Below are 231,499 nucleotides of genomic sequence, written 5' to 3'. Positions count from 1 at the left end.
GTGCTGGGAATAAACCCATGCCAGGAAAGTATCCTGCCTACTGGGTCCCATTTCCAGCCAAGGTCTGGAACAGTCTTCAAATCTTTAACCAACTGGAGAACTAAATGTCAGGCAATACTAAATTCCAGGTTAAGTAGGGATAACACTCTGGGCAAGACCCTTGACCACTTTCCAAAAATAAGTCGACACCTCTTCCTGTGGGCCTGACAATACTTGCCCATGCCTCTATCAGCCCTTAACACACTGGGGCTGAACACAGAACACTGTGTCTTCCTTCAGACCACAAGCTCCTTAAACAAGGCCATTGTCTCCTTCCGCTACATGTGCCTAGAACCTAGCAGTGACTGGTTGATAACAAGTTCAAGTATATTCGCTTAAAGATACTTTATCGAGGGGCAGCAAGATGGCTAAAAGAAAATAATTGACTCCTACAAGTTGTGCTTTGACTGCCACATGTTCCCTGACACAAGTACACACGCACACACACACACACACACACACACACACACACGCACGCACACATGCACACTCACACACACATACATACACATACACACACAGACACATATACACACACACGCGCGCGCGCACGCGCGCACAAACACATGCACATTCACACACACACACATGCACACACATACATACACAGACACACACATACACAGACACACACATACACAGACACACACACATACATACACACAGAGACACATATACACACACGCGAGCACACACACATGTACATTCACACACACATGCACATACATACATACACAGACACACACATACACAGACACACACATACACAGACACACACACATACATACACACATACACACACACACATGCATGCACACGTGTACTCACACACACACATACATACACAGACACACACACATACACACTCACACATACATATACACACATACACACACATACACACACATACATACACACACATACATGCATACACACATACATATACACACATACACACACATACATACACATACACACACATACATACACACACATACACACATACATACACACACATACACACACACAATAAATAATAAATAAGTAAGTAAATAAATAAATGTAATACAGTGTTTTTTAAATTTTTTTAGCTGGACAAAGTAGGTATGGTGAGCCGGGCGGTGGTGGCACACACCTTTAATCCCAGCACTTGGGAGGCAGAGGCAGGCGGATCTCTGTGAGTTCCAGGCCAGCCTGGTCTCCAAAGCAAGTTCCAGGAAAGGCGCAAAGCTACAGAGAAACCCTGTCTCGGGTAAAAAAAAAAAAAAAAAAAATAGGTATGGTGGCATATGCCTTTGATTCCAGGACTTGGAAGGTATAGAGGTAGGTGGATCTCTATCCATTTGAGGTCAGCCTGGTTTTCATATTATGTTCCAGGCCAACCATGGCTACACAGAACTTTTCTCAAAACAAACAGAAAGCGCGCGCGCGCGCGCGCGCGCACACACACACACACACACACACCCCATAATTTATTGGGAGCTGAGGATGCAGTTCATTTGGTAGAGTGATTGCTTAGCATTCGTGAAGTCCTAGGTTTGATCCCATTGCCCTATGTACCACACATGGCGGCACAGGACTTCAGTGGTCCTAGAACTCAAAAGATAGAGGCAGGAGAATCAGAAGTTCAAAGTCTTCCCTAGCTACACAGAAAGTTAGAGGCTAGCCTGAATTATGTAAGACCCACTCAAAAATACATAAATATTGCTGGAGAGATGGCTCAGTGGCTAAAAGTTTGCACTGCTCTTGCAGAAGACCCCAGGTGCAGTTCCCAACACCCACACTGGTCAACTCACAACTGTCAGTAAGTTCAACTCCAAGGGATCTAACACCTCTGGCCTCTATGATGCCATGGACAAACTCACACATAAAGAATACACACACACATAAACACAAACACACTCATACACACCCAAACACAAACTCATACACACATATACATACACATACATACACTCACACACATACACAAAATTGGAAATAAAAAATAAGATATTTAAAAATAAACTGCCCTAGTTGGGCAGTGGTGGGACACACCTTTAATCCAGCACTCAGGCGGCAGAGGCAGGCAGATCTCTGTGAGTTCGAGCCCAGCCTGGTTGGTCTACAGAATGAGTTCCTGGACAGCCAGAGCTACACAGAGAAAAACTCTGTCTCAAAAAAACAAAAATAAAATGAGTAAGTATATAAATAGGCCAGGGCAGATGGCACAATGGGTAAAAAATACTTTCCAGCAAACCTGACAATGTCTGTTTGGACCCTGGACTCAAGACAATCTGACACAGCAGCCACGGGGGTCTGTAACCCCAGCGTGGCACAAATGAGAGGCAGAGACAAGAGAATCTCCAAAAACCTCCCGCCAGCCGGCCTGGCATATGCAATAGCAAAGAGACCCTGTCTCAATCAAGCTGGAAAGGGAGGATCTCTGACCTACACACACACACACACACACACACACACACACACACGCACACACACACACACACACGCACACACACACACACTATAGCACAAGTGCACTTGCAACTCCCACATGAATAAAGAGCAACAAGTACACATAACCTCACACATCACATACATACTTAGGTGCCACAAGACTACATAAAGATACTTTATTCGGTGAGAAGGACGATACATGCTTCAAATCTCAGCACTGAATTCTGAAGTAGACAGATCTTGAGGCCAAGGTGGACTTCAGAGTAAGTTCCAGGTCAGCCTAGGCAGCTTGACGAGAGAATCTTTTTGGTTTTTCAAGACAGGGTGTCTCTGTGTAGCTCTGTGCCTTTCCTGGAACTCGCTTTGGAGACCAGGCTGGCCTCGAACTCAGAGATCCGCCTGGCTCTGCCTCCTGTACAGGCTTGCGCCGCCACCGCCACCACCACCACCTGGCGAGAATCTAATCTTATCTAGATTTCTTACTCAACTGTGAAAGCAGCAGGTCTTCTTACATTAAGCCAAATGAAAATGGTCATATGGTAGATGAGCACCTGCCAGAGATCCCCAACATTCGGGGGCTAGGCAGAATAATTGTTGAGAGTCTGAGGCCAGGCTGGGCTATTTAGCAAGCACCAGTCTAGCTGAGGCTACATAGCAAAATCTTGTCTCCAAAAAAAAAACAGGGTTGGGGGAGATGGCTCCAAGGTTTAAATGCTTACTGTTTTTTTGAGGACTATTTTTGGTCATCAACATGACTGTATCTAAAATTAACTAAAAGCCCAAAATGGCTGGACACACCTGTGAGAGGTTTTTGCTCAGTTAGATCATTTGACTTGAGAAGAGTCACTTCAGATCTGGATCTTTGAAATGTGAAGACATGCCTCCAATCTGGGCCACGCCTTTAGCTGGTGGCCTACTTAAAGGACATGGAAGAAGAAAGCTCCCCCTCAGCTCATTTCCTCTTGCCCTCTCCTTGCCGGCAACTCCACTCCTTTTCATGTGGCCAAACATGAAAAGATTACTTCTAAACCAAATTGTCATCCAACACATTTTATTAATTAGTTAAATATGACACTGGATCAAAAATTTTCAGATTGTGAAAGTTCTAATCCTATTAATCCCACAATTTAATGAGGCCATCCCAACCACACATGATGACCTTGGACGTCTCACAGGGTTGCCACACCACACCTAAGCACACTTCATCGTAAGCTTTAAACCAACTGTAGAGTCTGGTGGTCTTCCAGTCCCAAATGTTTAAGTTTCTGTTTCTGTCTCCTGAAATCACATAGCTCATGTCTGGTGAGAAGTCTATCTGACAAGCGTAGCCTGCTACCATATGGCCCTTAAAATTTTTCTTTCTATTTCATCTGAATCTGTTCCGTGCTCCCAAAATGAAGATTTGGTTATCCATTGACTGGCATGCTAGCCATTTTCCATTCTGAGACCAAGTCACCGCAGGCATTGAGTGCATACTGGGCTCTGCTATGCACTTGAAATCCACAGGGATATCCCATTCCCAAACTCTTAGACTGTTATCATCAGATGTACTGACAAATCTTCCATTCTCGTCAACAAAAGCAATGGTGTTCACAGTTCCCAAATGCTGATCATAATCCTGAACAATCTCTCCACTGGGGATGTCCCACTGCACGATCTTTTTGTCAGACATCCCCACCACAAAGAGATTTTGCTTGTCTTCATTAGGATTGAACTTGACACAACAGGGTGCTTTTCCGTTTGTAAATCCTGTCCCGTCTCTGTGTCCCAGAGTTTCAGGTACCCGTCATAGGCCGCACTGAGAAACTGTGTCCCTGCAGCGTTCAAGCAGATGTCCCTCACAGCTTTACTGTGACCAGTAAATGTTCTCAGACAGTGCCGGTCTCCATAAACTTCCCATAGCTTACTTTTACAGTCCATGGAAGAAGACCGCATCAAATGCCCAGAAAGAGGAAACAGCCTGACTGCACTGACACCCTGTGTGTGTCCAGACCACACATGAATTTGTTTTTTGGGGAAGCTAACATATTCTGGGTGACGCAGATGATCGAAGATTAACACCAACATCCCGAGGTATGTGCAGGTAGGACCTGCCGCGATAGTCATACACTTCTTTCCCCAGGTCTCTCCTCTTCCTGTTGGCATTTCTCAGCCTCTTTGCTGTGACTCCATCCGACTCCTTTCGTTCTTCTCCTGAAGGTTTGGCTACATCTTTTTCATCCACATATTTTGCCCAGAGTCCCAAGAAACCATCAGTGTTAGATGCAGCCTCTTCTTTGAACCTTTTCCCCTTTTCCATTTTCTTCTGACCAGTTTCAAATACAGTTAAGCCTCGATTCTTTTCCAACTTCTTCCACAGAACCAATATATTTAGCAGACACTAGTATATTTCTAGGAGCAGCTATTTGCTGTGTTCTCCAGGGATTTTCTGGTCCAAACTCAGCAGCAAACATGGTCTCATATTGTTTAACAGCAGAATCAAGGTGAACTCCAGTCTCCAAATCTTCCTTAACTGCCACCTCCGGAGCCAAGTCCACTGCCACTGTCGGAGAGGGCTTGGCTGAAGGCAATTTGGCCAAGTGCATGAGAGAGTTGGTGGCTGGAAGCAGACACTGACTGCCCTCATTGTCCGAGTCAGATTTGGACCGTGCACCCGACGAACCATAGGAAGTGGCTAGAGCTGTAACCGCAGCAGACATGACTGCAACAGATCCTCTCTGTCTTACAATAAAAACCTGGAGCAAGATATCGAGGCAAAGGCTGAAAGATCAGAGAAGCAGAGCAGCCAGCCACCAGATAGTTCTTACCAAAATGGGGCTGAGCTCCTGTCTCCTCCCACCTTATATTCCTCTCTCCACTCAGCCATATCACCTCCCGTCTCCACCTCCCAAGTGCTGGGATCAAAGGCATGAGATCCCAAGTGCTAGGATCAAAGGCGTGAGCTCCACCACCTGGCTCTGTTTCTCTTTTAGACAGATTCAGTCTCGTGTAGCCCAGGGTGGCCTTGAACTCCTGAGCTTCCTGCTTCCACCTCCCTAGTGCTGGGATTAACGGTGTGACTCACCACCACTGCCTCGCTCTGTTTGTCTTTTAGACTGATTCAATCTTGTGTAGCCCAGGATGGCTTTGAACTCCTGATTTCCCTGCTTCCTCCTCCTCCTCCAATGCCTAGCCCCTATAGTTAACTAGTGGCTAGCTCTACCCTCTGATCTCCAGGCATGGTTTATTTGTTAGAGCACAATCAAAGCATCACCACAGGCTCAGGTTCACTCGATGTTAGGAACTGGCATCATTGGTGGGGAACTTCACTCAGTGGGGCTCTCCCAAGCAGTCAAGAGTCTTTAAGTGATAAACTTCAGTGACTACAGACCAAATAGATCTTCTAGTCCTTTTTGTTTGTTTGTTTTTATTTTTTGAGATAGGGTTTCTCTGTGTAGTTTTGGTGCTTTTCCTGGATCTCACTCTGTAGACCAGGCTGGCCTCGAACTTACAGAGATCCTCTTGCCTCTGCCTCCTGAGTGCTGGGATTAAAGGCATGAGCCACTGCCGCCCGGCAGATATTCTACTCTTAAAGACTGAGGGTCCTCTCTGAACAGAGATTCATGTATTAGGCTGGGCCTTTGCCCTGCCTCCTCCCCACAAGAAGATGGCAAATCTAAGCTCACTTTTTTTTTTCCAAGACAAGATTTCTCTGTGTAGCTTTAGAGCCTGTCCTGGAACTTGTTCTGTAGGACAGGCTGGCCTTGAACTCACAGAGATCTTCCTGCCTCTGCCTCCTGAGTGCTGGGATTAAAGGTTCGTGCCACCATCGCCTAAACTCACACTTACAATTCAGTCCTGGGTAGGGAGAACTGATATCTTTGGTTTGTCAGTATAGCTACCGCCCCAGCCCCTGAGCCTCCTACCTCACAGAGCTCAGCTAATAATCTTCAAGCCAACAGCGATGAGCCACTGAACCTTCACTGTTCTGAATCTGACGTCTAAAAGTCAAACTCCCAACTTAACCAGGGCCCCATCTTCCCAGAGCCACCTTTCTGCTTTGTAACACATTTGTAGAGAGTTGTGCCCAGTTCTGGCCCTGTTCTTGGCTTGCACGGGGCATGCACACTGGGTTGGAAGTCTCAGGGTGTGGGGGAAACTGTGCTGCCTTTTTTCTCTCATGTTCCTGGCTTACCTACCTTAGAGCTGAGGGCACAGGTCTACAGTATCCAGAGCGGTCAGCTACAGTTGAGACTTGGAGACTGAGGATGCTCATGTAGACTGGTCAAGCCCTTTCTGTAGTGGGGCCATGAGCACTAACAGTGTTATAAACCACATATCCTGCCTCAGGGGGCAGCTGCCTTTAAGCTCCCCAAAATCAACACCTGCTCACTTTTCTGATTAGGTCTGACCAAGCACAGGTGAAAGTCATCACTTCAAATTATCTCCTGGGGGCTGGAGAGGTGGCTCAGCGGTTAAGAGCACTGGCTGCTCTTCCAGAGGTCCTGAGTTCAATTCCCAGCAACCACAGGGTGGCTCACAACCATCTGTAATGAGATCTGACACGCAGGCAGGACACTGTATACATAATAAATAAATAAATATTTTTTAAAAAATTATCTCCTGCTCCCATGACAATGAATGCTCCAACTTCCATCAACCACCTGGTCAAAGTGGCTAAAAGAACCCAGCTTTGATGTTGCTTTAGTTCCTTAGGATAGCCTATGACTATGGAGATCCCTACACTGGGTGTGTGCTGTGTCCCCTTTGGGTCAGAGTGTGTGGGGGAGAGTATTTGTCCTAGACTATGTCTATCACTGGGGAAAAAAAAAAACAGTGTATTAAGATCCCCAAACAGAACAAAATGTTGAATATTTGAGTCAACATGTTAAGGTGAGTTTCACCATTCCATGTTGTATCCAAAAACCACTTCTATGCTATAGAAACTGAAGTTCTCAAAGATCTTCAAGAGAAACTCTTGGTTGTTGCTGCCCTATGCTTAGACTCTGCCAGTTTTTCAGTATCCTGATTTGCTTAAGAACTCTAGAGAGCAGTATTGAAGACAAGGGGAACCAACCCTGACTCAGGTGAGCCCCACTTTCCCTGTATGTAGGGTAAAAACCTGATAGTTCATGGCAGACCAGCCACTGTGCTTCCCTGCTCCAGTGGCAGACATTATTAATCCATCCCGCACTTAATCCATAGAAAGCTTTTTGCTTGGATATATGTCATCCTCTGTAGCTCTCCTGGCAGCTTCAAGAAGTTTAATACTTATGGTCTCTTGATCTGGTCCTTACTTGGAAGTGGCTCTGCTTGGGTCACCCAAATGGCTTTTACGTGGTCGGTCAGTCTCCCTGTCTGGAGAGAGCTGTGGTGGGGAACTGAAGGTCTGTTGTCACACTTGTCTCTAGTCAAATTCAGTGTGGGTGGGGCTGAGAGCTCAAGACAAGGGCAAAGTTGCCCAGGGCCCAGGATCCAAGTTTTGGTGATTCTAGGCTGTACAACTGATAGAAACCCTAGTGTCTTCTAGTCTCTGCCACTAAGCCTTGAGAGCACCTAGCCCTGACCTTCCAGGTAGGTAATCAAGCTGGGTTCTGCCGACCCTCGTGTTTAACCTCTGAAGACTTGAACTCCTCCCTGGGAATGCCTACTCACCTTCCACACTGGCCCATGACAAACCCCAAAGTGTCACTTCAACAGTGCTCAACCTGGGGAAGTAACAAGGTTATTGGGGGCTGGCTTAAACACGTGGGGTAAGGGATCAACTATGGACACGTGACCGCAAACAGCCACACTTGCAAAGCCTTAACATGGATGGCTTCCTCGTGCCATACAGACAGAAGCTTCCTTCAATTCCCCTCTCCCCAGCTTCAGTACCTCCAGGGAGCTCAGTACCTCCAGGGAGCTTCCCATGCAATTGGAGCAGAATTGCATACCAAGGCTGGCCAGAGCAGCTAGAACCTCAGATGAGGCACCAAAGACCACCTCCACCCCTTCCTATGAGTGAATGTCAACGGTCCACAGGCCTGATCCTGACCGTGTCCTTGCAAGCAGGCACCTTAGATTCTTGATGTAAGTTGAAAGTTGCAGGGGGTTTTTGCTTAGGACCTCCTGCTATGAACTTTCTACTGACAGGAAGAGCCTTTCTCAGGCTTTGTTACGTGTGGCATGTGCCCGTGACCAGTGTTCTGGGTGAAGAGTTGAGTGTGGCTTGTGACTTAACATTCTGAGGTTAAGTGTGTCAAAGTTCTTCCAGAGACCTCCGGCTTGTAATTTTTGATGTCGGCCCTTTGGAGATGCAATCTCTGCTGACAGTAATTGATACCCCAGAGCCTGTTCTGGTCTGTTCCAGGTCTCTAGCCCTGAGGATCTTGGTACCCTGGGTGATGGCATTCAGGAACCAGTTCTTCCAACACTGCTCTCCTTGGACGGAGGGTCTAATTCTATAGACCTGTTACAGCTTTTAAGCTGGGCATGGTGGTGCTTGCCTTTAATCTTGGCACCCAGAAGGTAGAGACAGATTGGATCTGAGTTCAAGACCAAGCCTGGTGTATACAGACTCAAAAATCAGGTCGCTGAAACATCAGACAATTCATTTAAGTCTGCATTTCACATCTAAATTTGAGATGCCAGACGCAAAGAGAAAAACTCCTCACTAGTCGGAGCTGGCCTCAATCAAGTGCCTGGCACTGACTCCTTAAGTGCTATCAGTCTTGAAGCTGTGAAGATTATCTTAGATAATCAAATAATTCAAAATGTTTCCCCAACCCAATGAAGCCTGGAAATGTTAAGAGTTACATCATATGCCACACAGCATCGACACCTGAAGACTTGAGTTCTTGAGGTGGAAGGAGCCATGACACTTAATCTACCTAGCACGTTCTAGACAGGTACAAAAGACGTCAGTGAAGGTGACAACTTTTGAAGAGCAGAAGGCATGGAAAACACAAGGGAAAGTATTGGACTTGGTGATGACTGACCTGGATCTGACAAGGGTGCCACCTGCATCCCCACTCGGGTCCAAAAGCAATCCGCTGTCAAACCCAGAAAACTGTTCTGCCCTTGAGATGTGAGCTGCTCTAAACAAGGTGGGGAGATTTTGGTTAATGCTTGTTAAAGTTCAAGAAGTGAACATCTAAACTTGGGAGGTGGGGTACCTAGGACAGCTGTCCCACCCTTTGGGGATCTGTCCCACTCTTTGGGGAGAGGAGAGGGAAGAACATGCAGCCTTTTTGGTACTCCAAACAACTTCGCAGCTGTAGTTGGGTTAAAGGTCTGTCCTGCTGGGCTTTAATTAGATGAAACATACAAGGAACTTTCTAGACACAGATACAGACTCCAGAGCAAGAGTACTGGTCTAGCCTCGCAGTCATGGTTTGGTTGTACCTCTGCGTACCTCCATCAGGAGGAATGGCTTCTGCCTGCTTATTAGTGGGAATGAGTTGAGGTGTTCTATGGAATCTGTGTCCTGGACTATAACTTGGAGGCTAACAACCAGGACATGAAAGTACATGGATAGAAAGCCTGGTGAGGAATGTTCACTTACTTGTGTGTATATAGAAAAGATTAAAAAACCATGAACTCCTGCAAGCTAATGAGGACAGATGATTGGCACCATGGATGGGACCTGCCGGCCTATCATGGGACTCTAGGATAACCCGAGCCCTTCTGAAGCACATGCCATCCCCTCTTAATTTCCTCCTCCAGTTGAGAGCAGCTGGGGAGGAAATAGAAGCAGCCCTGTACACCTCCAAGGCCACAAAGGGACTGAGCAAATGTGAAAAATCATGGTGCTATTTGTCCTGATCAATGGGCCTGAACAGGTGGCTCCTGAGCTTGCCTTGTTGGCCACCTTTGACCTGCATTCTCCATCAGACATGTACAATGCATATATGTCTAGGGGAAGGTAAAGGACTGTTGTATACAAAATATTATTTTAAGGTGTGTTACTTTTGTTTATGTTGATTTTTTTAACTCTGTGAAGCTGTGTTACTTTGCCTGTCTAAAACACCTGATGGTCTAATAAAGAGCTGAATGGTCAATAGTGAAGCAGTTGAGAGAAATAGGTGGGGCTCGCAGGCAGAGAGGATAAAAAGAGGAGAAATCTGAGAAGAGGGGATTCAATCTCATGTAGCCCAAAGTGGCCCTGAACTCTGGATATTCCTGCTTCCTCCTCCCAAGTACTGGGATTAAAGATGTGTGCCACCACTGCCTGAGCTGTATGGTTAACTAGTGGCTAGCTCCACCATCTGATCTCCAGGCAAGCTTTTTTAGAGCATAAACAAAATATCACAACTATTGGATTCTTGGACCATTGTTGGATTAGCTGGACCACAGCCTGTAAGCCATTCTAATAAATCTCCTTTCTTTATATATAGATTCATTTTATAAGTTCTGTTAATTTAGAGAACCCTGACTAATACACTGCCCTTTCAGAAGACCTGTGTTTAGTTCCCAGCATCCACATGGTCAACTCTCAATTGCCTGTAACTCCAGTCCCAGGGGGCACAACACTCTCTACTGGCTTCCTGGGGCTTCTGCACATATGTGGTATCTATCTACCTAGCTAGCTAGCTAGCTATCTGTATCGACCTATTATCTATCTTCTTATACATATTTATCTATATCTATCTATATAAGTACATAGGTAGATAGATGGATAGATATACACTCAGACACACACATAAAAATAAACAAATGAATCTAAAAACCAGGGTCCAGCACAATGGTTCAGGAGATGAAAGAAGTACTTGCTGCCAAGTCTGATGATCAGAGTTTAATCCTCAGAACCCACAAAGTGGAAAAAGAGAGTCAACTCCCACAAGTTGTCCTTTGACCTCCACAAATGCTCTGCTTTACACTGGGAACCCCCTTTGTGTCCTCTGCAGGAGCAGCGAGTGCTGGGCCATCTCTTCAGCACTCTTCGCTTTGTTCTTTGAGACAGGATCTGACTATGTAGACCAGGCTGGCCTTGAACTCCCAGAGATCTGCAGATAGGCCTGCCTCTACCTCCAGAGTGCGGAGATCAAGGGTGTGTACCACCACTGCCTGGCTTCCTTTTATTTTTTGAGACCAGGTCTCACTAAGTAGCCCAGGTTGGCCTTGAACTCACTCTGTAGGTAGGCTGGTCTTGAACTTCTTAGCTTCCTGCCTTATCCTCCCAAGTAACCTCCCAACACCAGGATCAGATTGCCATCGGTGTTAATGGCTTGTTGTTACACTGCCACAGTTTTCTCTTTATCTATATAAACACACATTCCCCACCTACCCTGAACATATATAACATATAATAAACAAACATTTCCACCTACACTAAAAATGTATAACATATTAAGATTTTTTCTATTTTGTTTATTTATTATTATCACTACTATTATTTTATTTTATTTTTTTGGAGCTGAGGATCCGAACCCAAGGCCTTGCGCTTGCTAGGCAAGCGCTCTACCACTGAGCTAAATCCCCAAACCCTTTACTTTATTTATTTTCAAGACAGGGTTTCTCTGTTCAGTCCTTGCTGTCCTGGAACTCACTTTGTAGACCAGGCTTGCCTGGAACTCAGAGATCCACCTGTCTCTGGCTCCCGAGTGCTGCGATTAAAGGCGTGCACCACCATTGTCTGGCTATTACTATTATCATTATTTGAGACATAAACATGATAAATAGACAATTTTTTAAAGTAAAAACAGGTTCTGCATGTAGTGGTTTACATGTTTAATCCCAGAATTTGGTAGACAGAGGCAGGAGAGTATTTGGGAGTTTGAGGCCAGCTTGGTCCTCAAAAATTAGAAAGAGGAATTTAATAATTTTTAACGTTATAGTTGTGCGTTCTGCAATACCACAACCAAACACAAGAGGGAGCTCAGTTATGCTTTTACTTCAGTATCGGATCATTGCACATGTCTAGGACTCCACATGATAAGTGAAAGACTGACGTCAAACTTTTCCCTCCTCCCTCTCCTCCCTCCCTTCCCCCCTCCCTTTCTTCCTATGTTCGGGAAAACGGCACCTTGAGACATTAGACTACTGTTCTAGCATGAGTCACTTACAGAGCCTGTTGTCTGGTTCTTCAGTGAGCAACTCCGTACTTCATTGGTGACATTTTTCTGCAGCAACAGCTGCTGAGATCACACACAGGCGCTGAGGGGCTGAGAGGAGGTCTTAAAGGGCAGGAGGAAGCATGAGGCCCTGAGTTCGGATCCTCAGCAGTCATATACCACAGGAGGATCCGTGAAGCTTGCTGGCCTCCCAACCAACCCCCTCCAAAAAACAACAAGCTTCAGGTTCAGAAAGAGATCCTGTCTCAAGCAGACAGGGCACAGAGTGCTAGAGGACAGGGTGCTCTTGTGGTTTTCACACATGCATGGGTTCCCTGCACGCTCGCATACACCTTCATACATGTGCATACATCACACACACACACACACACACACACACACACACACACACGCTAGCTAACTAGCTAAATAACAGAATTTTTAAAAAGGTGCTAACACTCCCATTCTTTTTTTTTTTTAAGCTGAGGATCGAACCCAGGGCCTTGCGCTTGCTAGGCAAGTGCTCTACCACTGAGCTAAATCCCCAACACTCCCATTCTTAAAAAAAGGAGAGCAAGAGAGACAAATGTCAAAGCTTCTCCTTGAGGCTGTACCTGGACAGCAAATGATTCTCGACTGCCATAAAGTACAATCACTGATAATAAGATTGAGGGGGGCATGGACTGCACGCCGTAGATCCCAGTACTTGACAGGCAGAGGCAGGCAGATCTCTGTGCATTAGAGCCCAGCCTGGTCTACATAGAGAGACACTGTCCTGAAAAAACAAAAGGTGGGAGGGCAGGGGGAGAGGAGCTGGAGTGATGGCTCAGAGGTTAAGAGCACGGACTGCTCTTCCAGAGGTCCTGAGTTCAATTCCCAGCACCCACATGGTGGCTCATAACCATCTACAATGAAATCTGGTGCCCTCTTCTGGTGTGCAAGCATACCTGCAGGCAGAACACTGTATACATAATAAATAAATCTTAAGAAAAACTAACAGCCGAGCAATGATGGCACACTCCCAGCACCCGGGAGACAGAGGCAGGGTGGATCTCTGTGAGTTCGAGGCCAGCCTAGGCTACAGAGTAAGATCCAGGAAAGGCACAAAGCTACACAGAGAAACCCTGTCTCGAAAAACCAAACCAAACCAAACCAAAAAAACTCCTCTGAGTTCCATCCCTAGGACCCACAAGGTGGAACTACAGAATTGAATCCTGTAAGTTGTCCTGTGACCTACACCCACCCACCCACACACACCCACACACACACACACACACACACACACACACACACACACATACATAGAAAGCCAAGTTACCACTAGCAACAGGTAACAAATAGAAGACAATAGGAATTTGAATCAGGAGTATCGAAATAATGTGTACATGCTGTTCTAAGCACTGTGAAGCAGAAAAGAGCTGTGATCTGTACCGCCGGTGTGATGACCTGAGTTGAATTCCTAGGACTCGTGGTTGGAAGCAGAGCACTGACTCCTCCAAGAAGCAGAGCACAGACTCCTCCAAGGTGTTCTCTGACCTCCACCTTGCATGCTGTGGTGTGCACCCACACCCACATACATAAACATGCACCTAAAATGAATAAAAATATAATCGAAAAAACAAGGAACTGTCACATATACTCGGTTGTTTATTTTTCAAAGAATACTTAGTTTAACTTTTAATATGAACAAACACTCTTTTATTAATTTTTAATTTTTTTTAACTACCAATTTGTGTGTGAGCGTTCATGGAGGTCAGAGGACAACTCTGTAAAGCCCGTTCTCGACTTCCACCACAAGGGTCAAGTTCTGATCATAACTTTGGAAGAAAGCGCCTTTGCTCGCTGAGCCCTCTCATCCGCCCTGACCGCTTAAGGAAAATCGTTCCCCAGTCAGGGTTTGTTGCAGTGCCCACGGTGTAAGAAAAACTACATTTCCCATGATGTCCCACACAGGAAGGAAGTGATCTTGGACACCTCCCGTCATTGCTTATAGACCGGAAGCCGGGGCTTTAGTTCTCTTTCCCATCTTGCAAGGTAGGAATGGCGGGCGTCTGTGCGAGAGCCGCTTTCGGGACCCCAATCTTCGTCCATCCGAAGGCGGGGGACGTCCGAGGGCCACCGCCCGGGGCCCGCTATGGTCGAGGTCACTCGCCACGTCTCTCGGGAGCATCATTTCTGTCGGCGTGGGTTGGAAGAGGGCGCAGAGCGAGCGTAGCGCCTGAGACGGCCGCCGGGCCTTACCGGCCGCCGTAGCCTGGGGAATCTTAGAGGGTCTGTGCGGCGAGGTGCGTCCCCTTAGCCGGGGTCGGGGTTCCAGAACTCCGCAGAGGTCGCCTCGGCCACGTTGGGTTTTGCGACTGAAGTGAGAAACTGCTTCCGCGGCTCCCCCCGGAAGTCGCTCGGAGAGTGCCCCTTTTGGCTTCTCGGCCGAGTTGGGGACCGCGGAGAGAGTGGTCTTCAAAAGTTCCGAGCAAGTGCATGGGTTTGGATTTATGGCAGGCCCGTTGCCCTGGGCCTGTCATAGTGTCCCGTGCTAGAGCAACTCCGTGGCCCCGAACCATTGCCTGGCCTCTGCCTGTAGGCTAGTGGCACTGAAGAGGGTCGCACAGTAAAATGGGACAACGGGCTTGAAGCAGGGGCTTCCTTGCTGGGTGGATTCCCCCAAAGGCTGTCTTAGGTTTTCTGATTCACAGAATGGGAGAATAAAATAATGAACCACTAAGTTTTCGGCAGAAAACTAAGGGTCCTAGGCGTTGACACGTGTGGCGTCTGGGAGGCAGACCTGTTGCAAGCAGCAGGTTAGTTTGGGTACTGGCTTGTTACGGGTGATTGGTGAAATGCCTTTATTATTTTTCGACATCACTAGATGGCGGGTGAAAAGGGCGAAAAGCCTAGCACAAAAGAGAAGAAACCTGCGGCCAAGAAGGCTGGCGGTGATGCCAGAGCCGCCAAAAAGGGTGACCCTAAGGTTAAAAAGACCAAGAAGGGGAAGCCCCACTGCAGCCGGAACCCAGCCCTGGTTAGAGGAATTGGCAGGTACTCCCGATCTGCTATGTATTCCAGAAAGGCCTTGTACAAAAGAAAGTACTCCGCTGCAAAAACCAAGGTAAGAAAGGAAGGAAATGCTCCACCACCACCTCCCCGTAAAGGGTGGTTGTCTGCCGCACTCCTTCTTGACGCGTTTGTCTTTGCAGGTTGAAAAGAAGAAAAAGGAGAAGGTCCTTGCTACAGTCACAAAACCGGTTGGTGGTGACAAGAACGGCGGTACCCGGGTGGTGAAGCTACGAAAAATGGTAGGAGCTGGAGGAGGTGGGGGTTGGATTTAAATTTGAAGGATGTGGAGGTGTGGGTTTCTTGGGTGGGTGGGTGTTCGTGTGTTTGTTCCAGATTGCTAGAAGAGGTGATTCTGGGCTCTTAAGTTTGCGTGGTAACTTTTGGTAGGTTGTGTTACTTTTCTCAGGGTTAGGTGAAAGAGAGGCTATGTCCATTGGGTGTACTTAGGTGTGAGTTGTCGGGCTGGTGTGTGTGGCTCAGTGGGGGTCCAGCACACCAGAGCACTGCAAGCCGGGATTGTGTGAGTTAATTCAACAAGCTGGTACCACTGTCTATTTTTGTGCTGTATGTTTTCCTTTGTGGATAAATAAATGGGTGTCAGTTGTGTTTCTGCTGCTGAGAGTCTGCTGAGGTAGAAGAGGTTTGACATATTTTATCTTCGTGGGAAAACAAACCATGTTTCCCCCATTGTTCTTGTGCTTGAGAAAGGGCTGACATGAAATTTCCTGTTGTCCTGCCTCCTCCATACCTCGTTGAAACATTCTGAAGAAGTGCTTTAGTAGGATTCAGGGCAGTGTTGGCCTGCGCACCTGCACTTATGTCCACACAGAAGGACATATAAACATAAGTGAATCTTAAGCCAGGCTTTAATCCCAGCACTCGGGAGGGGCAGGGGCAAATGGATCTCTTGAGTTCTAGGCCAGCCTGGTCTACAGAGAAACACTCAGTTTGGCTTAGAGGGGCTATCCAAGGTATAGAGATTCCTTTTCATGTTCCTGGTGCTTTTTTGGGGTTTAGGAGGCTGTGTCTCTGAACTCAGCCCTCTTGGTCTGAGTAGATTTCTTGTACTCTCTCCAGCCCAGGTATTATCCTACCGAAGATGTGCCTCGGAAGCTGCTGAGCCATGGCAAAAAGCCCTTCAGTCAGCACGTAAGAAAGCTTCGGGCCAGCATCACTCCTGGGACCGTCCTGATCATCCTCACCGGGCGCCACAGGGGCAAGGTGAGCAGTGTCCACAGGGGGCTGGATAATAGGCTTGTTTTCTGTGGTGGTAGGGGGGATTTGTGATTTATGTTCTGAGGTTAGTCCTTGCTTGCCTAGTACTAGTACATGCTGCTTTTTTACCTACTGTGAATGTTGTGTAACCTTTATATGTGCTGTGTGAATTGTACATGTAATTTACTTCCTTACTTGGACTGTGTGAATAGAAGTTGCCTTTTGGTGGGTTATTCCCCCTCCCCCCAAAAAAAAATCTTTGAGAAGACCTCATGATCCTGTTGCTTCTACTTTCTGAGTGCTGGATTGATTATATGTGTGTGATCTCACAACTGCCTTTAGACCAGTGGTTCTCAACCTGTGGTCTTGACCCCTTTGAAGTCACCTTAAATCATCTGCACATCAGATATTTACATTATAGTTCATAACAGTAGCAAAGTTACAGTTACGAAGTAGCAACAGTTGTACAGTTAGAGGTCACCACAACATGAGGAACTGTATTAAAGGGTCCCAGCATTGGGAAGGTTGAGAGCCACTGCCCTAGACCTTTCTTTACTGACTTTGTGTTTTGGTTAATTCAGAAGTTGGGGTTCATTTGCTAAATGTCACTTTCTGTTTGACTTCCAGAGAGTGGTTTTCCTGAAGCAGCTGGGCAGTGGCTTGCTACTTGTGACAGGTAAGACAGAAAATCCTTAGTAATTTTTGTTTTCGAAGGGTATCATGGAGCCCAGGATAGCCTTGTCCTAATCCTTCTGCTTCCTAAGTGTTGAGATCACAGGTGCCAGTCACTGTTGCCGGCTTGACTGTTGACTAGGCTTGCCGTATAGCTCCAGCTGACTTCAGACTTAACTGTACCCCTCCTGCCTCAGCCTTCCTGCTGTGAAATTGAGACCCACCCTTAAATTTTTGTGGTAGGAGGTACATACAGCCCATATGGAGGTCGGGACAATTCAGGCCTTCCTGTCTTGCTGTCTCACCGGCCACTGCTACAGCAGTCAGGTTTAATTTAAAGCTGTGGCCTAGTGGGTAAATAAATGCTTACTTGAGAGACCGACGTTGATCCCTGGGACTTACACAGTACAAGGAGAAGAGGGGACTTGTGCAGGTTGAACCCTCCCCTCTACCTCGTGTACTGTGTGTAGTATGGCATGTGCAGATGTACTCTACACAGTGTGCCAGGTAGAGAAAGCAACAGGATCGGGACACTTTGATTCTGAGTGCTCCCTCTGTGCTGCACGTTTTGATAGCAGTGTGACGACTCTTTGGCCCCATGATATGCTTGGAGCTGTACAGACTGGCATGGGGGTTTCTAGAAAGGTGAAGAGTGAATGTTGGCTGGGTGAGGTGGAGCACGCCTTTGATCCCAGTGCTCAGGAGACAGACAGGCAGATCTCAAGGACATCGGTCAGGAGAGAGAATGATTCCAGACAGGCATATACTCTATAATTTCAGCCAGCCCGTTTAAAAGATGGCCCTCTTCTCACCTGGGTCCCTTGAAAAGGCAGGGTGAGAGAAAAGCTCTGCATAGACAGGTTTTGGAGCAGATGGCATATTCCAAATTAGACAGTTGTGGACCCTCTGTGGATGCTGGGAATCCAATTAAGGGTCTTCTGTGAGAGTGCATTATTTAACCACTGAGCCATCTTTTTAGGTCTCTGCCCCCATGCCCCAGTTAACCTTTTTGTCTGCTTGTTTGAAACAGGGTCTCACTATGTAGACCAGTCTGGCCTTAAACTCACCGAGATCCACCTTCCTCTCCCTCACTATGCACAGACCAGATCTTAATTCTTATTTTTCAAACTCGGATCCTTCTAATTTAAATTTTTCCCTTAGGACCTCTTGCCCTCAACAGAGTTCCTCTGCGAAGAACACACCAGAAATTTGTCATCGCCACCTCTACAAAAGTTGATATCAGCAAGGTTAAAATTCCCCAAACACCTGACTGACGCTTACTTCAAGAAGAAGCAGCTGCGCAAGCCCAGGCACCAGGAGGGGGAGATCTTCGACACCGAGAAGGAGGTGAGGGTGGAGCAGTCACCTTGAGTGGGTTGTTGTAGATGGCAAGGGTGACCTCAGTTATCCTTGGTCTGCTGCTCTTAGAGTGGATGGGGGAGGGGGGTTAAGTTGCTTTTATCAGTTTATCAGTCCCTGAGAAGTAGGACTGTTTGTAGGGAGTGTTGCTTCTAAATGTTTCCTTTTCTCTGTGTAGAAATACGAGATTACAGAGCAGCGAAAGGCTGATCAGAAAGCTGTGGACTCGCAGATTTTGCCAAAGATCAAAGCTGTTCCTCAGCTCCAGGGCTACCTGCGATCTCAGTTCTCTCTAACGAACGGGATGTATCCTCACAAACTGGTTTTCTAAATTGCTAACAACCTAATTAAACAACTTCATGTGTTTCTTTGTGTCTTTTGTGTGTTCGTATATTGAGTGAGTACTTTAGAGGTATTCCGTATCTTCCTCTGACCCTTTCAGTAAGAGGCTCTGAAACCCATATGCTAGGCTAGCCATCTAGTGAGCTTCTGGATCATGCTGTTTATACCCTTGCCCCAGCTGGTGGTGGATTTTGGGCACACACAGCCATGGCTGGCTTTTACTGTGGGTATAGTTTTACCTCTTACAGAGTGGGGTTGCAAGGGAGTGGTATATGTTGTGGGCCTGGCCTCGCAGTTTTGGACCAGCATTCTTGGCTTTGGATTCATTAGTAGTATCTTGCTTTGTTGCAATTTTTTTAAAATTATTTTGAGGCGGGGTTTCTCTAACTCAGTAGAGATCTGCCAGCCTCTGCTTCCCAGTGCTGGGATTATATACGCATGTACCACCACACCCAGCTCTCCTGTTGAATTTTCTTCCACCCTTAACAGATTAAAAAATGGTGGAGTCAGCCAGGCAGTGGTGGCCCAAACCTTTAATCCCAAGGAGGCATAGGCAGGTGGGTCTGAGTTCTAGGACGACAGCCAGGGCTACACAGAAGTCCTATCTCAAAAAACACACACCAAAAAAGGCGGAATCATCCTGACTGAACAGATCAAAGCTAAAATTATGTGGAAATGAGTCCTTTCAGTTGTAAACCATTTCTGCTTAGCTGTTAGCTCATCTTCCAATCCTGAAATTGTGTGTTTGAGTCTCAGTGTACAGAATACATTCATCATCCCATCCCAGTTCTTGGCAGAAGATACGCATGCTTTGTATGCTATTACATAGTGGCTGTAATCCAGCTCATGAAAAGCCTCATGAGCCAGACATGGTACAGTATATGCATTTTGTGTGCCATGTGTATTCCTGGTCTCTTCCGGTCAGAGTTTTGGTTTTGATTTTCAAGACAGGGTTTTCTGTGTAGCCCTGGCTGTCCTCAGACTCACTGAGGTCCACCTACATCTATCTGCCTCCCAAGTGCTGGGATTAAAGGCTTGTACCACCACCTCCTTTTCTAAATGTTTGCGTGAATGTGTGCACCACGTGCATGCCTGGTCCCCAGGGATTCCCCCAGAAAAGGAACTAGAGATGGCTGTGAACCAGTATGGATGTGCTGCAAGAGTAACAAGTGCTCATTTCAGGAGTATTTCTCCAGCCCCCGTCAGAACTATGACAAGAGGTGTTGTGAGAAGTCCTGTATTGTGAGATCTTACTTTGTTAATGAATTGTAACTGGTAGGAGCCCTAGATTGATACACCTGTTTTTTGTGCCCACTGAGTACCAGAGTGCTTGTCTACATTATAATTAGTTGTTCCATTAGGGAATTTTGCTTTGTCATTTTGGTTTTGGGGACAGTTTCTATGTTGCTGTGGCTGTCATGGAACTCACTATAGACCAGGTTGGTCTCAAACTCAGGTCTGTCTGTCTGCCTCAAAAACAATAAATAGGGTTTAAGTCATGTACTACCACTGCTTGGTAACTTCATTTTTATCAAAATTGGGAGATAGTTTTTGAATGCACATGGGCACAGAATAGTTTTTGAATGCACATGGGCACAGACTATGCTTGTAGAGGTCAGGACAACTGGACACAAGTCAGCAAGTGCTTTTACCCAGAGTCATATTACTGGCCCTATATTGGCTTTTTTTTTTTTTTTTAATTTGTATGAGTGGTTTGCCTGAATGTATGTCTATGTCTGTGTGCCATAGATACCCCTGGAACTTGAGTTACTGCTAGGAACAAACCTACAACCTTTGGAAGAGCAGCCCATGCTCTTAACCATTGGCCCTTTTTCATACTGGTTGTTTTTGTTTTTCGAGACAAGGTTTCTCTGTGTAGCTTTGCGTCTTTCCTGGAACTCAATTTGGAGACCAGGCTGGCCTTGAACTCAAAGAGATCCACCTGGCTGCCTCCCGAGTGCTGGGATTACAGGTGTGCGCCACCACCGCCCGGCACCGTTGGCTCTTAAAGTTCCTTTTGGTCTGTCTTCCTGCTTGCAAGCTTGGGAGACACTGTTCACACAAGTGGATTCCCACTTCCCCACTTCCCACGTCCCCCATCATGAGTTAGGCCTGGTCTGTATTGACCAAAGTATTATAATGATAATTCTCACTTCCCAGGGGCAAGAAAACTTAGGTAAATGTAAAACCAATTCTGCCTAACATATTCATCCTTTAAAAGAAGATTATTCATTTGTCTTGATTGCACAGGTGTGCTTACCTGTGTAAGCATAAAGCAGCTTTCTGTTTTTACTGAGATTCACTCCGACTATCAGGTGCATGTACAGGTACATCACTAAAGCACAAGGGTTCTCAAACACTAATAGGAAAAAGGGATTACGAATGGGATGTGTAAGCTGCTGCTTCAGCATCGGGAAGGCGCCCTGGAGAAGAGTGCTTGCTCTGTAAACATGAATCCAAACCCCCAGGACCTGTGTAAGGAGCCGCACATGGCTGCAGCTACCCGTAGCCTCAGCGTTAGGGGGCAGAGACAAGGGATCCCAAGAGGTCATTGGTCAGCCAGCCTAGGTAAAATAGTGGGCTTCCAGTTCAGTGATGTTCTGCTCTACCTCATGTGAACCAATAGCTGTGTGCATCAGTGCATTCAGAATGTTCACACTTCAACCACATACCCATGTGTACACATGTAAATATACACACATTCATCGACATATACATGTGTATACTCAGACACACAACACATGGATATACAAAGGCTCACACAGGCACATATGTACACAGACACAAATGTAATAAAGGAAACGAATGACAGATTATGGCAACCCTGATCCCTTTGTATAGGCTCTGTTTCCAGGTTAGATATTCACAACTTTTGGTGGCTACAAATTCACAGAAAACTGTTCAACCCAAGATAGTCATATATTTGAAAGAAAAAAAAAAAAAAGGCGTGAGGGGCTGGAGAGATGGCTCAGTGGTTAAGAGCACCGACTGCTCTTCCAGAGGACCTGGGTTCAACTCCCAGCACCCACCCACATGGCAGCTCACAACTGTAAATCAAGTTCTAGGGGATCCAACACCCTCATGTAGAATACATACAGGTGTATAGGCAAAACATGGGTGCACATTAAATAATCTTAAAGAGAAGCGGGGCTGAAGAGATGACTCAGCGATTAAGAACACTAGCACTTCCAGAGGTCCTGAGTTCAATTCCGACATGGTGGCTCACAACCATCTGTAATGAGATCTGGTGCCCTCTTCTGGCCGCAGGCATACATGCAGGCAGAACACTGTACATAATAAACCTTTAAAAAAAAAAAGGGCTTGGATGAATTGGTTTTTTGGAAGTTGTTTTTGTTGTTTGTTTTTTGTTTTTGTGGAGCTGAGGATCGAACCCAGGGCCTTGCGCTTGCTAGGCAAGCACTCTACCACTGAGCTAAATTCCCAAACCCTGAATTGTTTTTTTTAAGTAAACTCTGTAATTGAACATTTATATTTTTTGGTAATCTGTGAGGTGAGAAGTCCTTTCCTTACTTTGTCCCAGGTACAATCTCATTGCCGAGCTGTCACTGAGAGGTTAGATGGAGTAAGCAGGGCCATAACTTAGGACTCCTACCTAGGTCAGAGGGATAGGTCAAACAGTCCAGAACTGTTAGATCTCATAGGAGCTGGGTCCTAACTGCAGGGGATGTGTAGCAGGACATGTGGGAGCCTGCTGGAACACACAGGCTGGGAAAGCTTAGAACTTTCCCACTGAAGGTGCTGGTCAGAGTACTACTCACTACATGCCCCATAGCTGAGCCCATGACTGTCATCCATAAGGTCCAGTTGGCCCAAAGGAGCTGGAGCTGGGGCTGATATCAAGGACGGTGGGTGTGCGGGGCAGCTGACTGGTCAGCAGCTGCTCTTTGACTTCCCCAGGCATAGCAGCCAGTGTGGGACCTAGAGGGGCAGGCTAAGAAGAGATGAAAACCCAGGTGGTGCTGGGAGGTAGAGGCAGGTGGATCTCTTGAGTTTGAGGCCAGCGTGATCTACTATGGAGCAAGTTCCAGAGCACCAGGACAGCCAGGGCTACACAGAGAAACCCTGTCCCAAAAAACAGAGAGAGAGAGAGATGACCAGATCCTCAGTCACGTGACTAGTTTTAATAGATGGGGAATTGGGGAACTGAGAATTGTCTTAGTTACTTTTCTGTGGCTGTGAAGAGATACCATGACCAAGTCAACTTACAGAAGAGAGTTTATTGGGGTTTATGGTGTCAACTGAGTCCATGACCATCATGGCAATGAGCATGGTGGCAGGCAGGCAGGCATGGTGCTGAAGCCATAGCTGAGAGCTCACATCTGATCCACAACCAACCACAAGGCAGAGAGAGAGAGAGAGAGAGAGAGAGAGAGAGAGAGAGAGAGAGAGAGAGAGAGAGAGAGAGAGGAGAGAGAGAGAGAACACTAACTGGGTCTGGTGTGGGCTTTGAAAATCTCAAAGCCAGCCCCTAGTGATACACCTCCTCCAACAAGGCCACACCTCAGAATCCTTCCCAAGCAATCCCACCAAAGAGGAGCCGAGTATTCAAATATATGCACCTAGGGGGCCATTCTCATTCAAACTACCCCAAGAATCTAATCTAGCAGAGACTCAGCCAGAGCTTGGGTAGGACACAGATGACTTTAAATAGCCTGTGATCCACAGGGAATTGTGGGAAGTGATACTATAGCTGAGCCGGAACATGACTATGGGGATTTTGTGAGGGCCCTAGGGAGGAGGCAGGCAGGTACAATACAAATTTAAAGGTAGACAAACAATGCTGTATTTTGTTTTGTTTTGTTTTGTTTTTTTCCCGAGACAGGGTTTCTCTGTGTAGCTTTGTGCCTTTTCCTGGAACTCACTTGGTACCCCAGGCTGGCCTCAAACTCACAGAGATCCGCCTGCTTCTGCCTCCCCAGCGCTGGGATTAAAGGCATGTGCCACCACCGCCGGTATAATTTATTTTTATTTCATGTGCATTCATGTTTTGCCTGCATATGTGGTCTGTGTGAAGGTATTGGATCCCCTGAAACTGGAGTCACAGGCAGCAATGAGCTGCCATGTGGGTGCTGGGAATGGAACCCATGTCCTCTGAGACCCTGAGCTCTTAACCGCTGAGCCATCTCTCCAGCCACAGAGAGTAGCATTCTTGACCATAGCCCAGATGTGGACTGAACACGAAAAGGACTGGAATTGGCTCAGGACACCCCAAGATCAAGTTCTCAGCACAAGGGGGTCTATATGCTCCAGAGGGACAGAAGGCAGGGAATAAGAGTCAAAGACAGGAGATAGAGGATGAAGGAGAAGGGGAAGGGGAACAAGGGTGAGGAGAAAGGGTATTTGTGCCAGGGGAGGTGGGGGCAAAGGACTGCTACTGCATAAAGAGGAGACAGATGTGGCACATAGACAAACAGCAGTTTATAAAGGCAAAGGGGGAAATCTAGTGTTAGGATGAGGTGTTTCATTTTAATTGGGTATGTTAATTAGACGAGCCAGAGGAGGCTTTGATGACTGGACTTGAGCGCTTTGATAGCTGGATCTTGGTGGTCAGCCTCAGGAGGAGGGAGTGGCCAGATAAGGGAATGGACCTTGGTGGCTAGCTTTAGGAATGTTATCTTACAGTTGCTAGCAAGGCAGAGGGAATGGGGGAGAAGGGCAAGGCCGGCTAGACCCATGTTTGCCATGCGTGGTCTGGCTAGAGTCCTTTCAGAACATGTGTATATCAGTGGATGAAGGGACTGTGGTCAATCTATACAATGGAGTGCTTATTCACTCTTGAAGGGGAAACTGAGTGAGCTTCCAGTACACAGTTGAATCAGGAGAATATGATGTCAAGTGTAGTAATTAAAGCACAGGCTGACTGCATGATCCCACTCAGATGTGGAACCCAATGAGGGTGAAGCCATAGAAGAGAAGCTGATTATGGTCATCTGAGTCTGGCTACAGGCCAGAGGGAAGGGATAGAGAATCATTACTATGCAGGCACAGATTTTCAGATAGAAGAAATAGAAAATCTGGTCATTCTGATGTCTGTGCAGTACCATCATGCCCAACTAAACTTTCTTTCTTCGTTCATTTAAAAATTTAATTTTGTCTTTTTTTATTAATTAAATTATTTCATTTATTTTTACATTGGGACTGGAACTTCCCCTCCCTCCACCTCTCTCTCTCTCTCTCTCTCTCTCTCTCTCTCTCTCTCTCTCTGTCTGTGTGTGTGTGTGTGTGTGTGTGTGTGTGTGTGTGTGTTCAAGACAGGGTTTCTCTGTGTACTTTTGGTGCTGTCCTGGATCTCGCTCTGTCGACCAGGTTGGCCTCAAACTCACAGAGATCCACCTGCCTCTGCCTCCTGAGTGCTGGGCCCTCCTACCCGGCCCCCTCAACCTTTAATTTTTCTTTTGACTTAGGTTCTCACCATGTAGCCTTGACTGGTTTGGAATTTGATGTGTAGACCAGGCTAGCCTTGAACACACAGAGATCTACCTGCGTCTGCCTCCAGAGGGGTAAGATTAAAGGAGTGCACCACCACAATCGGCTCTTTTTTTTTGTCAGAGCTGAGGACCGAACCCAGGGCCTAGCGCTTGCTAGGCAAGCAGTCTACCACTGAGCTAAATCCCTAGCCCCCCCCCCCCCCCCCCCCCCCCCCCCCCGCTCAGTTTTTGACACAGTATCTTATGTAATCCAGGCTGGCTTTAGACTCAGTATATAGCCTGACCTCTAGATCCTGCATTTTACATTACTTGTGGCTAGTGTAAAGGGTGATGTTTCTCTGATTTCTTTCTCAGCCCTTTTATTATTTGTATATAGGAGGGCTACTGATACTCTTGCCTCTTTCTCTGGAGGGATAAGATTGCAGGCCATGGGCCACTGTGGTTTCATGGAATGCTGAGAATGAAGCCAGGTCTTTGCACATGCTATACAAACATGCTACCAATTGAGCTACATTCTCAGCCCTAGGTTTTGTTTGTTTGTTTGTTTTTGTTTTTTTAATTTTTTGAGACAGGGTTTTTCTGTATAGCCTTGGCTGTCCTGGAACTCACTCGGTAGACCAGGCTGGCCTCAAACTCACAGAGATCCATCCGCCTCTGCTCCCGAGTGCTGGGAGTAAAGGCGTGAGCCACCACCGCCCAACATCAGTCCTAGTTTTAACTTACTATTATTTTCTTGTGCCAGTGAGAGAATCCTGGACTTGCACATTCCAGGAAGCTCTCTCATCACTCAGCTAGATACTCAGCACCTTATTAATATTCACTCAGTAGAATCCCCAATGTTCTGATAGTCAGGTGCATGTACACCTCCCTACACACACAGACAGATCTCTGATGTAAATTTTTTGTTTGTCTTTTTTTTTTTTTTTTTTTTTTTGCCTTTTGAGACAGAGTTGCTCTATGCAGTCCTGGCTGTCCTGGAACTCACTCTATAAACCAGGCTGGCCTCAAACTCAGAGATCTGCTTGCCTCTGCCTCCCAAGTGCTGTGATTAAAGACATGCAACACCACTGCCCGGCTCTCTGATGTAATCTTTTAATAACTATTTAAACAACAACAACAACCAGGGGCTGGAGAGATGGCTCAGCACTTTAGAACACTTGCTGCTCTTGCAGAGAGTTCAGGTTTAATTCCTAGCACCCACATGGTGGTTTATAACCCTCTGTAACCCCAGTCCCAGGAGATCCAACACCCTCTTCTGAACTCTGAGGGCATAGACATACACATGATGTACATACATACATGCAGGCAAAACATGTACACACATAAAGTAAAATAAATAAATCTTTTTAAAAATAAAAAAAGGGGGGGGGAGGGAGTTGGGGATTTAGCTCAGTGGTAGAGCGCTTGCCTAGCAAGCTCAAGGCCCTAGGTTCGATCCTCAACTCAAAAAAAAAAAGAACAAGGAATATGAAATTATGTTCTAGGAAGCAGCCTAGAAGTACCCTAAAATCATGAAGAGAAAGGAAGAAACAGAACATCATGTAATCTTTGAGCCCTTCAAGATAAGACTATAGATAAGCAGCAAGTTTCTGGAGACATTACTGGGCGGTTTAAGAGCACTGACTGCTCTTTCAGAGGACCAGGGTTCAATTCCCAGAACCCACATGGCAGCTCACAGTGGTCTGTAACTCCAATCTAAGGGATCTGATGCCCTCTCTGGCTTCCATGGGTACTGTATGCATGATGGTGCACAGACATGGACAAACACTCATACACATAAAATAAAAAAAGTAAAAAAGAAACACTAAGGGGGCTGAGGCAAGGAGAAGCAGAAGTTCAAGGCCAGCCTCTGTCTACATAGTGAATTTAAAGCCAATCTTTGCTTCAGGAGACCCTGTCTCAAAAAACATGGGAGGAAAAGTGAGAGCGGAAATTGCGGATGGAAAGTAAAATAAATAAATAGATTTATAAAAAAAAAAAAATGAACTGGGCGGTGGTGACGCACACCTTTAATCCCAGCACTCGGGAGGCAGAGGCTGGTGGATCTCTGTGAGTTTGAGGCCAGCTTGGTCTACAGAGGGAGTTCCAGGACAGTCTCCAAAGCCACACAGAGAAACTCTGTCTTGAAAAAAAAAAGAAAGAAAGAAAAGAAAAGAAAAGAGCCAGCCACCACTGGCCTTAATCTAAGGTGTTTGCAACTGGAATGAATACTTGTACAAATTTCCAAGCTGGAATATGTAATTCAAGGCAACAATGCCGCAGAGGCCCACCAGAGGGCACCAGAGCACACAGCATCCTTTAGATGCCCACAGTGATGGCATCTCAAAGGAAGACAGTGGCATTCAAAGCCGCTTGCTTCATCTTGGGGTTTTCACCAAGGTGGAGGCTGTCCCTTAGTTCTGCTAATTCAGTGGGGCTCCGAGAAGATTTTCTAGAATTTCTTTCATAGGATTTCCTTGCCTTTCTGCTTGCACACCTACCCAAGAGCAGAACATAATAAGACCCCAAAATGAACCTGGCCTGCTGGATCCCTTCACAAGGAGATTGCTAGCAGAGGCGTGTGTTTCCTCTTTGAGGCTGCGATTAGTGAGATGGAAATAATTTCTGCTGCATGTTCGTGCGTGTTTGACGGATGTGTTTGTGTGCTTTTCCTGGCTTTGTCAGTTCCCTTACAAATTTGCCTGGCAGCTCCTTCCAGAACTATCTTTAAGCCGTCCGTCAGCTTCTTAGAGACTGCTTATCTCCGTGCCACACTTGCATATCTGAGCACCCAATAAGGATTATGGACTCCATTCCGACAATCAGCTGGAACAGAACTGTCAACAGAAGCAGGAGACATTACAAAATCCTGGAGGGGCCCAGCTTGAGCCAAGGCCAGCAAACATTGCATCAGCAGCTGAGGCACTAAACATCCCTCCATAAGCTCACTCCTCTTGGGGAGGTAATTCTCCCACATGGGTGGGTGACTCCTAGGTGGTCTTCTTGCTTGTATCATCTTCCTCTGAGCTCTTGATCAGGGGCTAACCAGCCAACATGCCCCCTGTTCCTTTCCCTACATTGAGGTTGATTCCAGCTGGATACGTGGTGTACAACTGTAATCCCAGCACTCTGGAGGTGGGGTAGAAGGATTAAGAAGTCTAAGGGTCTTCTTGACCACAGAGCAAGTTCAAGGGCAGCTTGGGCTGTTAGCTCCTGTTAAAAAAGAGAGAGAAAGAGCTGGAGAGACGGCTCAGTAGTTCAGAGCACTTCTTGTTCTCACAGAGGACCAAGGTTCGGGTCCCAGTACCCACATGGTGGCTCACAACTACCCATAAACTGCAGTTCTAGCGAATCCAATGCCCTCTTCTGACTCTGTGGTCACTAGGCACATGGTGCACACACATCCATACATACAAGCAAAGACTCGTACACATAAAAATAAAATCAATAAATCTAATAAAAAAAATTTAAAAAGAGAAAGAAGGGACAATTTCACGAAGTCAGAAATCATGCATTGGGGCTGGGGATGGAGCTCAGTTGGTAGAGGGCTTGCCTGGTGTTCTTCCAACCTCGATGTCACCAGGCTTACACGTGAGGCTTACACGTGGAACACAGATATGCATAGAGACAAAACACTAATACAAGGTTGGGGATTTAGCTCAGTGGTACAGCGCTTGCCTAGCAAGCACAAGGCCCTAGGTTCCGATCCTCAGCTTAAAAACAAAAAACAAACAAAAACAACAACAAAAAAAACACACAACAACAACAACAAAAAAACACTAATATACATAAAATTGATTTTTTTTTTTTTTCAAGACAGGGTTCTCTGTGTAACAGCCCTGCCTGTCCTGGAACTCCCTCCTCCCTCTGTGTAGACCAGGCTGGCCTTGAACTCACAGAGATCCGCCTGCCTCTGCCTCCTGGGTGCTGGGACTAAAGGTGTCCATCACCCTAGAGAAATGTTTAACGTAAAAAAGTCACACATCTTTCTTGTTCTCTGCCTCTCTTCCTCCTCCCTCACTCCCTTCCTCCTCTTTCTTGCCTTCTCGTCACCACTGAATAGGGATTCTTTTCCTGTAGTCTGGAGCTTAAGTTCTTTTGAACAGGCAGGGATTTTTTTACTTGCTCCAAACTACAGGAAAAGGATCCATTCTAAACATTCCCACTAAATGGCCTTGTTTCTAGAGGGGGAATCTATAAATATTAATTCTTGAGCCTTCTCATCAAGGTATATTGCTGAGTGATTAATTATTGCTGTTAAAATATTAAGTAATATTCATTATTCCGTCTAAAGGACTTTAAGGCCTGGGTAGGGATTTATTGGGGTGTGGGCCAATAGTTTCTGGGCCTCTTGACTCCTGATCTTAAAATATAAACATGAGGGTTGGGGATTTAGCTCAGTGGTAGAGCGCATGCCTAGCAAGTGCCAGGCCCTGGGTTTGATCCTCAGCTCAAAATAAATAAATAAATAAGTAAACAAACAAACATGAAGAGAAAAACATCTCTGAGCCACCTAAGCTGGGAAAAAAGCATTTAAACCTGAGCATTTAACCTGTTTAGAAGGTGGGAGTGACCCAAGGAATGCTCAATCATCCCACAAAGATACATGCTCAACTATGTTCACAGCTGCTCTATTCATAATAGCCAGAACCTAGAAACAACCTAGATGCCCGTCAACTGAAGAATGGATTAAGAAAATGTGGCACATATACACAATGGAGCACTACTAAGCAGAGAAAAACAATGACAGCATGAAATTTGCAGGCAAATGGATGGAACTAGAAAATATCATCCTGAGTGAGGTAACCTAGAAGCACAAACATGGTATATACTCACTCATAAGTGGATACTAGATATAAAGCAAAGAACAATCAGACTGCAGCCCACAGAACCAGGGAGGCTATACAGCAGGGGGGGACCCTAGGATGACTGTGGTTTATAAGTTTTGGTTTAACTCAATCACTGGGCAAGCCTCAGTGAAACATTTCACTATTAGGATAAGAATTTGTACTGTATCAGGCTGATAATAGAAATAAAATAAAAATGGGAAAAAAAAAAGAAGGTGTGAGTGAAAATAATGGAGGGTTGTGGAGGAATCAGGCAGGCCTGGGTTCGAATCCAAGCTCTGGTGTGAACTGGCTTTGTGACATTGAGGGGAGAATGAGGCTGGAACTTGCTCTGCCAGCTGAAAGTGAGACGCTCTCTCAGCTGTGTCAAAATGCCTGAGGAGATCTGCTTCAAGATTAGAGAGGTTTCAGTCTGTGGCCAACTGGCTCTATTGCTTTTAGCCCTGTGGTGGGGCAGGACTCCGTGGTGATGGGGGATGGTGGCAGAGGAAGGTGGAATGAAGGACTTAGAAGATAAGGCTTTCTGCTGCTGCACCTCCCCACTAGGACCCACTCATAGCCAATTAAGTTCTAAGGCATCGATGGGTTAACCCCTTGATGAGGTCAGAGCTCTCCTGACCCAGACACCTCCTCATACTCCACCTCCAAACACAGCTGTATCAAGCCCCAAGCTTTCAACACCTTCGCCTTAGGGGGATGCTTCGGATCCAAACTGTAACACAATAGATTACCTGTCCAGGAGACTCTGGGGATCTGATGAAATAGTCATTGTGTGGGCATTGTGGAGGCTGGACGCTGATGTCAACAATCTTCCTCTATTGTTCTTCACTGTGTTCTTTCTTTCTTTCTTCCTTCCTTCCTTCCTTCCTTCCTTCCTTTCGTTCTTTCTTTCTTTCTTTCTTTCTCTCTTTCTTTCTTTTTTTCTTTGAAACAAGGTCTCATGGTGTAGCTGGCCTGGAACCTACTGTGTAGACCAGGCTGGCCTCAAACTCAGAGATCCTATTGCCTCTGCCTCCCAAGTGCTAGAATTAAAGTTGTGTGCCACCATGCTGGGCATATTATTATTTTCTTTATTATATACATGTGCGTGTGGGGTGAGTATGTGTACATGAGTGCAGGTGCCCATGGAGTTCCAGGTAGTGGTGAGCTGTCTAACATGGGTGCTGGGAACTGAATTCAGGTCCTCTGTAAGAGCAGGAAGTGCTCTTAACCACTGAGCCCTCTCTCCAGCCCTACCTCTTTTTCTTCTTTCTTTCTTTCTTTTTTTCCCTGGAGCTGAGGACCGAACCCAGGGCCTTGTGCTTGCTAGGTAAGCACTCTACCACTGAGCTAAATCCCAAACCCCCAGCCCTATCTCTTTGAGACATGATTTCTCCATGAATCTGGAACTCATAATTTTGGCTAGACTGGCTGGCCAGTGAGCCCCAGGGGTCCTCCTGTTTCCACCTGAGGGGAACACACCTTTCTGTGCTAAGGGGGCATACACAGCCATGCCCAGCTTTTACATGGATGCTGGGGATCCAAATCCAGGTAAAGCAAACACTTTACCCACTGAGCCATCTCCTTGCATTATTTTTTGAGGCAGATCTCACTATGTAGCCCAGGCTGGCCTCAAATAATGGCAATCCTCCTGTTTTGGCCTCCTAGATTCTGAGGCATAGTATGCTTGGATCCATATTATCATTATTGTGGCTGTTGCTGATTTGAGACAGGGTCTTACTTAGCCCAGGTTGACCTTGAACTTGTTATGTTGCTGAGGATGACCTTGAACTCTGGATCCTGGTGACCGAGTCTTCAGAGTGCTAAGGTTTCAGGCATAACTTAAGATTCCTTTGGAGGGGGATGGTGTGCAACCTGGAGCCTTTTGCATGCTAAGCATGCAACATGTCATTGAGATGCATGCCTGTTGCATCCCACCACATCTGTCTCTTAGTGTTTTCATGGCATTGACCTCTTCTGAACTGCCCACTGTGCTGTGCTGTGTTCTTGCTTTTTGTCTGTTTCCCCCATCAGCCTGTGGGTTCCATAAGAGAAGACTTTCTTGTCCCTGTAAAACTCCATCCACACCAAGAACAAGGTCATAGGGAAGGAATAATAAAACACTTGTTGAATGAATAAGAGGGGAATAGCCACATCCTTTTGGATTTTTTTTTTTTAACTCTTGCAACTATGTAGCTTTAGCTGGCCTTGAACTCACAGAGATCCTCTTGCTTCTGCCTCCTGAGAACTGGGATTAAAGACATGAGCCACCAAGCCTAGCAAGTACAAGTTTTAAAAGGTGCATGCCAGTGTTGATAACAAAATTTGTAATTTTCACTAATGGAGCACTATTTAAAGACCAGGCACTAGAAGAAAAGCATTGCTTTCATCTACATTTTATTTTATTTTGTTAAATTTTATTTATTTATTATGCATACAGTGTTCTGCCTGCATCTCTGTAGGCTGGAAGAGGGCACCAGATTTCATTGCAGATGGTTGTAAACCATCATATGGCTGCTGGGAAATGAACTCAGAACCTCTGGAAGAACAGTCAGTGCTCTTAACCTCTGAGCCATCTCCCCAGCCCCTACATTTTATTTTTATTTTTGTGTGTGAATGCTTGCCTGCATGAATGTCTCTGTACCACATATATGCAGTGATCTTGGAGGCCAGAAAAGAATGTTGGATCCTTTGGGACTGATGTTATCATTGGATATGAGTTGCCTTCTAAGTGCTGGGAATTGAACCCTGGTCCTCTGGAACAGCAGTCAGTGCTCTTAAACCAGTCAACCATCTCTCTCATCTGACGGCAGTCATCGTTGATAGGTGCTTTATTTTCATCAGATGTCAATTGCTTATTTGAATTCTCCTTTTCAGTAAATACTGACCACTTACAGTGAATTTTACTAAGTTCTCATGACTAAGTGTGTAATGCCTACTATATACCAGCCTTTAGTATTATTATTTAATTACCTAATTACTTATTTTTTGGATACAAGGCCTGTATAGCCCAGGCTAACCTGAAACATGCTGTGTGGACCGGCTAGCTTTCAACTTGCAGTGGTCCTCATGCTTCTGTCTCCCAAGCGCTGGGAGAACTGGTGTGCACCAGTGATTGTTTACTTATTGTGCTGTTGACGGAACCCAGGACCTCACCCATGCTAGGCTAGTCCTCTAAGACTGAACTACACCCAGTGTTTCATGAGAGACTGAACTCATTTAAATGATAAACGTGTTGACCCTCCGCGATCCTCCCAGAATAAGGCTCTGGCCTGAGCAACGGGTGCGCACACCTGAGCAAGGAGGAGCGAAGGGGACCCGGGTCGTCTTCTCTCGGGTCCGCAGCCCGCCGCAGATGGCACGGGTGGTAGGGGCACTCAAGAGGTCATGCCTCTGAGCCTCTGCAGGTGGGTTTAGAGCGCCGCCGGGAGGTGGGCGGGGCCAGACGGGCGGGAGGGCGGGGCTTGTATTGTCCGCCCCGCGGGGCATGCCGGGAACCCCGCCCCCAAGATGGCGTCTCACTGACAGTTGGCTGCGGAGCGGCAGAGGCGGATCCTGCTCGTCAGGGCGGCGGCGGGGCCGGGGTCTCCCGGGCCGGGTTTGGCGTGTGGAAGGGATGGCGGCGCGGAACGCCTAGGGCGGTGCCGCGCGGGCGAGGCGGGCGCGGCTGGCGGCCATGGGCTGCTGAGGCGGCGGCGTCTCCGCAGCGCCTTCCCTTAGCCATGGGTTCGTCGGCTGCCGCGGCAGCGGCGGCGGCGGCGGCGGCGGCGGACTCGGCGCAGTGGCTCTCGGTGAAGGAGGAGACCATCTTTCTGCACGACGGGCTTATCCGGGTCACCGACCTGGCCGAGCTGCCCAGCGAGATCCTCGGCGCCCCGGAGGCGGCCGACACCGACCTGGAGGTGAGCGAGGCGCCCTCAGGCCGCGGCAGGTGTGTGCGACTCTCGGGAGCATCTTCGGGCCGCGGCCTGGAGCCCCGGGCAGCCGCCGCCCCGCCGCTCCCCTCCCCCACGCGCCGGGAGTCCCTTGGCGGGCGCGCCCAGGTGGCTGCGCTCCGGAGACCTCTTCTTTTGTATTTTGAACGGTTGCACACGCTCTGCTTCTTTTCAGCCCCCAGCCCTGTGTTGATTTTGTGGGCGCGTGAGTGCACGCGTGTGTGTTGCGGGTTGGGGGGTGGTGGTGGAGACCGAGTGACAGCTGCCAGGCTTCCTCCACCCTAAGCAATCCTGCAACCTGTCTGTGCGGTGCCTCGGATTGACACCCGGGCTTTTGTCAGGGAAGCCCGCGGTGTGGACAGAGAGAAAGGGATGCTACAACCGAGGCCCGGGGAGGGTCAAGGGCGGGTGTGAGGGTGCGTGAGCGTGAGCGTGTGCGTGTGTGTGAGTGTGTGAACACGCGCGCGCGCGTGCGTTTCGGGGTCGCTGAGAAGCCCCGGTCTCAGGAGCGGTGGCAGGTGCATCAGCTAGGCTCAACACTGGTGGTGTTCCCCCCACCCCCATCCACCCCAGGAAATCGAATGTGCATATGGTGGATGGGAACTTTCCACCGACTATGCTCACTTTTGTGTTTGCCTAGAGGTAGGAATGTTGGCTGTCGTGTTTTCATCCAGGCCAGGTGGATGTTGACCCTGCTTCCCCTCCACTTTTGTGGGGTGACATTTTTGGTGTGTAGGATGCATAGAGTGCCGTGAAATTCGTATTGTCGCATAGAGGGTTCCCTGGGGTACGCCGCAGACGGGAGGACCTGTGTGCAGAAAAGTCTTTTGTGTTTTGCGGTTTTTCATGCACTTTGGCATTCAGTACCACCGACATTTATAGAAATGGATTAGAATCCCATTACTGTGTGTTTTTGGAAACGGCAGAGATCCGATCCTGTTCAGCGAGACTCTGGGACGTGCTTGAGATGCGAATGTAGTCCGCTGTGTTCGTGTGTCTGGCTTTGAGGTTGCTTCAGAATTTCCGTTTGTGACTCTTAATTGACATATTTTACAGTCTAGCCACGATAACATGGAAGATATATAAGTTGATAGAGAATTCCTAGCATGGAATCATAATACAATTATGTTTTATTTGGACCTGTTCTATAAAAAGCAAGGTGTGTCTGAGTTAACCACCTGAAAACTCCAGGGCTCTGATGGTATGATGGTGGACTCTTTATTTAATAGGTGCTGCTGTGTAAAGGTGGAAAGTGGATGGATGGATGGTGGTCTTTGTTCCTTGGAGACTAACCTAAATTCCCCAGAGCCCAGACTGTTTGATATATATGCAATTGAATTTTCAGATTAGAAGGAGTAGAACTATTTTAACAACTGAGTTATTCAGTTAATGTTCTCAAAATGTTTACTGTATGTATCCTGAGTGGATTTGTCAGCTATTTCCAGCAGATTCATTTTAAAGGAAAGACTATGACCTAGTACTAGATTAATTCCTCTCCAAAAGGAGCATGTGAATGAGTGTTGCACATTGGGATTAGCAGTAATGGGAACTGTTTTGTTTTCATTCCTTTCCAGACTACAGTATCTGCAGAAGCAAGTAGTCTGCTGTCCACACCCCTATTTAATAATATTCCTTAATTGTATCCCTGAGTCTGTGCTGTCCTGTTAGATTCTAAAAGGACTCTAGGGGCTAAATCTTGTTACTCATTTGCAACAGTTATGTTGTATCTATTGTGTGGTTGTAGCAAGTAAAGAGCAGAGCAGGTGTGCAGTTTGCTCAAGATCTTTATTTTTATTTATTTATTTATTTATTCATTCATTTATTTATTTTTGAGACAGGGTGTCACTCTGTAATCCTGGCTGTCCTGGAACTCTATATAGACTAGGCTGTCCTGGAACTCACAGAGATCTGCTTGTCTCTGCCTCCCAAGTGCTGAGATTAAAGGTGTGCCCACCACACTCAGCCTTAATTTTTTTTAATACTTAGAATTAATTTACAGGGATGCTGAGAATTAATTTACAGGAATTCTGGGGATCTAAACTCCAATCCATTAACCATTGTGCAGTCATTCCAGCTCTAAACTCAGATTTTCATGCTGCAGAGTTAGTGCTCCACCCACAGAGCTGCCTTCCTAACTCCACTTTGTTTCCTGTCCAGCAACTGTTTCTTTTCATGTTTCAGGGAGGGTAGGAGTTTATCAGTGTTTTAAAAGGTATCTTTTGGGGTGCTATCAAGCCTGTGAAGTAGTATCTCCCAGATCTCTCCAGTAGATTCTGAAGGAATAGCAGTGTTCTTCATAGGGTTTTGTTTTTTTGTTTTTCTAGACCATGTAACAGCCCTGGCTGTCCTGGAACTCCCTCTGTAGACCAGGCTGGCCTCAAACTCACATAGATCTGTCTGCCTCTGTCTCCTCAGTGCTGGGATTATTCACAGGGTTTTATAATTATAGAATTCTTCCACTAATGATTTTGAATTATGAATAAGACTGGAACTCAGTTGAATAATTTATGAGGGACAACTCTAATATATAAGACTATAGAGTCACAGAATTTTAGAGTGCAGAAGGGACCTTGAAGATGATGTTTCCCTCATTTTAGAAATTGATCAGGAAGGATTCTGCTGTGGTGGGTGTAACATGTCTAGCTATGGCAGTAAGATGACTTGGGCCTTCTACCTCTGGGTTCCAGTGTTCTTTTTACTCTTGGTGCTTTGTGAGGTTATGTGTCAGGTTAAAAAAAAAAAATCTCAGTAGATAAAATGGACCTGAGCAGAGAATATGGAGTAAATTTTTTTCCTTGTATATTATAAATACACTTTTGAAGGGAAAAAAAAACCAAGCCCACCCAATAATAGTGTTTTCATAATGCAAGTAGTATCTTGTAGATTTAGCAGTAAGTGGGGTCTACTGTTTTGGTTGTTGAGGGCATGGCAGTGGATAAAATGAAAGCTTCCTTCTCTAAAAAGCTTATATTTCAGCAGAAGATGTAGACTACAGCAATAAGTATCTTGCATCACAGCGCCACAGTGCCCTTGGACTGGACTCAGGAACTGTTGGATACCTAAACCCACCAATGCTGAAGCTCTTGTATAAATGATATAGCTTAGCACATTGACTTTGTACAGTTATGTATAAGTCATTGCTTTATGTAGTACAAGGAAGGCAGTCATTACATTGCCTAGGAGATAATGATTAGAAGTACTTTTGTATGTATATATGTTCTGTGCCTGGACACTGCACACAAACAAGGCAGGGATGACATGTTCTAACAGTGATCACTATGGAGAGGAACTTTGAAGTGGTGGGAGGTTACAGAGGGGATGCTTACACATCACTCCATGTGATTGTGTGGATGATTATCTGTTGCTTTTTGGAAATTCCTCCTCCTCCTCTTCTTTTAAGACTGCGTATCAGTATGTAGACCAGGCTGGCTTTGAACTCACAGAGATCTTTCTGCCTCTGCCTGCCCAGTGTAGGTTGTTTTGTTTTTGCTTTGTTTGTTTGTTTGTTTGTTTTTTGAGACAGGGTTTCTCTGTGTAGTTTTGCACCTTTCCTGGAACTCACTTTATAAACCAGGCTGGCCTCGAACTCACAGAGATCTGCCTGACTGTGTCCCAAGTGCTGGGATTAAAGGCATGTGCCACCGCCGCCTGGCCCCAGTGTTTTAAAGGTGTGCGTCACCAGCCCAGCATTTTCCTGAGTATTTTCAATCCACAGTTGGCTGAATGTGAAGATATGGAGCCCACTGGTGTGGAGAACAACTTATGCGCATGTATGTGCCTCTGTGTGTGCTAGTGTACACGTATGTGATGACAAGTGAAAGTGCTGTGGAGAAGATAAGCTAGGTAAAGAGATGGGAGTGCATTTCATATCCAGTGGGCTGGAGAGGAAAGTGCAGGCAGATGAAAGTGCAAGCAGGCTCTTGAGCAGAGTCTGAGGCAGTGGGAGTGGGACATATGGCTGTTGAGTAAAGAGCATCCTATCCAGAGGGGACATCGGGAGCCAAGCATCTCAGAGGAAACTATCCTTAGCTTGTTGGGAGTTCTGAGCCCTTATTCAGAAAGCAGAGGGGAGAGAAGAGAGATGGGAGTCAGGAATGCTGATGAAGTGGGGCCTTGGAAGTGAGGGCTTTGAGTCTCACAGTGAATTAAGAATGCAGAGTGGGGCTTATTTTATATATATTTAAGCTGAGGATCGAACCCAGGGCCTTGCACTTGCTAGGCAAGCGCTCTACCATGGAGCTAAATCCCCAACCCTTTATATTGTTTTAAAAATTAGTAAGCAAGATAATTAATGTCATTGTGACATTTCATACATACGTATTTTGCTTATCTCTCCCCTCCCCTTTTTCTTGTCCTTTGAAAATAGCTGTCTTCTATCTTTGTGATACACATGGTAATCCGGCATTTGGGAAGCTGAAGCAAGGATAGAGAAATTGAGGCCAGCCTTTGTTATATAGGGGATGAGTGTGCATGTGTATTGTCATAGTGATGAGCTTTGTAAAGATCACTTTCAAGTACTCAATGCTCTTTCACCATATTCACTCTTCTCGAACCCTCCCCTCCCTCCCTTCCCTTTCCCTGATAGAAAATGATTATTTAAACATTGAAATAAATATAAACTTAAAGACAAAAGTCTGCAGCTCAGAAGTGATAGTTCATGGGGCTCAGTGGGAGAGCATTTCCACGGCAAGCACATTTCCACTGAACCCCAGGTTCAGTGCCTCCCACCACATATACACAACTCAAATACATTGAAACTTAAATTTCATTTCATAGAACATTAGTGGGTTTTTTTGTTTTTTGTTGTTTTTTTTTTGCCAGAGCTGAGGACTGAACCCAGGGCCTCTTGCTTGCTAGGCAAGCGCTCTACCACTGAGCTAAATCCCCAACTCTGAACATTAGTGTTTTAAATGAAGGTAATCAATAATTTATTGGTTGAAGTTCCAAAAGTTTGCTATTTACTATTTCATATTTATTTTATAAACTCCACCTGGGGACAAGTCTCTCTCTCTTTCTGTCTCTGTCTCTCTGACTCACACGCTTGCACACACACACACTGATAGAGAAGCTATTTTCTCAATGTGTCCAAAATATTTTTTACCCTATAGTTTATTTGTTAAATTTTCTGCATTTATTTATCTGTGTGTCTCTATGTATGTATGTATGTATGTATGTATGTATGTATCTATCTATCTATCTATCTACTACATTTTTTTTTTTGTTTTTGTTTTTTGTGTTTTCGAGTCAGGGCTTCTCTGTGTGGTTTTGGTACCTGTCCTGGATCTCGCTCTGTAGACCAGGCTGGCTGGTCTCAAACTCAGAGATCCGCCTGTCTCTGCCTCTTGAGTACTGGAATTAAAGGCATGAGCCGCCGCCGCCACCACCACCAGGCCCTATCTATTATGTTTATGTGGACTTGAAAGCTAGGGTGTTTGTGTGGAGGTCAGAGGACACTGTGGGAATCAGCTGCCTTCTGACTGGTTGGTTATAGGGATTGAACTCAAGTTGACAGGCTTGGCAGCAAACACTCTGACCCACAGGACTATTTCACTGGTCTAGGTAGAGACTTATTTTAAATTCATACATTTTCAAAATGAGTGGTTCTCATTTTTCTTTTCTTTATTTTTGTGTGTCACTGGAGATCAAATCCATTTTCTGTAACTGCTCATGGAATGCAAGCACTCTGTTCCTAAGCTCCATCTTGAGTCCTGCTTCTCATGGTTGTTGGTTGTGAGGACTTCCTCTCCTCCCTCATCCAGTAACACACTCTCCTCACCAGACTGATTTAAAAAAAAAAAAAAAAAGATTTTATTTAATTAAAAATATTTTAAAGATTTCTTTCTTTCTTTATGTGTCTGAGGTTTGCCTGTGTGTGCAGTGCCTAGGGAACTCGGAAGAGGGCATCATATTTCCTAGAACTGGAGTTGCAGATGATTACAAGTCATCAATCACATGGGTGCTGGGAACTGAACCTAGGCCCTCTGAAAGAACAAGAACCCTTAGCCACTGAGCCATCTCTCCAGCCCCCATACAAAGATTTAAACATGAAAGTTTATGTAAATTTTGTAACTGCCTCAAGCTGGAAACATTCCAAATGTCCAACAGGTGAAGAGATAAACAAGTATGGAATATCTATACAGTGGAATAAAAGCAATAGAAAGTCATGTTCTGGGGTTGGGGATTTAGCTCAGTGGTAGAGCGCTTTCCTAGCAAGCACGAGGCCCTGGGTTTGGTCCTCAGCTCCAGGAAAAAAAAAAAAAAAGTCATGTTCTGTTGCTAGTGCATGGGTTTATGCTGGGTGCTAGAGACCAGACACAGCATCCACTGTAAGATTTCATTTGTATGAGATTCTAGAAAATACAAACTAGTCTGTGATGACTGCCTGGAGAGAAAGAGGAGGGCTGGGGAGGACTTGGGGGGATGATAGAGGAACATGAGGAGACTTCTGAGGTGTTGGGTGTTTTGGTTGTGGTATCATTTCATGTTCATATGTATATGTGTCAAAACAACTCAGATCCTACAGTTTAAATATGTGCAGTTTATTGTATGCCAATTATACTTCAGTAAGCAAACACAATCTCCACATGCCCAGAGTGTGTTCTGGGTACTGTTTGGGAAGTGAAAAGCAGCAGAGTTTTGTGTGTTGTTTGTTTTGCTGTTTAAGAGAAGAACATTTGGGTTTGGAGCTGCTCAGCTGAAGCAGCCAAGACTTTGTGTGCTGTGACATGCACACGGAACCTTCCGGACAAGGTTCAGGCTTTATTTAGTCTGTTCTGGGATGCTATTAGCCCTGTGGAAGAGTTCAGAGCCGAGCTTCTGGAATTCAGATTTTAGCATGGGGAGATAATGCATAAACTGTCCTCGTTCACCAGTAGTTTCTTCTTGGCACACTGCCATTAAGCACTGATGCAGGTTACTCGTGTTCTGTGAACTTGGATGAAAGGCTCAGCAAGCCAGAGCATGAAGTAAGGATGAAGATGTGAGGATTGTCAGGGGCAGTATGGCCAAGGGTTGAAAGTCACATCTTGTTGTTTTGAGATGGGGTCTTATATAGATAGCCCCAGCTGGCCTTGAACTTGATAGGTAGCTGAGGATGACCTTGGTCTTCCTGCCTCTCCAGAGTTCTGGCAATGGGGTTACAGGTGTGCACCACCACAGTCAGCTTGGTATAACATCTTTGTCAGCACTGTCAACACTTCTGCCACCACTATGGCAATAGCACATTGTACCAGGCTTTTGTGAAATTCTTCATGGCTATTGTCGAATTTAATCTCCATCCACAAAAGCCATCTGAGGTTGGTTATTATCTACCCCCATCCCCAGTGCAGAAACTGTGGTGTAAATAAAATTAAGTAACCTGACAGAGATCTGAGATCATAGGGGCAATGCAGAGGCTGGGATCTGTTTGGCTCCAGCCTGGGTTCATGTTCTTAACATAGTGACAGCTATTGTTTTAGAAATGTCTGGTCTGAGTGTAGCTCATTGGCAGAGTGCTTGCCTCATGCACACAAAGCCCTGGGTTTTATTCCTAGCGCTGCATAAACCAGCATCGTGACACTCTTCTTTAATCCTAGCTTTCAGGAAGTAGGGACAAGAGGATCAGACATTTAAGGTCATTCTTGGCTGCACATCAAGCTTAAAGCTAGCCTGGGCTACTGAGACTATCTCCAAAAATAAACACATTACAAAAATCTATTGCTCAGATGTGGTGGTACATGACCACAACCCCTGCACTCGGGAGACTGAGGCAAGAGAATTGCTCTAAGTCAGAGGCCTGCCGGGGCCACATAGTGAGACAAGCTGGGCATGGCAATGCATCCTTATAACCCTGCACTTGGGAAGCGAGGCAGGATTGCCACGAGTTCTAGTCAGCCTGGACTATAGAGCCTAGACCCTGTCTCAGTGCTCCCTGCCCCACCACAACAAAAATGTATCTTATTACTTTTTGGTAAGATGCTATGTTGCTGTTTCTGGAAAGTTCTTTTATGCATATCTGTCAGCTGGCCACTGAAAGTCAAACCATCTTACCTACATATTTCTTTTTCTAGCAGCGGAGATAGGTGTTTTTAGTTTTTTAGCAGCAGAGATAGGTTTTTTTAGTGATCCCCCTGCAATTTTCTTGCCTCACAACTTAGTTACAGTGTGGTGAGGTGCATGAGATAATAACTGGTCTTCACTTCAGTCTTTCTCCTATTGTATGTTCAAAGGCTTTCTAAATAAATCAGCTCTAATTATTTGTGTTCTTGGCTTCCATATTGACTGTCCCTGTTGGGTATGGCTCCTGGGTGGATGTCGTGTACCTGTTCTTTCCTAGGCTGTAGGTGCCTGTGTGTCAGTTATGTGCAAGGACTATCAGTTTCCCAAAGCATCTTTTCTCTTTCCTCCCCTACTCCCATCTTCCTTTACAGCAGTGGTTATGGGGTGAACACAAGGAGTGTAGCCTGCTTCACAAGATGTTTAGTCAGTGGTTCCTAAGGAACATAAATAACAGCACGTGACCAACTATGGTTATTTCTAAAGGAGAGGAGGAGGCTGCAGGAATTAAATAATTGCTACTTTTTGTTTGTTTGTTTTGTTTGTTTGTTTGATCAGGTTGGTCTGGAACTCACAGAGATCCTCCTGCCTCTCCAGTACTGGGATTAAGGGAATGTGCCACCATGCCTGGCATATAACTGACATTTCTGATCCCTAGATGATCAAATTCTCTCCATCCCACATTCTTAGCATAACCTCATGTGCAAAGTCTCCTTTGCCATATCTATACCTTCTAGAGATTGGGACAGGGACATTTCAGAAGGTGCCTTTTTCAAGCTTAGCACAGTGGGTATTTTGGTTGTTTCTTACTATTAAAACCAGTCCTTTGGGTCTCTTTCTGTATGTCTGTATTGCATGAAGGAGTGTTTCTCTAGGGTAGATTTAAGACATTGAGGTGGCCATTGTAAATTTTAATGGATACTGCCAAATCAATTTCCCAAGTGGCTGTACCTGTAGTCAGAAGTTTTCCTGTGTCCTGTCCATTCTCAAAGTGCTCAGACCCAAGTAAACACACAGAGGCTTATATTAATTATGAATTGGATGGCCTATGGCTCTAGCTACTTGCTAGCTAGCTCTTATATCTTAAATTAACCCATTTCTATTAATCTATGCTTTGCCATGTATTCCATGGCTTTTCCAGTCTGCTAGCATGTTGTTCATTGGGTGGCAGGCTAGTGTCTCTCCCCACCTTCCTCCTGTCTCCCTGCTTGCATTTCCCATCTGCCTCTAAGCTGCCTTGCCATAGGCCAAAAGAACTTTATTTACTAGCCAATGGGAGCAACACATATTCACAGCATACAGAGAGACATCCCACATGACAGGTGGATGGATCTCTGTGAGTTTGAGGTCAGCCTGGTCTACAGAGTGAGTTCCAGGACAGCCAGGGCTATACAGTGTAACTATGTCTTAAAAAGCCAAAGTAGGCCAGGTGGTGGTAGCACATGCCTGTAATCCCGGCACTTGGGAGGCAGAGGCAGGTGGATCTCTGTGAGTTCGAGGCCAGCCTGGTCTACAGAGTAAGATCCAGGACAGGCTCCAAAGCTACAGAGAAACCCTGTCTCGAAAAACAAAAACAAACAAACAAACAAACAAACAAACAAACAAAGCCAAAATAAAGAAGATAAATAAATAAATAAAATTTTGTTGTTACTGTGTGTGTTATATGGGGTATATGTGAGCAGATACAGGTATAACATAGTACATGTGTGGAGGTCAGAGGAGTTGGATTATTTCCCCCTTCATTGTGTTCCAGGGATAAAACTCACGTTGTCAGGCTTTTGTGGCAGGTGCTTTTACCCACCCACTGTTTGCCCTTAATTGCCCCTTCCCCCCTTTTTTATTTTGGAGACAGGGTGGGTTTTTCTGTGTATCCCTGGCTGCCCTGCAACTCGCTCTGTATATCAGACTGGCCTGGAACTCACAAAGGTCTATCTGACTCTACCTTTCAAGTATTGAGATTAAATGATTTTTTTTTAATCTTATCATTGATGTTTTGCCTGTATGCATGTCTGTGTGAGGGTGTTGGAAGCGCTATAACTAGAGTCATAGACAGGTGTGCACTGCCATGTGGGTACCGGGAATTGAACCCAGGTCCTTTAGAAGAGCAGCCAGTGAGTGTTCTTAACCATTGAGCCATCTCTCCAGCCCTGAGATTAAATGATTTTTCTAATTAATTAATTAATTAATTAATTTATTTATTTATTTATTTTTGAGCTGAGGAGCAAACCCAGGGCCTTGCGCTTGCTAGGCAAGTACTCTACCACTGAGCTAAATCCCCAACCTGATTTTTTTTTTTTTAAATCTTAGTATTTATCTGTTTGAATTGCAAGTTTGTTGTGATATGTTGTTACAAAATATCACTATTAACAGTGTTAGGTCTCAAACACTGGACAAATGAAAGTCTGAGATGTCTATTTAACATATCAAAGCGGACCTGGCCTCCAGGTTCTCCCTGCATCCCTCAGTTCCTACCTGTTACAGGACCCTCCAGCCTGGCACACCCCAGCCCCACCCTAAACTTCTCCAGCCCAGAGACTGGGCTGCTCTTCCCCCGGCTGCCCTTTCCTATATAATCCAGCTGTTTTGGTTACCTGCTCTCTTTTGATCTACCTTTACCTTTCTGGTCTCTTGGTCTCCTCCTCCTCCTCTCTCCCCGCCCCCTCTCCTCACATGGCCTGGCTCAGTCTAGCCATGTCCCCTCTGGACTTTCCAAGGTATCCCTGCCTCCGACTCTGTTCTCCCTTTTATCTACAATAAACTTTCTCCTCCACCATACCTAGGAGCAGCCATATCCTTTCCTTTATTATTATTATTTTTTATTTATCTGGCTCTGAAACCCAGGACCAGTCATGTCCTTCTTTTTCATTTCTTTTTCTCATCAGACAGGTCATAACATAAAGGCATATTTATAATGCCATATGATTTCTCTCTCAGTGTTATTGACTATTTGTGTGGAACTTTGAAGTTCATGTTCCATGATGGGATACTTTGCAGTGCATCTGAATCCCCAGTGTTTTACCCCAACATTTGCATTACTAGGTCAAAGCATTGTGTGTGGCAATTTTAGGTTAGCAGTAAGGAATTGCATAATTTGCAAACTATTTCATGCAAATTTTAGGTTTAGGAACTCTAACAACTGCAGATGCTTCATTTTAGTAGTGGTTTTATGCTAACCAAATATTGACATTTGGTTTATGTTTATAATGGTGTCTTGTGTTCTGTATGTGCTTTGTGTGTATTTGTGGTTTGCATTATTGATTACAGATGCACAAAGTCTAATGCCATACATGTAGTTATTTACTGGATGGCACAGAAACCAGGACCTCTTGTGTCCTGTGACTGTTGATGCATTTGCTTTGTTTTGCTCCTGCCCTTTGTCCCTCTCCTCCCCCTCTCCCTTCCTTCATTCCCACTTGTCTCTTTCTGAGACAAGGCCTTGCTTATATAGACCAGGCCAACCTTCAACTCATGATCATCTTCCTTTTTTTTTTTGTTTTTGTTTTTGTTTTTTGAGGCAGGGTTTCTCTGTGTAGCTTTGTGCCTTTCTTGGAACTCACTCTGTAGTCCAGGCTAGCCTTGAACTCACAGAGGTCTGCCTGACTCAGCTTCCTGAGTGCTGGGATTAAAGGCGTGCACCACCACTGCCTGTGATCGTCTTCCTTTAGCCTCCTGATTTTATGAGTGTGTGTCGCCAGACCCTGCAATATGTGCTTTAGTTTGTTAGTTTTGTTTGTTTGTTTTTTAAGTTTTTTGTTTTGTTTTATTTTGTTTTGTTGAGACAGGGTTTCTCTGTAGCTTTGGAGCCTTTCCTGGAACTCGCTTTGTAGCCCAGGCTGGCCTCGAACTCATAGAGATCCGCCTGCCTCTGCCTCCTGAGTAACAGTACCTATGATTTCTACTGGTTACAAAGTCACAGCTCCCACTTCATCCGTTTCACTCATAACTGAAGAAAATGCTGAGTTTCAGCTCAGAGTATGTGAAATTCTCACCCAACTTCACAGAACCCTGAATTCTATTCAAATTAAAAATTCCTGAGGAGCCTTGGCGTGATTCCATCCTGCATGTCTGTTCTGAGGAGCAGTAGGCAGTTTCCTCCGACTTGACAAGGATGATGAGGATGATGATGATGATGATTTTGATGATGAGGAAGCTGAAGAAAAAGTTCCAGTGAAGAAATCTGTACGAGATGCCCCAGCCAAAAATGCACAAAAAAAGCCACCACCGCCCGGTTTGTGTGTGCTTTTCTTTTCTTTTCTTTTTTTTTTTTTTTGAGCTGAGGATCGAACCCAGGGCCTTGCGCTTGCTAGGCAAGCACTCTACCACTGAGCTAAATCCCCAACCCATGTGTGCTTTTCTTAACATTGAGTTGAACTAATTACCAAGGTTAAAGAAGACTGCATCAGGGTCTGCATTCAAACATGGGCACATTTAATAGGAAGATTTTATTATCCCCACCTCGCTTCTCTGCATTACCAAGGCATTGCAGGGCGGAAAGGTAAAAATGTATTTTTGAGATCCTTAGAGGAAACTTCTCCCCAGGTGACCTATATAAACAAAAGTTTCTTTTTCCTCAGGGATTTTTTTTTTTCCGTTCATTCAAAAATTTATTGAGCAGCTAAGGATACAAAGGTATTAAAACATGGTCAGAGATGACCACGCGCACGTGTAGAAAGCAGTAAAGTTCTCTGCATCACAAGAATGAAAGAAAAATACTTTAGGAAAACAAGAGCTTGCCTCCAGCGTGCAATGCAGGAATGGATGGCCAATCAGGAAGGGCATTGAGATGAAACTAGAAGACTTCAGTCTGGATTGTTGATGGTACTCAGTATGCACCATGTTTGGTTTCCTTTTCCTCTCCCATCTTTGGGCTTAATTTATCAGCAGTGTCCAGACTGTGCAATGCGCTTTTTCTATACTTGCTTGCATTTTTGCCGTAATATCTTCCACAGAACTAGGGCTTTGGGTGTTTTAGTTTGTTCCTGTTCTTTTGAAGGACTCTTGACCCTTTGATCTTGGTGTTGATGGTTTCCTATTTTGGTTTGATTTTTGTGCATTTTTGGCTGGGGCATCTCGTACAGATTTCTTCACTGAAACTTTTTCTTCAGCTCCCTCATCATCAAAATCATCATCATCATCGTCATCCTCATCATCCTCGTCAAGTTTTACTTTTTTCTGGGGAACCTTGTTACCACCTCCAGGAGCAGATCGTTTTCCAGATATACTTAAGAGTTTCACATCCTCCTCATCTTCATCTTCTGACTCTGCATCTTCCTCCACAGCTACTAGGTGCTGTCCACGAATGTGCACAGGCCCTGAACCACACTTCAACCTTAAGACCACAGGTGGTGTAATTTCAAAGCCCCCAAGAGAAGCTGTTGGTTGTACAGACATTTTCAAAGTTGCCAGTGTTACTTTGATTGGACTGCCTTCATAGTACGTTGCTTCTGCCTCTAGGATGTGTAACTCGTCTTTTGCCCCACCCCTAACTAGTGATAACTGGTGCTCATTCTCATCATTATCCACCTTAAAGTGATCATCCTTGTCAGTGTTTAGTTCACAACTGAAAAGGTAGTTCTAGTCCTGAGAGGGCTCCTGTCCACGTCCATTGAGTCTTCCATGAGGTGGAGGCGCACACTTCGGTGTGAGAAGTCAGATGGAGGAAACTGCCTACTGCTCCTCAGAACAGACACACAGGACGGAATCACACCAGGGCTCCTCAGGGATTTTTAATGTGAATAGAATTCAGGGTTCTGTGAAGTTGGGTGAGAATTTCACATACTCTGAGCTGAAACTCAGCATTTTCTTCAGTTATGAGTGAAACGGATGAAGTGGGAGCTGTGACTTTGTAACCAGTAGAAATCATAGGTACTGTCACATCCATGGAGTCTGTGTATGAGCTGGCTTGTAATGCTGTTTATGTTTGCTGTTGCTTAAGAAGGTTGTGGTTCTGCCTAGAGCTTGTTCAGTGTGCTGATATGTACAGGGCCTATGTGATAACACCAGCATGGGAAGCTTGTTTCTTTGGCTAGTTCTGGTAATTATATTTCACTATGACAGGGTTCCCGTGTTTTGTTTTGCTTTTTTTACCCCAAATGCTGAAGATTATACCCAGAGCCTTGTGCATGCCAGGCAAGCTCTCTAAATTGAAAGGTAACCCTAGTCCTTAGTCCATGTAGTTAATTTTTGACTCATTTAAAATTGTTACCTGGGAAAGGCCCATAGGCATCCCAACTGGAAATGAGTAAACAGACTCTTTCTCCATGTCTCCCTCATTTTAGTCCAAGTTTATGAAGAACATATGATGTGCAATTGTTTGATGTACAAATGACTACACATCTGGAAACCTCTGTATAGTTTCTGTGGTAGTAAATGTTACCTTTCTGTAAACTTTCTATGACCTGTTGATATTGAGCAGGACTGGATTTCTTGGGTGATCTGTCTGACTTCCTTCCATTTGCAAAACATTGTACCATTAGCAAGGAAGCTGTTTTTGTCTCTTTCTTTTGTCCCTTTGAATCAGGGTGTGAGATGTGGCCCAGATTGATCTGGAACTCGCCATTTCCCTGTCTCAGTTTGCAGGTGCTTTAGGTATGTCTCATCTAACCCCTGCTAACAAAGCTATTTTTTTGTTTGTTTTTTGTTTTTCAAGACAGGGTTTCTCTGTTTAGTTTTGGCTGTCCTGGAACTCGCTCTGTAGAACAGGCTGGCCTTGAACTCATAAAGATCCTCCTGGCTCTGCTTCCCCAGTGCTGAGATTAAAGGCGTGCACCACCATCGCCTGGCTTTACTTTATGTTTAAGGTTGCTTTGCTTGCATGTATGTTTGTGCACCACCTGTGTGCCTGGTGTCCTTGGAGGCCAGAGGAGCTCTAGATCTAGAGCTGGAGAGATGGTTGTGAGCAGCAATGTGGGTTCTGGGATTCTAATCCTGATTCTCTGTAAAAGTAGCCAGAGCTCTTGACTGCTGACACATCTGTCTGGCCCTAACTGTCCTGGAACTCCCTCTGTAGACCAGGCTGGCCATGAACTCACAGAGATCCACCTGCCTCCACTTCCCGAGTGCTGGGATTAAAGGCGTGCACCACTACAGACCAGCTCCAGGAAGCAATTTTTTAAAAGAAGATAAAACAGCTAATAATAATAATAATAATAGCATCTCTCCCACCCTTGCCCCTGCCCCTTTGGTTTACTGAGACAGGGTCTCTTTCAGCCCAGACTGGCCTCTAACTTACTGTGTAGCTTGAGCTCCTGAACTGTTAGCCTCCACTTCCCAAGTGCTTGGGTTACAGTCCTGAGCCATAATATAATACCCTTTGTTGGAGTCTTGGACTTCTAAGGAAGAGCCTTTCCAACAGTGTCCTTGTGGTTGCCACCTGGGAGAAGTGGTTTAAGATGAGACACTCCACTGTCATCTGTGTAGAATACAGTCATACAGCTGTGCTTTCTTCATCCTTCAAAGCATGCTTTTATATTTGTGTTGTCGAGGTTCTTTACCAGAACACCTTCCAGAATTCTGCAGCCCTGTTGTCACTGCTGTCCACAGGCAGCTGTTAGTGCTTGAAATGTGGTTGGTCAGTGCTCTATCCCCCCCCCCCCCAGAACTATGTTCTCTGTTGTCAACCAAAGTCCAACCAGATTACCACCTTAATGACTAGGGATACAGTACGGTTTAGTTTGTTTGATACAAGGTGTCATTGTGTAGCCCTAGCTGTCCTGAAATTCCCTAGGTAGGTCAGACTAGCCTTAAACTTGTGGTGTTCCTTCTGCCTTGGAGTCCACTAGTGCTGGTATTAGAGGAGTGCGCCACTATGCCCAGCCTCTCTAAGTCTTTCTATTTGGTACCACACCTCCCCCTTCCTGCTTCTGGAGCTAAGTGATAAATATGTATCTGCGTAGTACTGGCATCTTCATGCACAGTACAGCAGATGTTCTGGTTTTGTCCCCATTCCCCCCCCATCCCCAGTACAAAGTTTGTGTAGTCTTGTCTGTCCTGGAATGCCCTTTGTAGCCCAGGCTACAGAGATCCTCCTGCCTCGTCCTTTTAAGTGCTAGGATCAAAGGTGTTTGCCACCACTGGCGGATACAAATGTTCTGTTGTATGCTTTGAGCATCATTTGGATTAGGTGCTTTTTTTTTTTTCCCCTTGGTAGTTTCCAGGGCCTTGCTCATTCAAGGTAGATGTATCATTAAGCTGCTCTTCATCCCTGCCTGTCATTTTTGGAGTGCACACCATGAGCGGCACAGACTGTCATTCCTAGGGATTTAAAGGATGATGATGTACTTAGTGACAACCTGGAACTTCACACTGAAGGAATATTTGGGGGTTGTGGATGGACATGGAAGGAACTAGGTATAAATAACAACAACATATCTAGATGACTTTTAGTCCAGCACTGCCACTTACCAGAACTACTCCTTGGAGCCGGGCCTGTAGCTCCTTTGGTAAAATGCTTGCCTAGCATGTTTGAGGTCCTGGGTTCCATCCCCAGCATCATATAAAATTGGATATGTTGAATATGTTATACCTGTAATTTGAGCACTCAGGAGGTGGAAGCAGGAGGATAAGACATTACAAATCATCCTTGGTGCCAGGTGGTGGTGGCACATGCCCTTAATCCTAGCACTCAAGAGGCAGAGGCAGAGGGATCTCAAGAGGCAGCCTCATCCACGGAGGGAGTTCCAGGACAGCCAGGGCTACACAGAGAAACCCTGTCTTAAAACAAAACAAACAACAACAAAATCATCGTTGGCTACAAAGTAAGTTTGAGGCCAGCCTGGGCTACATGAGACATTATCTCAAAACAAAAGCAACTAAAATCTTCTACTTCTTGTTTATGAAATATTTTCCTGTGAGGGTAAATGATAGTTATAAATGAATGAAATAAACGAAGCAACTTACCCAGAATAGCAACTAGCACATGACATTTAATAATAACACCATATGTGGCAAGCTTTGATATTGAAACACCCGTTATAATTCAAATACTGGATTCTTCAGTTGACATGGTACATTCTAAAATCATGCAGTAGCATGGATTAATAGCTATCTCTCAATTTCTTTAAAACTTTGAAAAATTAGGTTATTGTTTTTATTGATAGTTAAATATGTATGTACTGCCTTGGTTTTACTTCAACAGGAATAAATATTGTTGGTTATTTTTACTATAAACACATGGGGCAAAGTGTAATTTATTCCTGCAGGCTGAACTTCAAGAATTTTTATAAAGGGATCTCTTATATATTCTAATATTTTCCTTTCTCTCCGTTGGCTTTTTTTTTTTTTTTCTGTGTTGACATATCAGGTCATTCAAGATATTTAATTATTGAGAATTGCCCCTCAGGGAAACATCATGCTGGGATGATGATGCTTCCAACACGGATTCTTTGGTGACAGAAATTCTTTGATGATAGAAAATGTTTAAGTGTTAAAAGTTCTTCCATGTGTTCATACATTCATTAGGCCATCTGCAGATGCAGATCAGGTATGCAGTGTGGTCTCTTAGTCGTGTCCATTGGTATTTAAAGCAGAAGGTCTCATTATGTAACCCAGGCTGGCTCAGAACTTTGCTATGTAGCAGAAGCTGTCCTTGCATTCTTCCTCCTCCTGTAACCCCTCCTAAGTACCGAGATCACAGGCATGTGCCTCCATGACTAGTTTATGTGGTACTGGGGGTCAAAACCTGGGCTTCCTGTGTACTAGTCAAGTGCTCTACCAACTGAACTACATCTCTTGGCCCAACTCTGTTTTCAAACACAAATCACTTAAAAAAAAAAAAAAATCACCCCCCCCCCCCCCCCCCCCCCCGTGGTGTCAGTGGGAAAGATGTTATCTAGAGGGCTCAGGGGGTAAAGGTACTTGTCTAAGTCTGGTGACATGAGGTTGATCCCTGGAACTGTGTAAAGGCGGACTTCACAGACATGTCTTGACTGCCACTAGTGTACAGTGGCACATGTATGCCCCCACAAACATATACACATACACATCACACACAGCAACAATAAACAAAATATGAATTTGCCCTTATGTTGAAGAGAAAGATACACACAGAAATATAATACATGGTAGGCTAGAGGACTCCAATTCTGTTAACATCTCCCATGTGGAGTGGCTAACAACTGCCTGTAATTCCAGCTCCAGGAGATTAGTCTCTCCTCTGGTCTCCAAGTGCACCCACACTCATGTGTACAGACCCATACACAAACACATATATAAACATATTATCCTGGCTGTTTTGTTTGGCTTTTTTTTTTTTTTTTCCAGCTTGATATAAGAGTTATCTGGGATCACAAATATAATAAATAAAAAAAAAAAAAAGGAGAAAAAAAAAAGAGTTATCTGGGAAAAGGAACTTCAATTAAGAAAATGCCTCCATCAGATTGCCTGTAGGAGGTCTATAGAGATTTTTTTGATTAATGATTGATGTGAGAGGGCCCAGCTCACTGCAGGAAATGCCACGACTAGGCAGGTGGTCCTGGGTAGTATAAGAAACAAGCTGGGACTGATGAGATGGCTCAGTGGGTAAAGTGCTTGCCACACGAACATGAGGACCTGAGTTCAATTCTGGGCACCACATAAAAAGCCAGGTATGTTATGCTTGTGGAATTGTGGTGTAGGGGATTCGAGGATTGGCAGATGCAGATGTCTAGGCTCAACAGCCAGACAGCCCAGTCTTAAAGAAAAACAAATGGTGGATGGTGTTTGACTTCTAGCCTCTACACACATGCATCTACAAGTGCACCTGAATAACACCTGAATAACACACACACACACACACACACACACACTGGGGTGGGGTGGGGAAGAAGCAAGCTGAGTGTCTGGAGAGAGAGCTCATGTGCTAAGAGCACTGATTACGCTTCCAGAAGACCTGGATTTGATTCCCAGCACCCACATGGTGGCTACCAACCATTTGTAACTTTTGTTCTAGGGAATTCAACACCTTCTGACTTCCACAAGCACCAGGGATTCATATGGTGCACAGACATATGTACAGGTAAAACATCCATACCATAAAAATGAACAAGAAAGGAGGGGGGAGGGAGGGAGGGGAGAGAGAGAGAGAACACAAGCTTAAGCCGAGCAAGCCACAAGGAGCAAGAGCCAGTAAGCAGCATTCTCCATTGTTTCTGCTTTAATTCCTGCCACCAGGTTCCTGCCTTGCTTGAGTTCCTGCTTTGGCTTGTAAGCTAAATAAATATTCTCCTCCTCAAGTTGCTTTTTGTTTTTTGTTTTTTTGTTTTGATTTGTTTTTTTCCAGATGGTTTCTTTGGGTAGCTCTGGCTGTCCTGTAACTCACTCTGTAGATCAGGCTGGCCTAGAACTCACAGGGATCCTCATGCTTCTGCCTCCCAAATGTTGGGATTAAAGGCATGTACCACCACTGCTGGATGAAATAAATCTTTTTAAAAAATATTTTTTGAGTGTTTTATGTGTGTTGGTGTTTTACCTGAATATATATCTGTGTACCATATGCATCCCTGATACTGTGGAGGCCAGAAGAGGTTTACAGATCCCCTGAAACTGGAGTTACAGATGGTTGTGAGATGTCATGTGTGTGCTAGGTCCTTTGGGAGAGCAACTAGTGCTCTTAATCTCTAAGCCATCTCTCCACACCACCATCCCCCCCACCCTTTTTTTTTTCAGACAGAGCCTATGGAGTACTGGCTGGCCTGGAACTCATTATATAGACTTGAATTCACAGAGATCCACCTGCCTCTGCCTCCTAAGTGCAGGGATCAAAGGTGTGCACTACCATGCCCAGCATAGTACTTCTTTAAAAAAAAAAAAAAAGGAGCCTGGTGGCGTACGTCTTTAATCTCAGCATTCGGAAGGCAGAGCCAAGTGAATCTCTGAGTTCCAGGCCTAACCAGCCTGGTCTACAGAATGAGATCCAGGACAGGCACCAAAACTACACGGAGAAACCCTGTCTCAAAACAAACAAACAAAAGGGAACTATAATACATATACATATTATGTTTTGGTTCCTATTAATCATAGCATTTAGTATGCCATTGTACTCTTCTTAGCAAGATTCACAGCACCTGGCTTTATCTATGAGTATTATGTATATGATGGCAGGACTTAGCTGTTACCTTCTGAGTAAGAGGGAACAAGGTTCCCTGGGGCCTTTGTCAGGTGCTTGTCAGCAGCTTTGGAAAGCTGATAGCTGCAGTCCAATGATAGCCGTAGTACAGTTGAGGCTTGTTTCTTTTCGGATCAGTGTCCTGCCAGTTGAGATGCCCCTTTTAGTTTTAGCAGTTCTTTGATAGTCTTTGGGATTATAGTGGTCTTGTCTTTCCTTGTATTTTAGTCAAATCAAATTGTAGTTGAGTTTATCTGTGACAATAAAAATAGACTGAGTGGCTGTTAACAGATTGTGATGCTGACCAGTGGAGGGATAGACTTCATTCTCCTCAGGGTCACACAGGAGATGTCAGTGACTACGCCAGATGACCTCCTAACCAACTTCTTGAGAAGCAGTTAAGGTTACAATGCCTTTTGCTGTGTTTCATCTTGGTAAATTAAACAAACAACAAAAAATACTTATTTGGTGGGGCAGTAGGAGCGCACGCCTTTAATCTTATCTCTTGGGAGGCAGAGGCAAGAGGATCTCTGTAAGTTCGAGGCCAGCCTGGTCTACAGAACTAGTTCCAGGACAGACTCCAAAGCTACACAGAGAAACCCTGTCTCAAAAAACAAACAAAAAATCCAGTATGTATCTGTTCTGCAGTCATTGAAATCAAAGGAGGGAACACATCATGGAAAAATGTGAAAGACAGATTAACAACTACTATTTCTTTTTTCTTTTAAGGATTTGTTTATTTTTCTTTATGTGTATGAGTTTTTGCCTTTATGTATGTATGTGTATCAGGTGTCAGATCCCTTGGGATTGGAGTTATAGATAGTTGTGAGCATATACATTGATGCTGGGAATTAAACCTGGGTCCTCTGGTAAAGCAGCCAGTGCTCATATGCTAGTCTTCAGTAATGTCATGAGAGATATTGTAAAAATAAAACCATCAGTAAGTGGGTTACTAATGTATTGTACAACTCAGAGATGGGTATAGATTTGTGGAAATGTCCATCAGCTTAGAAAGGTACCTGTCTAGACAGAGTCATCTGCCTCTGGGTGCTCCTGAGATTATAAGGCTGTATGTGCATCCCTGCACTTGTAGAATTTTGCCTCCTAAGTGCACATAAGCACTGTTTACTCATGCCGTTGCTAAGTAGATGTACTGACATCCTTAGCAAATGTAAGCTTATGTTCATCAACATAGAATTCCCAGGAATGTTATGCTATGTCATGAGTTGTTCACAAACACACTAAGTTAACTAACACCTTTCATTTTTATCCCCTTGCCCTTTCTACCAATTAACTGATTGAGACAGGCTCTTATGTAGCCCAGGCTGGCCTCAAGCTCACTATTTATTTAGCTGACGATAACCTTGAACTTGTGATCTTCCTTTACTTCCCAGGTACTGGAGTACAGGTGCACACCACAATTACCCCATTTTGTGGTGCTGGGGATCAAGTCCAGGGCTCCATGCATGCTAAGGCAAGCACTCTACCAGCTGACCCACCGCAAGGCACCCTTTTCTGTTTACTTGAGTAAACAGAACTATGAAATCCTCTGTATCTATCCAGCCACTAGCAATGGTATATAGACAGAGCTAGAGTTTTCTAAAATGGTTTTTGGCGTATCTGCTTCAGTAGTCTTCTTTCCTAAAGTACTCATTCGGTTTTTCACTATTAAAAGATTATTTAAATTGCTTAGCTAGAAAGCTCTCCATATTGTGAGTCATGTTTTGGAGACAGCAGGAGGAAGCTGGCTGTGCCCTTTTCCTTATCTGTGTCCTGGCAGGCAGCAGGCGAGAACCTTACTCAGCCCTGTGTTTTTGGAGAGCCTGATAGTGTCCAGCCACACTTCTGACTGGATAACTGGCCCTGGAGCCCTCTCCCCTTCCTGCACCAAGAGCTTTCTTCTTGCTTATGCTTGGAAACAGGAGATTTGAATTCTGTCTGAAACTGATACGGCAGATTGGGAAGGGCAGCAAGGGCTGGCCATCTGATGCCTCTACACAGACACACAGGTGCCTGCTTAAGGTTTGCTATCAGATTCATTCCCTAACCCGAAAGACTAACTTTTTCTTTTACTCTGCCTTGAAAGTGGCTTACACAAATGAAAAGATGCTAGTGTTACCCCAGTGAAGTATAGGGGCTCCGTCCCTTTAAAGAACTCCTGTTCTAAAGTGAGGCATGGTGGTGAGGTGTATAACTATAATCTAAGCACTCTAGCCTGGCCTATATGAGACTTCATGTCAAATAAAAAGCAAATTCTTATGTTAATATAGTTTACATATCAGTATCAAAGAAAACAAGCCAAATGAATCACTCTTCCTATAGACTAGGAAACAAGGTATCCAGTGACCCAGCCTAGTGCACATTTTGAATGGAGGTGACTTCTTTGCCATTTTCATTCTCCCAGATTTCTACCATGAAAGCATTCTTCCTTAGGCCCTAAATGTCTACTGACCCCTACTTCCTATTTGGTTTAATTTACCGAACTAGTCATGTTACCCAGTTAACCAGAAGAACTAACTAGTATCTTACTAAGAGACCTGGGACAAAGAACAGTCTGCTATAGGGCCACAGGTTAGATCATGGACAGAGCAGCCTGGGTGTACACAGTGAGGGTTGAGAGGGTGTCTTAAAGAATGGATTCATAGAGCAGGGTGGTGATGGCGTACACCTTTAATCCCAGCCCTCAGGGAGGCAGAGGCAGGCGGATTCTCTGTGAGTTCCAGGCCAGCCTGGTCTACAAAGTGAGTTCCAGGACAGCCAGAGCTGTAACAAAAGAAATACTGTCTTCAAAAACCAAGGGAAAAAAAAAAGGATTCATCATCTAAGAATGAATGCTAACATGTAATCCTTATAAGGACATAATAGATTAAGGTGGTCCTGTTTCACTTCGTGGGCTCCTGGGCAGCATTAGCATGTATCTTTGAGAAAGAAAACCAAAATAGATGCTTTGGACTTCCTAAAAGCAAATCCTTGAGTCTGTGACTGTGTAGGCACAAGAGAGCACAACAGCTGTGCTGTACAATTCAGCGAAGCCAAAGTTGGAGGAACTATAGGAAATAGCATTTTCTCTTATTGTTTGTTTGTTTATTGTGTGTGTGTATAGGTGTATGCATGCTATGTCATATGTGTGGAGGTCAGAGGAAAACTTTCAGCACCTAGTTCTCTCCTGCCTAGTAGGTCCAGGGGATAAGACTCAGATCATCAGGCCTGGCTGAGCCATCATCTCATTGACCCTGAACATTTTTTGGTAACCTGCTATTTTCTGTAGAAATTCTTATTGTCTTCATTGTTTGGGTATACTATAAGGATATCATGTTTATTTCAGGTCATGTAGTTGTCACCCCCTCCTAAGGCCTCTCACTCTGTAGACCAGGCTGGCCTTGAATTCAGAGATCCGCCTGCCTCTTCTAAACACGGGGAAAGGCATGTGCCACCACTACCCGGCTTAGGCTTTGAATTTTAAGAAGACATTTTATGCAAAAATAAAAAGTACTATATTCTTACTACCAGTAACCTTTCCAAAATTATAATAAGTTTCAGAAATATAAAATTATTCAAGATATTTCCAACTTTCCTTATTGCATCTTTGGAATTAAGTAGAAAGCAACACATTCAGAGCTCTCCTTTGCCATCCATCAGCTCTTGCCAGAAATAAAATCTTCCCACACCTGCTCACCTGTTTTTGCTTTACAACATCCAGGAGCTGTTTCTAGGAAAAGGTTGAAATGAAGAACAATGTATTTCCTGCTGACCACCATATTTGTACTGTCATAGTGACACTCTGGGCCAATTTCTTTTGCCATCTGTTCTCAGCATGTAAAAGTTGGGACTCATACATCAACAAGCAAAGCAAAGCTGTGTGTTTTCCTCTGATTTCATTACCAAAAGCAAGGCTTCTGTTTGCCAGTTAGACTACCAGAGAGTGACTTGATATCATAAGCAGAACTTTAACATTATCTTGAAGTGTTTCTGTGTTTCTCCGTGTATAGTTTTTAAAGGAATAGAAATTTTATTTTGTTTTATAACATACCTTATTTAGCAGATGTCATAGTCTTGTGATTTTCCTATGATAACATCCTCTTGTAGAATATTAGTTAAAGATGTGTCATATTTGTTTATGCTATGGAGTATTTGTTTGATGCAAAGATGTGTTGTATTCTTTTATGTTGCATTTATTTAACTCTGTGAAGCTGTGTTACTGTGCCTGTCTAAAACACCTGATGGTCTAATAAAGCGCTGAACAGCTAATAGCAAGGTAGGAGAAAGGATAGGTGGGGCTGGCAGGCAGAGAGAGTAAATAGAAGAAGAGATCTGGAAACAAGAGATCTAGGAGCAAGAGAAGCAAGAGGACTCCAGAGGCCAGCTACCCTGCTACACAGCCAGCCTTGAAGTAAGAAGTAAAGAAGGGCATATAGGGTAAAGATAAAAGCCCAGAGGCAAAAGGAAGATGGGATAATTTAAGAAAAGCTGACTAGAAACAAGCCAAGCTAAGGCCAGGCATTTGTAAGAACAAATAAGCCTACTTGTGATTTATTTGGGAGCTGGGTGGTGGGCACCCCCAAGAGTAAAGAACAAAGAGTAAAGAGTAAAAACAACCAACAACATCCTTTCCATTCCTATTTAGAGGTAATCTGTGCTTATTACGTGCATGAAAATGGATATTAAAAGTTAGCCATAATCTCTCTACTGTTGGCAGTTTTGACCCTGCTTCTTTTTTCTCCCTCTTATATATACACACAGTGTATATATACATATACACATTTATATAAACATAATTGTTTAAATTTTTGATTGAAACAGGATTTTGCTTTACATAGTGTTTCACTGAGTAAGTTTTTGGCCTGCAGTTCTGTTTGACACATCAGGTGCCTCACAGAGGCCAGACGAAGGGCATATTAAAGTCCGGTTGGTGAGATGTGTTTCTCTTCACCAGAAAATTGGTCAGTGCTTACCAGGCAAAGGTGATTTACACCTTTAATTCCAGCACTCGGGAGACAGAGGCAGGTGGATCTCTATGAGTTTGAGGCCAGTCTGGTTGACAGAGCTCCAGAGTTCCAGGACAGCCAGGGCTACACAAGAAACCCTATCTCAAAAACAAAACAACAAACCAAACCAACTAAACAAAAACAGCCAGTGCTTTATTCTGCCTCTACACTTAATGCTGGGGTCACAGCTCTTGAGTTAAACAAGTTTGTACCAGTCATTTTTTTTCTGTGCTGTAGTGATTTGACTAAATATAAAATTTATTATTTTTAAAGATTTATTTACTTGGGTTTTTTGGGTTTTTTTTTGAGCTGAGGATTGAACCCAGGGCCTTGTGCTTGCTAGGCAAGTGCTCTACCACTGAGCTAAATCCCCAACCCTGGTTTTGGTTTTTAATACAGAGTTTCTTTTTGTAGCAGCCCTAGCTGTCCTGGAACTCACTCTGTAGACCAGGATGGCCTCAAACTCACAGAGATCTGCCTGCCTCTGCCTCCCAAGTGCTGAGATTAAAGGTGTGTGCCACCGCGGCCTGGCAATAGATTTATTTACTTTTATGAGTATGAGTGTTTTGCGTACATGTGTGTCTGTGCAGTGTGTGTATGCCTAGTATTTGTGAAGGCTATGAGAAGGTGTCAGATCCCCTGGAACAGGAGTCACAGATAGTTGTAAGCTGCCATATGGGTGCTTGGAATTGAACCCAGATCGTCTGGAAGAGCAGCCAGTGCTCTTAACCACTGAGCCATCTCTCTAGACTCCTAAATATCAAATTTAAAAAGATTTTCTTCTACCTGCAGTTAGAATGCTTGGTCTTTAAAATGTTCAACTTTTGCAGGGCGGTGGTGGCATTTGCCTTTAATCCCAGCTCTCAGGAGGCAGAGTCAGTTGGATCTCTGTGAGTTTGAGGCCAGCCTGGGCTACAGAGTGAGTTCCAGGAAAGGCACTAAAGCTATACAGAGAAACCCTGTCTTGAAAAAACAAACAAACAAACAAAACAAACAAACAAAAAGTTCAATCTCTGTACAAATTCACCACATCTCAGCATTTCTTTCATGGCCTATCATCTCTGTGGCCTGTTTAACTAACAAGAGAGCTCTTTCTTGGGGTGGGGCTTGTAGATGTAACCGGCTTGTTAAATAAGAAACACAGAACCGATTGCAGAGTTAAAAACCACGAGGTCAGAGCAAGAGCGGAAAACCTTACCCTTCACTGCTTCTGCGGTTCTTCTTCTCTGCAAGAGACCTACTTCTCTGCGTCCTGTCTATTTAAAAACTTTCTGTTCTCCTCTCTTGTTGGTTGTAAACCCAGCCACATGACCTCCTCGTCACTGCCTGTTTGTACAGACCTCCAGGTCTTCTATGGTTGGTATTGAGATTAAAGGCGTGTGTCTGCCATGCTGGCTGTGTCCTTGAACACACAGAGATCCGCCTAGCTCTGCCTCCCAAGTACTGGGATTAAAGGCGTGCCCCACTACTACTCAGCTTCTGCTCTGGCTTGCTCTGACTTCCTGCCTGGCCACTGGCCAATCAGAACTTTATTTAGACAGAGCGATATCCACAGCAGGGGCTCAAACACAGCATCATACTTATTGTCCTATCACTCATCACTCATATAAATGGAATGTGTTTATAGGTTCATCTGGCAAGCAGTTGGCATGAGAGCAAACACAGCTTGGGACAGCATACTGTCCTTATGTTATAAGTCAGCAGTTCTCACCACCTGCCATGGTCTCTGCTCTGAGCATCACTGCTTTAGGGGCCAGAGTGATGCTTTCCTTCTCACTCCATTGGAGGTAAGGAAGCTTATGTAAAGAGTCCAGTGTGTGCTCCATGAACATTGTTGGTCAGCAGGAGGAAAGCAAGCTAGTTCCTCCACTTTACTTACCTTAGTCCCTATTCCAGACTCTTGGCTTTATTTTTTTTAAATGATTATTTATGTATTTATGTATGTGTTTATTTATTTATTTTTGAGGCATGGTTTCTCTACATAGCTTCAGTGATCCTAGTTCTCACTATGTAGACCAGGCTGGTATCAAACTCATAAAGATCCATCTGCTTCTCTGTCTTCCGAGTGCTGGGGGATTAAAGGCATGCACCACCATACCCAGCTCTCTTGGTTTTCTTTATTCTTTTGTTTTTTTTTTCCCTTGAGTTCTGCAGGGTCTTGCTATATAGTTCAGGTTGTCCTGAATCTCTTGATCCTGTCTCAGCCTCCTGAGTTTTGGAATCACAGGCATATTCTACCATGGCAAGCTCAGAAATAAATATTTTCTACAATAAATTTATGTATTTGTAGAAAAAGAAACAATAAGAATAGTTACAATTCAGTATTAGTGCCCTTGTAGGTATGTAAATATGTATGTGTGTGTGTGTGTGTATACACACACATATGTATAAAGTTTGAGTGGCAGTAGAGGTTGGGCAGGTGTCTCAAGTTGTATCTGGTGACAATTACTATGGTGTGACAGAGGCCTCTAGTGGAAACCATCAGGGATGTAGCCTTCCAACAAGTTCCCTGGATGCTGCTTATGAAGCTCCTGTAGGAAATATGTGGGTTGTTTCAGAATGTGAGCTCTGGGCTCAGAGACTGGGCATTAGTTTGATTCAAACCAGCATCCCTGTCTGTAAAGTAGGAGAGCAGTCCTCATTACCCACCTCATTCTATAGTTCTCCAGAAGAAGACCTGGAGTGTGGTGACTTCTTACTGTAGCTTTGGGCTTCTAGTCACTGGTGAGTATTATTCTCTCCCCCATTACTAGCCTTGCTGTTAACTCCCTCTTTAAAATATACTTTGTGGGGGCTCAAGAGATAACTCAGCAGTTAAGAGCACTGGCTGCTCTTCCAGAGGACCTGGGTTCAATTCCTACCACTCACATGGTGGCTCACACCTGTCTGTAACTCCACTTCCAGAAGATCTGACACTCTCACACAGACACACATGCAGGCAAAACACCAATGCATATAACATAAAAAATCATTAACAAATACTTTGTACAATATGTACATGTGTTACTGTGCATGTTCATGTATGTGCCTAAGCATGTGCTGTGGCTCCTGTGTAGAGATGATCTCAGGTGTTGGTCCTCGCCTTCCACCTTGTTTGAGACAGGATCTCTCTTTTGCCACTGTGTATACCAGGCTAATCTACCCACAGGCTTCTGAGGATGCTCCTGTCTCTGTTTCCCATCTCACTGTGTAAGTGCTGAGTTTACAGGAGTTCACCTCCACATCCAGCCTCACTTGCATTCTAGAATCTGAACTCAGTTCTCTATGTTTACATTGCAAGCACTTGCACACCCAACTGTCTCCCAACTCTTTTCTTTTCTTCTTCTTGTTCTTCTTATTTTTGTTTTTGTGTTTGAGACAGGGTCTTGCTATGTAATTCTGGCTGTCCTGATACTCTATACAGCCCGTGTTGACCTCGAACTTGTGGCAGCCTTCTGCTTCCTCTGCCATATAGTGCTGGAATTACAAGTCTGTACCACCTTGTCCAATTTTCCTAGGGACTCTTGAGCCTTGCTTTGAAGCCCATTTAGGAAAGAGTGCTGTTTGCATTCTTTTCTTTATAGCATCTTACAAAAGTTTTACATGGTGCCTCAAGATGGTCTGTAGGTAAAGACCTACATTTGCTGCCAAGCCTGATGAGCTGGGTTCTGTCCTCAGGATCTGTGCGGTGGAGGTAAAGAATCCACTCCTGCAAGTTGTCCTCTGACTTCCACATAAGCATCGTGGCATGAACCCTTCCCACTATGTACAATAAATACATAAGCATAGTTTGGGTTTCTTTTTTTCTTGTTTGTTTTTGTTTTTTGAGATAGGGTTTCTCTGTAGAGCCCTGGCTGTCCTGGAACTTACTTATATAGACCAGGCTAGCCTTGAAATTACTGAAATCCACCTGCCTCTGCCTCCTGAGTGCTGGGATTAAAGGCATGCACCACTACTGCTCGGGTTGGTTTCTTTTTTTATTAAAACATGTTTATTATTGTTGTTGTTGTTTTGAGACAGAGTTTCTCTGTGTGTAGCCCTGGCTGTCCTGGAACTCACTTTGTAGACCAGGATGGCCTCAAACTCACAGAGATCCACCTGCCTCTGCCTCCTGAGTGCTGGGATTAAAGGCATGTGCCACTACCACCGGGCAACATGTTTATTTATGTGTATGAGTTTTTTTCTGTATGCATGTCTGTGCATCACATTTATGCCTGATGCCCACACAGGTCAGAAGAGGGTACCAGATCTGGAACCAGAACTGGAACTGAAGTTAGATATGTCTGTGAGTCACCGTGGGTGCTAGGAACAGAATCTGGTCCTCTGCAAGAACAAGGGCTTTTTACCACTGAGCCAACTCTGCAGCTCTCCCTTTTTTATTAAAAACTTTTTATTTTTTTAAAAAAAAAAAAAAAAAAGGATCTTATACTATGAAGCCTTGGCTGGCCTGGAACTATATAGACCAGGCTGGCCTTGAAGTCACAGAGATCTGCTTCCTTAGTGCTTGGATTAAAAGTGTGCCCCATTGTGCCTGGCTGAATATTTGGTGTATTCATCCTGTATCCTTTTTTTTTTTTTTTTTTAATCCAAAATGTGTTTATTGGGATGGTTCCCACTCATCTTGAATCAGGTATTTTCAGTACTGCTTCCTCCTGAAGGAGCATCCTTCTGTCAGTGTGCTTTTCCGCCTGTGGGCTGACAGAGGACAGTGGAGCAGCCAACACACCAGACTACCGTTTGTGCATGGCTAAAGACCGTGGTGATCTTATTGCATCCTGGGCATTTCACATCCATAAGGTAGGATTAGGGGCTCTGCACCAGGCACTTTTTCTTGTGTTTCCTCTTTTCCTCTTCTGGAGAGGGATGAAGGAGATCCTTTTCGAGAGGCATGTTCTCGTAGGGAGGTCGTCACCGCCGGAAAGCTGTATCATTTCTTAATAGTTTGCAAAATAGTTTGTAACTCAGAAGTGAAGTTAAAAGCAGCATCAAAAAGATATATTTTGGCCGGGAGGCGATGGCACACACTTTTAATCGCAGCACTCAGGAGGCAGAGGCAGGCAGATCTCTGTGAGTTCAAGGCCAGCCTGGTCTACAGCGTGAGTTCCAGCGCTACACAGAGAAACCCTGTCTCAACTCCCCCCCCCCCCCCAAAAAAAGACATATTTTGGTTGGAGTGGTGACTCAGAGGATAAGATACACACACACACACACACACACACACACCACTCACAGCACACATAAAGATGGGGGCTGCATGGTTCAGGAACTAAGCGTACTTGCTTCCTGCTCTTGCAGAGGACCTGTATTTGGTTACCTACCCACATGGCTAACAGCCTATATGACTCCAGTTCAGGGAATCCAGTGCCCTTTTCTTGCTTCTGCAGGCACTCCCGTACATATATGGTTCAGCTGTTAAGAGCACTTGCTGTTCTTGCAGAGGACTTGGGTTTGATTCCTATCACCTATATGACAGCTAATAGCTAGCTGTACCTCTGGTTCCATGGGGGTCTGATGCCCTCTTCTGGCCTCCAGAGGCATAAGGCACACACATGGTACACATACATACATGCAGACAAAACACTCATACACATTAAAAAAATAGAAATACATAAATTTTTGGGTCTGGAGACTGGGCTCAGTGGTTAAGAGCACTTGCTGCTCTTATAGAAGATCAGTTTTGTCTCTCTGCACCCACATAATGGCTCACAACTGTCTATAACTATAGTTCCAGGAGGCTTGCTATCCTCCTCTGGTCTGTGTGGACACTGCATGCATGTGGTGCACAGAAAAATGTGCAGACAAAACACATATAAAATAAAAATAACCTTTTTTTTTTTAAAAAAAGAAGAGACATTTTGTGTATTTTACTCTTATTAATTTATGAAACTTTAAAAAAACTTAAATTAGCTGGGCAGTGGCGGTGCACGCCTTTAATCCCAGCACTTGGGAGGCAGAGCCAGGTGGATCTCTGTGAGTTCAATGCCAGCCTGGTCTACAGATCGAGATCCAGAACAGGCACCAAAGCTACACAGAGAATCCCTGTCTCAAAAAACCAAAAAAACCCAAAACAACAACAACAACAAAACCCCACCTTAAATTATTCTATTGTGTATGTACACACATGTCAGAGGATAACTTTTGAGAGTTTGGTTCTCTTTCCATGCTGCATTTTGAGGATCTGACTTAAGTTGTCAGCCTTCATGGCAAGTGCTTATCCACTAAGTCATCTTGCTGGCCTGTATTGATAAGACTTTTTAGAAACATGAAATTATGCTTTCCATATAAGACCATAGGAATTGGGTTTTTTCCTCTGATCACAGATGGGGCCAGGACCAGTAGCTGAGGAGATAGTTAACAGTGAAGCTACAGACCATGAGCCAGTGTGACGGAGAATGTCTGCCTCTGGGCTGGTAGAACCGTTATTTTGTGTGAGCAATGTTTGGTGTGTTGATTTCACTAGAAGTTTCTGGATTTTCCCTCGTTTTGCAAAGAAGGGAGTTGAAGAAGACCTAAGGAATATGTATTGTGTTCTCTTGGTGGCTTCTCCTTGAGCTTTTTGTTCATGGTTCCCCTCCCCCAACAGCATTAAGTCTCAGCTCAGGTACGTTTAATTTTAGCCAGTCAGTTTTCTGAACATTTGTTCTTTGCAGACTGAAGCGACAGATGGATTTGAATTCTAAAGTGAAGTCTTTCAATTGTGAAGAAATAACCAGAAATGCTAGACAGGTTTCCAGGCAGTTGTAGTTAGGCACAGCTGTGAGTAGAGATTGAGATGGCACAAACTCATGGCATGAGACAGGCAGCATTTCCCCACGTTTCTTAGAGGTCCTTGGTTGGGTGCTATGGTCACCTGGGGTCTTTATTGAGTCATATTTTTGCCTGACACAGCCTAGCAGTTAGAAGACACGGTGTAGATCCCTGAACGTCTCTGATCTCATAGTCATCCATGGATGCACTCATTCTGGGTCCCTTGTTCAAGTTAGAGCCTAAGGAGGAAGCTGGGGCAAGAGCTGGAGTCTCAGAGAAGTGCAGGGCTGGTGTGCATTTGGAACGGTGTCTAGTTTTGTTCATTGCTCTTCTGTTATTTGCTCTGGTCAAGGGGGTAGATGTGTGTACTGCTGGGTATCACTGTTAGTCCTTTGCTCATTCAGTATCTATCAAATATTGGCACCTAATGTGTCAGGTTCTCTGGTATTTATACAATGACAAAATGTGAGATGATTTTGAATAATCTTTTCAGTAATACTAGCAAGTGCTGTTGAGTGACTGCCTTGCACCAGGTGCTGTGCATTAGTACTGAAAAACCATTCCCAAAAAGCGTCCTCCTTCCCCCAGTCTCTGTCTCTCTGTGTAGTTCTGGCTGTCCAGGAACTCACTCTGTAGACCAAGCTGGCTTTGGAACTCATCTATCCACCTGCCTCTTCCTTCCAAGTGCTGGGATTAAAGATGTGTGCCACCAAGTAGTTTTTAGTACCTGATACATAAAGGTAAATGAATCTGGACTATCATCCTCAAGGACCTTATAATCTGCCCAAATTCTCCTGGTGCCTAACAGTTATCTCTATATCTTGTATGCAAATGCGGTTAGTATGTCTCCTGTGTGAATGTCTGAGGCGTGAAGTTTCACTGAGGTGTTCTGTATCATATTTCATGTAAGATGGCAGCAGCTGGCCTTCTTGCATGCACTCTTTCAGGTGGTCAATACAGACCAGAGTTCCCTATCTTAGCACCGTTGCTATTTTGGTCAGATCATTCTTGATTGCAGGGCTGGCCTGTACATTGTGGGATATTTACTCAGTTGGTGGTCTCTGTCTGTTAGGTGCTGGTAGCACCTCTGTCCTTGTAATCACCAAAAATGGCTGTCTCTAGGCCTGGCCAGCTGTCTCCTTAGCTCCAGTCTCCCTTACCCCTCCTTTCTTCTGTAGGTTCTACTCTTCCCTCTAGAAAGCAGGTGGCCCCTTCTAGAGGTAGAGAGAGCATAGCAACACCCCAAGCCTGCTCTTTATACCTTATGCTGGGCATATTCTCATTATATGGGGTTCAGTTATGTCTCGAATAATTCTCAGCAATGAACTCAGTGACCGCATTCTACTTTCCAGGCTGGGCTAATAGCTAGCTAGTACAGACTACAATGTTTTTATTGTTATCATATACCACAAAGTGTGTATATGGCAGACACACACACACACACACACACACACACACACACACGTCATGTATGCATGGTATCATCTGTATATGTGTGTTTGGATTTCCTTTTGAAGAAAAAGTTGCTTATTTTTCTGTGGTGCTTATTCTACATTTAAAGAAGTAGAGCCCAGCATAGTGGAGCTCACCTTTAATCCCAGCATTTGGGAGTTAGAGGCAGGCAGATCTCTGATTTGAGGACAGCACAGTCTACAGAGTGAGTTCCAGGCCAACCAGAGCTACAAACTGAGACCTTGTCTTTTTTTTTTAAACAGGGTTTCTCTGTGTAGCTTTGGAGCCTGTCCTGGAACTCGCTCTATAGACGAGGCTGGCCTCAAACTCACAGAGATCCACCTGCCTCTGCCTCCCAAGTACTGGGATTAAAGGTGTGCGCCACCACTGCCCAGCTTGAGATCCTGTCGTAAAATAACAAAGATGTAGGTCCTCACCAGTACCTTCTACAGTCCAGCCTTCCCTCTTCCTCAGAAACACTGCCTTGAATTTTACGTTTCTTTTTTCTTTATTGTTTCATCATGTTATGCACAAACCCCTACATAACAGAGAGCTGAGTTTTGTGTGTTTCTGAGGTTTCCTTGTATTAATAGTCTGCCATTTGACTTTTGGGGCTGTTTTTGGCTTCCTGTGTTATGATCCTTCTATGTTGTGTATTTATGTTATTTTTCCATGCTGCATGTCTCTGTTTGCATGACTTAGGATAGTATAACCAATATTATCAACAGTGGGGCTGTGACTGCCCTTGTGCATGTGATCTGACTCCATGTATAAGCATCACTTTGGGAAATTACTTAGGAGTGGACTGTTGGCTTGAAGGCTAGCTGCATATTGCATGCTGAACAGTGACCTCTTAAGATAAAAGATCCAACCCTGAGGCACAGGCCTGTAATCCCAGCTACTTGAAAGGGAGAGGCATGAGGGCTGCAAGTTCAAGGGTGATAGGGTGGGTTCAAGTCCAGCTTAGGCAACTTGGTGAAATCCCCCAGCCCCTGCCTTTCCTATTATTATTATTATTATTATTATTATTATTATTATTATTATTATTGAAAATCATCTAAGGTATCCAAAGTTGGTTTTGAACTTGCTATATAACCAAGGCTGGCCTTAAACTCATGATTCTCCTGCCTCCATCTCTCAAGTACAAGAATTATATGTGTGACACATCATACCTGGCTCTGAGACCTTGTCTCAAAATAAAAATGAATAAAATGGGTTTGGGGATGCAGCTTGATGGTAGATTGCTTACCTAGCATGTGTGAGGCTTTAGGTTCTGCCCTGAATTCCTGAGTACTAGAGGGAAGGTCCTGGTCCTTGGACCTGTGACTGTTTCTTCATAAGGAAAAGGAGTCATTGCAGCTTCGGGAGGCTCTAGATACGATCAGGTGCTTACAAGAGGAGGCAGAGGGAGATTACCTGCCAAGAGAAAGGAGTGCAGAGATTTTAGCCCCAGGATAGTGAACTGGGACTCTAACCTCCAGAATTATACAAGAATATCTGTTGTCTTAAACTGTATTTGTGGTGATTTGTTATAGCAGCTATAAGGAATCAGTAAAGTGCATTTTCTTTACTTGAAACATTTTTGTAACAGGGTTTCAATAAGTAACCCTGGCTGGCCTGGAACTTGCTATGTAGAACATACTGGCCTTGACTCTCAGAGATCTACTTCTGACTCCTAAATGCTACAGCTTTTTTGTTTGTTTGTTTTTGCTTTTATTTTTTGAGATGGGGTTTTGTCAGTTATTCTTATTGTTTTGGCAAAAATATTTTCTTCAAATGGGCTAGTATTTCTTTCTTTTCTTGGTGCTAAGGATGGAACATAGGGCCTTGCTCTATCCCAGTGCTCTGTCATTGAGCCATCCTCCCACCCCTATAGTCTTTTCCAAAGAAGTATGGAAATAACCTATACTTCTGTGAAAAGAGGTTCAGCATCATTAGTGGCCAGAGAAATGTAGATCAAACCAAGGGAGATGCCCCTGCACATCGATGGCATGGCTCTGCTCTAAAAGGAGGAGATAAAGGGAGTTAGCAGCTGTATGAGGAAGTGCAGTGTGAAATGGTGTAGCCATCTTAGATGACAGTTTAGTAGGTCCCCCAGATGGTGACATGATCAGTTCTAGTCTTAGGGTAAAAACATGGTGAATGAAAGCATGTCTGCACAACCTGCATGTGGATGTTCATGGCAGCATTCTTCATTAGTGCTAACATGGCCGTCTCCTGATGAAAGAGTACATAGACATAGGTCAGTACAGGATAAAGGAGTGAGAGCTGATGCATGGCAACAGCATGAACCTTGAAAACAGATGCTAAGGAAGACAGGCAGACCAGCCGCCAAACACCATGCATAGTTTGATTCCATTTAGATGAAATGGCAGGAACAAATAGCTCTCTAGAGATAGAGATTAAAGTAGGTTTTTCCAGGGCTGGATCATTTGGAAAATGGGAAGTAATTATATTAGATACGTTGTTTCTTGAGGTTGATGAAATGTTCTAAAATGTGAATATACTAAAAGCCATGGTGGAGGGGGGGGGTAGGGAAAGGGGTAGATTTTATGATATGTGAGTTAAATTACAGTAAGTCTTTAATAAAGGTTGTGTTAAAAAAAAAAAAAAAAAGACTACGTAGAATTACCTAGGGAGGCTGCTTTTTTTTTTTTCTCCCCCCAAATAGAGTTTCTCTGTGTAGCTTTACTTACTCTGGAACTTACTCTGTAGACCAGGCTGGCCTCGAACTCACAGAGATCTGCCTGCCTCTGCCTCCTGAGTGCTGGGATTAAAGGTGTGTACCACCACTACCTGGTTTAGGGAGCCTTCTTAAATACAGATTCCAGGGTCCCTGGGTAGACCTTCCAAACTGATTTGAGAAACAGATCTTTCTGTACAAGGGACTTTTGTAAAACAGATCCACACAAGGATAATTGTGTGAATTATTAGCCAAGTTTTTTATTGTGCTGTGCACCTTACTAACTTACTGTTGCTGATTCAGGGGCAGTAGAGACTGTCTTCCTCTTCACGATAGCCTTTCTGTTTCATGAAGGCGGCCCTCTCATCTCATTTCTTTTGCAGGCCATGCACTCCAACTTCTCTAATCATTTCTCCTGTGACATTTTTTGATAGTAGTTGGGTCATCCACTTCCATGCACTCTCTAGTTTCTTACGGGCATCTTAAAATGTGGTGCTTGAAACTAAACAAGATGGTCCAGCTGCAGATTAACCACTGCAAAGTATAAATGGGGTTGTTACCAGCCTTGGTTCTACACTGAAATTCTGATGCATTTGAAGATCATATTAGCTTTTTTTTGGGGGGGTGTTTTGAAGTAGGGTCTCTCTAGTAAGCCTTGAACTCACTCTGTAGCCAAACCTGACTTTGACCTCTTGATCCTGCTGCCTCCACCTCCCCAGTGCTGTGATTATAGATGTGAGCCACGATGTCTTGTGTGGCTGGGGTCCCTTAATGTGACTAAGTCCTCTGTCAGCAGCAGTTACTCATAGGAAGCTCTGGGAAAATCAGGTTCCAGAGGAAGCTGTACCCAAAGCCAAAGCCGAAAGATTAAGTAGCAAGTCAGGTTCATTCCAGTTTTGGCACCAATTAAAGGCTGAGTTAATGACGTGAGGTGGAATTTAATATCACAGGTACCAGGTATGTGAAGACCTTTTGAAAAGTAGGAGCCATTGAAAGTGAGTTTGAATGAACATGTTTCTAAGACTGAATGAACATGTTTCTAAGATGGGGTAAAGTTATGTAGCTTGAGAGTTGAATTCAGTTGATAAGTGATCTACTCTTGATTTAGGTTTCACTACTAGAGATGGAATTCCACCCTTCCATTCACTATTCATTCACTTGGTTCACAGGTCTTTTTGGTCTGCTTTGAACTCCTGAATATAGACCAGTTTGGCATGATTACCATCTGCATGACGTGAACAATGGTAGAGAAATCTGCAAACTAGATTAAGAATTCAGGTTCTCACTTAAAAACTGTATGAGGCTGTAAATCTAGCAGCTGATCTTTGAAACAGCCATGTGGATGGGTTCACTCGGTGACTCAGTTGACTTGGTTAATGGGACACAGTGTATAAAAAGATGGGGCTTGTCTCCCTAGTGCTGCACTGAGTCCCAGTTGTGATCGTCGTTTCTTTCCAGAGACTCTAGAATGTAATGTCCATTGCTGGTTCACAGCATGCAGCATCTGTAGTGGTTTTTCCCATTTTACTTCCTACCCTTTGCTACCCATGCAGCGGACAGGAGGTGGAACAGTTCCTATGGTGTTAGAGACGATTCTGTCAGGTGTCTCCTAAGTTTGCCATATGTCAATTTCTGTCACCATTTTGTTTGACTTCCAGTTATTTAAAGATACCATTAAGAAAAAAATCAGCTCTAATCATGGCTTAAGAAAAAATTGTCATCACTCCTTAAAAAAAGACTCTCTGTGTGTGTGTGTGTGTACACATACATGCATGCAGTTGCCCATGGAGGTTAGAGTGTCAGATTCCCTGGGATTAGAGTTTCAGGCAATTCTGAGTCACCTGATGTGGATGCTAGATACCAAGCCTGGGTCTTTACCAAGAGCAGTAAGCACAATTTACTGTTGAGCCATCTCTCCAGCCCAGTTTGTTTGTTTGTTTTTGAGAAAAGGTTTTATGTAGTCTAGGTTGGCCTTAATCTCACTATGTAACCAAGAATCACCTTGAATTCCTGATCTTCCTTTTGTATTCCAGTACTGGGATCACAGGTGTGTGTTACCATACCTGGAAATGTATGTAATTTTCCTTATTTTAACCATTGAGTTTTAGTCAAAACCAGATTTAACCTGCAAAGAATATTTTCCTCCCTTCTATTAGACCTTCCAGAATGACTGTTAGTTTAAAAATCCATACACATAAAAAAAAAATTGCATTTAGGTTGTGAGTTACTTTGGAAATCACTTCCTTAACTGGGGTCACTTAAGCATTTACCACTAAGGTACTTAGTGGCTATTATGATTAAGGATGGCAGGGAACTTCCCTTTTCTTTAAATAGCTTTCCTCTGTTTTAAAGAGAAAAATATTAATTTTCTAATGGCATTTTGATCAGGAGCAGTTACTGAGAGCAGTGATTTATATAAGGACCTAGACAAGTCATTCAGTATTCGTAAGTATAAGAATAGAGTGTCCCCAAAGCTGATTTACTAAAACCCAAAGGTAGGACGTCTGCAGGAAATGGCTTTGGGCCACGACCATGACCTTCAAACTCAAGGATCTGAAGTTGACAGTTGCTGCAGTGGAGATACTGAAATCTAATGGGCAACTCTGGATGCTGCCGAGTCACTAGACACAACTGTCATTAAAGTGCATAGATCATGTAATACTTGATTAATTATAACTCAGATTTGTGATTTCTTCCACCCGGTATGATGGCTATATAATCCACTTAGGGTATCTGAAGTAACTAGTAAAAAATTCAATACAGGCATTTTCTGAACTCAAGAATCAAAAAGCAACTCAGTACCATTAAATAGCAAATTATTCTTATTAGAAATCTCCAACATTGTTTCTGAAATACACTGATAAGCATGAAAGAGTCTGTAGTTAACTCCAAACTATAAATATAATATATAAACAATAACATTTAATAACAATATAAGCTGAAACTATAATTTTAACATAAGCAATAAATATAATAAAACTATACAATATGTTGTATATTTATCTAAAATTCTATTACAAGAACTCTAGTTACATTGTTAGCTCTGACTTGAAAGATAACTATTCTAGAGCCAGGCGGTGGTGGTGCACACCTTTAATTCTAGCACTCGGGAGGCAGAGGCAGGTGGATCACTATGAGTTCAAGGCCAGCCTGGTCTACAGAGAGCTCCAGGACAACTAGGATGACACAGAGAAACCCTGTCTCAGAAGAAAGGAGGAAAGGAAGAAGCTCAAACTATAAGTATGAGTTAAATACCCTGAGTTGTTATAAGTGTTAAGTCTCTAACTCCCATTACCAAGTGGATTGTCAAAAACAAATGTGATCTTTATTCTTCAAGCCTAGAACGCCCACTATTGACTGCCTGGCTGTTAACTTTTGTTTGGTCTTGAGGTGCACTCTGTTCTTATTGTTGCCTACCATTTACTTGTCTGTGTTGTGATAAAGACTCATCCAGTTCTTATGTGTCCAATATTTACCATTATTTTCTTGCCAAAATGTGTGGTTCTCAGAGGTGTCCTCTAGATCTTCAACAAAGAAAGAGCCAGCGCTCTCAAGACAAGAAAGCAAAGGAGTTCAGGATGCAGAGCTCACACAAGCATGCTAGAGTGGCTGGGCCTGGCCCTGGGGAAAATCAGATGGGAAAGGCTTGGAGAAAAGCAATGTTTCTACATCTTAGATCTCTGTACCATGCCTTTATGATCTGAGTACCCCCTCATGCTCTCTTCCTTGAACATCCTGCCCCAGCCTCCTCTGAGTGCTGGGATTATTGGCCAACACTGCTGACCAAATATATATATATATATATATATATACACACACACACATACACACACACACACACACACATACATATATGTATACATACATACATATATACATACATATATATATTTGGTGCTGAGAATTGTACCAAAACAGGTTAAGCATGTACTCTGAGCCATTGTCCTGGGTGCTCTATTCTGGATTTTAGAAGGACCATTACCAGAAAAGCCTGGAACGGGGATTTCCATTGGTGAAGAACTAACTTTACAGGTCATATTTTCTCTTTGGTTGGAATGGAAATAATTTTTGCTGTGGACTATTTTTACTTTTTATAATTATTTTTTATTTTTCTTTATGTGTGTCTGTGGGGTGTGTGTGTGTGTGTGTGTGTGTCTGTGGTGTGTGTGTGTGTGTGTGTGTGTGTTTGGGGACAGAGGTTGACATCAAGTGTCTTCCTTGATTGCTCTTAGCCTTTTATATTGAGGCAAGGCCTCTTAGTTGAACTCAGAACTTAATGATTTAGCTAGTTTAGCTAGCCAGCTTGTTCCAATGGTTCCTCTATAGATGTATCCCAAGCACTCTAAGAGTACGGGTGGGCTGCCATGACTGCCTAGCATTTACTTGTATGGTGGGGGTCCAAACTGATATTCTCATTCTCTCTCTCTCTCTCTCTCTCCTCTCTCCTCTCTCCTCTCTCCTCTCTCCTCTCTCCTCTCTCCTCTCTCCTCTCTCCTCTCTCTCACACACACACTCACACACTCACACACTCACACACAGATAGATAGACAAGCACTTTATCCACTGACCTGTTTCCTTAGCCCCTTGTTTTGTTGTTTTCAGAAGGCATTGCTCTGTAGCCCCGGCTGTGGATCTTATGTAATTCTTGAGAGCTGGAATTAAAGGTGTGATCCATCATGCCCGGCACTCTGGACCCTTTGTAGAGTCTTCTGGGCACATTGGCTTCCATAATGACTGGTGAAGGCAGTACATACCCACTTCTCTATTGTATTTTTCTATAGATTTTAACATTTGAGACCAAGAACCCAACGGAGTTAGCAGAACGTTTGCGCGCTGTTTGTGGCAATCAGAGCAATGCATATGCCCGCCTGCTGGAATACCGCCTGAATGCCTTGCGTGGACTGTGGAATGCCCAGCGCCAGCTGGCCCTGGAGGAGCAGCATGAAAGGGAAGGCTCGGGTGATGAAGAAACGTTGGCCCTGCTCAAGCGCCAGGGCTTGCTGCAGCAACCCGAGCAAGCGCCCTTCACATCCCGGGTGGGCCTCCTGTTGGTCTTCCCCCTTATTCAGTCCCAGAGTAGAACAGACCCCTCCCTCTGTAACATAACCGCTGAGGTGCTATTGAACTGCCTGCGTGACTGTCAGCCTCTGAGCTTGACCAAGGAGCCTGCTGACTGTCTCAATGGGATAGAAACCTTGCTGTGCTCTTGGCTAGAGGAGACCTCGGACACAGGCCGACACATCCCACACAAGCAGAAGGAGAACGCTGCCGCTGCCCTGGTGGCTTTGGCATGTGCTAGGTAAGGAAACTGACACCACGTGCCACTTGGCACCCCTCTGCCTCCTCACTTGCACTGGGTGTGTTTCATGGGTATCTCAGCATGTGCTTCTGTGTTCTGTGTTGAATGTCATAGCTTTGGGCATACTTGGTGAGTCCAGCTTTTGGTGTTCTGCTCTGCTGTCATTAGGACAGCTAGGAGCAGCAGCCTGGGCTGTAGCTGATTACTCCCAAGGGGCTCGTCTTCCACATCAGCAGAGGGTGCTGCGTCTGTGTTTCTCCCATAAGGAGAGGCAAAATGTTGTAGAGATGTTAATTTTTTAAAAACGTCCGTCAGTAAAGGAGTCTCTTAGCAAATTACAGGATCTCACCTGGTCACAAGGTAAGTCATAGATTGTATTTCTGGACTCCCATTTATATATTTTTAATATTTTACACTTATTTATTGTGTATGTGAGGTATGTGTGTATGACATAGTGTGAGTGTGGAGGTCAGAGGACAGCTTGCAGGACTCAGTTCTCTTCTTCCACCATGTAGGTTCTGGGATGGAATTTAGGTCATCAGGATGGCAGTGAGTACCCCTGCCTGCTGAGCCATCTCAGCCGCCCTGGGCCTTACTTTAACCGAAGGATATCTTGGTGTGTGTAAAGATGTAGTAGCATGTTATCTTCTGTGCTGATGTGCTCAACATGCTGTCACTAGGAGACAGACTTGGAGTTGTCCCTCCCCATCCCACAGGGTCCTGCTGCAGTGCCCAGGCTGGTCTGCAGCTTGTAACTCTACAATAGCACATCTGACCTCACATGTGAGGAGGTAGTTCACTGCTTTGTTCCTCTCTGAGTGCACTGGCGGGGACCCGTTTCAACCATGTCCTTCCTGTCCAGTGTCACTCACTTGTCTTTCTTCCTCAGGTTTTTTTTGGGGGGAGGGGCAGGGTGTGATCATCCTTTTTTAACCAGGCATATGTGGGGAAACTCTCCCTGAAGGAAGATTGTTCTTTGCAGCTTCAAAATTGACCTTCAGTTGACTGCCTCTCCAGTTATTTTTAAGGCAGGGTAGCATCATCCTACACTGTCAGCTCCTTTGCCTGGAGCAGACTACTGTCATAGGTCCGTCCCAGTTCCTGAAGACTGCAGCTGATTTTGCACTCTGGCACGAGCTTCATTCTGGAGACATTGGCTGATACAGAAAGAAGATTCTTTGTAAGGGCTTCAGATTAGATTGACTGATTTTTTTTTTTCTGCATATGCAAAAAGCAATTTTGAGACTTAAATAGATTTATTGTCAATATAAAAGTTCCATTTTGAGAAAATTCCCACTTAGTGCTATCTTTAGGCAGGATGCTGGGAATAATCAACCTTTTAGTTTTGAGCATTTCGTTATTAAACATTGGATCATTAAACTCACTTTTTAATTATGAACCAAAATTCATTTCAACTGCAAATACTTATTAAAATTGTGTGTGTTAGAGATTCCAAATTCTATTTGGCACAAAAATGAAAATTCTTCCTCCAACACTTCCTCCTCCCCCTGCTTTCCCTCTTTTTCTTTAATTAGGTTTACTTACAAGAGCAAGGGTAAGGGGTTATTTATAGGAGCATGGGTACTTTACCAATGGCTAAATCTCTCTCCCACAGCAACCGTTAACTGCCTCAGAAAGGGCGAGGCCTCCTGAGCCCCTCCCCACTCCATCACACAATGTGGATGGCTCCGTCTTGTGTAGGTCTCCTACAGGTAGTGAACAGCTGCTGTGACTTTATGACCACAGTCATGTCACCCAGAAGACATCATTTCACAGCACTCCATTCTTTCCCAGCTCTGTCTTTGTACCTCTCTGCCAAGAATTCCCTGAGCCTTGGAGGGATAATGGTCATGCCCCATTTAGGGTTGAACATCCAGCAGTCACTTGTGCTCAGTACTGTGCCCGTGATGAGTACTGAACTGATATCCATTGCAGAGTGGCAGTGGTCTGCCAAAGTTGGTAGCAGCATTAAGCTATGAGCATAAACAGAAATAGTTAGGAGACAAGTTGACGGGCACAACTTGTTCATAACAAGACCACTGTAGTAACTTTCCCACTAGCCACAGGCTTTTGGCCGGGTTTACGTACCAGGTGTGAACTCCCTGAATGGCTGTTTACTCTCCCCCTCCAGGAGTCGTGCCATTATTGCCTGGCTGGTCAGTAGGGTGTTGTTCAGAGCTGAGTGAGACTGTGCTGGCCTTTCTCTCCCAGCAGCCCGCCTGGTGCCTTCCAGCACCATGAAAGCCAGCCGGCAGTGGGGAGTTTGCAGTTCCTCCTGCCCAGGGTGGGGTGGGGAGAGGGCTTTTTTTGGGGGGGTGTCTAATGTTATTACTTTATTAAATAACTAACATTTTCTTTTTATTTTGTCTTCAGCCTTTTGAGATAGGGCCCCTATGTAATCCAACCCCTATGTAAGCCAAGGCAGGTCTTGATTCTCCCGTCTCAGCTGTGTTCACAGGCCTTAGCTATCACACCTGGCTTATAAGTAATACTTGTCTAACCTCTCTCTGGAATGTAGGAGTCTTGCTAACTCTTAGACCATAGAGATTCGGGTCTCTAATTTCATGGAGCTGATAGTTGAGTGGTCCAGGGGTGATTCATTTTACAAATCTTCATGCTCACGGATTTTATGCCAGGATCTGGTTAAGAAACAGGGGTGAGTAGGCAGAGTCCCTAAACTCTCAGAAGTTCTATGAGAGTGAGGAGGGCAGCCACATACATGTAACAGATAATTTCAGAGAGTGACACCAGCAGAGACAAAGAAGGCAGGGTTGGTGTGTGTGTGTGTGTGTGTGTGTGTGTGTGTGTGTGTGTGTGTGTGTGTTTGTTTGTTTGAAGATTTATTTATTTAATGTACTTTGGGGTTTTGCCTTGCATGTATGTCCGTATGAGGGTGTCAGATTTTCTGGAATTGGAGTTACAGACAGTTGTGAACTGCCACATGGTTGTTGGGAATTGAACCCGGGTCCTTTGGAAGAGCAGCCAGTGCTCCTAACCACTTGAGCCATCTCTCCAGCCCCAGGATTGGTGTTTTTAAAAAATGTTTTTAGATTTATTTATTTTATGTCTGTGTACCACATGTGTGCCTGGTGCCTGCAGAGGCCAGAAGGCAGCATTGGATTCCCAGTGGCTGTAAGTCACCATGTGGGTGCTGAACTCAGGTCCTCTGCAAGAGCAGCAAGTGCTCTTAACTGCTGAGACACCTCTCCAGGCCCCAAACAGGATGTTTTGGTAGAGGATAGCTAAGTGGAGGTGGGGCAGGATTGGCTGGCTACCTGGCATTTGAACTGAAGACTGGGGGATGAGAAAGAGCTAGTACAAGAGCCAGCAGCAGAGAGCTCCAGAGCAGAGGGGCAGCAGGCAGCAAAGAGGGGTCATTGGACTGTCGTGGAAGACTGGAAGGGACAGGGGGTGAGATTGGTCTAACCTAGATCATATAGGTGCTGGGAGCCATGGAAGGGCCTTACATATTCCTCTTAAAATGTGACTAAGACCAGCAGGCTGGAATGCTGTTGAGTTCTCCAGTGCTCTACATTCTCCAAATGTTGTGCTGTGTCCCTTTGTGTGATTTAGTGCTTTCCTAGGGAGTTGTGCTTGTTGAGCAGATGCAGGGGGAAGAATCCACAGGACTTAGGTGACAGGACAGATTGTGCAGTTGTGAATGGCAGTGCCCAGTTTCAGTGTCCATGTCTGCAGGCTACAGGAGGTGCCTTTATACTGTGCTTCCTCTCTGTTTCCCACCTTATCCTGTTCTTTGAATGTGAGAGATAGCGCAAGGAGCGAATCAAAAGGAAGCCCAAACCTTCTAGGTCTTGTGATAGGCACTCCACTTCTGCTGAGCTTAGGCAAAAGAGACCTGCCAATTAAAGCCTGCCTAAAAGAAGAGAGCAGCAAGCAAGTCAGCTCATCAGGTCCAGGTGGCCATTAGTTTGGGCAGGGTCTGGTGAGTTACACCTGGCCTGCTGCCAGGTAGGTCGTGTACATCTTCAGAGTACCTTCTTTTCGATCCTGCTGATGTCCCAGACTTCCCAGAGCCTCCTGCTTTGGGAACCATGAGGAAGTCAGTGCAAGTGAGATGCTGTGTAAAGTGGATGAATGTAACAAAGACTTCAAGATCAAGTTTGGAAACACTGTTAGGCTTGAGGCTCACCCTATGACGTCTTTCCTGAGGATCAGGTGGTAAGGTGATGGAAACTGTCAATACACGACCCCCCAAGTGCCTGGTTCTTGAGCCTTGTGCTTTTGATTTTGTGTCAGTGGGAATGTGAGAAGATCTCCCTGGTCAGAATTGTGTTGGCCCTAACTCACCTTCTACCAGAGCCATGGGTAAGATGGCTGAAGTTTGTACATTTTCTGACCTGTAGAAGCAGATAGACCTATCTTGGAGCCTTCCGCTGTGGTTAATAAAATGAACAGTGGCTGCCTAACTTGCTTGGTTTTCATTGTGGGTGGCTTCTCCATCCCTTCCTTTTCTCTCTAGGGGATCATTGAAGACTTTTGTCCACACAGTCCATCTGCTGCAGAGACAGACTGAGCTGGGCTCCCTGCCTGTCGCTGATGTTTTATATAGGTGAGCCGTCCTTTTCGATCTTTGTCCTTCTAAACAAGATTTGTGCATGGATGCTCTTAGTGACAAATAGATTACTAAATCTTGCTAATTCATAGATTACTAAATCTTACTAATTTATAGTTTTGAATGAATAGAGAATCATAGCTAACTGCTTAAGGATGTGAAAGTGTTCCTAGAGTATATATTTTTTAAATTTAAAAACAAGTCCTAGTCTGTGATGAATTCTTATGAAATGACAGTGTGTTCAGATGTAAAGAAGAAGTTGAAATTCCTTTCAATTTTATTATCCAGTAAGACCACTTGTATCATTTGGATATGTGTACTTACTACACATGGCCCTCCTTGCCTCTGTTTCTTTTTCTAGCATACACATTTGTTCATTTAATAAACATACAGTGAGGCTGGAGATGTAAAACTAGGTGTAGTGATGCAGGTTCATTAATTCCAGCACTTGGGAGGTAGAGGCAGAAGGACCAGGGAGACATACATGAGACAATATCACTAAAATCTAAAGCCCCCCCCAAATAATTAAATAAATAAAAATAGAATGAATACATTTTATACACAGATAAATTAAAAAAAAATTAAAGACATTGAAGTTTTTTTGTTTTATTTCTTGTGTCTGTGTGTGGGTGTACACATGCCATGGTATGTCGTATGAGTGTGGAAGAAGTCCACTTGCAAGGATCACTTCTCACCTTCTACCTTGTGGAGTCAGGGTCTTTCCTGTTTCTGTACCACACACTCCAGGCTACCTGGCTTGTGAGCTTTTGGGCCACTGTCCACTCCCATCTCGATGTGGGTGGAAGCGCTGGGAATAGAGGTGTGGACCACTACGTATGGTGTTTTACATCTGTCCCAGGGGTTGAACTCCGGCCGTCATCTTCACAGTGCTTCTTGTCCACCAAGCCATCTGCCTGGCTCAAAGCTTTGTAAGCACTGCTTTGTAATTTTTCATTAAAGTACACTATGAGTGCTGTTCAGAGTGTATTTCTTTAAACCATTTGCATTTGCTCTTTGAGCTTGTAAGTAGACTTCTGATTTGCTGGAATGGGCACTCTTGGATCTTTGCAATTCTCCTTCATCCCTTTACAGGCTGCTGCTTTTGGAAGGGGGACCTGGATCCCCATCCTGTTTACTCGGGGGAAAACACATAGTATCCTGGGGGTATGAAGACATGCTGCCCGCACCAGACAGCAACACTGGCTCCAGTTCTGAGAACAAAGGTAAAGCAAGGCTTGGTGCCCTGGGACCAATACTGAGATGTGAGCAGAGTGGTTTTAGATCACTGTGGCAAATGCTTTGGCTGGAGCCCTGAGTTCCTTTTCATTAAGAGCCGAAGATCCCCATACAGTGTGCTCATTGTTTGCTTTATCAGTGCAAGTCTGAAGGCTGATACTCAGGGAGGTGAGCAGACGGGCAGGGTTTACTGTCCTAGACAAGGGCCGTCTTCCCGGAATCCTAGCAGGTGACATGGTGCTGAAGCTGCAGTGGACATTTGTAAGAGGGTCAGACACGCCCCGTGATGCATTTCTTCTTATCATTTACTGTGCTCATTATGGCCCTCCTGCCCTAAAGACAAAAGAAGGCTGAAGGAAGCTTGAACTGTTAAGTCCCTTACACAAAGTAGGATGTGGGGTATTTTTACACTTTTTTGTTTTGTTTTGTTTTTTGAGACAGGGTTCCTCCATGTAGTTTTGGTACCTGTCCTGGATCTCGCTCTGTAGACCAGGCTGGCCTCGAACTCACAGAGGTCCACTTGGCTCTGCCTCCCTCCCGAGTGCTGAGATTAAAGGTGTGTGCCACCACCACCCGGCTTTTACACAGTTTTATAGGGTTTCGTGCCAGTTTATTATATGACCTCAGCAAAAATGAGTAACCTACTTGACAGACTCTTCGGCTGACTTGGGCCTCCTCATTGGCTCTGCAACTGTTTAGACAGCACCCAGGTCATCAGTTCTGCTCAGCCTTGTGCACTGCCCTCTCACTGGGCAGCACAGCTTGCCAAGAGTAGGCTTTGCTTCCAAACTGGTTTGTCATTGTAATTGGCCATCCCTTATTATAATGACATTACTTACTGTAACATTATAACATAGTATGTCATTAGCTGTTACATAACCGATGAAATAGGAATAAGAAAAAAAAAAAAAACCCTGAAGAATGTCTCACTGAGCAGTGATTGTTCTGGAAAGACTCAACTGCACCTCAGAGAAAGTGGTGCAGGGTAGGTGGGTATGGAGTCGAGAGCCTGTCCAGCATACCCCTTCATTCCCAGCTCTCTGTGAGACTCCTCACCGAGACTCCTCCCCATCAAGCCTAAGGCACAGAGTGCAGTGTGAGCATTGGTAGCTCTGTACTTCACAGCCCAGAGCCATTCTCTCATAACCCTTTCTTCTGGGGAGGCCTGAGAGGAGGGCAAGGAAGGTATGGACCACATGGTTGCCAGAGAAGCAGACCGCCTGCTATGCCCAGGCAGTGCTCACAGGGATGGGCTCCAACCTCTGCCTGGAGCTAAGACCTTTTTATTCTCTCTTCTAACCATCCCTTTGTCTCAGCCTCTCTAGTTAGAACAGTTCTAGGTAACTTTTGTTTGTTTTTTTCCAGACAGAGTTTCTCTGTGTAGCCCTGGTGGTACAGGAACTCAATCTGTAGACTAGGCTGGCCTCAAACTCGGAGATTCTCCTGCCTCTGCTTCCTGAGTGTTGGGATTAAAGGTGTGCACCACCACTACCACCACCACCACCACCACCACCACCACCACCACCACCACCACCCACCTCCATGTAACTTAATACTGAAACATGTGGCATTGGCAGAATTTGTGAGAACACTGGAATAAACCCCATGGATTATCACTCTCCTTCAATAAATACCAACTCCTGATCAGTTTGTTTAGTTGGTCCCCTTCATTCCTGTCTCTTGTCAGACTCACACACTAAAGGACTTGGACTATGTAATCTAAAGGTGGGCAAGTAAATGTAATTTAATAGTTTCAAGTGAAAATATTTAAGATGCCACAGGGTACGGTTGGGATGTACCTTTAATCCCAGCATTCTAGAGGCAGAGGCAGGTTGATCTCTGTGAAATGGAAGACAGGCAGGGCTTTGCCTCTAAATTAATGAATTAATAAAGTGGATCTGAAAAGATGGCTCAAAGGTTAAGGTTAAGAGTACTGATTTCAGAGCTGGAGAAGATGGCTCAGTAGTTAAAGCACTGGCTGCTCTTCCAGAGGACCTGGGTTCAATTCCCAGCACCCACATGGCAGCTCATAACTGTAAGTTCAGTTTCAGGGGATCCAGTGCCCTCACACGGAGTATATATAGGCAAAACACCAGTGCACATTAAATAAATAAATAAATCTTTAAAAAAAGAGTACTGATTGCAACCAGGTAGTGGTGGCAGAGGCAGGCAGATCTCTATGAGTTTGAAGTCAGCCTGGTTTAGAGAGTAAGTTCCAGTACAGCCAAAGCTACACAAAGAAACCCTGTCTTGGAAAACTCCCCCCCCCCCAAAAAAAAGGTATATATAGAGAGTACTGATTATTCTTTCAGAGACTCGTGTTTGAGTCCCAGCACCTCCATGGCAGAGAATAGCTGTCTTCTGACCTCTGCAGGCAGTACATCCACAGTGCACATGCATGAGCACAGTACCCAGGTACATAAAATAAATCTTACAAAACACTACAAAAAGTTTAGGGTGTCAATTCATATTCTAAAATGAACATATACTTTTACTAATTCTTTTCTTTCTTTTTTTTTTTTTGTAGGAATTAGTAGGTCTCTATTCTCTCAGATTAGTAGACTGAAAATTTATCATGATATCAGATCCAGTGCTGGTTTGAGTGATGTGACATTGAGATTTATTTATTTATTATATACGCAGTGTTCTGCCTGCATATGTGTCTGCGGGCCAGTAGAGGGCGCCAGATCTCATTATAGATGGAGCCAGTGCTCTTAACTGCTGAGGCATCTCTCCAGCCCATGACATTGAATTTCCTCTAGTATGACATGCTTCAGTCAGACCAACTCTTGAAATACAACGAAGGAAAGATTATAAAAATAAACACTGAAGTCGGGCGGTGGTGGCGGTGTACGCCTGTAATCCCAGCACTCGGGAAGCAGAGGCAGGCAGATCTCTGTGAGTTCAAGGCCAGCCTGGACTACAGAGGGAGTTCCAGGAAAGGCACAAAACTATACAGAGAAACCCTGTCTCGAAAAAACAGACAAACAACAACAACAACAACAAAAAAGAAATTTATGGGCTGGAGAGATGGCTCAGCGGTTAAGAGCACTGGTTGTTCTTCCAGAGGTTCTGAGTTCAATTCCCAGCAACCACATCCGTAATGAGATCTGCTGCCCTCTTCTACATGCTACATGCAAGCATGCATGTATGTAGGCAGAACACTGTATACATAATAAATAAATAAGTCTTAAAAAATAAAATAAAAATAAACACTGGAAGTTTTACCTACATCCTCATTTTAAGGCAAATTCTTGGGAGATAGGTTAGTAGTCATTTAACTACGACATAAACTGTTTTTAGAATGGGGACCCGTAGCCAGATGAGAGCTATAAGAAGGGAAGTGGCTGGGGAAATGGCTCAGCAGGTATAGGCACCTGCTGCCAGGTCTGACATTTGACTTTGGTCCTCGGCTCCCACGTGGAAGGAGAGAACAGTCTGTAGATTTTCCTCTGACTCCCCTCCCCCACCCCAACACACAGTGTCTGTCTATCTCTCTCTCTTTCTCAATAGATAAATAAATGTAATAAGACATTTTTTTAAAAAGAGGTCATACTTTCATGCTAGTCTTTCCAGATAAAATTAGAATATCCAAATGGCGAGTCCAAAGAAGATGATTTTATTTAGGTCCACATTTGTCATTACTATACAATATAATTCCATTGCCATTAGGGAACATTGGCTTGGCACCAGAGAGCCACTTAGGTGCTAGCTGCAGTGCAGCCTGTGAGGTGCATGTTTTTACCCCCATGTTACAGATGGAGAGGCCCATGGTCCTCTAATGAAATCCTGGTTCCCGAGAGCCCTTCTTACTGAGAGCTCATTCTCAGTCATTGCCGGTCAGTTAGGGATGTCAAAATTGACTCGGGCCTTTTGAGTGGCCTGCTAATAACCGTGTCCTCAGTCCCTGAAACTGGTCCCAATTCCCACCTGCCTTTTCTGTGTTCAATTTGGAGATTCAAGCCATCTACTGTTGAGGTAACATTGAAATTTTTATTTGAATTGGGAATTCATGTCAGTCAATTTGCATTTTTATAGCCTCATTGTGTGTGGAACTGATTTCAGATGCCGACTTGGGGCGCTGCCTCACCGCAGACGGGCGTTACCTGTACACTACCAACTCAGCTGGAAGAGGAGTTAGCAAGTTGGGCTCTGGACTGCATGGCACTCTCAGGTCAGTGGGGGGCTTGCCCAGTGTGGCTGGAGCACTTCACAAGTCTGTGAAAGAGACTCAGCCAGGGTCCTGATCCTCTTATAGTGACCAAGGAGCATGTCTGAGCTTAAACAGGCCCTGTCTGCCCAGCTCTTGCTCTGTAAGAGTGCTCCAGCTTTACTGTCATGGAGGTGCTTGGTCACCTAGCCAGAATGTTCTCTTGCATGTCAGCATTTTTTAAAAATGACTTTTAGACGGGTAGTGGTGGCACATACCCTTAGTGCTAGCACTTGGGAGGCAAAGGCAGACAGATCTCTGAATTTGAGACCAGCCTAGTCTATAGAGCTAGTTCCAGGACAACCAGGGTTACACAGAGAAACTCTGTCTCTAAACACCCCCCTCCCCCAAAAAAAGACTTTTATTTGTATTTAAAAATATATATAGACGGGCGGTGGTGGCACACGCCTGTAATCCCAGCACTCGGGAGTCAGAGGCAGATGGATCTCTGAGTTCAAGGCCAACCTGGTCTACAAAGCGAGTTCCAGGACAGCCTCCAAAGCTACAGAGAAACCCTGTCTCAAAACAAAACAAAACAAAATAAAACAAAAACAAAAACAAAACACACACACACACACATATATAAATAATTTACTTATTTATTTTATGTTCATTGGTGTTTTGCGTGCATGTATGTCTGTGTGAGGGTGTCAGATACCCTGGAACAGGAGCTATAGACAGTTGTGAGCTGCCATGTGGGTACTGGGAATTGAACCTGGGTCTTCTAGAAGAGCAGTCAATACTCTTAACCATTGAGCCATCTCTGCAGCCCCTATTTGTATTATTTTTAACAAAGATTTATTTATTTTATGGCTCCAGCCCCTATTTGTATTATTTTTAACAAAGACTTATTTATTTTATTTCATGTGTGTGAATATTTTGCCTGTATCTAAGTATGTGTATGCACACATTTGAGCCTGGTGCCTGTGGAAGTCAGAAGACAGAGTCAGATCCTCTGGAATGTAGTTACAGATGGTTGTGAGCTGCCATGTGGGTGCTGGGACTTGAACCTAGGTTCTCAGCAAGAGCAAAAAAGTGCCGGTAACTGCCAAGTCATCTCTCCAGCACAAGATTTTTATTTTTAATATTGTGTGTATGCAGGGTCCCTGGAGTTGGAGTTACAGGTAGTTGTGAGCTGCCATGTGGGTGCTGAGAACTGAGCTCTGGTCCTTTGCAAAGGCAAGAAGTACTCTAAACTGCCAAGTCATCTTCCTTTTCTTCCTTCCTTCCTTCCTTCCCTTCCCTTCCCTTCCCTTCCCTTCCCTTCCCTTCCCTTCCTCCCTCCCTCCTCCCTCCCTCCCTCCCTCCCTCCCTCCCTTCTTTCCTTAGTTTCTTTTTTTTTCTTCAAGACAGAGTTTCTCTGTGTAGCCTTGGCTGTCCTGGATCTCACTCTGTAGACCAGGCTGGCCTTGAACTCACAGAGATCCGCCTGGCTCTGCCTCCTGAGTGCTGGGATTACAGGCGTGTGCCACCAATACCCGGCTGGTTAAATAATTTTTGTACATGGATTTGACATTACATTTAAGGTGACTTTCAGTTAAATAACTTCTGTGGATTCTGTCAAACTATAGCTGAGATGTTTTTAGTTGAGATATGTTTAGTAAGTCAGACCGTTTCTCTGATTTTTTTCTCTTCCTCTTTCATCGATATGGAAATTAAATGTTTGCTGTAATTTGTCAGTTCTGATGTTAATATAAAACTTGCTCCTTTCTCTTAGCTGTTGTGTCTAGGTAGTCATTTACAAGGGTTAGGTTAGAAATGTTTGTATTTGTATAGACCCGTGTAGGGCTGCAGATACATCCTGACATTCCACCTGCATCTCTTGTCTTCCAGAGGGTTTGTGTACTGCCGCAATGAGGAGCTGGAACCAGGATGGGTGGCGTATGGCAGTGGCCACCTCCTCCATCGCCCTGTGTCTTTTGACAATAAACCTCATTCCCTTTTCCAGGTCCTAGACCAGAACACACTGCAGGTAAGCAGCAGAGCACCATGCTAGCTGTGTCTGGGAGGCCGAAGTAATACTAGCCAGTACACACAGACACAGACACACACACACAGACACACACACACACATACACGCCAGCACAGCCCTTTCTTTCTTTCTTTCTTTCTTTCTTTCTTTCTTTCTTTCTTTCTTTCTTTCTCTCTCTCTCCCTCTCCCTCCCTCCCTCCCTCCCTCTTTCGTTCGTTCATTCATTTATTTTTTTGAGACAGGGTTTCTCTGTGTAACAGCCCTGGCTGTCCTGGAACTCACTCTGTAGACCAGGCTGGCTTTTGAAATCCCAAGAGATCTGCCTGTCCTTGCCTCCCAAGAAGGCTTGGCCTGGATTTTCTTTTTAAAACTTGGTCAACATCTTTATTGGCTATCGTTTTCTTTCTTTCTTTCTTTCTTTTTTTTTTTTTTTTTTTTTTTTTGGTTTTTCAAGACAGGGTTTCTCTGTGTAGTTTTGCGTACCTGTCCTGGAACTTGCTTTAGAGACCAGGCTAGCCTCGAACTCACAGAGATCCGCCTGACTCTGCCTCCCAAGTGCTGGGATTAAAAGTGTGCAGCTCCACTGCCTGGCTCGTTTCCTTCCTTCCTTTCTTTTTTTTTTCTTTGAGACAGGGTTTCTCTGTGTAGCTTTGGTGCCTGTCCTGGAACTTGCTCTATAGACCAGGCTGGCCTCAAACTCACCTGAGATCTGCCTGGCTCTGCCTCCCGAGTGCTGGGATTAAAGGCGTGCACCAACTGCCGCCCGGCCATTTCCTCTCATTTTAAGTGCTAATGTCTGGCAAAAAAGTTAATGTGTTGGTGCTGGAGGCACTTCCTGTGCTCAGGGCTGGGGCTGGGACTGGTGCTGTCTTTTGGTACCAGGGCCTTTTTTCTTTTCTCCTTTTCCCTTCTTCTCTTTCTCTGCTTTCCCTTTTAACTTCCTTCTCCTATCTCTTTCATGCCCCTTTGTATTCGTTAAGTCACTTTTAGGTAGACTCTTCTTTTTTTTTTTTTTTTTTTTTTTTTTTTGACTCTTCTTAGGTGCTTTGGACATAAATATGTGCTTCCTAGCTGTTAAATACAGTTTGTGTTTTGAAATTTATATACTAAGAGAATTTCTGAAGATACTACTTCTCTAGAACTTCATGTTGACCCACCTCCCACACCATCCCCATGTGTATACATGTATATGTGTGCAAGTGTTTGTGTGTGTGTGTGTATATATGTGTTTCATGGTAGGGTCTTCCTGCTTCAGCCTCTGAGTTGCTGGGTTAATAGGAATGTGCCATCACATGTGGTTTAAAGACTTTTTTTTTTTTTTTTCAAAACAATCTTGTTCGAATCTTAGATGATCTTTTAATAAAAAACCCAGAGCCAGATATCAGGGTGAAAGCTAAAAGATCAGAGAAGCAGAGCAGCCAGCCACTAGTTCTTACTCTACAAAATCCTTAGCCTAAAGAGAGTGAGTTCCTGTTTCCTCATGCCTTATGTACCTCTCCAACCTCCGAGACCTTGTTTTCAAAACAAAACAAGGGCTGGAGTGATGGCTCAGAGATTAAGAGCACTGGCTGCTCTCTTCCAGAGGTCCTGAGTTCAATTCCCAGCAACCACATGGTGGCTCACAATCTTTTATAATGAGATCTGGTGCCCTCTTCTGGCCTGCAGGCATACATGCAGGCAGAACACTGCATACACAACAAATAAACAAACAAACAAACAAATAAATATAAAAAACCAACAGAAAGAATCTCTGCATTCCTGTCCAGGTGTGCCAGACAGTGCCCATGCCAGCCAGTCCCCTCCCCGCAGGCAGTACCATGAGTACCGTGCACCTCTCTTCGGATGGCACTTACTTCTACTGGATCTGGTCTCCTGCAAGTCTAAATGAGAAAACCCCAAAGGGACATTCTGTCTTCATGGACATTTTTGAACTTATGGTGAGTTTACCTCTCATTTTGTGTCATTTCAGAAAAATATTTTTTGCTTTCATTTCAGGCCCATCTACAAAGTGCCTGCAACCCTTATAGTGCCCAGTGTGCCCAGTTTCCTTGGCACTGGTTTTCCTCTTGCATGCCCTTGGAGACTTCTGATTTAGGGCTGTGTGGGGTAGTGGATCCTGTCTTTCTGAAGAGTAATCTGGCAAAGAGAGGAGATGACATACTGTATGCATTGCAGGAGGGTCTTAGCAGAAATGCTTGTGGGCATAACTGAAGTAGCAGGAATAGCCCCATGGGCAGAAATGAGCACCTGGGATGTCACAATTGGAGCTATGAGAAGGTATTGGGAGCCAGTAAATAGTATTCTACCCTGTGGGTTGGAACATGGTCAAGGTCCTCGCTGATCAAGAGGAGCTTGGGTTCTGGCTGCAGGGCAGTTGAGTAGCTTGGGATGATGGTAGTGAATAAATAAAAGATTACTTATAAACAACTAAGAAACTAAGTAGTGATTTTAGGCAGTGAGAGATCCCGTCTAGTTTGCCAGATAAAGAACTTGGGAAAGCCAAATATGATGATGACCCAGAAGGCTAGGAAGGCTGGGGCAAGGAGGGTCATGTTCTTGAGGCCAGCCTGTGCTACATAATGAGCTTAAGAATGACTTGTACTGCACAGCGAGGCAGTGTCTAAAAAAGGAAGAAAGAAGAGAGGCCTGGAGCGATGGCTCAGTGGTTAAGAGCACTGGCTGCTCTTGCAGGGTGTTAGAATTGGGTTTACTGCCAGAGTCTGTCTCCAGCAGGCCAGAGAACCTGGAGAGCTGTGGAGGCGGTGACTGAACACACAGGAGATTTATTTGAGGGAGCAAAACTTCCTTCCTTTCTTTCTTTTACTCTTTCCTTTTTATACCTAAGACAGAAATTTCTACACTAAAAAAGATTACGTATTTTCCAAAACCAAATTAACATCTTTACCCAAGAGGAAATCACATTATGATCACAAGTTACATATTTTCTTAGAAGCTTACATGTAGTTAAACATTTTCCTTTGTATTATTTTTCCCACCATGACATCGTCATCCCAAGGCAATGATTCTTTTATTATTGATTAACAAACTTGAAAGCAAGCCAAGTATATTTCAGCTAGTGCCTTTGTACTGGAAAACAGCTGTTCGTGGTTACAGTGTAGCAGATTCTTCCCTGCAGTCTACTCCACAAAACCTCTGGTTACAGTGTAGCAGATACTTCCCCGCAGTCTACTCCACAAAACCTCACTCAAGCGGTCTAGCTAACCGCCAGTCTTTGTCTCTTTTTTCTTTACACACAATAGGGTCATTTAATTTCCTTTCACAACCCTGTTTTTTCAGAGGGGACACTGAAACCTGTGATTAAATCTGTAAGCTATATGGCCAAGGAACTCAGACCCAACCTCGGGTGTTGGGCCATTATTGCCTTCTTTGCTCATCAGGCTGGTTTTCCACAGGCAGAGTTCATGGGCCTATCTACAGTGGGTGAAACTCCTTGTTCTCGTTTTTCCATCCTCAGTGCGTCTCACATTTAGCAGAATGAAGGTGTCTTCTAATCTTATTTCTTTTTTGTATCTCTTGTTAGAGCAACTGTCAGAGCAACCTAAACCATTTCCCTAATCTTCTTCACTGTCTTGACCCTGTATCTTTAAATCATTGATCTAACTAAGCATCATTTTTCTATGAAAACCATCTTCATTATGATCTGCAAGTAAATTGCCCAGTGAGGAGTGGGCTTTTCCCACGAAACAACCACACCGTGCCAGATCCGCTAAGAGCACCATAGCAGCAAGCAGGAGAAGGCACAGCAGAAGCAAGGGGCATTCTGGAGGCAAACACCCCTCCCCCAGGCTTAGCTGTGCAAACCAGTGAGCTGTACTCCATAAACTCCATTGCTGACTGCAGCTCCTCCAACATGGCCACCTCCAGTTTCCAGCACCCACGTGGTAGCTCACAACTATCTGTAACTCCAGTTTCAGGGGATCTGGTATCATCTTCTGACTTCCTTGGGCACTGTACAGACGTGGTGTATAGACATACATACAAGCAAAACATTCATATACATAAAATAAAATAATTTTGTTTTTGTTTTGTTTTTCATGACAGGGTTTCTCTGTGTGGCCCTGGCTGTCCTGGGACTCTCTCTGGAGACCGGGCTGGCCTTGGACTCAGAGCCTCTGGGATTAAAAGGATATGCCACCATCGCCTGGCTAAAAAAAAAAAAAAAAAAAAAAAAATTAAAAAGATATTTCAGAATAAATGATACTGGGCTTTAATAGATATCTGACACAAGAATGGAAAATGGTACATTATTGTGAAATTTTAGATCATTTAGAATAAAGTGAGAATTCTAAACTTTCTAGACATAAAACACACATATACCAAATGATGAGGAATTAGGAAAAGACTAGGCTAGTCAGTAGGTTTCTCGATGAAAAAATTGAGATTTATTTTCAAACCCATGATAAACTGATTCCCAAAGTATGAACCAGCTGTGAAGACAACACGAAGCTGTGTTTAGGTATCTGGCTTTGCAGTCAAAGACCACCCCTGCTGTAGGTGATGAAACAGCCTTGCTGCAGCAGAAAGCAGGGGCTGGGGAGGGGAGCATGCTTTAGGTTGGAAGGAGACCTTGGAATCATGGGGTGGGTGGGGGTGGGGGTGGGGGGAGTCTGACTCAAACAGATCAGCGTGTGCTTTGTGTCTCCAGGTCTCCTTCCGCAGGACTTGGATCGGCAACACCTGTACCTGCTGAGGTGTATACCTCACTTAGGCCTCACAGGTCCTGTCCTAAGACTCCTGCTCTTCCTGACTTTGGAGTGCCGGGATCAGGAGCTGAGCCACCCATGTTTGTCTTGCTCCTCTCTTCTTTCTCTCCTTCCTTTTTTGTCTTTAGTCACAGTGACTTGTCTCACTGTGTAGCCCAGGCTGTCCTCAGACTCACAGAGATCGGCCTGCCTCTGCCTCCTGAGTGCTGGCATTAAAGGTGTGTGCCACCATGCCTGGCCTTTCATCCTCTCTAGAACCTTCTTGAGGTACAAACATCACACCACTACACAGCTCTTTCCCAGTCCAGCTGTGGTTTACTTTTCGTTCAGTTGTCAAACAGCCTTCTTTTTTCTTGAGCATGTAGCTGTGTGCGACGTAATTGATCTGTACACGGTTACAGAAACTACTCACCTGCCTGTGGAAAAGCCTTGTGTGCCCATCCTCCTAGCAATCATGATCCACAACTCATTTCCAAGACCCTGTCCGTCCACTCTGGCTGCTCTTCTTCCTGTTTGGCATATGGCTTTCTACTGCAGGTGTTTAGACGCCTTCCCAGCAGAACCTGTTCCTGAACTAGAGGTGCAGAACTCAGATGAGTAAGCTGTCATCGGATTTAACTAAATGGCTCATCTTTCAAAATGACTTGTCGTGAAATGCCTTTTGCAATGATTAAGTAACCATTATAGGGAGACACTTAGGTGTATGATGTAAGAAATGGAATGTAGGGGCCAGTGAGATGGCTCAGTAAGTAAAGGAACCTGCTTTCAAGCCTGAGCACTTGAATTCAATCCCAGGACCCAAATGGTAGAAGGAAAGAATGACTCCCACAGGTTATGCTCTGACCTTTCAACACATGTCATGACACACACATATCTACACGTACACATACACATACACATTGTATTAGTTAGTTCAATAGCTGTGATAAAACACTGTGACCAAAAACAACCTGAGGAGGAGAGGCTTTATTTTAGTTTACAGCTTATAGTCCATCATGCAGGGAAGTCAGGACAGGAATTTAAGGCAGTAATCTGGAGGCAGGAACTGAAGCAGAGCTCATGGAGGGTGCTGCTTACTGGTTTGCTCTTCATGGCTTGCTTGCTCAGCCTGCTTTGCTATACAGCCCAGGACCCCTTGCCTAGGGGTGGCACCACCCATTGTGGGCTGGACCCTCCCCCACCACTCACTAATCCAGAAAATTTGAGCCAGGGCATGGTTGCACTTACCTTTAATCCCAGCACTCCAGGAAGCAAAGGCAGGTGATCTCTGAATTCAAGGCCAGCCTGGTCTAATAGGGAGTTCCAAGATAGCCAGGGCTATACAGTGAGACCCTATCTCATAAACAAAAAACAAACAAAAAGAGAAAGAAGAAAAAGAAAGAAAAACTAACCAGCACATGCAGAAAGAAAGGAAAGAATGAACTAAAAGAAGGGGTGAGTAGTGGAGAGAAGCGGGAGGGAGTGTGGAAGGCACCAACCAATCAAACAAATGACTAGCAGTGGCCATGTGCTGCCTGTGGGCACAGCAGCCATACCACCTTCAGACTGGACTGTGACCTGGAAGCACCTCCTCCCCCCCTTTACCCACAGTAGTCCAGGCTGACAGGGCCTTATGCGGCTGGCTTACAGGAAGGAGTTTTCATAAGGAGCAGAGCACTCATCATGCTCCTCTGAGCCTCAGGCTTATGTGCAAAAGTAACATGGTCAAATTTAGAGTTGGGGGAACTCAACGGTGCGGGAATACAGGCTAGGTCATTCTTTTCTGGGGTACAGCCTCCTGAAACTCCAGCCTCTTAGAATTCCAACCAACCTTTGAGGCTCTAGAACTGCCTGCACAGCAGCCTGCCTGGACCCTCTGCTGGGGCTCCTGACACTCTACCTCTCAGAGCACTCTTCTTAGGTCCTGCTTGTTTTGCCTGGAAGGTCCCCTGCTCCTGGAAGCACTGCTTCTCATAGTGAGACTCAGTGGCACCTTCCCCCTTGTGCTCCCTTCTCAAGTCCTGGGTCTCTCTCTCTTCTCCCTAAGAGTTGGTTTCCACAAACTATGACCTGGATAAGTAAGATACTCTCCTTCATTCACTCAAGCCTTTTGTTGTTGTTGTTTTCCTTTTTGAGGCAGGGTCCTTCTATGTAGATCAGGTCTGCCTCTGCTCCCAGAATGCTGGCTTAAAAGCATTTGCCAGCATGCCTGGCTGTTCATTTAGTTTAAATGAGTAACTGCTATATTGCTTTGTCTGGGTAGCTGGTTGGTGAATCTTTGTCTTCATGGACTTGGGTAGGAGCATGGGAGTTAATTAAGAAAAGAGGAAGAAAAACATAAATACAGCTGGTGCCAAATGCTGGGAGGAAAGAAAGTAGGGCAGTGGGAGAGGACAAGACCGCCTGTGTCTTAGGTGGCTGGTGGGGCCCTTCCTAACAGGCAGGGGGAGCAGTTTGCTTGGGACCAAAGGATTTCTTATGACATGACGCCTCGATGCTAAAATTAGAACTATCCTGGCAAATTGCAGAGATTAGACAGTCTGTGAAGAGAGGACAGCAAGTAACAAGGCCTGCAGTAGAAGGCCAGTGTGGCATCTAGGAGGGGACAGGCCATGGTCACTGAGAACATGGTGACAGAGGGCCAGACTGAAGCAGCTGAGACTGAGTAGGTTAGCAGATGCCAGCCCTCACGGCCTTCATAGTAGTATAGATTGTTTAAAACACATTCATTTATTTGCATGGGAGGGGATGCACTTGCCATGCATATAGAGGTCAGAGGACAACTTGTGGGTTCCTCAGGCTTGACAGCAAACATCCTTCCCGACTGAGCCATTTCAGCAGCCCAGTGTCATGGGTTTTAGTGTAGCTGGGAAGTCAACAAAGGGCTTAAACAGGACAGGATGTGGATTTATAGTACTTTAAAAAATATTTTATTTTTAATTATGTGTCTATGTATGCGAGTGCCAGTGCCCACAGAGGCCAGGGACATCGGATCCCCTGGAGCTAGAGTTACAGTTGTGAGCCACCCTAAGTAGATGATGGGAACCAAGTGCTCTTAAACTACGGAGGCATCTCCAGTCCCAGGACTTATTTATGTTTTACAGTGATTGTTGGTTGATGTGTGGCTAATTCACTAAGTAGAAGGCTGCCTAGAGCTGGCCAGTGGCCTGCACTGGGAGAGAAGCCCTTGTCGCTGCTAACTGTACTGCTTCTCACCCCTCAACTCTACCCTCCTTTTGCGCTCAGTCGTCATGTACTCTCTGAGCGGCATGGCTGAGTGTTGCTAAAACTGCCCAAGTTCACACCAAAAAACCAATGAGTTTATTAGGCTTCCTTACAGACTATAGATGAGAGATTACTCTATGGGAATGTGGGAGCTCCTCCCCCAACAGGGGGCACCCGAAAAGCCTTGACCTACCAGGACTTCCTTGTAGCTGCAGAAAGGGAGACCCTCTTTCCAAGTCTTCCCTGGTTTATAGATACTATAGCCCTTCCCCAGGGCCATGTATAGTTAAGGCAGAGATACTTAAAACAGTTGGTAGAATGACTGGATATTCAAATGAGGGTCTCTGACCCTCCCCACTCCTCCACGAGGGATTATGAACAGTTAACATACCCAAGGGATAACCTTTTTTTACAAGGGGGTGCAGCTGAACTCCTCAAGATGGTGGTTGCTTGGCTCAGAGTACAGTCACCCCAACACTGAGATTGTACACATTTAGTCCTCGTGCCCTAAACCTATTCCTCCTGCTGCTCACTGGTGCTCTGTCCTCTCAGTTTGCAGAGCACTGAGTGTAGTAAGAGTCTGTTTTACATTAGCTATTGATTTCCTCATAGGGCCAAATGGGTAATGCTTTTGAATGCCAAGCTTAATGAGATCGATTTTTGTCTTGGATGCTTTTACAGGGTTATATTTAGAGTTGTGTAACATAAATAGAGCTTGAGGGCGTGGGTAAAATAATGCAGTAAGAAGTAGATGTATTAAATTTTAGGGGACAAAAGGCGATTTAAGTAGAAATGCCAGAGGCAGGGGTGGGAGCAGTGAGATAAGGAGGACACGGCTTAAAGCAGAAGCAGCAGAGAAATGGGGTGTTGGCACAGAGGCTGGAGCTGCAGTGAGGGAGGGCCTATGGGAAGTGCCTCCCCAGGGCTGGGCAGGTTCTGGGGACCAAGGCTGCAGGCATGCGCCTTCTCTCGGGCAGCTGGCATTCAAGGACAGGCCATGAATGAGTTACTGTGTGGTCATTTCAGAGAGGAGCAAACAGTGGGATGTGCTCAGTTTTGGATGGTGGGGGACTGATGGGAAAGCAGGGAAGGCTGCTGGTGACAGGAAGTCACCTGTGAGTTGGTGACTTTCTGAGACCTGAATGATAGGATTGAGCCAGCTCTGGGAAATTCTGGGTACAGTGTTCCATCTGAGGTCTTGGACACCAAAGGCAATGGCTTTCATAAGTGGAAATGTGGCGCTCGGAGGCAGGAGACAAAGAAAGTGTTTACAGTAACAAACCAGGGAAGGGCTATACCACGGAGACCACAGAAGCAACAACTCCAGAGGTTTGTGGCCATGGCCACCCACAAGGGAGTTAAGGGGAAGGTGGGTGGTTCAGTCTTTAGGTTACAGTGGGCTGTCCAGAGTGGCGCTCGTGAGAAGGTACAGAGTTAAGAGGAGTGAGAAGCAGAGGGTATGGGAGCAGAGCAGCAGTCTGGGGCTCCCCAGAAAGCCCTTCCCTTCTCCGCAGTGAACATGTGTGCAGCTGCCCTGGGATCTTCTGGCTGCACTTGTCAGTTGTATGCTTTCTCTTGCCCTTTGCTGCCAGCCTTTCCCTCTGTACCTGGCTTTGCTTTCTGTGGGCTTCTAAAGGCCTGGCCTGTGGCACCCTCGTTCTTGTCTTCAGGGGTTGCAACAGCAGGCCAGGCTTGCTGGCTTCCCTGGTAGGATGGGTTTCTGAGGCCCTCCATGTCTAGGAGAATGGGTTTGCCAGGGGCATTGGTTAACACAGGCCTCCTTAGATGGATCAAAGTTTTTGTTTTAAAAACACATTCTTGTCGGGCGGTGATGGCGCATGCCTTTAATTCCAGCACTGAGGAGGCAGAGCCAGGCGGATCTCTGTGAGTTCGAGGCCTGCGTGGTCTACCAAGCGAGTTCCAGGAAAGGCGCAAAGCTACACAGAGAAACCCTGTCTCAAAAAACCAAAAAAAAACCACCCAAAACCCCACATTCTTTCAAACTGGATGGTGGTGGCACAAACCTTTAATCCCAATACTTGGGAGGCAGAAGAAGGCAGATATCTGTGAGTTCGAGGCCAGCCTGGTCTACAGAGCGAGATCCAGGACAGGCACCAAAAAAACAGAGAAACCCTGTCTTGGAAAAAACAAACAAAACAACAACAACAAACATCCCACTGGCCCAGATCTGAGTCACTTGACAGTGAATCCAAGTGGAGTGCTTTGTGTTTGAAAGCAGAGAAGGCAGTCTCGAAAAGAGGCAGGGAGGAGGAGAGGAGCCAGAGGAGAGAGCAATCCCAGATTCTTTGAAAGAGACGCTTCTTGGGAAGTCAGCAAGGGGAGAATACAGGCCTTGAATTGGAAAAGAAATAAGGAAGAGAAGCTTCTGGGAAGTGGTCTGAGTCTTGAGCAATGAGAAAAGCAGGGAAGTTTTTGAAAAAAAGAAAGAAGGCAGAGACATGATTTGCAGATCTGTAATCCCAACACTGGGAGGCCAAGGCCAGCTTTGACTGTATGTGAACTTGAGGGCAGCCTGGGCTACATGAGACCCTGTCTCAAAAAAAGGAAAAGAAAGGAAGATGGAGGGAAGTATAACAGGCTTTCTCGGACATCCAGCACCCCCAAATCATGACATGGAGACTTATTATTAATTATGAATGCTTGGCCCTATCTTATGCTTGTCCCACTAGCTCCCCACCTCCTGCCCCCGACAAGGTTTCTTTGTGTAGTTTTGGTGCCTGTTCTGGATCTCACTCTGTAGACCAGGCTGGCCTCAAACTCACAGAGATTCCCCACTAGCTCTTATAACTTAATTTAACCTATTTCATCTATGTTTTGCCTCCAGGCTTTTTACCTTTCTTTTATTATGTATGTCCTACTCCATGTCTGTCTGTCTGTCAGCTGCCTGGCTGGCAGACTTGGGGCATCTTCCTCTCTTTCTCCCTCATTATCTCTCTGTTCTCTCTCAGAGTATAGATTCATTCCTCCTCCTACTTATTCTCCCTTTCTGCCAGCCCTGCCTATACCTCTCCTGCCTAGCTATTGGCTGTTCAGCTTTTAATTAGACCAGTCAGGGGCCTTAAGCAGGCAAAGCAACACATCTTTACATTGTTGAACAAATGTAGCAGAAACAAACCTTTACCTAATTAAAGTAATATTCTGAAACAGAGTAGGACATGCAGAATGAAGGAAAGGTAAAAAGCCCAAGGCAAAATGCAGATGAAGAGAAACAGGTTATGAAAAGCTAGCCAGAAACAAGCTAAACTAAAGCTGAGCATTCATGACTGTGATTAAGTCTCCATGTCTTTATTTGGGAGTTGGTTGGTGGCCCAAAAGAAAGCTTGCTACAGGGAAGGAAAGAAAGACGGAGGGAAGGAAAGAAAGACGGAGAGAAGGAAAGAAAGACGGAGAGAAGGAAAGTAGGTAGGTGGTTTGTTTCGAGTCAGATCCATATTGCTGAGGGACTTTGCTGGGGAGTAGTCCTGCTGAGTGAGAGAACCAGCAGGCCAGTCAAGGTACACTTTGCTGTGTGTTTTAGCCAGGCTGGCTTGCTCCAAGATTGCTCTGCCATGCCCAGTCAGCTGGCGCTAGTGCTAGCCACTGTGGGAAGAGCAGTTAGGTCTTAGCAACTAGTTACATTTCCAAAACACATTAACCCCACAGTTGTCCTCAGCAGCAAATCAAGGCCTGGTTGATTTCTTTTCCTCTTTCTTACTTGTACCTGTTAGAAGGCTCATAATGAGTGAGCAACTGCCTCTGGGATTCAGTTCTAATCAACAGTGTTTTGCAGAATGTATTGATGTTGGCTGATTTCACTTTGAATATGGGCTGCTATGAAAAATGAGAGCTCTGAGAGTGAGCTTAGCCTGTCTGAAGCAGCTCCTTTGGAGCATAGATGTGGTTTGCATGGAAAGATGTATTTGCTCAGGTGGCTGGAAAATGCTTTGTAAGCATCCTGGTCACAGAAATAATTTACAAAGATACCTGCCAATTAGATGGAAGCATCATCAGGACCTCTTTTTTTCTTTAAATATTAGGTGGAAAATGGAGTATTTGTAGCCAGCCCACTTCAGGAACGCACAATCCTGATGCGGAAAGAGGGTGAATCTGCCAAAAGCATTAATGAGATGCTCCTGAGCAGACTGTCTCGGTACAGAGCCTCCCCATCGGCGACACTGGCGGCCCTGACTGGCTCTACCATCTCCAACACCCTGAAGGAGGATCAAGCAGGTGGGTTTGCCTCTTCCTGACCACCTGCCTACAACTCCTCAGTGCAGCACATACAGCCTACCTTCCCTGCACCTCCCCCACAGTGACCAGCAGGTCCAAGCCATGGGCAGAGTGTGAGCCCTGGAATAGTTCTGTCTTACCTGTAGCTGTCTCTGCACCATCACTGTCAGGGAAGACATGGAATGCAGCTGAGGCAGGGGCATTGTGAGTGGGAGGCCAGCCTGGGCTGTGTGAGATCACCCTAAACTCTACTAGAAAAAAAAAAAAAAGAGTATCTGAGTCTGAGCTAAAATGGATTTGATTCTCTGCTTTAATCCTTTCACTATTTGAAATACTAGGAAGAAAAGCTCTTGCGGTGTATTCATATGAGACTGTCTAGTAAATACTTTACTGTTATATTAGAATGTAAGGACAATGTCTTGTCGTCATGGGCCTCTGTGGCATCACTGTGAGTACCTCGTTAATGCTTGCTTTATCATGGTAAGGCCATTTGAGTCAAAGGAGATTCTTTGTATAGAACAGTTCTTTTTAGCTAAGTAAATGTTTTGGGGTTGGCAAGATGGCTCATTGGGTAAAGGTATTTGTGGTCAAAGCTCATGACCCAAGTTTGGTCCCTGGATCCCATATAAAAGGTGAGAGCAGAGAACCAACTCCACAGAATTGTATTCTGACCACCATATGTACACACACAATAAATAAGCAAAGTACAGGAGACACCCAAAAGTAGGCACTTTCATGCCTGGCTAAAATAATGGTCTGTGTTTATACCTCCATGCCCACCAAACTCTTTTCAGTATACTTAGTATATCTGTTTTCTTTTTTTTTTTTTTTCCCTGAGACAGGGTTTCTCCGTGTAGTTTCGGTGTCTGTCTGGATCTCGCTCTGTAGACTAAGCTGGCCTCGAACTCACAGAGATCCACCTGACTCTGCCTCCCAAGTGCTGGAATTAAAAGCGTGCACCACCGCAGCCCAGCTTTGTTTTCTTTGTTTAATGAAAGAGAAAGAAAACAACAACCTACCTCCCAACTCCACAGATACTCCCCCACTCCCCCACTATGATCTCATGAAGCCAAGGATCCAGCTCCTGATCCCCCGTCTCTACCACCTACCTAAGTAGGATCCATAGTGGTAGATCCATACCCAGCTGCTAGTGCTGTGTGTGTGTGTGTGTGTGTGTGTGTGTGTGTGTGTGTGTGTGTGTGTTTTATTTTTATGTGTATGTATATTTTGCTTGCATGTGTGTTGTGTACTACACTTGTGAGTTTTGGATCTCCAGGAAATGGAGTTACAGATGTTACAGATGGTTGTAACCTACCATGGTGCTGGAATTAAACCTGGGTCTTCTGGAAGAGCAACAATGGCTCCTAACCGCAGAACCATCTAGACCTCAGAAGGCAATATTATATTTAGAATTTGTGGTAGGGTGTGATGGCTCATCCCTGTAAACCTAGCACTTGGGAAGGTGAGGCAGCCTCTGCTACTGAGAGACCCTGTCTGAAAATCACATACACATAAACCCCCAACAATACACATTTAGAGTTTTTGTGAAAGCTGTTATCTTTATTCAAATGTGATCTTTGTTGTACCTTTATATAAGTTTTTGTGTTCATTTAACATGATGGTACTACACTGAAATTCCAGCAGTTCTATTCCACATGGATCTGTGGAAATTAGTTGAACATTCACAAAATGAGGTAGAGAGATAGTGTAGTTAGTAAAACTCGTGCAAAACAAGCATGAGGACCTGAATTTGCTCCCAATATTTGAAGAAAAAAGCTAGTTATAGTGGTGCACTCTTGTATTCCCAGGACTAGGGGTGTGAGTCTCTGTGAATTCCAGGCTAGCCAAGGCTACAGTGAGACCTTGCCTCAAAATAGAAAAAGTTGACAGCTCCTTAGTAATGTTACTGAAGTTGACTTCAGGCCTCCACACCCTTGGATACACACACTTCACACACACACACACACACACACAAGTATGCATACTACCCCAATCATAAATAATAAAAATAATTTTTAAAATGTGGAGTTTTGTTCTGTGACAAGCTAAAACATTTTCTGTCAGTACGTGTCTTTGAAAATACCTTGGTGAACATATTAGGCTGCAGAGTTGCTGAAGTTTTCTTTAGATTTTCATTACTACAGGAATGGATATTCTGGATAAAGAATATATTTGTTGAGTGTAGCATGAATCTTAAAGAGTCTTATTAATAAGAACAAACCGGGAGCCAGGTATTGGGGTGAATGCTGGAAGATCAGAGAAGCAGAACAAGCCACAGCCACCTCACCTTGCCAGTTCCTCAGCTGATCCTGTTTCCTTAAACTAGAAGCCTCTGTGTCCTCATCCGAATGGGTCTCAGCTGAACTGTTTCTCAAAAACCTGAAAGCTTAACCAGCCAAATGCTTCTTGTTTCTGGTCTTCACGCCTTATATATCTTTCTGCTTTCCGCCATCACTTTCTGGGATTAAAGGTGTGAGTCACCGTGCCTGGTTTCCAGTGTGGCTTTGAACTCACAGAGATCCATGCCTCCAGAAGACTAGGATTAAAGGTGTGAGTGCCACCATTTTCTAGCCTCTGTATCTAGTGGCTGTTCTGTTCTCTGACCCCAGATAAGTTTATTAGGGTACACAATACAGTACAATACCTAATTTGCGGAACACAATACTACCACAGTTGAGGGCTTAAGTTTTTTAAAAATGGAGCTGTTTGAAGCAGAAGTATTCAAAACATCAGAAAGAATAGGTTTTTTTGTTCTTGCAGAAGACTGGGGTTAGGTTCCTAGCACCTACACTATGGCTTACAGCCAATGTCCTCTTCTGATCTCTGGACAGATTAAAATATGAGTTAGGAAGGAAGGGAGGGAGGGAGGGAGGGAGGGAGGAAGGAAGGAAGGAAGGAAGGAAGGAAGGAAGGAAGGAAAAATAGATTTCACTTTCCTTATCTAAATCTCAAGAATGATTTTCTCTCTGTTGAGACTGTGAATAATTAGTTGTGTTTTATAACCTGACAGCTTCCCAAAGCTCTGCTGTGCTTCCTGTTAACATCATTGGTCCTCACTGAGCTCACCTACAAACCTTAAGTCCACTCTTCAGTGCCTGGACACAGGGAAGATGATGTGCATTCCATACCTCCTGACTAGAAACAATAATTATTCTGTTGATATCTTATGTTACTGACCCTCAAAATAGAAAGAAATGTATATATAATAGATACTGTAAGCCATGCAGGTTTGTTCTGCTTTAAGCTATGGGCACTCAGGAGCCAGAGTCATGTGGTTATCTGTGAGTTCCAGGCCGTCCAATGATTGTTTCAAAAATTGTTTTCTATAAAATGAAAAAGAGGCCAGCCGTGGTGGCGCACACCTTTAATCCCAGCACTCGGGAGGCAGAGCCAGGCGGATCTCTGTGAGTTCTAGGCCAGCCTAGTCTACAGAGCAAGTTCCAGGAAAGGCACAAAGCTACACAGGGAAACCCTGTTTTGTAAACCAAAAAGCAAAACAAAATGAAAAAGAGCGGGAGGCTGTGTGTCTTAAGTGTGTTTAATCGCAGCACCCGGGAGGCAGAGGCAGGTGGATTGCTGTGAGGTTGAGGCCAGCCTGGTCCGCAAAGTAAGGACAGCCAGGACTGTTACACAGAGAAACTATGTCTTGAAAAACCAAAAAAAAAAAAAAGGAAGAAAGAAAAACAGCTTAATAGCTTAATTAGAGTTATCAGCTCCCAGTTACATGACAATAGGGATTCTGTTTTGAGATTTATTCCATGTAAGCATTTATTCTTTTTTTTTTAATCTAGTTTTGTTAATTTTGTTTGTTTGTTTGTTTGTTTGTTTTGAGACAAGGTCTCATGTAGCCTAGGCTACCCCCATCTCCCTATGTAGCCAAGGGTGACTTTGGACTTCTGGTCCTCCTGCCTCCCACCTTCTGAGTTCTGGGATGACAAACTGTACCACCAGCATTCATTCTTTTGGCCATTGGGACACCTTTAGGACAGTCAGACCACCCCATAGGTGTCTTAGAGTCAGCAAATACTTCTTGCTCTTTCTGCTTAATCTTTTTATTTTCTTTTATTTAATATGATGGGTGTTTTGCCTACATGTATGTCTGTGCACCACTGCTTGCATGCCGAGTCCCCTCAGATGTTAGAAGAGAGATTCAGATTCCCTGAAACTAGACTTACAGACAGTTGCGAGCTGCTCCATAGGGATTGGGAATTGAACCTGGGTCCCCTGGAAGAGCAGCCAGTGCTCTTACACACTGAGCCATCTCTCCAGCTTCCTCCCTTTCTATCCGTGGCCTGTCTGTTTCAGTGCAGACTCCCTCATTATATCCAAGTTTGTTTTGTTAATCAGAGTCATCAGAATGCAAAATACTTTTACTGAATACTTTCATTCTCCTCTCCAGCAAATACTAGCTGTGGCCTTCCTCTGAAAATGCTGCGGAAGACACCCATGTACACTTGTGGCACATACTTGGTGATGCTGGTCCCACCTCCAGGGGGGTCAGGCAGCTCTGCCACCCGCTCTCTTTTTGGTGGAACAAGTGGTCTGTCATCTTTAAAAAGTAAGTACATTTCATTTGTCATGGTCTTCCTGATGTATCTTAGTATCAGTTACTTTTCTGTTGCTCTGATAACACACCATGACCAAAGGAGTTTATTTTGATACTGTTCCAGAGGAATGTTCCAGGTCTGTCACAGAAGGGAGGGATGACAGCAGAACAAGAAGCTGAGACAGTCTCTCTATGCAGCTCTGCCTGTCCTGGAACTCATGTTGTAGACCGGGCTGGCCTTGAACTCACAGAGTCCGCCTGTCTCTCCCTCTGAATGCTAGGATTAAAGGTGTGCATCACCACACCCAATTAGAAATCACATCTTTCAGCACAAGGTTGAAAGAGAGAGAATGATCTGGAAAGTGTGAGGCTTTAAAATCTCAAAGCCTGTCTCCATTGACATATTTCCTCCCAAAGGCTGTACCTCCCCATAACTTCTCCATGCAGCATCACCAACTGAAGACTGAGTGTTCAGATTCCTGAGCCATTACAGAACATTTCTCATATAAACCACCATAGTCTCTTAACTGTTTTAAATTTACTCTGTTATAGTTGTTTTCTGATAACACAGAATAATAATGGTCAGGCAGTTACAGCCTGAGAATTTGTCAGTTGATCTGGGGCTGAGGACAGCATCCAGGGCCTGTGTATGTTCTTACCCCTGAGCTACATCCCAGCTCTCAAAATAGAACTTTTTGAACTTGTTTTAGTTTTCAATTGTATTTATTATTTATTTGTTTGTTTGTTTGTTTTGAGCTGAGGCTCTAACCCAGGACCTTGCGCTTGCCACTGAGCTAAATCCCCAACCCTTGTTTTTTTTGAGATAGAGTTTTTCTGTGTAACAGCCCTAGCTTCCCTGGGAACTAGCTCTGTAGCCCAGGCTGGCCTGGAATTCACAGAGATCTGCCTGCCGCTGCCTGTTGAATATTGGGATTAAAGGCTTGTGCCACCACCACCTGGCTAGACTTGTTTTATTCTTTCATGCAGAGTCTTACCATGTAGCCGCATCTGGTCCAGAACTATAGCGATCCGCCTGTCTCTGCCTCTTGAGGTCAGGGATTAAAGGTCTCTTGGATTTGGGGTCTGCTTTTTCACTTACTGGAATTTAGACCCATTTGATTAGAATGGTTCTTCTTCTTCTGTTGTTTTTTGTTTGTTTGTTTGTTTGTTTGTTTGAGACAAGATTTCTCTGTGTAGTTTTGGTGCCTGTCCTGGATCTCGCTTTGTAGACCAGACTGGGCTGGCCTCAAACTCACAGAGATCTGCATCCTGAGTGCTGGGATTAAAGGTGTGTGCCATCACCTGGCTAGAATGGTTCTTCATTGACCATTTCCCACAAGGATATAGTTGATGCTGTAGTTCCATATCAGCCCAGGAAATGCTTCTGTGGCCTGTTCCACTTTGGTCACCATGGATTTCAGCACAAGGAGACACCAGTTCTTGCCTTTAGACCATGGGGGCTGCTAGGTAGTTGGGAGCTAGGAACTCTGAGGAGTGATAATGTTTGTGAAAATGAGAAATGGTCATTGTTGGGAAGAGGAGCCAGTTGTACATGTTGCAGAATGTAGGGGTACAAGTCATTGTGGAGTGGGCTAGAAAGGAGAGACTTCTTGGGGGTCTCAATTTGGAATGGTAAGAAATGGGTATTTTTTGTTTTGTTTTGGTTTTTGGTTTTTTGAGACAGGGTTTCTCTGTGTAGCCCTGGCTGTCCTGGATCTCGCTCTGTAGACCAGGCTGGCCTCAAACTCAGAGATCCTCCTGCTTCTCTCTCCTGAGTGCTGGGATTAAAGGTGTGCACCACCACACCCATGTAAGACAATTGCTAACGGTCTTATTAATAAAAAACCTAGAGCCAAATATTGGGGTCAAAACTGAGAGATCAGGAAAGCAGAAAGAAACCAGCCACGTTCTTACCACTAGAAATCTCAGCCCAAAGAGAGCCATACTTACACTTATATGCCTTCTCTGCTCTGCCATCTCACTTCCTCTTTCCCCTCATCTAGGTCACTTCCTGTCTGTCTGTACAGACCTCTATGGTTAGTGCTAGGATTAAAGGCGTGTGCTACCATTGCCTGACTTCTATGTTTAATATAGTGGCTGGCTTTTTCCTCAGATAAGCTTTATTGGGGTGCACAAATAAAATATCACCACACACCCGGTTGTGAGAAATCTGTGTGTACAAGCAGAGTAAAGACTTTTTAATAGGAAGAAGTACATGGAGAAGATGCTTGGGTAAGACCATTTTGTGGAGTGGAACAGTAGGAAACAAAAGAAAGAGGGCTGGGGGTAAAGCTCAGGAGAGTGTTTATCTGGTATGTTCAAGGCCCCGAGTTTCATCCTTAGGGGCAGGGGAGAAATAGACAGTAGTTTAGTCTAGAAATAGTGTGGTTACCACTACAATGATGGCGGAGTAAGAAAAGGAATATAAGAGGTACAGTACTGAGCCCATGTTGATAAGGAGGAAAAGGGCCAGGAATGGTGGAGCACACCCATAAAACCTTGGAACAGTGGTCCTCAGACTTCTAACACTACAACCCTTTAACACAGTTCCTCATGCTGGGGTGACCCCAACCATAAAGTTATTTCATTGCTATTTCATAACTGTAATTTTACTACTGTTATAGATTGTAAGGTAAATATTTGATGTGCAGTAAAAATACCTGATATGAGACCCCCAGAGGGGTCACAACCCACAGATTGAGAACCTCTGTTCTAGGATTTGGGAGGATCAAGAGAATGGGCTAAATAGTGAGTTTAAGGCCAGACTCTGAAGGTAAAAAACACCACCCATAAACAACAACAACAAAAAAAACCAAACCAAACAAAAACAAAAACAAAAAAGAAACTAAGTAGGTAAGTCTAGGCAGGGTGCTGCACACCTATAATCCCAGCACATGGGAAGTTGAAGCAGGAAAATCAGAAAATGAGGCTAGCCTGGACATCATGGTGAAATTCTGTGTCCAGAAATGAAACAGGTGTGGGTGTGGGTGTGATGTCAGCAATAGCAGCTAACACACACATGCCTGACATTTTAAACTCACTTCAGCTGCACAGCAGCTATGAGGTAGGTGCCTGCCCTAGTCAGGGTCTACTGCTGTGATGAAACACCATGATCAAAAGCAATCTGGGGAGGAAAGGGTTTATTTAGCTTACATTTCCACATCTTAGTCCATCACTGAAGGAATTCAGGGCAAGAACTTAAGCAGAGCAGGATCCTGGAGGCAGGAGCTGATGCAGAGGCCATGGAGACATGCTGCTTACTAGCTTGCTCCTCCTGCCTTGCTCAGCTGCTTTGTTATAGAACCCAGGACCAGCAGCCCAGGGATGTCCACACCCAGAGTGTGTGTCAAGCTGACATAACACTATCCAGCACAGCACCTATCTCTGCTTTGCAGGTGAGGAACCTGAGAGGCTAATGACTTTCCCATGCCATCCAGATGTGGTAGAGCCGAATTCAAACCTAGACACCCAAAGAAAGCCCTTCCTCTTCACTGTTCCACTCCTGGTGTTGAGGGAGAAGTCCAAGTGTCTGTGAGTCACAGTGAGAACCGGGAAGGAGAACAACCTCATACCAATGCTTACAAGGAAACATTTCCTAACATGCTGCCATCCTGTGATGACAGTTTTCCTGCCCTTTTAAAGTAGAAAACCACCTTCATATCAACAGTGCTGTTTTAAATTCACTTTCAGAAATAGAATTCAGTATCAAGCTTAGGAAGACATCTGGTCAGCATTGCTTCCAGGGATCCTTCTGTGTTGTTGTCTCTTTGTCATTATTACCAATAGATAATAAACAATTTTCAAAAGAAGTCTGGTTAGGAGCCTAAAATGGAAACTTTAAAGAGCAGTCTTCAGGATCATTAAATAGATGTCTGTTTCCACAGTCCTGGCCTCCAGCTTGGTGTATAACATTTCAGATGGTCAGTTCACAAGTCGTGCGGATCTCATAGATGCTGCTGGAAGCTCACTGGGGCGTGGTGCTCTTGTACCAGGATTGGGTAAGACACAAATACACCTCTTTACTTGGAAGATTCAGCTTGAGTGATTGCTCTTGAAAATCTTGCCAATTATCTGTGGCATTCCAGTTTCCTTAAAAGAGAGAAATGTTAATATCCTTTAGTTTAGGGATTCAGTGTGGAAGCTGCCATATGTAAGACTCCCAGATGAACTGTCGTTGAAGACACTCACATTACATTGTAAGATGATGCCTGTTACATGTAGCTGGAGTTTTCCTGCCTGGCCCACAGTCAGGACAAATCTCTCTCACCCGCCAGGCCCATAGACCCTCAGACCCAACCAAGTAAACACACAGAAACTTATATTGTTTACAAATTGTATGGCTGTGGCAGGCTTCTTGTTATCTACTTCTTCTATCTTAAATTAACCCATTTCTATTAATCTATAAGTTGCCATGTGGCTCGTGGCTTACCAATACCTTACATCTTTTTTGTCATGGTGGTAGCTGGCAGCATCTCTCTCCAGCCTTTCACCTCCCAGAATTCTCTTTTCTTTTGTCCCGCCTACACTTCCTGCCTGGCCACTGGCCAATCAGAATTTTATTTACACAGAGCTATCCACAGCAGTTACAATCTCAAAGTTTCATGCCATACAAAGGTTTATTCTTCTGAAGAACACACGTTAGAAAATGGACCCAATGCCATATGTTGGGCTTGCTCTTTGTCCAGTCTACTAGGGAGCACATATAGAAGTTTGGGACTCACTAGAACTTTTTATCGTCCATTGATGTTACTTGTTCCTGGTGTCCTGGATTTTTCATGAAAGTCATGTGAATCCTTTTTGGAAGTAGTTCATATGAACTAGTTGCTGCAAACCACGTATTTTGTGATGTGTTCCTTCTTACATAGGAGCTGAGCAAAATTGCAAATTAAATTCAAGCTTTTTGTTCAGTTCCAGTTTAGTGTGTTGTCACATAGTTCATTGGGAGCAGAGGTATGGCTGTCAGCACTGGGGGAAGTTCTTGCTTGTTCTTTGGCACTTCTGTGGGGAATATGTATACGGGTGTGCAGTGGCACAATAGCTGAATGAACTGTGTTCTTTGCAGGTGCCTGTTATGATACTGTGAACAATATGCTATGGACCTGCTCAAATGACTACATCGATCAGTGGTGCAATCCTGGGAACCAGGCCTTCCATTACGTGTGCCAGAGACTGGGGGTCAGCCATATCATCACCGAGCCCAAAGGTGAGCAGCACTTCAGCTCCCAAATATGACAGACTAGAGTGGCAGCCATAGGTGGGAATGTAGGTCAGCAACAGAGTGTATTCACAGCTTCCTTCTTGGAACTTACAAACTAAAACCCACTGTTGTCCATGGTGGGGAAGGCTGGCTAAGGGGAAGGAGAAAACATGTAAATCAAAAAGCATGTAAATGTGGAGGCTTTGAAGAACTTGCAGACTTTTAAAAGGAAAACCCTGCCGGGCAGTGGTGGCACACACCTTTAATCCCAGCACTCGGGAGGCAGAGGCAGGCAGATCTTTGTGAGTTCAGTGCCAGCTTGGTCTACAAAGTGAGTTCTAGGAAAGGCACCAAAACAAAACAGAGAAACTTGTCTCAAAAAACCAAAAAAAAAAAAAAAAAGGAAAACCCCTATATCCCTCCCAAAATCTAAATGTAGATATAAAATTATTATTTTATTATTGGTGCTGAGGAGGATCCCATGTAATCCTAGCACATAGGAGGCTCATTAGAAGGACTGCTGTTAATTCTATGCTAGCCTGGACTACAGAGTGAGTTCTAGTTCAAGTTGGGCCTAAGATCCTGCCTCAAGACAAAACCCAAAACACACATTGATTATTCGTTCTTGGACTGGATTCCTATGCTATTATAATGTTATATATTGACAATAGCTTAGTTATATCCAAATTTATAGTATCTTCCTTAATATTGACTTTTTGTTTTGTCTTGTTTTGAGACAGGTTCTCTCCACAGAGCCTAGCTGTCCTGGAACTCACTATGTAGACCAGGCTGGCCTCAAACTCTCAGAGATCCATCTGCCTCTGCCTTCCAAGTGCTAGGATTAAAGGTGTTCACTACCATGCCCAGCATTATTCACATTATTGAGATCAACAATCTTGGTATAGAGGAGAGAATAAGTCATCAAATTCTCTCTTTGTAAAGTATTGTTAGAACAGACATTATGTACAACAGCAAACTGGTTAATACATATACCATATTAAAAAGAACAACAGCATTCAAGGAGGCAGAGATGTCCAGACAGATTGCTGTGAGTTCAAGGCCAGACTATTCTATATATAAGCCAGCCAGGGCCGCATAGTGAGACCTTATCTTAAAAAAACCAAGCAACAACAGCTGGATGGTGGTGGCCCATGCCTTTAATCCCAGCCCTTGGGAAGCAGAGGCCTGTGTATCTCTGAGTTCGAGGCCAGCCTTTTTTATAGAGGGAGTTCAGGACAGTCAGGGCTACACATAGAAACCCTGTTTGGAAAAACCAAAACCAAACCAAACAAACACAAAGCAAACAAAACCAAGCAACAACAATCACCACAATACTACCCTTAGTATTTTGGGTAAAAACAGTGGAAGCCTGTGGCATTTTTAATCTGATTCTGCCAGAGCAGGGCCCACTGTGAAAATCAGCAGCTTTGCTTCCTGAGGGCTGACTGGATTTGGGGCTGAGCCTCTTTCCCAGCAGCAGCAGCAGCAGCAGCAGCAGCAGCAGCAGCAGCCGCTGCAACTTTGGTACCGAAGAGAGACCAGGGGCTCAGCAGAACAGCAAAGTAGCTGGAGATTTGATGAATCTTTACAGGGGCCGCTGTAGGGTGCCTGAAAGGGTCCTTGCTGTATGCTCATGTCTAGATGAATGTAAAGCGAATACATCGCCAGAAGGCCAGACCGAAGTTACATATCAGGGCAGAGTTTATAAGTGCCCAGCTGTGATGCTTCCTTGCAGGCCGATTCTCATAGGATCGAACATGAGTAGCTCAGCATGTTGGGGTGCCAGCGATGAATATTGGTTAACAGCTACCAAGTCTTGAAATAAAACCCAGAACTGAGAGTGTCACTCAGTGTATGATAGATGATTAGTAGGGGCAAGGCCCTGGCTTCCATCCCTAACACTGAATACAAGAATAATAACAATAATGAAACAAGGGGTTAGAAAAGAAGCCCAGCCCAACTACACACATAGAGGAACTCAGATGTTGACTCAGTACAGGACAGCTCTAAAGTAGCCATTGTAGAAGTGTGAAAAATCTAAGTGAAATATATTAAAAGAAATTAAAGGAAGGTTTGATGACTATGACAAATTGAATTGAAAAACCTAATAAAGAAGTAATTAACTAGTTGAATTTTAATAAAGAAGTAATTAAGTAATTAAATTTGAGACAGAGTCTCATGCATTCCAGGACGACATCAAATTCAGTATGTAGCCAAGGATGTCCTTCAACTTCTGATCCTCTTGCCTCTACCTCCCCAGTGTTAGGATCACACACTCAGTTTAGACAAACTGTCAACTGAGAAACGACTAAAACCAAAACCACTATACCTCAGTGTGGTGAAGATCCAGCAGAGGCAGGAGGATTAGGCGTTGTGGGTCATCTTGGACCTGGCCTTCATGGTCCTGTGTCTAACTCGAGGTGTGCGGTGAAAGACAACTAGCACAGGGCAGGCCCCCCCGACTTCACACTGTAGGATTGGTGGGGGAGGCTGAGACTGACAGCTGCTCTCCTCAGTGCCTGCCAGCTCTGCCATCTCTGTGCACTGGCTGGAAGCAGCCCAGAGCACACCTACAGGGAGGGCAGAGAGTGAGCACTTACTACTCACCACAGTAATAATATGCTTCTATTGACTGTGTGTATGCACATGTGTGTGTGTCTCCACCATGTGGATTCTGCAGATTAGGCTTAGTTGTCAGACATCTTTTTTTTTTTTTTTTTTTTTTTTTTTGAGGCAGGGTTTCTCCATGTAGCTTGTCCTGGATCTCACTATGTAGCACAGACATTACCTCGAACTCACAGAGATCCACCTGCCTCTGCCTCTCAAGTGATGGGATTAAAGGCGTGCACCACCACCGCCTGGCTTAGTTCTCAGGCATCATCTTTTACCTGCTGAATCACCTTGCCAGCCTCTGCAATTATTTTAATATCTGTAGAGTCAATAGTCATTTTCTATGCTTTCATTCCTAATTTTCATATTTGTATAAACTTTTAAAGAAGCGATTGGCTTGCTTTGTGCCCATAAAGTGGGAGCAACTTCTTTTTTTGTTGTGTCTTGTTTCATGTCCTGGAGGCTGGAGCTTGGGTCATTGGTGGGAGGCAAGTGCTTTGACAGCTGACTCCCCGAGACCAGGTATAATACCTGAGGTCATAAGGTGTGTGAGTCATATTCTAAGGGTTAAGCTGTTTTTAAACCTGCATCAAGAAAGAAAGAGATTGAGCTGTGTACCAGTCACTCCCAGGCCCCTGGTCTTCTCCAGACTGTGCCTATACCTCCACTTGGCTCTGTAGTTGCCATGTGGGGCTTCACATGGCAAAATGCGCCCCTTACTTATTCTCCTTTCCAAATTTGTACTTGCTAACCTGCCCTTCAAATATCAGGATATGGGTTCCCATTCTATACAGTGTCCAGCTCAATAATTTAGGTTATATTTATTTATTTATTTGTTTGTTTGTTTGTTTGTTTGTTTGTTTGTTTCTAGAGACAGGGTTTCTCTGTGGAGCCCTGCTATCCTGGAAGTTGTTCTGTAGACCAGGCTGGCCTCAAACTAACAGAGACCTGCCTGCCTCTGCCTCCCAAGTGCTGAGATTAAAGGCCTGTACCACCACAACTGACTCATTTTTCTCATAGGGCCTCATGTAGTACAGGCTGGACTCAAACTTACCACATAGCCAAGAACGACTTTGAACTTCTGATCCTCCTGCTTCTACCCCACCAAATCCCCCATGTGCTGGGATTGCAGGTGTGAGCCAGCATGCCAGGTTTATATGAGAGGATCCAGGCTGTGTTCATGTTAGACAATCATTTTCTACCAACTGAGCTACATCCCCAAACCAGTCTACCTTTGAATCTCGCCCACATCTCAATGAACCAAATCCTTTCAGTTCCTGTCTTCAAAATATCTCCCCCACAGCTTGGTGGTGGTGGCTCACGCCTGTAATTCCAGCACTCGGTAGGCAGAGCCAGGCGGATCTTTGTGAGTTCGAGGCCAGCCTGGTCTACAAAGCGAGTTCCAGGACAGGCTCCAAAGCTACAGAGAAACCCTGTCTCGAAAAAAAAATATCTATCTCTATCTCTATCTCTATATCTTCCCCACCCAGCCATTTCCCCCCAGTCTTCACGACTGCTTCGCCTGAGCTTTCACTGTCTTCCCATTCCCATTCCCTTGCCAGCCAGTCTTCTCCACTCTTCTGTTCTCATGCCCTCTCCTCAACCAGAGTCTTTGAGGAACTTGACACTGGGAGTCCTTACTCCTACCCAAACACATTCGCTGATCTCCATCTAACTTAAAATCAGAATGGACAGACCTCATTTATTCTGTAGGTCCCAAACTTAGCCTTCAGCAAGTCTCAGTAAAGATGAACAATCTTTGCCCAAATCCTGCTGCTAAGACTTAAGATACCCAAGGCAGGAATGAGTGGGATCTAGTGGGACCCTCGGGGTAACAGGCAAGCAGGGGTTTCTTTTTAACTATGGAGTTTCCAGAAGTCCTGTCTTCATAACTGCCCATGCTTGCATACTTTTATGATCTTTTAAGATGCCTTGTAGGTGCTGAGACTCAAACTCACGTCCATTGGAAGAACAACCATTGCTTTTAACCATTGATCTGTCTCTCCAGCTCCCAAAGCCGTCTTTTTTGTACTTTGCCTATGTAGATTATTCTCTACCTCCATCCTCTAAATGCCTGAAACCATCCATGAACCGTGAAGTTATTATATAAGGAAATACTAGGGCCAGGCGGTGGTGGTGCACGCCTTTAATCCCAGCACTCGGGAAGCAGAGGCAGGAGGATCTCTGTGAGTTCGAGGCCAGCCTGGACTACCAGCGCAAAGCTACACAGAGAAACCCTGTGTCCAAAAACAAAAACAAAAACAAACAAAAAAAATTAAGGAAATGCGTGTTAATCCTCAGGTTTAATTGATAAATATCCATCCAAATGGGATAGAAATGCTGAGTTCTATGGGAAGGGGGGTAACTTGTGGACAGGACTTTTTCCACAGGGCGTGGCTCTAAGTCTTCTAGAATGGTTGCCAGCTCTATCATTTCGTAGTTGTGTGACCTAGGGTAACTTAACCTCTCACTCTTTGTTTACTGGTCTATAAAATAGGACTAAAAGAATTTAAATTTGTAACCATGCATGTCAGACATTACCCCTTGCTAAGCCCACGTAACCAGTTCAGTAGTGGTGGCTAGCTGTGCTACATCTCATGCTGTGGCAGGGAGGGCACTAGAGCAGCAGAGGTACTGATGGGCACCAGGAGTCTGTCCTTGTGTGTGCACAGCTTTTGTACGCTGCAGAGTTGCTCCTCTGGGTCTTTCCTCACCATGCTTCCTTTGCATCTTCCAGAAGAAGCAATCAGCACCAATGAGGTCATAAACCAGTTACTGCACCATGTTGGCGCCATGTGCATTCACCAGCTCAATCTTCTGGCCACAAACCCCAACCTTCCCATCACTAGTGTCCTGGGCAAGCAGCACCCCATTGAGGCACGCCATCTGAGCAGCATTTGTGACATCATGGAGAAGGCCATGGTTAATGGAGACACCTGTATCGTACGCTGCATCCTGGTTGTCTTTCAGGTACATGTTCTGTGTGAGCTTAGCAAGATGACACAGACTCCTCCCAGAAGAAACACCTTCAGCAACCTCTGTTTTGCATCTTGCCTCCTTGTAGTTCTCTAACCAGGGTTGTCAGCATCGTGTGCATTGCACTTTGAGTAGTGGGATGAAAGCTGTCTCATTGCTGTTAATGTGTGTAAGATATTTACTATATCCCATTGTGCAGTAGAGGAGAGTGGAGTTGAAAATGCACCTGGTTATCTTTTCACAAGATTGGCTACCCTGTGCTTTCTTCTAGAGGGCTAATTTTATCCTGGATGGAATGAGCACACTTAGCTCTGCCTCTTATGTTTCTGTAGGTGGTGTTTAAATTTTTCTTCAGCCCACAAACTGAAAGGAACCGAGACATCATTCGGCGGTCAGGATTGCTTCTTTGGCAGTTGTTGATGGCACCAAAAGACCAGATCTGCCCTGAAATTCAGAAGGAGGTCTGTCTTGCCATCAGGTAAAAAGCAAATGGGTTTTCTTAGTGCTCCCTGCAAAGTAAGCAATGCACCAGAACCCTCTGTGCAGGCTGTAGCCTAGATAGCTTAGCCCACCAGGAATCCGGACCTCCCCAACTGAAGACCGTTTCTTTTGTGGAAAGAGCAAACCTCTTGTAAGGGCTGCAAGTGGACAGTTGCAGGTAACTAACGTGTTCTCAGGTGTGAGTGTGGAGGGTGCTTGGGAGCGCACCCTGGCAGTCTGCTCTGCCACTCACATGGACTGTGGCCATAGTTTGATGTTTCTCTTTCCTCAGATGTGAGATGCAGTTAAAAAGGACACCTACCATGTAGGTACACACACACACACACACACACACACACATGAACACATACATACATACATACTACTACTACTACTACTACTACTACTACTAATAATAATAATAATAATAATAATAATGAGTTTTTTAAAATCTTGTTGAGCTGGGCATAGCAACAAATACCTTTAATCCCAGTCCTCTAGAGGCAGAGGCAGGAGGATCTCTGTGAGTTCAAGGCCGGCTTGGTCTACAGAGTGAGTTCCAAACCAGCCAGCACTACATAGTGAGGCCCTGTCAAGAAAAGAACGGGTCCCTCTCATGGAACCAGGGCCTTACTCGTTAGCTGGATTAGCTGGCCAGCAAGCTCCAGTGTTTGCTCCTGTGCTGAGCTTTTCTACATGGGTGCTGGAGATGGGATTCAGTTCCTTGTACTTTCATAGCAAGCTCTTTACCCAACAAGCCATCTTCTCAGCCTTCTCACTAGTGAATTGATAGGCCATAGTCTAGTGAGAATTGTGTCTTGTTGCTTTGGTTATGTATTTTCTTCTGTTTTTCTCTATTTGAGACTGGGTCTTTTGATATAGCCCAAGCTGCCCTTGAACTTTAGATCCTCCTATCTCAGTCTCTCAGTTTCTGGTGTTAGAGTCCAGGGCCCTCATGCCTAGCTATTAATTATTGTGAATTTAATTCATTAATTTTTAAGACAGGATCTCACTATGTTGCCCTGGCCGACCTGGAACTTGCTGTGTAGACCAGGCTGGCCTCAGATTCATTCTGTACCTCAGATGGGCTCATTATTTCAACTAACTTTCATAGAGTAGAGGCCATTGGATACTTGGTTGGTTGGTCTCTAAGGTCTTCTGGCAGGAATGAACTTAGAGGGCAGGTGTGTTTGGTTCTGTTTCTTTTCACCGAGGTAACGTTTTGAGTTGCTTCCTCAACAGATGAAATGTGGTTCCAGGCAGAATCTTCTGGGGAGGGGTAGACACTGGCCTGTCTCTGACGGCTTCAAGTGCTTGAGGCATAGGTTACGTTCACGCTGTGTGCAGAGCCTGCTGCACACTTGATTGTGGGCCACAGCTCGACAGAGAGGAAACACCAAAAAACCCAGCCAAACAACCAAACAACACCCTCTAATGCTGTTTTCCACCCTGATTTTCCAGACTACTCAAAAAGAGATCAGAAGTTCTCTTGGTCACATATCTGGCCAGACTGACATCTCTAACAAAAATGTGAATAGTTAGAGTTTGTATTTCATGAAATGTTTTAAAAAACTTTTTGACTTTCTTGTCATTTCAGCTCTGGCTTAAATATCTTATACCCAGGTGAAACTGAAATCAATAACTTACTTAAGCTGGTCTTAACAGAAGGTGAGAATTATCCTGGAATTATTCTTGAATAACCAACAACCTCGTGTGTGTGTGTGTGTGTGTGTGTGTGTGTGTGTGTGTGTGTGTGTGTGGCTGTCTGTCTGTCTGTCTGTCTGTGTATGTTACTAACAATTGAACCTAGGGCTTTGAATTTGCTAAGCATGCATTCTACCATTGGTTATATTCCAAAGCCGTCTTTTTACTTGGGAAAAATTATTTGTATTCTGTGTTTTGATTGTTTATCTGCATGTATGTTTGGACACTATATACCTGTAGTCCCATGGAATGCCAGAACATGTCAGATGCCCTGAAACTCGAGTAACAGATGGTACTGAGATAGCATGTAGGTGCTGGGAACCACTGACCCATATCTTTCTCCTGTTCTCTCTTTTTACTTTTTAAGAGCGTTTGTCACTGGGCTGGAGAGATGGTTCAGAGGTTAAGAGCACTGGGTGCTCTTCCAGAAGTCCTGAGTTCAATTCCCAGCACCCACATGGTGGCTCACAACCATCTATAATGAGATCTGGTGTCCTCTTACGACATGCAGGCACACGTGCAGGTAGAACACTACACATAATACATGAATAAGTCTTTAAAAAGGAGAGAGAGAGAGAGAGAAAGAGAGAGAATCACTAATTTTCCCAGGATGGCCTTGAACTTTCAGTTCTCCTCCTTCAGCCTCCTGAATAGCTGGAATATGCTAATCTTTCTTGTTGTTCCCAAGGAAACAGCTGGGCACTGATACAGTGGGTTCTCACTTTCTTCCTATTAGTCAGCATACTTGAGAAAATGTGTATTGGGGCTGGAGAGGTGGGTCAGTGGTTAAGAGCACTGGCTGTTTCTTCAGAGGACCTGGACCATCACCCACATGGTGGCACACAAACATCTATCACTCCAGCTCCAGGAAATCTGATGCCCAGTTCTAACCTGTGCCAGCACCAGGGTTAACATGGTACATGTATATCAAGACAGAACACATTCGTGGGTGGAATGTTGGCTTACCATGCAAGAGTCCCTGGTTTCCTCCTAGTACTCAAGACAAACAGCATCATGTATGTGCACAGACACCAGCACTGCAGGTTGAAAGCAGAAGCCACAATTCAAGGATCAAGCTTTATCCCTCTTCCTTTGTCCTGACTCAAGATGTTTGGCACATCTAAAAATAGATGACTTCCTATTCTAGCATTGTGATGCACCTGCAATTCCAGCACGTGGGCAGTAGAAGCAGGATGGTGAGGAATTTAGTGTCATCCTCAGCCTTATAGAGAGTTCAGGGCCATCCTGAGATATGTGAGACCCTGTCTCAAACAAACAAATGAGAATCAAAAACAAAACCAGTTTCTTTTCTTTTTTTCTCTTCTCTTCCCTTCCCTTCTCTTCTCCTCTCGTCTCCCCTCCCCTCCCCTCCCCTCCCCTCCCCTCCCCTCCCCTCCCCTCCCCTCCTCTCTCTCTCAAACCCTGGCTGTCCTGGAACTTGCTCTGTAGACCAGGCTGGCTTCGAACTCAGAGATCCACCTGTCTCTGCCTCCTGAGTGCTGGGATTAAAGGCCTGCACCACCAACCGCCCAGCTTCTTTTCTCTTTTTTTAATTAATTAATTTTTAAAATTTTTTATTTATATTTATTTATTTATTTTAGTTTTTTGAGACAGGGTTTCTCTGTGTAGCCCTGGCTGCTCTGGAACTCTCTCTGTAGACCAGGCTGACCTTGAACTGCCTCCTGAGTGCTGGGATTAAAGGCAGGCTCGACTACCACCTAGTTCTCTTGATGATTTCTTTGTTTTTGTTTTTTTTGTTTGTTTGTTTTTGTTTTTTTAAGATATATTTATTTATTATGTACACAGTGTTCTGCATGTGTGTCCCTACAGGCCAGAAGAGGGCACCAGATCTCATTACAAGTGGTTGTGAGCCACCATGTGGTTGCTGGGAATTGAACTCAGGACCTCTGGGTGAGCAGTCAGTGCTCTTAACCACTGAGCCATCTCTCCAGCCCTGTTTTTGGGTTTTTTGAGATAGGGATTCTCTGTATTATTTGTTGCCTGTCCTAGACTAGCTCTGTAGCCCAGGCTGGCCTCAAACTCACAGAGCTCCACCTGGCTCCGCCTCCCAAGTGCTGGAATCAAAGGCGTGCACCACCACTGCCCGGCTTCTCTTGATGATTTCTAACCCAGGATTTTTGTTTGTTTGTTTATGACCTGCCGGGAAGGCAGGTCACACTTCATTGGACGTCCTACCTCTACTGTGCCCTGGTTGTGATGTTGTTTTGCTGCTGTTTGAATGAGTCTAAACGCTGTGCTCGGTGCTGTCCTCAGTCTACTTTGCAACTGTTTTCAAAATAACATCAGTTTTCTTTGGGTGGGGGATGCAGTTTGTGAAGATATTGCCCAACCTTCTTAAACTTGAGCATTCCTCCTGCCCCATCCTCCCAGACCCTGGAACTACAGCCCAATGTAGGTGGGTTTTCTAAGTGTTGTGACCAGGGTCACTCACAGAGTTTTGTCCTGTATCAGGAGAGAGAAACAGCGGACTCGCCCAGCTGCGAGATGTGATCCTAACCAACCTAGCTGAGCAGCTTCAGAACAACCGATTTGGCAGTGATGAGGATGAGCACTACAGGTGACACCGCTACTTGTCTGTTGCTGTGATTAAATACCGCAACCATGGGCAACTTGTGGGAGCAAGGCTTCCCTGGGGTTTGTGATTTTGGAAGGACAAGGGCGCATCATGACGAGTAGGCGTGGCTGCAAGCCGCTGGTGCCGTGGCAGAAGCTGGAAGCAGAGAGTGTGAAGTAGAAGTGGCACAAGGCTTTCAGTTCCAGAAGCCTGCTCCCAGTGACACACTTCCTCTAGCAAGGCTGCACCCCCAAGACCTCTCCAACCAGCACCAGCTCAGGACCATGTGCTCAAATGTGGTAGCCTGCTGCTAGCCTTTTTATAAGTGATGATTGACATTTAAATGTGCTCGACCAGTCATCTCCTGTGGTAGCTGATAAGGTGACTAGCATGTTGAGCCTAAATTGTGGGCCCACTGTAAGACAAGAAATCATGTGGTTGTCCTAAGAGTTGAACTAACACACCTCACTATGGTCCGTATTATCAGGGAAGTGTTTTAGGCTTGGGAAAGTCCTTAGCAGAAGTGATGGATGAGGGAAACCCTCTGCTTGCCCTCTGCGAAAGAAGCTGCATGCTGGAGCTAGGAGGTTATACCTTTGTTTTTCTGTTATGGTTCCTTCTAAAATACTTGAATCAGGAGGTAGGGCCCCATTTTGTGGAAATCGGTTTGCTTTGTGGTGTGTCCGTCCCATTGGTTTAATGACTTGATGGCAGAGTGAGTTAGCGTCTCCATTGTCCCTTACCAAGTATACTCTTTGTGTCCCCTTGTTTTAAAGACTCAATGATGAGCTCTTACACTACATCCTGAAGATTGTTGTGCGAGAATCCTGCATCCTAATCACCAAGTGCCAAACCGTTTCCAAGGATGATTTCCAGAAGCTCCTTTCAACTGTGCCTGTAAGTGAGGCCTTTACTGAGGCAGTGTTGTCTCCTCTCGGGAGTCTGTGGTGACTGAGCTTACCCTGGAAGTGTGCACAGGGGCAAGTCCACTTGGAGCACTTTCCTAAGAAGGGGAGATAAGACAGACAGAGGCCCTCCTCCCTGAGAAGCCTTATGGCTTGCTGCATTTGGAGTTTTGTTTTATGTAGGAGAGTTTCCTCTCTTAATCTAGCCTGTTTCCTAAACTCAGTGTGTTTTAGAGGCTGTTAGGAACCAATAAGTTCCTGAAGGGTTTGGGTGGAGTCTGCTGTAGGGATGTGAGTGAGGGGCAGGGAGAGTGTCAAGGGGTGAGAGCTGAGCCAGCCTTCAGAGTGGCCAGTGAGGGCCACACGGTGGAAGGCAAGAAGGCTAGTGTCAGCTCCTGCACTGAAAGCCACATGCCCACGGCTCCTTTGAGAAATTGTGTGCTCTCATCTCTGTGCTTCCTCCTTTTGTTTCTCTTGTGGAGATCTTATAAAAACGTGAGGGTACATGAGCCCTTTCAGCTGCAGGGAGGTCACTTAATGTCCTTATTTGTGTTAAAGGCTGCATCTTCCTGCCTGCGCTATCTGATGGCAGTTCAGAATCACCTTCTCAGTAACACTATTTTGATTAAGCCTGATGAGAATGATGACAGTGACAGCTCCTTGCAGGGAGAGACATTGAAGGTACAGGTAAACACAAGCTCTATTTCAACGACGCTTCCTCCACAGTGCTGAAGTTCTGTGTATATGACGTTAGAGTTGACGGCGCTGTTCATATTCTGTGAGAGGGCTGAGGCCACTCACGTCATAGGTCTCTGTCATTGCCAGTGCTCACACCATGTTTGTGACACTCTCATAACGTGTTACCATATGCTCCTGGTGGTCTCTTCGTGCCTTTGCTTCTTTCTGTGTGGTAAGGATGGTCACGTTTGGCACCCACAAATGATCTCACTGCACTTTAAAGTCAACTAACCACTTCCAGTATTTGTATGCCTTTATAGTCCTTTTATTTAAATAACTGAAGATGATAAGTTTTGATCTTTGAATAATTTCTAACCATATAGATCATTTAATTTTGTTACTACTTCTAAATGAGCATCTGTGTAAACTCATTCTTTTGTTTGTATATGACAATATTGTAATTCTTTGAGTTTGAGGCCAGCTTGGTCTACATAGTGAGTTCCAGACCCACCAGGACTACATGGTGAGACCCTTATTTAAAACAAAACAAAACCCTTTCTTTTTTTTTTTTTTAAATTAAAATATCCAAAGCCTGGTGTGGTCATAGATGCCTGTAATCCCAGTACTCCAGAGGTAGAAGCAGGAGCATTGGAGCTAGAGTTCACCATCTGGTACGCAGCAAGTTCAGAGCTAGTCTGGGTTACACAAGACCCTGTATCACAAAAAATAAAATGAAAAGTAATCATTTTTTCGGAAAACTAGAGAAAGTGGTATGAACTCTCTGACTTGACCACCCTGAAAACTTCACTAAGGAAGCCATAGAGTGTGTCCTCCGTTCTTCCTCCTTTATGCACCTGAGCCTTGGAATTCAGACATCTGCTAGCTGGTGTTAATGAATCAATCTTATTTCATGACCTGGTTTTAGACAGACAGGCATGCTTGAGTTGTTTTAATTGCCAGTCTTGTTTATTTAACTTGCCTGGTCTTGGTTTCCTTATTAGTAACAGAGATGATGCCATTTCCCTTGTGAGATGATGGCAGTGTTGTGGACAGGGCTATGGTCCCCATACTGTACTGTCATGTGGTGTGTGGTCAGTGTGTTCATATCACAGTTCCAGCTAGGAATTCCTTGTCTTTTAATGATATCTTAATTTTATAAAACAAACCCCAAGAAATGCCGATATACTCTCTACTGGAAAGTATTAAGAATTTTATAGATTCCTAATTAAATAGTATAGAGACGTAGAAAGACTCTTGGCAAGGGCAGGATGGGCTATGTGGTATAGCATCTCCAAGTAGAAACAAGACGCAGATACCATGTAGAGAGTTAGTTCACTGGTATTTTTGTCAGAAAATAGCTGTGAACTGAACTGTTCTGTGCCATTGCCTTGTGTTTCCTAACAGTCTGCACCCTCAGACAGTCTGTCCTGTTCTTTCATGTTCAGTAGCCCATAGCTGCTGCTGCTTTAACTGGGCTTTTCAACGCGTTGCATTTTTTAAGTGTGCTGGGCTTAGACATTAGGACAAGGCCACTTGTCCTGTTTCAGCATGCTCTGGTTTGTCGCATTTACTCACTGCCTGTACATGTGCTTTTTAATGTTGTGTTTTCTCTTCAGCTGTGCTCATAACCACCCAAGGCAGTCCTCCACCCGGACAGTGTCTGGGCCTCCAGGAGCGCTCTTGTGCTGGATGGGACGGGAGCTAGGCCTTGCTGCTAGACACACAGTGCCTTCCCTGTGAAATACTGCGTATTTCTAGCTGCACTCCAGACTCTGGCCTCCCAAGTCAAATTCCTGCCTGCCACCCAAGAGGAGCTCATTGCATTGGGCTTCTTCTGGCCACATCATTTCATCTGGGAATGTGTTGTGAAACACACACATCGTGTCATGTTGTCATTGTGAGCGTGCATTGTTCGTCACTAGGCTGGCAGCTAACCTTATGGTCTTTTCTGCCTAGGAGTTAAAGGCCAGTATTTTGGCTCTTGCCACCCAGATCCTGACTGGATGTGATGAAGTACTGGAGATGCTGCAGCAGGTCACCACTGCCCTCATAAACAGTGACATAGCTGACCGAGAGCAAAGGTGAGCATGGGGACTTTTAGAAAGGACCAGCTAGTGCACAAGCGTGCTTGTGAGATGGGGCTGAAATGGTGCTGTAGTGGCAAGAGTAGTCATACCCTTTAACATGCTTTTAGGTGAGCCTGAGCCTGAGCCTGCCCTGGGACCTAGTGTTAGCAGGTTCTGTTGTATAGCCTGACTGCCTCCGACACTGTCATTGTCCTCCAGCTGGCCTGGCTTCCTTTTCTTTTCTTTCTCTGTGTTTTTATTTTATTTTTTTTTAAGATTTACTTACTTACTTACTTACTTATCTATTTATTTATTTATTTATCTATCTATCTATCTATCTATCTATTTATTATGTATATAGTGTTCTGTCTGCATGTATCCCTGCAGGCTAGAAGAGGGCACCAGATCTCATCACAGATGGTTGTGAGCCACCATGTGGTTGCTGGGAATTGAACTCAGGACCTCTGGAAGAGCAGCCAGTGCTCTTAACCTCTGAGCCACCTCTCCAGCCCCTCTTTCTCTGTTTTAATTTTCTTTTATTCATTCATTCATTCATTCATTCATTTCTGAGGCAAGATTTCTCTACATAGCCCTGGCTATCCTAGGACTCATATATAAACCAGGCTTCGACAACCAGAGATCCACCTGCCTCTGCCCCACAAGTGCTGGGATCAAAGGTGTGTACCACCATACCCAGCTCAAATTTGCCTTTTAATCGTTTGCCTCAATGCTGTGCCTGGTTCCTTTGGGGAGGAAGTGATGTAGTGGTAGAGATAACTATGTGCCACACAGAAGGTGGAGGTGGCACTGACATAGTCCCTCAGGCTTACTGTCTTTGACTTCTGCAGATACCAGGTCCTCCCACAGAATCCCTGCCATCCTTGCTTTTCAAAATGAGTCACACACTGTGTTTTTATGTTACATTGACCTCATGTGACCTTGCAGTAGTCTTTGCTTCAGTGTGTCTGTCCCATGGCCTTGGTTGTTGCCCATTTGAAGATGGCAGATAGGAATTTGGGCTGAAAACACTATAACCCATGTAGGCATTGCACCAAGGCTTAGGAAAACATTGATTTTCCACTTTCAGTGCTTGGGAATAGGTGGAGTGTAATGGGGGATGCTAAAATGGGGTGCCCACTTCTCCTTTCAACTCTAGTATCCTCAGTAACATTGGAGAACTCACATGGCTCCCTTCTTTCTTAGAGAGATGGGCAGGCTTTGATCCTTCTAGCAGAGAAATGAGATACTAAGACAGTGATTTTAAAGACAAATTTTAAATCTGCCTATTTAGTAGTCAAAGTAATACACAAAGGAAGTTGAATGGTAGTTACTGAGGCTGGAGGAGGGGAGTTATTGCCAAACAGGTTTGGATTTGCAAGATAAATAGTTACAGAGATTGACAATGATAATGTTTGTACATTATTCTAACCCTGAAATGTATGCTTCAAAATGGTTAGGATAATAAATTGTATTTTAGGTGTATTTTGCCAGTATTAAAGTTATTAAAACAGATCTGCCTACTTCTAAAATGCACATAAGCCTCAGTTGCTATTCCAGGAGTGGAGGTCTTGGACTGTCAGCTGGCAAATCCACTTTGTAGCCCTTCATCCCTCCTTTCAGAGTCTCGGCACAATACAAAGCAAGCAGACCGGAGGCCAGAGACCTGGAAGGGCTCTGAGTACTTACAGAAGTCACAGTATTTCAGGACCCGTTTATGAAGTGCTGTGAGGACCCAGAGATCCATGACCTGGGCTGAAAATCATTCTTCTTCCCCTCTCCCTCAGAAATGGGCATTTGGGAAGTTGATGGAATTGACTGGTTTAAAGAGATGTGTTTGAGGAATTCTTGGGCATGGGGCGTGATGGTTGCTCTTCTCCAGGCATGAACTTGCTTAGGCTGTGTGCTTTCCTGAACTTGTAGGTTAAAAGGCTTGGAACAAGTGACCAAGGCCACTATGCTCGGTCACCTTCTCCCAGTGTTGCTGACCTCCCTGATGCACCCCAATCTGCAGACCTTGACCATGGCCGATGCCCTGATGCCTCAGCTGGTGCAACTGGTGCTCTACACCAGCCAGGTGGGCTCACCCTGACACACTCTCTGCACAGCTCCCTTTGCCACAGAAGGCATGCTAACATAGAAAACGTCCAAGTCCTCAAAAAAACCACATGTGCTAGGGGACAGATTTTCTATGTTTGTGTGGCATAATGAGTGGCTGGGGCCCAGCAAGTGTTGATTGCTGACCTACTGTAAAAGTGCTAATATGCAGCATTGGACAGCCTGCTTCACATCTAGTGTCCTGAGTCCCCTCGCCAGCTGGAGGAAAGCACTCAAGGTGTTTGTGTGTGTGTGTGGCCTCACTACTCACTAGTGGTTGTGCCCGAGAGTAGGAGGATAGCCAGGACTGTAAGCCTGCAAGTGTGACTTCTAAGTCCATGTTGGGAGCCACCCCAGTTAAGACATGCAAATGGTTTTGTGTTTCAGACGGCCTTGCTGCTTAAAACCCAGTGTCCGGTTTTTGCCGAGGTGGGCTGTTCCCCGTGTGGTGCCTCAGACACAAAGTGCAGGCTCTTCCCTGATGAGAGGTAACATGTGCCTGTGTCTCCCTTACTTACAGTCTGTACTCTGTTTACAAGAGTCACTTTTAGCTAGGATTAGCTAACTGAGAAAGAAGATACTTCAGGGCCAGAGTTTCACAGGCAGCTATAGATATGTTTTAAATTTACAGGGACAAGTGAAACTGCATTCCCTATAAGAGAAGGGGAATATTCAGAATTGATTTGAAACTCTCAGAGTAGGAGGCATACAAGAAACATTGAATTTGGTAGATTTATTATTATTACTATTATTATTTCGTGTGTGTGTGTGTGTGTGTGTGTGTGTGTGTGTGTGTGTGTGTGTTAGTTTTTGTTATTGTTTTGTGTTTAGACAGGGTCTTACTATATAGTCTTAGATGGCCTGACTCTCACTATGCAGACAAGATTGGTTTCAAAGTCACAGATGTCTGCTTTCCTCTGCCTCCTGAGCGCTAGATTTGAAGGTGTGTGTCGCCACACCCGGCTTGTTTTTAAGGGGGCAAGGGTTCAAGTGATCCTCCCATCCCAGCCTTTTATGGCAGAAACTTCCCTGTGTGGTTGGCTATTTTCTTCCTTCTCTCCCTCCCAACCCCCTGTCTTTTGAGGCATTCTCCTGTGTCCCAGGCTGGCTAAAACCTCCCAGTGTAGTTCAGGCTGTCCTTGAACACCTGACCCTCCAATATGTGCCTCCTTGGTGCTGGGCCTAACTTTTTACTGAGCAGTGAATGGCTGCCGTCAGCACAGCTCTGCCACGAAGCTAAAGCAAAGGAAGGGGCTTCCTGCCCCACGGGAGAGTTTCAGTTTGTGTTGGACAGCCTCAGGCTCCACGAGGTTCTTGCAAGTTGGATGAGAATGGAGAAGGAGGTTCCACAGGCACCTTTCCTGAGTAAAACTGCAGGGAATGCAGCTGGGGACTTAGGGAGTTGCTGCACTTTCACGAGCACTGAGGCTGTGGGGTTGGCACAAGTGCCCATCTTCAACCCACCCCAGGAACTTCTGAGGAGAGTTGTGAAGGTCTCCTTGAAATTTGAGTAGTGAATGCATGTGCAGTGCTCTAAGCTCGTGCGTGAGAAGTAATGTAGTGCCTTCCTCAGAAGACAAAAACTTGAGCATAGAGTGTTTTCAAATTCTTTCCATTGCTACTCAATACTTACATTGTAGGGTGTTGGCACACTGTGTGCTGTGGGAAACTTAAAACAGTTTCTTAACCTGTGTTCTGCAGTTTATGCTTGTTTTTGTTTTGTTTTCCTTGTTAAGCTGCCCCCACTTTCTCTTTCTCGGGTTTTAGAATGCTAGAAGAAAAGGAAGAGCCAGGCTTTCTCACTGGCTTAAAGATTCCTGCCCCGTGGGCTGCTGGGAAGACTGTGGAAACAGTACACCCTGTCAGAGACAACTATAAGTTTAAAGAGACTGTTCACATCCCAGGAGCTCGCTGCCTGTATCTACGGTTCGACGGCAGATGCTCGTCGCAATATGACTATGACAAAGTAAGCAGGAGTGGGTTATCTCTGCTGCCTCAACTTAGCTGCTGCTGCTGCTTTTCCTTTGCACTGGCTGCCATTCTTGACTGATTTCTGCCTGTAGGCCCCTCGCAGGAGACCCCTCAGATAGTGCTTTGGAGGGTAGGAACTGAGGGAGCTGAAGAGCCACAGCTCTGTGTCTGAGAGCAGGATTGTTAGGCATGTAGACACTGCCTCTGTACGTGCCCATGAGCTGGGACAGAGGACTTCCTGTGACTCTGCTGCCTCCCCTCCCCTCGTGAGAGTCATGTAAATGTGTGATGGCTGTTCATCTGAAAAGGTCTCAATGCCCAGCTCTTCTCATGTGTCCTCTGGAAGAAGGTGGCTTTTAGAAGTTCGGATGCACCTGCTTGTGTTTTCTTTTTTGTCATTATCTCAGGCACCTACAGATTTTGAGGAGCTGGTGGCTTAATGGCTATTTTGAAAAGGCAGGATTTTCTGCTGTTGCTGTTGAACTCATAAGGAAAGGCTAATGAAGGAACACACAGAGTAGACTGCACATTCTGTCTTCATGTCACTGGTCAGCTACATGTCACCTCTGCCCTTTGTGAACAGAGGAAGGGCAAATGGTCTTATCCCATCTCAGGAGACTTTTAGGGTAAAGGTAAAGAAAGAACTTAGCCACACCTGCCTTGAGATAGTGAGACACATGACCAAGAGATGTGAAATCCTCTTCCCCGTTAGATGTTAGGAGAGTCAAGAGTCCCAGATGTATGGAGGAGTTGAAAATGTGTCCTCAAAACTCACCTCTGCCTGCAACTAAGATGCTCTGTAGAGCCTGGCTCCAGCTCGCTTGTCTCCTTAGTTCAAGTGTTGTGCCTGCAGTGCTCATATGCAAACAGAAGTTACCACATTAGCTGGTATCATTCGTTTCTCCTTTAAAAATGAATCTTCTAGTGTGTACTGACTAGTGCCTGCCCTATACATAGAATTACGATTCACAAGGATGCTTACTCTTCTCATGGTCCCTGGTGCTGTCAGCAAGAGGTCTAAAGAGTGTGAGCTCACGAGCTGACCAAGAACCAGGTTAAAGATGCAGCTTTCACTGCCAAGCTGAGCTGCCAGGTATGGCAGAGTGTACTGTAGCCCCCAGGCCTGGTAGTTATGGAAGCCAGAGCTCTGTTTCCTCTGGATGTACTTGAATGCCAAGTGAGCTGTCACTCTCTTTCTTTTATGTTAGAAAAGGAGCCAGTGAGGGCCAGAGGGCCAGTAGATGAGGCTGGTGAAACAGAAGCCTGATGACTTCGCATAGACCCCCAAAACCCACACACAGGTGGGAGGAGGGCACTGACTTCACAGAGTTGTCCTCTGACCTTCCCACGTGGGCTGTGGCACACATGCCCCATGCACACATATCATGTGGACACACTTTAATAATAAAAAGCATCAGCCAATTGGATATAAGTGGGTGATAGGAGAATAGTATTAACAAATGAAAATTGTCTCTACAAGCAGCAGCCACCTTCCTGGCCCATATTTATGTCATTTCTTTTTATGCCATTGAGCAACATTCTAAGAATGTGTGGCTTATTTTCACTTTGTTGCATTTTTAATCCTTATTTATTTATTTTGGTTGGTTTTTTTTTTTTTTTTTTGGTGCTTTTATTTTGTATTAGGTATTAGAACCCGCCTATATTAGCTCATTTTGTTAATTTTGGGGAGGAATTAAGGGACCAGACTGCACCTTTTATTAATGATTTCAGATAACTATGACGAAAATAGCTATTTGAGAAATGCACATGCACAATAGCCAAGTGTAACTATTGAAGCCTTCATGTCCCTGTGATAGTAGAGCTTTGTAAATATAAGAAATATGCCTGGCAATAATTTTAGTCATTATTTTTCTTTGGCTGTCTTGTAAATACCAACAGCTAATTGCCTACAAACTTGTATCAGTTAGACCTATGAGGATCTATTAGTTATATTATAATGACACCAGTGTCTGGTTATAAATGTGTTTTTTTACAAATATTTTTTGCAGCCTCTTTATTTGTAGATGTTGTTTTTGTTTTTCTTTTACAGTCTAACAGTCTATTTTCTGTTTTGAAGTTGGTGATATACGCGGGGCCAAACACAAACAGTAGGAAGGTTGCTGAGTATGGAGGCAACACTCTGGGATATGGCAGCCGTAGTGTCTTAGGAACTGGTTGGCCGAAGGACTTGGTGAAGGTATGGTATCAAGTCACAACCTCTTTCTAGAAAAGAAAGGTGACCATAGGTTCTTCATGGGCCAAGGACTAACTCTAATCCCAGAGAGCATTTGCCGTGGGGACTTCAGATAATTAGGGTGGGTCCAGATTGCTAGGCCTACTACCTTCCCACTTGTATTCAGAATTACCCTCCTTTTTGCCTGTAGGATGTCAGACCCTTTCCATGCTAGACCTTGAATCCATCCACAGGGTTCTTTGTGGCCAGCAGTTGTCATTGCTGCTTCTTCCCTTGGGGGCTGGGCTGCCAGTCCCCCCAGAGTCCTGTTCTGGATGTGGACAGCAGGATGTGGCAATTTAAAAGTTTTGAGTTAATGTTTTCAAATGAATTTGGCCTTTAAAGAAAAAGAACAATCTGTTCTCAAACTGATATGACTAGGTCATGCTTTATCACCTGAGCCTTTGAGCTACTCACTACTGTGTACCCAGAGCACAAATGGATCAGAAGCTCACTAACCCAAATATACTTAGCACGTTTCCTGAGCTTGTCCGTAGCACACACAATTAGCCTGTTGCACACTTTAATAAGCCAGCGACAGCAGTCTGCCCAGATGCCTGGGTGAGCTAAATCTTGATCTGCTGCTCTTTGCCCTCCTCATTGACACATGTGAGGCTAGAAAGAGATAAGGAGAGAAAACGGCACAGGCGGATCTCTGTGAGTTTGAGGCCAGCCTGCTTTACATAGTGAGTTCCAGGACAGCCAGGGCTACCTAGAGAGACCCTATCTCAAAATAAAAAATAAATAAATAAAGTAAATCTCTAAGCCAGAGATTTGGTGGTAAACTCCTGTGATCCAGGTCTCTAGAAGCTGAGACAGGAGGACCATGAATTCAGAGTGAGACCTTATCTCAAAAACAAAGTCAATCTCTGAAATACATTGCTCTCTTGGAAATTGTTTGTCTTTCTTAAAGTTAATTTTCCCCCTTAAATCTTAAGGTTGAAGGCGATACAGTCACCTTCTCCTTTGAGATGAGAAGTGGCCGTGAGCACAACACTCCTGACAAAGCCATGTGGGGCTTTGCTTGCACAGTTCGCGCTCAGGTACTGACCCCAACCCTGTCCTGTGTGCCGTGGTGATGTAGGCTAGACCTGCCTTGGAAAAGGCAGAACATGAGGCACTCCTTCATCTGTCTCCTCATTAACAAATGGAAACCTAGCAGGAGTGAGTGGAATGGAATGAAAGGAGCTGGGACCTAAAGTCAGTTCAGCAGCACGGAAACCTGTGGCTAGCACTCTTGGAGGCCTGGAGAGGTGACCCGGCTCTAGCATGTTCCCGCAGGGCAAAGGCAGCTGGACACTCAGTTGACATAAGCATTTGGATTCTGGGTTAGGAGTGGGACTTCCCCTCAGGTTCTAATATATTTGGAGGTTACTAGAGCTTGACCCAGCACAGAGCCTAGCCTCTCAGGCCGAGCTGCCAGCCAGCATGTGCCTCCTGTGAGGCAGGGCTCTCTGTCCTGTTTATCAAGCAGAAGGGATGCTACCCAGGAAGCATGCGGGATTTCCCTGTAACTTCAGTGCGCTCACTGAAAGAATAACAGTCTGTACTATGGAGGTGTAACTGAGAGCAAGCAGCCTAGCTTCCTGTGTGTGGTTTGTGCTGTTTCTAATGAGAAGTCTGCCTAGCTGTTCACTTCTCAAAACCATGCTGAGACCTCATTCAGTGGTCACACCAGTACCACCCTTGTTTCTGATGTTGGGTACTGCACCTGGTGCTGCTCTGTGGAACCCAGTGGGGATGGTCCAGTGTGGTGCAGTGCAGCTTACCGTGTTCTGCCAGTGCCCACTGACACTGTGTGTGTGCTTTGCCCCTGTCTGCATTGTAGGAGTCCTCGGAGGATGTCTCGGGAGGCTTGCCCTTCCTGGTAGACCTAGCCTTAGGTCTGTCTGTGTTAGCTTGTTCCATGTTAAGAATCCTGTACAATGGACCAGAGATTACCAAAGAAGAGGAAGCCTGTCAGGAGCTATTGCGGTCCAAACTTTTACAAAGGTAACAAAGTCCACATGGAGCGACTTTTGCCCACAAACAGAAATAGACTTCACATGGAAAGATGCATGGTGTCTTAGTATTTGAGGAATGGGATAAAAATGACACCTCCTGCTTCTCAGCCCTACTCTAACTTTTCTTGGAACTGCGTAAGTTTTTTCTCCAGTTCAAACACTGTACCGTTGAAGGATGCCCCAAAGGGAGGCATGGTGGGGGGTGTGACCATGTGATGCTTTCAGCTTTTACTATGGGGCCCAGGGTTTCCTAAGAACATGGTGGAAGGGATGTAGATTCCCAAGAAAAAAAAGAGCACTTCCACCAAGTGCTCCAGTTAGCCTTTGGAGAAGGTTTGCTGATACACACTAAACACATCATGTGAGCTTTCTTGTGTCTGATGTACTGCAGCCACTCAACTAGCTTTCCAGTAATCTTAGAAGAGGAGTGAAGAGCTCGCTTCTCTCTCCCCAGGTGCCAATGGCAGGTGGAGGCCAACGGAGTCATCTCCCCTGCCCTCACTCCGAGTCCGTCTCCACTGCCTCTGACCATAGAGGAAGACAGAGAATTTACCTACCCCTCGGACGTCCTTGTGCCTCCTGTTGGGAACTACTTTGACCTGCCTCGGATCAGGCTGCCTCCAGGGATCATGATAAAGCTCAGGGAAATTTCTGGGCGTGCACGACCTCAGTTTAGACCAAGTATAAAGTATGTTCAGACAGTGGGGAGGCCAGGTTTCATTTTATGTCCAGCTAGTGACCCTTGACTTTAAGTTTACGCGGAGGAAGAGTGCTTTCCTATCGTGTATAACCTCTGGGTTTGAGCTCCAGCACCATAAAAAAATTCATTCAATTGTACGAAAACCTTACGTTTAGTTAGTGGACATGAGCTGAGTATTTAGTGAGCCAACCAGCTAGCATTGAGCCATGGCAGTTCTCGTGTGGCCCTCCAGCCACAGCCAGGCAGCCCTGGCAATGTTGGCATTCAGCCCCTCTTCGCAAGTGTCGAAACTGAGGGTCCTAATGGTGGGGCTGTTAGCTGGGTCTAAACAAGTTTCCCGTGGAGTTCCAATGCCTGTGAAACTTGACAAGTTCTAGCTTTCCCCTGACAGTTTGACCTTCCATCTGACCTCAGCGTCTCCTTTTGATTTCCATGCAGTCTGGGAACACATTCCTTGTGCTTCTCAGGAAAGAGACTCCAAGTCTGAGAGTCACAGATGTGCTTGTGCTGCCTCACCTGGGGTCATCCTCACGGGCACACGATGGCACGCGGGTGGAGGACAGCTTGTAGGAGCTGCTTCTCTCCTTCCACCATGCATGTCCTGGGGATCAAACTCAGGTTCTTAGACGTGGCAACAAGCCCCTTTCCAACTGAGCCCTCTCCGATCATCCATAAACAGTATTCTGTATAACCCGGTCTACACAGGCACTGTACACCACAGCCTCAGTACTGTATGAAGTCATCGTATCAGAAGAATAGTGCCGTGGCTGTTTTTTGTGTATGTGGGAGTGCATGCACCATGGTTGAGTACATAGAGGCCAGAGAAGGGACATACCCCTGCTCTATGACTCCCAGCCGCATGCTCTTACTGAACGAAGTTCAGTGGTTGGCGTTGCTGGCAGCCCATCAAGTGCCTGGACCCACCTATCCTACCCAGCACTGAGACAGCAGCTGTGTGCTGCCTCACCTGGCTTTGGGTGTTTTGTTTTTTCTTTCTTTTGAGACAGGGTTTCTCTGTGCAGCCTTGGCTGTCCTGGAATTCACTCTGTAGACCAGGCTGGCCTTGAACTCAGAGATCCCCCTGCCTCTACCTCCCAAGTGCTGGGATTAAAAGTGTGTGTCATCACTGCCCATCTGTCACCTGGGCTTTTATGTGTCTGCCAAGGACTGGCACTCATGTATCTAACCCAGCGACCAGCTCCTCAGCTTCCAGAATGTCTGGTCAAGAGCTTTAGACCTTTTCCAGCTGTACTATGACTCTAGCTCAAAATATACAAGTCTTATGAAGGGAAATACCTTTAATTTTGATTTTCAGCTTCATCAGACAGTGTCAGTTTTATTAACTACTACACTAAGTTGATTGCTAGCACACAGTGTCTGCGGGGCCACCATCTCTTCCTCTTGTGTAACACAAGGACTGTGGTGACCAGTGTTTGAGTCAAAGCCTATGATTTCCAGCTTGTTGTTTATGGTGCTGCTAAATTAAGTGTACCATATACCTGACTGGTTCCCATTGTCACCACAGAGAAGTGATTCAGCCTGATGTCATGGAGGAAATGGTGGTGTCCTGCGTTATTAAGCACTTGAACTTGGTTGATGCACTGCAGTCCCTGATCAATTTCCAGTATCAGGAAGAACATGCTGAGGAATATGATTTATTGTGTAAAATTATGGGAGAGACCTTTAAAAAACTCAATGCCATGGAGAGACAGCTGCAGGTAAGTGAAAAGGGTGGTGTGTATCAACTGTTGGAAACAGTTTCTTTCATGGCAAGTTTAAGAAGTTTCCAAAGCTGTTAGCCCAAATCCCAAGCTTATGATCGTCCCTGCTTTCTTTTGTCTGGCGTCTGTGTGCCCGTTGTCTTCCACCCCCGTAGAGCGTGGCCGAACTGGAGCAAAAGTGGCAAAGTGAGGTGGAGGATGCCGTGCAGGGCAAGCTGGAGAACAACATGCCTTTCTTCTATGACTACCATTTTAATGAGGTGCGTGCAGTGGGAGAGTCCCCACTGGGGTACGCCGTTGAGAGCAAAGGTGCCGTGTACTCACACGCTCGTGCATGCAGAGAAAGTAGTGTTCCTTCCAGAACCTTGTATACTGTGTGACCCCTTGTCTAAATGGCTAAATGAAAGCAGCCAGGAGGATGTGTTAGCACACAAGTCCTTGGTTTTAAGCTGGTTGATAGCTTTGTCAAAAGGCCAAAGAAATTACCATTGTTAGGCTGGTGAGATTCCCAGTGGTTGAGGTGCTTGCCACCAAGCCTAGTAAGTAACCTGAGTTCCAGCCCTGAGAACAGTGTGATAGGAGGACTTGTCCTCTAACCTCCACACAGGCACTCACTCACACAGTAATAAATAAGCAAATTAAGTAAGTAGAGGGAAAAGATATTACCATTATCAAATTTTGCTTTCAAGCTTTAAAAATCAAAAGAAAAATTTAAAAATACAGTTTGAGTTGGAAATCCCCAGAAAATAGACCATGCAAATTTTAAACTTTATCCTATCAAATAAAAGTATAATTTCAACATTCAAGAAGATAAGGCAGGAAGATTGAGTTTAGTGTCAGTCTGTGCTACAAATTGAGATGCTGTCTCTAAAGAGTTAGGTCCAAGGCTATAGCCCTCACGATAGAGCACTTGCTCAGCATGTCCAGGGCTCTGGTTTCACTTCTGCAGTGTGGAAAGTGCAAACAAACCAGCCAGTGGTGCACGCCTTTAATCCCTGCACCCGGGAGCGAGTACCCGGAGGATCTCTGTGAGTTCGAGGCCAGCCTGCTCTACAGAGTGAGATCCTGGACAGGCGCCAGACTACACAGAGAAACCCTGTCTCAAAAAACAAAACAAACACAAAAGCAGGTCTCACTTGTACAGGAGCAGAGTACACAAACCAAAGGCGGTGGTCGGCCCCAACTGCTGCCTCTGCTAACAAGTGTACAGTAAGCTTGGTTCTTGCAGGTCATGCATACCATCTTTTCTCGATTTTTCCTTCTTTAGAACAAAATGAAAGAACTAGAACTTTTGTGTTCAATGAAGGAAGTCTCCTTTGATGGAAATGATCTTGAAAACATGGTCCTCTCCCTGAGGTTAGTGATGTTACTCACTTTCAAGCTGGCTTCTTGCCTTGGTGCTCAGGACACTACAGGTTTTTCATCAGATAATACTCAGAGTTACTCACTGGTAAGTCCACAGCTCTGGTTTGAACACTCAGGAGGTAGCACAGGCATTTAAAACAGAGAACCATTGGACGGAGAAAGGGCAGATGAGAAGTGTTCACTAGGTGACTGCTTAGTTGCCCTCGTCCCTGAACGCTGAGTGGGCTGAGCTGGAGAACAACTAAACCCACCCCAGTCTCTCTCTCTAGGGAGAAGTTCCTCCAAGAAGTGAATTCCCTCACTCAGAAGCCCTCTCACCCCCTGGCCAAAACGAAGACACTGGTGAAGAGCCTGATGAACCGAGCCGAGCTGCTGCTGCATGTCACCATTGCAGCCCAGTCAGGCCTCACCAGGAGCATCTCAGGGACACCGGCAGAGACGCCTGGTACTGCTCCAGGCTCTTCATAAACAGACATCAACTATTGTTAACAAATCCACTCTCCTGGGTTTCTTATTTTCTTTAGTCTCTAAGACTTTATCCCTATGGAGTCATCTTGAATGGACCCCCTTTGGCTTTGAAGGTTCCTCCTGGGGCCTCTGAGGAGTGCAATGGCATGTGTTCGCGTAAACAGTACTCCCGTACTCCCTGTTTTAAGTTCATGGTTTTCGTAGTTACACATGCAGTTATATTTCAGAGTAACAGAAGCATTTATGTAATTAGCATTGTGAGTCTCATAGTGTGCCAGTCTTCCTCCCTCCCTCCCTCCCTTCCTTCCTTCCTTTTCTAGACAGACTGACAGTTTTGTAGACCAGGCTGGCTTCGAACTCTCAGAGATCCACCTGCCTCTGCTTCCCAAGTGCTGGGATCAAAGGTGTGTGCCACCACTGCCCAACTCAGTCTTTTTTCTTTACTCAAAGCTGGGTTTGCATTATATAGGCAGGACTTGCCATAAATTGATTATTACTGGAAATCACCAGATCACAGGGTTTTTTTTAAGTTTTTAAATTTTTTTTTTTTTTTTTTTTTTTTTTTTTTTTGCCAGAGCTGAGGACTGAACTAAGGGCCTTGTTAGGCAAGCGCTCTACCACTGAGCTAAATTCCCAACCCCAAAATTATTATTTTTTTAAGATGTATTTATTATGTGCCCAATGTTCTGCCTGTATGTATGCCTGCAGGCCAGAAGAGGGCACCAGATCTCATTACAGGTGGTTGTGAGCCACCATGTGGTTGCTAGGAATTGAACTCAGAACCTCTGGAAGAACAGCCAGTGCTCTTAACTGTTGTGCCATCTCTCTAGCTCCCTAAATTATTATTTTTTAACAATTATTTTATGTGTATGAGTGCTTTACCAGAATATATGTCTGTGTCTGGTGCTGGCAGTCCAGAAGAGGGCATTGGATCCCCTGGACCTGGAGTTACAAATAGTTGTAAGCCACTATGTGGGTGCTGGGCATCAGCCCAGGTCTTCAGGAAGAACAGAAAGTACTCTTAAGCTCTGAGCCACTTCTCCAGGCTTCTCTTCCAGGTTACATTTTAATTCTTAGTTTGTAAATTTTCCCAGGGAAATCAGTGAGTTACCAACATGGTCCACTATGTGCATCCCTGGCCTTTAAAACCGCCTTTGTTGAATTAGAGCCGTCAATTTTTAATTGAAACTTTAGACACTCCGTGAAGTTGATTACACTCTCTAGGGGGCTTGCAATCATAGGACAGGCTGGTAGCACCTGAGAGGTAGGTTTACCGTATTTTAGATTTAAGCTGTCTACTCTTAAGATGTGAAGGGACTTCTCCCTACAATTTTGTCTTGTTTTTTCCTTTTCATCTGTGTGTATGGGGTCATGTGTACTTGGGCCTTCAGAGGCCTAAGGTTGAGGTTACCTTTAGCAGCTCTTCCTCCTTGTCCCTTGGGGCAGAGCCTCTGGCTCAAACCCAAAGCTCACCCATATGGCTAGGCTTTCTTACTAGCCAGCTTACTCTGGGGCCACCATACCCACCTGATATTTACATGGATTCTGGAGATCTGCACATTGGTCCTCAGGCAGCTATGGCAAGCTCTTTAATGTTTGAGCCATCTCCCCAGCTCCTCAATTTATTTATTTTTTTAAATAAAACAACTTGGGGGGCTGGAGAGATGGCTCAGAGGTTAAGAGCACCAACTGCTCTTCCAGAGGTCCTGAGTTCAATTCCCAGCACCCACATGGTGGCTCACAACCATCTGTAATGAGATCTGTCACCCTCTTCTGTATACACAATAAATAAATAAATCTTTAAAAAATAAAAAATAAAAAAATAATAAAACAACTTGGGCCTGGTGAGGTGGCTTAGCCATTAAGAGTACTGGCTACTCTTCCAGAGGACCCAGGTTCATTTCCCAGTACCCACATGGCAGCTCACAGCTGTAACTCCAGTTCCAGAGGATCTGACAACCTTATACAAGCATACATGCAGGCCAAATATCAACAATAAATAAATAAATAAATAAATAAATATATAAATAAATAGGTAGGTAGACGATACTTTTTTTTTTTTTTTTTTTTACCTTTTAAGACTTTATTGGGAGAGAGGGAAATAGGGAGAGAGGGAGAGAGAAAGAAAGGATCAGAGAAACAGAGAGACCACACAGAGGGAAGAGAGCGGAAAGAGAAAAGGGTAGACATTACTTTTTTAAAATTTAAAAAATAAAGTAACTATGAGACTAGATAGATGGCTCAGTTGTTAAGAAAGCGTCCTACTCTTGCAGAAGACCCTGGTTCACTCTCCAGCACCCATGACAGGAGCCTCACAACCACCTGTGACTCTGTCTTCAAGAGATTGGATACCCTCCTTTGGCCTCCATAGAAATTGGCACTCATATGTGTGCACACACATACACATGCGTGTACACACACACACACACACACACACACTTGAGAATGAAATAAATATTTAAAAAAATTAAAACCAAAAAAATTCAAGTTCCAGATTGTGCAGCTAGAAAACAAAAGCAAATCTGGGCAGCACCAAGACCCTATAAAAATGCAGGGATACAGCAGACGGGGTCAGTATCTGCCTACCTAATTAATATGCAGTAGCCATGGGTTCAATACCAATACCCCCAAAAAAGAGAGGGAGAGAGGAATTGATAATTCCATTTTGTGCCTTCTTGCCTTTTACTTTCCTCTGTCTTGGACACTGAACCTAAAGCCTTCTGCATGCTAAGCAAATGCTGTACCACTGTGCTGTAGCCCCAGCTGCCCTGATTTTTAGAATGCTTATATTGAAGACAGGTATGATGGCATACACTTTTCTTCCCAGCACTCAGGAGATAGGCAGGCGGATCTCCAAGTCTGAGGCTAGCTTGGTCTACAGAGTGAGGATGAGCACAGACAGGACTACACAGAGAAACCCTGCCTCAAAACAAAACAAAACAAAAAAAAAACACTAAAAAGAATGCTTATATTGAAATGAACACTGATAGTTATAAATGAACTTTTATCCTATCTTTGGAAAGCCCATTTAATTAAAAAAAAAAAAAAAAAAGACTTTAAATTTTCAAGCTAAAAATAAAATTTAGCCACATATTTAGGTTTTTAAAGTTACTGCTTACTCTCTTCAGTATTCTTTGCTAGCCCAATTACTGGCTGAGCCCTGCCCTAGGGGCTTCCATTGCGTGGATGTTGCTGTACCTCCCTATAGATGAGACACCAGAAGTGGTAAGCGTTTTCCCTTCTTCCTGCAGCATGCAAGTCTGCTTCAGAAACAAAGGTGGCATCTCATGCTGTCCGGCAGCCTGTTTTCCTTCGAAGCATGTCTGCTCCTTCTGACCTGGAAATGATTGGTAACGAGGACTTGGAATTTACTAGAGCAAATCAGAGGTAAATGGTCTTTGGCCGAGGCAGATCCCGGGGTGTAGTTACACGGAGTGTTCAGACAGCCTCCCTGAGCATGGTTATTTGCTCATCTGTTACAGTTTTGTTCTCTGTAGGCGTCGTCACGTGACCAGCCACCGCAGCAGCTCCTTTACACTCCTGCAGTCGCTGGCCATCGAGGACAGCAGGGACAAGCCCACTTACAGCGTCCTGCTGGGGCAGCTGTTCGCTTTCATTGGCACTAACCCCGACCAAGCGGTAGGTCACAGACAGCACATCTCCGATGGACGGCTCCTGGCAGCTGGAGCAGGATGGCAGTGAGTGTCAGCGTCCTTCCTCCTGTGCATTTCAGGTGTCCAGTAGCAGCTTCCTTTTGGCTGCACAGACAAGGTGGCGGCGGGGAAACACTCGGAAGCAGGCCCTGGTGCACATGCGGGAGTTGCTGACTGCTGCCGTGCGAGTTGGGGGCGTGACACACCTGGTGGGGCCTGTGACAATGGTCCTCCAGGGAGGACCCAGGTCAGTGGTTTCCATTCATTCACACTGTTCCATCCACCATGGGCAAAAGCACGGCAGCATTTGCTAATGGTGTTCTCAAATTTTGTTTGTTCTTTGAGATAGGGTTGCTCTGTGTAGTTCTGGCCGTCCTGGATCTCGCTCTGTAGACCAGGCTGGCCTCGAACTCACAGAGATCCGCCTGCTGCCGCCTCCTGGGTGCTGGGATTAAAGGCATGCACCATCACCACCCACTGTTTTCAAATATTTTTATAGTGGTGTATGATTTTGAAAAACATCTTGGGATACAAGCAGAATGGGAAGGTCTCTTTGATGCTGTTCATCCTAAATTGTCTCTGTTGTACCAGCCATATACACATACACAGTTCCTCAGTTCTCTTTGTCTGTGTGATGATTCCACATGGAAGAGTTTATGTTACATGTTTGTCCCTACAGTTATGCTTGCTTTTCTCAGTATATCTTGGATATCACCGTCTTTTCAGCCCATCCTTAAAGGATCTGCTTCTTCATTATTGAAGCACCACAGAGCTCCACTACACTTTTGTTTTGTACTTACCTCATGTCTCCTCATGCATGCATAGGGTCATTAATTATTTTCTTTCAGTTTTGCATTGACTACAGTGATACAGTAAACATGCTTTTATATACTTTAGTGATAGTTTTTATTTGATCAATTCCTAAAACTGTCATTATAGATCCTAACTCAGAAGGCCTTGGCATGTGTTTGGGGAATTTTTCATGCCAAGGGTCAGAGGCCCCCAGCAGAACAGGAAAGGCTAGAGCTGCCACTGGAGCCTTGTACCTTCTGGTGCTCTTTGATGCAGTGTGGCCAGCAGGCAGAGGGTCAGTGGCTGCTAAAGAGAATGCTTGGAGAAGTTTCTGCCAATCAGGAGAGCTTGTGCCTTTTTTTTTTTTTTTTTTTTTTTTTATTTTTTGAGAAACAGCTTTAGCGTGCTAGAGGCTTGAAAAGACAGAATTTTAGGTATTGCTTTGGTGGGTCTCTCCTTAGCTGTTGGTCAGAGACTGCCATGTCCAGAGCCAGCAGTCCTGTGACAAAGCCTATGACTATGTACATGCCCACCATTTCCAGGGGGCCTGGAAGGAAATGTTCAGACACCAGCCACTCCTACTTTAATTACCTTTTCATTTTTGCATAGTCTTTAATATCACTTATTACAATTTTGAAAATATGAAGAAAATTCAGAAGAATAGAATTCATCTTTTTAGGGTTTTTTGGTTTTTTTGGATCAGATTTCTTTATGTACCTCTGGCTGCTGTCCTGGATCTCACTCTGTAGACCAGGCTGGCCTTGAACTCACTGAGATCCACCTGCCTCTGCCTCCCAAGTGCTGGGATTAAAGGTATGTGCCAACACCACCTGTTTTTTTGTTTGTTTGTTTGTTTGTTTTTTCCTGCAGAAGAATAAAATTCTAATGTACAATCTCCTAACATTTTAAGTGTATATTCTTGTTCTGACTATGGCTCTCTACTGTGCTGCTTCCACAGCTGGGACTACATCATACTTGACAGCCAGTTCTCTGTGTGTTCATGTGTGCGTGTGTGCGCGTGCGTGCGTGCGCGTGCATGTGCTCAGTCAGGCACACAAACAGCATGGCTCCTGTGTGACAGTCACAGGAGAATTCAGACTCAGTTCTCTCATTCCGCCTTGATGAGGCATTGACTGTCTTCTGTCACTGCAGTGTATCCCCAGACTTGCTGACCTGTGAGCTTCAGGCTCGTCACTTCTGCCTCCCCTCTCTCTGTAAGAGTATGGATGTTAAAGGTGCCACCATATCAGTTCCAGAAAGTAAACTCTGGTGTCAGGCTTGTGCAGACAGGACATTTATCCACTGAGCTGTCTTCTGGCCCAGTTTCCTATTTTAATTTTACTCACTTATTTATCTGTTTATTTGTTTATTTTTGGTTTTTTGAGACAGGGTTTTCCTGTGTAATGGCTCTGGCTGTCCTGGATCTCACTCTGTAGACCAGGCTGGCCTGGAACTCGTGGAGATCCACCTGGCTCTGCCTCCTGAGTGCTGGGATTAAAGGCCCAATTCCCTGTTTTTAAACTCTGTTTAAAAACATTATTTGTGTTTATTTTTGTTATTATAAACAATGTTATATTACAAATCTTTGTACATAAATCTTTGTAACTTCAACTCTCAGCTAATGTTAATTGAAATAGAGTCAGCCCCATATTGTGTTTTTACATTAGAAAAGGATTGTTTTTCATTATCTGGGTTCTCGTCCTCTGCTAGTAATTAGAGTGTGAACTTGAAGGTGACGCTGTCTGGTCTGGTAGACCTTCGCTTTTGCATTAATGTCACTCCATTTCCAGTCCCCAGTGCTGCGCAGGCTATGACAGACTTGTCTCGTGGCTTATTCTCAGATAAGTTCCTTGTTCTGACTACTGCCATGTGTTCAAGCTTCCTCATAGGTTCTGAAGAACCCTGCAGGAGAGAGCCCTGTGTAACTTTCCCTAAGCCAAGATTGTCTGGGGTCCTCCTCAGTGTGGAACATCTTGTTTGAGGGACTCCTGGGCATCCTTCCCAACACTTTTCCATGACCCTGCAGCTTTTAGCATTGAGCTTGGTGATCTCCAAGATCCCTTTATCTCTGGATTCTTGGCACTGGGCTTCTTGGAAGGGCTCCTGTGCGTCCCTCCATACATTACTGCTGATGTCTTCAGGACACCTGAGCTTGGTCTTTGTCTCCTAGAATTGAAGAGCTCACCTGCGGTGGGATGGTGGAGCAGGTCCAAGAAGCCTTCGGTGAGACCATGACCTCTGTGGTGTCTCTGTGTGCTCGTTACCCTATTGCTTGTGCGAACAGCATTGGGCTCCTGTGTACCATACCTTACACCAGGTGAGTGCGGATGTGCCATTGGCCGTGTGGAGGGTATATCAATGTAGTCAAGTAAGCAGAAGGCAATTGTTTTGTTTTTTTCTTGTTTTTTAATTTATAAAACTGGATTTTGAGGAGCTAGAGAGCTGTCTCTTGCTGAGGACATGAGTTCAGTTTCTAGCTCCAGGGGATCCAACACCTTCTGATATGGCACGCACCTGCACACATGGTATACATCACACTAGACACATACATACACATGAGTAAAACTGAAATCGTCAAATTGGATTTTGTTTGTTTTGGTTATCTAATACCTTCCAAAGATTCTATCCTACTGGCATGTGTCTACAATTCCTTAGTTGAGTGATCAATTGTTGCCATCAGGATTATGTTACTGTGTAGATTTGCAGGTTCAACAAAAGGACATATCTGGAGCTGGGCATGGTGGTGCACGCCTTTAATCCCAGTACTCAGGAGGCAGAGGCAGGAGGATCTCTGTGAGTTCCAAGCCAGCCTAGTCTACAGAGCGAGTTCCAAGATACCCAGGGTCTGTTACACAGAGAAACCCTGTCTGCTCATTTTGTCTTGGCACAATTATTTTCTTTCTTGAGTCACTTAATTAGCAGCTTAGAGCTGTTAACTGTTCATGGACTCATTTGAATGCCCTTATAATAAGATAATTACTCAGGAGAGGGGATGAGGCTAGAGAGATGCTCAGCAGTTAAGAGCGCTGGTTGCTCTTCCAGAGAACCTTGGCTCTGTTCCAAGCACCCACATGGAGACTCACACCTCTCTGCAATTCCAGTCCTTGGCCTCCAAGGGCACCAGACACACACTGTGCACAGATAAACATGGAGACAAACCACATAAGTAATTGTTTTTGAAACATCCTCATTTCCACAAAAAAAAAAAAAAAAAAAAAGAAAGAAAACAGATTATTTTGTCTATTATTGAGTTGACTCATCAGTTTCTGGTTTGCTCTCGTGTGTGAACAAACCTGATTTTGAAGGCACTTCTCTTAGGGCATCACCACAATAGGAGAAGTGTTCTGGGTGATTGTACATGGTAGTACCCTTAACAAAAAGGAAAGGATGTATTCCACCCCTCTCTGATAGCCTGAACCTTCCTGAGAGCTTCACAAAGACTGGTCAGCTGTGGTTTTTCATTCCATTTCTGCTCTTTCCCCAGGAGTGAAGAGAAGTGCCTGGTCCGCAGTGGCCTTGTGCAGCTCATGGACCGGCTCTGTAGCCTGAGCAGTCAGACCGAGTCCAGCTCCAGTGAGAAGCAGACCAAAAAGCAGAAGGTGGCCACCATGGCTTGGGCTGCCTTCCAGGTGTTGGCCAACCGCTGTGTGGAGTGGGAGAAAGAGGAAGGTGAGCACTGGGACTCCACTCTGCCCGTGGGTGGCAGAGGAGAGGGCAGTATTAAACTACTAATCAGGTGGCCCTCACCAGCTGATGAGTTCATGAAGCTCTATATGGGTGTGGTTCTGTGTAAACTCACAGCTGCCCAGTGGCACCATCTGCCTAGTAAGGAAGATGCTAGCCCCCAAATTTAGATCATGTCTCTTCTGCCCCAACCCAGCTGAGGATCGAACCCAGGGCCTTGCACTTGCTAGGCAAGCACTCTACCACTGAGCTAAATCCCCAACCCTAGATCATGTCTCTATAAATGTTCCTGTAGCACTAACAGTCTCCATATTTCTGTGAAATTATTGTGCCATTGTATTTTAAAGAGGATATTTTCAAATTCTACTTTTGGTGGGCAGTCCAACTTTAAAAGTTAACTAAAGGACTAAAGAGTTGATTTAGAGCTGGGAGGTGGTGGCACATGCCTTTAATCACAGCACTTGGGAGGCAGAGCTAAGCAGATCTCTATGAGTTCGAGGACAGCCTGGTCTACAGAGTGAGATCCAGGAAAGGCACAAAGCTACACAGAGAAACCCTGTCTCGAAAAACCAAAAAAATAAAAAGAGTTGACTTAGTGGTTGGGAGTACTTATTGCTCTTGCAGACAACCTAGGTTCATTTCCCAGCACCCACATGTTGACTCACAACTATAGGTAACTCCAATCCAAGGGGCCCTGACACCCTCTTCTCCCCTTAGGGGGTGGGATACAGGCACACATGGTGCACTTACATACATGCAGGACAAACATATGTTTTAATTATTTATTTTATTTATTTACTTTATAGCTTAGGTCCTTTATAAACTCACACAGTGTTTGCATGGAGCCTGTGTGCATCCTAGGCTACATATAATGCCTGCCTAATACAGTAATACAGTATCAATGCTCTGTCGATCATTTTTATACTGACTGGACCTTCTTTTTTTTTTTTCTTCAAGACAGGGTTTCTCTGTGTAGTCCTGGCTGTCCTGGAACTCACTCTGTAGACCAGGTTGACCTCACAGAGATCCGCCTGCCTCTGCCTCCTGAGTGCTGGGATTATAGGCGTGCACCACCACCACCTGGCTGTATTCTAATGTCTTAAAGCCTATTATACTGTATAGTAGACAGAAGAATCGTTGAGTCATTGTCCCTTTAAGAACTGTGGTCGGGACTGGAATTGGCTCTTGCCGCTCTTTCAGTGGACAATACAGTCCCAGCACTCACATCGGGTAACTCACATCCACCTGTTACTCCAGCTTCAGGGGACCGGATTTGCTCTTCTGGCCTGTTTGGCATCTGCACACACATGTGCATACGTGTGTGCATGCTGTGCAGAACTGTAGTCTGGCAAAAGAAATTGGTGAACAAATAATGATGGTGTGATGGGAGCTCTGGCCCCAGTGGAGTTGCTTACTAAGTGCTAAGGAACAGACTGGCTGAGTTAGAGATCCAGAAAAGTTTCTCAGGAGAGAGAATGTGAGTACAGGACTGCTGAGCTGAACAGACAGTGTGTGTAGGCTCTGGGAGCTAGACATGCGTAGGAAACTCAAGACATATGTGGCTTTTACAAAAGATACTTGTGAAGTGGAACTAGAGTGAACATGGAAATTGTGTTAGTCCTCTGTTATACATGACTTAATTATATTTCATCCTCACGAGAAGGCCTCCCCTCGGCACTGACTGTTATGTGTAGATATGGTCTGATGAGACTCTGACTGGTTAGTGAAACATTGAACAAGATAAAAGAGTCTAAAGGATGGTTTAATGAAGGGAGATGGAGAGGGAGGACTCACATGCAGGGAGGGAGGACTCAGTGCTCACTGTTCTTCCTTCCTTCCTCCCAACTCTGAAGGTGGCTCTACAGAGGCTGTGCACTCAGGGCTGGCCCGTCAGGTGTCCAGTCTCCTCACCAACCACCTTGCACGAGCCACTGAGTGCTGTGGCAACCAGGCTGCTGGGAATGATGCCCTGCAAGATGTCCTGAGCCTTCTCAATGACCTCTCCAGGTATGGAAGGCCCTGGAGAGCAGCCTGTTCCCCTTCAGTGGCTGGAGTAACTTTTGCTTCTGTTAATTTTGGAACATTCAAGTTTCCAGATCTTTTTGACACACTGGTGCTTCAAGAAAAATGGTAGAGAATAAAGTCATTGAAACATGGTATTTAGTCTCAGAATGTGAGGATTGTCTAGAGGAACAATACACTGTTGTTTGCTTTATGACTTGATGGCACTAGCCACTGGCCTTACAGGCACGTATACCTGCATTTCAGACCCAGATTTCAATCATCTCAGAGTAATGTAAAGGATCAATTGAGGATGGTGGGTAGCTCAGGGGTGAAGTACTGTCTGATGTGCACAAGACCCCAGCCAGGTTCTATTCTCCACACCATACACTCATAGAATCAGTCAGGGCCTGTAATTACTTTGTTCTTTTGCACTTATCTAAATAAACAGGAGTGATTCTCCATGGGCACTCCACGTTCCTGTCATGTACACAACAGTGCATCCTTTTGCTGGCTCAGTTTGGCTGTCGCAGGTCACTGTGTTGGGGACTGTAGTTACTGGGACAGTGTTGCTCTTGGCACACAGGTTCTGAAGGCATGAGTGTAGAACTGCAAAGCTCCTAGTCTTGGTGATCCTTGAAATGCTCTGGACACCTGAGCTCGAGGCACCAGAGATCAGAAAAAATGAGGAAATCATCCTTTCCAGGTGTTATTGGTTAGTTTTATAAACACTTATTTTATGTTTGCTCCAGACTGCCATTCTTTGCACACAGTGTCAAGTCCATGTCTTCCTTCTGAGGTCTGAGCTCACTGGTTTGTCTAGCTCTACCTCAGGAACACTTGTTTCTAATGTCTATGTGAGACCTTGTCAGCACAGCACCCTTTTTCTCGGTCTTGCAGGAGCCACATAGGGAAAGCCATCTTGAGCCAGCCAGCCTGCGTGTCTAAACTCCTTTCCCTACTGCTGGACCAGCGCCCATCCCCAAAGCTGGTGCTGATCATCCTTCAGCTGTGCCGTGCAGCTCTGCCTCTGATGAGTGTAGAGGACTGTGGGAATGTGGAGCTCCCACCCTGGAGCTACTCCGTCCCCTCCCTGAACAGTGAGCAGGAGGACCCTAGTGACCCTGCCTCCAAGATCGCCTCTCTGCTCTTAGCCAAGCTAGCAGACTATGTGGTCCCAGGTGAGGAGTGCCTGGACAGGAGGTGATGCTGGGGGCTCAGCTCCTGCTGTGGCCAGGCCCCCAACTGCACCTGTGTGTTCCATGATAAAGGAGAGAGAGGTGGGAGAGGGAGGGCGAGAGAACCACACAAACAGCGCAGTGCTGCTTCTAAATAGGCCTTGATTTTTGCTTTAAGGATGTCAGACGGTTCTTTCTCCAACTGCTTCTGAACCTGATACCACATTGACAAAAACCAGTCCTAAGAATCCCTTAAAAGGAGATAAAGATCCTGGAGAAGAAAGTGAAGCGGTGGACGGCAAGCTCTCCATATTCATCCACAAGCGGGAAGATCAGTCCTCCCATGAAGTCCTCCAGCCACTGCTGAGGTGACTGCAGTGACTGTAGTAGTGGTGCCACCAGAGACCACCCGTGTCTCAGGCACTGTGCCCAGCCCTCTTGACAACCCAAGGAGGCACACACTGTTGCTGCCACCCTGAATGCAGACCTAAGCCACTAGAACCCCAGTGTGAGCTGTGATGTGGTGCGTCCTGTCTAAGCCATAGAGGGCTCAAGCAAGTGGCGAGCCAGCCACTCCTGTGTCACCCCTGTGGGGTCCATAGTGACTCTAGCTGTGAGGACAGTGCTTCAGATGTTGACACTCTTCAACCAAGGCAGAAAACAAGGAAGTTTCTAAAACATTAATTGACTGAAGTATAAATGATACAATGGCTAACAAGGAAACAAAACATGTAATTATCCTTAGAGGGTAGTGGGGTGGCCTACTGTATAGCACAGGGGCCTTAGACAAGTGCCTCTCTTGATAAGAGTGATCTGTGAACTCATCCTCGTGTGTGGGTCCCTTGTCTACCAGGATGGCATATGAGAAAGTGGTCTTATCTGAGCATAATCATGGTAAGTGCTCAGGTAAAGAAGTCTCCAAGAAACATGTGGCTGCATAGCCATCACAAAAGTGATATAACAAGGCCCATTCTGGAGAAGAGGGTGCTGGGTTGTTAGGAGCGAAAGCCAGGCCTCCCTGTGGGCACTGCCTTCACGCTGCGGTTGAGCCGCCTGTGTACCTGGCCACCTCCTTAGAGCTGTCTCTAGGGTGTCGTGTTTGTCTGAATTCTTAAAAATGGACTTTGTTTGGGGTCCTAAAACATCTAAAATTATGAAAAAGTTATTTCTTTTTTGAAAAGGGAGAGTCTATGGATTTAAAAGCTAGTTTTAGATCCAGCAAGATGGCTTAGCAGATAAAAATCCATTGCCACTAAGTCTGGTGACCCAAGTTTTGTCTCAAGAACCCACTTGATGGAAGGTATAAATTGTCCTCTGATGTCTGCATCCATGCTGTGATACACGCATAAACACACACACACACACACACACACACACACACACACACACTAAAGCCAGTGTTAGCATCTAAACAGAGCCTGAACACGTGGTTGCTAGGTGACACATGCTCCCTTCTAACATTCTCCTTAAAAAGGCTCAACCTCTCTGCTTTCCTTTTTGCAGTAGCTCAGAAGGACGGCCTTTTCGACTTGGTACCGGTGCCAACATGGAGAAAGTTGTGAAGATGGATCGAGACATGACCAAGGTAACCACATGGGGAAAGCTGATAGAAGAACATTTACCACACTTGGGGCTTGCAGAAGAAATCGGCTTTTTAAATGTTAATTCAGTTGCGTGTGGTGACATGGCCCTTAGTCCCAGCTGAAGCTTAGTTTAAGGCTAACCTGAGCAACATAAATAAGATATATGAGATGTCAGCTCAAGCTTACTAAGTAGCCAAGAATGACTTTCTCTTGCCTCCACTTCCCAAGTGCTGGGATTTTAACGTCACCATGCCTCAAAGCCTCATACATGCTTGGTAATCACTCTACCAACTGAACAATTCCTAATAAAGAACTGAGGTTGTTTTTTATTTTTTTTAACTTTTTTTTTTTTTTTTTTTTGGAGCTGAGGACCGAACCCAGGGCCTTGTGCTTGCTAGGCAAGCACTTTACCACTGAGCTAAATCCCCAACCCCAAGAACTTAGTTTTGACCTATACATTTTTCTTAGCCCCTTTAAGGAAATTTTATAGTCATAAAATAGTTATGAAATTAAAGAGAGGTGAAAGGCTGCTAAGAGAATAATACTCAAGAATGACCAGGGCTGAGGAGGTAGCTCAGTTGGTAGAGTGCTTGCCTAGAATGCCCTGGGCTTGATCCCCAGCACTTTGTGAACCAAGAGTAGTGATAAAAGCCTGTAATCCCAGTGTTCAAGAGGTGGAGGAGGCAGGAGGATCAGAAGTTTAATGTTTCCCATTTTATATCACAAGTTTGAAACTAACCTGGGATACATGAGCCCCAATCTCAAAAAGACGGACAAATAGTAAGTATAGACAAAAAATCATAAAGATATAAAATATGCTCACATTCACAACTCATTAAAGGAATAAAAGCAACAGTGATGAACAGTTTTTTTCAACCAGATATTGTTATGAGACATGGTAATACTCATTAGTGTCAACCATGGGTGACTAGACACCTCAAGATCCAGGGATAGAACTGAAACACACAGTGCGGGTGTACCCCTTTTATCCTAGCACTCAGGGCTCAGAGGCAGGTGGATCTCCAAGAGTTCTAGCCTAGCCAGGGCTGCATCGTGAGACAACATGTTCTTCTACTTATTTGAGAACCAAACAGAATAGAACTTCTGTGTCTATAAATAAGGGATGGCTAAAGACATTAGCACATTTGAATAATGAGATGCCAGGCATTTAGAAACAAACCTAACTCAAAACAAATCAAGCAGATTGTAAGGTGTGTGTAGAGCAGGACCCAGTAATCACAAAGTCACCATTTGCTAAGGAAACTCTAGAGGGTTCAGAGTTTATGGAAATGTGTATCCAGTGTCTATGTTTATGTTGTTTATGGTATTCATCCCATGGGGACGGACAGGGAAGAGATTTGAGAGAAGGTGAGCTGGGAAGAATGAATGAGCAATGCAGGTGTCTTCAACCCAAACCCCAGGGTGGCTGCTGTGAAGTGATCACAGAAGAGGCCTCAGCCGCCCTCCGCAAAGCAACCAAGTGGGCACAGTCTGGCCTCATTGTCAGTGTCGGGCCACCAGTAGAGTCCATCAACCCAGAGACTGTGAGTGGGCTGTCCACGGGCGACAAAAAGAAAACCGCCCAAACCTCCATCTGCCGAGAGAGGAACTCGGAACTCGCTAGGTAAGCCTCTCAAGGAGGAACCACCTGTTGAACTCTTGCAGACACACTGCATAATGGGTGTGTTAGTAGGGCTTTAATTGTATGCCATCCCTTAACCTGCTGAAAAGAAGGAGTCAGGGCAAGAACCACTCACGGCTGTAGGATTGCTCTAGGGAAGAACCACGGAGCTAGTGCTGAGGCTGCCAAGGCAGCCAGGTGGACATGGTGGCTGAGGGAGTCTTCTGAGTGTTAGTAACCTGCCTTGCACATGGTGCTTCCCCCTGTCCCAGATGACCACACCCTCTCTCTGGGGACAGAGTCAAGGGGACACTGCCTTGGAGAAGCTCATGGTGTCCCACGCCCACAGGCGAGGTGAGCTGCAACTGTGGCTGTCTTTGACCCCAGGGTTTCTGTGGTAAAGGAAGCAACGTGGGGTCCATTGTTGCAGAGTGTGCCAGCCAGCACTTCATAACTCAAGAAGCTCGTTTAGCTCCGGTTTGGAGGCTCAGGGGCATGGTACTTGTATGCCCCAGTTCTCAGTTGTATCACATGGTGACAGATCCTGTCAGGAGCAAGTGTTTATATCTCAAATTAGGAGCTAAAGGAGAGTTGGAGGAGCCAAACTCAGGCTTTTCTGCAGCCCTAGCTGGAAATAGCCCTTACAAAGGCAAGTCCCCAGTGACCTAAGAACCTCCCATAGGCTTCACTGCCTACCATTAGCTCTCCCCTGGGACCACTGTGAACTCTCGGGAGACAAACAATACCCAAATTGTAGCACAGAGGATTCTTCACATACCACAGAAAAAGATCAAGAAGTGGTTTCTTCCTGGTGTTGCTCTTGCCTGTCATTTGTCAGCCGACAAACTCCCTGTAACATATAAGCCTTTGTCATGTGTAAGCAGGAAATCCTTCCATCCTCATTAATTCTGAAATCACTTTTCTGTACTTTTGAACATCACTGAGCATTGAAAGTTTTTCCACATTGACACTTGTAGGACTGACCCTGTGCGACCCTTCATCAGTGGGCACGTGGCAAACAGCATGGCTGCAGAAGTGATCGCCTTGCTTCATAGCCTGCTCATGGCACCTGAATCAAATGCTGCTCAAATTTGGACCACAACAGCAGAAAAGGTCAGCATGGGGCTGCTGCCCAGCCAAGGGCGTAAGACGGAAGCATCACTGTAGACATGCACAGAAGGGTCATCCCAGGAGACAGTGTCCCTGTGAGTCAGACACTCCTGCTCTCCTGGAGTCTCCCCTGCCCCTGCTGGTTCTGACTGCAGACTTGCAGGCGTCAGGACAGTGTGTCAGGGAGACAGTGGCAGTCCTGCTGTCCTTTTGCTTGCATCAGACTGGCACTGACATTAAGGTGTCAGGTGTCCCTGATTATTTTGGCCATTGAAGTCCTAGGGAGGCCTCTGTGTGATCGCACTGCCAAGGGCTCTGTCTTGTACTGCTCCATCACAACAGTAGTCTGGTTGCCTGAACCATCCCCCTTTCCACTGCCACTCTTCAGGCCAGGGCCTGAAACATGCCCTAGAGCTGAACATTGACATGCAGACATTGGGGGTGGTTTCCCCTCAGGACACTGACTTCGTGATTGTAGTGGGTTTGTAATACAATGTTACATTCTCCCATGTTATGAAGTTGTCTGTTTCTCCTTCTGTCTGATTATACAAAGGTACCTATGGATAGAATGTCACTGGCCACACTTGTGGTTTTTGTCTCTTCTACATCCAGAGTTCATGTGATAGCTGGGCCCCGGAGCACTGTTAGTCATTCCACCATTCTTGAGACCAGTTGCCAATGCTTTATCTCCCAGTGCCTGGTCTCTTTTTTTTTTCCCGCAGTGGTAGTGCATGCCTTTAATCCCAGTACTCAGGGTGTAAAGGTAGACGGATCTCTGAATTCAAGGCCAGTGTGGTCTACAGAGTAAGTTCCAGGATAGCCAGGGCTACACAGAGCAACCCTGTCTCACAAAAAAATCAAAGCAAACAAAAAAAGATTTATTTATTTTATCTTAGTGTGCATGTATTGCCTACATGAATGTATGTGTACCACGTGCATGCCTGGTGCTTGTGGAAGTCAGAAAAGATGATTATCAGATGCCCTGGAACTAGAGTTAAAGATATTTGTAAACCACCATGTAGGTGCTGAGAACCAACCCTAGGTCCTCTGCAGGAGCAGCTAGTGTTCTTAACTAGCGAGCTGTCTTTCCAGCCTGTCGTCCTCCTCATTACACACAGGTTCTGTCCCGAGCACTGATGTACATTCCACAACTGGGGAAATATGCAGAAAGCATCCTGGAAAACGGGAGCAGCAGTGGCCGGAAACTCGCCAAACTGCAGAGGATTGCACGCCAGGCTGTTGCTGCACTCTGTGCACTGGGAGGCTTTAAAGAGACAATCAAGATAGGCTCCGAGGTCCAGGTAACCCACCCCTGCTTTCCCTAGGCATTCCTACACTTCCCCCATTAACCTGAGACAACTCGGATGGCAGCATGTCTCTATTGCTGTGAGGTTGCCGCCTGTTAATTTGATAGTGTCTTGGCCTTGGATCCCCATCAGAATCAGTGATTACTATAGCACTGACAGTGACAAGTCCCTCCCTCTTGTCCTTTTAGATAGCTTGAGCATGGCATGTGGTGCTAATAATCTCCATCTCCAGGTTTTAGGTAGAGGAATATCGGGAAGCATTGGAGTTGTGGCTTCTATCAATGAACAGGAAGGTATAGCTACAGTCAGATTCCCTCCTGTGGACTGCCGAAGGACATCTCAAGCAGCAGACACACTGACTATTCCCTTGTCTAGACTTTGTGTTCCAAGGTCAGAGGTAAGGTGATGGTTACCCTGCTTTGTCAAGCACCTGTGTAGATGCAGATTGTGTTACTGTGGGGCAGGCAAGCGCTTTAGAGAAGTGAGGGGCTTCACTTCACCTGTGATAGTGTTTACATACTGGCTGTAAAGTTTACACAGTGATGTGGTGGGAAATTCATCGACATGATCAAACAAATGTGTTAGCTTGGGATATATATTCCATAGCATATGTGATGTCTGGTCGCTCTGGCCTGGGTTATGACTTTCTGCAGAGATCTTGATAGCCACGTAGTCATAATGCCTTTGTTCCCTTTCTCGGGCCTCCCTCCCGCTGCAGGCGCTGCCTCTGCATAAGCTGTCCATTACTGAGAAGGTGGTCCAGGCAGTGCAGTCCATGCTGCTCCCTCAGGAGGGAAGCCTCTCTATCCACACCTCACTTCCTGCAACGGGAGACGGTTCGGCACCTGTCATGGCAGTCGTCCGGCTCCTGGCTGAAATTCGAACAAGGTAAGCTGGCCTGGTTGTAGAGGGTTCATAGCCTGAAGCTCACGTCAGCCAATCCCAGGCACCATTGTCACACACCCTCTATCCAAGCTGGGTCCCAGTTTCTGCTGCTCTGGTTGCCTCCCGCAGTGACTGTGCCCTGTGGCTTACACTTGCTGCTGCACTGGCTGCTCTGCTTAAAGAACCTGGTGCACTGCAGGGTCACATGACCACTTTTCTTCAGTGACTCAGGGCCGTCACTTCTCAACCTGGTGAAGGAAAATTAGGGAATGCTTTCAGTACTGTATCCCAGATGTCTCTGTCTACAAACACGTTTACTTTACTAAACATGAGTAACACAGTTGTCTTGTCAATGAACTTCTCGGAAACTTTTCAAATGACTTAAGTGAGAGAAATCAGGAGTTAGCTATTCCATCTCTGGTTCCCTCTTACTTCTGGAACTCTGTCATTGCTCACAAGGCACAGTGAGCTTTGACAAATGGCCACTTTGTGTCTCCTTCTAGTGGAAACTGCATTGCAGCAATGACTGGGAACAAAGCTTCTTAGACACCGATTCCAGGGTGTCTGTGGGGAATCGATCACAGAGCCATCCTCAAATGCCAAACCTATGGCTACTCACATCCTCCTATAGAATGAGACGCACAAGCGTGGGACCCACATGTCCTCCACGCACTGTCCTCAAGCTCCCTGTGCAGTGCCGATGCTGTGGAGGACTGCAGAGCTTGTTAGTGTTATGCAAGGTGGTGGCCAGGGAAGAATGTCCACACACATTCAGTCAGGAAGCTTTTCCATATTTTTAGTTTGGATGGTCAAATCCATGGGTCCAGACCCTCATGGATATGGAGAGCCAACTATATATTTCCAAGCCAGTCTGCTGTAGAAAAAAAGATGTAAAATGACAGAATTGATTGAAATGCTTCGCAGTTGGTCTCTTAAAGAATGAACATTGATGACTTGAAATGTGAATCTTTTAACATTAAGAGCATGCCTGGTCATGGCGCAGCTTTTAGAAGACAGTCTGTTTTGTGAAGAATTCATACAGCAGTGTCCAGCAGCTGTGGAAGTTCTGAACCTTGTAGCCCAGGAGTGCAGTGCTGGTAAGTGCCCAGTGAGCATCTGTGCAGCATCAGGTGGAATGCTAATTGTGTCCACATTCAACATCTGCTGAGCTCCAAAGACAGTGCTCTTCTCCACCCCTTGTGCTTGCCAGGAAAGCAGTGCTCTTCAGTGAGCACCAGGCCCAAGCCTGAGTGTTCTCATGTTACCTTTTCTACATTTACATCAATACCAGGAGAGTTTGTGCTGACATCTTTCCTCCAGACAGCCTGCATTTAAGAAGTGCAGGGTTTGTTTGTGTTTTTGTTTTTTTGTCTCAGTATGTAGTCCCAGCAGGCCTGGTGTAGCAGGAATCTTAACAGGTCTTATTAATAAAATCAAACCTGGAGCCAGGTATTGGGGTGAATGCTGAAAGATCAGAGAAGCAGAACAAGCCACAGCCACCTCACCTTGCCAATTCCTCACCTGATCCTGTTTCCTCAGACTGGAAGCCTCTATGTCTTCATCTGAATGAGTCTCAGCTGAACTGCCGCTCAAAAACCTAAAAGCTTAACCAACCTCTAGTTCCTGGTTTTCACGCCTTATATATCTTTCTGTTCCTGCCATCACTTCCTGGGATTAAAGGCGTGAGTCACCATGCCTGGCTGTTTCCAATGTGGCTTCGAACTCGGAGGGATCCAAATGGATCTCTGCCTTCGGAATGCTAGGATTAAAGGCGTATGTGCCACTATTTTCTGGCCTCTGTATCTAGTGGCTGTTCTGTTCTCTGACCCCAGATGAGTTTATTAGGGTGTACAATATATATCGGGGAACACAATATCACCACAGCCTGGAACTTTTTTTACTAGATTTTTTTTTTTTTTTTTAAAAGATGTGTTTGTGGGGATTTAGCTCAGTTGGTAGAGCGCTCGCCTAGCAAGCGCAAGGCCCTAGGTTCGATCCTCAGCTCAAAAAAAAAAAAGATTTGTTTGTATTTTATGTGTCTCACCTGCATGTGTCTTTGTGAGAGTGTTAGATCCCATGGAACTGGAGTTACAGACAATTGTGAACTGCCATGTGGCTGCTGGGAATTGGACCCGGGTCCTCTGGAAGAGCAGCCAGTGCTCTAACCACTGAGCCATCCCTCCTACATGTAGAACTTTGATACGGACCAGGATGGCTTCAAATTCAGATCCATCTGCCAGGATGCTAGGGTTAAAGGCATGCACCACCATTCCCGGACAGCATTAACATTTAAAATCAACTGAATTTTAAGTGTGATGGCCTTCACCTGGCATGAGTTGGGTATTCCCGAAATCCTATAACTTTGGAGGTTGGGGCAGGAGGACAGAACTTCCAGGCCAGGTCGAGCTAAATAGTTTTAGGCTAGCCTTAGCTATACACAAAGGCCCTATTTAAAAATAAATAAATAAAACAAAGAGGGTGGGTTCCATCATTTTTCAGATGGTAAGAATCATAGGTGTCATTTGCTGAGTGTTTGTCCTGTGCCTGGGCTTGTCGAAGAGCTTGGCTTGAGTTACACCATCTCATCTTCAAGACCCTTGCAGGGATGGGTGCCCTCGCTGCCTTGGGTTGTGGTTGGAAGACACGGGGAATCCCTTATCCTTGCCAGCACTCCAAGTCCAGGCCGCTCTACTCCAGGGCCAGGCTGCTGGGCCCACTGTGCCTTGCTGCTGGGCTTTGTGAGGAGACAGGTGGCTGGGCCTTTTCTCTTTTGTAAGGATGGAGATGGTCTCTGTAGGTGAATGTTGGTGTTTCAGTGCTCCTCCCAGAGCTGTTTCACAAGTTTTCTGTGCCCTCCACAGGAGAGCGACTTGCGGTTGTGGAGGTGCAGTGTGAGCGGCTCAGGATGCTGTACCGGGACTGTGCTCGGCCCCCTCCCCCTCCCCTGCAGGCTGACCGGAGACAGGTGGGACATCAGTGCCTCCCTGCGGGCTGTGACTCTGCTGTTAAATAGACTGAGCATCCGGGGCTGAAGTATAGCATGGAGGTGGAGCACCTGCCTGCAGTGAGCATGTGCAGTCCTTGGCAGCTGCGCTGTCACCTTTGGATGTCAAGAATGCTGAGCTACATTCTGAATGCTGGAACATTGTACTAGGGAGCAGAATTTATTAATATTTGAATTATGATGACAAAAAGACAGCTTTAAAAAATTAGGAAACTGGAGAATGGTAAAGTGATGCCATGAAACCGTGAGGGCCTGAGTTTGGCTTCCCAGCACCCATGTAAAAGCCAGGCACAGAGACACACACCTGTAATCCCCATACTGGAGTATCAGAAACAGAAGTATCCTGGGGTCCCTGGCCAGCCAGTCTAACCAAATCAGTGAAAGACCTTGTCTCAAAAAATAAAGTGAACTGAGAGAGACACCCATTATGTCCATGTATGCAAAAAACCAAAAAACCAAAAACAAAATCCCACGAAACTAACTAAAAAGTTATGTACTTTGTAAGTATTAGAACAGCAGTTCTCAACCTGTGGGTAGCAACCTTCTTGGCAAACCTCTGTCTCCAAAAAATATTAACATTACAATTATAGCAGTAGCAAAATTATAAAGTAGCAATGAAAATAATTGTATGGTTGGGGTCGTTATAACATAAAGAGCTGTATTAAAGGGGTGCAGCATTAGAAAGGTTGAGAACCACTGTGTTAGAGCATGACTGTATTAAGGGTGCAGCATTAGGAAGGTTGAGAACCCCTGTGTTGCAGGAATTTTAAAGGTACTTGTTAATAAAACTCAAACCCGAGGCCAGTTATTGGGGTGAATGCTGGAAGATCAGAGACACAGAACAAGCCACAGTTTCTCACTTGCTCCAAAGCCTGAACGCTTCTCCAGCCAAATGCTTAACTAAATACATGCTTTTCTCTCCTTTAATTCCTGGTCCTCACGCCTTATATACTTTTCTCTTTCTGCCCCCACTCCCTGGGATTAAAGGTTGGGTTTCTGGGATTAAAGGCGTGGATCTCAAGTGGCCTTGAACACACAGAGATCCACCTGGCTCTGCCTCCCAAGTGCTGGGATTAAAGGCATGCACACCACCGCCCAACTTCTGTTATGGCTTACTCTTCTCAATTTCTAGCCACCATTTTTGGCTTTGTTCTAGTGGCTGTTCTCTGACCCCAGATATGTTTATTTCGGGGAACACACAATATTTCAGGGAACACAATACCCACCACACCCCTGTGTTAGAGCATGACTGTATTAAGGGTGCAGCATTAGGAAGGTTGAGAACCACTGTATCAGAGCATGACTGTATTAAGGGGTGCAGCATTAGGAAGGTTGAGAACCACTGTGTTAGAACATGACTGTATTTAAGAGGTGCAGCATTAGGAAGGTTGAGAACTGCTGTATCAGAGCATGACTGTATTAAAGGTTGTAGCATTAGGAAGGTTGAGAACTCCTGTGTTAGAGCATGACTCTATTAAGGGTGCAGCATTAGGAAGGTTGAGAACCCCTGTGTTAGAGCATGACTCTATTAAGGGTGCAGCATTAGGAAGGTTGAGAACCCCTGTGTCAGAGCATGACTGTATTAAGGGTCGGTGTCAACAGGGGCTGAGGAGGAGAGAAGTGGGTGAGAGGCTAGAGCTTGACTTCCAGTGAGTGTGGGGTCACTTACAGTGAGAAAACAAATGCTCTAGACCGGAAAGTGGTGATGGCTATATGACTCCACAAACATACCAAAACTTGACATGGGCAGATTTTATGTTAAGTCAGCCATGCAACTAAATCACTGCATGGAAATAAAAGCAATGCACAGACCTCACTTGACATCTCAGCTTCTTGTTACCGTGGTGTCCTTTAAAGGTGAGTGTGTTCTCATCCAGCTCTTCCTTCTCAGCAGTAGGTGAGTCCCTTTCTGTACTGCCCATCAACAGCTGTGTCTACCATGTGCTGTGCACACTTACTCCTCAGGCTGTTATTGGCAGGCCTATGATCTGATGATGCCCTTGCAGCCATGCCCTTTGTGTAGGATGTGTTGAAATTGGTGGGTGGAGAGAAGCTGTGTTTCATAGGGAAGACTGGCACTTGAGTGAAGTATTGGAAACATGAGGCGACAGGCAGCTGACCTAGGACAGACACTTACCCATCTGAGCAGTGTCCTTAGAATACAGCTTCTCTATACATAGTGAACTAAGATTGTCCTACCAAAAAAATACCATTACAAGCTCAAGAAGGAGAAATGGAAAGCCAAGTAAGAAGATGAGCAGTTGGAGTTCAGGGGAGTAATTTCAGAAGGACTGGGCACAGGAAAAGTGATCCAGGCCAGCCTGGTCTACAGAGCAAGTTCCAGGACAGCAAGGACTACATAGAAAAACCCTGTCTCAAAAGACCAAAAGTCAATAAATATATAAACAAAACAAAAAATTTAAGTTCATGTTGGGGGAAAAAGCTAGACTTAACAAAATAAAATAGAAATAAAGCTTTCCTCTTGTAAAGACTTATTTTTACTTTGTGTTTTGCCTGCCTGAATATGCATCTCATGTATACAGTACCAGAGGAGACCAGACGAGGGCATCAGACCCCTAGAACTGGGTGCCGGGAAATAAATTCAGGTCCTCTGCAAAAGAACAGCCAGTGCTGTTAACCTCCGAGCCATCTCTGTAGCCCAGAAGATATACTTTTGATATAATTTATATTTAGGGGTGGACAGGGATGGTGTAGTTGAATGGGAGGCCTTGCCTAGCAGGTGTAAAACATTGGGGTCCATTCCCAACACTATAACAAAAAATGAAAAGAACAGAGAACCAGTATTTTAATTATATCAAATAAAAATTGCCCTCCTTCTCCGAGAGAGTAATGAGATTCTGTTGTCTGCCTTGTTGAGTGAAATCCTCTTTTCTGCCCCCAACTGCAGCCCAAAGAGATCACCTGGAGCCCTTCTCGAGTGTTCCCTCCAGTTCGTGCCTGCATGCTCTCCTCCCACCTCACCTCTGTCACCTTCCTGGCTGACCCCAGTGCTGGAGGAGGTCTTCCCCGGGGCACTTTCATCTATGCTACCTCTCCCTTGCCAGTTCAGGTGAGAAGCTCGTGGCCACCCTGCCTCTTGCCGTCCCTCCAACTGGAAAGAAGCGTAGGTGGTAGGTGGTAGGCCTGCCTGTTGTCGCTCTCTGACTGTCCCCCTCTGCTGGTGTCTCTTCAGGCCCCATCTTTTTACTGGGAAATTGAGATTGTTTCCTATGGAGATACTGATGATGACACTGGACCTATCGTCTCCTTTGGCTTTGCTACAGAAGCTGAGAAGCGTGACGGGGCGTGGACCAATCCAGTGGGCACTTGCCTTTTCCACAAGTAAGTGACTGTTCCTGCCACAGCTAAAGAGAAGAAGTAACAGTGCTGCCGCTGGCTGCTTGGGACCACCTTTAACCCCAGCAGATCTCTATGAGTTGAGGGCAACCTGGTCTACATAGTGAGCGCCAGGCCAGCCAGGGCTTCAGAGTGGGACCCTGTCTTCAAAGCGGGTCGGTGTTGTAGAGAAAATGACTTCCCATAGGTGCTTATGGGGATTCAGGGAGCCAAAGTGCAATTGTGTGTTTGAGGAAGTGGGGACAGCACAGTGTTATTTTCCTCTTAGGATGCTTATGGTTCCTCAGTATGGTTCCTTCCTGGTTGTCCTGCAACAAGACACTTGTTTTTCTTCATTTCCCAAACACATCTGAGCCCATATACCATGGTGCTGTGATGTAGACTGGGATCTGCTGGACTATTGTACTACTAACAGCACAGCAGAATATCCCCAAGCCCTGTATGCACAATGCCATTGGAAATCTGCTAGTGTTTAGGAAAGCACTGCTCATGATTATGGGATTCCCGGCATGCCTGCCCCTTTCTTCCCTCCCGGCTTCTTTCTTTCCCTCCACATGGCTGCTGAGTCTCAGCCTTGACTCCTTTGTTCTCCCCCAGCAATGGCCGAGCCGTACACTACAATGGCTCCAGTCTGCTGCAGTGGAAGAGTGTCCGCCTAGATGTCACACTTTCTCCTGGTGAGTGCAGTGGGGCCCTCTGACTCTGCATGCTTCTGGGGGACCCAGCCTTGCATCTGGACAGGTTACAGTTAAAATAAACTTGGCAGTTGGCAATGGGCCATTTGTCTCTGAGTGAAAAGCAAGCACTTACCCTTGTTGTCTGATAGTTATATCACAGGTCTCCCATTCTGAAGCCATTACCCCTAGAGACTCTATCTTGTAACTCATGAGACAGTCACATCTGCTTTTGTCCCTCAGTCACATGGTTGCAAATTAGCAGTTCACTTAATAGTAAAATGGGAAAATGTATATGCCCTTCCTGCTCTCCGCTGTAGGTGATGTGGCAGGAATCGGCTGGGAGAGGACCGAGGGGACCCCACCTCCTCCAGGGCAGCCAGCCAAAGGTCGGGTGTACTTCACTTACTGTGGACAGCGCCTCACACCATACCTGGAGGATGTCTCTGGGGGCATGTGGCCTGTGGTTCACATTCAGAAAAAGGCAAGTCACCTTGATAGGAAAGAAGAATACATTCTTTAAAGAAATGTCTTCTTGGGCTGGAGAGATGGCTCAGAGGTTAAGAGAACTGCTTATTCTTTCAAAGGTCCTGAGTTCAATTCCCAGCATCCACATGGTGGCTCACAACCATCTGTAATGAGATCTGGCGCCCTCTTCTGGCCTGCAGGATACGTGCAGACAGAACACTGTATACATAATAAATAAATAAATCTTAAAAAAAAAAAAAAAAAAAAAAAGAATGTTTTCTTGACCAGAAGGGGAAGGAGAAAAAGCTTCTGTCGAACCTTTTCCTGCACAGTGATGGACATGGCAAGCCTGGACAAGTGCCTCTTTCCCTGGTGGACCCCGAGTCTTGGGTCTGGGGCTGTGTCCAGAATTTAGTCCGAACCTGCTCTGAGCACCTCTTAGCCATCCTTCCTTAACAAGAAATGGTACACCAGTGAAGTGTCTCTGAGTCACGTATTATGGCAGAAACTTGGAGAGTGGTTCTCTGGTGAAGATTCCAAAGTTCAACACTTCTCTTCCCCCAGCATCTCCAACACACACACACACACACACACACACACACACACACACACAAACTTTGAGGACTTTGAAGGAGCACTGGCTGTTCTATGGGACATATCACTGATGACATGCTGCGGCCCCTAGTCTGTGTCCGTTCCTAGTCTGTAGTCAGATGCCATCCTCATGTACTCAGCAGCTAGGCTGCAGCAGAACACATGTTCGAGATGAGCTGCTTCCCTGGCCTTCCTGTCTCATCCTGTCCTGTGATTTCACTCATTCAACAAATATGTGCCCAGTGTCTATGTGCAAGCACCACATCATGTTCTGAATTGAAACAGAGAACAAGGAATTGATGCTGTCTGTCTCTCTCATACTATAATCAATTGGAGGAACTGGACATTAGTCAAGTAATCATAGAAACATGTATATAATCACAAACTAAGAAGTGCTTAGAGTGGGATTCTAGTCTCTAAGTACCAATCCTATTCCTATGCTCTGAAGACATGATGGTTAAGCCAGGCCTGGACATTAGCTAGTCTTGGAAAGTTAGTGGGAAGAATGTTGTAGACCAAGAGATGAGCAGCACAGGCGTGGTGTGCACATGTGTAATCCTGCTCTTGAGAGACGAGTCAAGAAGATTGATGGAGCTGGAGAGATGCTCATCCATCTCTAACTCCATTTCCAAGGGACCCAGTGCTCTCTTCTAGCATCTGCGGGCACCAGGCACACGTGTGATACAGAAAAATATGTGCAGGCAAAATTCTCATACACGTAAAATAAGTAAATAAAAATTTAAAGATGATTATTGAGAGTTTGAGGCTATCCTGGGCTACATCATAAAACACTGTTGGCCAGGAGAAGGTAAGAGTGTTAGAGACAATGAGTGGTAAGGGAACCTGAGTGTGTGTGGTAGGTTGTACAGCACTCCAGGCACAAGACACACATGCCTGTTCCTCTGCCTGTTTCTCCTGCTTCCCACTCCTCGGCTGTTCTTAGGTTTAACATTCACTGAAGTGCACTTTGTTGTTTAAAAATAAGAAAGAAAGAAAATCTAAATAGTCCTAAGTCCTTTGTTTGCTTTTTCTAGAACACAAAAACTCGAGCCAACTTTGGCTCCCGCCCGTTTGCATATGCTGAAGGACAGGCCCATCGAAATGCTGCAGACCTATGCACTGACCTGGCAGAGGAGATCAGCGCGAACTTTGAGGCCCTGCCGTTTGCCATGGCATCTGACAGCGACAACGATGCCGGCACCAGTATTGCGTCTGACCCAGGCACTCATGGGCCACCGTGCCGAATTGCTGCAGTGGCCACAGCCCAGCAACGTAAGCCACATCATCCTTTTCCCTGCTGCTAGTGCTGCAAAATCCACAAGTCTGTTAGCGCAGGCATCTGCACTGCGGGGAGAGACTTTTATACAGACAGGCAGGCACGGGAGAGGGCCAGACTAGGAGTGCTCCCACTGGGTAGTGCTAAGTGTTGGTCTAGAAAGTGTGGTGTAGGAAGCTCAAAACCCTGACATTTTATGAAATCGCTTCACCTTACAGTGTTCCTCGTTTTTAAAAATATCTTTAAACTGAGATCATCAAGTAATAATAAAATGATAGAATTAAGAACATGGGGATATGGGTAGAAAGCTGTGTGCTACAATGTTTCCTGATCTTTTTTGGTTTTTCGAGACAGGGTTTCTCTGTGTAGCTTTGCACCTTTCCTGGCACTCACTCTGTTGTCCAGGCTGGCCTCGAACTCACAGAGATCTGCCTGCCTCTGCCTCCCGAGTGCTGGGATTAAAGGCGTGCACCACCACTGCCCGGCTTTTTTTGGTTTTTTGAGACAGGGTTTCTCTGTGTAGCTTTGGTGCCTTTCCTGGAACTCACTCTGTAGCCCAGGCTGGCCCTCCTGATCATTTTTTTAAAAATCATATTAAGCCAGGTCAGGTGATTCAGGCTTATAAACCCAAGTATTCAGGAGGCTGAAGCAGGAGGATAATAAATTCAAGGCCTGTGTGGGCTATAGGGTATGTTCAAGGCCAGCCTGAGCAACTTAACAAGACCTTATTTCAACATTCAGTTAGACAGACAGACAGACAGACAGACAGACAGACAGTGAGAGAGACAGAGAGACAGAGAGAGAGAGAGAGAGAGAGAGAGAGAGAGAATACATACATACATACATAGACAGAAGCTGGGGACATATCTCAGTGGTTGAAGCTATACCTAGAATGGAGAAGGTCTCATCCCTAGACCTGTGAAAGAAGAGAGAAGGAAAGGAAAGGAAAAGAATCTAACTGTGCTTTGTTACAGAATATGATAGTGACACCTCCTGCCATTATAAAGTCGAGCTCAGCTATGAGAATTTCATCACCTCCGGGCCAGACCCCCATCCACCTCCCATTGCAGATGACGAAAGTGATGACGACGATGAAGATGACATCCCACAGGTGAGAGCCCACAGCCTGGGTCAGGACTCTGGGGACAAGGCCGATGATGTTAGCTTTCTGCTGTGTCCTGTGTGAGTAGTTACCGTGGCACATTCGTCTCTCTGAACTGCCCATGAGTAGCCATGTCTGCTAGGCTGGGCTGCTCCAGAGAGGTCTACATGTTGAAGGGTGAAGGACCCTGATGGTAGCTCAGGAGGAGATCCAAGTTGTAGTGAGAATACTGTGGTGGTTCTGAAGGGGAGGAAGTGGGAGGAGGGCATGCTTTGGGGGGAGGGGGCTTGCTGTGGGGGGGGGGGACCTGCTGTGGGGTACCTGAGGCCTTGTGTTGAGGCCAGGCTTGAGCAGGGCAGGTCCTTGCACAGAGCTACAAGTGACTGCATGAAGCTCCTCCTCAGCTCACCAGCTTCCTCTCCCCTCAGGAGGACCACTATGCCCTGTTGGTGAAAGCGTGGGAGACCAAGGTTTTCCCTACCATCCGAAGACGCTTCCGCAACGAAGCTGAGCGAAAGTCGGGCCTGGACCAGATCAAGGGTGCTTTACAACTAGGTCTGCTATGTTTTGCTCTCCTGAAGAGTCGCTGAGAGGCTTGAGGGATGAGGGAGATACAGTTGAGGAGAGGGGCTCCTCGGATGGCATGTCTGGCTTGATGATGTCTTACCCTTGTATGTCAGTGAACTCTGGGTCCTTTGCCTTCATCGCTAGGCTTCATTTTCCTTGTCAGTGTGACCTACGAAGCTAGAATAGTTGTCATGGGAGGCTGTGTGGCCTGGTGGAGAATGCTCACATCTGCAATCACAGATGGGCTGTTTATCAGCTGATGAGCTTGGGCTTCCCCATCTTGAATGGACTCAGTAGTGATGTCTACCTCCTCAGCATGTGTGAAACCAATAAGCGGATGCACATGGCATTCCTAAGAGCAGAGCCCGAGGTGTAGAAGTGCTCTCAGTTCAGTGCTCAGTACTGTCATAGCAGCAATGATGGTGGTGCCATTTCCCCTTCAACAGAGCAGTGGCAAGGTGAGAAGGAGGGTCGGGGGTGGCTCCCAGCACCCAGAGGACAGCTGCAGTCACCAGGTCCCATGGGGAAGGCTAACGGGATGCCCACAAGGTCTGCATGGTCCACATGCCCCCTACGTGTACCTTAAACAGTAGTTTTTCCTCCTCAACACTATTCCTTTCGAAAAAATTGCAGATCACTGCAATTCTGTAATCTGGTCGTGCTCAGCCCAGTTTCTTGCCCACCCTGTTGGCAGCTGCTTTCCGTGACGTCCTCCTGTAACTGTGCCTGCCTTTAAAGCGTGCTCACATTTGCTACACCTCTTCACTATAGAAAAGCCAGTGAATGGAGATTGTAGCTGTGTGATGGCTGGGCTGTGTAAAAGCAGTCTCCTGTCAGCCCACATTGTCTTGTCCATGGCAGCTAAGCATTGTGGTTCCGAAACAGCCACAGCAGAAGGAGACACCTTGCTGGACTCCCCACAGTGCTTTCCTTCTGTCTGTTACCAACTATTGGACACCTCTGTACTTGGCTTATTATAACTAGTACAATTATACCATAGTGTCGGTTTTGCTGTTAAGTGTAATCATATCCTCTCTCTATGGGAAGGAGAACAAAGCAGCCGGATATAGTGGTACAGGCCTGTGATACAGACAGGGTGGCAAGTTTAAGACTATCCTGGGCCACATAGTGAGACACTCTCAAAATGAACAAATCCACAGGACATCTCAGTAATGGATAGCAGGTGTGTAGCACCGCTCTCCACCTCTCTAAACAGTGTGTTTATTGTGGCACCAGATCTGCAGAGTCAGAAGCAAACACTGCTCACACATTCTCCTCCTCCTCATTTGCTGTTTGTTCTTCAGTTAGCCCAAGTTAGATGCAGCATAGTCATGTGCCTTGTGAACTGTCCTGGACTGAGGCTCCAGCTCTTTCCGCTCTGGTGATCACACCAGCAGTGCTGACTCAGGTGCTGTCTCCTTGGCACACCTGGCAAGGTCCATCTGAGGCTCCTAGAAGTGATGGCGTTAGTTTTTGGTTTTTGGGTTTTTTGAGACAGGGTTTCTTTGTGTAGCTGTCCTGGAACTCGCTTTGTAGACCAGGCTGGCCTCGAACTCACAGAGATCCACCTGCCTCTGCCTCCCGAGTGCTGGGATTAAAGGCGTGCACCACCACCACCCAGCTGGCGTTAGTATTTAAACTGGGTACAAACTGTCCTCCCAGCAAGGGCATGGAAACACACTCCATTGTTTTGTTCTAGGCACGAGTTAGTGCCCTGTTGGTCTGAAGATTGTGTTCCCTGAGGAGTTACTTGGTGTGCTCTGTTTGCAGGCATGGTGGACATTGCCCGGCAGACAGTTGAATTTCTCTATGAGGAGAATGGCGGCATCCCAAGAGACCTTTATCTTCCTACCATTGAGGACATTAAAGATGAAGCAAACAAGTTCACAATTGACAAAGTCCGAAAAGGTTTTGCTTTTGTTTCCTCCTTGCTCTGTGGGTGACATTCCCCTGAAAGGAGCAGCTGCTGGCTCCCAGGGTGGTGTTTCTCATGTGAAGCCTTCAGGTGTCCTGGTGGCTCACTGGCATAAGCAGCTGTGGCAGGGCTGAGAGTAGAGGAAGGAAGCAGGCTTCAGGTAGGCTTCCTGGTGTGGGCATGGACTCTGAGTTCATAAGCCACGTGTTTAGCTGGGCATGGTGGCACACTCTTGAAGGTAACAAGATCTGCTCAAGGTCAGCCTTGGCTACAGTTTGAGGACAGCCTAGGTTATGTGAAACCCTGTCTCACAAACAAAAACCCATAAAACACCCAAACCATATGGCCATGGTTTATAGAGCTTTTTAGAATTTAAATATGCTTTTCACAAAAATCTATTACACATTTTGAAGAAACAACAGAAAAACACATACACAAAGAATTTTAAGCCGCTCATTTTTTCAGCCTAATAATCTTCACAAAAACTCATGATAGCTGGAGCTGGAGAACTGGCTCAGCAGTTAAGGGTGTAGGCTGCTCCTATAGAGGACCTGAGTTTGGTTCCCAGCACCCACATGGTAGCTCGCAACCATGAAGAATTCCAGTCCCAGGGGATCTACCAAACCATTTCCTCTATCTTTAGCATATTCATATCCCCAGAAAAATTCTGTGCTCTTCCATCTACCCATCCTTCCCTCTTCCTAGACTCTGAACTGTGCTCTGCTTCTTGTCTGTGGGTTTACCTGTTATGGGCATTTGTTTCAAATGGAATCATTTAACATGTGATCTTTCAGGCCTTGCTTCTCTTCCCAGGCTCATCTCCCCTTTTTTGACTAAATAGAAAGAAATGTTTTAACTTTAACATAGTAAGACCATATATAATAAAAAACAGTTATCAGGTAAGAATTACATTTACAATATCCAGTCCCTTTGCATTTGGCAAATTTGGAGAAATCACTCTATTATCTATTCTATTTTGATGAGTCAGTCCAAAACTCTGTACGTAATTTACCTTCTGTCATCGCTAAGGAAAACTGTAACTGTAACTATCTAGTTTTCAACTCCATCAAAGATCCCAGGAGGATATAATATTACCTGAGCAAACAGGAAGTGCAGTGTAAGCTACTTCCAAAACTATAGCAATGACAGAGACATCTGGTTGCCTGGACAATCACCCAAGGCTCCTCTGCAACATTGGGGCATCCATCTTTGGCCTACAGGCCTAGAAAATATTCTATGAAGCAAGAATTTTGAAGGACTGTCCCGCCTTGTTTTGGCAAAGTTTGGCAGTCACTTTTCTTTGTGCCCTGCAGACGATCTGGCACACTTTTCTATGAAGCAGGAATTTTCAAGGACTGTCCTGCCTTGTTGTCATGAGGTTTTGCAGTTGCTTTCCTTTGTGCCCTGCATGTCCAGTTTGAACAGTATACTACCAGCAGTCGAGGCAAGGACAGTTTGTTGCCCAAATGGCTAGCTTTGCCACATTGAAAGTGACCTCCACATGGAGGTTCTTCGATGTCCATCAGCCTTTCTGAAGTAAATTGATGCTGTCAGGAGGAAATGCATCTCACTGTCATGAAAAGCCCATGTTAACAAAACTTCATAAATGCCATATTCTATAGGTTTTTGAAGTGTTTGAAGACCATCTATCTATTTAAATATATCTGTTTAACCTTGAAAACATACTAATATGACTACAGGTTTGATTACTATAGATGACTAACTACTAACCTGCATTTCTTAATTATACATTACATTTTTAAGTGAGCTGCATAAGCACAATACCCCACCAAGAGTAGAAACATATGTAAAACATAACAAAAATAACTTTAAATTTGTATCAATATACCAAAGTCCATACCAATGTAAAACATTTGAGGTTAATACTTGTCTTTTTATCCTATATTCCTATATCCCCCCACCCCTTAATGGTAGCAAACATCCATAACCTACCAAATGATCAAAAAACACCCACACCACTTCTTGGGAATGTTTATCTCTAGACTGCTTCCTGTTGTCTGTGGGCAATGGCATCTTTAGAAAACTTGAGGAAATTGAAATAATGGTTAAGTCCTGGGAAAACTAGTTATAACATCTGTTGTTCAGTCTCTGTGCAGTGAGAAAGTACAAGGCCTATCTGAAGTCCTGGCTAGAATAGTTTGTGAGGCTGGACCATCTCAGCCAGCAGCCTTAATGCTGTTCTGCATGCAGAACTCTGAAGAAACTGCAACAGAGGCACTCTGAGAGTCAGGATCACCTGGGCCAACCATTTTCATTGGTGTCTGGTTCCCTGGCTCTGAAAACACACAAACTTTCAAAGGTAACATACATATCTATATTAACACAAGTATGGACTGTGTGTTGTATACAAGCCAACCAAAGATTTTTTTTTTTTAAGATTTATTTATTTATTATGTATATAGCATGTATGACTGCAGGTCAGAAGAGGGCACCAGATCTCATTACAGATGGTTGTGAGCCACCATGTGGTTGCTGGGAATTGAACTCAGGACCTCCGGAAGAGCAGCCAGTGCTCTTAACCACTGAGCCATCGCTCCAGCCCAGATTTTTTTTTTTTAAATGTTTGAGCAGATAAAATATACATCACCTGGCTAGTAGTTTTTCTATGTTTATTTCTTTTATATCTGTAGCCAAGATTTTCAGGAGGTCTCCCCCAATCAAACCTGATCTCGATTAACCTTGAACAAACCCACAGCCTTTTGTTTCTTGTGGAAACAAAAGGGTAATCTCTTCTCCCAACACAACAAATTTTTTGACTTCCATTTTCAAGTTACAGCATTCCTTATGTATCTAGGCTGGTTTAACTCAGCAGTCCCCTTAACAATCACATGTCTCTCAGCAGCTGTCATTAAGTCATCAGTATTCAAAAACTTGAACAAGACACCATACAGGATCCAGACTCCCTGTGTATTTACCATCTTTACATGGCTTATCCTTTTTATATTACTTTAGTCTTTCTTTAAAGACCTTATTACTTTTAAACTATTTTTTCTATGACTGTTTGTATCCACTTTCTTTTCTTTCTTTCTTTCTTAAGCCTACATACTTTTTGTTTGTTTGTTTGTTTTTCGAGACAGGGTTTCTCTGTGTAGCATTGCGCCTTTTCCTGGAACTCACTCGGTAGACCAGGCTGGCCTCAAACTCACAAAGATCCACCTGGCTCTGCCTCCGAGTACTGGGATTAAAGGCGTGTGCCACCACCACCCGGATGCCTACATACATTTTTAAGCACACTGTAACCTGTTTTTCCATCTGAACCTACTCTAAACTGCTAAGCAGTGCAGGCTAGGCCCTCTGCAAGAGGCTCTGGCGGCTGGCCCCGCCCCTTCTCAGGTCCATGAAAGCCAAGCCTAAGCCTGCAGCCTGGTCTGGAGCTGCTTTTGCCAGGGAACTGCATTCATCCACCCCAGCTCTAGGAAGTTTGCACCTGCATTGTGGCAGGCATTTTTACTTAGGTTGCTGTTTCTACTTAGCGTGCCAGCTTTTTTCTTTTCTTTTCTTTTTTCTTTTCTTTTCTTTTCTTTTCTTTTCTTTTCTTTTCTTTTCTTTTCTTTTCTTTTCTTTTCTTTTCTTTCCAGCCATCTCAGGCCCTGTGTGGAAATTCAGGCCCCATGGTGGATATCAAATGTAGCAAGTTTTTTCTTTTGGGCCACCAACCAGCTCCTAAATCATGACACGGAGACTTATTGTTAGTTTTGAATGCTTGGTGTTATCTTAGCTCTTGTTTTAATCTGTTTCTCTGTTTCACCTCAGGGCTTTTTACTTTTCTTTCCTTCTGTATAACTTACTCTGCCTCTGGCTGCCTGGCTGCCTGGCCCTGGGCCCTCTCTTTCTCCCGTATTCTCTCCTCTCTCATTCTCTTTTCCCAAGCCTAGATTCCTTCTACTTATTCTTTCTGCCCTCCAGCCCTGCCTATCCCTCTACTGCCTACCTATTGGCCTTTCAGCTGTTTATTAGATCAATCAGGTACCTAAAGCAAGCAAGGTGAAACGGCAACGCATCTTTGCTTAAACAATGAAGTATAAACAAACATAACACATCTTTACCTAGTTAAACAATGCAGTATAAACAAACATAACACATCCATACCTAGTTAAACAATGCAGTATAAACAAACATAACACATCTTTACCTAGTTAAACAATGCAGTATAAACAAACATAACTCATCTTTACCTAGTTAAACAATGCAGTATAAACAAACATAACACATCTTTACCTAGTTAAACAAATGCAGCATAAACGAACATAACACATCTTTGCCTAGTTAAACAAATGTAACACACCTTTACACAGTTAAATGCACTCACCCATGAAGCATAGATCAATACTTGATTCTTTTGACTGTCAAGCAATGCTCCGTTGTATAGACATGCCCTTAGTTGTTTTCATTCATCGTTGATGGATGATTGACTTGGCCCTGCTTTTTGGCTATTAGGAATACTGTTGCTCTAAACATTTGTATCACCCTCTTGTATGGACATACATCTTCATTTCTCTAGGAGAAATACATATGTATTATAATAGATTGGAATCTATAAACATGAGTAGAATTGTTGGGTGATATGGTAACTCTATGTTTAACCTTTTGAGAAACTACCAAAATACTTTTTAATGCATCCTACATTCTGGACCATCCTACATTTCCAGCAGCTCACCAGCTGTGTATGAGTGTTCCAGGTTCTGCACATGTGTGGCAGTGTGTTCCATCTGTCTCTTCACATCAGCCATTGCTGTTGCCAAGGGGTCTCACTGTGGCTCTTATACACATCTCCCTGGTGATTGACAAGTAATAATGAACGTAGCTTCATGTGTTGTCTTGGCTTACTTGTCTCCTTCATGAATTGGAAGAGTTTACCATTTTGTTATTACTTTACAGGCTGCGCTATGCCCTTTTGATTTTTGCATGCTGCAGAGCTGTTTTAGGCCCTGCAGCGCAGCCTCCTCCCAAGGTGAACTGGCCTTCCTTAATTCCTCAGGTCTCACGGTTGTGACACGCTCTCCAGACAGCGGCAGTGTCGCCAGCAGTACCCTGGGAACTGCCTTGCCAAAATTCGCCATCCGAGGGATGCTCAAAACCTTTGGCCTTCATGGAGTTGTCCTAGATGTGGATTCAGTAAGTGAACAGCTACTTTGGCTCCTCCAGTCCCATATGTATAGAGAGGCTGCCATGCCCAGGTACCAGACAAAGGGACTGCAGGGTCTGTTCTCAACTCCACATAGACAGATGGGACAGGGATTGTGCTTTGAGATTTCTCTTCAAGTTAGAAACAAGGAAGCTGGGCTAGAGAGGTGGCTCAGTGGTTAAAAGCCCTCACTCTGTCATTAGGAACAGGGTTCAGATCCCAGCAGCTATGGCAGGTAGCTCACAGACACCTTAACTCCAAGGGATCCAAGTGTCTTCTAGCCTCTGTGGGCACCCAGACACACATGTGCATACAGTCACATGGACAAACATACATAGATAAACATAAAGTAAATCCTACAAAGAAAGAAGAGAACTAAACTGAAGTGCAGCTGTGTGGAAGGACTCAGTGAGGCATCTCACACTTATGGGAGTGAAGCTACACCAGGCGCCCTGCCGGTCCACACCGCCAGTCACATCCAAACTGTCGCTGCCTTGCGTCAGTTCAGTGAGGAGCAAAGTGAGCCGCTATCCTTGAAGACAGCATCAGGATTGTTAAAAGCAAGGACTCTATCTGGTAGCTTTATTTTATTGGTGGAAACTAAAAGTAAGCTGCTACATATGTACTCTGCATTCAAATACCAATATAATTTTTACCTAGGGATTATTAAAGATTTACTTTAAAAAGCAATTAAAATATACTCACAAATTATACAAGGGCTATTTTAACAAATTTTGGTTCTTCTAATCTTTATTTGATTTGAAGTTTTTTCCTGAAGACTTTTTTTAAAATGATTTATTTATTTCTATTTTATGTACATTGGTGTTTTGACTGCATGTATGTCTGTGTGAGGATGTTGGATCCCCTGGAACTGGAGTTACAGACAGTCTTGAGTTGCCCTGTGGGTGCTGGACATTGAACTAGGTTCCTCTAGAAGAATAGCCAGGGCTCTCCACCACTGATCCATCTTTTCAGTCCTGTCCCGTCCCATCCCTGTCCATGCCCCTGTCCCCATCCCCGTGTGTCGTCCCCCCTACCGCCCAAGGCTTTTTTAAAATATCTGGTTTTTTTTTCTGTTTTCTATTATGTGTTAATTTATAATTAAGAATTGATTTTGTGGGGAATACTGGAGAAATAGCTCAACAGTTAAGAGTACTTGCTGCTCCTACAGAACATCTGGGTTTGGCAACTCACAACTGTCTACTTCCAGGGGATCTGACACTCTGTTCTTGCCTCCAAGGTCAACTGCTCTCAGTGTACGTATATAGACATAGAGATACACAGACATACATGTAATTAAAAGTAATAAAAATAAATCTTTTAGCGAGATGTGGTGCATGCCCTTAATTCCAATACTCTGGAGGCAGAGGCAGGTGGATTTCTGTGAGTTCCAGGTCAACCAGGAGTACACAGTGAGACCCTGCCTCAAAAAATACTTTTTTGAGAAAAATTAAATCAACATGTGTATTGTAAATTCTCTTTGGGTTCATTAATCTTGTTCATAAAATAGCAGCTAGATACAAATTATAGCATAAAATCTAACTGTTTAATATATACATATTTTTGCATGAACTTGAAAAATAAAGTTAATTCTCAGAAAAGCTGGTTGGATGTTTACTTTTCCACTGCAGGTGAATGAGTTGGTGCAGGTGGAGACATACCTCCGGAGTGAAGGGGTGCTGGTGCGGTACTGGTACCCCATCGATATGTTGGAAAGGCCCCCTGCAGGCTACCGAAGGACGGCCACTAATGGGCTAGTCACACTGGACAATACCAACCTTCAAATTCACAGGTAAACCTGGGCCTTTCTCTCTTTGGGGCATAGAGATGTGTCTACTGTGTTTTCATGTGTCCCATTCATGCTTGACTAGAAGGCTTCTCCTTCAAAGCCGAGAGTTAGAAGGAGGGAAGGCAGTTGCAGAACAGCAAGAGGCGGGAAGAAAAGATGGTCTAGAAGCTCATGGCCTGTGTCACATGCACTCTACTGTGATGTTGGGACTGGAGCCAGCTAGAGAGGCATAGTGAAGACATGCCGAGGAAAGAAGTCAGGAGGGAACAGAAGAGACACCCAGTTCATCCATGTGAGGAGAACAGCCAGCTGTTCCTGTCTTGGATAACCAGCGTACTCTGAACACTGCACAGTACAGTGCAGGATTCTGAAAAGGACAGAGCTGCAGTAGAGACAGGCTGCCCTCTACAGACGAAATCTAATGATGATCAGCCACAATTCCTTGCCATGCACTGTTAAATAATGAATTCCAGGCCAGCCAAGGATTTTGTTTATTAAAAAATACATAAATAAAAAATCTCCTATGACTTGTTTCTTCCCATCATAGAAATCCCTGCTGTGGGGCTGGAGAGATGGCTCAATGGTTAAGAGCACTGTCTGCTCCTCCAGAGGACCCCAGTTCAATACCCAGAATTCACATGGCAGCTCATACCTATCTGTAACTCCAGTTCCAGGGAATCCAATCCCTTTACACAGAAACATATGTAGGCAAACACCAATGCAAATAAATAAATCAGGAGGAGGAGGAGGAAGGAGAAGGAGAAGAAGAAGAAAAAGAAGAGGAGGAGGAGGAGGAGAAGAAGTAGTAGTAGTAGTAATCTGTGCTGCAGTTGAGAGGAAGGCAGAGTAACAAGTGCAGTTCTCCTCTAAAAGCCTCTGCACACCATGTTCCTCGCCATCTGTCCTTTATCCTCTCAGTTTCTCCTCAGGCAAACCCACGCTGTCTATGTCTGTGCTTCCAGCACCTGGGAAGCTGAGGCAGAGGATCACCTGGACTGGACACAGCAAGACCCCTTTGGGGACATATAATCATATCTTTACATTATGACTCATAACAGTAGCAAAATGACAGTTATGAAGTAGCAACAAAGTAATTTCATGGTTGGGGGTCAGCACAACATGAAGAACTGTATTAAAGGGTCACAGCGTTAGGAAGGGTGAGAACCCCTGGGCTAGACCAGGAGGACTCCTCTCTAGCCTCTCACTCCAAAAGGATGGTTGGTGTCGGGTGCAAGTCAGAGCTTGTGCCTCTAACCAGACCTTCCCACATGGAAGGCTCCGAACTGTAGCTCCCTTGTAACACCCTGTGAGTTTGGGAGGCTTCTTCCCTCCTTGGGCCACACTAGGTTTTCTGTTCTCTGCATGCGGGACTCACTTCTGCCTCAGGGATCTACATGGCCATCTCACTCTAATTATGCCAATTTCTGTGAACTGTTAGCTCTTCAAAAGGTCTGCCTTCAAAATTTTGATGTCTTATCCCTTTATCTTACTTAGTAACATTCAGCTGTGTGGACTCACCACTAAATTAATGAACTTTAAGATTGTTTGCACGCTTTGGCCCTTAGAAACACTGTTGCTATGAATTTGTTTATAAGGTTTGGTGTAGATATTTTCATTTCTTTTTCAAGGGTTTTTTTTTTTTTTGAGTTGGAAAAAAACACACAAAGCAAACTATTGTGGCTTTTATTTAAAACTCAAGTGAATCACTTGAAACACAGAACATAGGGCCCAGAGAGAAGCCTGAGATGTAGTGTCATCTGTCATTGTCCCCACCCCACCCCCAAGAGCTCTCTGCTCAGAGGTGAGGGCCAGACCACACTGTCAGCACATAGTGTATCTCCCCTTTCTTTTCCTTCAGAGAGCTGCTACGGTGTGAGGCTGCACTGGCCAGGCTGTACTGTCGAATGGCCTTGCTCAACATCTTCGCCCCCAAGCTACCTCACTTATTCACTCGACTCTTCCACATCCCAGCCATCCGAGACATCACATTAGAGCACCTGCAGCTCCTATCCAATCAGCTCCTTGCTCCTCCCCTCCCAGGTAAGACTTGGTCAGGGAAAACCAGCCCTGAGGTTGAGCCAGTTCACACAGGCTACCTAGCATGCTAATTTTCCATGGTGGGGTCAGGGGAACCTGAGGTAGCCATGCCCCCTGCTCTTAGACACCTGAGTGCACTCTCACCTCAGTCAGTTAGTGATCTGCCTAGTGCTCACTGAACATGGACTGCTGTGACAGGTGTTCTGCCTGACCCTGGAGAGACAGAAATAGATTCCATAGCAGGGCCTGCTCTAGAGCTGCTCATGTGAGTCAGCTGAGCCGGGGATCTTCAGGCAAGGGCTCTCTGTGCTCATCTGGGCAATACTAAGTGAGGAAATCACCCCCTGGTCCTCCCATGACTGAGACGCTCCTGTCTGCCTCAACCTCCGTTTTTCTTGTTATCACCTAAGATAGAAGCGAGTGGTAAGGGAGGCACAGGCACCCCCAGACCCTGTTGCAAGCAGTACTGTGAAACCATGGCATTTTCAGCAGCCACAGGGTCCCAGCCAGCATATACAGAACCCCTCTCCACTAGCCTGTCGGAGCACCAGGGTCCATCAGCTCACTTAGAGGAATGCACTGTAAGAGGAGCTTTGCCATGAAGACTGAGTAATCACACTGGGCACCTCAACATACCTTAGTGGAGCTAGGCTGGCTCAGAGCAGCTGGATGGGTCATCCCATATTGGTCTTTTTGTTTTTTCGAGACAGGGTCTCTCTGTGTAGCTTTGGAGCCTGTCCTGGATCTCGCTCTGTAGACTAGGCTTGGCCTCGAACTCACAGAGATCCACCTGGCTCTGCCTCCTGAGTGCTGGGATTACAGGCATGCGCCACCACCACCCGGCCCCATATTGGTCTTTAAGAAACTTAGTAGGGGAGATGACTATCAGTAAAGTACTTACTATGCAAGCATGAGTACCCATAATTCAGGTTACCAGCACCCACATGAAAAGTTGGGCACAAGCTAGGTGTTGGTGGTGCAAACCTTTAATCCCAGAACATGGGAGGCAGAAACAGGAGGATCTTTGTGAGTTTGAGGCTAGCCTGGGCTACAGAGCGAGTCTCAGGACAGCCAGGGCTGCACAGAGAGACCTGCCTGGGTACAGTGGTGTGCATCTGTAACCTCAATGTTAGGGAGATGGAGACAAGAGGATCCCTGGAGCTCACCAGCCAGGCAGGTTACTTGAATCAGTGAAAGACCCTGTCTCAAAAAATAAGGTGAAGAGCTGCTGAGGAAGACACCTAACATCAACCTCGGGCCTCCAGGCATGCACATAGCACGCCTGTACACAGAATAAGAGGCTTGGGCTTCCACTGAAGGTGTTATTTGCAGCACTGTGTTATCCTAGAAAAAACAAGTTTAACGGCCACAAGCTCTTGACTTCCCCTCACTGCCCTGATGTCGGCCCAGGACTCTCCGCCTCCCATTTTCCATCAGTGCCGTCCTTCCTTGGGCGTCTGCCTCCTGGGCTCGGCAGCTGGCGGCTGCACTTCTGCCATGTCCCTCTCTTGTCCTGCCCACAGACGGCACCATCAGCTCCAGCTCCATCCTCCTGGCACAGTCCCTGCAGCACTGCCTCCACTCCCAGAGCTGCTCGGCCACTGACCTCTTCTACCAGGGCAGCTCCCAGACGCTGAGGGAGTGGCTCAGCGTGGCCATCACCCGCACCCTGCACCAGGGCGAGGACAGCCTCCTGGAGCTGACGAAGCAGATCTGCAGCTTCCTGCAGGTAGAGAGAGGCTTGAGCTCCTAGACCCCCCACCCCCACCCCGCTGGGGACACCATTGAATAGGCATTTCCCTGGCTTGCTGAGTAGTGCTCTCCCATGAGCCACTGGGCAGCCATTCTTGAGGAACTCTTGGGCCTCTGGTGCCTTCTCCTCCAGAGGCTGCCCACCTCTTGCACCTATTTCAGCATGTGTCCTGGGTGATTGTCCTTCCTCACAGGGTGAGATGGAGTGTGTTTAGCCCACACTTGCTTATTACATGTCTCCTTTCAGACAGCACCCGAGCAGTTCCCCTCCGAAGAATTCCCAATTTCTGAGTCCAAAGTCAATATGGATGTGAATTTTCCTGGAGCGGCCTTTGTTGTTGTGTCTTGCAAAGAAAGTCAGTCCGGATTCCGCAAAGAGTAAGTTGTCCTTTCTCCAGAAGACGGTGCTAGGGAGAGAAAGCTAAGTGGATCATTCCAGCAGCACTGCCCCAGGAACCTGTCTCCAGCTGTCCTTGCCCTCAAGTGCACACTGTCTTTAAAGCACTTGCCGTTCTCCCCTGTCTCCTGTGTCTTTGGGGAATAGGCTTTATAGAGAGCGACCTTCTGAAGGTGGTGGAGATGACTTATGCCCAGTACCTGGCCTGGCCAAGTCTGTCTTAACCCCCACTTCCTCTCAGCTCCTCTCTGTACAAGGCCCCGTGGGCGCGTGTGCTCGTCTATGGGCTTGGCCACAAAGTGAAGCGCACCGGCCAGCTGAACCTCATCGAAGCTGCCTGCTACCCCCGAGACGCCTCCCCAGCCAACACTGGGCTCGCCCCTCCACCCACAGCTGACCAGTATCCTTCTGTGGTTCTCTCCACAGACAAGGTCCACATCAAACTAGGTGAGTCTTTCTCAGCTCACAGTGTTGCCGATGGCGGGCAGCCGTGCTCTGCTGGCCGCCTTTTGGGAGCTCCCAATCCCATTGCTATGAGTGAAGTCAAAGACTACTCAGAGCAGAGTGTTTGAGAGACAATAGGTTTGAGGCCTGGCAGAGGCACAGAGGGATTATTGCCTTCTTCCTCAAGCACACAGTCTCACTCTTGAAGCCGTCACAGTCTGTAGCAATCCCATTTGCCAGATGTCCCTAGAGTTTCTGTTGGGACAGCTCCCTGGTGTCTGGTGGTTCTGTGAGCACCTGCTGCTTTTCTCTCTAGCATCCCTAGTCAAACCCCAGGGATTGGGGGTCTTGAGGGGTTGGTTGTTGGTTTGTTTTAGATTGTCTCTAAGTGTTGCCCTGGCTGTCCCAGAACTCTCTCTGTAGACCAGCTGGCCAGAACTCACAGAGATCTGCTTGTCTCTGCTTCCAAGTGTTAGGATTAAAGGCATGCACCACCATCCCTGGCCCTTTTTTCTTTTCTTTATTTAAATTTAAGTTAATTTAATGTGTGTGAGTATCTCACCTGCATGTGTGTCTGTGCAGCACTTGTGTGCCTGGTGCCCGCAGAGAGCAGAAGATGTGAGGTCCCCTGGAACAGTCTTGAGCCTCCATTTGGGTTCTGTCAATTACACCTGATCCTCTAGAGGAGCAGCCAGTGTTTTTAATCACTGAGCCACGGCTCCAGCTCCTACAGTCTTCTCTTTTTTTCTTTTTCTGTCGTTCTCTCTTTTTTTTTTTTCTTTTTTTCCTTTTTGGTTTTTAAAGACAGGATTTCTCTGTGTAACAGTTCTGGCTGTCCTGAAACTCAATTTGTAGGGGCTGGGGAGATGGCTCAGAGCATAAGAGCACTGGCTGTTCTTCCAGAGGTCCTGAGTTCAATTCCCAGCCACCACATGGTGGCTCAAAACCATCTGTAATGAGATCTGGCACCCTCTTCTGGCCTGCAGGGATATATTCAGGCAGAGCACTGTATGCATAATAAATAAATAAATATTAAAAAAAAAAACAAAACTCTATTTGTAGCCCAGGCTGGCTTTGAAGTCATAGAGATCTACCTGCCTCTGCCTCTCCAGTGCTTGATATAGATATAATAGGATGAAAGGGTAGATTAAGGAAGGAACTTACTTCTAAAGAGCAACAACTTGTTTAAAATGTTTTACATTGATATAGATTTTAGTTTATTGATACAAACTTAAAGTTAATTTTGTTATACTGTGTGTATATTTCTACTCCTGTTTAAGGTATTGTGTTTGTATAGCTCATTTAAAATTGTAATGGATAATTAAAAATAGATTAATAATTATCATCTGTGATAATCATACTCATAGCCATGTTAGTTAAGTCTTCTAGGTATACATAGAGATATTTCAGATAGATAGGTAATCTTCAAATACTTCAAAGACCTTCAAAATATGGCATTTAAAATATTTTTAAAATTTAGATTTTTCTGGACAGTGAGACATGTCTGCTCCTGGCAGCACCAATTTACTTCAGAGAGGAAAATGGACATTAAAGACATTTCATATCTTATCTTCACCTTTACAAAAATAGCCATTTGGACAAAAAACTGTTCTTGCCTGGACTGCTTGATCAACTAGACATACAAAACCCATAAAAAGGTGACCACTAAACTTGGCTTAACAAAATGGTCCTTCAGGTTCCTGCTTCGCAGAAAAAACTGCCAGACATTCTACAGGTCACTGAGAAAAATGATCGAGAGACTCTAGCCCTGTGGGCTAAAGACAAATGCCCCAACTTTACAAAAAAAACATTAGGTGACTGTCCAGGCTGCCAGCTGTCTCTGTCTACTCTTACAAGACTCCCAAAAGGATGCTTGCATCCTTCTTCCGGTTCTCAGACAATATTATATCCTTCTGAAGTCTTTGATATGGTTAAAAACTAAATAATTATAATTTTCTCAATTATGATAAAAGATAAATTAAATATAATACCTTAAACTCACAAATATAAAATAAATAATATATCTTCTTTAATAATATAACTATAATTCTTACTTGATAATTGTTTTATTATATATAATTTTACTATATAAAAGTTAAAACCTTCCTTAAAAAAAAAAAAAGAAAAGGGGAAGTGCTGTGGATATCGCTCTGTGTAAATAAAATTCTGATTGGCCAGTGGCTAGACAGGAAGTATAGGCGGGACAAGAGAAAAGAGAATTCTGAAAAGTAAAAGGCTGGAGAGAGAGACTGCCAGCTGCCGCCATGAAAAACAACATGTAAAGACACTGGTAAACCACAAGCCATGTGACAAAGTATAGACTAACAGAAATGGGTTAATTTCAGATAAAAATAGTAGATAACAAAAAGCCTGCCACAGCCATACAGTTTGTAAACAATGTAAGTTTCTATGTGCTTTTTTGGTTGGGTCTGAGCAACTGTGGGACTGACAGGTAAGAGAAATTTGTCCTGACTGTGGGCCAGGCAGAAAAACTCCAACTACAAGTGCTGGGATTAAAGTTGTTCCCTACCCACTGCCCATCAACCTATATTCTTTTCTCTCTCTCTCTCTCTCTCTCTCTTTTTAACTAGAGAGACAGCTCAGCAGTCTTTTTTTCTCTTAGAAATGGGACAGTTGTGAGCTGGCTGCCATGTGGTTGTTGGGAATTGAACCCAGGTCTACCAGAAGAGCAGCCACTGCTCCCAACCACTGAGCCATCTCTCCAGCCCTACACTCTTTTCTTAATCTTTTTCCCCCCATAGTCTTTTGCCTTCACCTCCTGCTGTTCAAGCTTTACATTAAAACAGGATCTTGCTAGGGAATAGTTCAGTAGTACAGCAAGTGCTTAGCATGTGCCAGGCCCTGGGTCCCACCTCCAGCACAATGAACCAAAACAAAGGTTTTTCTCTCTGTCATCTACATTTCTGGCATATGGACATCCACCTCAAGGTGCAGGTGAGGGAGTGTGCTTCCTCTCACCTCACCAAAGGCCCCTGAGACTCACGTTCCATCCCTGGTGCTCTCAGAGGGGATGGGTTGCATTACAGGTTGGGAGGTTTGAGATTTTCTTTCTCACGAGAGGTCACTTCAGTCAGACTTGGGCTGTGGCAATGAAATGAGGTAATGAGAAAATTCAAGCCCATGGTCGGAGGTGGAGGTCCGTGCAGAGCGCTGAGCACTGTTTCCATCACTATAAAGAGCAGGGAGACCTTCCCAGCTCCCTGCCAGGGTCCTAAGTGTGCCTAAGAACCTAAGTGTGCCTTGAAGCCATCGTCTTATGTAGGTTTCAGCTTGTAGGGAGTTGCGTCACTCAAAAGGGCGTGTCTTCAGGCTGGGCAGGCTTCCAGAAAGCCTCTTTCAGAGCAGACCTTACACCCATCTCTAGTTCTGGGCTTGAGGCCCTTGGTTTCTTCTCCTGTCTTCACTTAGTTCTTTAGTTATTTTGCTGTGTAGTCCAGACCTGCTTCAAACTCACAATCTCCGTTGGTAGGATGACAGATGGGAGCCACTCTGCCTGGCCTGGCCATTGACAGCTCACCAGATGGTCCCACTGCCGCTCTTTATCCCACTGCCGCAGCAGCAGGTCTGGAACCCTGGGCAGCAGGTGCTTTCTCAAATGGACCTGGGTCAGATGCTGCCAATCACACATGTTCTTTCTGGGCCTTTCTCTTAGGAGTATCCCCACCTCCTGGAGCTGTGCTGGTCTTGCACTCTCTGCCCCTGGAGTTCCCCCTGGCCATGGCCTTTGCAGAGCAGCTGCTAGCATGGAAATCAGAGGACAGTGAAGGGAAGTCAGAGGACGAGCCTGACGCCATTCCTGCCGCGGTCCTCCTGCACGTGGTGGAACTGCTGGGTGAGCAGGGGTCAGGGGTGGGTGGAGGCTGGCCTACAGGTAGCCCAGCCACTGCAACCTGTCAGAGCACTTGTGCTGAAAGTGGGCTTGGGAGTCCTGACTCCAAGTCAGTCATCTGCAGGGTATTGCTACCGTACCACCTGATGGCAGTTACCCATGAAGTGAAGAACACATTGTCATGCTTCAAAGTGTTAAATGTTTGCCAGGTATGGAGGCAGAGGTAAGCTGATCTCTGTGAGTTTGAGGCCAGCCTATTCTATATAGTGCGTTCTAGGCCATCTAGGACTACGCTGTAAGACCCTGTCTCAAAACAACAAACTGTAAATGTTGCCTCGTAGGCTTTTTCATAACTGATGGTGAAGGGAGGCATGGAAGGGAGGCACATGAGCAGTGCACCTATGAACGTCACAACCGCAGAGCTGGCGACAGACTTAAAGCACACAACACTCACAAATGGGCAACTTAGGGACCAGGTTCTTAACTACAAGCAAACTTACCTCCAAAATATTTAAAGTAAATACTGAACTTTAATCCACAGCGTTCCTGCTCATGGTCTAGAGGTGTGTTTCAAATTAGTCAGGACATAAGGTGGGGGCTGGATGGCTAGAGGTACAGCTGAGTGTGTACTAAAGCAGCTCCAGTGACTTGTTCATGGTGGAGGCTGGGCGGAGAGGGGGAGATCCTGGTGAAGAGTAAAACAAACCAGCTAGCAATCCCAGCTGCCTCAGGGGCCACATATGTCACTGAAACAAATAACCAGAGGAAAGGGAGTGTTGGCATATACTCACCAGGCAGTGACTAAGACTTGTTTACTGTCAAATGAGGTCTGGCCAGAGTTGTGTGCTTTGTCTTTTTTTCTTTCTTTCTTTCTTTCTTTCTTTCTTTCTTTTTTTTTTTTTAAATTTCTTAAAAGATTTATTTATTTATTTATTTATTTATTTATTTATTTATTTATTTATTTATTATGCATGCACTATTCTGCCTGCATGTATGCCTGCAGGCCAGAAGAGGGCACCAGATCTCATTACAGATGGTTGTGAGCCACCATGTGGTTGCTGGGAATTGAACTCAGGACCTCTGGAAGAGCAGTCGGTGCTCTTAACCTCTGAGCCATCTCTCCAGCCCCCCCTTTTTTTCTTTCTTTCTTTCCTCCTCCCTCCCTCCCTCCCTCCTTCCCTCCCTCCCTCTCTTTCTTTCTTTTTTTTTAATTTATGTAGACAGTGGTTCACTTTGTAGCCCTGGCTAGCCTAGAACTCCCCATTAAAACTAGATGGCCTTGTACTGGGATATGACACCATACCTGGCCAGAATTTTTATTTTTATTTCAACAAAAGCTAGAAAAGCAAATTTTTTTTATGATCCAATTTTTAGACACTGGCAACTAGGTCAATCTTGTAGGATGTTTAAGACACTCTGGGCGGTACTTATTGCAGGAACAGATGTCTATGCCATCGTGTTCAGGTTTGGTGAAGAATTCCCTTTGAGGAGGTCTGTCCTCTTACATAAGTGTCCTGTGGTAAAGGAAAGACTTGGTGGGGGTGACATAAGCCTTGAGCCTGGGGACGGGAGCTGTAAGAACTTCCAAGCAGCCTCCTGAGAGAGCAGGAAGCTTGCTACCTTCCCTGCAAGGCGCTGTACCTAAGCAGGAGCCTTGGGAGCCCCAGGAAGCACTCTACCCAATGAAAACCCCATCTGGATGGAAGCGACTACAGCCTGCTCCCTTGCAGCTCTGAACCAAAATGTTCACCATCCTCAGCTGCTCAAATACCTGAGATTTTACCACCTCCATCCTCTCCCAGACAACATGAAAAGAAGCATCTGGGAGCAGGGGCAATAGCACAGCTAGAAAAGTGTGTGCCTAGCATGTGCAAAGCCCTGAGTTCAATCCCCAATGCTGCATAAACCAGTGTGCATCTGATATGAAGAGATAGATATTGGGATATCTTTTTATTGGTTGTTTTTTTTTTTAACTTAATACATTTTTTAAAACTGTATACGTTACTTAAATCATGTACTCACCTCCCCATTATCATCTCTTGTTCCTTCCTTTTCCCACAAATCCTTTTTTCCCTTTGTCTTAGTCAGGTTTCTGTTGCTATGAAGAGACACCATCACCATGGCAACTCTTACGAAGGAGAATATTTAATTGGGGTGGTGGCTTACAGTTTCAGAGGTTTAGTCCAATATCATCATGGTGGGACATGGCAGTGTGCAGGCAGACATAGTGCTAGAGAAAGAGATAAGAGTTCTACATCTTGATCCTCAGGCAGCAGGAAGTGAACTGAGACATACCTCTTCCAACAAAGCCACACACATCTCCTAATAGTGTCACTTCCCTATGAGCTGATAGGGGCCGATTACATTCAAATTATCACAGCTATCAAGTAGGATTTTCTTTAAGCCAAGATCTCAGGCTAGCCTGGAACTCCCTTTGTAGACAAGGATGATCTCAAACTTCTGATTCTCCTGCCTCCACATCGTGAGTGCTGGGATTACATGTGTGGAGTACCGTGTATGTCTTATTTCAGACATGTATGCCAAGACCTTATACATGATAGGCAGGCACTCTACCATCTGAGCTCCATTCCCACCAGGACATCTTTTTTGATAACATTTTTTCCGCAAAGACGGTCATTGTCATGTGCCTGTCACAGACTCTGTCTTGTACCCATGAATTGTGCCTGGAGAATGTAATACTTTGTTCAAGTTGGTACCTTTCTGGTTGGTTGTTTGGTCAGTTAGGTTTTGGTTTGTTTTGGCTTTTGGCTTTGTTGTTGGTGGGTTTTTTTTTCTTGTTGTTTCTTGTTTGTTATTTGATTTTTATTTATTTATATATTTTTGAGACTGATTCTTGGTTTAGCCAAGCTAGTCTTGAACTTACCATGTAGCCAAGGATGACTTTGAATTTCTGCTCTTTCTGTCTCTACCTTCCGAATGCTGGAATTATAGATGTGTACAACTACACTTGATTCCTTTCTTTGTGTGCCTATATGTGTGAGTTAAGTGCACGTGTGCATGTGTGCACGTGTGTGTGTATGTGTGTGTGTGTGTGTGTGTGTGTGTGTGTGTGTGTACAAGTGCATGTGGAAACCAGAGGTCACTGTTAGATGTCTTCCTCAATTGTTCTCCATTTTATTTTTTGACACAGAGTCTCTTACTGAATCTGGAGCTCACTGGCTTGACTAGGCTGGCTGGTCAACAAGCTCCTGGGAGGCCCCTGTCTGCCACCCCAGAACTAGAGTCACATTGTACCTTGCTTAAATGTGGGTGTGAGAATCAGACTCAGCTCTTCATGATTCTATAGCACACACCAGCTGAGCTGCCTCTCCAGCATCTTTGTTTTTCTTTTTTCTTTTTTTAAGATTTATTTATTTATTCTGTATACAGTGTTCTGCCTGCCAGAAGAGGGCGCCAGATCTCATTTTAGATGGTTGTGAGCCACCATGTGGTTGCTGGGAATTGAACTCAGGAACTTTGGAAGAACAGCCAGTGCCCTTAACTGCTGAGCTATGTCTCCAGCCCCCTCTTTGTTTTTCTAAACTTCATTTTCAAGGAGTTTTTTAGTGTACCTTGCCATAACTGTAAAATGTAAGTATAAGAGAAGTACAAGGAAAATAAAGACTGTTGTGACGCTGCAAAGGCTACTATGTTAAACACAGATGCCTGAGGTGCTGCTCTTCCAGAGGACCTGGGTTCAGTTCCCAGCCACCGTGCATAGTAGTGTACAACTGCCTATAACTCCAGCTCCGGGGTCTGAAATCATCTCCTGGCTTTTGTGGGTACCTGCACACACATGTCAGATAGGCACACAGACGCAAAACTGTGAGCTGGAGAGATGGCTCTATGGTTAAGAACTCTTACTGCTCTTTCCAAGGACCTGGGTTCAGTTCCCACCACCCACATCAGATGGCTCACAACCACATGTAATTCCAGTTCCAGATCTGATGCCTTCTGACATCATGGGCACCTGCACACATGTGCTACACATAAAATTATACAGGGACACACATACACATACACATAAATTAGAAATTAATAAATCTTACTTTTAAAAAATGAAAACCAATCTTTAAAAAAAACATTATCCCTTCTTCCTTCCTCCTTTCTCTTCCCTTCTCTTCCTTCCCTCTAGTCTCTTCCTCCCTCCTTTTTTCCTTTCTCTCCTCTCCTACTCTGTCCTCTCTTTTTGCTTTCTTCTCCCCTTTCCTGCGTTGAGTATGCTGGGCAAACACTCATCCCCTGAGCTATACCCTAGCCCAGAGTAAGGCTTTCTTGTTGACTAAATTAGGCCAATTTTAAATCATTGTTCAGTGTGTGTTTGGAGTTATTCATCCCCAGTGGCAGGCATGCTGTATCTTGGGAAGCATCCTAATGGCTCCTGACTAGTCCTTTGCAGAGATGTCTGGCCTGAGATCTAGAAGCAGGCAGCGTGCTGTCGAAGGCATGGGCTAAAGGCCTTGGCCAGCCTGCCAGTGTGCACTGGTCTCTCCATCTCTAAGCTCCATCACAGTGCTCAGAGCTGTTCCTGGGAAGTGATGGGCAGTGACACGGTTACTCTGTTTTCTCTCTGTCTCAGGAAACTTCCTGTGGACCACAGACATGGCAGCCTGTGTGAAGGAGTTGGTCTTCCACCTCTTGGCTGAGCTCTTGCGGACAGTACACACCCTGGAGCAACGGAAACACCCGGCTGGCCTGTCCTCCTCTATCGCCCTCCAGCTTAACCCCTGCCTGGCCATGCTGATGGCCTTACAGTCAGAGCTGCATAAGCTGTACGATGAGGAGACCCAGAGCTGGGTCTCGGGCAGTGCCTGTGGTGGCTCTGGCGCAGTAGCCGTGGGCGACCAGGGCAGGTTTTCAACCTACTTCCATGCTCTCATGGAAGGCTGCCTGGCAGTTGCTGAAGTAACCCTGCCTACCAATATCAGTGTCACAGCTAGTGGGGTGACCTCAACGACCACCCCGAACCTCAGCGACTCATCCTCTTCCTCCTCTTCCTCCCCGGGACAGACACCACAGAGCCCTAGCCTCCTGTCCAAGAGGAAGAAAGTCAAGATGAAGCGGGAGAAGGCCTCCTCCTCCAGCAAGCGCCAGTCCTCCCGTGCAGCAGATGCGGACTCCACCGTGCTCAGCATCGGGGGGAGCAAGCCCGAGGACATGCTGTGGTTCCACCGTGCCCTCACCTTGCTCATCATTCTCCGGCACCTTACCAGAAAGGATCCACAGGGCCTGGGTGTAACAAGTGATGCAATCGCCGATGCCTGCCAGGCCCTGGTGGGCCCCACTGCCCACAGTCGCCTGCTAGTGATCTCGGGCATTCCCACACACCTGGATGAAGCTGTTGTCAGAGGTGCTATCCGCAAGGCCTGCAATGCCCATGGCGGTGTCTTCAAAGATGAGATCTACATCCCACTGCAGGAGGAAGACCCCAAGAAGCCAAAAGACAAGGCTGAGGGTGGCGACAGCAAGGTTGAATCTGAGAAGTTGCTGGGGTTCCCCAGTGTGGACAGCTTGGAGGGGAGCACGTCCAGCAGCCTGGCCCCCGCCATGAGCATCAGCGCCTCAGCTTCTACCAGCCAGGCCTCAGTCTGTAGCTCCCAGGGTGTTTCACAGACTGCTAGTGACCTCTCAGTAGACCCTCTGCCCTCAGGCCTGGAGCTGCCTGTTCCTCCTGTCCTGTTGGAACCCCATGTGGTGTCCAGCCAGGAGAGCCTGGACATCTCCTTGTGCAGCACTGGCAGCCTGGGCAGCCTGGGCAGCCTAGGGGAACCTCTGGACAATGCAGAGACAGCATCTGTTTCAGACGTGGGCTCCATGTACACGGTCACTTCCCTGGATACCCAGCCCCTCACAGCGCGCCCTATCAAAGGCTTTGCAGTGGTGGAGGTAATAGCTCTCAGCCTTGAAAGCCTCTCAGCCTTGATCTGGCCAACATGGCTTCTCCAAGCTGCTTCCAAGGAGTTAACTAATAGGCAACATGGGGTTCTGGGGAGCTCCTGGGCAACTCTCAGCAGCTGCTTTTCTTGAGGTCAACTCTAAGAGGGACTTCCAGTCTGGTGTTATTAAGCATAGGCAGTTCATTGATGTGAGTGGGGTGAGGGTCTCCGGCAGGTACACTGGAGGACCATGGCAGTGTTTTGAGAGGCACTGTGATGGCAATGTGAGAATCACATACACTGAGCTCCAGGCACGCTGAGTGCAGGTGCTGTGTGTGACCAGGTGAGAGCCACTGCAAATGCCACATGTTTCTTGGGCCACCTTGTTTAAAAATGAGGCATCTAATGACTTCCTGCACTTTTGCAAGAGTTAGACTCCAAGGTAAAATCCAGCACTGGGATACAACACTTGCTTAGTGTGCATGAAGCCCTGGGCACGTGACCCAGCACCACTGTAAGAGGAAGTGCCCTCTCCTTTGGCTACAGAAAGCCCAAGGATAAGAGAGCTTCCATCAGTTTGCTCTCCTGACTGTGCTGTCTTCCTGGGGACTGGCCAGTCTTTAGGCTCCAGAACTTCCCAAGTGAGCTGTTGTGTAATGGCCACATTGGCATTGGGAGGGAGCTTCTCAAGAAGGCAGGCCAGCAGTGCCCGTGCTCCGCCAGGGCAGATCCATCCAGAGCCCAACCTTTTTCTTTGTTCATACAGATAAGGTCCCGAGCCAAAATTGAGAAAATCCGAGCAAGTTTATTTAACAATAACGATTTGATTGGCTTGTCAAGTCTGGACGGTGAGGATGAGTTGATGGAAATGTCTACAGAGGAGATTCTGACAGTGTCTGTGGTGAACCAGAGTCTGTTTGACACTCAGGGGAGCCCAGGGCTAGAAGACTACTTCAACGACAAGTCCATTAAAGGTGGGCTGTAGGGTGTGTGTGCGTAGTGTTTGTAGTTTTAATTTTTAATTCTGTGTATTTATTTGTGTGTGTGTTCATGCCCATCATGGTACCCACGTAGAGGTCAGAGGACAGCTGTAGGGGTTCCTCTTCTCCTTCCACCAAGTGGGTCCCAGGGATCAAACTCAGGTCATCAAGCTTGGAGGCAAGCACCCTGACCCACTGAGCACTCTTGGCCAGATTTTGGGTTTTGAAATAGAGTCTCATATAATCCAGGTTAGCCTTGAATTCCCAATGTAGCTCAGACTGGCCTTGAATTCCTTGTTCTTCCTGCCTCCACCCTTCAAGTGCTAGGATTACAGGTGTGAGCTATGCGCTTTTTTAATTTAATTTTTACTTACTCCTTTGGTGAGCAGTTTAAGTGTACAGAAATTTTTGAGCTCTCTGCTAGCTGACAGTGGCCAAGTATGTGCGTCTCTGTAGAATGGAAGGAACACTTGAATTCAGCCCAGTGCACAGGGCTTTGTGTTGAGGGTAGCTGGGCAGCCACAAGCCATGTCCCAGATAGCTACCCAGGGCCCTCCTGCTCTAAGCCCGTTGTGGGCTTCCTTGTCACAGTGTATCACGGTACTCTGTCCTATGTAGCCACAGACAGGACTGCTTGTGTTTACAGGGTTCATGTCTCACTTTTACAACTAGCCAGGGGCTGGAGCATTGTGTCAGTGCTTAAAAGTACTGCTGCTCTTCTAGAGGACCTGGGTTCAGTTCCCAGCACCCACATGGTGGTTCACAACAGTCTGTAACTCAAGTTCCAATGGGTCTAATGCCCTCTTTTGACCTCTGTATGCACCAGGCACACATGTGTTACACATACATACATTCAGGCAAAACATTCATACACATAAAATAGTGAAATCTTTAAAAAAAAAAAAAAAAAAATCTGACAAGGAAAAAACAGTTCAGCATCTTGCAGTCCCAGCATTTGGGAGGCTAGGGCAGGAGGGTCGCCAGAACTCAAGAGTTCAATAGCATCCTATAAGACCCCATCTCAAAAACAAAGGCAGAGTGGAGGACTGCCAAGATGGCTCAGTGGATAAATGTCCCTGCCATCAAAACTGATGATCTGTGTGTGGTCCCCCAGTCCCCACACAGTATAAGGTGAGAACCAGTGTCCACAAGTTGTTGTCTTTTGACTCACACATTTATGTTGGTCAAAACACACCTATGCACACACTCAAAAATAAATGGATGAGGGCTGGAGAGGTGGCTCAGAGGTTAGGAGCACTGACTATCCTTCCAGAGGTCCTGAGTTCAGTTCCCAGCACCCACATGGTAGCTCACAGCCATCTGTAATGTGATCTGGCGCCCTCTTCTGTGTACATAATAAATAAATAAATCTTTTTAAAAAGTGAATGAATAAAAAGCTAGTGGTTCTTCATCCCACCCAGCAAATATAAAACAGCACTGTTGATATGGTAATATTTTGTTAGTCATAAGGTTTGGAGAGAGGTGCCTTAAATTTTGTGCCTGAGCAGCTGCCTGGCTGCCCCCAAGGTCCTGTACTGTTCTTTTGAGAGTATATTTTGCCCCTCACTTCCGCAGATGAACAGCAGAGGATTATTTACAGGGTGTCCAAGGGCTTCCCATTGTTATTGCTTCCTAGTCTCCCCCACTTTGAATCCAGAATGCACTTTTAGCTCCTGACTCTATTACAGGCTTTGATAATGCAGATTGGAGCCTCATTTTGATGCCCCTTCATCCCCATCCCCCTGCCCCCCCCCCCAACACACACAGTGGTCTCATGTAGTCCAGGCTGGCTTCAGACTCACCATGTAGCCAACACTGATCTTGAATTCCTGGTTCTCCTGCTTCAACCTCCCGAGTGGTGATAGATTCCAGGTGTGTGGCACCATGCCCAGCCTTAGAGACCCTGCTTTTCTCCCTGGCCACTCTGCCAGTTTCGCATGTTCTCTCATAGCACAATGACTGATTTTCCTACTCTGTCATGCAGCAAGCCTTGACTGCCTAGGTGTTCTTTTACTGCTTTTGATTGTCTGGTACATTTGTACTGTTTAAATTAAAATAAGCTGGTCCTGGAGAGATGCCCAGTGGTTAAGAGCACTTATTGCTCTTGCAGAGGATCTAGGTTTGGTTCCCAGCACTTACATGGCAGCTCATAACCATGCATGACTCCAGTTCCAGGGGATCTAGTGCCGCCTCTGACATTCATGAGGTGCACATACTTAAATGTAGGCAAAACAGTCATGCACATAAAATAAAAATAAATCAATCTGAAAATAGAGTCAGGCTGAATGGTGGTGCACACCTTTAAAAAATAAGAAAAAAAGACTAAAGATTAGCTAATGCATTAGGGCAAATAGGCCTGAGAGCACAGCAGCTGATTAGGAGCTATTGCTGCCTGGCCCAGAGGACATGCTCAGAGGGCTGCATCTCACTGCAAGGAAGTCTGGGTCTGTAACTAAGGTGAGTGCCTGAGGATAAGGACCCAGCTACCTATTTCCACCTAACTTACTCTATCATCTACCTACAAAAATGTGCAGTTGTGGGCAGGTGGCTCAGTGAGGGAAGGAATTTGCTGTGAAAACCTGGCTACCTGAGTCCAACCTGAACCCATATAATGTTGAAGAGAGGAAACTGCCTTTACAAAGTTGTCCTCAACTCAGCACTTACGATGTGGTACACACACCTTCATTATGCACACACATATTCATTAATTAATATTTAAACAAGTGGTTGCTAGCCAGGTAAGAGGATTAGAAATTGAAGACCAGCCTCACCTTCATGAGACCTTGTCTTTGAAAACAGAACACAGTTACTAGAAAAGATGCTTTCAGGGTGTGTCCTGGCATAATATGTTTATGAATATTATTTAGTCTTGTCCTATTTTGTAACAGGTGAGAAATTGGTGCCTGGGGCCAGAGAGGTCCTGACAGAAATATTTAAAAGCTGCGCCCACTCAGAGCAGACGCTGAGCCTAACACCAGCGAAACCCATCAGGGTCTCTGACATCTATCTTAGCAAAGAGCAGATCAACTCCCAGAGCCCAGGCAACCTCCTACACCTCTTCTTCACCAACGTCCGGCCTCCAAAGAAGGTGCTGGAGGACCAGCTCACACAGGTAACCACCCTCCACATAGTCTCTGTGCTGAGCCTGGCTCCTCTTCTAGGCTGGCCTGAGATTCCTCCACTTGTATGCTCCACAGATCCTGAGGAAATATGGCGTGCCCAAGCCGAAGCTGGACAAGAGCAAGTACAGCAAAGCCGGGAAGGAGCAGCACCCCGTGAAGGTGGTGAGCACCAAGCGGCCCGTCACCAAGCCGCCTGCCAAGGACAAAGCTGTGCTCAGCAGTCTCAGGTGCACGCCCAAGGAGCTCGGGAAGAGGGTGGCTGTGGTGTGGCCTTCCAGCAGGTGTCTGAGAGACTGCGGCACCCCTGGGGCAGCCAGGCACGCCAGCTGTCTTCTGCTCTGCTGCTGAGGTCTTTAGTACTCAGCCTTGTCCACTGCAAGTTACCATTCCACCTCGCCTGTGAAGGTAGTAAATCCTGGACCATGTGGACTGGCAGGCAGACAGTGTGCACTGAGGAAACATCACAGGTGTATACTTTCAAATAAGTCATACTTTATCCATACACATAAAGCAGTTGTTTCAGAAAGCTTTTTAATGCATGGAGGGAAAGACTGATTGGGGCTGGGGCCATAGCTCAGTAGCAGAATGTGCATTCAACATGTGCGGGGCCCCAGGTCCTTTAATTTATATGCATATATCATTTTCTTTGTCTTTCTTTCTTTTTTTTAATTTTTATTTTTCAAGACAGGGTTTCTCTGTGTAACAGCTCTGGCTGTCCTGGAACTCACTCTGTAGAGCAGGCTGACCTCAAACTATCAGAGATTTGCCTCCTGAATGCTGGGATTAAAGGCGTATGCCACCTGTACGTATCAGTTTCTTAACTGGCATGAAATTCAGAAGAGGCTGAGGCAAAAAGATCACAAATTCAAGGCCTACCTGGCCAGAGAATGAGCTCCTAAATTGCCTGCTCAAAACAAAAAGCCAAGAGGACTGGGGATAGCCAGGCATGGTGGTGCACACTTTTAATCCCAGTACTTGGTAAACTGAGGCAATAGGATCTCTGTGAGTTTGAGGCTAACCTGTTACACATAGCAAGTCCCAGGCCAGCCAAGGCTACATAATGAAACCCTGTCTCAAATAAATAAATGAATGAATGAATGAATGAATGAATAAACAAACAAATAAATAAATAAATAAATAAATAAATAAGGCTGGGAATGCAACTTAGTGGTAGAACATTTGCCTTGTATGCATGAGGCTCTGGGTTCACTTGCCAGTGCTGCATAAATGAATGAATGAATGAATGAATGAATGAATGATAACTTACCTCAGAGTTGTATTGTGTTAGAAGCCTTCCAGAACTGTCTATGGCTACACTAGTGAATCTGTTCCTATGCAGATGGGGTTACTGTGCGCAGTGTGAGCACCAAATGCATTAAATGCATTAAAGGCATGCACCACCACTGCCTGCTAATATAACTTTCTTAGGACTGGTGAGGGCAGGGGTTGAACTTTTGGGAATGGAGACAGGATCAAGGATTCAAGGTCAGCCTTGGCTACATAGTGTGTTCCAACTTAGACCCTGTGAGACCCTGTCTCACAAAACAAACGAAAACAGGGTCTTACTATGCAACCTCAGCTAAGCTCAGACTAGTGATCCTCCTCCATCAGCCCAGGAGTCGCCGGCACTTCCTGTCATGGCTAGCTTTAGTTTATGACTCAAATCCTCGCTGCCCTGATAGCCCTTGCACTGCAAGTGTGTCTAGAAGAGTCGTGTGAGTGATCAGAGATATCCTACACCCTTTCACTAACCACTGTGTGCAGATGGCCCTGCCCTGCAGACCCTCCAGTGTTGACAGCACTCGGTGCTGTCCATGTGCTGCTCGGTACCGCTGCCCTGTGGTCTCTCGGGAGCATTGAAAATGTGAGTGCAGCTGAGAACCTGAGCTTGTGAAGTACTCAGTTTCACTTAATTTAATCCTAGGTACTTGTTACATAATCTTGCTACTGGTTACATTATTGAGCAATGTCACTCTGAATATATAGAAAATGTTTGAAAAGAGTTTCAGGAGTTCTCACTTCTTAAAGCATTGGTTTGTCTTTGTAGTATGCTCAGAACAAAGCCTTCCACTCAGCTCTAGGTGACCCCTGTGCCATAGTTGGGGTGTGTGAGGTTCTGTGTTGCCTGTTGGGAGGTGATGTGGACATGTATATCCTAACTGCAGTGCTTTGGTCTGTAGCAGGACTGCATTAAGTGAGAAGAAGCCGACCGTGAAGGCAAAGTCACCTGAGAAGAGCAAACCAGATGAAAAGGATCCAGAGAAGTCACCCACCAAAAAGCAAGAAGGTACCATTAGTGGCTGGAGAGCCCGCTTCCAGTCTCGGGATGGCAGCCCACTCCAGGACAAGCTTCTTGGCCAAGGCCTGCCTGGACCCCTCCACCCTCGGGATGACCCGGCCCTTTATGCTCCCAGCTCATTTGAGTTGCAGTAGAGATGGGAAGTGTTTCTGCAAACGGTGGGAAGTACCCCGACTGCCGGTATTGTGGCCGTCAGCTTAAGGGAGGGAAAAAGAAGAATGGATAGTTACAACTGAAAAGCAAAGGGGTGGGGATTTGCTTGAGGTTCCTAGAAGGCACTTGCCTAAACCAGTGAACCAGCCTCCTGGTGTCTTAAGCACACAGAAAGCTGTTCCCTGTGTAGGACCTGCTGGGTCAACCTTGTGTTTCTAAAACTTGGAGAAATAAGGGATGGAAAGCCATGGCCCAGCCTGGGTGGGAGGCTGGGTGTGTGGAGGCTGGGTCACACTGTGATGAACACTGGGGGCATAGTGAGGGGAGCTAGGCAGAGGAGGCCGCAGTGTGCAGGCTTCCCGCCCCCAAATGCACACTTGTTCCCGCCTCTGACTGCATGCATGTGCTGTACCATCAGTTCCTGAGGAGAAGTACCTGACTCTAGAAGGATTTCATAAATTCGTCATCGACCGAGCCAAGCAAGACATCCGCAGCGTCTGGAGGGCGATCTTATCCTGTGGCTATGACCTTCACTTCGAGAGGTGAGAAACTGCCCTCGCTCTTGGTTGAGTCCAGGATAGAACTGTTTTGGCAGGCAGATGTCTCAGCTGTCGTCCTGCTGAGCGTCTGCTCTGTCTGTCTGTGAGGCTATGGCCTGTGAAGCTGCTCCATCAGTTTACATGATTGTCAAGTGATTTTTCTCTTTCTTTTTTTTTTCAAATCTTGACTTTTGGTGCCATTACATACATGGCTTAAATAGCAGACACTTCTCCATGCAGTTCTGGAGGCTACTGGGGCCTCCCAGGGACCAGCACGTGGTACCCTGCTTATGTCATCTCATTCAGCCTGTCCCTGTCCTTGCATGGCCTAATCTCTGCTTGCTTGCTTTTTCCTTCCTTCTTTCCTCCCTCCCTCCCTCTCTCCCTCCTTCCCATCCATCCTTCCTTCCTTCCTTTCTTCCTTTCGTTTTTAGACAGTGTCTTACTATGTAGCCCTGGCTGTCCTCGAGCTCCCAACATAAACCAGGCTAGCCTTAAAAGCACAGAAATCCATCTGCCTCTGCCTCCTATGTGCTGGAAATAAAGGCGTGCACCACTATGCCCGGCTCTACTCTTTCTCTAAAAAGATATCAGGCCTGTTGGATTGGGGTCCACTTGCATGGTTTCCTTTAGCTTTAACTCTGTAATTACCTTAATTATCTCTCCAAGTATTATCACAGTGCATTTGGGGCACACATATTAGTCCATGACAAGGACACTGCTTATTCTAAAGTCTTTCTCAGATTGCCTTGGGTCTCCTTCCTGTGAAGGTAGTAGGAAGGCAGGACTTGAACAGATCCCATGGACCCTGCAAGGCAGGGCTCCCTCCTGTCCACAGGTGAATCCCTAGCAAGCAGGGAGTCTTCAGAACTGAGGAACTCCCCACTTTAAACCACACACAGGTCCCTCAGCCTTGTCCAGAGTTGGGGATGCTGAGCCACAAAGACGTTGCTGTCATATTTCAGAGACTTACTTGGCAGAGGCAATCCCATGATCAGAGTGCTTTTTCCAGGTTGCAGCTTATCCATTGCTTTCTGAACATGCTGACCCCTGTAATTTCACCAAATGTGGGAAACCCAACCCCATCATGTGGTCCTGGGGGATTGTGTTTACACTCTACCCTGATTAGGGAATCTGCTTACTCTGTAGACATTAATTAGGTTAGAGGGACTTTGGGGACTAAGAGCTGTACTCTAGGTGGGAGGGGACTAACGGGACCATCAGTGAAATCTCTAGTGAATATTCCTTGTGTGTGACAGTGGAAGGGCCTCCCCTTTCTTCACCAACTGGTCTAAGGACAGCCACAGCTAATGCCAGCTCAGCCCACCAAGTAGGGGCTGGGCAAGAACTCTCCAGTGAGAAGGAACTTGGCTGTCTGAGCCCCTATGTGGGGCTGAATTGGCTTCTAGTGTGAAGAGAACAATGCACCGTCCTGTCCCTTCCTGAGATGCTGTGGCTCGCCTAGCACATGACCCTTGGCTGCTAGGCAGCCCAGCCTTTGCCAAGCTGACAGCTCTGTGTTTGTGTGAGAGGGATGTGCACACTGACCATATAGCTGTTCTGATGATTATAGACATGGACAGGAGACACCTTGTGGTTCTGTCCAGGTTAGCAGCTTATAACAGTCAGGAACCATCTCTCCCCATGTGGTTTAGAGGTTGGTGTCTTCAGCCCTGTTAAAGACATTGCCCGCAGTCTTGAGTTTTCCAGTTTTTCACACAGTTGATGTTATGGGGTCCCATGTAGTCATTCCCGTGGTTGTCCAGAGTTCCATTGCTAGGAACAGCACAGTTGAGACAGCAGTTCCCAGGGATGACATGCAGGCTGTATCCAGTGTCACTGCAGCAAAACAGTCTTGCAGTAAAGCCTTTTGAGCACACCTTGGTCTGTCCTAACCTCTGCAGGTCAATGCTGGAATGGGGTCACCTAGTTGAGGGGAACTATGTTGGTACCAGAAATAGCTGACCACCAACCAGTCCACATGGATGAAGTAGGCACCATGCTGTGTGCTTTACAGTCAAACTCTCATTGAATTCCTGTGACACATAGACACCAATGCCATTCTGAGCTCATGTTATGGAAAAGTAAACCCAGGCTCAGAAGTGGGTATGCTTTTACCCCAGGTCACTGAGTGGTCCCCATGTCTCCCGAGGACCCCATACCTCAGCCTCAGAGGGAAGCACTTGTGCATGTGGGTTCCCAGACTTCCCACAAGGCTACCCTGTGCCCACACTCCTGATCACATACTTTGAAAGAGCTTTCCCTCATGAGGAACAACCTGATCCTCCCCGAAATCCCTGAAAGACGGGGTTTAGATGTGGCTGTAGACAGTGCCTTACCTGGTGCCTCCCCTGTCCTGCCCCAGGTGTGCCTGCATCGATGTCCGACATGCACAGAAGGCCTCCAGGAAGTGGACACTGGAGATGGATGTGGCTCTCGTGCAGTACATCAACAGACTGTGTCGTCATCTTGCTATCACACCAGCACGGCTCCACCCTCACGAGGTGTATCTTGACCCAGCTGATGCCACAGACCCCAGGATGGCCTGTCTCTCCAGTATGTGGCCTCTAGGGTTACTCCCCCATGCTGCAGAAATACTTAGGGCTCCCCATGTGCATCAAACTGAAAGAGAAGAGGGAGCTCTTACGCTGGCCAAAGTAAACCATTTTAACTGTTTAATGCTCGTTAAAGCCCAGGTGGGGTAAGGAGCTCAGAGTAGACAGAGGTCCCTGCCACCATGCTGAGGTCAGGCTGCTGTGAGGTGAGAGGGTCAGATTCTGCTGACCTGCAGTAGAGGGACTGTCCATCAGGGAGGGCAGTGCATTTTCCTTAAAACTACAGAATGAACAGTGACAGAGCACTAGTGAGTCACCACTGCAGCCGGGCATCACCCTGGCAGAGCCTTTCTGAGCAAAAATAGAGGAGGAGTGGAGCGGGGAGAGAATAGAAGTGGGAAGAAGGAGTGGAAGGAGAGGAGGGAGGGAAACTGGTCAGGGTGTAAAATAAATAAGTTAATAAATTATAAAACAGAAACATGGAGGGCCGAGAGTGTAACTCAGGAGCGGAATGATTGCCTGGTATACATAAGGTCCTGTATTCTTTCTCCACAAAAACTCTAAGACCATATGCAACCCTGGCATGGCCCGAAGGAAGAATAGGGGTAAAGTTTACATTCCCAGGGCCTTGCCCCTGTATTTGCTTGGTACTGGCTTGTGTTCCTGGGGAGCCCCTCACTCACAGCTCTTCCAGGCTCCCAGGATAAACCCCATGGAGGGGGTCCCTGACCCCACTCCAGTTGTCTTCCTAGGAGCAGACACTGTCTGGCGTGGCTGGCACTCAACCTGACCACCTTCCCCTCTACAGATGTGCCTATCGAGAGCTTGCGCCTACGCTTCGCACTGCTCCAGTCTCTGAACACCACACTGGAGACCTTCTTCTTGCCCCTGGTGGAGCTGCGTCAGACACCCATGTACACACACAGCATTGCTGCCCTGCTGAAGGAAGCAAAAGGTCAGTACTGGGTCTCCCTTAGTGCTGGCAAGCAGGAAGGCCCACCCCTCACTGCTGGCAGGCAGGCCTCTCTCAAGCAGCAGGTTCCCTAAGAGAAGCTAATCAAAAGTAGCCTGATCTCTGAAAAAAGAAAACTGTAAAAGTTGAAAGCATTCAGAAATAAGGTTGGTGCCATCTGCCCAAGGCCCTCAGGAACTAGTTAGTGCATGTCTGTCCCGTCCTTGGTTTATGCACAGCACATCATATGGATGGGGTGGGGTAGAGACAGGTGGGTTCAGGGGGCTCACTGGCCAGGGAGCCTAGCTGAATCAGTGAACACCAGGTTCAGTGAAGGACCATCTCAAAGGGATAAGACAGATGGTGACGGGGACACCAGCATCCTCCTCTGGCCTTTCTGCATGTTTACACACACACACACACACACACACACACACACACACACACACACACACATCAAAACATAAAATGAGCACCAGTAAAGATGCCTGATGTTGACCTCTGCCCTCCCCGTAGGCACATGTGTGTTCCTGTACCACACACATAAAATAGATGGTATTTTACACGTGTGTCTATCTCCTACCTGTTTGTGTTTCTGTGACAGACACCTAGGGCCTAACTAGAAGACCTTCCAGAGGGTGGAGGGGTGAACATGGCCCCCCCTGGGTTGCAGGGGAGGCTGGGAATGAGGAGAAGCAACTATATCCCACCTCTCTCCCACATTTCTCTCTTCAGGACTGATCTTCTACGACACAAAGGTGACTGTGATGAATCGGGTTCTAAATGCCACTGTGCAGAGGACAGCTGACCATGCAGCACCCGAGATTACCTTGGACCCACTGGAAATTGTGGGAGGTAGGGCAGGCTGCAGTCCCTAGACAAGCTGGCCCTGAAGCCCCCAGGAAGGGCGTGGCAGGGCTGTCCCAGCCCTTGCTCACCGGGCTGCCTCTGTCTGTGTACTAGGTCCTGATGCTCCAGGAGGGCCACACAGAGTGCAGAAGTCGTTCTCAGTGGGAACATGCCCTGGTTCTATAGTTAAGGACAGGGTTGGTGGAGCCCAGACAAGAAGGACTCAAGGGAGGAGCCAGGTGGGAATTTGTGGGGAAAGCCTCTGAGAGCCTCTAGGTTAGCTGCCAAAGTACCACATATGCACAGAGGGAAGAAAGGCTGGCTTGGGCTGACCACGCTTGAGTCTCCTAGTGAACAGGCATGGCCTGGCCACTGAGCTTATGATCTATTCCCTTCCTTTTCCAGGGGAAATCAAAGCCTCGGAAAACTCCTACTTCTGCCAGGCTGCCCGGCAGCTGGCCTCCGTGCCATCTTCTCAGCTCTGTGTCAAGCTGGCCAGTGGTGGTGATCCCACATATGCCTTCAACATCCGCTTCACTGGGGAGGAGGTTCATGGCACCAGTAAGTGGCTCTTGGGCTGGGTGCAAATGCAGAGACAGGGGTCGGGGGGTGGGGAAATAGGGAGGACTGAAATCCCAGGAGAGCTCTGGGCAAAAGAAATGCCATAGCCCATAAAGCCGGGCATTGGTGGCGCACGCCTGTAATCCCAGCACTCGGGAGGCAGAGCCAGGCAGATCTCTGTGAGTTCGAGGCCAGCCTGGGCTACAGAGTGAGATCCAGGAGAAGCTCCAAAGCTACACAGAGAAACCCTGTCTCGAAAAACCAAAAAAAAGAAAGAAAAAAGAAATGCCACAGCTGGGTCTGGTGGCACAATCCTGTCTCCCCAGTCATTTGGGGGACTAAGGCAGGACCATCACAAGTTGAAGACCAGTTTAGGGGAACAGAATGAGTTCAAGGCCAACCTGGACAATTTAGTGAAACCTTTCTCCAAATATAAAAAGTAGGGAAAAGGAGGGTTGCAGGTGGTGAGGACTCAGATGGAAAGAGCTGGGCATGTCGGGAACCAGGAGTGGGCAGGTAGGGATATAGTGGGGCTGGAGGCTCAAAGTGACGGGAGTAGAGAGGATGGGGGGTGGAGAGATGGGGTGGAGAGATGGAGTGGAGAGATGGAGTGAGAGAGAGATGGAGTGGAGAGATGGGGTGGAGAGATGGAGTGAAGAGATGGAGTGGAGAGGATTGGGGAGCAGGGGGATTGAGTGGAGAAGACTGGAGGTGTGGCTCAATTGTAGAGCACTTTTATGAGGTCTTAGGCTCAATTCTAATACAAAGTAAAAAAAAGTAAATGTCATGTCCTCACCACCCTGGGCTATGGAAGTCAGACTAGCCTCCATTGACTTTTCCTATCACATGGGAACTGGGCACCTGCACTATTTTGGGAATTTGGTCAGTCTCTCCAGGCGTGGAGACCTTACCCTTCCTAGCACACTAGTCCCACCCACACACCTTTCCTAGCAAAAGGCACAGCTAAGCAGCTGCTTGAGCCTAAAGTTCAAGTTGCCCATGCGACATAGACATTGGGGTCCCTCCATTAAAGTGGTACCCAGCTTCATGTCACTCATTGGCAATGAGGAAGAACAGATGAGATGTCCCTTGGCCCTGCCAATCATGTTTGGAACTTTGACCTGTTGTAAGTGAGTGAAGAACTCTTCTGCCCCCCATTTCCCTCTGTTCCGACCCATGGACACACAAGCAGCCTCAGCCAGGGAACCCTTTAGATAGTCCCCTGCCTCAGTGTGCAGCTGTGTCCCTGAGTGCCAGGTGCAGGCTCCGTACCTTGCTGCAAGACCAGCATCTTACCATCACACAGACGGGAATCTGAACTCCAGAAAGCTCACCAGCATCCCCACAGCTGGCCAGGCAGCTGCAGCTCCAAGCTGAGACCCTACTGACCACAGGTTCCAGCCTGAATCAGGCCCCTGCCTCTCAGGCCTTGACCTGCCCCAGACTGGGCCTCCCCAAGGCCACACCCAACCTACAATGTCTTGAACCACCTGCAGCCTGCTGACCCTTGGGTGCCAGCAGGAGCATTCTAAGTGGGAGGGGACAAAGAGGTCCCAGCTGTCTACAAAGCTGCCATATCTGGCCATCCTCATGTGTATTCACTGAGCCAGGGCATCTCTGAGAGATGGTGAGAGGCAGCATGGACAAAAGCAACCTTTCATGAGGCTGGGGACATTGGCACAGTTAAGACACGCTGGGACTGCCACTCTTCAGACATGAGTTTCCATTTCTTCCCCTGTGTGACAGGACACAAAGAAGCCTGGGCACAGGTACCTTTGTAGAGAGCTGGGGCCAGCAGCTCAGCAGACTCAACCTCAGGCCTCCACGCTCAAACAGGCAAGACTTCTTTCCACACACTGTAGGGGTTGGCAGTGAGTCGACCTTGCAGTCCTGGCAGATGGTTGTATGGAGGAAGTGCTATCCAAGGAGCTCAGCCAGGGCTGAGACCTGATGGTCTGTCTGCTCTGCAGGTGGCTCCTTCCGTCACTTCCTGTGGCAGGTGTGTAAGGAGCTACAGAGTTCCTCACTGTCACTGCTCCTGCTGTGCCCCAGCTCTGCTGTCAACAAGAACAAGGTAAGGCAGGGGCACGTGTCCTTGTGGTCCTGGACCCTCTCCACAGACCCCCCTGGCCCATGGGGCAGCTCTGAGGCCCAGCTGACTGAGCATGGGAACTGGGTATTTCCTCACAGCACCTTCCCTTCTGCATGGGACACATGCTCAGAGGTGACCTGACCTCGATCTTGCAGGGCAAGTACATCCTGACACCAAGCCCCATCACCTACGGGGAGGAACAGCTGCTGCACTTCCTGGGCCAGCTGCTGGGGATTGCCATTCGTGCAGATGTGCCTCTCCCCCTGGACCTGCTGCCCTCCTTCTGGAAGACACTGGTTGGTGAACCCCTTGACCCTGACCAGGACCTGCAGGAAGCAGACATCCTCACCTACAATTACGTCAAGAAGTTTGAGAGTGTGAGTGAAGGCACATTGTTTGGGGACAGCAGGGCCCCAGGGTCATCTGGGCTAGCACTCCATAAGGACCCAAGTTTCTAGGGAAAGAAGCAGATGGATGCTGCTGCCACTCTATGGGGCCAGTTTACCATGTCCGTAATCAAGGAGACAATGAAATGTCCAGGCAGCTGAAAGATGAGGGGTGTGTGTGTGTTTGTGTGTGTGTGTGTGTGTGTGTGTATGTGTGTGTGTGTGCGTGCGTGCGTGTGTGCGCGCGTGTGTGTGTGTGTGTGCATGTGTGCATGCGCGCGCACACCAGGTTGGGTTTCAATGTTAAGCTCCAAAAGGGACAAGAGGTGAGCATGGGGCCCATGCGGACAGCAGGGACTTGTGGAGATAGCACTCTTGCCTCCCTTTGCCCTCTTGGAATACATGGTAGTCAGGACATAGTTTCCTACAGGAGATGACCGGTGTTTGGCTGCAGATAGGCCTGTGGAGTCACTGGCATCTCATTGGTTCTACAGAGCCACCATGTCCCTGCGTAGGCAGGCTGTTCCTCAGGAGCTCCAGGTTGCCTTCCCTGTGTTCACAGCACTTTGAGGGCTTCCTTCCAGTCTTCCAGCACCAAGGGAAGAGTGGGAGAGGTGACAGGGGAAGGTGCAGAGCTGCCAGGGAAGCCAGGCTCTCCTCGCCGTCAAGACTTAAGAGAGTGGGAAGGGGTTTCCAGCTACTTCTCCCTCCAGCTCCCTGCCTTTTTTGACACAGGATGAGGTGTGTGTCTGAGGCCTGCCAGGGCTGTGCACTATAGGACCTTGACTGAGAGTTGAGGCTCCTCTGGTTCTACCTCTGCCACCTTGTCAGCCTGGGAGGCACCTCAAGAGCAAGTGGTTTGTTGTTCCCTCAGCCTCCAGTGGAGGGCGACAAATCCCTGGCTGTCAGTCTGTATAAAAACAGGACCACTGGCCTGTGGTGACACAAGATTTAACCCAGCACTCGGGAGGCAGAGGCAGGTGGATCTCTGAGTTTGAGGCCAGCCTGGTCTACAGAGTGAGTTTCAGGACAGCCAGGACTTCACAAAGAAACCCTGACTTGAAAAACAAAAACAAACAAACAAAATCCAGGAAGCCTAGAATTATCTGACAGGCCCAAGGAGTACCCCCACTGTGGGCTGGGGTGAGTGTGTGTGTCTCAGCCACTGTCCTGTCCTTGTCAAGAGACACTGTCTTAGTTAACAGGCCCAAGGAGTACCCCCACTGTGGGCTGGGGTGTGTGTGTCTTAGCCACTGTTCTGTCCTTGTCAAGAGACACTGTCTTAGTCGGGGTTTCCATTGCTGTGAAGAGACGCCAGGACCATGGCAACTCCTATAAGGAAAACATTTAATTTAGATGGCTTGCTTACAGTTTCAGAGGTTCAGTCCATTATCATCATGACAGGGATCAAGCAGCATGCAGGCAGGCATGGTGCTGGAGGACTAGCTGAGAGGCCTACATCTTACAGGCAACAGGAAGTCCACTGAGACATTGGGTAGTATCCTGAGCATAGGAAACTGTAGTCGATTATTTTAAGGTGTGTTAATTTTGTTTATGTTGTATTTAACTCTGTGAAGCTGTGTTACTGTGCCTGTGTAAACACATGATGGTCTAATAAAGAGCTGCATGGCCAATAGCAAGGCAGGAGAGAGGCTAGGCAGGGCTGGCAGGCAGAGAGGATGTATAGAAGGAGAGAGCTAGGAGGAGAGAGCTAAGATCTAGCAGCCAGACGAGGAGGACAACTCCAGGGGCCAGCCACCCAGCTAGCTACACAGCAAGCCACAGAGGAAAAAGTAAGATTTACAGCAGTAAGAGAATGGGAAAAGCCCAGAGGTCAAAGGTAGATGGGATAATTTAAATTAAGGAAAGCTGGCAAGAAACTAAGCTAAGCTAAGGCTGGGCATTCATAAGTAAGAATAAGCCTCTGTGTGATTTACTTGGGAGCTGGGTGGCGGGCTCCCAAAAGAGCCAAAACTAACAACAGGAAACCTCCAAGCCCGCCCCCAAAGTGACTGCAGCGAAGCCACACCTCCTACTAGTACCAGGCCTTAGGAGATTATGTCACACGCAGACCGCAGCCACCATGACCAAGGCAGCTCACAAAACAAAGCATTTAGCTGGGGCCTTGCCTATAGTTTCAGACAGGCATATGGACAGGCTGGAGAGGTAGCTAAGAGCTACATCCTCATTCACAGGCAGAGAGACAGAACTGGGCCTAACCTGAGCTTTTGAAACCCTAAAACTTCCCCTTCCTCCAACAAGTCCAAACCTCCTAATCCTTCTCAAATAGCACCACTCTCTGGTGACTAACATTCAAATATGTGAACTTATGGGGACCATTTTTTGGTGGTGGTGGGGGGGTTGTTGAGGCAAGGTTTCTCTATATAGCCCTGCTGTCCTGGAACTCACTCTGTAGACCAGGCTGGTCTCAAACTCAGAGATCCACCTGCCTCTGCTTCCTGAGTGCTGGGTTAAAGGCATGTGCCACCACCCCCAGGCTATATAAGGGGGCCATTCTTATTCAATCCAGCACAGTGTGGCTACTAGGCAGTGCTCCCAGAAGGCACCCCAGTGCAAGGGGCCAGGGCAAGTGATGCTGTACAAGCTAGGCAGACCACAGAGAAATACCGGTGCCTCTGATGAAGAAGCATTCTCTCTCGGGCTTGTGAGATGGCGTAGTAGCTAAGGGCACTTGCCACCAAGCCTGACCATCATCTCTGCTTGATCTTCAGAACCTATGCTCGCAGGTTAAGTACTCTGTTGGTGATACTGCTGAGGATGGATGATAGGCTCTGACCCTAACCCCACTGTCACTGCCTTGAACTGTAGGCTGGTTCCCTTGGGTCAGTTCTTGTCATGTCCCTTGTAGCCCAGTATGTATATCTCCTTGAGAGAGAACTAAGTCAGAACTCTCAGGTTGCAAGTGACAGAAAGCCCAGCTCCAACCAACTAAAGAACATTACAAAAGCAAAAATGTCCACTCTCAAGAGTCATGGATGCCAGACAGTGGTAGCATAGGCCTTTAATCCAGCACTTAGAAGAGAGGAACAGGTGCATCCATTTGAGGCCAGCATGGTCTACAGAGTAAGTTGCAGGACAGCCAGGGCTACAGAGAAAAACCCTGTCAGTAAGTTGGGGGAACGTGGGAAGTCATGGATATACTGGCTGGCAAGATAGCTTAAAAGGGAAAGGTGCTTGTCATCAAGTGCCCCCCCCTAATAAATAAATCTGTATTTAAAATTATTGAAATTCATGGAAAGGGGCTGGGGAGATGGCTCAGGGGTTAAGAACATTGGCTATTCTTTCAGAGGACATAGGTTTGATTCCTGGCACCATGTGTCAGCTCACAACCATCTGTAACTTCAGCTTTAGGAGATCCAGCGCCCTCTTCTGACTTCTGTAGGCTCCGTATGCACATGGTACAGATACACATAGGCAAAACACCCATACACATTAAAAAATTTTAATTGTGGGGAAAAATATAAAAGCTAGACTTCAGGCAGGGCTGAATCAAGGAGTTCAAATGATGTCATCAAGTATCAGTCTCACATCAGACATGATGGCACACACCTTTATTCCCAGTACTCAGAGGCTGGCAGGTCTCTATGAATTCAAGCAGAGCTTGATCTGCATAGCAAGTTCTAGGCCATTCAGGGCTACATGATGAGACTCTGTCCAAAACACAAATAAATAAATGTCAGTCCCATGGCCCCTGGGATGGCTCAGACTTGAGTTCCATTCCTGGGATCCAGATGGTGGATGGAGAGAATGGACTCTTCCCGGTTGTCCTCTGACCTCCACATGTTCACTGTAGAACTACACATGTGTTCTCCCTTCTATCACCCCATGAACACACATAAATAAATAAAAGTAATTTTTAAGAGGCAGTGTCCAGGGCTGAATAGATGGCTCAGTGGGTAAGGGCATTGGCTGCCCCTCCAGAGGCCCTGGATTCATTTCCCAGCTCACAGCCATCAGTAACTCCAGTCTCGTGATCTGATGCCATCTTCTGGCCTGTGTGCTCTTTCTGGGCACTGCATGCATGTATAGACAAAGGTGCACGCAAAACACCCATACACAGGAACATAGGCCAGAACCCCGGTGCTTTGGAGGTGGAAGCAAGAGAATCAAGAGTTCAAGATCATCTCTATCTTCACAGGACATTCAAGGCCATAGTGAGGCCCTGTTCCAGACAGTAAACCACACCAAAAACATAGATAAATCAGTCTTAGGCCAGGTGTCTAAAGCAGGTCTTTAATCCTAGTTACTTGGGAGGCTGTCGGGAGGATTATGAGTTCAAGGTCTGTCTAGCCTACACTTCAAGGTAGGCAGCTTAGCGAGATCTTGCCTCCAGCTGCTAAACAGTGGCAGCAGTCTCTGGAAGTGGGCAGCGAGGATCAGATGCATACCTCTAGACATCCTGGGCTTTGGGTTCCATGAACCTGCCCTCTGCTACAGGCACAACCCTGTACTAGTGGGAACTCTGGCCACTGTTGGCCAGCTGGAGGACAGGGTCCCGCTGCCCGGGGACCTGGCAGCAGAGCAGTAGTCAGCCTCACCCTGCCTGTGCCCTGCAGATCAACGACGAGAGTGAGCTGGAGGCCTTGTGCGCTGAGATCGCCTCCCAGCACCTGGCCACCGAGAGCCCTGAGGGTCCCAAGCCCTGCTGCCGGTTCACCTACCTGACCATGACTGGCGAGGAGGTGGAGCTGTGCAGCCATGGTCGGCACATCCCTGTGGCGTGAGTGTGTGACATGGAGGGGGTCAACCACACCACTGAGAGGTGGGTGTTTCCTGGGGAGGGCATAAGAGAGGAGGTAGGATACTAGGCACGAAGAAAAGATGAACTTTAGCTTAAGGACTTCCTTAAGGTGATGGTTCTCAGCCTGTGGGTCATGACCCCTTTGGAGGTCAAGCAGCCCTTTCACACAGGTCACATATCAGATATCCTGCATATCAAATATTTACATTACGATTCATAACAGTAGCAGAATTACAGTTATGAAGTAGCAACGAAAATAATGTTATGGTTAGGAGGTTACCACAGCCTGAGGGACTGTATTGAAGGGTCACAGTGTTAGGATGGTTGAGAAACCACTACCTTGAGGCAACAGCAGCTCTGAAGGAGAGAGGTGAGCCACGAGGCCAGGGCTCAACCGCCTGCGTAGTTGTGGCCCTCGGGCCCAAGAGCCCTCACTGGTGATCTTCAACCCAGCAGTTGGGAGAACAAGGATATCTACGCAGCAGCCATCCGGAGCCTGCGGCTGCGTGAGCTACAGAATGCAGAGTGCGTGACAGCTGTGCGTGCTGGCCTAGGCTCCATCATCCCCCTGCAGTTGCTCACCACCCTCAGCCCACTGGAGATGGAACTGCGTACCTGTGGTCTCCCATACATCAACCTAGAGTTCCTGAAGGTAGGCAGCCCTTCAGCCCTGTCTTGACACTGCCTTTGCCACAGCTGCTCTGTGCACTGGCCCACACACATCCCGTGCCCCACCTACCTGGGATTGGGCCAGGCCTGCTCACACCTGGGCCTTTCTTCCCAGGCTCACACCATGTACCAGGTTGGGCTGATGGAGACAGATCAGCACATCGAGCTTTTCTGGGGTGCTCTGGAGACGTTCACCCAGGAGGAACTATGCAAGTTCATCAAGTTCGCCTGCAACCAGGAGCGCATCCCCTTCACCTGCCCTTGCAAGGATGGGGGCCCTGACACAGCCCATGTGCCACCGTACCCCATGAAGATTGCCCCTCCAGATGGCACAGCAGGTATTGCCCTTCCCAGCTCCTGTTCCAGATGGGACTCTTAAGTCCTTGTGGAGAACAGTGACCAGGACCCCACACACCAGGACTTGTATGTGAACAGGGAGGCTCAGAGAGCTCCGATGCCATTCAGCTCTGATGCTGCACAGTATCCAGCATTTTAAAAGAAACCAAGGAGCCATGGCTTGCTTGTCAATGTCTTAGCATTATTTTATTTTTAGTTCTACTAGAGATTAAATCTAGGGACTCCCATGAGCTGGGGAGACTACCTCTGAGACACACCCCAGTTTCTAAACTTTGAAATGCAGAAAGATCATTTCTGTTCTGTTTTGTTTGGACAGCAACTTATGTAGTTAAGGATGACCTTGAACTTCTAATCCTCCTGCCTCAGACCTCCCAAGTGCTGGGATTATAGGTGTATAATAATATATAACGACTTTGCCTCCCTCCCTGGTGGGGAATCAACCCCTAGTGTGACAGGTGGGGATTTTTACCACTGTACTTACGAGGACAGTAGGAGTTTGACTCATGGAATCCACATTTTGAAAGGAGGCAAGGAAGGAAGGAAAGAAGGAAGTAAGATAGTCTGGTCAGGGACCAGCAAGATGGCTCAAGCCTGACTTGAATTCTATCCCTGGGTCCCATGTGGTGGACAGAACTGACTCCTGCAGGTTGTCCTCTGATGACATGTGGAACACTACACACACACACACACACACACACACACAAGTAGCACACTTGTGGTCCCAGCACTGGAGATGCAGAGACAGGCTCACTGTAGCCAATCCAGCCTGCTCCTTGGGAACAGCCCAGAGTTGTCCTCTGTCCTCCAAACCTGCAGGCACATACGCACATGTACATACACACACACACATACAGAGCATTTGCTAGATACACAAGTGAGTGCCCAAGAGGCCAGCCTGTCTCCAGCGCTCTATCTAATGTAGGTGTTGTGTCTTCTGTAGGTCCCCCAGACTCGCGCTACATCCGAGTGGAGACCTGCATGTTCATGGTCAAGCTTCCCCAGTACTCCTCCCTGGAGATCATGCTAGAGAAGCTGCGCTGTGCCATTCACTACCGTGAAGACCCTTTAAGTGGCTGATGGGAGTGAACCGGAAGATTGGGCTATCACCAAGGCACCTTCTGCCAGCTTGGTAAGCCTGCCAGTGCAGGCACATCCTCCAGGGCCCCAAGTGAGGAGCTGGCGATACTTTGCTTTTCTGAACTTTGGTCCGTGTCCCAGGGCCACCTGGATGACACCTTTTGTATGTGTCTGTTTTGTGAGGTCTGTTCCTTTGCTGCCTGTGTCTGGTACATTTGTAGGGTAGTTTAGTGCCCAGACAGTTTGTGTCTAATTTGATCTTCCTGGACACTGTCCTCAGTGGCTACCAGATTCTGATGCTTCAAGGTTCCAACTGGTTCCTCACCACAGAGCCACCAGTGGAAAACTGGGGGTGAGATGATGACCTCAGCCACACAAAGTGTCCTGTTCTCTCTACAGAGTGTCTCCACAAATGTGTGTGGCCAGTCCTGCCCTCCTGCCCCAAGCTGGCATCTCTCCCAGAGGCACCTTCTGCAGGCCTCCCTCCTTCCATCTTGAAATGGTTGAGCCAGTGCTCAAACATTCAGGAGACACACAAGGAGGGAACTCATGTGTTAACCTTCCTGCTTTACTGTGTGGTTCTGCCTTGGTTTGTTTGTTTGTTGTTTGTTTTGTTTTTCCAGGAAAAACCCCACAGAGGCCCCTTGTCTCCTCCCGTCCAGGCAGCCCTATCTGCCACCTGTCTCTTCTGGGTCCCTGGGCTGAGTTTCCCGAGGACTCCTCAGGAGCAGACCCCAGGGGCTACTCCAGGCCTTAGCTCATAGAGACAGGTTGGGTACCTCCTGGAGTTGAAGACAGTGGAACTGGAGGGGTAGTGTTGAATGGGCCTTTTCTACAATTGCACAGGAAAGCACATGATTCAAGCCTGTTCTGCTCTGTGCTCAGACGGCCCTTCCTCAGCACAGTGCTGTAAAGAGCCCAGGGAAGGGTTACAACTCGTCTTTAAAGACTGTCTGAGGTGCTCTGCCCGATGAGGGCTGCATCAATGACCCAGACGGAGACTACAGGGGATTCCTCTGTGTCCTGGCTGGCCTGCCCAGCACCCTTCACACCCCAAGTGTGCGTGTACGCCAGGGATGAGCTGCCTGCAGGCTCACCCACTACCCAGTGCATCCGTGCCCTAGTAAGTCTTTGTCCAATGGTACTTTGTTCAGGAACAGCACGTGCCACCTGCTGGACACTGTCATGTGGGCCTTGCCAGTCGTCACAGAGCGGCAGTGCTGTAACTACTGTATGATATTGTGCACACAGAAGTCCTGAGGAGGGTACGCTCCTCTCTCCACAGCACCTGGCCTGCTGGAAGGTGTGCAAGCTTTAGGGCTGGCCTGCCAGCATCCATCTCCTCCCTGGTACGCTTAGGAAATGCGTTGAGGACCATTACAGAAAAGACACCCCCCACCCCCACCCGAGGAAGAGATACACCCAGCTCAGTGTGACGGCTACGCCAGTCACTGGGCTGCAGCACTCACTTGGAGGTGAGTGCCTGAGCAAGCCCTGCTCCCACAGAAGATAGTGGCCGCTGCTTGGGACCACCCCAGCGACTTCAAGGATCCCAACTCCATTCTACAGAAGGAAGGAGCCTCTGACTTTACTAAAGTGGGTTTTCATCCCTGTACCTTCAAATTCTTGGTTCCCTTCAATCCTCTTAACATGAATAGACTTGGGATTCTGTCAGCTACCTCCCCAGGAGGGGTTCTGGAAGCTTCTGTTGGCCCATTCCTTGATTAGATGAGAGCTGTGAGTGAGATATCTGCTGCTAACTCAGCTGCTTCTCCTAGAGAGCACACTGAGGTCCAGACAGATCCCAACCTTGGCCCTGAACAATGTGTGCTGTAAAGTTACTTGATGTATATTTATTATAATTATTTATGATTGCATTAACAGACTTCCCATTCAGTCTGATGCTATTTACACTATGCTGTGTAAAGAAAGCTCACTACAGGAAAAAGTCACACCAATAAATAAACTTCATCTAACTGATTGATCCTAAGAGTGTGTGATCATGTCCTCTTCTGAGTAAGCTCACAGGCCGGCACTGCTAGATGGCTCTGATCCCTGATCTAGTCACGAGTGACCAGGAGTTAACATTTGTAGTTAGCAGGGTCTCTGCACTTGGTGTGATTCCTACTCTGTTAGCTTACGAACAGCCTCCTATTCCACGAACACCCTCAGTCTGCGCTGTCCACATGGAAAGGGAGAGCCACAGTCCAAGCTCAGCCTGGCCCTGCATATGCTGCCTACTCTGCCCTGACAGCTCATCTACGCTCTGGAGCCTGGCATGGGGCTTTCTCAGAGCCAGCTATTCCTCTGGAAGTATTTGACAGTTTCACAGTCCTCCTCAGAGCTGCATCTAGACCTGCCTGTCCCCTCCTGCTGCTCCATGTCCTCCTCACCCAGACGCTAAATACATCTTCATCCCTGGGCCACAAAGGACCCAGGTGGGTGCCAGCCAAGCAGCTGATCCTTCCTATCCTGTCACTGGAAACAGCACCAAGCCAGCACTCACTCACCGCTCTACAGTATCTTACAAGCACAGTCAGAAGGCTCCTCACCCAGTGCTGAAGATGCCCTCAGCAGGAGAGTATTGCTGGGACACAGAGGCATTCTGCAGCACCCTAGGGTGGAGATACCTACGTGGTCTGGGCCATGCAATGTGACCCTGAAGGTTTTAGGGGCTTTGTACCATATATCCACAGCAGCTCTACTGGGTGGAAAACCAGTAGGAAGGGATATGTGTTCATTAAGACCTACTTGAGAGACTTCACAGACAACAGCCCAGCCCAGCCCAGCCCAGCCCAGTCAGCAAGGTGAGGTCTGTAAGAGCAGAATGAAGCAACCCACCTGCAACACCTCAAACATCTGAGGCACTGGTCCCAGAAAGAAGCCAGTGCGGGGTTGTGCACAGGCCTTCCTGCAGGGAGGCTCCACTATGAGGATCAAAAGACAGGGGAGCCAGGGGCACACGTCTGCTATCCAGAACAATGAAAAACCTGTGAGGTGGTTGATCTTAATTCACAATTTCTGAAGGCCAGCTCATGAAAATGAGTGAGCTGAAGGAAATATTCACAGGACTCAGGCTGTTTTCTGTTTCAGTTTTAAAAAGGAATGTGGCCAGGCAAAGTGGCTCATACCTTTAATCCCAGCACTTGAGAAGCAGAGGCAGGTGGATCCCTCTTGAGTTCCCAGACATCCGGAGCTATGTAGAGAAACTGTCTCAAAAAAGAGAAAAAAGAAAGAAGGGGGTGGTGTCTCTGTACCAGGAGAAAACAACAGAATTTCAAGTAGATGGAGGGTGGGGCTTTCAACTGTTCTAAAAGAAAGGCCTGCAAAGTACAGGCTTCTGGGGCAAGTGCCAGCTGATTGTCATAGTGAAGGCTGCTGGGAGCTGCCTTAGGGTGCCCATCCTGGCATGCAGGAAGTAGACAACAGACACAAGACATCCATAACCCAGAACTAGACCTGAGAGGACAGAAGACAGGCTCTGAAGATTGGTATCAGAGCAGCTTAAGGGTGAAAAGATAGTGCCAGTCTATGGAGGACAAAAAGACAAAGGGACATTTAAAAATTGTTAGGATCAGGCCAGGAGTGCGGCAGCAGTTGGGGTTCTGTGAAGAAAGGCCAGCACTGCCTACCTGAGTCCAGAAAGCTCCAGCAGGGGGCGCCCTCTAGATGGGGGCAGCTCGGGCCGGCCGCATACAGGATGGACCTCCAATCCTATCAGCTGTGTGGCAGTCTGCAGGCCTTGTAACCTAGAACATTCTAACCCTAGCCAAGCCAAACTGCAGGAGCCAGCTTTACCTGCTACATAAACAACTGGGACAGACAGACAACTGGGACAGGCGTCCAGTCAACATGCACCAGCCAAGGTCTAAGAGCTCATGTGGGGCAAGGCATGGTGGTGCACTGGAGGAAAAGAGAAAGCTCAAGGCCAGCCTGGGCTACATGAGGCCTGTCTCTCACACCACCGTCCCCAGAAAGAGAAAAACAACAGGGTGTAACTATGATCAGAGTTCATTATATGGCAGGGCCTAGGCACTACTTGTATCAGCACCCAGGAGGGCAAGGACTGCCACAAGTTCAAGGCCAGTCTGGTCTCCATAGTGAATTCCAGGCCAGTGAGGACTACTCAGTGAGACACTGATTCAGCCTCACACGAAATGTACATTTTATGTATGAAAGTCATAATGAAATTCATTTCCTAAAACTAATATAAGGGTATATAATACTTGAAACTCTGAGAATTCAGAGGGACTTCCTGACACTAAGGATACGTGACAGTTTGAACAAGAAGTCAGAAGAATGGCGTGGAACCATGGCTGTGAACACCAGGATGGCTGAGATCAAGTGCAGACTCCGAAGAATACAGGGAACTCTTTACTTTCAGCTGTCCTCAGCTTACTTTAGTTACATGTGTATTTTTTAAAAGTGGTGTTCAGGACAGCAGATTACATACAAACCATATCCACACAGCATCCTGTGGGGTGAGAGTTATACTTCCTGGCAGGCCTGTGCTCTAGCCAAGTTGCCCCACACCCGTCCTGATACCTTTCAGGTCCCAAGAAGACAGCCGTGACACCAAAGCCCTTCACCTGAGGAGAGCCTCTGAGTCTGGTGTCTGAGGGGTGGCTGACTGCAGTCTGTCCCTCTGGGGGCAGAGTCTTCTCTTTGAGCATTAGCAAGACAGCCTTCCATAAGTGACATGGTCTCTCATGCTCCCTCTATACAAGTGGCGGTTCTGCCATCTGTCCTCTCAGTCCTGTGGCTTGCAGGAGTGCTGAAGCAGGACTGGTTGTCCTTCAAAGGCGTGGCTCCCTCTGGGATTCAGGATTGTATTTTGCTTTGAGACAAATCCTGAGCCTTCCTCAGCCTTCCATTGGTGTGCAGCACTGTGGCTGGCCCAAGACTAAGGCTCTAAGAAGCCTCCTTTTTCTCTTCTAGGCCCCACGTACTACCACAGCTGCAGTGAACCTCTTGAGTTTCCTCCAAAGGGCAAATTTTGGAGGAAAATGCCAGCACTGAAGGTGAGGGCAGGCTGAAGAGTCAAGAGTTTGAGGTCAAAAAAAAGAGTTTGAGGTCTACATGAGACCGTCTTAGGAAAAAAAAAAAAGAACATGACACATGACACCTTGATTCTGTGCACTCAGAGAAGGAATCCATGCTGACCTGACAAATTCCTCAACTGTGCCTGCAATCTTCCTACAAGTTCAAAGCCAGCCTCGGCTATATAATGAGACTGTACACTCTACCATCTCTGTAGAAAGAACCACAAGCTTCAGCTGAGCTCTGAATACAAACTTTATTATTTCTAGTACAAGGAAATAGATAATTAGAACGGTAAAACAAAAAGGGAAGGGAGAGGCATAAAGGCAGGCGTGGCCCTGGTGGGGGCATCAAGAACAAAGCAGTACTCTCCCCATCAGGAACAGAGGGTGGTGACCCATGAGTACCACGGTGGCCTCTAGTCCATGTACCTGTAACTCAACTTGTTTCTAACATGCTGTAAACCCAAGCTTAGGCCCACACAGGGATAGGACTGCTTCCCTGGTAACTTTGAGATTCCCAGAACCTTCCTCTCTGTCCACCAGGACCACAAAGCACCAAGAAAGCAGTGGTGACGGCATGTCTAAGGATGGAGCCCTTATGGCCAGGGGGCCACAGATGCACTCATCACACTGCTGTCCAACAGTAGCAGCAGGGTCTCCCAGCTAGCCCCCCCACACCCAAACACCCACAGCACAATCTCGAAGACACAAAATGGCCATAACCTGGGGAAATTAAAGTCTGGAGTCTGTTGAGCCTGAGAGGCAGTTGGACACTGCACCAGCATGGGCTGCTCTTCACAGGGGTGGGCAGTAAGGGCCCCCATGGTCCTCACTACTCCTCCTCTTCCTCCTCTGCATCCCCTGCTCCCTGCTGCTTTGGAGGCTTTGCCTGTTGAATAACAAAAGGGAAGACTAAGCAGAGAAAGAATTCCCAGCCAGCTCTCCTCACAAGAAGCCATAACAACCCACCAGCCATGTCTGCAGCTGCCCTGAGCATAACTTTTGGACTCCAGTTACCTTTGGAGTTCTGCTGTGGAAGCTGGCAGCTGCAGGGGTGACCCGAGAGCTCCGGCCACCTTCACTCCTCCCACTGCAAAAAAGACCAGGAACCGGGTTGGGATTTAGCTCAATGGTAGAGCACTTGCCTAGCAAGCACAAGGCCCTGGGTTTGATCCTCAGCTCTGAAAAAAAAAAAAAAAGACCAGGAACCATGGTGCGAAGATGTGGGGACTCAGAGGACTGGAGAAGGGGATACCAGCACAGCAAACCCTTCCCTGTGCACAGCAGATGTGATGGAAAGAAAAGGCAGAATCCAGACTCCTCAATGGAAGGGGGGCGACTAGATAAAGCACGAGCTGAGCAAGCATGTGGTCTTGGACTCCACCCTCAGCACCACGGCCCACGATGGACCAGTGTGAACAGACCTTCTTTAACTCACTGTATTAATTATTCTGTGTGTGTGCAATGTATGTGGTGTTCAGAGGACAACTCTGTGGACCTGGTTTTCCTGTGGGGCGAGTCTGAGGATCACACTTAGGTCACCAGGCTTTGACAGTGAGTGCTTTTACCCACTGAGCCATCTCACCAGCCCCAGACTGCCTGCCCATGCTCTCTCTGTTCAGCCACTATCAGCTCCACCCTGGAGTGCTGCTCACCTAGCTCCATACCTCCCAGGGGGCCCATGAGGAAAAGAGGGCGCAAGGTTTTCTGGATAGAGATTTCCAATAGAGTGGATCACTGGAGCATGCCCAGATGCTGCGGGCCCATTCTGGCTGCCCCGACTCCGCCCTCGGATGTCCTGGCTGTCTGAGTTGTTAAGCTTCAGCACACGAGGAGGGCTAGGCTGGCACTCAGATCCGGGCCCTGATGCTGAGTTCAACACTGGGTTACAGGTAGTCATGTTGTTCATGGTTCTGCTGGGGGACAGTGAGTAGGTGGAACCTTTTGCTGCTTCCTGCTTGACATCATCCATGTAGCCTGAAGCCAGGTCTCCTGAAAAGAGGCAGCAATGGCTTAGAGGAAAGGCTACTCTAACTGTTAGCACTGGATTTGGGGCAGACAACAGACAACTGCTTCCCACTAACAACACCGGAGGAGACAGATACTCTCTCCCCACTCTGCATGCTGACTTCCTGATCCTCAAAGTCAGTCTCCTAACTGAGCAGCAAATGGATGCCAGCAGACTCTGAAAAGTAGTTTGCAATTGGCTTTGTGGTAGGAAGTTTCAGAAACAGTTCACGTGCCCAGTCAGACGACAATATGGCAGTCAGGAGCCACAGCTCACCTTAGCACTGACTCACAGCTGTCTCTGAAGCCATAACTATAAAATCTGTACTTAGGACGGCTAGGGATCATGGGGGGACCACTTAGCCTCAGCAGTTTCCCAGGAGACCCTCATGCAAGCCAACCAGTGGTGCAGGCAAGCCTCCTGGAGATGAGAAATGGGAAGCAGGCCCTAGCCAGCAGTGCTGTGGCCTAATTCAGTCCCAGCTGATACCCTGGTGTTTGACCCGTCTCCTGGGCAGCTCTGGTGAAGTGTCTTCAGGCTGGGAATCCTGTGTAGGGATGCCCTCCATTGCATGGTGGTTTGCTGTGGCTGGGCGTTGGTCACATTGGTCCTAAACAAAAAGAAAATCAAGTGAGGATTTAGGATGTTGAGAGAGAAGAGCAACAGCAGGTGGGGTGATCATCTACACCCACTGAGAACCATTAAGAAAATCTGAGTTGGGGATTTAGCTCAGCGGTAGATCCTCAGATAAAAAAAAAAAAAAAAAAAAAAAAAAGTGGCGCATGCCTGTAATCCCAGCACTCGGGAGGCAGAGGCAGGCAGACCTTTGTGAGTTCGAGGCCAGCCTGGTCTACAGAGCGAGATCCAGGAAAGGTGCAAGGCTCAAAGCTACACAGAGAAACCCTGTCTCGAAAAACCAAAAAAAAAAAAAAAAAAAAAAGGAAAGTCTGGAAACTAAGAGGGGGCCAGATCCTAGGAACAGACAGCCATCATGGGCTCTCGAAGCTGTGGGCAGGGAAGGATGAAGCAAGGACTGGTGTTGAGGTCAGGAAAGTACTTTGGCTGGAGTGGTGGAGTGGTGGCTTATTCCAGTCTCTCCTAGGTGACAAAGAGCAAAGAAAGGAGGCCTGCACTGCTGGCTCTTCATAAAACTGTGACTGAGGAGGGAAAAGCATTTCCCATCAACAACCGGGCTTCCAGACTGGAAACCTGGACAGGACTCTGGAGTATGTAGTATTGTGTCCGTCCTTTCCAGATGCTCCCATGCAGAGTACAGAGCCAGGCCACCACATGGCAAAGCCAGAGCTGGAGCCCAGGGCTCATGGACACAACTCTCAAATAGCACGACAGGAGAGCCTGCCTGTCAAAAGCAGATGCCTCTGCTGTCAGGGAGACCTCCCTCAGCCCTCTGCCCGAATGCAGTCTCCAATGCAGATGCATGAGCTCTGGAGACAGGCTGCAGCTGGAAGGCATCAACCACACTCCCACATGACCCACAGGGAGACCAGAGGGCGGCCTCCAGGGACTCTCACCTGATGATGGAACAGCACCTCCTCTTCCAGCTGCACCCCACAGAACTCACAGGGGATGATAATGCTGTCTTCCACAGCAGCTGCGCTGTTCAGGCCCATTAAAGTGTCTAACTGGTTACTTGTTGCCTGTTGTAGAAAGTTCTGGAAGATGACACCAGGATCCTCTACCCCCCTGATGGAAGAGCTGCCAGTATTGAGTGAACGTAAGGCATGTGAAGGGTTGCAGCTTGTCTGTCATTCAAAACACATGTTAAAAAATAAAAAAGAGGGTAAGGAAAAATTACATTGCTAAAACATTTTCTCCAAGAAACTACTTCAACTCCCTGAGTTTGGAGCTGGAGAGGCCAGACAGCAGCACCACAGCACCTCCACATTCTGTAGTTCCCTCCTGCACCCCACCATCACACACCACTTGTAACCACAGGACAGGACAAAGGGCAAACACTAGATTTATTCAAAGTGTTCAACACCATTTCTAAGAGCAGGATGCGTCCCGTTACCCAAAGCTGAGACTACGTGGCAGCTCATAAATGCTGGACTAGGCCTCACTGCACAGACCAAGTACAAGGGAAGCATGGCTCCTGATAACCAGGCACAGTGCTATGTGTCCACAGTCCCAGCTGCTAGGGACACTGAAGCAGAAAGGTCAGTTGAGTCTAAGGGGATGAGGCTGAGTGCTGCAGCCATATGGTGAAAACAGTTAGACCTCACCACAGGCACTGTGCTCATAAGGCCTCCCGTGGCCTGTCACAATGACCACAGCCTGCTCCTCTTCCTGTCTGATGCTGTCCGGTAACACACACCTGATGGTCAATGAGCAGGTCTTCCGGGTACAGCTCCTCACAGAACTCACAGGGCAGCAGTGTCTCCTCAGCTGCACCTGGGGCCACAGGAACAAGAACTGCAGTCAACCCCTTCACCCGTAGAGGACCTGACACGCAAGTGTGACTTGGGCCAGGGTGGGTGCTGGACTACCTTGAAAAGGACACGGAATAAATTCCAATCTGGTCCAAGGGGAGGTTACACAGGAAAGGGACGTTTGAGAAGGACTGTTTGGAAACAGGACACTTTTTAAAAGAAAAGAAACAATTAGGTAAAGACGGAATGAGCTAAACATAATGAAGGAAGAACCCCTTAAAGGGCCATCAAGCACAGACTTCCTGTAGATTTTTTGTTTGGTTGGTTTTGGTTTTTCAAGACTGGCTGTTAGCCAGGCGGTGGTGGCACATGCCTTTAATCCCAGCACTCGAGAGGCAGAGGCAGGTGGATCTCTGTGAGTTCGAGGCCAGCCTGGTCTACAGAGCTAGTCTAGGACAGGCTCCAAAGCTACAGAGAGACCCTGTCTGGAAAAAACAAAAAAAACAAAAAAAACAAAAAAAGACTGGCTGTCCTGGAACTCACTCTATAGCCCAGGCTGACCTCTGAGATCTGCCTGCCTCTACCTCTGAGTGCTGGGATTAAAGGCTTGTGCGCCGCCACACCTGGCTGTTTGCTTGTTCGTTTGTTTGTTTTCCTTGCTGGAGATTTTTGCTACCAAGCAGGAATCCTGTCCTGATGGTGCACCTTACAGCCTCAGCACTTGGGAGGACGAGGCAGGCAACCTGGGCTACAGAGACAGCTTGTCTCAAAATAAAGTGAAGAGGGTGTAGTCAGGTCCTGACAGAACTGTATCCAGACACTAGACATGGACTTTTCAAAACTACCAATGTGGCCTGGAGTGGCACACATTTTTAATCCCAGCACTCAAAGGCAGAGACAAGCAGCTCTCTGTGATTTCTAGGCCAACCAAGACCTTGTCTCAAATTAATAATAATAATAATAATAATAACAATAATAATAATAATAAACAAAACCAAAAGTGCCAATGCATAAAAACTAGGAACAACATAAGGTGCTAAGGAACAGTATATAAGAGTGAGAGCCATGGCCGGGGGTGGGGGGTGAGGGTGGAGGTGGCACACACCTTTAATCCCAGCACTGGGAGGTGGAGGCAGGTGGATCTGTGTGAGTTCAGGCCAGCCTAGTCTACAGAGTGAGTTTCTGGACAACCAGAGCTACAGAGAGAAACTCTGTCTCAAAAAAGATAAATAAAGTGAGAAATTTTTGTGACATCTGTCTTGTTTACATAGAGTGCTCTTGTGAAGAAATACATGCCAGAGTATTTAAGCACAGAATGTCCTATGTCTATTTCCTTTAAAGAGCTCAGGGGGAATATGTATCAAGGTAAGTGTGGAGAAAGAAAACAGAACACAGATGAGCCTGTGGGATTCACTGTACTGTTCTTGGAACAGTTCAGAATGGGGGAGGAGGGTGAGGTAAAAACAATGTGAAGTCTATCTTCTCATTAAATACTTCTGTTTTCAGCGGGGGTGGGGGTGGTGCACACCTTTAATCCCAGCACTCAGGAGGCAGAGGCAGGCAGAGGATCTCTGAGAGATAGAGGCCAGCCTGGTCTACAGAGTGAGTTCCAGGACAGCAAGAGAGCAAGAGCTACACAGAGACACCCTTGAAAAACTTTAAAAAGAAAAACTCTGTATTTTTGAGATAGGTTCTCACAATACAGCCCTGGCTTGAAACTCACAGAGATCCACCTACCTCCACCTCCCAAAGACTGGGTTTAAGGTGGGTGTGTCCATCCACCGTTATTAAAGCTGTGTGTGTAGTGGAGGTGACACAATCACGCCATGAGGCTCACGTCAAAGAGCAGCTCTGGGAGTTGGTTCCAAATCGAGGAGTGCTGGTCTTGGCAACAGTGCTTCTCTCTATCTACTGAGCCATCTCAAGCCCAGTACTTCCATTTGATAGGAGCTATATAAAGTCAGACTAACAAACACTGTGGTGACGGGCTGGAGAGACCGCTCAGTGCTTCAGAGCACTTGCTGTTCTTGCAGAGGACCTGGGTTCTCTTCCTGGCACCTGAATGGTGTCTCACAACCACTGTAACTCCAGTTCTAGGTACTTCCGGCCTCCCAAGGCACTGAATGCACATGGTACATAGACATACAAACAAGCAAAACACTCTATGTAAACTAAGCAAACTTACCCTTTTTGTCACCCAGAGAAGTGGGCCCACCCCGTGCTGGATCAGCCTCTGGCACAGACCCCCAGAAGCCCTGTTCTGCCATGCTGGAGGCCTGTCCCTCATTCTGCAGACTCAGGGCCAACATGAAGTCCAAGTGTGCATTATTTTCACCACTCTCTTTTGGGGACTGCCGGCTTCTATTCCTTTCCTGCCTTTCTTGTTCTTCAACTGGGAAGAAAACAACTCATTAGCACATTAAAGATGCCACCATCCATGCCTGACAAGTTGTCAGGGTTAGCCTGCCGCCCCCACTAGCAACCTGAGCCCTCTGCCTTCAGGGGCCTCTGAACCTGACATCTGCCATGAAACAACACCCCATTAGGAGCATAAACAAACGACTAGTCAGCAGTATTACTGATCGGTCGCTAAGACAGGCAGCAGCTGCTGCACACTGCTCACATCTTAGCCGCACTATGGTTATGCAGAGTCAGGCTGCCTAGACAACCTGAGCCGACCCTTCCTTCCCTGATCACAACCTGAGGGCATGCTGCAAGTGCCTTGGGGACTAAGGACAAGGTCGGGCCTATGGCCACCAATCCTAACAGCAACGGCGTACCACAGGGTTCACCACCCCTGGTGTACAGGCGAGTCACATCCTTCCCAGTGTCCCCAGTGACTGTCATGTTTCTAGCATCACGATCTGTTGGCTCAAAGTCCTGTTGCCCTTTTAGTCCTAGGACTGTGGCCCCATTCCCATCTCCTAGGGCTAAGCACAACTCACACAGGTTATTCTGAATTGGAAAATGGGCTGTCACGTTCCTCTGGCTGACAGTCCTACTGTGGAAAGGGTCCGACTCAAAGGCTCTCAAGGGCCTTCCAGGGAGTCTCATGGGAGGGTCCAGGGCCTCAATTTGTTGGAGGAGCTGGGATGCCAGCCACATTCCATCCTGACTCCACGACTCATGGTGAGCATCAGGAGGGATGGCCGCCTCATTTCTCCTTTCCTCCTCTACCCTCCCACAGACTTGAGGGTGAGTCTTCAGCTCTTTCACCAGCACATTGCGCCCACAGCTGCCACACAGCTCTGTCCGGGCACCGCAGTAATCCTCATGCTCCTTCAGCTTGAGAAGAGAAAGCTCCAGATCACAGTGCTGGCAGACAGCAAGCCGCAGAGGACACTCGGTCTCCTGCAAGGCAAGGCGGGAAGGCGCTTGTTATACACAGAGAGGCTGGAGTTCAGCACAGGGCAAGAAAACCAAGTATCTACTGCAGTCTTCTCCACCCCTGGCTGGGATGCTGTGCTTTCTAAGAATTATGAGCTGCGGGGCCTGTTGGATGGTTTTGCAAGGAAAGGTGCTTGCCACCAAAGCTGACAGTCTGAGTTTGAGGTCCAGGATCTACATGGGGGAGGAAGAACTGACTGACTCCCACAAGTTATCCTGAGCTCCACATGTGCACTGTGGCACACAGACAGCACATACACTAACTAAAAAGGAAAGGAAAAGCCAGCTTTTAACACACAGAATGAGGCACGGACTTGGTTTCATCTGTCCCAGAAGGCAGTAATAGGTAAACCCCACTGGACAGACAGATTTGGTTCCCAAAGGGAAAGGACAAAGTTCCAAACGGAGGGAGTACAAGAGCTAAGTAGTCCCATCTGGCCGGAGCCAGCCAAAGCTTCAACGGGGCCTTGAGCCTGGGTCTGCACAGGGCTGGTGGAGACAGGCCATGTCCGGGCTTTCTTGCTGCACACGGCTCTGGTCTCAGCGGGCCTGGCCCCCAAGTCCCTCCTTCCCATGGGGACTAACCGTGTGCTGCTTGAACTGCCTCTTCTCCAGCTTCTTGTTACATTTACACGTCACCTAGGAAACCAAGAGTCAGTCAAGTGCTCCGGAACAGCACGCTTTCCTAGTGCACATCTGGGGAAGGGCGGTTCACCTGACAGTGCTCTGTGGCCATGTGGATGTCCATGTCAGATTTGGGGAACGGCTCCTTGCAGACAGGGCACACACCAATGTTCCTTTGACAGTGGATTTCATGGATGGTAAAATTAAACACAGGAATTTCCTTTTTGCTACAGAAATAAGCCAAAGAAAAAGGCAAGTGTTACTAACTGATGCGTGACTCTCACACAGTGCTATCGCCTCCTTTAGGTCTTGGTCACCACTAACATTTTGGTTTGATATTTGTCTTTTCACAGAGGATCTCATGTAGCCCAGGCTAGCCTCGAGTCACTCTGCAGGAAAGACCTTGATCTTCCTTTCTCTACCTCCCAAAGGTGAGACTGTAGGTGTGGACCACCATGTCCTGCTTGTTTTTTGAGACAAGTTCTCACACTGGAACACAGACTGTCCTCAAATCTGTAGCAACCTTCCTGCCCTAGCTTACTAGTGTTGGAATGGAGGTATGAACTACCTTGCCTGGCTAACAATTTTTATTTCTGTTTGCTTATTTGCTCATGTTTTACTTTTGAGACAGGTTCTTGCTATTGTAGCTCTAGTTGGCCCGGACCTCCTTCCCCAGCCTCTCAGGTTTGGGGAGCCTTCGACTCCTCATACTCCCATGTCCTGGACTATTAGATACCATAAGAAAAGAGGTAGCCACAAAAATTTCAGGGGCTGGTGAGATGGCTCAGTGAACCAAAGTACTTGTTGCCAAGCCTAGCAGCAACCTAAATTTGATCCTGAGGATTCACATGGTAGGTGGACAGAGAACTGATTCCAAAATGGTGTCCCTTGACCTTCACTTGCATAGTGGGGCATACATGTGCATGTATGCACACACACAATAAAAACATAAAACGTAATAGATACTACATAGGAAAAAAATTACTTTAAATCACAACCCACTTTTCTACTAACTGCCTAATTGTGTCCAATGCAACTTCAATGCTGAAGAATACCTTATCCACTTATCTATCATCTATTTATCTATCTATCATCATCTATCTATTATCTATCTATCTATCTATCTATCTATCTATCTATCTATCTATCTACTATTCTTGGTCTTTCAAGATAGGGTTTCTCTGTGTGGCCCTGTCTGTCTTGGAACCTACTTTGTAGACCAGGCTGGCCTCAAACCCTGAGATCTGTTTGCTGGGATCATGTGCTGGGATGACAGAAGGACAGATATGATGGCACACAACATGGGAGCCAGACAGGTGTGAGTTCAAGGATAGCCTGGTCTACAGAGTGAGATCCAGGACAGGCACCAAACCTACTCGGAGAAACCTGTCTCGAAAAAACAAAAAACTTAGGGGGAAAAAAAAACAGAGATGACAGAGAAAACTCCAAAGACCAACTGCTTTTTGTTTGGTTGGTTTTTTTCTTTTTTTCTGTGAAACAGGGTCTCTCTATGTAGACCAGGCTGACCACATGCCTCTGCCTTCCAGGTGCCAGAATCAAAGGTATGTGCCACCATGCCTGGCTAAAGACCACCATGGTTTTATTTTAGATATATTTAGTTTGTGGATATGAGTGCTATGCCTGCATGTATGTATGTGTTCCATGTACATGCCTGTGCCCATAGAAGCCAGAAGAGGGCATCAGCTCCCCTGGAACTGGAGTTACAGACAGCCTGTGAGCCACACTATGGCAACTGAGCCTAGGTCCTCTGTAAGAGCACTATTAATCACTGAGCCATCTATCCAGCCCAAAACCAACTTTTTTTTTTTTCTTTCCAAGTCAGGGTTTCTCTGTGTAACAGCTCTGGCTGTCCTGGAACTCGCTCTGTAGATCAGGCTGAACTTGAACTCACAGAGATCCACCTGCCTCTGCCTCTGGAGTCCCCCCTGGGATTAAAGGCATGTGCCACCACACCCAGCTTTTTATTTGAAACCCAACTTTTTAAAAAAGATTAGTTTCATAATTTTTTACATGCATGTATGCATGGGTATGTGCACATGAAGGCAGGTGTTCATGGAAGCCAGAGTCATCTGATTCCCCTAGCGCTGGAGTTATAGGTGATTGTGAACCATCAGATGTTGGTGCTGAGAACTGAACTCAGGTCCTCTGCTGGAGTAGTACATGCTCTTAACCTCTGAGCCATCTCTACAGCATCTCCCAGACCAGCTTTCAAAGCCTGCAATGCAAACAGTTCCTCAGGCCGGCCAGCAGGCATGGGCTAGTCAGTCCTCCATGCTAAGCTGCTTTTCTCCTTTCAGGTGCTCTGCTCTGGGTAACCTTGTTCTCACCAGATTCTCCCTTGTGCTGTTTGAACTCCCTTAGCACAGTTATTTATACACCATCCCAGGCCTCAGACTCCTCCAAATTAGAACAGACTGAAAATCAGGATGTCTCAGCCAAATGTCATTTTGCTTCTCAAGTCACATTTTCTTATTTTATCCATGCCAAAGATGACGGAGCCCCTTACACAGACACACAAATGATGCTTGGAGAGTCTAAAGTGGCAGGCAGGGAGCACCAGTGGAAAGTCTCTCGAAAATGCACCCTTTACCCATGAGGGCAGGGCCAGCAGCCAGGGCTCTGCTCCAGCTCTCCACCAGCATCGCTGACTCTCCACCAGCATCGCTGACTCTCCTGCACAGCATCGCTGACTCTCCTGCACAGCATCGCTGACTCTCCGCTCAGTGGGTCAAGTGCTTGCTGAGCCAACACAGCACCTGACTTTAGATTCCCGGGCACATGTAAAAGCCAGGTGTCATGGCAGAGACAGGCAGATTTGGGGCTTGCAATCAGCCAGCCTTGCTGAAATGGCAAGACACCTGCTACACATGTACACACATGCACACACAAAGAACAAAAAGTTCTTTCTTCAGTAGTTTTCAGTAGGAGTATTAGTGAAGAGGCTGGAAGGATGGCTCAGAAGATAAGAGCACTTGCTGCTCTAGCAGAGAACCCAGGATCAGTTCCCAAAACTACAAGGTGGCTCACCACCACCTCTAACTCCAGCCCCAGGTGATCCAGTGCCCTCTTCTGGTCACCATAGGCATGAGGCACACACATGGTGCATATACATATATGCAGACAAACCACTCACACATAAAAACAAATCTTGAGAGAGTGTACCAGTGGAGCCAGGAACAGTGATGCATGCCCATGATCCCAGCACTCAGGAGGCTAAGGCAGGAAGATCATGAATTGGAGCTAGACGAGGTTACAAACCAAATTCAAAGCTAGTCTGGAGCTACACAGCAAAATAAACCTTATCTCAAAGGAAGAGGGAAAATTCTTGAGAAAGCCACACCAGAAACCAGCTCCTCTCACCTACCTGCCTAATTCTCATTCCAGCAGGCAGTGGCCCCATGGTGGAACCAAATCCCGCAAGATGCTCTCTGACCACAGGTATGCAGCAGCACTCATATCCCCACACTCACATACACACATTTTTAAGTTTCTCTTTCAACACTTGGGTTAAAAAAACATGAAAATATTAAGCTTAGCATTCAAGGACTGTGCTGCACAGACCTCACCAGCAGTCCTGCAGCCATGACATGATAACAATCAAACATGGCAACCTTAGGAATCTGGCTCCTGCCACCATGCTAGCATATGCCCCAGATTTAATCCCCTGCACTGAAAGAGGGGAAAAAGGGGATGGTAAGGAAGCATGGTGGCATGTGTCTTTACTCTCTGTCCTCAGATGTACTACTCCCGAGAAGCCTTGGGTTTACTCCCCAATAACGGAAGAGTTAATACTGTAGCTATGAACACTTCTGAGTCCAGTGCTTTTCATCCCTTGCAAGGCAGAGCCAGGAGAATCTCTTAGTTTGAGGTCAGCCTGGTCTACAGAGTGAGTTCCAGGACAGGCTCCAAAGCTACACAGAGAAACCTTGTCTCAAAACCAAAAAAAGAGGGGGCTGGAGAGATGGCTCAGAGGTTAAGAGCACTGCTTGCTCTTCTGAAGGTCCTGAGTTCAATTCCCAGCAATCACATGGTGACTCACAACCATCTGTAATGTAATCTGGTGCCCTCTTCTGGCCTGCAGTCATACATGCTGTATACATAATAAATAAATAAACCTTAAAAAAAAAAAAAAGAAAGAAAGAAAGAAAGAAATGTATTTATTTTATTCTATGTATGGGTATTTTGCCTGCACTCATGTCTGTACAAATGTGTGCCTGGAGTTTCCAATGGTTGTGAGCCACCATTGGGCACTGGAAACCCAACCTGGGTCCTCTGGAAGAGGATTAGAGGTTAGAGGCAGTGCTCTAACCATCTGGCCATCTCTCCAGGCCTAGACCTGTCTTGCTAAGTCATTCATGAAGGCAAGCCAGAGCCCCAAGTCCCAGCCAGATCCATTCCAACCCTCATTCTACCCAGAGACTCCTTCCTGTCAAGTTCCACACAGGCAATTTACCCAAGTGGTTAAAAAGCTCCAGTCACAATGGCTGACACAGGTCACAACCGGAAAAGACACACCCAAGTCTTTACAGAGCTGGCATGGCCTCATGGCAACCCTTTCAATTCCATGTCTTACCAGTTGTCACACAGCCGAGCAGCCTGGTCGTCTGGAAACTCGGCCATCTTGGCTCTTCCTGAAGAAGGAAAGAGATGTCACTTTCTGTTTCGTTTCTGCTTTAGGGATGGTATGCAAAAGAAGAGAAAATGTGGGGACATTCCTTTTCACTATTTTTTAAATTTCCTATTTAAAAAAATAATTAGACTTACAAAATGTTGCCAAAAAAAAAAAAAAAAAGCTTAAAATACAAAGATCTCCCTTATGCCCTTCACCCTACTGCAGTAAAAGGTAACATTCTTAAGTCCTGTAACTAATTTACAGACTTCATTCAAAGGCCAGTGAGACCACCAATCAATCCCCTTTTCTGGTTCAGTTTCAACCCTGGAACACATAAAGCTCTCAGATGTTGCTTCTCAATCTGATTTGGAAGTGCTTAGTTTTTCCTCACAGCTTATTCAGCTAATTAGTACCTTAATCAGAGCTTGCTAGCTACTAGCAGTTACTGGTAGTTTCCAGCTACTGGCTAGTTATTTTGTAGAAAATCCTTCCGTCTGGGTCTGTCTGATATTTTCTTGGGGCTAAATTCATGCTATATATACTTTTGGCAGGAGTATCATTGACGTGATGAGCCTAGGCTGGGGCCGTGTTCCTTGATCAGCCCTAAAAACTGGTACATGCCTGTAATCTTACCACTAGGGATATGGAGGCAGAAGAACCAGAAGTTCAAAACCTTCTTGGTGACATAAGTTAGTCAGTTCAAGGCCAACCTAGGATGCATTAGATCCTATTTAAAAAAAAAAAAAAAAAAAAAAGCAGCAGCAGAGAGTTCATGTTGGCACATCATAACAAGAGGAACAGGATGACCAGTAACACTGCCTACTTAACTGAGATGGGACCTACCATGTTTGTTTGGTTTTTTTGTTTTCCTGTCAAGTTCGAAGCCCTCCCACCCGGGCACGCCAGGCAACGGCGGTCCGCCGCAGCCCATTCTCTGGCCGTCACGGCAGCGCCAGTGTTTACATCACTCCTTCCCATGACCCAGAGATAGATTTAGGTACTAACGCGGCGCCAGGCTCATCTGGGCATTGTCAAGCCGCCTGCCATTCTCGGTGCCCAGGCCTCGGCCACCGTCTAACCAATTCAAGAGTCCAATGTAGCAGAGCCCGGAAATCAAGCCAATGAAACTAGGAAACCCAAGGTGAGTGTCTAGGGGAAAGCTCGCAGACAAAGCGGGCTGCGGGGCGGACGGACCTCCAGCGACGGCGGGGAAGCCTCTGCGGGCGGAAGGCACGGGGAGGCGGGGGCAGGCCGGGCCACACGCCACGGCGGCGCCTCCGGGAGCGGCCGCTCTGCTCTCCGCGGGCCGCAGCGGTTGGAGCCAGCCCGACCTGCGCCTCCGCCTCCCGCCGCGAGCCTCGGCCTCCGCCGCCTTCGCCACCCGCCCCGCCCCGCCCCGCCCCACCCCGCCGCCCACGTTCACCTCGGAGCCAAGCGGGAACGCCGCCGCCGCCGCAGCCGCCTCGGCCGCCCCGCGCCAACAACGGCCTAGCCACCCGGCCGCTACCCACCGTCGCCGAGGGTCGGCGCCCATTGGGCGGCCGAGGGGCAGGGCCGGACGCCCATTGGACGGCAGCGCTGCCGCTCCCTCTCGCCCGCCTCCTCACCCCCCATTGGCTCACGGTGCCCAGGGGGCGTGGCCTGCGGGTCCCCGCCTCCCTCACTTCTGAAAGCGGAGGCCTCTGCAGACGCAGGCACTGATTGATTGATTGCCTGAATAATACTGGGCAAACATTGCCGACGTGCCCGGTATGACGGTGGGTGGCGTTTGTGCTTTGTCATGGGCCGTTAATACCCGGCCATGTCATTAACACTTCCTCGTGCCAGGCCTCTTGGAGGCGCCGGAGACGCCGATGTGACAGCCAAAGTCTCCTCCAGGCCTTGGTGCAGCACCTCATACCTAATGGATAGAAGGGGAAAATTCTAAGTCTAAACTGGCGTGTAAACTGCAAGGAGCACACTGAAAGCCATGTGGCTGCGGAGATGGCTCCGCGGTTAAGAGCACTTGCTCTTATAGAGGACCAGAGTTCGGGTCTCAGCACCCACAACAGGTGGTTCACAACTTCTATGTCCAGCTCCAGGATATCTGCGCCTTCTGTACACACACACACACACACACACACACACACACACACACACACGAAGTAAGGTTGTTTTGTTTGTTTGTTTGTTTTTATGTAAAAGAGAAAAGCAGAGCACAGAGGCACACACCTTTAATCCCAGCACTCTGGCCTCAACTGCCTGTGCGCCAACCTTAAATTCAATATCCTCCTGCCTCCCTCCGTTTCCCAAGTCCTGGGGTTGCAGGCTTGCGCTACCTCACCCAGCTAATTGCCATGTGTTTTTATTTCTCTCAAATATTTTAAATTAGAACTGTGGGCTCACTGTTGGCTCTGCTGCTGTGGTTACCCATGTTTCTGTTTTTTGTTTTTTAACTGACAAACTGTTTCCGAAAGTGATGGCACCGTTTAACATTCCCATCGGGAGCGGAGGAAAGTTCCAGATGCCCCACATGTTCCCAACGTGATATAAATACATTCGGAAGAAATAAACAAGAGAATGGCAGTCCTGTCTCCTGGAAACACACTATCCTCCCTGGGAAAGTGACTCAGAGTCTCCTTTGAATTTGGAGTTCACAGGGGAAAGACAGGACAGCCCAGGCGGATGAGGAATAATGTGGGAATGCTGACTACCTCAGGTTCAGCTTAACCCTTTAGGTTTGTTTACAATTAAAGTTTGGGGCTCAGTGTGGTGGTGAACACATTTAATCCCAGCACTAGGGAAGCTGAGGCAGGAAGAGCTCTGTATATTCTAGGCTAGCCTGGTCTACATAGTGAGACCCTCTGTCCAAAGAAAATAAACAGCTCAGCCTGCTGGTGCCCACCTTGTTCCCAGCACTCGGGAAGCAGAGGCAGATGGATTTCAGGGAGTTTCAGGACACCCAGGGCTACATAGAGAGACTCTGTCTAAAACAAAGACATGAACAGAGAAGGGGGTTAGTGGAGAAAAGGAAAGAGATTAGATGAAGGGGGGTTAGAAGAGAGGGTAAGTGTGAGTGGACATGATCAATCACATGTGGAAATGTTAAATTAATATTTGGTCTTAGATAGCCCTCTGTCTCCACGTGTGTAGCAGATTAACTGCATCTGAATGTTGCAGCCTAAACATCTCCCTGGCTTTGACCGGCTTCAGCACGGACTGTGTGGAATGTGGATAAAGCCCCAGAGGAGGTGGTGCCCAGCCAGGCTCCAGGCTCTGCCAGGCAAGGGAAGGAGTGCCCTGTCCTAGCCAAGGCTGTCACTACTCCTACTCCCAACCCTGGGGCTAATACCCACCCCCAGGCCCCACCTCAGATCAAGGTTCTCCCTGATAGGAAGCCTGAGCTTCTGGTCCCTGCTGCCTGCCCCTTCCCTTCCTCCCTCTGACTCTCCAGCAGCTGGCCCGATGCCCAGCCTGGACTGGGGCTGACTTTGGGAGAGTCTCCATACTTGCTGAGTTATAGCAAGGTGCTTGAGGAGTTTAACTCTAGTTTCTTCTAGTTGATGGCTTTGTTTTTGCTTCTTTGTGATAAACATTAAAAGTTTTGTTTTCTTTTTTTTTGTTGTTGTTTTTTTCTTGTTCGATTTTGGTTTTGGTTTTGGTTTGTTTTTTGAGACAGGGTTTCTCTGTGTAGTTTTGGTGCCTGTCCTGGAACTCGCTCTGTAGCAGGCTGGCCTCGAACTCACAGAGATCCGTCTGCCTCTGCCTCCTGAGTGCTGGGTACCACCACCTCCTGGGAACAAATTTGTTTTCTTTCCAGACTTGGATCTCACTGTGTAACCCTAGCTGCCCTGAAACTCCCTGTATAAACCAGACTGGCCTCAAACCCATAAAGCTCTGACTTGAATGCTGGGGCTAAAGACATTCACCACCATGCCAGACTCCAAATTTGTTATGAAATTGAATTCCCTTTTAAAATGTATTTTCAAGCTGGGAGGTG

General features: G+C 46.2%; 3 protein-coding genes, 2 non-coding genes and 3 pseudogenes across 15 annotated transcripts; 4 read left to right on the top strand and 4 right to left on the bottom strand.

The window, feature by feature from the left end:
• Positions 1–3,589: 3,589 nt before the first annotated feature.
• Positions 3,590–5,174, bottom strand: LOC118572146 (annotated as a pseudogene).
• A 9,288-nt stretch (positions 5,175–14,462) lies between these two features.
• On the top strand, positions 14,463–19,156 carry Rpl6 (ribosomal protein L6). Its single transcript, XM_036172477.1, is given in 8 exon segments — positions 14,463–14,522; positions 15,355–15,594; positions 15,683–15,781; positions 16,620–16,763; positions 17,385–17,433; positions 18,591–18,685; positions 18,687–18,776; positions 18,967–19,156. Coding segments are annotated over 7 exon segments (870 nt in total). The 5' UTR covers positions 14,463–14,522; the 3' UTR covers positions 19,120–19,156.
• On the top strand, positions 14,965–15,099 carry LOC118572858. The gene has a single exon (XR_004943553.1). It is a non-coding gene; the product is annotated as a small nucleolar RNA SNORA42/SNORA80 family (small nucleolar RNA).
• A 14,724-nt stretch (positions 19,157–33,880) lies between the features above and the next one.
• Positions 33,881–211,428, top strand: Hectd4 (HECT domain E3 ubiquitin protein ligase 4). 8 transcript variants are annotated; one of them, XM_036171561.1, is made up of 76 exons: positions 33,881–34,286; positions 75,063–75,580; positions 80,061–80,150; positions 81,246–81,376; positions 85,455–85,563; positions 87,433–87,571; positions 89,338–89,508; positions 99,537–99,729; positions 104,129–104,287; positions 108,160–108,273; positions 109,338–109,478; positions 114,820–115,052; positions 115,391–115,536; positions 117,136–117,206; positions 119,715–119,820; positions 120,594–120,714; positions 121,281–121,403; positions 123,357–123,481; positions 125,387–125,540; positions 125,948–126,048; positions 127,328–127,526; positions 129,609–129,728; positions 130,703–130,807; positions 131,593–131,756; positions 132,222–132,455; positions 133,993–134,185; positions 134,344–134,448; positions 135,456–135,544; positions 135,823–135,998; positions 139,273–139,408; positions 139,519–139,660; positions 139,755–139,921; positions 142,637–142,783; positions 143,951–144,135; positions 146,004–146,157; positions 147,052–147,332; positions 147,508–147,697; positions 148,833–148,914; positions 150,334–150,536; positions 151,511–151,646; positions 152,762–152,944; positions 153,183–153,347; positions 153,669–153,838; positions 154,817–154,932; positions 156,697–156,800; positions 159,748–159,909; positions 160,033–160,181; positions 160,794–160,873; positions 161,191–161,354; positions 162,967–163,204; positions 164,183–164,319; positions 164,739–164,865; positions 166,648–166,785; positions 171,792–171,928; positions 173,570–173,730; positions 175,586–175,767; positions 177,288–177,493; positions 177,764–177,894; positions 178,155–178,360; positions 182,031–182,210; positions 186,787–188,093; positions 188,850–189,057; positions 191,952–192,175; positions 192,261–192,412; positions 194,366–194,472; positions 195,056–195,179; positions 197,542–197,732; positions 198,540–198,686; positions 199,419–199,538; positions 199,938–200,093; positions 202,064–202,167; positions 202,341–202,562; positions 207,149–207,312; positions 207,790–207,985; positions 208,118–208,340; positions 209,300–211,428. In XM_036171561.1, exons 1-76 carry the CDS (start codon positions 34,107–34,109, stop codon positions 209,434–209,436), a joined length of 13,251 nt encoding a protein of 4,416 aa, XP_036027454.1. In that variant the 5' UTR covers positions 33,881–34,106; the 3' UTR covers positions 209,437–211,428. The 8 variants fall into 8 exon arrangements, with proteins under 8 accessions (XP_036027454.1, XP_036027450.1, XP_036027456.1 ...); XM_036171557.1 differs by having other exon boundaries at positions 129,582–129,728; positions 139,504–139,660; positions 209,300–211,426; XM_036171563.1 differs by having other exon boundaries at positions 121,281–121,409; positions 209,300–211,426.
• LOC118572564 lies at positions 47,223–47,971 on the bottom strand (annotated as a pseudogene).
• Positions 64,036–64,305, bottom strand: LOC118572154 (annotated as a pseudogene).
• On the top strand, positions 196,142–196,300 carry LOC118572818. Its single transcript, XR_004943521.1, has one exon. It is a non-coding gene; the product is annotated as a U1 spliceosomal RNA (small nuclear RNA).
• A 3,285-nt stretch (positions 211,429–214,713) lies between the features above and the next one.
• Positions 214,714–229,044, bottom strand: Trafd1 (TRAF-type zinc finger domain containing 1). Of its 4 annotated transcripts, none has more exons than XM_036171564.1 (12): positions 228,944–229,044; positions 227,482–227,539; positions 222,979–223,114; positions 222,849–222,902; positions 221,822–222,227; positions 221,062–221,268; positions 218,822–218,898; positions 218,019–218,249; positions 216,976–217,096; positions 216,134–216,470; positions 215,496–215,568; positions 214,714–215,367 (listed from the first exon to the last, which is right to left on the bottom strand). In XM_036171564.1, exons 2-12 carry the CDS (start codon positions 227,526–227,528, stop codon positions 215,311–215,313), a joined length of 1,746 nt encoding a protein of 581 aa, XP_036027457.1. In that variant the 5' UTR covers positions 227,529–227,539; positions 228,944–229,044; the 3' UTR covers positions 214,714–215,310. The 4 variants fall into 4 exon arrangements, with proteins under 4 accessions (XP_036027457.1, XP_036027460.1, XP_036027459.1 ...); XM_036171567.1 differs by having other exon boundaries at positions 216,146–216,470; XM_036171566.1 differs by lacking the exon at positions 228,944–229,044 and adding an exon at positions 228,715–228,879.
• Positions 229,045–231,499: the final 2,455 nt, after the last annotated feature.

The sequence above is a fragment of the Onychomys torridus genome, chromosome 22 (genome assembly GCF_903995425.1).
Source record: "Onychomys torridus chromosome 22, mOncTor1.1, whole genome shotgun sequence".
Taxonomy (NCBI): domain Eukaryota; kingdom Metazoa; phylum Chordata; class Mammalia; order Rodentia; family Cricetidae; genus Onychomys; species Onychomys torridus.
The sequence above is the reverse complement of the archived record's forward strand: the minus strand, read 5'-3'. Positions and strand labels throughout refer to the sequence as shown.

Coding starts and splice junctions, on each gene's coding strand:
- Trafd1 (XM_036171564.1), bottom strand. CDS start 227,528: ATGGCCGAGTTTCCAGACGACCAGGCTGCTCGGCTGTGTGACAACTG. Junction 217,097..218,018: donor AGGTGCTGTTCCATCATCAG/GTGAGAGTCCCT, acceptor CTTTTTGTTTAG/GACCAATGTGACCAACGCCC. Junction 216,471..216,975: donor GAGACGGGTCAAACACCAGG/GTATCAGCTGGG, acceptor GCCTCTTTTCAG/GAGACCTGGCTTCAGGCTAC.
- Hectd4 (XM_036171555.1), top strand. CDS start 34,107: ATGGGTTCGTCGGCTGCCGCGGCAGCGGCGGCGGCGGCGGCGGCGGCG. Junction 109,479..114,819: donor TATCATCACCGAGCCCAAAG/GTGAGCAGCACT, acceptor TGCATCTTCCAG/AAGAAGCAATCAGCACCAAT. Junction 147,698..148,832: donor GTCCTCCAGCCACTGCTGAG/GTGACTGCAGTG, acceptor TCCTTTTTGCAG/TAGCTCAGAAGGACGGCCTT.